The sequence below is a fragment of the Gallinula chloropus genome (assembly GCF_964237585.1).
Source record: "Gallinula chloropus genome assembly, chromosome: 19".
Classification (NCBI taxonomy): Eukaryota; Metazoa; Chordata; class Aves; order Gruiformes; family Rallidae; genus Gallinula; species Gallinula chloropus.
Genome location: NC_140104.1, coordinates 11,333,159 through 11,610,322, shown reverse-complemented (window position 1 = coordinate 11,610,322; position 277,164 = coordinate 11,333,159). Strand labels below are relative to the sequence as shown.

Sequence of the window (277,164 nt, the reverse complement as noted above, 5' to 3'; positions counted from 1 at the left end):
GGCCACCGCTGGCTGCCTCCGCCTGCTCGGGCTTCTGCCCGCTCAGCTGGAAGAGAAACACACGCCTTTCCCAGGAACCTCCGCCCTGCCTCACTCCTCTGCATCCCAGCACCCACTCTGCTCCCTCCTGCAGTCCCCACTGTGGCTCTTGGCCATTTCCCCCATCCTACAGACACTCCCTACACCAAACTGAGCATCTTTGGGGCACAGCAGCCCTGTCCCTCGCCCACTTTGATTCCCCTGCCATATTTTTCACTCCAGTAAGTGCCCAGTTTCTGCCAGCCTCCAACAGGCTTCCCTACGGGGCATGGACAAAGAAACCCCTGCAAATTTTTCTCCTGGGGAGAGCACAGAGCAGCTCCCATGTGCCGTGGGCATTTCTGGCACCTGAGCACCCTCGAGCAACATCTCTCATCCCGCTCAGCATTTCTCGCCCTTCCCTGGGTCCCCTCCCTCATCCCCCAGCTCCCAGGAAAGCAAACGCAGCTGGAGAGAACGCTGCTGCTTATTGGAATAACCTTTCAGGTTTCATTTAGCGCCGCTCGCTTCCCACCCTACCTTCCCATCGTCAGCACTTTACTAATTGCAACTTTTAACTCGTTGTGCCCAGGAAGCCTCAAAGCACACGCTGCTGGGAGGATGCAGAGTGCCCCTGCTCTCCGCTGCTGCTTCCTCCTGTGGATGAAGGGTCACGCTGGCCAACACCACCCCACTGGCCACAGATTGTAGGGTCCCGTTCCAGCTCCCGGCTCACCCCATGAGCTTCCCACTTTTGGGAAAAGAGCTTCCCAGCAGACCAAAAAAAAAACCCTGGGCAAAAATCCCAGTTGTCGCCTGGGAGCAGAAACCAGCACATCGCTGGGCGGGGAGGAGGCGAGCGCTCCCGACGGCGATCGGAGCGCGCTGTCTGCCTCAGACTTATTAAATTATGGCTCTCAAGTTCAGCATCTGAGCCCGGCGCGGCGGGGACCGGGGCCGGGAGGGAGGCGGGTTACAGCCCCCTAATTCAATCACGGGGCAGAGGCGATGGTGCAGGCGGTGGGGGAGAAGAGCTCTTGCTGTCGATACAGAGAGAGCGAGGCTTCGGCAACCTTCTTGGCCAGCTCTGCCCCCAGCCACTCATGGAGCTTCCAGCTGTGCCTCCTAACACATCTGGAATGGCTCCGTGTCTCTTTTTAAGGTTGTGATGAAGCCATGGGCTGGCGGCTGGTCCAGCCAAGGTGCTGGCACGAGGTGGGGGAGCGGGACATCAGTGGCCCCACACAGGTTTGCACTGAATAAAGACCACTCAGGCTGAAAGGTGGGATGCTGCTGGCCCCGCCGCCACACAACTTCCAGCACAAAGAGGAAACCGGCCAAGAAATCACCATTTCAGGAGAGGCTGAGGTGTTCTTTACGTAAGCCCAAGAAGCAGGGAAGGAGAAAGACGAAGTGCTGTCTCCCTACTGACACCATGAACCGGCGCGCGTGACTAAAACTTGGGGAGGGTTTGCATAATGGGGACACGCGTTTCACTCTGCCCAGGGGTTCAGGTACTATGGTGATGCACACAGCAGCGAAACTTCAACAGCTACTCAGGGAGATGAGGACGGAGGGACACAATTGGTAAGAAAGAGAAAGGAAGGAGCTGGGAAGGCAGGCGCTTTCCCTGAAAGCATTTACAAGGTCAATGATTGAAAGCGGAGCAGAGGGAGGATTTGGCTTAGGCAAGAGAGAGCTGGGTTGTGCTGGGATGCTCAGCGGGAGGAAGGAAAAGCAAGCGCCCGGATCCCGCGCTGGCACCAAATTACCCAGCTGAGAGCTAAGTGAGATACCGAGACAAGGTCAGGGTCCCACCGGAGCGGCGAGGGTGACACAGGAGCTCCGGCTGGGCTGGCTCCTGCCTCTGCGGCAGCAAATTCAATCGTGGCGAATAACGGAGTGGAACAAAATCCAGCAACGCAATAAAACCGCCCGGCGTCTTGTTCGCCTGAAGCTGAGCGAGCACAAGCAGCCGGGGTTCGTCCAGGAGGCGACACGGCCTCCACGGGTGGCCTCATGTCTGGGCAGCCCGGCGAGGAGCATTTCAAATGGGCTTTTGGGTGCTTTCCGTGGGTGACAGGTCACCTGGCTGCCACCGAAGGCTCCCGCAGAGAGGAGCTGGGCCGCCAGATTTCTCGGCAAGGGAGAGATGCTGATTCCTTAAGAAACAGGGAGGCAAAATCCAATTGCGCAGCATCTGCGGCTGCCATTAACCTGTCTGTGTACTCCCGTGGCCGCCCGTTCCTCTCTGCCTGACAGCCAGGGCTGCCCGGCACACGCTGCCCCAGCCGCCCGGGGATTTGTTCCTGCCTGCTGCAGCGGCACAGCCAGCGCCACTGAACTGCGCTGCAGGCGTTTCTCCGGTGCTTTTTGCCCTCCTTCCAAAATGGAGAGCTGGCTACATGTCCCCCGGTGAGCTGGAGAGCCGCGGCGTGGATTACTGGAGCAGGAGAAATGGCTGGTGGCACGCGGTGACGGCTGCGGGAGGAGCTGCTGGAGCAAACCGCAGCTCCAAATCCCGATCCTGAGGCCTGTGAAGAAAACGGCATTGGAGGGTCCTTGGGATAGTTGGCATTCAGCTTGTAGCATCGTCTCCGGCCGGCATAGCCAAGCAGAACGGCACGCTCGCAGCGCACGGCAGGCTCTATGCGCTCGCTCAATGGCAGCCTTTGCCGCCAGTTTTGGAAGCATGGGTGGGTTTGTGCCGGTAACATGCAGCCTGGTACATGTCAGAGGGGGTGGCAGTGCAGGACATTCAGCCAGATTCCCCCTCGGATGTGCCAGCATCCAGGGGGAACACGGCGCCTGGACCCACGTAGCTCAGCCCCGCGCTCGCCCCGGCGCGCGGGGAGGTTGAAAGCGAGCTGATGGAGAGGGCAGGAGAAGGGAAGGGAGAGAAGAGGTGGGGAGCGGGGAGGAGGCGCAGCCAGCCCCAGCAGCCACCTCGCCTCTCTCTGCATCCCAGCTCCATTTGCAGATTTATTAAATCGAGAGCCAATTTCGACATCATTTCTTTCAAGCAGCTCCACCTCGCAGGTGTGCGGAATTTATTTGAGATAAAGAAAACCATTACAGAGAGACAGCAATCTTCAAAGACCACCTCGGAGACCTGAGAGAAATAAAAACACTAGCCCGTGCAAATGTGCAATTAAGTTTCAAAATACTCGTGCTCCATGAAAAGCTCCGTCCCTGCAGAGAACAGGCCTTTAAGGCAATTTTCCCCAAACCCTATTCAGCATTCAGTCAAAAAAAATGCCTTTTAAAAAACAACATGTGATTGCTTTCCTTCTCTGCCTCGCTCCTCCCTCCCCTCCGCGCTCGCTCCGTCACTCCCAGGTGGGACCCAGACAGCTCGAGTGGGAATGTGGTTCCTCCCTATTCGGTGGGGGACACGTCACCACGGGGGGTCCCATCCACATGGGCATGGCCCCATCCCCTCCTCTGATCATGTCATGGTCTACAAACTGGGAATTTTTTGAGACACATTGGTGGATACTGGAGAAACCAGCATGGTGCAACCTGGGGACGGTTTGCCAACTATTCCCCAACTGCTGGAGCTCCACATCTGGTATTCATGGGTCACTTTCTGCTTGGTGATTAATTAAAAATGCATAATTAACCTGTGGAACGCACTGCCACGAGGTATCAGGGAGGCCAGGAGCTTAGTGGGATTCAGGGGAGGATTATATGTTTAAATGGATAATGAGAACATCTGCTGGTACATTAGCAGGGATCAAGCAGATTTAGGGAGAAGAGCCTGGCTCGTTGCCGGTGCGGGGTGCGGGAGGGCACCCCTGGGGCCAGCTCACCATGGGCATCACTGGCAGAGGTGCTAACATGCCTGTGAACGCTTGGGGAGTGGGATTTTGGGGCCCAGCAGGTATGCTCGGGGACAGGGCAGTGCCAGCACTGTCACTGTGGGGCTGGTTGCCTTTGGGCTGGAGGTGGCTGCCCAGAATGGATGAGGCTCACTGGGCCAGCAGCTCCTTGCCAGAGTCCCCAAGCCAGCAGCTGCCCCGTGTTCCTGGAGGAAACACGAGTGGGGGTAGGGTCAGTGGGGTGCTGGGGGCTGACCCCTCAGGACAACCCAGTGAGATCAGCCACAGCATCATCAAACCTCAGCAGAGCATCCATCAGCAGCAGCACCTCCCGCTAACAGCCTCATCACCTCCCACTAGCTGCACCACATCCATAGGAATGCATGCAAGGAGAATCACGGAATCATGGAATTGTTTAGGTTGGAAAAGACCTTCAAGACCATCGAGTCCAATTGTTAAGCCAGCACTGCCAAGGCCACCACTAAATCCTGTCCCCAAGCATCACGTCTACATGGCTTTGAAATCCCTCCAGGGATGGGGACTCCACCACGCTGCCGGCTCACGTTCAGCCGGCTGTTGACCAACACCCCCAGGTCCTTTTCCAGCCAGCAGCTTTCCAGCCACTCTTCCCCAAGCCTGTCGTGTCGCACGGGGTGGTTGTGACCCGCATGCAGGACCCGGCACCACTGATTCCAGCATGGACCCATCACACATGCAGCATCCACCCTGGGTTCCATGCCAGGCCAGGGACACCTCCCACCGCCCCCCTTGCATGGGTGGCACACACCACATGCTTTGCTTCGCTTCACTTGGGTTTTTTTTTCCTCCCTTCAGCCCCAGAAGTTTTCCCAGGAAATCCTGTCAGACGAGGCAGCAACTGCAGAGCGAACCGCGAGCCGACGGCAGGATTATTAAATCCCCATCCACAATCCCCTCTAGATTCCAGCGGCTGCTCTTTTGCATCGTAAATCTGCCGCTCCATCATTAGCACTCACTGGTGGTTGTGCAAGGCCTGGTAACCATGCTATTTCAGGGTGCCGAAGCGCTGAGGTTCTCTCAGCAACATCCCCGAGACCTGGGGGTATCCCCTGGCCCTTCATCTGGCAGCACGGTCAGGGCAATGCCAGGCACCCAGCACCGCTCTGGCACTGCAGCAGCTTGGAGCAGGATGGGGAGCATCCGTCTGGGGTGGATGCTGGAGGCCTAGGGGATGGTCTAGCCCCTGCCAGCAGGACACATGACAGTCCCGCTGTCCCTTTGCAGCATTTTGGAGGTGACCCCAAGGATGCAGCACCAGTTGGGGGCAATCAGAGGCATTTTGGGTGCTGCGGTGTTTCCCCCCCGGCCTCGCTGCCCGTCTCCTGGGACGAGGCGGCTGCAGCACATCGTGCTCAGCCTGCCGAGCATGGAGGGGGCCTGCCGGGCCGGGGTTAATCTCGTTGTCACACTTTCCTTCCTTCTTGCTGGCTCGGCGCGCTTTGACCCGCTGTGAAATTGTGGCCAACAGCACTGAATATTTTAAGAGCAGCAATGCAGTCATGGCCGCGCGGCGGAGCAGCAAGGCAGGCCGGGAGCTGGGCTGGGCCCTCGCCTCCCCCCCGCCACCGCCAACCCATTAGCACAGTTCAGGGAAACCTAAAAAATTCAAAAGACACTGAAATATGCAGCATTTTGCTCTCCCTGGAAATGACGCGCTTCGCTTCCCAGATGCTCCCGAGTAGGAGGTTGTAAATAAGCAGCTTTATGGCACGGGGGGTGTTGCTGACAGGACTGCGGGCTGCTGCAGAGCCCAGATTGACACCTTGATCCCTGGCCTGCCCCTCACTGAGGACATATCCATGCTCAGGCTGGGGACAACCCTGTGCCCACCAAGCACCCGTGCCCACCCTCGCTAGCACAGCATGGAGGTATTGGCCATTAAAAGACCTTCACTTCTCCATCGTTGGCTTCTCTGTCCCCCTTCCCCTTAGGACACCCGCTTGCTGCATCCCTCCTCTCCTCGATCGGGCGGCCGGGATGCGGGTGCTGCAGGACCTGACGCAAACGCCTGTCCTCAGCACTTCTGCTATCTGGGGCACAGCGGAGCAGCAGCGGCAAGGAATTAAAAAAAAATAAAAAAAAAAGAAGGAAAAAAATAAAAAGCCTGATTTGCATAAACCTCCTAAAAAGAGGAGCTGAAGCCTCAGCACGGAGAGCCGGGGCGGCTGCGAGCACCAACCAGGGACCACTGGAGTGAGCGTAGTAATAGGGAAGCATCGCCTGGACTGAGGGATGCTGTAACACTGGGTCCCTGCACATCCCCAAAGCGCTGCCCCGGGGCTCAGCATCCCGTCCAGGAGTGACATTGGGACACTTTTGCATTCAGGTCTTAAGAGGGCAGATTAATCGCCGTGTGCTGGATCTGTCACGCGCGAGGATATATATTCTTCTCAGAATTTACAAGTAGTTCTGTCTGAGAAATAAACAACCAGAGATAAAAATTACATTGTCACCGTGCAGGTGTGATCGATGGAAGAGACAAGCCCTCAGAGCACCGGAGAGGTGACGCTGGCACAACCCGCCCGGGGAGCACTGGCCCCCGAGGTGGCTGGGAGATGCTGAAAGGGCCTGGGGGAAGATGGCCCCCAGCCCATCACATCCCTGTCCCAAAGGTTGGAAAAGGTAGGGATGTATGTTCCCAAGTGGGAAAGATGCCTAACCCCAGGGAAAAATGATGCTGGTGGTGGGTGACCGTGAGGAGCACCCATGAAGCAACTGTGCCCAGTGCAGGAGCACCCACAGTGGAGGGGCCACATTCCCTGGGTCAGCTCCTTGTCAAACCCTCCTGAGCCTCATTTTGAGCCTCCAACCCTCCTCCCCGGAGTGTTTCCAAGGTCAACAGTGGGCAGAAAGCCCTGCTGGGCAGGCAACCCCCAGGGACCAAGGTGTGAGGAGGATTAATGCAGTTTATGCCGGGCCCCTTTCAAAGGCATCTCCTTCATTTCTCTCTGCTTCCCATGGCTGCACTGGCTTTGGGACAGCTTTTCCTGGAGCGCATCGCTCACCTGGGACACTGCCGCTCCCTGCGGAGGGACAGACATCAGCTCCTTCATAGCACAAACCTGAAGCTGAGCTGAAAGTGGTATAAAAAGCTCTGTGTGGATCCTCTGCCTGTCCCTTAGCATCTCCAGGAGCCAGCTCAACCTCCTGGGATGGAGATCCCAGCACCAGCCAGGGCAGCCCAGCAGCCGGTCCTGCAACTGCCTTCGGTCTATTAATAAACTTGGAGCAGCTGGTGGAGCCTCCGCCGAGCCGGTCCACGGGATTTATCCACATTGCTCTGCCTTATCAGCCATGCTTTTCACAAGCACTTAAATTCAGGAGGAAAAGGAAAAAGTGAAATCAGATAGAAATGCAGGTCTGTTTGCTGTTTTCTCCAATGAAATGGTTCTGGGTAAACAGCAGACGCCTTTGATGAAATCCCAGCAGGCTTAAACAATAAAGCTGGTTACAAACTCAATCTGGCGCAGATATCAGATCTGAAATTGTTTCAAAAAACATGTCAACATTTTCTAATGCTGCTGCAAAACTTCCTCGGCACCTTGCCACAAGCTGCGTCTGTGACGCAGGGTCCGCGCCGCTGTCCCGGCTCGTGCTCTCACTGCTGTCCTTCCAGGGGGGAGACCTGCCCCAGCATTTCTGTGGCCCCCACCTGCCTGGACCCCCCCCTGAACTGCAGGAAGATGTTTGATATCACCTTGGTGACATGAAATGGTGCCAAAGCTGCCAGGGAAGGACCCTGCCCACCCTGTGTTTGGGGCAGAGCAGCGTGTTTTCCAGCTGTGAATCCAGGCGCATCCCCAAGCGCAGCACAGCCGGGGCTCCTCGTGGCATGGGAGAGCTGGCAGGGTTGGGTGAGGGGTATCGAGCGGGGTGGATGTTCCTCTCATCCCATCCTGGGGACAACCCTGGGTTCATCCTGGTTGCTACTAAGGACAATTGACTTTTCCATGGAAAAACAATTTGTGAAGTGTTGATGGTGGCAGAGCAGCACAGCCAGGTTCTCCTCCTGAGTTTTGCCTCCAGGTTGCTGGGGGGGGGGGGGGGGCCACAATGGAGACTTTGTCCAGTTGGCAATTTGGCAACTCCTGTTAACGAGTGCCCCTCTGATAGCATTGGTGCTGGAGCAACAGGGCCCATCTGAACTCAGAAAACACGGAGTGTGAGAGGCAGGTCCCCCTCTGGCATTGCTAGGGCCAGTCTGCCAGCCACCCAGCATCGGCATTTTCCAAACAGAATCAGCACTTGGGGTATCTGGGGGACACCAGGGGATGCAGGTCCCCAGTGGGGACCAAGGTAAGAGGGTGGGAGGCTGCTGAGGAGGAGGAGGAGGAGACAGCAGGTCTGGTCACACCACAAGTGGGAACAGTGTCTTGGCACTGGTTGGGAAGCTGACACCAGCTCTGGGGGTGAATGGGGTCCCCCCCAGGCTCTGCACCCCCATTCATGAGGGAGATGCTCCCCGACTGCTGGGACAGACACTGTCTTTCTGTGTCAGACCCAGCCCCACACGTGCCCCATCCCACACCCCCAAGGAAGCCCTCAGCCTGCAGCTGATGCCTGTCACAGTTCGTGTCCTGTGTGGCAGCAGGACAAGGGATGGCTGTGCTGGAGCAGCGGTGCCCTCATCCCTCTCAGGAGCCTGAGAGGACAATGGGGACACAGGAGAGGAAAAGCAGGGCAGAAGGAAGAGGAGGGCAGGCAGCCCTTGGGGGGCGTGGGGGGCCTCAGCTCCAGCACAGCACGGGGGGGATGTGGCAGGTCTGACCCCTCTGCGGAGGTTGCCTTCGCCATCGATCCCGGCTGCACTCAGGCTCATTAGGACCGAGGAGCTGCTGCGAGCGGCTGGCGAAGGAGACAGACGGGGGGAGCTCTCGCTGTGGCTCCCTGGATCGTATTAAATATTTACTTTGTTTTGTTTTGTTTTTCCCAGCTATATTGATCAGAGATGGAGCGGGAGGGGGGGTGGGGGGCGGGAGGGGGGAGGTCGGATGCTGGGAGGGAAGAGCAGAGGCAGTGGCTGAGCTACAAAACGGGGACGGACCCTGCCAAGGCACTCCCAAAAGCTGCGCCCACTCCCCCCGGGGCACCCGGTGTTATCATCCCCCTCCCTTCCCCCAGAGCTGCTTCCCCAACGGCCATCCATCCTCCCCCCAGGGCCGGGATGGGCATCCCCAGCACAGAGGGAGGTGCAGAGGGGCGGCTCCCCATCCCCATCCCATGCCAGCCCCATCTCAAGGGATGCAGGACGGGGGGCTGCCCAATGCAACGGCACCTCATAGCAGGGAGTGTCCCCCCATCCCGGCCCGGGAGGTGCCCCCCACGGCCAGGCTGTGCCCCGGGAGCGGCCGCGCAGCCGGCGCTGTTTCTATTTCGAGAAGAGCTCTACTGGAAAAGGAACAAAAGCCGAGGGAAGCTATAAATAGCCGCCTCCTTCACACCAGCGCCTCCTCCGCCCCCAGCATCCCACGGCCGGGGAGGGGGGTCCCCGCAAGCCGTGCCCCTCGCTCAGCCCTGCCATCGAACACCCCACTCCTTCCCGGGCCAACGTCCCCATCCGAAAACCGGAGGGAATAAAGCTCTGGGGAATATTTGCCGCCGAAGCAGAACTGGCTCTGAAGAGCAGCTTGCCCAGTTGCCCGGTGGCTCTGCCCCGCTGCAGCCCCACTCCTGGGGAATTTTGTGGGCTCTGCACCTACAAACACCCCGCGGGGCCAGATTCAGGTGCCTGGGGATGCTCATCTCGCCTTGGCACCTTCATCCCTGGCCCTGGCTGCGGCTGGCAGGGAGCAGGGAGAGCCGAGCAGTTCGGGCAGACCTACTTTCAAGGCTTTAATCCTTTTTGCTTAAAGGATATTTTTTCTTTCTCCCCCCCTTCTCTTTTTTTTCTCCCTTTTTTTATTTTTTTCCTCCTTTTTTTTTTTCCCATTCCGCGCGGCAAAGATGGGGTCTGATCAGAGGAGAGACGCAGGGAGCTGACAAGCTGCAGAGTACGGAGAGAAAGGAGAAAGAAATACATATTTATTACCCTCAATTATTAAAAAATAGATAGCAGCAGATCTTAGGCCCTGGCAGAGGCACTGCGGAGCCGTTTGTCTGAGGACTATTTTGTTTTTTAAAATTCCATTGAAATTATAATACGCTGGGCTTGTTAGCACAAACACCCCAGCACATCCCTGCTGAGGGGGTATCATCCCGGCCCTTCTCTCAGCTGTGGTGTGCGGCTCAGGGGCTGGCTGCATCCAGGACCCCGTGGACTGCGGAGTTCATGGGCAGCTCGGAGGCAGGGCAGCTGGCAGTGGCAGTGGCAGGCAGCAGCCAGCAACCTTTGAGCCCTGCTCCCTTCCCACCAAGGGGCCAGGGGGACTCTACCCTATGGATGTGCATCCCCATTCCCAGATGCTCCTAGATGCCCAGCCGGGTGAAGGTCTTGCAGATGAGAGCTCACCTGGGCTTGTCACTGGGCCAAAAAAGCCCACGGGCTTTGCACCCTTCAGATGGCACCGTGGGTCCCGTAGCCACAGGGCTGGGGTTTCCCCGAGTAAACCAGTGGAAACACCAGTGCAAACACAGCTGGTTATTTGAAAAAAAAAAGAGGAAAAAAAAAAGGAAAAGCTGTTCCCAAGTGCAGCACACGGGGCTGGCAGAGCTGCTGGCACCTCCCCTCCACTTGCAGGGCTGCCTCCATAAGGAGCCCTTCCAGCACAGCAGCCAAATTCCCTCCTGCCGCTGCTCCCTGGTAACAACGGCTGCAGCCACCCTGGGCCATGGTGATGCTGGGACTTCGGGTGTACATGGAGCACCTCTGATAGCTCCCAGCTCCCGTGCACCACTCTCCTCATGGCCAGATGCCACCAGGATACAAGGGACCACCACAGCCCCCCCAGACCACCGTGCTGTCACCCTCTCGGGAGCCAAAACCTGCTGCCATCCCGTCCTGCTGGCCACGAGATGGGAAGAGATGAGGCTCTTGAGTGCAACCAGCTTTCAGCTCTGGGAGTTACTGGGGTGGTCACAGCACTGCCAGCCTGGGCAGGAGCATCACAAAAAGCCGCTCACCAAAGCTGGGCTGGCTCCAAGCTGCCGTGCCGGCTCTGAGCCACCGTGTCAACACCACCAGGAAGCAAGCAGCCGGCGGGGCACATGTGCTGTTAAAGAGGAAAAGGAGCTTTCTACACCAAATGGAGCATTTTCTGCTTAATAACCCCCCGATCCTAATCTGCGCAAAGAAGATTGCCCCCCGGCATCTCCCCGTCCTGCATCTGCCGCTTGCTGCAGCCCACACTTAACACGCGGGCAACACTGTGGCTGCCGGCTTGGCACGTGCCAAGACGTGTCCTGCCCTTGGCAAACTGGGCAGGAGAAAGACCAGCCGCTGGGGATGGGCAGGTGGTGATGCCCAGTGCTGGGCGCAGGCATCTCCTCCATCGGCACCAAGCCTCCATCATTTGTCATCAGTAAAAATAATACTCCTAAAAGTGTCCTTCCGATTGCCGGGCGGCAGGCGCAGGGCTGTGGGTTTCCATGGCGATGCCATTCCGCAGGGATGGTACAGAGGGTGGGGGTGTCGGCACTTCCTCAGTTTGGGAGATGGGACGTGGCACCGACATCCGGAAGCAGGGACAGCACCGGCCGCGCTGCTGGCGATGGGACCTGGAGCCAAGCTGGCTCGTTCTCCTCAGACTCACCCAAAACCAGCAGGGAAGGAGTATCCTCACCAGAGGGAACAAGGATGCTCCTTCACCTCAGTGGTGCCCCCAGGGCTGTGCCCTGCGCCCCTGCCCACACTGGCACACAGACCCCCTGGCTCCTCCCCGCCCATGGTTCTGTCCTGTGGCCTCCTGCTTGCTGCCTCTGCTCTTAAATCAGACGCCAGCCCCTTCAGTGGGTGCTGAGTCAGGGTGGCACAGCACCCATCCCAACCCACTAGGATCCCAAACAAGAGCCACCCTTGCTCTGACGCCCGTCCCTCGCCTGCCTGCTGCTGCCAGCTGCTCTGCCAAAGCACTTTTAAAGATATAATCGGCCGTTAATAACCAGAGTTTATACCCAACACAGCTAAGCCCTGGGATTGCACTCCACAAACAAAGCCTGAGGTTTGGGCTGTTTGGGGGCGGCAGGAGCAGCTCCCTGGGGTGGGGATGGGGAGCAGCATCACCCAAGGGTGCTCCGAGGGGCAGAGTGGGGGGCTGAAGCAGCTGTGTCCTGGGTCATTCGTCTGCAAGGGGAGTTTCTCCTCTGTGCTGCTCCGGGTCTGGCCGGGGGTACCTCTGGGAGCTGGGAACATCCCAGTGGAGCCCCCCAGGAACATCCCTATGGGGGGTGGCTCTAGCTGCACCTGGCCAGCACCATATCCCCCAGGCTGCCACGCTTCTCTGCCACAAAACATTTTTGGGTTTGGGTTTTTTTTGCTCGTTACCAAACCCCCTCAGCACTCCAGCTGTTTCCAGCAGCCCGAATCTCTGCCCAGCCCTGGGGTGATCCTATCCATCCCACAGCCTCATCCTGCAGACCACGGGGACTCACTGCCGGTGGTTCTGGCCCGTGCTGCTGGCTGTGGCACTGGCAGGTGCCTTGGGGAAAGGTGGGTGTGAAATCACACCGGAACATGCAGATCTTCACGTCTCCCCAGCAGGTTCACGGGTGTTTTTAGGGCAGCACTTCGAGGCCACCTGGAGTGTCACCCGCAGCCTTGGGCACCCGGATGACACCACAGGGTGCTGGGTGCAGCACTTTTAGGCACAGGGTGGGAACAACATTTGGCTGCAGCTCTGGCCCTGCCAGGCTCCATCAACCCAGGCTCCTTCGCATCCCAGGTCTGTGTCCAGGTCCAGGCAGGTCTCATTTACACAAGCCCTCTTCATTTTCCCTGGCACCACCGCAAGGACAGCCTGGGCCGCATCCTGACCCACCCCCACCACCCCCTCCAGCCACCTCCCCTTGCTTCACCGGGCACAGAGAGCTTGTGGCTTCTTCTCAGCTCTTTAGGAAATTAAACTTTTATAAGCAGAAAGGTTTCTGGGCTCTCAGCTCCCCTGAGCAGGAACCGCAACCCAGCCTGTGCCCGCACCCTGCCCGACGGCTGCTTCCCTGCAGGGAGGGATGGAGGCTGGATGCCCCATCGATGGGCTGAGCGATGGCAATGACAGGGACATGGCTGCCCGTGACCTTGGTGTCATCCTTGACCTGGAAATCTCCTTCTCCTGCATCACTGGCATTGCACTCCTGCTTCCAGCCTCCTCTGGCAGGGTGCACGGCACAGCACGGCCCCGCAAGCACCCTCGCCCAGGCCAGAGCTGTACCCCATGCTGTCACCTGCTGCCACACTGACAACAACTTCCCAGTGCCTAAAATCCACCCTGAATCCCAGGGGTTGCCTGGTGCCTCTGCAGCTGGAGGTCCCATGGCACAGGAGGCCCAAAACACCTCCCAGCATCCCAGCGCTGCCCCAGCCATCCCACCCGTCCTGCCACAAACCTCCAGCACCAGACACCTTTGCCCTGCATGGCACCATGCACAAAGCTGCCCCCCCCCCCTCCATGAGCGGGCACACAGAGCTGCTTCCCCCAGGGATACAGCCTGTGGGTTCCCCAAGCCCTGCTATGTCCCCCAGCTCCAGGTCCAAGCCCAGTCCCTGGGATGGGGAAGGCGGTGGCAGTGCCACCATCAGCCCATCCTTCCTCCCACCAGCACACCCTCGCCTTGCCACGTCCCTCCAACAAAGCCAGACGCCTCCGAGCTCCAACAAGGCTCCCCAACAGCAGCTCTCCCCATCTCCCCTTGCCACTCCTCACATTGAGGGGGGTCCCCTCCACACCCTGCTTGGGGCAAATCCCGGGGACTGGGACCCCCTGCCTGGGGACACCTGGCCACAGCAAGACAGGGAGGGGAGAGCCTCTCGGCGGGATGGAGGCCTCCTCTAACTGCCTGTTGAATTATTCAGGAATGGCATTAACTTATAAATGAGTGTGTTTGACTGATTTTGTGGTTGATGTACAGATAAATTCTAATGAAAGACAGCTACAAGATTTTAAATTATTAATTAGACTGCCACTTAACAAAGCCTATTTGGCACTCTATTTCCTTGCTTAACAAGACAAAAACTTTAAGAATAGGTTTTGCATTAGCCCACAGGCTCTTCAATTTGCATTTTGTTTTTCTAGCTCCAGAAATTAAAGCTGTAGATCTTGACCTTAACAGGCAACCCCTGGTCGCATGCAACCCTGCCAGCAGCCCCGCTGCCTGCCTCCACCTCAAGCTCCCCGTTTCCCAGCTCAGATGATGTTTTTCCTCCAACCAGCAGCACTGGAGCTGGGAACCAGCGTTCGGGGGTTTATTCTCAAGACCACCAGCCTGGTTGGGTTAATACGCCAAACAAAGCCAAGGTGGGAGATGGAGAGAGGAGCATCCGAGCGCGAGGCCCCGCAGCCACAAGGTGACATTCCCCCCCCCCCGCCCCCCAGCAGGAAAAAGCATCCCTGGGGCGGCAGTGGGGGCTCTGCCCTTCCCGGGGGTCTGCAACCCCATGTAGGGGGCTGGGGGAGCTGCAGGTGCAGCGCTGGCATCTCCTCCCGCTGCCGGAGCCTCGTCGGAGAGGGGCATGTGGTGGTGGTGGTGAGAGCTGGGCCAGGGGCTTGGAGGCTGCGCCCTCCCCGGGGCATGGGACAGGGTGGGGAGGGGGTGCCACAGAGGTCCCCCCGCACGGCATCGCTGTCCCAAGCATCTCCGCGGGACTGCCCGGGCACAGCACGGCCGGGGGTCCTGCCCGGCACCCCCCACCCCCGCCTCCTCGGACCCCCCGGGAAGTCCGGCTTCTCCCTTCGCTGTGATGTCAAAAAGCTCCCCTATGATGTCCCAGGCGGTTGCCATAGAAATAGCGTGATGTCACAGCGGAGAGAAATGTCCTCGGGGGGGCGGAACGGGACGGCTCGCCCCAACTTCCCCGCCGAACCCCCCGCGGCCCCCGGTGAACGCCGTTTCCCCTTCCCTCACTGCAGGGGGACGAGCACCGACTCCCCCGGGATCCGCCGTGCCCCCGGCTCCTCGGGACCCACCGTGCCCTGGTGCCCCCCCCCCCCACCTCCCGCGTTCGCCGCAGCCCCGCTGCCTGCGGGACCCCGCCGTACCCCGGTGCCCGCGGGACCCGCCGCGTCCTCGGTCCTACGGGACCCGTCGCCCGCCGTGTCTCCCCGACTCCTCCCGGTCCCCACCCCCTCCCCGCCGCGCTGTGCTCCCGCCGTGCGCTGCCGGTGCCGCTCCCCGGGGACCCCGGGGGGTGCCCGAGCCTCGGTGGCGGCGGCGGCGCCGGTAACGCGGCGGCGGCGGGGGGCGCCCGGCGGCGCGGCCCCAACTTCAGCGGGGAGACAAACTTCGGGTCCGGCCCCGCTGCCCCCGATACCCGTTGCCCTCCCGGTGCGGCGCTCACCTTGGCGGAGCATCTTGGAGCCGGGGCGGGCGCGGTCTCCCGCCGGCGGCGGCGGCGGCGCTTAGAGCCACGGGCGCGGCGGCGGCGAGCGGTAGCGGCGGCGGCAGCGGTGGCTGCTGCTGCACCGGGAACGCGGAGCCGGGGCCCGGGCGAGCGGCCCCCGCGGGGGCATGGCGGGCCGAGCCGCAGCGGCACCGGGGAGCGCCGGCCCCGGAGCACCGGGGAGCGCCGGCCGCGCCTCTGCCCGCCGCCGCGTCCCGCCGCCGGCTTTTAGGGGGGAGCCGCCCCCTCGGGGCTGGGGCCGCCGCCGCCCCCCACCCCCTCGGGCCGAGCCTATAAAGGGGTGCCCGGTGCCGGTGCCGCGCTGCCTGCAGCGGCGGGCAGGGCTGGGCAGGGCGGGGCGGGGCAGCGACGGGGCGGGCAGGGCTGGGCAGGGCTGGGCTGGGCTGGGCGAGCCCGGCCGGGCCCCCCCCTTTCCTCCGCCGCCACCGCCTCTCCCGCCTCCCGTGGACAGTTCGTGAAAGTGCCGCTGCACTCCTTCCCCACGCCACCCCCCGCCCCCCAACCCCCTCCGCCCCACCGGGGGACATGGCTCAGCTCGCCCCCCCCCCCCCACCCCGGGGCTCTGCGGCCCCCCTGGGACCGGCTGTCATCCCCCGCCCCCCCCGCACCTCCGCGCCAACCCCCCGCCGTTGCCCCGATGTCTCACCGGGGCTCTGCCGCCCCCCCGCGCCTGCCTGTGTCCCGGCCCTCCCCGTTGTCCCGTCTGCCCAGCACCATCCCTGCAACCTCCCGGGGACCCGCCGATCCCACGGTGAAACGGTGTCACTCCGTGTCCTGCCACCCGGTCGGGGTCCCGGCTGTTCTAGCCGTCTCCTCGCCGCCCCAGCACCGTCACTGCCGCCCCCCGCCCCGGTACTCTCTGCTTCTTACCGTCCCCTCTGCCATACCGAGTCCCTCCTATCCCACCGTTATCCCAGATGCCCCACCGGGGTCACGGCTGCCCAACCGGGAGCCTCGCTGTCCCTTCCCCTTCCCCGGTCCCTGCTGTCGCCCCAATCCACATCGCGGTCCCGACATCCCACCAGGACCCCGTTGTCCCCGGGCTGTCCCTCCTGTCCCTCGGGAGTCTCTCCCATCCCGTCTCCTTTGCCCCACCAGGGTTGCCGATATCCCACCGAAGCGCTGCTGTCCCTACTGCCCCACCGAGAGTCACCGCTGTTCCCGGCGAAGCCTCTTCTGCCTCCCCGGTCCCCTGACGGTCCGAGGAATTCCCGTTACCCCCCGTGTCCCTCCTGCCCCACATCTCGACGGGACTTAGCTTCTACCCCACGAGACGGGTCGGGAGAGAAACGGACCCGCCGCGGTCGCAACGACCCCGGCGCCGCCGCCCCGTCCCTCCCTTGAACGTGGGGACCGGCAGCAAGCACAAGAGAGAGACGCGGCCGTACAACGGCGTCGACGCGAGGAGGGGCAACCCCGACGTTACAATCCATAACCACTCCGCACACCCAAAAGCCGGGAGGGGACAATACCGGGACCTATTGCCCCGTCCCGTCGGGGCCCGGCGGCGGCGGCGGCGGCGGCGTTCTCCCTTTCCTACTCGATGTCTCGTCCAGCGACTGCTCTGGCCTAGCGCGGGGTTCGTGTAGTGCTGCCTGCCCGCCTCCACGTGCTCCCAGAGCCATGGCGGCCTCCGTGCGGGTCGGGAGCTCGGTCCCGGTGCCGGCCTCAGGTGGGCTAAGGCAGGGTCAACTGCGGTTTCCCCGGTGCCGGTATAAGGCGCTATTTCGGTTAACTAGGAAGGGGAGGCCGGGCCGGTGGCGGGGGAGGCCGGGACGGTGGCGTTCGCCACCGTCCCGGCCTCCCCCGCCACCGGCCCGGCCCAGCTGGTCCTTTCCCGGTTGGACCGTGGGCCGTGCGGGGTGGGTTTGGTGGCTCATGAGTACCGGTGTCGGGCTGGAAATAGTGAATAATCCCCCTGCTGTCACTCCCCCGCTGCTCTCCGGCATCGTCGAGCTGTAAGGAGAGAGTGGGGGGGAGGGGTGGGGAGGAGGGTTGCTGGCGGGGGCTGGCTTAGGGATGAGGTTTACCCGTGGATGGGTTTGGCTCACCCGCCGCTCCCGCCTTTTCCCCTCGGTGGGGGCGCCCCCTCGATGAGGGGGGGGAAGAGAGACCCTCTGTGAGGGAGACCCGGGGTGCTTGTGAAGGAAGGGGGCTGGGGGGGGGGGGGGGGGGGGCGTGGGGTGGGCGGGTTGTGCCCCGTGAAGCGCTTGTAGGGTTTCATGTGGTGTTTTCTGGGCAAAAATAAGGTGGGTGTCCCCCACCCCCCCCAAAAAAATACCCCCCCCCACAGTGCCAGCAGCCTGCCCCCAGCGTGAAGAGTAGAAGCCCCTACTCCCCTTCTATTCCCTTTCTCCAGCTCGGGTGTCCCCAAGTGTGGCACGAGGGCAGTGATGATAACCAGTGGCACATACATGGGGTGCAGGGTGCCCCCCCCCCCACCCTCCCACTCGCTTCCTTAGGCCGCCCGGTTTGTCCCGCAGCACGAGCCCCCCCCGCGCGACGAGCGGCGCAGCAGATCCCCGAGGAGATCCTGGGTAACGCGGAGCTGCGGCAGGCAGCGGAGGCCCTGCCCCGAAACTACAACTTCGAGATCCCCAAGACCATCTGGAGGATCCGGCAGGCTCAGGCCAGGAAGGGTGAGCACTGACCCCCCCCCCACCCCCTGCTTCCCAGGGGTGAGGGGTACTGGGGGCTGCGGTGCGGCTGGTCAGTGGTGCTAGGGGGCCAGGGCACAGGGCTGCTGCTGCTGTTGCTGCTGAGGAAGGGATGGTGCTGAGCTGCCCAGAATGCCCTGGCATGTTTAGGCGCTGTCTTGGCGAGCTCTCCTCCCCTTGAGGGGGGGTTAATAGATCTGTATCTCTGGATTATAATCACATCGGACAGGACAGGTTGAGCTGCGCGGACCTGTCAGCCTGTGAGATGTGTCTGGGACGCCAGCCAGGTCCCTGCTGCTCTCTTCTCTCCCTGTGCTTTCCTGCCACGCTGCTGGAGCCGGGCAGGGAGAGCCCCACAATGCCTGGCTGTGGGGGGGCTGGGCCATGCTACGCCCTGTCTTGAATCATCCTTGGGGGGTGCATGTGTTTGCTGTAGCCCCAGAGGGGTGAGGAGTGGCAACCGTGGGCCTTAGCAGCTGCTGTGATGCCGCAGGGTGATGCCAGAACTTCCCCCCTCCCTCCCCTGCCCAGCCAGTGTGTGCATTGTGCTGTGGCTGAGCCAGCTTTGCTGTGTGATCGGCTACAGGCAGCAGGGCATGGAGCCTCCCTCTCTGTCCCTGGGTGCCACCAGCATCCCCACCTTCACTTTCCACATGGGTAGGGGCTGCTCACGGGGTTGTGTGAGCTCCAGGGGCTCTGGGTGGAGCCGGATTTGAAATGCTGCATCCACCTGGGAAGGTCTCTGCTGGCTGCCACCGAGCTGGCAGGTGTCTTGGGGGATGCTCTCAGAGCTGCTCTCTGAGCCGGTCCCAGCTGCGATGCCGAGGGACCAGAGGCTGTGGGGCTGCCCAGTCTGTCCTGGGCTGCGGTGTGGGAGGCAGGGCTGCGTGCTGGGACGTGGTGAGGCCGCCCAGCCGTGCCTGCTCCAGCTTTCCTTGCCACGTTTTCCTGCTTGGCACCTCCTAATTAAATGTAAATATGCGGCTGGGATTTAGGCTTCAGAGCTGGGAGCCGAGCCCATCAGCCAGCCAGCCGTGCTGGGATTTAAAAATCTGCCTGTGCGGAGCCCAGCCAGGGGCTCGTTGCTGGGGGAACGCAGGCTCCTGCCGGGCTGCGGCCAGCCCTGCCTGCACCCAGCCCTGCCTGCACCCAGCATGCTGCAGGGTCTGGGGGGGGGGGGCTGGCATATCACCTCAGTCCCCAGAGTGCTGCGGTGGCAGAGGGTCACCCAGCTGCCTCTTGCCAACCCCTCCCTGGGGGAGGCAGAGCTGTTTGCAGCTCTGTTTGTTGGTGGCAGCCCAGGATGGAGGAGGGGTCCTGAATGGTCATTCCCAAACATTCTGGGGAATGCCAGGACCCAGGCAGGCAGGGGTGGCGGTGTGCCTGAAGCTTTTCTTTGGAACAGGGTGAGATTGGCCCTGCTTGGGCCATGTCTCTACACAGCTTTGTGCTGGGCAGCAGGCCGGGCTTGGCAGCGTGGGGACTTCTGTTGGAGGAGGATCTGGAGAGGGTGTTTGGAGAGATGCTGCTGGAGCTGGGAAGGCTTAGTAGGATCGGGAGGTGAAATGCAGCGGGATTAATGGGGCCTCCTGCATTCATCACGCTCAGCATGGTCCCTGCTTTTCCCTACCACCCCGGGGCAACCGAGGGGCACTTGCGAGGGGGGGCTCCTGGCTTGCACCACAGGCACTGGGGAGACCAGTTGGGCTGCAGAGGCAAAGGGATTGTTCTGAGCTGTGAGGAGGGAACAAACCAGGAAACATTATTCGTTGATGAATAAATTCCTGCTAGGCACAATGCTGCGTCGTTGCCGGCCGCCCTCCTGAAACAGGGAGAGAGGCAGGGAGGGGAAGTGTGGAGAAGGGCAGCGAGGATGATCAAAGGTTTGGAACAGCTTCTGTACAAGGAGAGATTAAATAGATTTAGATCCTTTAGCTAGAAAAGAGGCGAACGAAGGGGGATATGATAGAGGGATATAGAATTGTGAATGATGCGGAGAGGCTGAATAGGGATGATTATTCACTCTTTCTTGTACCAGAAGAACCAGGGGCATGCATTTACATTATTAGGAGCGGGTTTAAAATAAACAGAAGAAAGTACCTTTTCCTGTGCAGCACATAATTAAAATCTGGAACTCATTACTGCGGGGAGCAGGAGAGACCAGCGGTGTCAGCGGGTTCAAAAAGGGATGAGGTGTGTGCGCAGTGGCTGGGTGCGAGCGGAGAGAATGGAGACGGCCTGAGGCAGGACCACGTGCACTCCTGGGACTTTTGGACAGTTTCTGGCTGTTTTGGGGAGGGTCTTTCTTGTGGCTGCTGTTGGAGTGGGGTGTGTTTACCCTGGGGGCTTAATGCCCAGGTCCCTGCTTCAGGGTGTGCCCTCCTAACCCTGGGGCTGTTTCTCTTTCCCAGTGGCCCTGCAGATGCCGGAAGGGCTCCTCATGTTCGCCTGCACCATCGCGGACATCATTGAGCGGTAAGATGACAGCTTTTCTGTCTGGGGGTGTAGGGGGGGCTGGCAAGGGAATGGGGGCTGTTGCCAGGAATGAGGTGGCCAGCAGACCGGGTGGCAGAATGAAGCACAGAGCTTCTGCCAAGGGGTATGCCAGGGGACCCCAGCGTGGCTGCCCTCATGAGGACACCTTGGCCGGGTGCAGGAACATTGCTGCCCCCGTTAGTAGCCCCAGGGACAAGGACCGGCACCGTGCCAGCCCGGCGCTCGCTGCTTGGCTTCTCCTCCCCTCCCTGCTCTGCTGGGAGTTTCTGACAAGCTCAGCGTGTCGGGGCCCTGGCTGGGGTGATGGAGCCGGAGAGCAGCCGTGTTAACAACCGGCTGACGCCAGCTCGGTGCCTGTGCGCTCGCCGCAGCGCCGCAGCCAGGGGAGAGCTGGCAGCAGGGCTGCTACCACCGCACAGATCCCCTGCCCTCCTCTCCTCTGGTCTTTTCCTGTCCCCGCAGTCATGGTCTGGTTGTGCTGCTCTTGGGGCAGTATAGAGATGCTCAGGAGCAGACTGTCTCCAGCTGGGGAGGCCTGAGGCCATGGTGATGGCCCAGAGGGGTGACTACAAGCAGCTCCTGCCAGCTGGCCACTGCCCCGTGGCTCCTTTCCTGATTTTCTGTGCCACTCGGGAGGTGAGGTGGGAGGCACCAGAGAGGATGCAGCAGCGGATGCAGGCACCTCATAGAAATTGCCTGTAATCTCCTTACTGCTGAGCGCTGCCTTCCCTCCCTCCCTCCCCTCGGCTGCTACCCCCTCCCCAGCCCCTCTCTGTTTTCACACCGTGAATTAGTGCTAATAGCACCGCATGCCTCGTCTGCCATTGGGGTCGCGGCACTCATTAGTAAACTGCCTTCCCGGGGTGAGCAAGCTCTCCTCCCTGCCACTGCTAGCCGAGCAGCCACCGCCGTGCTGGGTAGGAAGGCAGCCGTGCCCGCAGGCTTTGTCCCTGCTTTGCCATCCTTACCCACGCTTAGGCTGGGTTGAAGGAGTGGTGGGAAGGTGGGAGCGGGTAGGGGACGGGTGTGGGGGACAGGGGATGGGTGTGAGTGCGGGCGGCTCTGCGTGGGCTTGTCCCTTTAAGCGGAGCTGCCTCCTCTTCGGCTTTGGCACCCAGCCGCTTTCATGTCTCCGACTTCAAAGGCAGCGGATTAAGGGGCTCTTTTATCTGAATGAAACCTTAAGCCCTGCTTCCAGTGGATGCCAGGGTGCCAGTGGATGCCTGGGGGGCTGGCATCACTGCTGGACTCACCCTTACTGCCCAGGGTCCTCCGTGGGGCTGAGGGGAGTTGCTGGGTGCCGGGGTGGGGGGAGATGGGTGCTGCTTGGGGAGAGGTGCCTGGCCAAGAACAGGGATGTGGCAGCACCGATGGGTTGGTGGTTGGATGGGGGGTGGTTTCAACGCCGAGCAGGAGGGACAAATCTTTCCCTCACTGCCACCACGCAGCACCCAGAGACACCCCACTGCCAGTCCTTTGCTGGGAGCACCGGGTGACGACTGTGATTCTGGCCAGGGATGTGGCTGTGCTGGGTACCAGCATCTCCAGCTGGAGGATGGTGGCTGCAGGTGGGAGTGAGCCCAGCCCTGTCCTCGCTCTCTCGGGAAGGCGTTTGGGACCTGGTTACACTGCAGTAGGTGAGGTGTGAATAGGCAGGTGGCATCGTTGTGCCTGCCTCTTCCTGCCATTAATATTCATTGCCGGCATTAATGTGAAATCGTGGCTCAGCCACTGCTCCTGCTGGCCCTCCTCACCCGGTGCTGGGGCCGGACGAGCCTCCGACGTGACAGGAATCACTGCAGCCACGTGCTGCAGCAGTGGCTGCTGGGGCCAGGCTGGGGATGGGGGCTCGGGGTGCTGTCACCCCCAGGGTGGCATGTCCCCTTACCAGTGGGGACAGAGGGGTTGCAAGGGCTGAGCATGTCAGGGATATCTGTGCCCCGGGGGGGGCTGTTGCTCAGCAAGCAGCCCCTCTCCCCAGCCCATCCCCAGAGCCTCCCGCTCCCTCCTTGCTGATGGGAATGAGGGGTTTGGGGATGCCAGAGAGCTCCCCCTCCCCTGCATGCTCTGGTAATGGCTGCAGAGCTGTGCCTGGGGCTGGTGGCCCTGGGGTGATTGTGCCCATCCCCGTGTGTTCTGGCTCAACAGGAGCTGCTTCCCACCGCTCAACTGGGATATTTATCCCTTCTGCTGGAGCTGCCTTCTAGTGTATTTGTGCTGTGGCCTAGTGATGCTGAGGAGGGCGAAGAGCAGGGACGTGGCCTCGCTCCACTGCAACACAGGTGGCTTGGGGAGGACATGGTGCTTTCTGTGAGTCCATCTGTCCCCACAGACCAGACACCCAGCAAACACTGGCAGGAGCAAGGAGGGGGCTGTGGGGTGGGGACCACCCCTCCCCGCCCACCAGCACTTCATCTGGGTTCCCCAGCATTGCAGTGGCACTCACTGAGCCTGAGGGGCTGCAGGGATGAAGATGTAGCCAAGGTGTCACAGCCGCTGTCTCTGCAAAGGCCGGTGGGGGTACTTAGCCTGGAGCCTTTGAAATCCAGAGCACACTTCCAGCATTGACCGGCGTGAGGCCCAGTTAATTAGCGTTAATAGGTTTGTCATTATCGAACCTGCACTGGAGCGAGTGGAGGGAGGGGGTGGGGGGGGCGTGGGGGGCGGCAGGGCCAGGGTCTGCTGAGCTGGCGGGGTGGCGGGCTGCCGAAACTGCATCACGACGCTCTGGCGGCACCTTCCAAATCGGCTCCGTTTGTCACGGCTGATGTAATTCCGCGGAGGGTAACTCGTGCTGGGGGGGCGGCAGCGTGGAGAGACGCGTGGGGGCAGCTCGGACCGCAGCTCAGGGATGGGGGAGGGTGGGGGGCAGCCCCCCAACCCACCTGTTGTCATGCTGGGGAGGTGGCAGCAATGCCCCCTGCAATGACAGCTTGGAGGAGGGGGGGTGCACAGCCAGGAGCGGACCCTTCCTCTCCCCACCCCACCCCGCCTCCCCCCGCCGGGACTGGAGCAGACGGATCAGCTGGGCTCTCAGCTGGGCTTTTGATTCCTTGTTAATAAAGTCGGCTGTCAGGCTTCTCAGCTGCTAATCCCTCCATCTCCTTGCGCCGCGACGGGGCGAGCAGCTCCTGCTAATCAGCCGTGGCTTGGCAGGGGCTGGGGGGGCTGGGGGTGTCCTGATGTCTGTGCACGCTGCCCGGCCGTGGCCTTACCACGGCCAGTATCCTGATGGCTTTTGAGCAGCCGCGTGAGGCAGTGTTGGGGGTGTGCAGAGCATCCCAGTGACCGTGCTGTGGTGCACCCAGCAGCATCTGAGGACGTTTCAGAGTCACGGGGGTGGGAAGGGGGTTTGAATCATCTCTACTTAAGCAGCAAAGAGTTAAACATTGTGCACATGGCCCAGCAGCTCTGGCATGGCTGGAAATGTCCCACTGCAGCAGGACAAAAAAGCCCCTGGAGTGCCCAGTAGGTCCTTGTGCCGTCCACGCTGTTCCCTCCTGGGACTGGCGGGTGGCAGGACAAGGGCATCATGTCCCCTGGCCAAGCAGATCTGTCATGTACCATGGAGCAGCGTGGCACTGAGTGCCGTGGCAAAGCTGGTGGCATCACTGGGATGTCCCAAAGGGCTGGAATACCAAAACCAGTCGGGATCTGGCCTCAGCTTCACAGCACCATAGCTCTGCTGGACGGCACTGCTTTCCCTTCTCCCCTTGTCCTTTAAGCACAACCCAAAGGCACTGGCAGCGCGGTGCAGCACGCTGTGCAGGGGAATTTAATCACCGTCATTAACGGTACAACAGCATCATTAGGGAGAATGAAGTTCTCACTTCATTGGAGATGTTTAAAACCTCAGCCCGGGTGGTGACAGTGTGAGGAGGGGACCAGGCAAGGGGGAGTGTGTGGGGTCTACAGGGCTCTCATCTCCCAGGGCTGGGATGTGCCAGGGCAGGTGCTGTGCCCGCCACCATGTGCCACCTCCTCATGTCCCTTTGGAGCTCAGGGAGCTGGCACTGACAGGCAGGACTGTATCCAGGCTGTGGGGAAGAGGGGACAAGCACCGTCTGGGCACAGGATGGCCGTGGTGGCTTTGTCACCACCATACGCTGGGCCCTTGCTTTGCTTTTCTTTTGCAGCCACAGGGCCAGCAAAGCTGGGGTGCCCCTGGGCCGTGCTCCCCAGGAGGACAGGGTTACCCCTGGTATCCCCTTTGAGGACAGTGGGGGATATCCCTTGAGAGGAGGGGACACAGACAGAGATGGCTGCTCCTGGGGAGCTGCAGAGCTGCGCACCGCTCCCCATCCTGACCTGCTTGCAGATGCTCTGCGGGGCCCCAGGCTGCCCACGGGTGGTGATTGCCCAGCTGCAGTGGGGCTCTTCCAGGCTGTTTGCAGGAAAATTGCAAACTCATTATTTTAATTACGTGCAGCCTTCCTGTGCTAATGAAGTTGGGAATCTGGTAATGGGGCTTGGTGACGGGCTTCTCTGCTAATTAAGTGCATTGTTCTTTGCCAGGGCTGCGCTCAGCCCCCATGCCCTGGGACAGTGGCACCTGCTGGCACCCATTCCAGGGATGAGCTGGGTTTGGGTGCTGCAGGGCAGGCAGTGGGTGTAGGTTTTGTGGGGTGATTGTGGTGCTCTGCCTTTTCCCCTGGGAACAGGACGTGGAGTATTTGCAGGGCATAACCCTCCCAGCACGGAGGTGACACCACACCAGCATGACCATGCTGTGAAGGGCCACACGTTGGTGAGACAGGTGAGTGTGAAGCAGGAGGAGCAGCCCGCTCCATGTCCCATCTCCAGCAGGACGTCCCAGGCATCCCAGCATCTCAGCGATGACTCCATCCTCCAGCAGCCTCATAGTGCCAGGACCAGCCGCTTTCAGCTCAGTCCCTGCCCAGAGCCACTAAAGCCAGGCACGATGGATGTGCTGGGGCTGAGGACTCCTCTCTGCCAGTGAGAGCAGCTCTGCTTCACGGGGTGAGGTCCAGCACAGTATCATTCACACGCTGCTGCGGTGTCAGGGGATCCCGTGCTCCTGCCAGCAGCAAATGCTCTCATTTATTTGTCGAGGGGCTGGGATAAATCAGGGCTGCTCCAGCCTGGTGCCTGCGCTCATGTTGTGTGGAGTGGCTGCTCCCTGCTTGGGGACACGCTGGCCCTGGGTGTGCCTGTCCATCTCAGCATCATCAGGTCCCAGGCTTGTCGCCAGGTTGCTGTCATCTCTGTCCCACATTGGCCAGGGAAGAGCAGGGCTGGAAGGTTCCAGGGGTCCCAGCAGCTGGGATCAGGGCTGGGACCCGGGCTGCCTGGGTGCACACCCTGCCAGTGCTGAGCATGGCCTTTATAAATGGGATTTTGGGAGCCATCTGTTTAAAGGAGGAGATAATGAATTAGGGGGAGATGAGAAAAATGCTAAGGCCGGGCGGTTTTTCAGAATGAGCTGGGGTTTGCGGGACGTAAAAGATGAATAACCTCCCCACGTGTTCAATATTCATGAGCTCCCAGCTGTAGTGAGCGGCTCAGCGCTGGGTGGGGACAGCCCCGTCACCGTGTGCTCCCTGCCAGCACGCTGCTGGGTCCCATCCGTGGCCACAGTGAGCTGCAGGGACACGAAACACCTGCAGGGATGGTCCCGTGGCTGCCCCTCGCCCGCATCCTGGTCCAGTCTGGTTGGCAGCAGCTCCCCGGCCTGTGTCAGAGGCAGGTGGCTGCTAATTGACGTTTTCTTCCTCTGTAGTTTGATGAAAGGCTCCAGCGACACCAAACTGATTAAAACATCAAGGGGAGGCCCCTGCACTTGCCTTTGATTTGTCTCAGGAGATGATTGCTGCTCCGCTCGACCATCCAGCCCAGCCGGTGCAGGTGACCCCAGTGCGTGCCGTCCTGGCACCTCTGCGCCTCTCCTGCTGGCACTGCCAGGCTCCTGGCACCCATCTGGCTTCACCGGCTATGATGGCAGCACCACCGAGCTCCCTCCTCACTGGGCACTGTCCTGTGGCATCTCTGCTCCCCACAGCTGGAGCAGGATGGTTCCCTGGGGCTGGGGCAGGGCTCAGCCCCCTCTCCCCCTGCCACAGGCTGGTGGCCACAAGTCGCTGGTTGCAGCTCCCCACACCGGGTAGGGGCCATGGGCACCTCCACCAGCCTCTACCCCCCTCCCTCCACTGTTGCTATTTCACTTTCTTGCTCTTCACCCCCAGGGACTTTCTCTGGGGTTTGGGCCAATTTGCATACATTTTAATCTATAAAAAATTAAGCGGTGCTGGCTGCCGCTCTGAGTCAGACCTCCCCATCCTGAATCTTAAGGAGCTGAATAATTTTCCACTTTTGCTGAGATGTGTGGAGTCTGATTCATGTTCATCTCATCACCTCTCATTAGAGGAGGGGGCTGGGGGCTCGGAGGGGGATGGGGAAGAGCCTTCTCGAACCTTCGCTGGCAGCCCCAAACCTCACAGCACGGCTGTGCAGGCAGCAGAAGAGCTGTCCTCCTGTTTGGGCAGAGAGGAACCACAGGATTTGGGTGCTGGCAAGGATCTGGCCCAGCTTCTGACCATCTCCCAGCTGCTTCCCCAACCTGTGGGACACTTCAAGGAGGAGGAGTTGCCTGGGCTGGATGCAGGAGGTGACAATGGCTTTGCCCCCTCTCGGGGGATGCTCCCCTGTCCCCCCTCCCTGGGTGCTGACTGATGGGCCGGAGCTGTTAATATTCAGCACGCTCCACCATTTCTCCACCTTCTGCCATCTGCCCAGCTCTGCCCACCATTTCTATTCTTGCCGCCGACGTAACGCTCCCTGCCTGGTGCTTGGGGGGGAGCGTGCAGGACCCTGGCCTCCAGCCAGCACTGGGTGTCAGTGGGGGGTGTTGCTGTGCTGGGACACCTGCCTCCCCCAGCCCCTTCACTGCAGCCTGTGCCAGCTGCAGGGAGACCCCCACTGGCACCGCGCTACAGCCATGGGTGCAACCTCGGGGTAAAGAAGGAATTAGCATCTGGTGTAAGCAGCCCCTCCAGGCATAGGGCTTTGTCATGGCAATACCTGCTTTTGTTCCCTGGGAAGGCAGCCAAGCTAATAATCCCCCAAAATGGTGCCATAAAATACCCAGAAAGGTGGTGTCTGTAAATCATGTCAGAGCACACACTGGCTTTGCTGCACGGTGCCAGTGTGTGCCCCCTCTACTGGGTGCTGGGTGGGCTTGGGTGGGAGCACTGGGATGCCAGAGCAGGGATGAGGGATGTCAGCAGTGTTCCCTCGGTGCTTTTCCTCACCCAATGCCAGCACCAAGCTACTCCTGGAGCGCATCCAGTTTGGCCCAACTGGCACCCATGGGTGACGCCGCTGGGTGCGGGCTGGGGTGCCCAGGCACAGGGGATGGTGGCTCAGACAGCCTGGCTGGCACATAGTGGGGATACCGGGGTGGCTGTTCCGCGTGTCCTGGTGGCTCTGGTCCCCGGGGCTGGCTGGCAGGAGCAGCGGCACCGTGCTGCGCTGGGTCTCCCTCTGCTCTTCTCCCCGCTGGAGCATTAGGAAGCTGGCAGCGTATTGTTTGATGAGCGGATAATCCGCTGAATTGCAAACAGCTTTACCCAATTGAAGAGGCGGATTACCGCTCTCCAGCTTAATCATGTTGACATCTCGGAGAGTAGCCAGTGCTCATCCTCTCTGGCGCGTGGCGAGGGGCTCGACGGCAGCGCCAGGTCCCCCGGTATTGGCGTGTCACAGAGCTGGGGGACGAGGGGGGCAGGTTGTGGGCTGCAGTGACAGCAGCCACCCGTGACCATCGTTGTGCGTCCCCGCAGGTTCACGGACGCGGAGGCGGTGGTGATGGGTGACGTGACCTACGGTGCCTGCTGCGTGGATGACTACACGGCCCGGGCCCTGGGTGCTGACTTCTTGGTGCACTACGGACACAGCTGCCTGAGTAGGTGACACTCGGCCCCGGGGTGCTGCTGAGGCAGCCGCGCGTGGTGCCACGGAGGCTGCACCACCATCACCGTGCCATGCCGAACGGCTCCCTGTTCCACTCAGTGCCAGTTCAGAGATTTAGTGCCAAGGGCTAATCCCTACCCAGAAGGATTTCTGATCTCCAGCCTCGGTTGCTGGCTTTGGATGGGGCCAGGCTGGCTGGGCAGCTGCCTGTGGGCAGGATTTTGGGGGCAGCAAGGAGTGTTTGTCCTCCTTAGCCACGCGCTGCCGTAGCAGCACCCAAATCACAGAGAGCAGAGCTGCAGGACTGGCTTGGCAGGACTCTGCTCACCTGAGAGCCACCGATGGGGATGGGGCTGCTCTCACCCCTCACCCTGCACCTGTGAGCTTTTGGGGGGAAGCCCAGAGCGACAGTGGAGAGGAGCGATGGTCTGGGGGTCCCACTTGCTCAGGGGCCGGCACGGAGCCAAGGAAGGCGGCTTTGCGGGTGCAGCGCAGGCTGGGCGGGGAAGGGAGGAGGAGGCTGTGTGCTCCCCAGGCGGACGGTACTCTGGATCCAGTTGCCATGGAAACTGCGCTGCTGTCCCAGATGCTGCTAACTTTGAAGTCCACCCAGGATGGAATCAGCCCAAAAATAACAATAAGACGCTCTGGGTTTTAAGGTGGATCGGCAGAATTGTCATAGCAAACAACGGGTGTGTGCTTCCCTGCCACCACCACGCTCCCAGCAGCTGTCCTGGACGTTTATGGGGCCGTATAAATGGGTTTGAAGAATTGCATCAGGCTCTGTATGAAATACTGACTCCCCAGTTGAGAACTCTATCCCAAAAGCCACGTCGGTGTGAGTACTCGTGGTGATAAATATCTGCGCTAGGTGCTTTGTTATGGAAGGAGGGTTATGAGCACCACTGGAGCAGGGAGTATAAAACCCCTGGTTTGTAGCCTGCTCTTACATGACTGAACAGGGGGAAGGGGAGCAAAGGGCCACATCCAGCGGTGCTTGTGAGTGTGCTGGGCTGCTCCAGGGGACAGGAGTCACGTCTTCTGGAGCTGCTCACCGCAGGGACAGGCAGGCACTGCCGGGCTGCCTGTCACCAGCCCAGCTGCAATCTGCAGCCCGTGGCCATGTGATCCTTGCCTGCGCCGGGACTGGATGGGTCACAGAGGACCCTGGGGTGCCCGCAGGGTGCTGAGCTCCTTTTAGGCTGTTCACAGTGCTCGTGGCGTTGGCTTGGTGCAGCTGCCTTTGTGGGGAGCCCCATGGCCGATGGTGGGGAGCGTCCCCACGCAGCACACCGGCACTCACCCTCTGCCTCTCGGTCCCACGTGCCCCGCGGGAGGGAGTAATTTGCACTTAATTGTGATCAGGTGAAGAGCACCAAAATGGGAAGTGAACGCGGAGCTGTGGATCGATGTGGACTCTGTGTACTTTAATTATTCACTTAATCGTGGTGACACGGGCTTCTTAGCACCAGGGGTAATTAGATTTGTGTGCATTGATTCCCCAGGCTGCCATTATCTGGAGAGAAATGAGCGGGTGCTCTCTGCAGCTCCCATCTGCACCCACTCCTCAGGGTGCCAGCGCAGGCAGAGGGGTGGCACAGCCCACCCTGATCTGCCCACACCGGGCAGAGAGCTCTGCCAAAGGTGCTTTATCCACCAACTGCATGTGGCAGCATTTGGGGGCTCACCGAGTCCCCGGGCATACCCTGTACTCACACCCTCTCTCTTCCTCTCACCAGTTCCCATCGATGCCACGCAAGGGCTGAAGATGCTCTACGTGTTTGTCGACATAAAGATCGACACATCCCATTTCCTTGAGACCATTCGCTTCAACTTCACAGCAGGCACCTCCCTGGCTCTCGTCAGCACCATCCAGTTTGTCTCCACAGTGCAGGTGAGATGGGGGGACACCCCCCACCCCCAGCAAGTTTGGGACGCAGGATGGAGCTTGTGATCCCACCCCCAGCTCAGTCTTTCCCTGACCCAGCTGCAGGGCTGGAGCAGCTTCCCTGGGGTGCTGGCGGTGCTGGTTCCCCTCTGAGGAGTCGCTGCGATGATGTGCTGTTGCCGTAATGTTGATCAAGTACTTTATAATAAGTCTGATCAATGTTTCATGGCGGCACCCCTCCCTGGCTCCCCGGGGAGCTGCTCTGTAAATGTCAGGGCAGGCGGTGGAGCACTTGGCATTTTGATGCAGTGCTGGCAGCGGCAGGGGAAGCTCCGGTGGGTTTGTCTGTCTGCCCCTGAACGGCCGGCTGGGCAGCACGGGAGGAGATGAATGAGCCTCTTGAGCCATGTCTGTCTAAACACGGGGCTATCCAAGCGTTAAGCATTTCTCCCTTGTCTTTTAATTGATACGTTGGCTGAGCCTTGCTGAGCATCTCAGCTGTGCGGAGCCGTTGCCCTTCGTGACGGTGCCTCCCCGGTTGGATCGGCTCCCCACTGCTACTGCTGTGTTGGGGCACAACAGCACAGCCATTGCCACCAGTGTCCCACAGAGCTGGGATTGCTGGGCTGGCGTGTCCCCAAGAGTCCCCAGCAGTGCCGGGGGCTACTGGCCTTGGCCACATTCTGTGCCATTGGTCTGTCCTCTCTGACCCCATGTCTCCCACAGGCAGCGTCACAGGAGCTGCGCTCCCAGTACAAGGTGTGTGTACCCCAGTGCAAGCCACTGTCACCAGGGGAGATCCTGGGCTGCACATCACCACGGCTCGCCCAGGACACAGACGCCATTGTGTAAGTGCCAGTGTCCTTCAGGACCCTGCTCCCTGCCCTGCCCTTACCCCTGCCCAGCCTGGGGGGGTGGGACGGGCCCCCTTCATCTCCCCACACTGCTCAGAGTGGTGTGTGCTCGTAGCACGGAGGAAATAATTGAGTCGTATATCAGAATAGATAATAGATGGAAGGGCGGGCGGATAATTGGAAAAGACAAATGGCCAGGGCCCAACATCACAGCAACATTAATTTTATTTAAGGACAGCAAATTAGAGGGAGCACTTCGCTTCCTATCACCTAATTATTTTAGGTAATGGAAATGCTTAATGTACTGTGAATACAGTGCGCTGCAGAATAAATAAATACAAGGACCCCACCCTTGGGGGGGGAACCAGGGAGCCTGGGTGTGGGTTTGGGCCCTGCCAAGCTCTTTGCCCACCTTGCCCCAGGAGCCAACAGCACCAACGCCTTTCCAAGCATGGCTGTGCAGAGAGCAGGGCTCGTGATTGCTAGGGCAGGGGTCAGTGTGGGCTCCAGCTTCACAGAGGCCAGAAGAAGAGGTGCTGCTTTCCAGCTCTCCCCTTGGGGCTGGCATTGTGTTGGCCGGAGCGGGTCCTTCCTGCTGCTGGAGGAGCCACGGTGCGGTACCAACCAGCTGCCGGTGCAGGTGCACGCAGCCAGCGTACCTGCGACCTCCCCATGTTATTATTTGCTTCTCTCACCCGTCTCTGGGGCTAACTTTTGCAGACAAATTAGCTTTGATCTCCCAAAATGTCATTCTCCAATTAAGGGCAAAATCTAGTCAAGTTTTACGTCTGAATTCATTTTCCAAGCCCTCACTCCATTAGGGCAGCTGAATGAAAGGCTTTGAAATGTAATTGCTGACTTGAAATCCGATTAGAAATGGAAGCAGCAACGTCTAGAACCAGCCGGTGAGATGGAACAGGTCCTGGCCACCCCACGCCGGCGTGGGCATCCCTCCTCACCCCAAGCATGGCTGCCTCTCCCTCCATGGCATCCTGGGGGGCTGCACAGGGGTAGGGACTCCCAGCTGTGCCTGCTGCCCCAGGTCCTGGCACAGAAGCTCAAGCTCCTGGCATCTCCACACGTGTGGCTTGGGAAACCACCAGGCACTGGTGTCTCCCATGTGACACAGCTCTCCCAGCCCTCCCTCCCTTCTCACAGGTATTTGGGTGACGGGCGCTTCCACCTGGAGTCCATCATGATCGCCAACCCGGGGATACCTGCCTACAGGTACGGGCAACCTGGGGATACCTGCCTGTAAGTACAGGCTGATCCCCAACAACCCTATAGTGAGGAGCACCCCAGCACCCTGGGGACCACCTGAGCATCCCAGGAACACCCCCACCCCAGGGCTGAGCAGGCAGCAGCCTGCAGCAGGGCACAGGCAGGCAAAGAGGCCGCAGGGCAGGGTGAAGAGGTGAGGAGGGGAGAGGAACGCCAGCCATTTACTCCAGCTGAATATAAACATTTTGACAAGTACCTGTGAAAGCTCGTGGAGGTGCAGCCCATTAAAGCCCGGCTGCTGGAGGCAGAGGCCATAAAGCGTGATGATGAGGCGGCTGAAAGCAGATGAAATATCAAGAGCGAAAGGCTGGGCCCATTTGGGGGAATCTGAATTTCTTAGTAGGTCGTTTGTTACTAACGGGAGGCGCACGTCAGGTTTATGGCGCTGGGGAAGCTGCCGAAGCCCAACTGGGATTTGATTAAAATTCTCCTCGTCAAACAAAGCAACAAATCAAAGATTTCTTCATAATTGATGAGCCAGGATAGGGTGGGGAGCTGAGCGTGGAGCCAAACGTGTGGCCCGGGCTGTGCTGGGTGTTGTTGTGGGGGGAAGCTGTGTTGGGACACCCACCTTATCGCCATCCTTGTCCCCTCTCGGTGCTGTAACAAGCCAGCTGGGCCCTCTGTGGGCAGGAGAGATGTGATTAGTGCTAACGAAGGAGGGGCATCATTTGGGGAGGCAGGGTGATAAAGGTGCATTGATCCCCGCTCTGCTCTGCAGGTATGATCCCTACAGCAAGGTCTTCTCCCAGGAGCACTACAGCCACGAGCGCATGCGCTGCGCTCGGCAGGACGCCATCCGCACCGCCACTGGTGCCCACTGCTGGGGCCTCATCTTGGGCACGTTGGGGCGTCAGGGCTCCCTCAGCATTCTGCAGGTACTGGCCCTCTCCCCATGGCCCCCGTCTGGGCACCTGGCACTGCTCCTGGAAAGGGGGAAGAACCAGTGAGCGGTGGCGCCGGCACCATTGGCACAACCACTGGGATGAGGATGGATGCTGCACCACTGACAGCCCATCGGTTGCCACTGGCTGGGGTCTGAGTGCCCCAAGGCTGTGTAGGCAGAGCAATTAGCAGCAGATGAGGGAGGTTGGATGAGGGCTCATTAAATCTGCCCCTTGTTTAGGAGAGCTGGCCAACCTTGGGGACACCCCCACCCCCATCCAGGCAGCTGGGCAATTAATTCCCTGGGTTTGTTTTAATTGGATGAACTTGTGATCTGGTTCACCATCCCTGCTCAGTCACTGTGCCAGCGCTTTCTGCACCCTAGCTAGGGAAGGGAGCAGGACTGCAATGTCCTGCCCCATGGGAGCAGGGTGCCCTGAGCACAGCAGCCCCACTCACACCTGGAAATTTTTGGGGAGCCACAGGTGAGATTTGGGGCAGCACCAGGGACCAGTGAGAAGAGCAGGGAGGGAAGGTCCCAGCAGCCACTGTCACGTGGCCCAGGAAGCGGGGGGCAAGGACAAGGACGTCCCTGGCCCCTCCTGGGCCCCTCTCTTCCTCCTGCAGCCTCTGACCGCAGCCAGCCCGTGGCAGGCAGGCGTCCCAGGGAAGGCAGCCGCTAACGAGAACAGATTGTTGGCATTGAGTGGTAATTACTTCATTAGGTTGAGACACGTGCTAGGGAGAGCTGTGCACAAGCCAGAGCCACGGCCACAGTCCCCATCACTGTGCCTGACCCACAGCTGCCAAGGGGACGTGGCTGGTGGGCAGAGCCGGGACCCACAGAGTGTCTGGTGGCTGGGAAGGGGCTGTGGGGCTTACTGGGGATACCCATCTGTGCTCCCTGCAACTCCCCCGGGTGCCTTTTCTCCTGCAGCACCTGGAGTCACGTCTCCGCACCCTGGGCCGGCCCTTCGTGCGGGTGCTGCTGTCCGAGATCTTCCCCAGCAAGCTGCAGCTCTTCCCTGATGTGGACGCGTGAGTGTTGGCTGGACACCCCCCCACCCTGCAGCCCCCTGCACTGGGGGTCCCTGGGACACCTCATTCCTGTCCAAGCCTCCCGTTCCCACTGGCAGCTGTCCCTGCCATGTCTGTCCTTCTGTCAGCTGGGCTGGCACTGTGCTCCCCTGTGCCCTGGGGTAGAGAGGGGATGTGGGTGTCGTTGGGGTGGCTCCAGCACAGTAGGGACCTGGCACCCTGCCCGCTCCCCTTCCTTCATTGCAGCTTGTTCTGCCCAAAATGCTCGTCCCCATCCTTTGCCACGTGTTTCTCTTCCAGCTGGGTGCAGGTCGCCTGTCCCCGCCTCTCCATCGACTGGGGAGAAGCCTTCAGCAAGCCCCTGCTCACACCCTATGAGGTGAGCACCCCTCTCTCCTGTTTTTGGGGTGACCAGGCCTGGCACGCAGAAGCTGCAGCGCTGTGAGCTGCCAGGACGGGGATGTCCCTGCAGCTGGCAGCGTCCCCTCCTCTCCCCATCCTGCTGTGCCGCTGGGATTCCCGATCCAGCGGGATTCCCGGTGCCAGGAGCTTCTATTGCCAGTGCCCTGCTGGGCACACCAAGCCGATTTCTCCCGGTACCGCGGGCGCTGCTCAGGGACCCGGCTCTTTGTCCCCTCCACAGGCCGCCGTGGCTCTCCGGGACATCGAGTGGCAGCAGCCGTACCCCATGGACTTCTACGCCAGCCGCTCCCTGGGGCCGTGGACGGTGAACCACAGCGGCACGGAGCCACCGCGCCACGGCCGGCCGGCCCAGGTGAGCAGCGGGTCCCGGGGCAGCCGGGCGGTCCCGGGTGGGCAGCGGGTCCCCGCCCAGGCCCGGCCCTGCGGGCTGGAGGGGGCGGGCAGCGGGAGCCGCGGTGAGGCCTGAGCTGCCGGTGCCGTACGGGGGCCGGTACCGCGTGGCAAAAGCGCCACCCTGTGGTTTCGTCTCCAGCGAACGGTAACGGGACCAGGTGCCGGCCCGACGCGGGGAGCGGCGGGAGCTTCCCCGGGCCGGGACCAGCACCCGGCCGGTCCCCGCGGCTGGGGAACCCCGCGCCGTGCCCTGTGGGGCGCCGTGGGCTGAGCACGGACGGGCTCATCACGGAGCGGGCGGGAGCCCCGTCCTCACCCCCCCCCCCCGTCTCTCCGGGCAGGGGAAGCCGCCCGCAGCCCCCGCGCCGGCGGAGGGAGAGGAGGGGCCGAGCACCGGGCACCCCGCAGCCTCGTGAGCACAGCCCGCGGCATGTCCTGCTGCTGCGGCCGCGCTCTGGGACTCGGCGTGAGCGCAGGTACCGGCCTCCCGAGGGGAAGCACCGCCAGAGCCTCCCGGTACCGGCACCGGCACCGGCACCGGCACGGATGGAGATGCGGCCTCGATGCCACCGCAGCCTGCCCGACCCGCACCGCCTCCCCGCGGGAACTGGCTCCCAGCAACGCCCGGCCGTGCTGTAGACTCTGCCCTCGTCAGCCCCCAGCCGCACGGCGGTGGGGTCCCTCCCGTCCCCGTCCCCGTCCGACCGGGGCCGCCCCGTCCCTCCCTGTGCCCTTCTTTCCGTGCCGCGACCTCCCGCCACCAGGGGGCGCCCCGCAGCCTCCGCGCTGCCCAATGAGCGTGAGGGCTTTTGGCGGGAAGGGGAGGGGGGGGATGGGAGGGGAGTTGTGCGGGCGGAAGCGGCGCTCCCGGCTTCCAGTGGCATCATGGCGGAGGGGCGACCGCTGCGGCTGCTGGGGCTGCACGGCTACCGGCAGAGCGAGCGCCGCTTCCGCCAGCGCACCGGCGCCCTGCGCAAAGCCCTGCGCGGCCGCGCCGAGCTGCTGGTGCTCAACGCCCCGCACCCCGTGCCCGGCGCTGAGGGGGACGGCGACGGCGACGCCGACGACCCCCCCCGCGGCTGGTGGTTCTCCGGGCCCGGCACCTTTGAGGCGGGGGAGGCGGCGGCGGCGCCGGCGGGGCTGGAGGAGTCTCTGTCGGCGGTGGCGGCGGCGCTGGCGGAGCGCGGCCCCGTTGACGGGTTGCTGGGCTTCAGCCAGGGCGCGGCGCTGGCCGCCATGGTGTGCGCCCTGCGGGCCCGCGGCGACCCCCGCTTCCCCGTGGCCTTTGCCATCCTGGTGGCCGGTTTCGCCAGCCGCGCCCCGGCCCACAGCCACTTCTACCGGCAGCCCATCGCCCTGCCCACGCTGCACGTCGTGGGGGACGCCGATGCGGTCATCGACGCCCACCTCAGCAGGGAGCTGGCCCAGCGCTTCGTGGAGCCCGTTGTCCTCACCCACCCCGGTGGGCACTTCATCCCGGCGGCTGCCGCACAGAAGAAGGCCTACCTGGACTTTCTGGACCGTTTCTGCCCCACCCAGGGACAGGCTGGGGACGTTTAATAGCAGCCTGTGTAATAAACGTGGTGGCCAGCTGCTGTGGTGAAGCATCGCTGTGTTCCTGTGCCTGCCAGAGGGACCAAAGAGACCTCAGTGAGCTCACTGCTGCTCTGCAGTGGTAACACAGGGCCAGGCTCAATGGTTTGTTCTTATCTCCCTTCTTTGTTTTTGGGTGGGTTTTGCAGCTCTGTTGTGTACACACGAGGGGGTGTGGGTGTGAGGGTGAGGGGGTTGAGGACGGGCGGGTGACACTGGTCTCTGTGTGACGTCAGAGGTTTGCACAGGTCAAAGTTGGGCTTCCTCAGCTCAGCCCCAGGGATTGTCTGCAGAGCACACTCTGCTCCTGTGGCTGCTGTGCCCCAAAGATCAGGGTTTTCATATTCCTGGTGAAACCAAGCCAACCTTCCAGCTGGCCTGGGCCTGGAAAGCCCTCTTGTCCTTTTAGCAGCACCAGGGCTGGTGTTCACTTCAGGAATGACATGTCTGCTGGTTCAGCATGAGCGTGTGGGGAGACCTTTTGTATCTTCCTCTGTACAAAGTGCCTTCATGAACAAGAAAAACTTGTCGCTACACTTGTGGCTCTGATGTCTTCCAGAAGCCCAGGGGAATGAGTCTTCCCTGTCATCATTACAGGAATCCTGCTTGACTGCTGCTGGGGCAGGCTGGCTCTCCAGTCTCAGCCCAGAGGTCTTGTGCTGTCTAACCGTGGCTCTCCTTGGGACTACAGTACAGCAGAGAAGGGAGACATTGGATGTAACTCCTTAACTTGACCCTGCTGGGATCTGGGGAGCAGCCAGGCAGCGTGGGGTCAGCGCTGTGAGGGGCAGAGGGGTGGGTCTGTGACCAGAGGCGCTTCCCCTGTGCTCTCAGCCAGGACCAGGCCTGGCAGCTGCTGCAGGTTATAAACAGCCCAGCAGAAGTGAGTGGTTCTCACCATGGGGTGGGGTGGGGGGGTATTTTTTAGGCTCTTTGGTGGTGATGTGGCAGCACAGCAGCAGCTGTGGTAGGAGGATGTGGCTGCTGTGTGTGTGTCCCCAGCCTGCTCTGGGGGCTGGTGGAGCTCGGACAGTGCCTGACCGCTTTGCCACCTCGCAGGAGCGCTGCTGTGTGGGCTGTCACATCGTGCTGCCTGCTGAGGTGCTGTGGAGGTGTGGGGTGTCTGTCACCCCCTCGGTCCCCGCGTCGGTGACGCCAGAGGCCGTTTTTGGGGGGGGGCGGGGGGAGGTGGGTTGGGATGCAGCCCTGGGGCTGTGTGCCCTGCTGCAGCAAGGCTGCGGCCAGCTGTGACAAAGCACCTTTGTCTCCATCACTCCCCCCACATGAGCCCTCCCTCCTCGGGGAAGGAGGGCAGCAGACAGCGCTTAGCCAGCCCCTCGTTAGCTGTTTAATTACCAGGGAGCTACAGCTTGCCGCGGTGGTGCAGAGGAGGCTCTGCAGCCGCTGCGGAGCGGGGCTGCCCGCTCGCCAGCCTGCACTGCGGTCCCGCACCTGCTGCCCGGCGTCTCCCCGCTCCCGGGGGCTGGCACCGCCGCAGCTCGTTGGCGTTGTGCGGGCAGGCGGAGCGGGGACGGGGACGGGGACGGGGGGGAAGCAGCCCAGACCTGCGGGGTGTGAGCAGAGCGGTCCCGGCTCTACAGGATGCTCCGTCAGGCGGTGCGCAGAGGGGGGTGTTGAGGGGTGGGCGAGCTGAGCTGGGGCGCTACAGTACCCGCCTCTTCCCGGGTTGTGTGAAAATACAGCTCCTGCTCTGGGTGAAAGGGATTAATAACAACAAACAAGCGCGACCCTCATCCGTGGGAGGGGCCTGAGTGAGCAGCGGGGAGGGGGGGAGGATGTGCTCACTGGAGGAGGGAAGAAGCTGCTGTGGGCATCCCCCACGTGTCCCTGCCGGACAGAGGGGTTTGTCCCCGGAATCCTGCTCGCTGCTGCTCTGCCACTGCTGAGACACCTTCGTGCCAGCCCCCTGCTCTCTGCGTGCAGATGCGGATCCCTTCCCGTGCTGCTGTTCCCAGGGCACAGCCCCCTCGTTGGCTGCCCCTGGGAACAGTCGAGGTCCTCTCCCTCTCAGCTCGGTGCCAGGGGATGTTTCCTCTTTCTTTATCCCACAGGGCCCAGAGGGGTTGAGTTTCCCCCAAGACTGCATCTGGTGGTGCCTGTCCCTGAGTGAGGGGCACTGCTAGGAGGGGGGTGGAGCGAGCCCTGGAGCTGGTGGCAACCAAGGCACTGGACTGGGACAGCACCAAGGCACTGGACTGGGACAGCACCAGTGTTACCTAGTGGCACTGGGAGTTTTGGCAGGGATGGGCCCTTTCCATCCCCCAGAACAACCTTCAGAGCCCCAGGGGCAGGTAGAGCCCTGCCTGGGGCTGCGTTCCCTCGCAGCCTCCCATGGACAGGGGGCCAGGGCTCAGTGGGGTACAGCTTAGCTCCCCCACCCCACCCCAAGGTGAGCAGAGCCCCTGCTCCCATGTCCCAGGGAGGATAGGAGAAGCCCAGCATGAGCAGAGACGCTGCCAGGGCTGCTGCCTCCCCACAAACACCCACCGTGCCCTCCCCAGCTCCGCGTGTCCCTCGTCCCTGTGCTGACTCAGGCCTCCTCCTGCCCACCGCGCCGGGCAGGGGCTCCCGTGGGCAGCGCTGGAAAAAGCCACATCCCACCCAGCCTGGCATCGGGTGCAGCTCCTGCTGGGCTCTGAGCCTTACTCATCTCACACTCTTCCTCCCTTGCCTCCCCAAGCAGGGCCTGACGCAGGCAGCTGGCGAGGGGCCGCTCCGGGAAGGTGACATGTTTTGCAGGTGACAATACACCGCACTCCCCACCCCCTCCCCACCCCTCCAGTACCCAGAGCCTGCCCGGATCCTGCCTGCAAGGAGCCCGTGGCACGGGGCAGGAGAGATCCAGGGGCCATCCCTGTGCCCTGCTGCTGGAGTAGGACCAAGCTGTTGGGAACAGCACCCCCCCCCCCCGCTTTCCTCCTCCCTGCTTCACCCGCAGAAGCTTCCAGTTGTGGCTGAGTCACTCCTGCTGTAGCTCCTTCTCTCCTTGTTTTGGATGGAAGTTTTCCATGGAAACCCACGCTGGGCCAGGCCGCGGGCTGGGATAAACACGGCTGAATCACAAAAGGCCGTTTCGCCAAGAGCTGTCAGATGGCAACAACAGCGCCTGAGGTGTGCGGGCAGGGAGCTGCCCTGCCTGGCCGGGGGAAGCAGCAGCACCTCTCTCCTTGCACCCCACCCCCACCAGCTTACTGCCCCCCCCCCCCCCAGCCCACCCCAAATTCCCACTGTGTCCGTGGGGCATGGGTGCCACCTTGGCAAAGCTGGTAGCAGGTCCTAGGCTCCAGATGGAAGCTGGTTTTTTTGGGGCCACGTGCTCTCCTGGGGATGCACAGAGAAATCCCACCTGGGGAGAGCCCTGGGGGGCCCTGGCTGCAGCCCCATCCTCAGCCACGGGGCTCTGGAGGGTCACAGCTGCTGGAGGCCCCCAGGAAAGAGCCTTCCCACCTTCCTGGCTGTGCGTGGGGACGGTTCCTGAAATGCTGCGAGCTGCAGGGAGCGAGGTCAAGGTAAGGCAGCGTTTGTGCCGTGCCTGCCCCCCTGCTGAGCACCATCCCACCAGAGGAACAGCAGGGAACGGCTGGGCTGTGGCAGGTGCCCTGATCCTCCCCGGCATCACCACATTCCTGCCCAGCACCGCTGCGTCTGTGTGCTGAGGAGGAGCACGGGAGCTGGATGGCCTCTGTCCCCCGGCGCGGATGGCTGGCCCCGGGCCCGGCAGCTTGGAAGCACGGTCGGAAGCTGAGTCCCAGTGTCAGAAATCCAGGATATTTTTAAGGACTCTGGAAGAAAGATTAATTCCATGGTGTCAGCAACGGGGAGAACTTGGCCTTCAAAACAACAACAGTGCAGCTGGAGCCTCCCCGGGGCAGGAGCGTGGGGTCCGAGGGGCCGCGGTGAAGCCTGTGGGACATGTCCCCTCACCTGGGGATGGCCTGGAAGGGACCCAGATGCTGCCGTGGGCTGGACTTCACTGCGCTGTGGATGCTGCTGCCCGCCCTGGGCACGAGCAAGGAGGCTTTTCTGGGGGATGGAGGGTTGTTTTCCATGGCCAGCAGCACCTCTGCAGCACAGCTCTGCGGGGCCACAGGGCCGTGCGCCGAACACAGCCGTGGCTTTACCTGGGTGCTGGGGGGGCTGCTCCAAAACCTCCTTCCTGGAGGAGTGTGGTCACCAGCGATGGGAAAGGCGGGAGTGGGAAGGAAAAGGGACCAGCAGGAGATGGGACAGCGCACAGCAGAGACCCAGTGGCTGAAGTGTCTCCCTGCCCACAGCTGCTTGGCAGTGCCACGACCCCGCTGATCCCCAGGGAGCTGGTGGTGGCTGTGCCCACCTGGGTGAGGGCAGAGAGGTGCTGGCTGCCAGACCCCGATGGGGGGGTGCTCCTAAGGGGGCTGCTCTGACCTGGAAAGGGGGGGAGTGTGGGCAGGGGACTCTGCCTGGCACAGCCCCTCCTCAGGTTTAGGTGGCGCGCAGTGTGGGCTGGGGACCACCCATGGGAACCCTGTGCTGGGGCTGCAGCACCCCCAGGACTGGCCGTCCTTGTTCAGGGCTGCATCCCTGTCTTTTCACTGCCACCTTCAGCCCACCCGGGCCCGTCCCCGTCCCCCCATCCCCAGTGTCCCCAGCACTCACCTCCACGGGATTGGGCATCCCCCCACCCCTTCGGGGTCTTCACAGTTGCTGCGCCCCTTCCAGCCCCTCTCTGTCTCCGGGGCTTTGGCTCCCAGGTCCCCCCCTGCGAGTGGCCCTGCCCGGCCGGCGCCGGTCGCTGCCGGCTGCCGAGGGCCCGGTGCCCGGTGTCGGGGCAGGCCGGGCCGCTCTGACTTCGCCGCTCAGGAATCTCCTGGCCGCGCCGGGCGGGTTGTGCAACCTGCGACCGCCCCCGGCCGCCGCCCGGCCCGGCCCGGCCCGTCGGGTCGCGCTCAGCACCCGCCGCGCCGCTCTCCGCTCCCGGGAACGGTTCTCTGCGACCCCCACCCCCCCGCCCCCCCCAGCGACCACCCTCCTCCCCAAAGCCCCGCCGCGGCGGGGACCGGGGACGGGCCCGCGGCTTCCGACGCGCTCCGGGAGCTGCTTCCAGATGCGGCGGGACAAGCCCGGAGGGGGCAACCCCGGAGAGGCCCCGTGGCCCCACCGGGAGGACAGGTGAGGGGCTGCGGGGCGGGGACGGGGGGGCAGAATGGGGGGGGGAGGGCGCCAAAGGGGGGGTGCCCGCCGTTCTCGCTGCCCGAGGAGGAGCCCCCTGGCGCCCGCCCCCCCGAACAGTAAGAGTTGATGTGCGGCGAGCTGCACCCTGCATGTGAGCTCCTACTGCCCCGGGAGGCGGGCCGCCCCCGACGGGACCCCCGCCGCCCCCCGCCCGCCCCCTCCTCCGTCGCCTCCGGTATCCCTGCGGGAGGGTGGGGGGGGGTCGGTGCTGCCCGCGGTGCGAGTGCGCCGGGCCCGGCGACCATGGCTGTAGACTGTTACCCCCCCAGCGGCACAGTAACAATCTAAAGCCACGGTCGCCCGGGCGGCGTCGGGGGGGGGGGGAAGGACGGGGTGGGGGGGGCAGCCGGTGCCTTGGCGACGGCGAGGAGGCGGCCCCGTCACCGCAGCGAGAGCTTCCGACCCCCACTCGCGGCGCGGGCGGGGGAGGGGGGGGGGGCTACCGGTGCTGGGGGGGAGGCGGGGATGTCGGTAGCATCCTCCCTCCTTCCACCCCCCCATACCCCTTCGCTCCTCGCCCTCCCCCGCGTGTCCGCCCCGCCGCGGGAGACCCCCCTACCTGGGCTGCAGCGGGAGTTGGGGGGGAGGGGGGGGGCGCGTCCGCTGTGGGGGGGGTCGGTGTCTGCGGGCGGGGGGGGGGGGGGGGGGGAAGAAAGAGCGGGGTCAGGCGGGCAGCGGGACATCCCCCCTCCCCCCCGCCCCGCCCCGTCCCGCCGCCTCTCCCTTCCCGCGGGGAGCGCTCCCCGACGGCTCAGCACCACGGACAGCTCTCCCCCCCCTCCCCCCTTCTTCCCCCCCGTCGCTGCGGCGGGGCCGGGGCCGGGGCCGGTGCCAGTGGCGGAGCCGGTGCCGGTGCCGGCGGTGGGTCATGCTTCAGTAGCCATGACTGTAGACTGTTACTGTCCTGTCCCTACGCAGCAGTAAGCAGTCTAGAGCCAAGGTGCCGACGCGCTGACTCGGGCTCTCCTCGACGGGGTCTCCGCGCTCCTCCGACGCCCCGGGGCCAGCACCGGGGTGAAGGCGATCGACACCCCACACACACCCTCCCCCCGGGCTGCGGGGCTGGCAGCACCCGAGCGGGGGATACCGGGGTGCGGGGAAACCCGAGGGTGGGGGTGCTGGGCACGGCGGCACCGCGTGGTGGGTCTGGGGAGGGGGGTGTGGGGGGGAGGGTTGTCCCGTCGGGGATGGATCCAGACAGGCTCGGAGCGAGGCACAACGGCGCCGGTGTCACCCGCAGCGAGGAGGTGGGAGGGAGGGGGGGGGAGGAGGAGGCGTCACGGATGCGCTTTCTCACCTCTCCCCGGCCCCCACCCCGGCCCCCCCTCCCCACCAAGCCCGAACCCCCGCAAGGTGCGGGCGGCCGGGCCCCGCCGTGCGCCCCCCCGGGGCGGCTCCGCGCACAGCGCCCGCCCCCGCGCACCGCCCCCGCCGGCGCCGCGCCCCGGCCCCGCCGCCCCCGCCGCCCCCCGCCGCCCGGCCCCGCACGTGGGGGCTGCGCCAGGCGGCCCCGCACCGCCCCCGCCCGCCGCAGAGCCCCCCCCTCCCCCCTCCCCTGCCTCCTCCCGCCCCCCTCTTCCCTCCCCCGGTCCCTGTCGCTCCCATCTCCGGGGCGGGCAGGTGCAGCGCCCGGTGCCGCGGGGGTTCCGCTGCCCCCCTCCCGCCCCCGCACCGGGCTCCGGTCCCTGCTTACCTGGGGGGGGGTTGGGGGCCAGTCCTGCCGGTGCCTTACCTCCTGCGGGCCCCGGCGCCTCCCTGCCCGGGCGCGGGGCCCCGCGGCTCCCGGCGGGGGACGGCGCCGGTGGCGGTGCTGCGCTGTCCGCAGCGCGCAGGGGCTTTTATAGGATCGGGCTCGTAGTAACGGGGATCTCGGCTCATTCATAGAAAAGCATCAACCTACACAATGACGTGAGCGCTACGTCAGCGAGGAAATTTAGGGAACGGGAAGACGCTACTATTTATATCGGCGCGGGGGGAGAACAGCGGCCCGGAGACGGGCAGGGGGTCCGGCTTGCACCGGGACCCCCGACCGCGCCCCCCCTCCCCACCCCCCCTCTTCCCCACCCCCTGGGTCCCGGCTCCTTGGGGTGTGCAGAGGAGCAGCGCCCTGCACCCCTGCATCCCGGGCTGTGCTCCCACCGAGGCAGGAGTAGAGAGTCCTGTGAAGCTGAGCTGCAGCTTGGGACATCCCCTGCCCCAAGGTGTCCGTCCTGGCACCCACGGGAACTCAAGGCACCCATTGCCCCCCCCCCCCCCCCCCCCCGCAGATACCCCACTAGGCCAGAGCTGGGGTCCCATTCCAGCCTCGTGGCATCACTGTGGGGAGAGTGATGTGGGGCTGCCTGAGCACCCCTGTCACCAGGAGGCTACAGGGGTGCCCACACTCCAGAACCAGCCGGGGGTGCCCCCTGCCCACCTGCACCTCCCATCCATGGGGAATGTCCTGAGTGGCACTTCTTGCCTGCCCCCAGTAAGAACCCTCATCCCACCAATGCCACAAGCACCCATGGGTGACAACCCAGTGCCCTGCAGCAGGATGGGGCTGCACAAAGTGGTGGTGGTGGGGGTAAGTTTAGCGGATTGGGGGGGTGGGGGGTGGGGAGGGGGCAGTCCATGCACCCCAATGCAGCACCATAGGGTGCATTGGGGTACATGAACTGCTCCTTCAGCCTCACGGGGGGGGACTGGTCCATGCTCCCACCAGAGCTGGGTCTCCTAAAAGTTCCTGGTGCCCCAGAGCTGGATAACTTGCTGCTTTGGAGTCACATTAATTTTGCCCCCCAAATCCCCCATCCCAAGTGCCAGCCCCCCCCTCCCTCCAATGGTCTAGACTTGTGTCCAGAGAGATGAGGAGGGAGATGAAGGGGATGAGTGGGACCATTTCCCCCCCCCCTCACACCCCCACCTTATGCATCCATCCACTTCCCCCCCCTCCCAACCCCCCCCCACCCCATTCCTCCTGGAGCCTTCTGACCTCACTCTGCTCTGGCGAAGCATCATACCGGTCGCCACAGCAACAGCGGCGTTGTCATTGACAGCAGCATCCGCGCCCGCCAGCATCCGCCACTGCGCAAGGCCGCACGCTGCTGCAAGGCCGCACGCTGCTATGGGGGGGGGGGGGGGGCAAACCACGACCCCCCCCCCCCACCCCCCCCAATCCATCCATCCCTCCCTCACACCCCCAAGTCCCTGCAGAGGGGGTGAGGAAATGAGCGCCCCCGCCCCCCCCCCTCTCCATCAGCATCCCACCTCTATCAACTGCCCGGTTTATGATCCTGCCACCCCCCCCCTCGCCCCCCGCCCCCCCAAATTCCATATACCCCGCGGATATAGGGGGGTGGGGGTGGGTGTCCCCCCTCTCCTTTTTTTCCCACGCAGGACCCCGCCGTGCCGGGGGTTCTCCGGTTGGGGAATGGGGAAGAAGAAGGAAGTGGGGGGACGTGGGGGGGTAAGGTGGCGGGGGGGGTGTGGGGGGGGCTGTCCGCTGCCGCATCTCTGCCCGCCGCAACCGTGACTCAGCCCCGGGATTAGTCAGCAACCGGGGCCGGCCAACCCGCAACCGGCTGCGCAGCTCCGCCGCTGCCGCCCCCCCCACCCCCCGCCACCACTTCGGGGGGGGGCCGGTTCCCCCCCCCTCCCCTCCACCCCACCCGGTCCCCCGACGCGCACCCGGGTGGGGGGAACCGGCCCCTGGGGGGGGGTGGGGTGGGGGATGGAGCGAGGGTGGGGGGGGGGTGGGTGTCGCATCCCAGAGCGTGGCCCGTTGCTGCCATCTCGTGGGCTTTCCACGAGCGGCTTCGGCCGTGTCCCCGGGGGGAGGGGGTGTTGCGGGGGTCCGCTGCTGTGGGCGGAAAGGGGGGGGGAGGGGGGGTCACCTGTGGGGCTTGCAAACTGGGGGGATTGAAGAAGATGTTGCTGTACCAAGAAGGGGTCCCGTTGCCCCATGAAGCATCATCTGAAAGGGAAGGGGTCCCATCACCCCATCAAGGGATGGAGGGGAGTGGGGGGGGGGGGGGGGAGTGTCTTCACCTGCCTGTCGCCCTGCAGGAAGGGATGCCATTGCTTCATCAAACATCATCCCAGAAGAAAGAGGCTCCATGAAGCATCATCCTACAGAGAAGGGGGGGGTCTCATCACCCCACTGGGAGTGTTCCTCACACAACTTGAGCACTGTCCCACAAGGAAGGGCTCCTACTGCCCCATGAGGCATCATCCATAAGGGAAGGAATCCCATCACTCCACAAAAAAAGGGGTTCCACTGCTCCAGGAAACATCACCTTGTGGGCAAAGTGCCCTTGTCTGCCCAACCATCACCCCACAAGGAAGGGGTCCCATTGCCCCCCCCCCCCCCCCCCCCACCGCCAGCTGAAGTTCAACAAGGGGAAGTGCAAAGCCCTGTCCCTGGGGAGGAAGCGCCCTGGGTACTGGGGTATTTCAGAGGCTGGACAGCCAGAAACATGTTCTTGGGGCAAAGGAGACAGGTGGTGTCCTGGGAGTATTGCCAGGGAGGAGGGAAAGGATGCTTCTGCTCAGTGACTGGGGAGGCCCCATTTCTGGGGTGCTGGGGCCATGATGAGCTCCCCAGTATGAGATGTGGATGTACTGGACAGAGTCCAGTAAAGGACCACTAAGAAGAATAAAGGACTAGACCGTCTCTCCTGTGAGGGAGCTGGGGCTGCTCAGCCTGGAGAAGGGAAGATCTGGGGATCTTATGTCCATACACACGTGGCGGGAGGGTGCAGAGAGGATGGAGCCAGGCTTGGTGGTGCCCAGTGCCAGGACCAGGGATGATGGGCGCAGGCAGAACCATAGGACTTCTCTCTGAACACCAGGAAACACTTTTCACTGTGAAGGGAGCACGGGCTGCCCAGAGAGGTGGTGGAATCACCATCCTTGGAGAGACCCAAAAGCCCCCTGGGCGTGAGCCTGGGCACCCAGCTCTGGGTGGCTCAGCTTGAGCAGAAGGTTTGATGGGGGATGAAGTCCTTCCCAACCTCAAGCACTGTGTGGTTCTGTCCCTCAACCACCCCAGTATCACCCCACAAGGAGGGGTCCCCTCGCTCACCCCACCATTGCCCCTCAGTTGGGCGGGGTGTGGGGGGGCCAGTGTCACACCAGGGTGCCCTGCCCTTCCTGTCACCCCACAAGGGTCCTGTCATGTTGGGGGGGGACACCAGCAGCCCCCAGCAGGATCCAGTGGCTGTCCCCAGCCTGGCTTCCCAGCAGGGCTCAGTGCAGGCATCCTCACAGTCCCACCTAACCCCGGGAGCAGGGCAGGAGGTGGGCAGCACCGCTTCATGCCCAGCCTGGAGCTGCTCAGCGCTGTCCTGTTTCACAACCTCAGCCCAGCACAAGCAGAGGGGGGGGCCCCTGCAAGCTCCGGGGCTGCAGCAGTGGGGCACAGGGGAGCGCTTGTGCCCCGGCACCGCCGGGGAAATGAAGTGCGAGCTGCCAGCGGGGGCTGCAGGCTCCTGGCGGTGCCGGATGCGGCCCGGCTGGCCAACGAGCCGTAATGGAAGACATGTGTGTGGGCTTTGGGGAGAGGCTGCGCTGGGAAACAAGGCCCTGCGGAGACCGGGGGGCTGTATCCTGTCCAAAAAGCCCAGGTCCCACATGAAGCCAGGCATGCGAACACGATCCAAACCACAGCTGGATTTGAACCGAATCTCCCAGCATCTGGGCTAATTTGCTGCAACTTTGATTGATCGTGGGGAGGGGGCACGGGCGGGAGACGCTCCAGCTCAGACCTCCCAACAGAGCCAATGACTTAACCAGAGCTGGTTCCAATCTGCTCAGCACATTGAGGCGAAAATGCCCCTTTCCCTGCGCGCTCCCGTTCGCCGGCGCTGGCTCTGGGACCCTCCCAGTCCCTTGGGGCCAGGCACATGCTTGCATGTCCCCCAGGGAGTCCCGGGAGGGTTTTGGGCTCTCTAGGTGTAGGATGCTGCCAAAGAAGCATGGTCAGATCTTTTGGGGCGGGGGCATGCCTTGGGGTCCCTCCAGAGAGCAGAGCAGGGGTGGGGTATTACTGCCTCCAACCCCCCTCCACCTGCCCCAGACCCCTGAGGGTACCGACCCATCTCTTATCTCCCAGGAGAAGCGCGAGGAGCTACAAAAGAGGGTGGAAAAGGTGAAGGTTTTTCCATCCGTGTGTGTCGTGTCCTCCCCCCCCACCCCCCCCCCCCACCCTTCAGTTGGTGCCCCGAGCGCTCGGCGTCACTCAGCAGGTAGCTGGGGCAGCCCGGGGTCCCGACCGGCCCCGGGGGATGCAGCTGTCTGGGAGCCGCTCGCTGCCGTGATTTATGCAGCTCAGCCCCATAAATTACCGGGACGGAGCCCGCGGGAGCCATCGCTCACAGCGACGTCCAGAGCTCGCTGCCAGAACCTGAAACACTTCCAGCCGTTAATTGAAGAGGGGAAAAAAAATAAAGGGCGGGGGTGGGGGTTCGGAGGGCGGGGGGAGGGAAGGGTTGGGGGGAAATTAGTGCCCAGGGAGTTGGGAATAAACCACGGCTCTGTAACGAGGAGTCACCCGTGTCCTGCTCTCAGGATCCCGGTGCTCCCTGTGGGCATGAGCCCAGGATGGAGAGTGGAAACGGGGATTTCTGAGCCTGTGCCTGCAGTGATGTGCCCATTGCAGGGTCCCCATGGGAACTGTCAGCCTGTCCTGGTCCCTGGGGGGACAGGGCAGGGTGTCCCTGTAGTGAACTGGGGCACCCTGGATCCTGTGGAAAGCTGAGGATGAGTTCCAGCCGAGTGGAACCGCCAGGCACCCTCCCTGTCAGCACCCATCCCGAATTCAGGGCTGGCCGTGCACTGCTCCAGGGGCTGGGGACGGTGACCGGGGCAGGGCTGCAGGGGTCCTGCCACCGTCCCCAGCCCCCCGGACCTCATGCTGGGTCTCACTCACCAGAGGACCCGAGTTACTGGGCGAAACCCCGAGAGCATCTGGGATGGCCCCAGCTGGGAGGGGTGGGGTGCCCTGCTCAGCTCAGGGGGTGCCAGCGGGACTCCCCGGATTAACGGCCGGCCCGGAGGAGTTGCCCATCACGATGCTTTGCTACACAAGGAGGTTGTGCAAGAGGTTGTGGTGGTGAGAAAGGAGAAGCGAAAGTGCAAAGGGAGAGGCTGCTCCCCACCGGCGCCGAGGGAGGCACCCGGGGCTGCACCCCCGGCACAGCAGCCTTCTCGGCGCGGGGAGGGGGGGGGCTGGAGGGATGAAGTGAGGGGAAACATGGCGCTGCCTCCCCCTCCTTCTCCTCCTCCTCCTCCTCCTCCCAAACTGCCGCAAGCCCCTGGCCCACCCCGAGCCGCAGCCGCCGCCGCACATCTGGGCGCCAGGGCTGCGCCCCCCGCCCTTACCCCCCCCGCCCCGGGCTTTCTGCCCTCCCCCACCAGCATCAAATTAGGGCCGGCTGCTTTTCCCCCCCTTCCAAACCCTGCCCTACATCACCTGCACCTATTGGGGTGCCCCCTCGGCACGCACTCCAGCTATCGCACACACTGGGCGCTGCCTCCCCTCTCCCATCAGCACCCATCCCTCGGGTGGGGCAGCAAACAGCAGCCGGTCCCCCCAGCAGGACACCGCCCCCCCCCCCCCAACCCCCCTTTACCCTTCCCCACCGGCCGCCCCGTCGGGTCCCGCCGCGCACCTGCGCGGGGAGGAGCCGCCTCCGGTAACGGGCGGGGGTGGAGCGCCCCGGGAGCCGCTAGATGGCGCCCGGCGAGCGGTACCGAGGGGGGGACATCACCCTGTGCCCGGAGCCACCGGGGGGGGTTCGGCAGCCCCGGCGGGGGGGGACCCCTCGGTGACTCCGGGCACAAGCTGATATCCCGAAGATGGAGACCCCCGACGGGGCGGCGGGGTCGGGGCGGGAGGAGACCGGGAGTGGGGCAAGTGGGCTCGGAGAAGGAGGAGGAGACCGGGATGGGGAGGGAGGGAGGGGAGGGAGGAGGAGGGGGGGGGGGGCCCGGCTTGTCGGTGCCCCGCCCGGGGATGGGAGGAGGAAAACCTCCCGCCGTCCCTTTAACAGCCAGCGGCGCTGCTCGGAGTTCAGGCCGGGGTCAGGGGGAGTTCGCAGCCCGGGTTTCACCTCCGAGCTGGCGGCGTCGGGAACCCCGAGGAACCGCTGCTGCTTCTTCTACCGCCACCAACACCAACACCACCACCACCACCGCCGCCTCCTCCTCCCGTTCCGCAGGACCGGCCGGGAGCGCGGGGTATGGAGGAGCAGCAGCAGCAGCGGAGGAGGAGGGTGGAAGGGAACAGCAACCGGCGGCGGCCCCCCCGGGGCTGAGCCATGAGAGTTCACCGAGACCTCGGCTGGTTGGCGGAGGCCACCGGGCGCCCAGGTAAAGCGGGGGGCACCCCCAAAACCAATTTGAAATAGGGCAAAACAGCTCCGCGCCTGCCGGGCTTTACCCACCTGGGCGGGGGGAACCGGAGCCACCGGAGCAGAGGCGGGGAGGGGAGGTCCTGCTTCCCCCCCCCACCCCAACCCCACCGTCCCCCCCCGCTCACCTCGCGGGGGGCGGGGGGGAGGGGGGAGAGGAAACGGGGGCGGGGGGCACCCGCGGGGGGGTGGGGTGGGGGGGGCACGGCCGGCGCCTCCCGGGATCGGGGCGCATAAGAACCGGGGAGGCGCGGCGGGGAGCCGGGGCAGTGGCGCTGCGCAGGTAACGGCGGGAGGACGGACGGGAGGGTGGGGGGCACCGGCCCCGGTTCACACCTCCCCCCCCCCCCCCACCTACTTCCCGCTTCCCTCCGGCAGGTGGGCGCGGGGGTGCCGGTTCGCCGGCGGGGCCGGGGCGCGGCGCTGGCCGCGGCAGCGGTGATGTCACTTTCTCCAAAAGCCTCCGGGGGTTTTCACCCCCCTCCCGCCCCCCCGGCCCGCCGAGAAACGAGCCCCCATATAAGCGGTGGCACCGGCCAGGCGGCCGCACAGAGCGGCCGGGACGCGGCAGCGTGCGGGGCCCGGGGGCTGAGCCCCGACATCCCACCCCCTCCCCCTCCTCCCTTTCCCCTCTCTCCCCACCCCACGCGTGGGTTGAACCCCCCGACGTACGGGTCGAGTGTGTGTGTGTGTGTGTGTGTGTGTGTATCCCCCCTCCCCAACGCGTGGGCTGGGTGCCCGGGGCCGGTTGCGCCGCTGACGGGGCGGGTGTGTTGCAGGGCGGCGGGCGAGGAGCGGGATGCTGGACGCCATGGAGGTGCCGAGCCACTCGCGGCAGCTGCTGCTGCAGCTGAACACGCAGCGCACCAAGGGCTTCCTGTGCGACGTGATCATCGTGGTGCAGAACGCGCTCTTCCGCGCGCACAAGAACATCCTGGCGGCCAGTAGCGCCTACCTCAAGTCGCTGGTGGTGCACGACAACCTTCTCAACCTGGACCACGAGATGGTGAGCCCCGGCATCTTTCGACTCATCCTCGACTTCATCTACACCGGCCGCCTGGCCGAGTGCGAACCGGGCGGCGAGCAGAGCCTGGGCGCCGTGCTGGCCGCCGCCAGCTACCTCCAGATCCCCGGCTTGGTTGCCCTTTGCAAGAAGAAGCTGAAGCGCAGCGGCAAGTACTGCCACCTGCGTGGGGGCTACGCGCCCTACAAGCTGGGCAGAGGGCTGCGTGCCGCCACGCCGGTTATCCAGGCCTGTTACTCGGGGACGCCGCGGCCTGTGGACCTGCCGCCCGTGGAGCCGGCAGCGCCGCTCAACACGCAGTGTGGGGAGCTGTACGCCTCGGCCGCCCAGGGCGCCCCGCTGCACCCCCACGGGCTGTGCCCGCCCGAGCGTCACTGCTCGCCGCCCTGTGGCCTCGACCTCTCCAAAAAGAGCCCCACTGGCGCCTCTGCCCAGCTCCTGCCCACCGATCGCCTGCTGCCTGGTGAGCCCCGCGAGCCCTCGCTGCCCCCGCGGCACGACAGCCCCCCTGTCAGTGCCGGACTCCTGGCCAGCCACTCCGCTGCCTACAAGGACTCCCCGCCGGGCGGTGAGCCGGGGGGACACCCCCACGCCCCCGACCCCTTCCGCAGCACACCACCCTGCACCGAGCCCCCGTTGCCCCGCGCCGACGGGCGCGAGCTGATGTACCGCTGGATGAAGCACGAGCCCTTGGGTCCCTACCTGGATGAGGGGGAGGCGGAGAAGGAGCTGGAGCAGGAAGAAAAGGCCGAGTCGCCGCCCACGGCGCCGCAGCCCCGTTACCCCAGCGTGGAGAGCAACGACCTGGAGCCTGATAACAGCACGAGTGAAGAGACAGGCAGCAGTGAGGGCCCCTCGCCTGGTGACGTGCTGGACCGCTACTGCAACCACCTGGGCTACGAGCCGGAGAGCCTGGGCGACAACCTGTACGTCTGCATCCCCTGTGGCAAGGGCTTCCCCAGCTCCGAGCAGCTCAACGCCCATGTGGAAGCCCACAATGAAGAGGAGCTCTATCACAAAGCAGCGGCTGAGCAGGCTGTGCCCTTCCTGGACAAAGGTGGCCCGGGTCTGGGTGACATCTTACGGCCCTACCGCTGCTCCTCCTGTGACAAGTCCTACAAGGACCCTGCCACGCTGCGGCAGCACGAGAAGACGCACTGGCTGACGCGCCCCTACCCCTGCACCATCTGCGGCAAGAAGTTCACGCAGCGCGGCACCATGACCCGCCACATGCGCAGCCACCTCGGCCTCAAGCCCTTCGCCTGCGACGCTTGCGGGATGCGCTTCACCCGCCAGTACCGCCTGACCGAGCACATGCGGATCCACTCGGGTGAGAAGCCCTACGAGTGCCAGGTGTGCGGCGGGAAGTTCGCCCAGCAGCGCAACCTCATCAGCCACATGAAGATGCACGCGGCCGGCCCCGACGGCAAAGCCAAGCTGGACTTTCCCGACAGCGTCTACGCCATGGCCCGCCTCACTGCCGACCAGCTGGGGCTCAAGCAGGAGAAGGCAGCCGAGCTGCTCTCCCACACCTCGCACATCCTCAGCGACCCCAAGGCCATGGAGAGCCTCTACCCGCTGGCCAAGTTCACGGCCGAGCACCTGGGGCTGAGCCAGGACAAGGCGGCTGAGGTGCTGGTGCAAGCTCCCCACCTCCATGCCGAGGCCGCCCGGACCATAGAACGCTATTCGCCCCCCTAGCGCCGGCCAAGCCGGGGGGCAGGGGGGCTGCCAGGTTCCCCTTGCTGCCCCGCATGGAGCTGGGGGGGGTCGAGAGGTGGCGGGCGCTCGTCCCCTGGTGCTGCCGACGGCCTTGGAGAACTCGCTTGCCGTGGAAGGTCCCATGAGAGCTGCCCTGGGACGGCTGGATGGTGCGTCCCTCGGAGCGCCCCGGCTTGCCCAGGAGAGGCCGATAATTCAGGGACTGACCTCGCAGCGCAGCCCCCCCTTGTCACAGGGGCTGCCGGTGGTCGGGCCGGGAGCGAAGCACAAGCTGTGAGGCCGGGCTGCGCCCCGAGGCTTTTGGAGGACATGAGCCCGCTCCTTACCTCAGGGCTGTCCCCGGTGCCCCTCCCCGGGCGAGGGGACGCCCTTGGCAGCTGCCCACATCGTCCTGGCTCCGTGGCAGGACCCGTCGGCGCTCAGCTCTGCCACGACGGGACCCAGACTGTGCCGCCTTGACCGTGCCACGGGCCCGTGAGTAGTTCGTACGTCGTGGCCGGAGTGACGCCTCCGAGCTGCCGGCAGCCGTCCTGACCGGGCGTGGCGAGTGTGCCCATGCTGGGGTTGGGGGGTGTGGATCGGCCAAACCCCCACCCCCGCGGCTGTGCCGGGAGCCTGGGGACAGACTGATGGAGGGGGACGGTGGGGTCTGAGCAGCGGGCACAAGGTGGAGGAATGGTGGTCATTTCTGTGCTGGGGAAGCGGTGAGGGAAGTGGGGGGGGGGGAAACTGGGGAATCGCGATGCTCCTCGCCCTGGAGCAAGCACTGACCTCCTGGCCCAAACCCCGGCACCCGGGAATCGCGATGCTCCTCGCCCCGGAGCAAGCACTGACCTCCTGGCCCAACCCTGGTGGCTCGGCTGCCAGCACCCCGCGTTTTTTGGGCAATGGGGCAGGGCCTGTCACAGACTGAGCCCCTGGGCCCTGCCCCAGCAGGCGCCTCGCCATCAGGGATGCCCGGGGGGCCCGGGGGGGCCCAGGGACCCGGCGGCTTCACCCCTGGGTGGCCACTTGCCTCAATTTTTTTTTTTATTTTTTTAAATTTTTTTTTAATTTTTATTTTGCCAAAGATGCCCGTCCCCAGCGCGGCCGGGTCGGGCCGGGGAGCTCATGACAAAGACAAAGCGGTCTGGTTTGTCAGCTATGGGGAGGTGGGCAGGGGCTGTGGGAGGGGGGCTGGGGGGATGTGAGCCAAGCGAAACATGGGGCTGCCCCGGGCTGGGCCGCGGACGGGGCGTCCCTTGCCACTGCCGCACCCCCACCCCTCCTGCTTTCCACTCAGTGCCGACGAAGCTCCCCCACCCCCCGGCCTGAAACCTCCCCAGCTCCCCGGCCTGTGCCCTGACACCTCTGCCTGGGGCTAATGTGAAGCTTCTCCCCCCTCCCCGCACCCCTTCCTCTCCTTTGCACACGAGGTCCCGGGGTGGCTGCCAGCAGCGCCCGTCCCCGGCCTTGCAGCCACTGTGCCTTAGCCTGAGCTGGCTGCTCCTGCCTGGGTGCCTCCTTCGCCCTCCTCCTTGGGCTGCCCGGGCACCCCAGGACCAGCAGCATCCCTGTGGAGCTGCCGTGGGGCGAGCGGCAGCACCCAAAGCACAGCTGGCAGCGCCCAGCCAGGCCGCCGGCCCCCTCTGTATCACGTCCGATTTGTACACGGGCTCCTCGCCCTCTTTGTTTTTCTATAGTCGAAACCGAACGAGCAATAAAGTGACATTACCACGCGTGGCCTCGCGTCCTTCTCTGGGGGCTCAGAGGGGGTGAGGGGTCAGGGTGCAAAGCCTGGGGGCACAGGCTGTGCTGGGGGGGGAGTGGATAGCCGTGGGGAGGGGATGTGAGGGGCTTTGCAGTGTGTCTGGTTTTCCTGAAGCCCCCTTGGCTAGGTGGTGGGGGCAACAGGTGGGACAGAGCCAGCCTTGTCCTTGCAAGGACTGTGTCCCACTGCTGTCCCTCCCTGGTGCTCCCCATGCCCGTCCCACCCCCAACTCACCCGCTGATGCCAAACGAGACAACACGCTGCACAGACAAAGTGTTTAATACCAAAAATTATTAAAACCTTCTTAACAACAACAACAAAACCAACCTGAAGGCAGCTGCTCCCCCAGGCACAGGCTCCCGGTGGGAGTGGGGGGCAGCAGCCCAGCACGGCCGGCCCCAGGCACGGGGATGCTCAAGCCAGCGAGCCCCGGCTCCGCTTCACTGTCGTGACGACTGAGCTGGTGGTGGCAAGACCCCTGTGCCATGGCCAAGCCTGTGGCATGGCACAAGGGCTCGGTGTGTGGCAGAGCCGCGGGTTTCTCGAGCTGGTGGTACCCCAGGAAGGGCTCTGGGGCAGCTCCATTAGAAAACAAACATTGTAACACCCAGCACAGAGGAGAAAGCAAAGTCTGCGTGCTGCATTACGGCCAGCGCGGCTGTGGGCACCGTACTGGGATGTAGGTGCTGTGTGTGTGTGTGTGTGCTGCAGCCCCAGGTGGGCTCAGCCACAGTGATGGGTGTCTCCATGTACCCTGCAGCAGGCACAGGCACCCCAAAGTCTCTATTGAGCAGGCTCTGCCCTGCAGCACAGACCCTCCTTCGCTGGCAGCTGCCCTGCACGGGGCCTGGAGGCCAGGACATCCATACGGCCCGGGGCAGCAGAAGCAAACCTGCTCAGCTTCACTGCTGGGCTGTGCAGCCCCACCATGGCTGAGTGCTGCCGGGCCTCCAGCCCCGGTGCTGGCTCTGGCCGGGCAGAGGTAACGTTGGGCTTCCTGATGCAGACACCGGGCCCGAGCCACCCACGCAGGAAAGGAAAACGCTGGGCTCTGTCCTACCGCTTCCTCCACCACCTTTGATGCTTCCCTCCCACGGCCGTGGCGCCCCAGCAGGGACCGGGGACAGCCTTGGGGTCACTCCCACCCTCTGCTCATGGGACTGGGACTTGACAGAGCTCCAGGGGCTCCAGTTCGTGGGTTAATGCTCCCTTTTAAGCTTCTGTATCTGGCATGTAACTGGGCTGGGGAAGGGAGGACTTAGTGGAAGGGAGGACTTAGTGGTGGGACAACATGGCGTGGAAGAGGCACAGCAATGCCCTGAGCCCACATCAGCTCCCGGTGCAGGATGACCTGGTGATGAGGCAGCCGGGTCCCTTCATGGCTCCCTTCATGGTGAACTCCAGAGGGGATCCTCCCAGCTGGGCAAGCGGCAGGGCGCTGGGTGCTGCCCCAGCTATGGGCAGAAGCTAGATCCCACGCATAAGAGGAACCCGTGGTGATGTGAAGATATATGGGACCTGTGGGACAGCTGGTCCTGGGGGCCTTGGAGGGTTTTGTTAGCCTCAATGCTGTGTCTTGGGGCAAAAATGTCTTTAAAGGCAGTGGGGTGGGACTGAGGGGCTTGTTGGGGGGGGAGGCAGGGGGGAGGTAATGGCTGGGGTGGGCAGGGGAGCAGAACAGAGAGTAGCTGGGGGGGGGGCTGGGGGTGTTCAAAGCCTCCATCCCAGCAAAGCAGGCAGGACACACACCTGAAAACTAACCTATGCTGAAACCTGAAAAGAAACTCAACGAGCAAATCTTGAACCACAGAGAGGAGAAGCGCCTCAGCAAGCAGCACCCACCGCACGGGGCGGGCGCAGGGTGAGGAAGGGGTTGGAGGCCTGAGGCTGCCTGGGCCACGCAGGACAAACAGGCTGGGGCAGGGGGGGAACCTGCCCTTGGAAGTCCATGGCCTCTCTGAGGGGCAGGAGCTACACTAAGCAATCCCAAAGTCTGCGCTGGCGCGTTCCCTGGTCTCTGCCCTGCGCAGCCTACAAACCCAAAGAGCCACCGACACGTGTGACTCGAGCTCTCTGCAACCAAGCGAACCAAGCAAAAGGCTGGCGACCCGGCAGGGCCTCCCCCAAAGCTTCCCTATAGCCAGCGGGATTCACCAACCCCATCCCGGCAACTGCCCCAAGGCTGGCGGGACCCTCAACGGATCCAGCCTCCGCGTGAACCATCCGCAGCAATGACCTTCCCAGCTGGTCTGCCCTCTGAGGGGGGGGAAGGGAGCCCTTCTCAGCATGGCCATTCCGGGGTGGGTTGAAGACGTGGCGTTTATTGTTCGTGGTTGGGCTGGAAGGCGATGGCCGGCGCGTGGTGAGGCCGCTGAAGCTGGTCTCCCACCGTAAGACGGGCTGCGTGACTCGCTCAGGGGCTGTCGGCCCCGGTTCGGCCCCCCTCAGCCTTCCTGGGCCCACTTGAGGAAGGTGGGGATGTCCCGCACCGGCACGTTGCGGGTCAACGCTTTAACTCGCAGGTTCCGGTCGTCCGTCAGCAAAACCACTTCCCTGAGCAAACGGATGGGATCGTCTGCAACGAGAGCGAGCGAGCAGCGTGAGGCTCAGACCTCCCCGCTCTGCCCCGGCCCTTGCACCCATCCCACACCCCGCTGCCCCCACCCCTCGCTTCCTCCTCAGGTGCTGCACCCCGAAGCACATCAGGGATGCTCAGTGCTCCCCGCTCCCTGCCAGAGCTTCCCAGCGTGGCTTGGAGACAACTTGGAAATTGCTCTGTCGGGATTTACAGTGGGCTTCTCACAAGCTGGGCCATCCCCCCCCACACTTCATCTCAAAAACCACCTTCTCCCCACACCCTGCGCTGCCTGGGGGATGATCCACCATCCCTACCCGCAGCCTCAGGGTCGGGAGGCCGGTGAGTAGCACCAGGTCCCACGCTGCCCGCTGCCCACACGCGGTGCACCGCGCCGCAAGCAGGGAAGAGGAGGTCCCTCTGCTTGACCCAGGCCAGGAAGACAGCCCGCGACCCTGGCTCCAGCAGGAAGCTGGTGCTATTATTCTGGTGATCTCATTATAAGATCTAAAACCACCCCTGATTTTTTTTCTTTTTGTGAAGCTTTTTTGGAGTCGCCACTGACACCGAGGCGTTTCTGGCTGGGGCTCAGACAGCCAGAGAGAGTTGAAGCCTGAGAAATAACCGAAGGGATCTTGCCCCCAGATGGATGAGCTGCCCCGCACGCAATGCGCCGGGCTGGGATGTGGGAGCCACGCTTACGTGTGTGCGAAGCAGGGGAAGCATATGGGGTATGTGTAAGCAGCTGGGTCCTGTGACCAGAGTACTGTTCCTATGAGCACAGGAAACACAGTGCCTCCGAGCCAGGACGGGAATGGAAAAAACAGAGTTTATGGGAGCCCAACATGGGCCCAGATTGGCTGCGCGGGGAGCGGCAGGACGAGGGGAAGGGGAGGGTGGCCAGGAACATGGGGCTACGGTCACAGTGGCGGGGCTGAGGATGGTGGGGCGAGCGCCGTGCGGGGAGGAAGGGGAGCTGGGGCTCAGTGGTAGGGCAGGCCCAGTGCTGAGGGCTCCTGGGAGTGGGAACGGGAGGTTCTGTGCGGACACTTTAAGAAATGTGTAACAATAAACATCCTCTGCTCCGTGCTGGTGACGCGCCTCCTTGTTACAAACCAGAGGCTGTCAGCTTGTCAGGCCCCATTCCCCATAATCCACATGATTTCAAAATTCAGCATCATTTGCACATAAACATTTGGTGACGGTTTCTCTGTGGATCTGACAAGTTAAGCTGCTAAGAATTCGCACTGACAAATGCGGGTTGATTTCTTGGGCAGCTGCTGATGCGATTCCCATCCCCAGTGCCCTGGCAACAGCCTGGGGGCTGGCTGGTCCCAGCACACGTGGCTGATGATGCCAACTGAGCATTGGGAGGGACAAAGACCCTGGCCAGGAGACACAGCGGGGCTCTGTCGAAATTTATGGTGGGTTTCTCACGGGCTGGGGCATCCCCAGTGCAGTGAGGTGCGCATTTGGCAGCGCGGTGAGAGGCCCGGTGCCTGGGGCTGACCGGAGGCAGGACATGGCACCTTGGTGTTGAAAGAGGCAAAATGTGGGAGGGGTCAGCTCTAAGGGCTGGGAAGAGAAACGAGAAGGGTCCCTGGGATGCAAAAGGGAAGGGACGAGGAGGACAACAAGGATGTTCTTACCTTTGTTGGAGGGCATGAAGTCCTTGGCCTTGTCATTGCAATAGTGGAGGCAGCAGGACAGAATCAGGTCGTCGTTGTTTCCCTGGAAGAAAAGGGCAACGTTGCTTCCAGTAGGAAAAAAACCCCCACAAGCCCACCACCCCGATTCCTGCACTGCCCTCGAGACACTGCTGCAGCTCAGCAGGGAGCTGGGCTGCTTGGAGCCAAACCACAGAGCCCGCAGGAGCCTGCCCAGCTGCCTGCAAAGGTGGGGACAGAGCTATCCCCTGCTTGGAGCTGGCAGATCCCAGGATCCCTGATCTCCCCCGGGAAGCAGTGGCTAAAAGCCTCCAGCCCTTGGCACTGCCACCTCTGTGTCCCCTCCTCCTGGGGCTGGGATGTCCTGTACCTGCTGGCCAGTGGTGTCTTCGCTGCGGAAGGACATGGACTCCAGCTCGTTGCCTCGGCTGGTCAGAGCCCTCAAGCAGTTGTCCCGGCTCTCGAATCGTTCCTCCAGGAACTCGATGGACTTCCTGGCTCTCTCCTGCACTTGGCGGGCATAGCCTGCAGCCCGGTGCTCCATCTCCGGGCCCTTGGCCAGGCCGTCCAGCTCGTTTATCACTTCAAACAGGAAGAGGAGGTACAGTTACTATGGGACAAGGTGCTCCTGTGACCTGCTGCTGGAGCACACAAGTTGCCAAGGCCTTGGGGCCAGGGCACTGGGAGCTGGCTCAGGAAATCTGGGTTCAGCTGCCGCAGTGTCCCTGCACCGCTGGACTTGGCTGTGGGTCTGGAAAAGCTTTGCTGCCTTCCACCTCTGTGGGTCACCTGGCTCAGCCTGGAGCGAGCAGGCACCTCGTCCTGGCAGCGTATGGCAACAGTCCCTAACGGCACCTTGCTCTGCTCTGCAAAACACGGGCCCCGCCACCGTCCCCACAACCCCCCCACCGTCCCCACAACCCCCCCACTCCTGCTTCACATCTCACGGCACCTCTGTGCATCCCTGAGGGTGTCAGCCACCCACAGCCACCTGCAGCCAGCTCCTGGGGCTCCGAGCGCAGCGATGGCAGCGGGTCGCCTCCTGCGCTGCGCCGTGTCGCGGGGCCCAGCTCGGCCCCTCTCCGCTCCCTGCGCTGTCAGACACGCAAAGCCGCTGCCTTCCCCGCGGGGCTGCACGTGGGAGCAGGGTCACGCGTGGGAGCAGGCAGCTCCCGCTCCGACGCCGCTTCCCGCACAAGTCCTGGCTCTATTCTCCCACCTGAAGCTGCCTTCCCAAGCTCCCGGCAGGGGACACGTTCTCTCCAACACCTCACCCATCTGGGGCTGATACAGGGCTCGCACATCTGTCCTGACACATGCTGCTTGAGACAAGCCCGAGCCTGCGATCAGGCGGCTTCCCAGCCCGTTTGCCTTAACCAGAGCCCGGCGAGCCTTAGAGCCTCCTGTACCGCTGCCAAGCAGCTGGTGAGCCCGGCCGCTCCGGCCCCCGCCCCAAAGCCAGCCACAGCCTGAGGGACCCCAGCAGAGCTCCAGGAGGGACCCACCCTCTGATGCTGGGGCTGCTGGAAGAAGCCTCTCCATCGCGCAGCGAGCAAGATGCCGCCGAGGCAGCTAGCGGCGGGGCCGGGCACGTAAGCGTGCAGCAGATGTGTGCACGAGCATCCTCGCCCCGCGTTGGGCGCACGGGGGGGCTGCGTGTGCGCGAGGCCGGGCGCGCGAGAGCTGGTGTGCACGTGTGTGCGAGGCAGCCTCTGCGCTCACAGTGTGTGTTTTAGCCATGGCTTCATTTCTGAAGATTGTTTCCGAGCCTGGAGCCAAGTCCTGAGTTCAAGTGGGAACTATGCATTCCTTGGGGGTTCGGGGAGAGAGCTCGGGGTCTGAGGCCTCTCCCCAGTGCTGTGAATCACTGCCCGGGGAGCCTGCGTGATCGCTCTTGTTCCATGGTGAGACTGGCACTCACTGTCTGGGTATTCAAATTAAAGCTGCATGGAGCTGCTCTGCTCTGCGCTGGCCGGCGACTCTTCTCGCTACCGACCTGATGCTGCCATTTCCACACAATGCACGGCTGGGCCCGGGGTGGGGGGAGCCGTGCAAGAACGGAACATCAAACAGGAAAAGCTGGTATTCCCTCCCGAAATCCGCCTTCCTGCTTCCAAGCTAAACAGGCTTCAAAGGGGAGGCTTGTTTGTGCTTCTGCACCAGGCCTGGCTTCTCCATGGCGGGGTCAGCCTCAAGGAGCACGGAGCAGGTTAAAGAGCAAGAGAAACAAACCCAACGCGAAGCTGCGCGCTTAACCCCTTGCTGCATCCCCGGGAGGAGCGGGGAGGAGTGCCCTGCGCTGGGGGAAGGGTGCTGTGTGTCTTCAGTTTGGTGATGGGGCACCAAGGCCTCTCCTGCAGCAGCCACAGGTCCCTGTTTGGTTTACCCCCGGGGATGGGATCCTTCTGCCCACAGCTGGGTCTCAGCAGTGATGGCTTTCCTGGGGAAAGAGGGGGAGTTTGACCAGCAGCCAGGGAGCTGCTGGCTTCAGGGTGCTTCAGCAGCGGCAGGGGAGGCTCACGGCAGGCAGTGGGAGGTGAGTTACTCTGTCCCCAGACGATGGCTGTGTAGGGAGGCAGCAGGATAGGAGAACGCTGAAGGTGTTCAGTCAGTGCTGCTCCTCATGCCTGTGGCAGGCTCCTTCTGCAGGTTGTGAGCAGCAGCATCTTTGACAGGGACAGGACCAGGGTCTTCACCTCTCCTGTAACTGCTGGCCCTGGCTGGGGCTGGGCTGGAGAAGCCTCAAGCCAAGCACAGGAATGCATGGGGAGGCTGGGCCATGGCTCCCAGGCAGGTCCCAACTCAGGTGTTGACATGCTCGGCAGCTCCTGGGGCTGCCCAGGCTCTGCTGGTGCTGCTGGCTTCCTTCCCTTTGCTTCTACACAAAGCCCCAGCACCGAGGTGCCAAACTGTGAGGCACCTTGGCAGCTCCTGTGCTGAGTTGGGCAGGTGGCCAACCCTGCTCCTCTTACCCAAGCGTCCTGTCCCCAGCACTGGGCACCCCCCTAGGCCAGTCTGATCACCCCATGGGGATAGATGGCAGCTAGACAGTGGCTCTGGGACAGCCAGAGCCGTCTGCTGGACACCAGGAGATGAGAAGGAAGCTTGGAGGGCAGGCACATCGGCATGAGCACACACCTTGCTGCCCGGATGCTGGGGATGCCCACAGAGCAGAGCTGGCCCTGCTCCTCCTGGGGCTGGGAAGGGGTAGCCTGTGGGTTTGGCAAGGCATAGCCCTGCTCCTGCCTCTCCTGCTGCCCTCAGGGATCCTCTGAAGGTCAGGCTGGCACCAGGATGTGCCGGGCACTGGAGGGACACTGGCCCCAGGAACGCTACCTCCAGCCCAGAGCGCGATCAAACAATCAGAGCAAAGGCATCTAACCAAATCCTCCCGCCACCCTGGGAGACCACCCAGCAGCACAGCCGTTATCTGCCAGGGTGAGTGTTTACCAATAACGGGAACCAGCTTGCTGTTTTACTGCGAGCTTTATAAGGATAAAAAGAAGGGCTGGGCTTGAGCAGCTCCGAGACGCCGGGACACAGGCCGGCCATTTGCTCGGGCTGCCTAAGCCCCAGCTCAGCTGGGATAAGCTATCTGCTCCGTCTGTTTAACAATTCATCCTCCTCGCTCCCTCCAAAGTTGCCTCCAGATTCCATTTAACACCCGGGTGCTTCTCCCAACCCCTGGCAACCCCAAATGCACCAGAGGGAGAGGAGATTGCTGAGTGCTGCGGGCAGAAAGCTGGAAGGGAGAAGGGTGACACGGGCTGAAGGAACGTCGGCCATGGCTGGGATGAGATGGGACAGGACGGATGCCAGCTCCACCTCTGCTGCCAGCCGGCTGCAGCACGAGCCATCCAGCCCCAGACCACACAGGCACTGTGGGCATGTGAGGCAGAGAGAGGGAGCTGGTGTGGGCAGGGAAAAGGGGAAGCCACCACCCCACGCTGGCCCAACTCACCGATCAGGGGCACCACCAGGATGAATTTCCTGCAGTCCAACAGTGTTATCAAGCTGCTGAGGTGGTCGATGAAGCCATTGGTGTCTGGGACCAGGAAGACAGGTCTGATCTCCAGCTCCATCTGCCTCATTTGACTCTGGTCTTTCAGCACAGCCTGGAGGAGAAGGACATACGATGAGTAAGTAGGACATCAGCCCTATGACCTGTGGACCCTGAGAGCAGAAGATAAGCCTGGTTGGCATGTACACCTCCCACATCAAGGGCATCACGTGAAGGGGACCAGCAGGAGGCTGTGTCCATCCCACCTGCCCACCTCAAACACCAACTCTTGCAGGTCCACAGCACACACAAGTGGAATGGTGAAGGCTTCCATGAGAGCGCTCTCTGAGGAGAACAGCCCTGTCCAGGCTCTGGGGAGAACCAGGACCAGCCTTGAAAAGAGAGGTATTTTGGGAATTGTCTCATTTACGGGACTGGCAGTTGCCAGGATTATCTGCACTGGTGCCAAGAGACTAACCCTGATACAAAAGGAGGCTGGAGGATGTGGGTACTGGGAGTCCAGATGGAAGCAGCTCAAGGTGACAACAGCCAAAACAAACCAACTTGGGACACACAAGTCCTGCCAACAGCATCCTAACACAGGGACCCTGAGCAGGCAGCCGGGGGGTGGGGGTGGTGGAATGCTTGGCCGAGTATCTCCCTCACTGTCCCAACAGCATCCCACATGTGCCTTGCCTCTCCTGAGTCCCTCCAGCTGAGGAACCAGGTGGGTTTCAGCCCTGGAAACCTATAGCACTGTCCTTGGTAGAGCCTTTCACGTCTGCTGGAGACCAGAGGTGCTCACACATACATGGGAAGGATCTGCTGGGTCCTACTAGCAACCCTGTGGGGCTGCACCTGGACCAGGTGCAATGCCAGATGCCAAAACGGGACTGAAGAGCTCACATACTCCTTTCCACGCTATCGAAGGACTTGGGCTCTTTAGTAAGTCACAAGCTTAAAAAACTCAGGATGCTATTCTAGTGCTTCCTCTGCTTAAAAATAGCTTCCCTGGACTCGCTGATGTTTGTTGCCTCTAATAGGAACCGGTCACCCACGGAGCACAGCAGCACTGCTGTGGAACACATCCACCTTGCAAAACCCCTTGCGACAGCAGGCTTGCACCCACAAGATGCGCCCCAGGGACAGGAGGCGACCACCAATCCTCTGCTGCCCAATGTTTTGGGGAGCTCCCCCTGCCTGGGATGCAGATCTGAACCCTCCTGCAGTCACGCCAAAGCCTCGGAGGCACCCTGGGATGATGAGCTGCACGGGCCAGCGGTGGCCACGGAAAGAAGTGGTTTTTTTAATCCATTTCCAAGTGTTGTCATCTGGCTTTAAATCCAGGCAACTCGCTGCTGCCACCTCCCACAAGTGTCTCCAGGCAAGGCAGCGACCATAACCTCAACCATAACCTCACAGCACGCCTCCCACCGCCTCCTGGCAGCGCTGGTCCAAGGGCTGCAGCTCCCACTGATGCTGAGGGGTGATGGGCAGGAGCAGGGAGCGCGCCAGGTCCCTGTCAGCCACATGGCAGCACTGGAGCTGGCAGGACAGCGTGGGGATACACATCCCTCAGTGTCCAGGGGCAGCTCCAACGGCACCAGCATCCCTGTATGGCTGGGTGCTGGGTGCCATCCCTGTCTGCAATGCTGCCTTTGCCCAGGGAGGTGCTGGCACTCCCCGGTGGCATGGGGAGCCTGTGTTGGGAAACCTGGCATGGTACTGCTCTCCTCACCCCGAGGGTGGGAGGTGGGGTTTCTCCCCAGGGTTTGGGGGTGCAGGAGGAGACGCTAGTCCCTGGGAGGCACCAGGCCCTGTTGAGCTCCACCTGCCATGGGAGAAGGGCTCCATCGGCCAATGCAGACACCCAGAGCAAAGCAGCACGTCCCTTGTGCCGTGGCCAAAGAGTTCAAAGGCCCTGAACCTGCAGGAAGGGAGCGGGGAGGGGGGAGAACCATGCAGCCTCCAAAGGGTGACAACAGCCCTACGCGAGCAAGAGGGGCCCCCTGCCTGCACCCCAACACAGCTCCACGACCCCGCGGCTCGTCCCGGTCCACGCAGCCAACCTCAGGAGCGCAAGCGTGAGCTGGAAGCTCACCTACCCCTCTGGCCAGGGGAGGAGCAGGGGTGACAGTGTGGGGGCAGGGTGGGGATGGAACACAGTACCCTCGTGTGTGGCATTTGCCCCCGGGGTGGCTTTCGCAGGCTGTACCCAGCCGATTCCTGGCAGCCGCCAGCGACGCCTGTGCCGGCCGTCACGTCCCATTCCGCTGGTTGGGCCGCCCGGTGAGAGAAGGACACAGGATGCGCCGGGGAGTGAAAGAGCGAGGTCGGCAGGGGAGCGTGCCAAGTCCCCGCGCACAGCTCCGGCCCGCTCGGGGAGCCAGAGGGAAACTCGCCTTTGCAGGGTTCAGAGGCCGGCAGCGAGATTTATTTTTGTTTGTGTGAGTAAAAGGCTGCAGAAGCCTCTGGCCAAGGGGTTTCGGGGGGGAGAGGAGTGGCCTGTGATTCATGCGGACGCTGGCTGGCCCCGTGCCAGAGATGAAAGGGAGCCCATGTGCGGGGAACCGGGGAGGCGAGTGCCGCTTTAACCCTTCTGCGGGGTCTGGGGTTGGGGGGGGGGGGTGTGGGTTGAGGAGGGGGTCGCGCGGTCCCGTGGGGAGGAAGGAGGGGAGTGGGGGATGTGGATTGGGATGCCTGAGTCTGGGGTCTGGCTGCTGTGCTGGAAATAAATTGGCAGTCCTGCCGTGCCTCAGTTTCCCCGATGAGAGGATGGAGAGATGGTGGCCCCCACATGTCCTGGTGGGAGGTGGGATTTAGGGGACACCCCGGGGAGAGCGGCACGTTGCACCAGTGGAGGTACAGCCTCGCCTCCAGCTGAGTGCTCCGGGACGGACGGATTCCAGTCTTGTCTTACTGGGTTAAACATGCTGCACGGCTCTGCGGCAGCAACCCTGCAGTGCTGGACGTGGCAGGGGACCTCTGACGCCGGGGGGGCTCTCTGTTCCCCGGGGGCCAGGCAGCTCCCCCTCCCCTAAGTCCTGCATCCGTGCTGCAGCAGTGAGAGTGGCTCTGACTCGCAGCCCCCTGCCCAGATTCCTGCTCCGGCCATGGGGGCTGCTCCCAGGAGCTGGGCCGGAGCCGGAGGTGGCTCCCCCGGCTGCCCCAGCTGGTGGCAGCACTGAGATCAGACACTTGCACACACAGTCCCAAATTCCCAGCTCATCCATCAGCTGGGATCACCTGGGGGATTCCCCGGAAGCCGCTGTCCAGTGTGGGCAGGGGATCAGTCCCCTGGGAACCAGTCCCCCAGGGTGGTACTTTCTGCAGAGTTCAGGGGTGGGGGACACCTGAGGGTCCCCACCACAAGCACAGAATAGCAAGGGGGGTTCTCCATTGCCCCTGCCCCGGGGCTCTGCACAGAGCCCAGCGCTCCTCTGCCCACAGTGCAGGGCTGGTGGGGATGCCCAGAGCAGAAGCCTGGCAGAGATGCCCGCTCTGCTGCCTTTGGGACAGGTCATACAGGGTCACACCTCTCTGCCAGGATGTATGGGCCACCACCACCACCACCCTGCCACCCCCTCCGTGCCCCAACCCACTCTCCAACCCCGGGGAAAACCCGGTGCCACTACCCGTAACATCCCCCCGCACGCTCCGTGGGGATGGGAGGCGGATTTTCCAGGGCTGAGAACAATGCCTCCCTAGCCTCTGCTCCAAGGCTTCCTCCTCCCAAGGTTCATCTGCAGCGTCTTCCTCAAGGAGTAAACGTGCCCCGTGCCTGGTAGCAAACCGGGGCCGCCGCCGTGGCGGAGCCGCCGTGGGTGGGTGGGTGTGCGCCTTCCGCAGCCAGCAGGCACCCGCTCCCAGGCAGGTGTGCGTCGGCGCGTGTGCACCCGCGGCATTGTTCCTGCGCCGAGGAGAGCGTGAATGGGATACGGCTATATTTAGCCACTTACTCACGCTACCGCCACAAAGGAGCGGCTGCATCTTAAGGGGGCGGCCGTTCCGTGGGCTCAGAAGGGACAGGAGAGCGGCTATTTTGGGAAGACATGTCATAATTGGCCGCCCCGGTTAAGCTGCTTCTGTAATGCTGAGCAAAACAATAGCAGCATCCAGAGGAAGAGCCTGTTATGTTTCAGGTGGGATGTTTTCAACCGGTCAGGAAACTCGACCGCTCCCAGCGCACAGCGGCGGCACAAAGGACAGGGGACGCTGAACAGCATGGACCAAGGGCCTGGCCAAGCAGCGGGGGCGGCTGGGACAGCGTGGCAGGGCCTGGTGCTGGCTGGGGACACAGCCCTGCCGGAGAACGCCGCCTGCCCCAGCAGCACCACTGCCACCTCCTCTTGTCCACCTGCCCGCCCAGCCTCTCGCCCCTCCAAATATCCATGCCAGGTATATCTCCTGTCCCAGCGTGGCTGACAGTCTCAGCTCGCCCACTCATGGCAGTGGAGGTGACTCAGGTGAAGAGTCTGGTGTCCCAGCCCCTCCAAATATCCAGGTATGGATACACCTGGTATGGATATTTGGAGGGGCTGGGACACCAGACTCTGCAGGAGGCAGCACCTGGGCTCCAGGCCTGAGTGACCTCCACTGCCATGAGTGGGGAGGTGAGGCTGTCAGCCACGCTGGGACAGGAGAGGGGTCTGCTGGGCTTGGGAGAGTATTTGGAGCTGTGGTTTGTCCCCATGAGAATGAAAATGGGACTAGGGGCATGGTGAATGTGTACCAAATATCCATACTTGGATATCTGGAGGGGCAAGAGGCCGGGCAGGCAGGTGGACAAGAGGACCTGGATATCCAGGTATGATATATATGCAGGTATGGATATTTGGAGTGCCCAGGTATGACATGCCTGGTCTTTCACCTCATCCCGATGCATCACTGCTGTCGCCAACCTGTGACATGGGACTGGCAGGCGGCTCTGTCCCAGCCTGGACAAGCAGTGAGGGCAGAGGCAGGCTGGCAGCAGTGCCAGCCCATAACCCAGGGCCAGGCAGCCAAGGGCTGCCTCCTCACAACCAGGGCTGCCCAGGGACAGAGGAGGCTTCGACCTAACGGAGCTCTGGCCTATCTGACCCCCCTCGGAGTGATGGTTTTGGGGGGCAGGCCTGTGTGTGGGGGGAACAGAGCTGAGCTTGGTGCTGGCCAAGGGCCTGTACCGACCTGAATCTGTGCCTCCCTGGCAGCTCCAGCTGCCATCCTGCACATGCTAAGCCAGGGCAGGGAACCCCAAACCCACCTCGAGGTGCAAATGTGACCCCAGCACTGGCTGTGGTTGGGAGCTACAAGGAGGATGTCCAGGGGCTGCCCTGCCAGGCCAGGGAAACAGCAGCAGAACCTGGGACACCAGACTCTGTGGGCAGCAGCACCTGGGTGCTAGGCCTGATCACCTCCACTGCCATAAGTAGGGAGCAGAAGCTATCAGCCATGGGACAGGAGAGGGGTGTGCTGGGCTTGGGAGAATATTTGGAGCTGTGGCTTGTCCCCATGAGAATGAAAATGGGACCTGGGGCACAGTGAACGCGTGAACTCCACAGGTGAGCAGTGAACAAGAGGAACGGGCTGTAACGGGGAAGCCCCAGGTCCCATGAAACACAAACTCTCTTGAGAAGATGAGAAAGGTCAAGGACCACAGGGCAAGAGAGGGAAAGTGGAGGGGGTGGATGCTGAGCTGCCTCCGACCCAGCCTCCCCAGGCAGCACTTTCCACCCAAGCTCCTCTGCTCCTCTATCTCCGGCTGCGTGGTCAGTGCCAGGGCAGGGAGAGGACCGGGGCAAGCACACATGTTCCGCTCCAGGCTGTTCCCAGCTAGCTACAAGCTGGATGACTTTACCAAAGCCCCAAGGACTTCTCCTCCACCCCGCGCCTTCAGACTCCAAGTGCACCTCGGTTCTCAGCTGTGCAGCCCCTGAAGCTGCCCACACCCTCATTTTGACCTCTCTCTGCCTGCAAGCACTGGCCCCAGCACGGCTGGGGAGGAAGGGAGGAGCACACCGGGGGGAGAAAGCCCCTGACAACATCACGCAGCCCCCACTCTCCCCACAGAATGGGCAGCGGCCATCCCGGGAGGCAGAGGGAGGTGGGGGGGGGGCCCACTGCAGCTGGGCTAGTCACTGGGGCCGGGGGATCTGCTGCGCTCTGCCCTCCCTGAACATGTGCAGTTCCTGTTTGCTGTGTCTGTACAAGGCAGTGGGAAGTGGGGAATTTACTTACACCTCCCGCTTAACAACCCTGGGAGGCTGGAAGGCTTCAGTCCGCTTTAATTTACAGCCCATCTCTCCAATCTTTCACTCGTTCGCTGCTGCTTTTCTTCCTCCTCGTATTAAACGTGACCCAGGTACCTGCCAACAATAATGGACTCTCTTGCGGGGGTGGCCCCTCCCTCCCTCCCTCCATCCCTCCTTTCCTCCTTGTGAGTTCTACCTTCGCTTCGGTACCAATCGCTGGAGATTCAAAGGAAGAAGAAGAATAAAAAATAACAAAAAAAGAAAAGGAAAAAAAAAAAAAAAAAGGGTGAAATCTGCAAGGTTTGGGGTGGGTTTGGAAAAGCGAAGCGCAGTGGTTCTGGGCCCGGCGCCAGTAGCCGGAGGGTACACATGTGCACGCTCTCCCAGTAGAGCCTTCAGCAGCCCTGTTTTACAACCACCTCGGCACACACTGCAGAGTTCACGCATATGGCCAGACAGATGTGTCTGGCTTACGTTCAAGGCTGGAAAATGAAGAATTATGGAAGTGAAGGGCCCTGGGCATTAGAGAGGGCGGAGGTGAGGGGGAGGGGAGCCAGGGAGAATTTTTCCTCTGCTGAGAAATCCTCATCTGGGCTGCGAGGCTGGAGGAAGAGGGGTTGCGAGCGCAGAGGCAGCCAACAGCCATGCATGTGAGAACGCTCTTAAAGCAACAGCGTGCACCGCCGGGGCGTCTGCTCCCAGTCTAACCAGTTTACTTCACCGACTCCCGCTGGGAAACATGCTCAGAGCAGGCCAGGCCAAGGATGGGATCACCTGTATCCCGTCTGTTTGTGCCCATAACGATGGTAACGAGCGGCGCCCCGGCTGCAGCGGCTGTTTGCCAGCTCATTTTCCTGCCGCTGGCTCCCACGTGAACTCTGCTGCTCACGTCCCACCCTCTCGCCCATCGGCCTGTGCCCCGCTGCACAGAAAAGCTGATTTCTCACCAAGTCTCACTGCCACAGAGCCTCTGCCCCAGGCAGGGGGACAGCTCACTGCTGGGCATGCGCTGCTGTACAGCCACAGGGCACGGCACTCCCTGCCAGGGTGCCTGGCTGTGCTGGCAGCTCCGTGGAGCAGCCATGTCCAGCTTCACGAGGGGCCCAGGAGAGCGATTTGGCCCTTCCCAAAGACAAAGCCAAGCTTCCTGCTGGGATTCACAGGGGTAACTACACCGGGGTAGCTTGAGGTGCTACAGGACATCCCCAGAGGTCACCGTTCCTGAAGTGTGGCAGGGAAACCATTGGCACAGTGAGGCAGGATCAGCCCCCATACAAAGGCAAAGCAGCTCCTCAGCCAGCTCAGGTGCTGCAGCGTGTCCTACCTGGATCTTGTCTTGACGACGCTGCTGTTCAGCGACTTTCCTGGCCAGGGCTTGCTTCTTGGCTCTGAGCTCCTTGATGTCCATCTCTCCCCCGCTGCCTTCTGCCTCAGAATCATCTTCAAATGCCTCAATCCTCACATCATCTTCCTTCTTCCAGTAAAATGCAGAAAGACCAAGAAGAAAAAAAACCAAAAACAAACAGGAGAGAGGTCATTGTAAGGGATGCTGGCAGCAGGGACCGTGCTCATTCTGCTTCCCCCTTTCCAGCAGACAAATCCCTGCCAGGGACAGTCCACCACCAGTTCTTGACGGGCAACTGAATGGTTTTAAACATCTAAAAGAAGCAAGCGAAGAAAATAAACAGCAATCACCCAGGAAATGACAAAGGTGAGACAGGAGGTAGCGGGGCAGGGAAGGCAGCAACCACGGAGGGCAGGAGCAGCCCTGCTTAAAGCTCTGTTCTAACATCAAACCTTCTTCCTCACCATAGAAAACTCTTCCCTTGGGTGAGTCACTGGTGTTTTACAGGCTTCAGTTGTGTAAAGCCATGGCATTTCCCTGTCTCTCCACTCCACCTGCCTGTTTAGGCTCCACAACCCTCGGAGCAAATGCTGTTACTCCCCATCTGCCTGCACCAGGGCTGTGCAATGCTGCTCAACACCGCTGCCTCGTCCTAGCCTGGGCACACAAGCCGAGCATCTCGATTGGGAACTTGGGTCTGTGAAACCAGGAGGTTGTAAGAGCCCATTCCCCTTCTCTGTTTTGGTCTCTGTATAGGCCAGAGAGTCCTGCACCCACCCCAGAGCTGCCAGCTGGGCTGGAACACACGGTGTAGGAGGAGATGCTCAGTCTTGATGTTCAAGCTCCACATGATGGAGAATCCACTGCGTCTCGAGGTCAGTCATTTCCACAGTTAATTACTTCCTCTGTTCACATTTGCATCCTACTTCCAGCCTGCCTTTCCCATGCTTCTGCAGGCCAGCCTGAACTGAAAGGTTCCTGGTTCTCCAACCTCCTGCTCACACAGGCACTTCTGGACCATGTCGCATCTTCATCCTCTCCTAGAAGCCCTTCCCTGGCTCTCCTCATCAGATCTGCAGACCCTCTCCAGTATGCCTGCACTGCCTGAGCTGGACACCCCAGAATGAACCATGCTGTTCCTAACCCCAGGTGAAGGCTGTGGTGGCCTTTCCCTGTGCACCCAAACCTCTGGGACACAGCAATGCGGGAGGTGGTGGCTGGTGACTGGGGAACAGCCACAACCCAGTTCTTCCCCAGCTTTTTTGGTATCCCCAGTGGCTCCTTGCCCAAAAGGGGACCATGAGTCCCTGTTCCTAAACATGTCCCAGCAGCAGCTGCCTGCACACACAAGCTGTCAGATCTATCACTGCCACCCAGAGCCTCCTCGTCTCGCCACCAGAGCGACTGTGGGCCTTTCCCAAGCCCTGTTGTTACCGATCTCCCCTTCTCTGCACAAAAGCCCAGGGCTGTGATGGGGTTGGGAAGAGTTTCCACATGGCAACCAGGCAGAAAAACCTGCTCTGAGCCCCAGCAGGCTGCCAGGGATGGATCCCACACAGGGGGATTCCCTGAAGGGATGGGAGCATCGCTATGTTCTCTGCCCTGTGCAGGCTCCTGTGGCTTGTGTCACCCGGACTGCGCACCCACCTGACGACAGAACCGTGTGCTCTTCTCTCAGGGTGACTTTTTAGCCATGGGAAGGAGGAAGACGGTGGCCTCAGGCTCACTTCCCTCTGCTGGGACAGCCTGGACCACAAGAGATGGGGGGGATGCTGCCAGGGGGACAGCGCTGCACAAGGACCTCAGGGAAAAGTGTGTCCCTGATGCAGATCTGCTGTGGTGGGTTGGGATCTGCTTGCCCCAGCTGATGGTGGTCACGCTGGCAAGCTGGAAGCTCCCTTGAGATCAGAGCCCAAGGAGGAAGCTCCAGGGTTGTGCAACAATCTCAGGCAGAGGTTCCCACAGCAGAGCAGAGAGATGGTGGGGACTGGGTGGGAGGGAGCTATCCTCCATACTGGGGTCTGTTCAGAGCAGAAATGGGAGGGGCCAACCCAACCAAAGGAGTGCTCCAGAGAACAGGACCATCCCTGTCACGACAGCGGGTGGAACCTGAAGATCTCCCTGTATCATAAGCTTTTGGGTGATGGCAGCTTGAAAAAGGAGAGGACAAAGGTTCAGGTCTCTCACCTTACAGGGACATCTCTTGCTGCTTGGGCAAAAAAATCCCCTACAACCTGTCCCCTGCTGCTGGGACAGGGAGGGTGCTGAGCATGTTCCTGCTCCAGGCTCCTCAGGCTGCCAGCTCCCTGGAGCACACAGGGCCATGGGGCAGAACCAAGGTGCTGTTACCTGCACAGGGTGATACCCCCTTGGCCTTGGCAGCAGGAGAGGGAGCCATAGCGAGCTTGGGCAGCGCCAGGCCACCCAGCTCCCCTCTCCCAACACCTCTGCCCCTCTCTCCCGTTTCCCTGGCCTTTCCAACTGCAAGATTAAACAGAAGAAAAGAGTCAACCTGCGGAGCGGCTGGCAGGGCCCTTAAACACACACACAGAGCCTGGAGCGAAGCAAGGCCTACAGGAACAAGCAAGGGCAGAAAAACAAGAGTTGAATTCCTTAATCACATCAGGATGTGAGAGGCAGGGGAGGGACGGGGCGCCAATGTCAGCTCTTCCTGTACGTGTGCTGGAGGCTGGAGCTCAGGCCTCCGCCGCAACGAGCTCTACGGCTATAAACTTGATCCTGAAGCTGAACCCTGACACCCCCTCGCCCACCTCCTCTCGTGGGGCCGCAGCGCTGCACGTTATTAAAGCTTTCCCCATCCCCCCACCCCCCCTCGTCCCCCCCCCCTTTCCTCAGCTTCGGGTACGACAAAAAGCAGCATCTGGAACTCATAGGAGCGCGAGATAGAGGCGGGCGGGCTGGGCTGGCAGGAAAGGGCACCAGAGAAGTACACTCAGGAGACAGGAGCTGTGCACCATTTGCCCCCACCTCCCCCTGCTACCCCCCTTGCCTCCCCCCCCCCACACCCCTAAAATGCACACGCAGCTCCGCTGGCTATAAATAGCGGGAGCTGCAGGGCAGGCAGAGGCTGGGCCCCACAGGGGTGATTCTTCCTTCACCGAGGCGCACTCTTCCCGCACGGTACCTGATCTTCCAGTTGTTTTCCCTCTTGGCTTCCCATTTCCTTTCCCATGGCGTCTGGGACGGGTGCCACTGACACATATTTTCCACCCTTGAATGCCAGCAAAGGCTCTTCTTGTCCACAAAGGGCTTCCAGGAAATACTTCAGAACTGTGACCCTCTTGCAGTCGGCTGCAATAACCTACGGGGTGAGGACGAGGCGGTTGGGGAGAGGGAAAGGAAAACAAAGTTAGTGCAAAGGGGAGGCGGATGGGCAACGGTCAGGGGAAAATGTTTGGGGCTCTAGAAGGCCCCAGCGGGATGCAGGCAGGGCTGCACAGCACGGAGGGGATGTGCAGAGCGCTGCTCTTCTCAACACAAATGGAAGGGGGTTTGCTCATGCCTTGTCCCCCACTGTCCCCAGGGAAAAGGGATGTCGTGGCACCCAGCACCGATCCACAGGTTGTTGTGCCTCCTCTATGCCCTCCAAGGGCCACAGGCTGGGTCGGGGGGGGCAGCCAGCCCCCTGCCCAGCCTTCCCAAATAGGAGAATGTCCCACTGAAGTGTGAGAAGCGAACGATGTGGTTGATCCTTACTGCTTTGTTTCTGCTCTGGCACCAGATTCCCCCCACTGCAGAAGCTGGGGAGGGATGCAAGCGGAGAGAGCGGGCGGGTGGGGGCATCTGAGAAAAGCTGAGCCCCTCCTCGTCTCCAGCCTGACCCCATCCCATGGGCCCATCTCACAGACCAACTGGGAAGCCCAGTCAGGGAGGCTGGGACAGATGTGGCCAGAAGGAAACTCAATAGCTTGGGTAATTATCCAATTTATGAGGCTTTCAAATGGAGTTTCCAGAGCCTGGGAGCCCGGTGCCTCCGCAGCCCCGTCCCACGTGGCACAACCTCTGCTGGTGCCTCTGCCACAACCGGCCCAGGCTCAGAGCTAACTCCCTCACAGAGGGGCTCTGCACCTGCAGAGCTCTCCCCTGTTGCCTCCTGCTGCCGGTACATCCCCAGGGAGCAGCAGATTTATGGGGAGAAAGACGGCGACCAGAGTTGGAAGTGCTATGTGCTACGGAGACAACATCCGTGTCGATGCCCACGTTCCCCCTGGCCCTACAAACCACACGGGGTTTGCTCTGCTCATACAGAGCAACTCAGCCTCATAGACCCACCCCCAGCCCAAAAGGGTCCCAGACCCCAGCGAGGTGACTCAACCAGGCACCTCAGAGCCAGGGATGCCATACGCCCCGGCTCCAGTTTGGCGAAGAGCGGCTTCGTCACCCTGCCGTGCCGGCAGCGGTGCGCGCCCCGGGCGGGCCGGTGCGGCGGTGAGTGGAAGGGTTGGCAGCGACATGCAGCCCTGTCCCACCAGGCTGCCGTGAGAGGAAACTTCTGCTCTTCCACACCGCTGCCAGTTTCCTCTCTGCGGACTAATTTTAACCACCGTGTCGCTGTGGTGCGTGTCAAAAACCTGACCCTCCTCTGACCTCCAACCTCCCACCCCGGCTACTGCCTGAGCCAGGCACCCTCGCAGCCGGATCCGTATCCATTTGGAGCTGCCCCCCCTCCCTGGGACCCCACGTCCCCTCCTCGTGCCTGCGCTGACAGGCAGGGGGGGAGAAGCACCTTTCTCCCCTCAGGAGGCAGCTGCTCCTGCAGAGAGGGAGGTGTGAGCAGGGTGATGGCAGGAAGGTATTATTTCAGAGAGCAAGGACCTGTAGCCACCCATTCTGCCCCAATAAAGGTGTCCTACGGGGCAGAGCTGGGCAAAGGACAGGGTGACGCAGGCTCAGCACCCCAGGAGCCGGTCGGGCTGCTGTGGTCCCTCTTTTCCAGGAAAGCCCTTTGCTGCTCAGGATGTCCAGCCAGGAGCAAGCCCAGCGAGTGCCACCAAAGGATTATTTCCACCCTCCCAGTTCTCCTTTAGGAAAGATTCTGTGCAGGGGAAAGTCAGAAAGGAAGAGGTGAAGAGCAAAGTGGGAATGGCTGGGATGGGAAACATCCCTCCTGAGAGCTCCAGGCTGCAGCAGCCCTGGGGGAAGTGGTGGAAACCTTGCTGCCTGCTTCAGCCCCCAGCTTTGACAGACTAACACTGTGGAGACCCAGCCTGACTCACACAGGATGACTTCGGCCCGGGGATTTTCCGGTCCTGGTATCTGCAGTTTCCTCATGCCTAGGCTGGTGGGTGAGAGAAGAACCCCCTACGGCCACCACAGCTGTGGGGACGTGCCTGTGGCAGCACTGGGGCTTGAGAACCCCGCTGCCAGCAGTCACGTGTGTTGTGGGATGCTGAGATGTGGCCGACAGCAGCCACAGCAGGACAGGGGATGCAGGAGCTGGCTGGGTAGGTAGGGATGAGATGGGTACCCCATCCTGGCACCATTCCCTAAGGAATTCTCTAGAAATAAAAGGCATCACATCCCATTTAGGAGCCACGAGGTTTTCACGCACGCACTGGGTGCTGACACAGCTGCACAGCAAAGGCTTAAACCCCACTGCTGGAGCCCTGGGACTGGGAGTGATCAGAGTGCAGAAGAGCTCCCTTCACCCACGGCTGCGGACAAGGGCAGGTGGGTTCACTCCTTCCTTCCCTGAAGAAGAAACGAGTAGGAAACACCAGATTTCCTGCCAAGCCAGCCGACCTGCTGCTTAAACTCAGCTCATCTGCTGGGGAGAAAAGGGCCCAACTGAAGGCCCATGACATAACGCTGCAGCAACTCGCCTCATGAACACATTTTTCCAGCCCACATGCATGAAAAACAAGGAAGGAGCAAACTCTCTGCACATCCCTGTCACGTGCAGCCCCGCTCAAGGAAGACGCGCTGCCGGTAGCCAAGCTGTCCCTGCCACGGGGCAGCCTCTGAGACGCTGGGAAAGAAGTGACCTGTGACTGGCACCCAGGTCTCCCTTGAACGGCGGAGCGGGACCTTGCGTGCCGCAGCGAAACCCACTTGTGTCAGCAACTTCCTGTTTCACAGTGGAAACGCAAGTGCCCGCGGCAGCGCCAGGGTGCCCGGAGCAGCGGGGACGGCGGCGAAGGCACCCGCTGCTCAGCGTGGTGAATCCCTGCTGCCGGAGCGGAGCACAGTGGGGATATTGGGAATTATACCTCACTTCCCCTAAGGAATGGTTGAGTATAAAATGACGTCGTGCTGATGGGTTTGGTGATGTGGCAGCAGACACCCCCAGCCCCAGCGGGGAATCCAGCTGCCCTGTGCACCCTTCCCCCCCCACCACCACCCCCCACCAACCGTGCAGTGAGACAGCAGGAACTGAAAGCCTGGCTTCGAGTCATCGCTGGGTATTAAAATAGGCCTGACACGCACGCAGCCGCTCTCAAAGGAAAACTGAAACTGAGAATTGCTGAAGTGGTCTGGTGCCCCCGTCCGTGACCCGGGCTCAGTTCCCCAGAGGCGCGAGAGACCCAGGCATCGCAGAGCCCCGTGCCACAGCGGTGCCTCCTGGGGACACGTGCTGGGGACCGGGCACAGGGAAGAGGTGGCTTTGGCTGCAGCAGCCCCCCGCCCCCATCACCAGCCTGATTTTTTCCAGGCCCAGAGACTAAGAGGTTTCTAATCTCCTGCTGCATTAGACAGGCTAACCACTGGCTCCCAGCACCAGCCACCAGCCGCCCGGCTGCTAGGGCACGCTGACGAGGCTCATTAGCACCGTGTCTACTAATTCATGGGTCATACATTAACATACTGATCATTGAGTCAGACACAGCGGGACACATTAACACAGGCTCGCTGCCTGCAGGGACCCACTGCGCTGCGCATTAACCGCGCCAGCTGCTGGATTTCAAAGCTGCTTTGCAGTGCCAGTGCCACCAGGACCCTGCATGTCAGCATCTGCCAGCAGCAAGCGGGGGCCCTAGGTCTGAGGAGGGGTGCCCAGGTTGGAGGAGGGGTGCTCAGGTCAGACAAGGGGTCCCAAGGTCAGAGGAGGGGAGCTCAGGTCGGAGGAGGGGTGCCCAGGTTGGAGGAGGGGTGCCCAGGTCAAACAAGGGGTCCCCAGGTCAGAGGAGGAATCCCCAGGTCAGAGAAGGGGTGCCAAAGTCGGACAAGGGGTGCCAAAATCAGACAAGGGATGATCTAAGGATCCCCTCTACGGCCCTGCTGCACTCTCCTCGGCAGGGTGCTGAGGGGATGAGCTCCCTTGAGCAGATGGGACACATCCCCGCACGGCACCCTGCTCAAAGCAGACGCAGCCCTGCCACCAGCACGTGTCCTCCAGGAGATTTCATGGGAGGGAAGGGACCCGCTCCGAGAGCTGCAGCGCTGTGCCTGGGGGAGCACACACACAGGGTGCCAGCGGGGTGACACACCAGGAACCAGCCACAGGTCTTGTTTTAGGTCAAAAGCGCGGCGTGAGATGGGGTCGGAGGCGGGGACAGACCCTTCTTCCCCCCTGCCCCGGCCCTGCTGCTCCGCACACGGCTCTCCCGCAGCTAAGCACATCGCTGTCACACCCACCGCCGCCTTCAATCAACTTTTACAACTTGTTAATTTTACACAGAGTCCTAAAGAGCAAATAACCAGGAGGCAGGAATGCAGCCCTCCTTCAGCTCGCCCAAAGAGCCTCCAGCAGCCAAGGCAGCTGGGCAGGGGAGCTGTCACATCCCTGGGAGGGGGGAATTGGTCCTGAGAGGGTGCTCTGCGCCCGCAGCAGCTTCTGGCAATGCCACGCTGCCGCCAGCGGTGTGTGGAGAGACCCCAGCAGCTTCTCTCTTGGTAAAACTCAAGAGACTCTGCAAGCAAACAGGAGGCAGCAGCTTTGGAGAAGGGTTTGCTTGGAGGATGGGCTGCCATCGCTGGCTCTGCATTCCTGTGTGCGAGGGGGAGACACGAGCACATCCTGACAGCTGGATTCAGAAGGGGAAAAGGACATGAGAAGTTTGAGTCATAGCATGGAGGGAACCTATCCCAGATTCAGGGAGTGGAATAGGATAGAGGACTGGGACACAGAGCCAAGCTCCGGCGTGGGGATAACACTGTTTTTGCCACATTGGTTTAAACACAGCTTATCTGAAGGAGCTGAACGACTCTGAAACCAAGTGAGCCCCAAACAATCTAAACCACGCAGCATCTACACGGCCCAGCTGAAACATAAGCACTGACCCTGCTAAAACAGCCACGCAGGCCACAGCTCAAATGCCTCTCGGTGCCCCGTGCCTCCTCCTCCCATCCCCGGGGGAGCCAGCTCGGAGGGCGGCCCAGCACGCTGGAGGAGGAGCGCAGAGGAAAGAGCTCAGCTCACAATCTCTCATCCCTTCTGGGTTTTCATCTCACAGGCTCGCACAAAAGCTGGGCTGGGTTTAACCTTGGGCTTAACACAGCTTGGCTTCTCTGGGCTCATCCCAAACCAGGACACCCAGCCCTCTTCACCCTGCCCAGCCCAAATTCAGTGCGGAGGGGGTTTGGCCACCTGGGTGGAGAGGACCAAAGTGTCCGTCACGGCTGGGCAGCAGCGCTCGCAGCTGGATTGCACCCCTGGTTTCTGCAGCTGAGAGCTGACTTCAGCCACAGCTTCTCTCAGAGAAACTTCTGATTTCAACTAATCCTATGAGCAGGGTCGGTGGCCGTGGCTCCCACGTGCCTGCAGCTCTGGGCATGGCCAGAAAGAGCAGCTGTGGCTGCAGCTGGGCCCAAACCAAGTCACTGGTGGCTCTGAGGTATGCTGCTGCTGCCCAGGCTCTGTGGGACTCGGTGCTGGCATGGGTAGCATCTAGCACCAACCAGAGGGCGTTCACAGGGAAAGGATTCACCACATCCCAGCAGAGAGATGCATTAGAGAAGAGATGGAGAAGCTCATAAGAACCACCCCAGTTGCTCTTCCCCATCGCCACCACTGCAGAACCACTTTCTCTGCAACGCAGGGCTTCCCCAGAGAGACAGTGTGGCCACGTCTCAGCCAAACCTCTCTGCCAGCACCCCGAGCCTTGCAGAGGCACAGCTCCAGCCTCCACGCTGGGGCACACGGTCTCAGACAAGTCATCAGAGCAGACGTGCTCTGGGCCCAGCAAACACCCCTCTCTTTCCAACCTCAGTCACGTAGCTCAGTCACAACTGGCATTTAAAACTGGGGAGCAGCAGGGAAAGGGAGCCCCACTGCCCCCCATCATCAGGGTTTGCTGGGCTAAGCCCAGCCGTGCTCGTCCCACGCAGTGACGCAGCGAAGGCACCTGGATGACACGAAGGTGCAGAGCAGTAGGTCTGAGTCATCCCATTTCTGGTGTTAGAGATCAGAAGCAGCTCTGAGTAGCCTGCAGAGATTCCCACTGTGACAGCCCTCAAACTGCACCACAGGCACTGGTACCTGTCACTGGTGGCAGCTCCAGGTGAGAGCCAGCAACATGGGAGAAGCTGTGAGCAATTCTAGGGCTCGGAGCCTGCTCTCAGTGAGCCCTCCCCAGAGGAGGGCATCCCTGCACCAGCACGATGAGGGAGCAGCCCTGTCTGCCAGGGGCCAGGTCCCTCTCCCTGACACACACCTCGTGGCTCTGGGGCAGAAACACAGAATCACAGACTCACAGAATCATAGGGGTTGGAAGGGAGCTCATCAAGTCCAACCCCCCCTGCCAAAGCAGGGTCCCTAGGACAGGTCACACAGGTCGGTGTCCAGACAGGTCTGGAATATCTCCACAGAAGGAGACTCCACATCCCCTGGGCAGCCTGTCCCAGGGCTCTGTCACCCTCACTAGGAAGAAGTTCTTCCCCAGATTGGTGCAGAACTTCCTGTGCTCCAACTTGAGGCCATTGCCCCTTGTCCTGTCCCCACAGACACTGAGAAGAGGCTGGCCATTTCCCCCTGTGTCCCACACTTCAGATATTTATAAACATGGATCAGATCCCCTCTCAAGTGTCTTTTCTCAAGGCTGAACAGCCCCAGCTCACTCAGCCTTTCCTCACAGGGGAGATGCTCCAGGCCCTTAACCACCTTTGTAGCCTCCACTGGACTCTCTCCAGGAGATCCCTGTCTTGTTTGTACCAGGGAGCCCAGAACTGGACACAATACTCCAGGTGGGGCCTGACCAGGGCAGAACAGAGGGGGAGGATCACCTCCTTTGACCTGCTGGCCACACTCCTTTTGATGCCCTCCAGGATCCCACTGGCCCTCTTAGCCATCAGGGCAAATACAGACAGAAACTTTACCAGTCTAGGCCAGGAGACACCTAAAACTCCATATCGAAAGCCGACGCTGCCACAGGTTTCCAGCTTATGTCCCTGAAACCCTCTGTGCCATAGCACAGCCCAGAAGCACCCTACAAACCATCTCACACCTCCTCCAGACCCTCAATGCAGCCAGCTCCTCAGAACAATTCCCCTTGTTGGTGATGGCTTACCACGGGGTTGGGGAAAGCTGCCTGTCTGCCCCCAAGTACCCAGCAGAGTGCTGCAGGTACCTTTTGGAACTTGTGTGAGGAGTCAGCACTGAAGTCACTTGATGCAGATGCTATGGGTGGAAAGCATCCTCCAGAGCCCTTCCTGAGCCCCAGAGAAGCCAGAGGTCTGGCTGGTGCAGCCTGCCCACAACCAGCTACTCCTCTGAAGGAGCTACACAAACCAGAGAGGAATTTGATGGCTTCCAAAGCAGGTGTTTGGCTGATGACTGTGAGGAGTGACATCCTGCCTGTTCCTCTCTCCAGTGAGCAGGAGCATTTGCAGTAGGAAGCAGGTGGCTCCAAGCACCTTGCAGACAGGAGGTGGGTGGCCAGCCTAGCTAATCTTACCCCCCCACCAGCTCATTCCTTCTGGACAGCAGGAAGAGAAGAGAAAAGCATACTTGAGCCTGGGTCAGAAGTCCCAGAGAAGAGGACAGGCTACAAGAGATCTCCACAGAGTGATGGAGATGTTTCATCTGGTTTGTGAGGATGGCTCCTGGCTGGTTCTCACTGTGTCCTCAGGCAACGCTGCCAACAGCTCCAGCAGCACAGGGAGAGCTTGGGGCTTCCCCATATTGCACAATGTTGCCTCCAGGAAGACGCTGCAGGAATTTCTGCAGGACTTTCCATGGGACAAAGCATTTGCTTCCATCCCCTGTGGCCACATGCCCCAGTGCTGGGCTGTGAAATACCTGGGACGTTTTTGCTCTGCGAGGTGAAGCCTTGAGCACAGACCCACACGTTTCAATCACTCATCAGGAGAACAAGGGGCTAAAATACCCACAGCTCTGAAAGAGGGAGATGAGTCTGGGAGGAAGAGCAAGTTGGAGCCAGGGAGCCCCTGTTACAGCCATCTCAATGTCCTCCTCTCCCACCCTAGCTCCCAGCATGTCCACAAACTTGCCAGAGGGAACAAAAAGAGACAAACTCAAGTCACAAAGAAACTCCAAGATGAGTCCAAAGGAGCCTACTGAAGGAACCCACTCTGCTCCACCCTTGCAGATCCTACTGGAACACCAACCAGGGAAGATAAGTCCCTGAAAACTTGTCCCAAACCCATGGTCCCAGGCTGGGAAGGAGGATGGCAAGGTCCATCTCCTCAGTGAAGCCACTGTGGCATCAGCATCAGCTTTCGCAGGGCATGAGCTGTTCTCCCTGCTGCAAGAGTCTCCAGTCTTTTCCTTTTCAGGGACTGGGGGAATTTATTTCCTCTGCCATTTCGGAGGATGCCTGCCTTGCCAGAGATTGTTTTGCAGAGCAAAGGAAGATAAGAAAATGGTTAGCAGGCTCTTTGGTGGAGGAAGGGAGGATTGCTTAGTAAGGGAAAGGGGACCGCTCCGCTCTCAGCAGACACACGCTGCCCTTCCTCTGAGGCCACTGCTCCAGGAGACACTGGTGTTGGGAGACAAGGCAGGTCCATCCCCACACCAGTCCATCCCCACACCTCTCCACCCCTGGTGTTTCTTGGGGATACACCAGTGAGCAGAGAAGCTGTTCCTGTGCTGGGGTTAGGATCTGTCTAGCCTGGAATTTGGGAAATGCCACTGCTGAGTGTTCGATCCAACAGCTCTGACTGCCAATCTCAGGGTGCTTTTGCAACAGGAAGAGCCCTTTCTGCAGGCTACGTGGAAAACAAAACCCAGCAGGAGCCAAGTCCAGGCTGCCCATGCCATAGGGAAACCACTGAGGGTATCCAGAAACTTCCCAGTTTCACACAGCACCTCCTGAGCCGGCGGCCAGAGGGAGCTGGCCCAGCTGGGGTGTTTACACAGAGGAAGCACCAAAGATGCACAGGTCCTGCTGAGCATCTGTCCCCAGCACCCCAACTCTGATCCCCACACCCAGCCCTTGCCCAGGCCGATGCAGGCCCCGTGCACCCACGTGGGGCAGAGCGGGCGTTCTGCTCTCGCCGGTAACGCGAGCTCTTTCGCAAGGACTTCCCCATGGAGACCAGCTACACAACTGCCCCGTGATGTGACCCACAGAGTAACTGGGTGATTCCTGTCCCACGGGACAAGACACCAGTGGCTGGGGGGGGTGGTAGCAGAGGGCTGAGACGGTGGGAAGTTGGGTGGTGGAAGGCAAAGCATGACGACGGGGAAGTGAGGATGAGGATCTACCACGCAAAACCAGCAAAGAATGGTGCAAGCCAAAGCTCACACTTAAGAGTATTCACCTGCCCTGCCCCACACCGTCCACCTCTTGCCCTTCCAGCGTAACCTCTGCTAGAGGCAGCGAGGGAAAACCATGGGTAACACCCATAGCACAGCAAACTTCCACCCTCAGAGGTGTTAACAGTCTGCCGTGTCCCTCACAAACCTGACTCCTGATCTCGGCAGTGGGAGGGAGAAGAGAGGTAAGAGCTGGAATATTCTGTCTGGTCCTGGCAGAGCTGGTGGGGAAGCTGTTTCTGTGAGTTTCCACAGCTTATACGTTCTCCATGCAGTTCCTGGACGCCTTCCATCGCAGATGAGAGTTTTATGTCGAATTTTAAGTTTGACCACAAATATTTAAACTTCCTTGGACCACAAATGCTGTATCTTCTTTGTGGTTTAGTTGGCACCAAATGAGTATTTACAGATCCCTATATGTCTGTCTGTCATTTAAATATCTCACGAAGGTGCCAAAGGCTTCAAAAAGCTGGAGGGGGGCTCCTCAGGCAGGGCCCCCTGCCCTGATTCCCCCTCTCTGCCCTTCGTTACTCGGTGGAGAGTAATTACTTGGGAGGGGTGGAGCTGCTGGCCGAGCCCTTGCAGAGGGTACAGCCACTGCTGGTCTGAGTGCTTCATGGTCACACTCTCCTGAGGTTGCTGTTCAGAGAATGTCATCTGAGATCCCACTGTAACTTCCACAGCTCCTCACCCAGGTGGATATTTGAACTTTGGAATCTGCTCCTCTTCTTTCAGGAAGGTTGGGATTTCTGAGTCTACAGGAGACTGTTTTAATGAGAACAGCTAAACTGTCCCCCCCTCGCCCCAAAGCAGCACAGCTCCCACCTGGCCGCCACTTGCAGCCTCCCCACGGGTGTTTTCACTTCCTCAAACACAAAGCAATTCTCAGAGGGCGACAATCCTGACCTGCTGAACTGGGATCGTGCTCTAGGGAAACTGGTTAAAGTGGTTAGTCTCAGTGGCAGAACGGTACTGAAGTCAAGTGAGGCTGCTCAGCCAGGAAAACGCAATCAAATCAACACTGAAAAAAGGGCCCTCCTAAAGCACCCCCATGCCAAGGGGGTCCAGCACCACTCTTACACAGAGCTGGATGGGGAGTATCAGAGAGCTGAGGGTCCTTGGGCTGATGGCCAGCCGGGTGGGTGAGTTACAGGGAGCAGCAGCCCAAGATCCCAGTTAAGGTGCAGGTTGTGTTTCATTTCCTTCAGGCTTTTTAGTCCAGGACACAAATTGGATGCTTGCCTCACTGATTTTAGGGGACCTTCAGAACACGTAGTGGTGTAGTAGATAATCCTCCCTGCTGTTACCACCCCAGGGACCTGGAGTCACCAGCCAGTTGTGGCAGCGCTGCCTGGGGAGCTCTCCTGCATGTCCCATCCTCCTTTGGGAAACACAGAGCAATTGTGTGCCCGGGGGTGAGGGGTGGGGGGCAAAAGCTGCAGCGAGGGCTGCCCACATCAGAGGGAACAGATACCTGAGTCAGAGCAATGCGATGAGAAAGCTCCACTCTGCAAACCAGAAGCCAGACTGATGAGCAACGTCAGCACCAAACTGCACCAACCGCTGCTCCCCACGCCTCGCCAGCCCTGGATGCTGGTGGGGAGCTTGGGGTACCCCAGGTTTCCCTGGACTTTGGAATTTGAAAGAGAAGCAGCTTTGCTTTGAGCTGCAAAGGACACGTGGAAGGGCAGCTAGCAAGGCTGGGGCTGCTGCCTTGCAGGGAGGAGTTCCTCCGACCGTCGGCTCCTCTGCTGGGGCCGTGGCTGAATTCCCTTGAAAACAGAGAGGGTGGGGATATAGAAGGCGATGTAGTAACCCCCCAAAAATGCCACCGCAGCTCGGTCAGCTGCGACACCACAGCCCCAGAGATATTAGCAACACTGGCATTTCCACCCGCCGCAAGAACCACGCTGGCAGCGTGCTCCCGGCGGCCCGGGGCAGGGCGGGAAGCAGCTCACACCACTTCCAGCAGCCGCTCCAGGGAGGGACAAACGCTGTTATTTTGCTTTACAGTGAAATGCTGCCACTTAGGGGACTCCCGATGACGTTCTTGTGCCTCAGAGCCCGTGTCCTCTTTGAGGAGGGGCCGCTCCAAGGGAGACACTCTCCCTTAGCCTACCAGGGAGGTAACTTCACGCGCTGGATGCGAGCTCCAGCCCGTGCAGATCCTGCTTTGGCTCTAAGGAAGCAGCGAGCACGGCTCTGCTACTTATACCCAATACTCAGCTCTTCTGGCAGATGATTAATGGCCCGAGCCTTGCAGTTGCTCACTTCCAGCCAGGCCAAGAGCTGGGAACACACCTAGCAAAGGGAAGGGAAGGAGGAATTGGAACGGTGGCTCGCCGGGGAGAGGAAAACTATTCTCTGTGTCTTTGTTTTCTGCAGAGCTCCTCCTCCCGGGAGCGGGATGCTGAGAGCAGAGCAGGGCCCCTGCCCCGAAACGGAGGAGCTGAACCAGAACAATAGGGTGGGGACTCTGGATGGGCCCCGACAAGTGGGGTGGGCTGGAGCGGGGGCACCGATCCATCCTTTTGACTTCATTCACACTTACAGCTGCATTAGAGACATTTCCTGAAAGCACAGTAGGAAGAGAGGGGTATTCACTCACTCCACCCTCCATCTAACGCTGTCCCTGCGATCCAGGCGTGCACCCAGAGCCAATTCTGGCCTCTGGCAGAGCTGCAGGCCAGACATTACAAGCGCTGGTGTGAGCAGCACAGGTCCCCACCCGATGAGCAGCACGCAGACTTGGAGCAGAGAGGAGGGGTGCTGCAGCCAGAGACAAAGAGATATAAGTAAAAAATAAGAAATAAGAACTCACCGTAGGGAAATGCAGAGTTTGAGCAGGTCCAAGATGGCCCTAAAGGTGACAGACAAGGAGGTAACAAGAGTGGGGTCTGAGCACCTGGCTTCGGGGTAAGGAAAGGTGCAGCTGGTGCCATGTGAAACGAGACGTGGAAGAAGGGAAGGGAGCTATGGCTGTGCTGCACAGAGGGTTGAGCAGGACCCCTGCCCCAACACTCCCACCTCGGGGCAACTGAACCGCTTGTGTGTACAGCACGTCACCCCCTGATGATGACATGACCCGCAACGCGGAGCAGAGGGCTGCAAACAGCCTGGCCAGAGCCCTGCGCCTGACTCACCGCAGCCTGGGAGCCCGGGCGACCCCGGCGCATCCTGATCCTGCATGTGGAGCTTGCAAAACAACCTCTTTTGTTGTGTTTCTAAATGTAAAAAAATAAAAAGCCCCAGCTGCCCTCCTCCTAAGCTGGCGTTACTCAGCCTGACTCACACCAAGGCTCCCCCAGCTTCGCTGCCAGAGCCCACCCACGCCTACCTGGAGCGGGCTTGTGCCAGCGGTACCTGCCGTGCCACACACCTGGGGCTGCAGCACTTCCCCGAGCACCGGCGCCCCGAGCTTGCCACAGCCAAGCTCCTTGTTTTCAGTTTCAAACTCCAACCATTTTTGGAGAATCCCTGAATAGAAATAAATAAATAAGCCCAGCTCAGACTATCCTTTTTTCTTCTTTTCTGGTTTTTTTTTTCTTTTTTTTTTTTTTCTAAATGGGAAAAGGATTTCTTTCATTCTCCCATAACACAAACCCAGCAAACATGAAAAACATGAACCCAAACCAAAGCTCAGACATCACATCTGGGGAGAGACCAAGCATGGAAAATTTTAATCCAAAGGTTAACGTTTGGGAAGCTCCAAGCGTGTGAGAAGAGGGGTTAGATGGGTGCTGCTCCGCGGCTCCAACAGTTGTTGCCGCCATGTGGCAGCTTTACACGGAGCCTGCCCCAGCCCCAGCACCGGGGTCAGAAGCTAAAATAGAGAACAACTGACATTGCTGCGAGCAAACAAACACTCAGCTCGGATGCTGCTGGAAAAGCCAAGCGAGGAAGGAGCCAGCGGCACGAAACGCAGCTCGAGCCCTGGGACTGCAAACAGCCTCCTGGCTTCGCCCGGGGTGAATCGCACCGGAGCACACACCGATGGGGACAGCCTCGTGCCACCTACTCCTGCTCCCCTCGAGCTCTCCTGTGCTGCCACAGCTTCCAGACCACTTGACCTGTCACCTCCATCTCCTCTGCTCGCTGCTCTGCAGCATCGCGCTGCAGTGGGTAGCGCATCCTGGGGGCTTTCTCCACCCTGCAGCCTGACCCTTCACTCTTCCCACCCAGAACACCTGCGTCCTTCAAAATGCCTTTGCCTGTGTTACTGGAAATGTCCCTCACCACCCTGCTAGAATGGAATTGCACCCTAATTGCCTTCATTAGGGACAGGGCCACGCTTGTGGAATTGCCACGTCTGCTTGCAGGACTGTATCAGAGACAAGAAGAGCTGAAAAGCCCCAGGAGCTGTAGCATCGAGTCCTCCCACACTTAACCAAACACAAAGAGAAGGGACCATATGTCTGCAAAGGCAGCCGTGTCAGGTGGGCCGGAGCCCGGCTCCCCGGGGGTGGGAAGGGAAGGCACAGCACCAGCAGGCGTGAGAGCATCCGGCGGAGCAGCACCGCTCCTCACGTGGCTTATACACAGCATCCAGAGGGATGCTGGACGGGATGCTGCCTGGGATCAGCCAGCTCCCAAAGGTCATGGAGACGGGTTTCGAAGAGCTGGAGCATTGCTGGGCTCTTCTCCCAAGTGCATTTGCCAGGACAGCCGGCCCAGGAGCCCAGACTCGCTGCCTGCTGTGCCCTGCCCAGCCCAGCAGCAGCCCCAGCTCCTGGTACTGCTGCAATCTGCCCACCCAGGGGTGCTGGGGAGTCTCCCCTAGACACAAGGACACAACAGCAAGCTCCATCCTAGGGTGAGATGGATGTTTCACATGCCACTGTCACCTCCCACAGGTATCCACAGCTCCACTCCACAAGCCCAGCAGCTCCTTCCCAGAGCCACGGGTAGGGGTTAATTTTCAATAGGCTTCTGAGGGACACAACAGAAGATGATGGGGTCCTGCTGCAGAGAGGGGAGGAGAGCAATGTCTGCCAGATGGTTGGGACATCATACATTGCTCCCTCCACAGATGGCAGTCCTGGCCACAGAAGCACAGTAAGGAGGGGAGTTTGGATGGATGATGGGATTCAGCTCCGAAGATGCTGATTTGGAATGGGCACAATACTGCTCCAGGTGTCAGACAGAAGCAGGCTGCTGGGGAACACACCAACTAGAGATGGGGACAGGGGGAAGTGTCACTTGTCAGCAGAGAATTGCTGCAAAAAAAGTGGAAAAACACAAAGCAGAGCACAAAACCATGAACTGTCCTCCAGCAAACCATCAGGTTAGCCGGCTCCACACCAGCTTTGTGTCTGCAGTGCCTTCCTTGGCTGAGAGAGGACCCCAAAAAACCCAGGCACCTCCCGTGTAACTCCCTGGCCACACTCCTCTCTCTGCCAGAAGAAACCCAAGTCTGCTCACGACTAACCACAGAAACACAGAGATAAAGAGAAGAATCCAGAAGCGAGCTCGGGAGAAACACCAGGATCCTCTGCAGCCGCTGCCTGTTTCGCTAAGCTCAGCCCAGAAAAAATGGGCTCTGCAAAGAAACCATGCAAAGCTGGGAGCTGGGGAAGGGGAGAAGAGAAAACCCCCCACCCCCATCCCAAGGAGGAGCTGAAGGGAGATCGTGGCAGGGCTCAACTGGCTGGTAAAGGCAGAGCTCGGGACGGGACTCCCTCGGGGTCCGTGCTCACCCAGCGTGTGCTAGCACGCTCAGAGGAGTCCCAACAAAGGCCAGGCAGGCGTGCTCCAGCTGCCCATGGACCACAGCTCCCACTCTTCAGCCCTCCAGCCAAGGGGGAAAATGTAATCAGAGCAATTTCTATTAGTAAGAATATAAAGACTTGGAACCTCTGGGCTGTCTCTTGACAACTAATTAATTACCAGGTAGCATCCCCTTGAAGCTGCCAACACAGCACGCACAAGTTCCAGCATGATTTAGGGAGAGAGATGAACTTTACAATAAACTCTAGAATTTTTACTTCATCTCCCGCCACCATCTGAGATCCTGGGGGAGCAGGAAGGGGTGGCAAGAGGCAAACTCTGAAGCCATCTGGGATCTTCATTAACTCCTTCACTCACGGCCTCGGAAAGAAAACGCCGACCGCGCTGTGAGAGGCAGCTTCAAGCCAGATGAGATCTCCCCGTGTTCTTTGCTTCTTAAAATGTTCTTCTGCCAGGCTCTGTGGGAGGTGCCCACCCCCTTGCAGCCCCCTCACCCCCTCCCCAAGGCTGTGGCCATCAGGGCAGCCAGGCTGGGAAACTATGAAGAGCAGAAACTGTGTTGCGGGTGGCTTCAGGTGGTGAAGTCCAGCGACAGCGACAAAAAGGAGGGAGGGAAGAAGTATGCCAAGAAACAGAGCAAAGCAAAGGGAAAGGGTGAGAGGAGATGGACAGTGACTGCTGCTGACACAGCTTCTATGGGAACACACAGCAAAAAACCCACTGGAGCAGAAGGTGCCCTGTCTTAACCCAGGGACCAAGAGGCTTGAGGTTACCAACCAAGCTGTGTGGTGCCATGTCTGGCTGATTCCACTGGCTCAGATTGTGTCCCACGTCTCGCTGTCCTCAACAGAGCATCCCTGCTCCCGCTGAGTAGTTGCTGTTATGGGACTGGTGCATCAGGGCAGTCATGGAACTACACAGTGTGTACCCACTGTGCTGGAGGAGAAGAGTCTCCCTGCTTCAGACAACCAAACACTGCTGCCATAAATCTCTCCTTTCCACCCCTCTCCAAGACTGGGACTATGGGACCAAAACCTCAGACCAGCCCAGGATCATTCCCAGAGGGACAAAGGCTATCTGGGCTGCAGCGCTCACCACCAGTGGACACCAGTAATCACTGCAATGTGCCAGGCTTTGCCTGGAGATCTCACATGGAAATAAAAGGCACTGACAAAGTGCAGTTGAAGATCAGGATGTGTGACCTGTTGGAGAGCGCTGGGCTTGGGCAGCCAGGCCAGAAGATGATTAAATGCAAGTCCTGGGGCAGCACCATGAGGTCTGAACTGGAGACAGTGCATCGACTATGGCAACGTTTGGGGATGGTTATGGTGGTTATCCCAACACCATGAGGTTTCTCAGGCTCTAGAGACACGGGGAGAGGGGAGATGCTGTTCAGCTTGTCACACGTGAACCAAGCTACACAGTACCCCAGGGAACAACCCTGAGGGCTGGTTCTGGCTGCTCTCAGGGCAGTATGAGACCAACCATCAGCAGCACCCTGAACAGCCCGTGGGGACAGCGCTGGAGGAGATGGTAATTCACATGTGGTAACTCTCCCACCTCACCACTTCAGACAACCCTGGCAGCCAGCTTGTCCACGGAGGCAGCTGTTGGGACCAGAACCCTCCATCTCCCTGCTCCAGGCCACAGCTCTTCTGGTGGCCATGGACTCCTTCCTTAGACACTGAGATAGCCACGGGTCATCTCGCTCAGGTGCACGTGTTCTAGGAGAAGCCAAAACATTTCTTTTGCTTTTTTGAAGACTTACTTGATGTAAGTCCAAAAACTGAGATGACATCAAAGAGCCCATTGAGTAGATGCCCTCCAGAAACACAGAGGGACTTTACCTCGTTAGTACAAACGCAGTTCCCCTGCAGACTTCCTGAGAACAGCTGAAGCAGCATCACACTTCAAAAACCCAGCCTGCACATCACAGGGCTGGGGAGGAGCTCAGTTCTGGCCCAGGATCGTTGACAATCATTTCAAAGCCCATGCAGGATCACACACAAAAAATCATCACAGCCCAGGGGGGACACACAAAATTATCTTTGTCCCCAGGAGATGGGCTGTAAAGGCAGTGGCAGGGTTGGAGCTGTCCCACAAAGCAGTCGAGGAGGGAAGGAGGGCATGCAGTCTGATTTAAAGGAGAGAGAGGAGATGATTTAGGTGATGGAGCAATTTGTAGCTCCTGGAAGTGGGCAATGATTGCCTCTCATGAACTACAAAGGGGGATGTCCCTTCAGGTATTCAACTTGTGCCAAAAGAGTCCATCTTCTTCTGAGGGATGGCGATTGCCAGCAGTCCTGTCCCTGCTGCAGTCCCCAGCCCAGGCCTGAGGTCACTTCCAGAGGGACAGAGGAGACCTGCAGGAGCCCTGGCACCAAGTGACAACCAAGAGATACGCTGCTTCCTGGAAGAACTGCAACCAATGTGCAAATAATGAGAGAAAAATGCGGGGCGAGGGAGGGTTAAGGAGAGATTAGTCGGGGGCACACTCTGGGAGATACACAATGTTAAGTATGAGGGCAAAGGAAATGAAAACTGGAAACTCAAACATAGTCAAGAATCCAGTCCCAGCCTGGGCAGGAAGTTTACACTCTGCTTCTAAATATACATGTTTTTAAATCAACAAGCTCTCTTGTTCCTCAGCTCCACCGTACAGCTACACGGGGAGCTGACTGGCCGGACGCACTGCCAAGCTCTGCCTGGCGACGCTCGCTGACCCAAGGGACGAGGTACCAGGGATGCAAATTCCTGCTGTGCCCCAGCATGGGGATCCCAAAGGAGTTCTGTGGGAGCAGGATTCCCAGCTCCAAGTACCCTGCAGCCAGTCCTTCACTGATGCTTTCCTCCCAGCACCATGCCTTCAGCCCCCAGGGAGGAGAAGAAGCGATAACCTGTGAGCACGGCTCAGCCACGGTGCCTCTCTCCTTCCCACTCTCTGGCCACCACACTCATGCTCAGCAGTCAGATAGTCACATATTTTTTTAATTTGATATAATTATCTCCTAGAAATTACTGTACACAGCCTCTTGGGATCTAAAGCAATTAAGCGAAGATAAATTTCTTTCATGGAGCAAGCTGTCAAAGGATGAAGCAATTTCATTCCCCATTTGAAGTGGAAGCTTTGGGTCATGCATGGTTTATTTGAAACAATGCCATCACCTAAAGCTGCTGATCTTATCTGTCTCTCCCTGTCTCTCCATTTCAAACTGCTGAAGATGTGCAGCGTGGCACTGCCTGAAGTGATGACATCTGGAAGCGGGCCAGCTACAGAAACAAGCTGCTCCTCCCCGAGTCTTGAGTGCAAGAGGCCAAGCATTCCTATTAAAAAGGGGGAAACCGAGGTGAAATCTGGGAAGAGCTGAAAAGTGGGAATCCCGCCCAAAGGAACAAGAGACCCACGAGCTGCAGGAGAAGCGAGGTGCCTGCAGGAAGGGGAGGCACAGCCCAAAGTAGGATGGAAGAGCGTAGCGCATCTCTGAGGGGGTAACAGTCTGCCAAGGCTTCCTCTTCCTCATCACACCACTCCAAAGGCACCTAAACCAGGCTTTGAGGACTTCGTGGCGACAAGGAAGAGCCCACGCACTTCAGTCTGTGTGAGGAGAGACACAGCAGGACACAGATGATATCCAGTCAGCGCACACACACACTAAGTCTCAAGTTCCAGCAAATTCTCTCCTGTCCTCACATTTCACCATGCCAAGATGCTTCATTTTAGGCAGGAAAAAAAAATACATAAGCCATAAAATAACTGAAATAAACCACCCTCCAAAGCAGTGGGTTTTATCCCAAGAAGGGGAGGATGGCCAGGCATGATGTGGTGTAGAGTGGCCATGATGAGGGCTCTATCTCCACAGGTTAAGCACTGAAGATGCTGAGATCCTCTGAGGGAAGGAAGGCATGTCCACACCCCGCTGGATACAGGCATCAGCCAAGCCAAGCTCTGTAGCCTTAAGCAACCTAAAGGTGCTGCCAGCTCATCAACCTTCACCCATCTGTTGGGAGCAAAAGGGCAAAGGATAGGTAAAGGAACCTGTACGAATGAATCCTGAGGTCCTCCCATCATTCCTGACCCCAAACCAGTCCCACCTGTGCCACAAAATGCCACCCCAGTCTCCAAGCACACCAGGACAGGGGATGCAGAGAGCAGTGGCCGCTCACACCGAATCCTTTAGGTTGAAAAGATGCTTAACATCACTGAGTCCAACCATAAACCTCACGCTGCGCCAAGCCCACCACTAAACCACAGCCCCACGTGTCCTCCCGTCACCTCACCCGCTCACGCAGCCTTCAGAAACGTTCTGAAGGCTCTAAACCCCCCCTGAGAGTTACACAAGACTTACACTGACATGGAGTGAGGCAGGTAATGGCTGGGAAATCTGGCCCCAACTTTCCCACAGTGGTGGCCAGCTACTGGGAGATGGTTCCCAGTCGCAGAGGTCAGCAGGACGCCGTGTCTTGTGGTACCTTCAAAGCTGCAAACCCCTTAGTGTCTCCAGCCAGCATTTCCACCTCTTTTCCCCACTTTTCTGTTTAGCAACCGCTCCACCTCCACACCCACAATGATTCCATCACCCAGCACATTCGTACAGGTATTTGCTCCATCCACACAACTCTCCTCCAGTTCTCCAGCCCACCATGATTTACCTTTGTAAGCCCAGCGCTCCCTGTGTGACTAAGCATCTCACACGTTTAGCAGGCACTACATCCTTCCAAAACTCAAGGTGTCCCTCTGTGGTGATACCTCAAGGATCTCTCCTTTCCCACGTCAGGGCAGTCACTAGAGAGCAGCTCTGGAGTCACAGGGAAGTTGATGAGGATGCTCGTGCCTAAAAGAAGGTTGAAGCTGCAGTTGTGGGAACAGGCTGAGGAAAAACAGCCCCCAGGGGCTGGGCTGGTAGAAGCTTTTCATCCACCAGCTTTCTGCAAACTTCAGATCGATGCTGATCAGACCTTTGTTCATGAGGACAGACGCTGAACTAAGAAAGACACTAGTAGTAGAGGGAGCTAACAACAGAGGCTGGTAATGGGTGCAAGGCTCAAGGAGCATCTGGATGACTTAAGAGCTCAAGTATGGTCTTGAAAAGTGACTTCAGCACCAGGAATATGGTATGTCACCAGCAGCTGGTAGGGTCCCAACTTGTGCATGGACAGCCAGGTCCATGACACGCTCTGGAAGTGCTGCTCCATGGCCACTTCTCCATGGGGAGACCAGGCATCAGGTGAACTGATACAGCATGGGGACATAGCAAACTCCATCTTCTTCTGCCTGTAGATGTAGCAAACTCCATCTTCTGCCTGTAGACAGAAGTCTCTTTCCTTCACTAGTAACAGATGCTACGCTAAGTGTGACATCATTTATGCCTAAGGTAAATACAGACCCAAACTGTAACTCTGTTCTGTGGTTCACAGACCAAGCAGAGCAGGAGGACAATAACTTCTCACACCTGGGAAAACACCTTTGTCTTCACCCTCAGGATTTGGGTTTACACAGACCTCAGTCGGTCCCAACTGCAGTGAAGTTTGGGGAAAGTTTCAAAGCAAAATAATCAAGGAGATAGAAACACACAATTACTGTCTCTCTTCATCGTCTCTAAACTCCCAGACAAGTATGTGCTGTGTGGCAGAGAACATGTTGGATGTAAAATGCTGGTATGCAAAATATTATGGCAAATTTTGGTTAATTTCAATAAAGGATGGGGTCTGCCATACGTTTAAGTAAATATATGCAAATATGTTATGGGAAAAAATTTTGATTTGATTATCTGGATTAAACAGCCAGCATTTTCAGTGTCCCACCACAGGCACAGAGCAGCAGTAACGCTGCTCCTGCAAGGCCTACGGCTGGGAAGAATTTTAACGCTTCCCAGTGAACCTTCCCTTAGTACCCCCTCATCTTCCTAAGGGAGGTGGGTGGCCTGGGGCTGAGGCACTGGCTTCAAATCCTGGGTATCAGGGGTTTGTTCTCATCCTGGAGCTAAGGCTTCCTGTGGGACCCAGCTCAGTCCCTCAGCCTCGCGTACCTCTGTTGCCAATCTCTAAGAAGGAAATTGCTTTTCCTTCTGCCACACCGTGCTGTGGAGATGTGTTCATTAATGCCTGGGAAGTGCTTTGGCTTCAATGATGGTGAGAAAAGAAAACAGCAAATAAGACCACGGTGGTGCCTTCACTTTCTGATGTGATGGCACAAGGACACCGAGGGTTCTAGCTCCAAGGCTGTTGCAGGAGCTGGGCTCTCCATCCTCACCCAGGCTTAGCCCAGCAGATGGATTTGGCATCCACAAAAATAACACGAGGTCCAGCTGGGAGCAGAAACGTGGGGAGCAGACTCCAAGCTCAATGACAGAGGTCACCTTCCGTCTCCCGTAGAGACAGAGTAGATCCCCATCTGTTATTTGGGCTGACCACTCCCTGCATTCCACCCAGTCCACTTCTCTGGCATGCTTCCCAGGACGTGGATCTTTCTTATTCAGGATAACAATGAGGAGTTATTAATTGGGTCTTTTTTCAGGTTTCCTGAGGTCCTTCCAATAGCTGCCTTGGTGGATACCACACCATTGTCGTCTTCAGCGGGGATGTTTTAAGCGTTTCACTTGGTCCAAGAGAAAACCTAAGTAGTACTGTGAAAGGGGGCCACCCCAGAAGCTAAAGCAGGGTCAAGAGATGAAGAGTCAGGTCAAGGACTGAGTTTAGCACCAGAGCGCTGAGCCTGAGCAGTGGACCCAGCAGGCAAAGCACGAGGTGGAGAGGAACCCCGAGCCCCAGGGCCCTCCTGTGTGATCGGAAGCGCCACATTAAGCCTTGAGCACCACAGAGATTGTCCAAGGAGAGGCCGTGCTTCATGCCCAGGGGCTGGCTCGGCCAGCCAGAGCAGCCTTTTCATTTCCTCAAGGTTTCTCTGGGTAGCAATAAGAGATGGCTCATTGGGAGGGGATCCAGCCTTAATGGTGTTTTAACGAGGCCTTTCGATATACTTACAGGCTAATCAGCAAATTCCACGAGGTCTGAACTCTAATATGTCATTCTGACTACACTAAAGTCACAGTGAATACCTCTTTCATAACCAGAGCCGAGCACTACCTGGGCCTGTTGCCCTGCCAGGTTGTGGCCAGTTTCGTGCCATGAGGGTGCCGGTGTGGCAGAAACAAGGCCATCACCTGCTGAAAAACCCCAGGGGAAGGAAAGGCTGTGTGCAGCACACGCTAAGGAGATGCTGTGCAGGAGACATCATGGTTTGATGCTCCTTTCCTAGGTCGCTCCACTGATGCTGACCCTGGGAATAGAGTCAGCGAGTTTCCTCAGGACATCTCCTGTTTCCCCAGAGCCTGTGACGAAACTCCAGAGGTAGCTTCTGGGACAAAAGGACTGAACACAAAGAAGTTTTCCATCTCATTACATAAACCTGGCCAGATGATGACAGAAGAGAAGATGTTCAACAACGAGCGTCATCTGATCCACACCAAATGATCCAACGCTGCCTGAAACCAGGCATGGGACAAGGCTGATTTATCCTGTCAGTCTCTGCCTTGAGCTGACGATCACATCGTGCTGCCAGAACACACTTTAAAGGAGCCTTTTGCTGACACCAGAGCCAAACTGTGCAGCGCTGGCTGGGGAACATCCCACGTGCTGGTACACGTGCGCGGCTCACGCCCAGGCTGCCTGATTCACTTGGAGCCGACGCGATGGCTAAAGCGCCCTGTCCAAGAGGAGCCCGGAGGAGCGGCAGAGGTGGATCCAAGGCTGGGGAAAGGCAGGGGAGGAAGGGATGGAAACGTCACGAGCCACTTGAGCAAATTCCCCACGGCTTCCCCACGCGCTGGGGTGTTGCTTGCTCCTTACCAGGTGCCAGGAAAGAAGGCATCCCAGCAGTAGGGAAGGTTGTTTCCACCAAGGGTTCTTCCCTTCCCATATTCCTCTCCAAGAGATGGGGCTGCCTGGAAGGCAGCACCTCGTACTTCCCTGCAAGCTGCGTCCAGACCACAAAGCCACTCTCACACTCGCTCAGAGGCGCGTGAAGAGAACATGTGCAGCTGGATCTTAACACGTTGGCAGGTGGTTCCTCACCTTGTAGTGAGACCTTGCAGTTCTCACACACCAGCTCTCAGCTTCGGGACAGTCAAAACAGGGGGACCCCAGCTCTGCAGAGGGGTGCTGGACTGGTGGTACTGTTAGCCCCCACTCCTCCTCACCCTCGTGCTGCTGAGCAGGGCTACGGCATCCGTTAACACTCAGCTGCAGCGAAGTAGCTGCAGAGCTTTGAGCTCCTGCTGCCCTCAACGCTGTTTTGGCAGCTTGATGCCATGGCTGCGTGTCACGGGGCAAGCAGTTGTCCTCCCCCTGAGCACTCTGCATCTCTGCTGGGATGAGAGAAGTTAGTAAACCCCAGAGACTGCAGTGCACAGGATGCAGAGGGGATTAAAATCTGGTCACCAGAGGTCTTAAAATGTCAGCGTAAACAGGAGGGCAGTGCTGGCAGAGCCACAGGGAAGCCTGCTAGGGGGTTTATGCTGCTTAACAATAGCTTCAGTGACCTGGACAAAGAAAACCTTGGCTGATAAAGCCTCCAGATTAGCCACTGTCTCCCACCCTCCCCACCTTCGAGCAATTCACCCACAGACAAAAACCTCCAAACAGCTCAGTCACCTGATCCTGAGCAACCGCTGCCTGTTCCCTCCAGTTGTTCCTCTCAGAGCAAAGGTTGGGGGACACCGCTACAGTTTGGTGGGCACAGAGAAGGGCGGTCCTCTCCTCCTCACGTGCTGCTGAGGCAGCTCACAGAGCAACATGTGATCTTGGATAAGCCATGAGACTAGCTCAGGGGGTCTGAACCATGCCTGAGAGGCTGTCACACCCCTCACTCCATCTCTAAAGAGGATGGTTATGGGGGGCCTTGTGGTACATTTATACATTGGGGTCAGAGCAGAGATGGAGGACTTGCCAACCTACAGCAAAATTCAATTAGTGGAAATTGAAACAAACCAAATTCAGCCCGGAAATACCACACGCATGTAACAGCAACTGAAATTAGGTCCTGCAACAACCTGCTGAAGATCCTGATGGGTCTGTAGCCTTGGGACACCAAGGCTGAACACTTCCTACAAGACCTACTCCTGCTCCCATGGAAATTTCCCTGTGGTTCCCTGCAGGAGAAGAGATGAGAGGAGATGGCCACAGCTCCCCCGGCTTCCAGCATCCAGGGCTCTCCCAGGCTGGGTTCCCCGCTTCCAGGGCTGACGCACACCACCGAGGGCTCCTCTTTGAAGACAGGGTGGGGGTGGGTTCTGACCCACACATTCTTCCCAAAAGCTCCCTAATGTTCAAAGCACCTTGCTGACAGACAGGCAGGTGTGCCTGCGACAGCGGCCACCACCCCAAACTCGGCACGGGGTGGGGAGAGCGCCTCCCCCCCCCTGCCCCAAACAGAGCCCTAGGCAAGGCACGGGGGAGTACTCCAAGCCCAGCTGTGACATTTCCTTTCCCCCATACCTGTACAGCTGTTTCCTACAGGGCTCAAGCGAGATGTGTGAGGCTTCTGTAGGTGCTTGGGAACAAGACGGAACAGAAACGCTTCACACCTGGCCCCAAAATTACAGCACGCTGGAAGGTGGCCAACATAAACTGGCAGAGTACCAGTTGCAATGGACATCAATTAAGAAGCCTGTCATCCTCAGACTACAGGGTTTTCTTTCGCGATCTGCATCGCTCCTTAAGCCTTCAGCAGCACCAGCGCTGGAGTTTTCCAGATGGGATCATTTCCCTCAGATTCCACTCACTAGATTTATTGCAGGTTTTTTTGGGTTTTTTTTTTTTTTCAGTCAAACCCACCCTCCCCTTTTAAGAGCCTGAACTATTATTCCACATTGCTGATTTCTCCAGGGCTGTATTTGGTGTCCTCGAGCAGCGTTAGTGCTCCTCTGCCACGAGTTCCCTTCACCTTCGACTGGAGAAACACAGGTTTAAGAATCTGCTCGAAACTCTCATGGTTAGAAACCAGGACTGAGTGATAAATGAACAAGAGGCCTCCCCAAAAAGAGCCCTAAGCTACCCCAGTGGTCACCGGGACAGCGCGTGTGCCCAGGTACCTTTAAAACAGCGGTAATGGGCACCAGCGTGTCGTGTCCTCCTCTGCCACCCCGACCTGGGGACCTGGACTTGGCTCAATGCTCCCCCCATGAGCTGATGCTGCCTGGCAAAGCAGAGCAGAGAGAGGCTCCTGCCCTGTCCTCACGGTTCCAGGTGCCTGCAGTTCAAGGATGGCCAAGGAGTTCAAAGCAGGTGACACTCGGGGCGCTACCTTCGCGGTGGCATGAAACCCAGCCTCTCCTCCACCGCGCAATGACATCATCTTCCAACATGGCCCATAATTTAGGCTAATTGCCTTTTACAATCCAAAGGCACCACATGAAAGGGAAGGTCGAGGCTGGGATGGAGTTCAGATACTGGTCAGAAAATGTAAACATTTCTAACTCCGCCGCCTCGGGGCTGCCAGCTCCTGCCAAGTCCCCGCTCCGAGCGGGGCTGCCTGTGGCAGGGATCTTTCAGTGCTTGTTTGGAAACCGAGGCAGGCAGGAATGGAAGGAGTTTTTCAAGGATGACTCCTCCTTGGACTCTCCTACTTGGGGCTCCGATCTCTGCTCACAGTTTCCCTTTTCCTCTCTGGACCAAACTCCAAGTTGGAAGCTCATGCTCTCCTGGGCTGAGTGCGTTTGCTTGCCAGCTGGAGGGAGATGCTCAAAGGCTATGGAATGGGAATATGGAAAGGATGCTGAGAAAACAGTTACATTTGCTCACTGGGGTTTTCTCTCTGCTTACAAAGAGTTTGTGCTCTCAGAATCCTGGTCTTGCTACGCTTCCCTCTGATGCCTCACAAGAAGTCTTCCCAAAATCACTGTAGTGTGACCACTGGGCCATGGATTTCATCCCTGGTATCCCAGGATGCAGTATGTCTTGGAGAGGACAGAACTTCTGGTGTTTAGAGGCATGACAGAGCCTGGTCACTCCGACAGCTATTCCTCCTAGGCTCTTAAACCTGGGGCTGCCTTTCCAAGAAGCATCAGACACGACTACACATTGCCAAGAGATATCTGCAAGTCTTAAGAAGATTGGAATACCATAAATAAGCAAAGTGAGTAACAAGTCCAGACTAATTTTAGCCCAAACCTACTACGAAAGGCTCCAAAATAACTAATTCAAAGGCTACCGAATCTAGGGCATGGTGGGGCAACCAGAGAGGGTAAAATCTGGAGCATCCACTTGGGTTGGACAGTACAGAGGAAAGAGATTTGTGTTTTCTAAGGAGAACACAGGTTGGACTGACAGGTGAGTAGTGCAGATAACAGGCAGCAAGTACTCGGCGAGACAAGAACTGCACTGAGCATGGGAAGCCAACGGGCCACCCTGGAGCTGGAGGAGCCACACAGCACCCAGCTTCTAGGGCTGGGGCAGTAAAATACTGTCAGGTATTTCTCAGAGCTTTGTATTTTAGGGTTTTCATTTGCCTGGTGAGGTGAGGCAGGGTTGGAACTAGCTGAGTATCAGAGACAGTCCACTCCACACATGAGCATGCACACAAGGGGATTTAAAAAAAAAGAAGTGCCTTTCTGTTAGAGAGGAGGGAACCACAGTGACTAGCCCTATAAGCATATGTATTAATCATGTACCGTCTGGTTTTAATCCACACACTGCTGATCCTGCGTCTCACTGTATTGTTATCAGGGGAAGGAGTATTTCTCCTCAATCTTATTCACCAGCCAAAAGCCTGAAAATGCAAAAAACACATTTGTGAAGTGCCTTCCCAAGGACCCTGGGCCCCGGACCTGGTGAGCTGGGGCTGCTGCCTTTTTATTGGCGTTTAAAAACCTTTTATTAACGTGTGTCAGGGCTGGGGGAGGAGAGAAGAGGCTCAGGTTTCAGGACCCCCCATGCAGAGAGGTTTATTGTGGGAAGGGACATTAACACTTTCTCCTCCGCATCTCCCTGGCCGGGGCATGTGGCAAAGGGGGTGCTGCAGGGACAGGCTTGGGTGATGTAGGCGTCGAGCCCAGGCAGAGCTCGCAGGGATTGCTGGCAATTGGTGTTGCCATGTGCCTGCACAGAGGAGAAGGTCCTTCCCACTGCCATCTTCCAGCCTTATCACCAGCTCCACGGGACCACTGCAGAGCAGGAGGCTCCCAAGACAACAGGACTCAGCTGAGGAAACCAGGACATGCCCCAGGTTCCCCAGGGCGGTGCAAGAACAGACCCCCACACAGCTTGGACACACCATCACTAGGACTTGCTGTAACCCCAACGTGCCCCAAGTGTCATTACAAGTCCCCACAGCAGCACCACCTGATGAATCCACAGCCATCACCTTCCTGCCTCCCAAATCTCGTTTCAGCCACGCTGCTGTTCCCAGCTCTTGCCTCGGGTACAAGGATGGGTGAGCGAGGTCCTGGCAGCGTCTCCTTCGGCTGCAAAGGCTGCAGACACCGTCTGACAGCTCAGGCACCAGGCTGCATAGTTTGCTGTTGACTGGTAGGTTCGATGGTGTTCCATCACACAAGCTGCAGTGGATATCTGCCCAACATACGCCCAGGAAAACATCACCGAGCTATGCTCACCCTGGAGCCAGCTTTTGTTGGTTACAGCTTCAGTGACAAGAGATGATGGGAAGCTCAAAGTGTCACACTGGCTCCAGCAGGAATCCGAACGCGCAGCCTCGTGGCAACGAACGGGGTTAGAACATTTTCACTCAAAATAAGAGCCAGGCCAAACGCTCAGAAACTCGCTGAGAAGCTCTGGCTGAAGGCTGCACTCCATCTGCTAACCGGGCCGTGGGGAACAAAAAGAAGTGGGAAGCACAGTGTTTGCCCTACACAGCTTAGAAAACAACCACCCTGGTGGTGGAACCGATAACCTAACACCATTCTCAGCCAATGCTCTCCAGTCTTGCCTTCCAACAGATTCCTTCCCACTGAAATGTTATAAATTCATTAAAAAAAAACCCTCTGTGGGGAGAAAGCATAGGGAGCATCAGTAAGCAAGGTGAGATATTCTCCTTGCAGTAAAATGCCAACTGCCTCTTCTTAGCCGTGCAAAAAGGTGCCATGGCAAACTTGCCAGAGCCACTCTGGCACAGCAGAACCCTTCTCCCAAGCCCACAGGACATTCACTTGGTGCTGTATAAAGATCTGTACATTTTCTTTGCTTCTCCAGCAAACAGCTGTCAGGAACTGGGGCTGAAACCTGGGCCAAGACTGAGAACAGGAGAGAAAGAAATCGGGTGCAGAAAAATAGCTGCTGCTAAACAGCAGTGAAAAAAATCAATGCTAGAAAGAGAAACACACATTTCTCACCTGCTCACAGCTCGGGCAGGCGGTACCCAGCACGGAGCACACACACGGGAAAGCTCCGGCGACACGGCTGGACGTGGTACGTGCCAAAGGGTGCTGCTCCACTGCAGTGCCTGTTGGCACCCCCTGGTTAAGGCACAGGGATACAAATCCCCCTCGTGCCACCATGGATACCCTGTCACTGCCAACAGCCCAGAGATGCATCTGCTGAGGAGTCAGGTTCATCTGGGCTCTGCACCGCTGAAAGGAGGGCAGGGAGCAGATGGTGGACAGGGGACCGCACGCAAAGATCCCCCTGGTTAAGTTGAATTAGGGGCTTCTTTGCAGGGAGCTGCCTTTTTGTGCTTTGCTCAGAGTCTTTTGTCAAAAGCATATGGGTTTGTGCCTCTCCTCCAGCTTGGTCTCTGCTGCCTTCTGCAACCCCCCCCCTCTTCTGGAGACAAATAATTCACTTTATTAATACCGCAGGAGAAGATCTGTGGAACAAGGTAATCACTCGACTGCAATGACGCAGTTGCCACTCCAGTCCCCTTCTACAGCTTTACAGAATCACAGAAAATTGGGTAGGAGCATCCAAAGAGGTCACTTTGCCTCCTTTTCCGAGGCAGTTCACCTCTCTCCAAGCTGTGCCTTGACAGAGCCACCCAGCCTGCTTTTAAAAATCTCCAAGGCTGAAGAGATTCCGCAGAACCGCTGAGGAAGCTGCTCTCAAGTGCCTAACTACCCAAAGGCATGAAGCCTTTCCTTACAGTCTAGCCTTAATCTATTTTGCTGCAATTTATGCCCGTTCCTTCCTGTGCTTTTCAGTACGGAGCTGGAGGACAGCTTGTTCTCCTCCACTCTGCAACAGCTCACTGCATTTTCCCCGAATTCCCTCTAGACTAAGAAGTTCTGGCTTCTCTAGTCCCTTCTTGGAAGTCAGGCTTTTGAGATCTCTGCTCTGTCTCACTGGCCTCCCCTTAATCCCCTTGGGTGTCTTCTGCAATGTGAACATGCACACCTGCTGTTCCACCAGTCCGACCATCAATGGAAACACCAGTCAGTACTGGACTGAGACCCTGCAGAACTCGTTGCTGCTGCTCAGCGTGTCCTGAGTAGCTGGTGGGTTCCTCCATCTATCTCCAGGCGATGTGTTTGCTGGGTTAAGGCAGAGCCCAGCAGACAGCGCAACACAACAGGGGCTCAGACCTGTGCAAACACGAGCGAACACCCCAGCCTGCTGGGTGGGATCAAAAGTCAGCTACTTTCAAACCAAACAAGACCCACAGAGGCGGAAAAATAAAGAAGAAAGCAGGGGGGATGGACACAGCCCAGCCTGGCTCCTTCTTTCTGGAATCTGTGTTGCCTCCTCAGCAGAGCTGAGCCGGTGCCACCGTGTCAGATAATCCCAGCTGCTCGGGCGGATGCTGCCGCACTGCGAGGGCACCAGCTCTTACCAGTTTGTCTGTACAGGACCAGAACCAAAGGGAGCCAAGACAGAGAAAAACCTCAGCTGGGAAAGCTCAGGTGGAGTTATGGGACAAGGCTACAGCTCTTCTTTTGCACACACGTGAGCGCAAGTGCCTGGCAGGGCAGGTAGATGGCACTCCAAATAAACCGGTGTGTGGTTAGAAGAGGCAGAGTTCAGGGAATACTGACCCCCTCCCACATGTTCTGGGGCACCAGACTGGGCTGCTCAGCCACCTTCACCTATCTGCTGTGTTCTGGGGGGTAGCTACTGGGCAAAGAGTCCCTGCATTGAACAGGGCAACGGGGCTATCCCCAGCAGAAGCCCCAGTGAGGCCACAGCACTGGGAGAACAGGCTACCTTAGGGCAGCAATGGTGACCACACGCTTGTTGTTTTCACCCCTTCAAATAAGAGTCTTGAAAATCTGTTTTTCCACAGTGGCTTCCTGGACTAAGGTGCTTCCCCAAACTGGGAGAGCTCTCAGTTTTACTGGCTCCCCCTGTGCTCCTCTGCCGTGGGCAGTGCTGTGACCAAGGGCTGGGCAGACAGGGAAGTGAAACAGAAATTCGCAAATTCACACCCCCCCTTTGGGTCCCCCTGTGACAAAGGTCCTGTATTTCTCACTGTCATTTCAGGAAAATAGCAAGAAGAAGTGGCACATGGGAAGGCACACTGCCACCATCACACGCAGGCTCTCCACAGGAACCAGCCCCTGCATCCCCACTTCTCCTCCCCAATGAGCAGCGTTTCTGGGGCTGTCACTCTGCCTGAGCAGGAAACCCTCAAGAGCCACTCTTATCCTGCCGTGCCTCCAAGGGCATGCAGAACAAATGCCATTGTGCCTCTTCCACCCCCCCCTCCCCACACCATCAGGTTCAGACACGTTATCCAACAACAGCCCCCAGGTCCCTTCGGCCAGGTGGTGGCAGAGAGCAGACCCAAAACCCCACATCAACAAGGGAACTGATTTCATTAGTCTAAAAACAAACAGCCAAAGGAAAGTTCAGGCTAGAATGGGCTCCTAGAGCAAAGAAAGGAAAATAGAGACCGGGCAGTGGGGAATGCTTCATATTCCTAAAAGCCTTTTGTACGTTAACACATGGTGTCTGCTTCTCTCTAGTCACCTATTTATCACTCTCCTCTTTAGAGAAGGAAAAAAGTCCTGGCTGCCTTCCTAAGGCAGAGTTTTGTGGCCGGGGGGGAGGGGGGAGGGTGCTTTAAGCATGATGCAAACCATTTGGAGTGCACCGAGAGCACTGCCAACACAAGCTGCACTATTTAAACAAGTGAGGAAATGATCGTATATACAACATGCCAGCGAGCACACACACACCAGAGGAAGTCGAGAGGGGTTTTCATGACACAGAGCTGGATGTCAGCGGCTGAAAGGTCGATATTTTCCCTTAACACCCTTCTCAATGACTTAATCGTGTTCCGTTTGCACAGAAAACTTCCCAAGAATAAAAGTCTGGAGGAATCGAGGGGGGATGTTTGGCCTACTGCTGACCTTGTCCGAGGTCCTCTCCACGTAGCAGGGCTCCTGGGGGGCGACCAGCAGGGGAACGAAGCCTGAGAGCAGCCGATCCTCTTCCAGGCTAAGCAGGGCAAGGTCGTCATCTGGGTCCTTGTACAAGGGCACCTCCGACTGATTCACTGTGGTCAGTATGTTACAGAAGTCAGCCAGCGTCGCCCACACATCTACTGAGACCCTGGGAGAACGAGGAGAGACGTGAGCAATTCGGGGCTGGAATGCGTTGGGAGTTGCCTGCAACGCTGCAGCGAATACCAGAGAGGTGAGGCGAGGCGAGGCACGCCACCGCTGCTGAACCGACCCCACCGGGAGGGCTCCGGGCGCAGCTGCGCTGGCACCGAACCCAGGAGGGCTTCTAACCCTCACCCGCCGCGGCTGACAAGCGACCACCCAGTCCCGTCCCTCCCTCTTCCCCGGCCTCCTTGGATGGGGATGGCTCCCAGGATCTCGCCTTTCCCCTCCTCTGCCCGCTCCTGAGCTGGCACACGGACGGGAAGCGGCATCCCCGTGCAGCGCCGGCAGGAACCCAGCTCATTCCGGATGGGAGGAACGCTGCTTGTTACTCGATTTTAAAGCCCATGGGGAGGATGGGCTGATCCTTTGCACTGCTGTTGGGGCAGAAGAGGCACCTGGGAGGCTCCCAGCCCAGCCTGAGGAGCTCCAGCCTGGTCCAAGGAGCTCCAGCCCAGCTCGAGATGCTCCAGCCCAGCCCAGAGCACCTTCTCCCTCACCTGTCTGTCATCTGCTGTGATCACAGCTAGGGCCACACTCTAAAGCACAGAGATTTCCTTCATTTTTGCCCTTAAAGCCCAGCTTTAATGGGGGGTTAAACCGTGTTTTGCTTCTGGCCACAGTTTCCACTCTCACAAGTGACCTGCAAAGCTGCCTCTGCAGCATCTCACCTTCCCGGAGCGGCAGTGACGTGCGGGGAGCTGGGTGTGGACTGAAGGCCACCAGCAGCCCTGCACCGCTCTCCAAGCATCCTGGTCACACATCCCCACGGCCAAGCACATCCCGGGGAGGGCCCAGCATCCCAGAGAGGGCCCAGCATCCCAGGGAGGGCAGGCAGGAGACAAGCGCAGGGGGCACTGCGTTCAGACCAGACTGCCTCAGGCTGCGTTTCTCCCTCCTGTTTCTAAAAGCACTCACATCAGGGGATGGTTTTAGTGCATAAACTGGGACAAAAGCAGGGAATAGGGAAAACTGGCGCTGATCCGCTTCTGGTGGCAGTGAGGACAGCTGCTCCTCCACCTCACCCACGCCTCTGGGGTACCAAAAAGCGCAGGGGAGCCAGCATCACCGGGGGGTGCAGCAGTGACCAGCGCAGCCCGAGGCAGCTCTGGGGCTGGAGGGAGGCCCCCTGCTCTTTGAACTGCTCCAGGTGGACAGAGTCTGCATTCGGTTATTTACGGGAATCAATGTACCAGGAAAGCACACTGAAATGAAACATCTTGTTTTCAAGAGCGTCCTGGGAGCCAGGCAGAATGAGGAGCCATTAATCAAAGCCCGGCACGTAATCAGCACACATGTAACGCAGAGTCGCCCACGTCCCTAAGCCAGCCCCAGCCCGCGCGCTGCAGAGGAGAAGAGGTCCTTCAAAGCCCTCTGCACACAGACACCAGGAGCTGGGTTCATTCACAAAGCTCCATCGCTTGGCTCAGCCAGGTCTGGCTGTCAGAAATGTTTAAATATGGAAAAAAATAAACAGTTGCAACACGTTTTTCGGAGGGATCTGTCCGAGGCCCTTTGTGATGTAATGGGAAACGCTGCGTTTGTGCTACCAGCTGGAAAATAAACAGAGCTGCGAGGGTTAAAAGGAACTGAACTTTCCACGACCCCTATCTGCAAAAGAAGAAAATAATAAGAGGAATGATCCACTGCCCCACAGCCCTGATAGTTTATCCTCCGGCCCAAGCTGCAGAGACAAGCACCGGATGTGATAGGGCTGCTCTGGGCCACCTCCAAGGCGAGCTCTGCCCATGGGAGATGCACAGGGCTTGGGAGGCTCAGCCCTCCCCCAGTGCCCTGCTGGCAACTGGGCTGCGTGGCTGAGGTCCGGTCACACAGCACTGGTGGGGCCCCAGCTGCGCTGAGGACTCAGTGGCCATGCAGGGATGGAGGAGCAGTAGAGGCTGAAGGCATCAGCTGGGGAGAGGAACGGGAAGAACTGCTGCAGCTGCAAGGGAATGAGCACACTGGGGTGTTGAGGACAGGCACTGGTGCAGGGGATGTCCTGGGCGGGGTGCTGGGACAGCCCGGTGCACGGGGCCAGGGTGGAGGAGAAGGGGAAGAAACCACCCTGCAGAGCCCCTGCCTGTATTCCCCAAGAAACAGAGCTGGAGGGGATGGAGAAAACCAGTGAGGGTCGGGGGGAGGCAGTGAGGAGCAGTCGGATGCTGGGCAGGACTGGGATCCAGAGCGGGGCAGGGGTGGTGGTGGGGTGAAGAAGCAGCGCAGATGAGGCGCACGGAACCATCTCTCTTGGTGGGGCTTCGCACCCCACGTCAGAAAAACACCAAACCAACCAAGCCGACAGCCCTGCAGCCGCCCAGCCCAGCAGTGCCCTCTCCTCTTTCCCACATAGCTGCCTGCCCCCAGCCCTTCCAGCAGCACTGCCAGGCAGGGCACCCCTTACCAGCCCAGGCAGCCCCTCACCAGCCCAGGCAGCCCCTCACCAGCACAAGCTCAGCCCCTGTTGCTTTATCCCCTCCATCCCCAGCTCCCTACAGCATCACAGTGCCTCGCACATCTGGCCTTTGCACTGGATGTGTTAAGTTTCCACCGTGGGCTTCCTTCAGTCAAACCACAGGCTGTGCTGGCTCCCTAGGTAGCATGATCTCTGTGCAATGCAACCCTGAGCAGCTCAGCGGCGGCAGCTGGGCAGCACCCTCTCACGTGCAGCACCCTGCAGAGCCTTCAAACAGCCAACAAAGAAGGTGGTGTTGGCGCTTCTGCTCTGGTTTTTCTCCTGCGATGCAGAGGCAGCACCGCAAAGAGCAGGTCTGACAGTTTTCTACCTTCCCCTTGGGTGCAGCTCCTCCTCCACAATGCATCTCCCAGCACTGGCACCATCAAGATCACGTACTGGCTGCTGGCCACCGGCAAAACCAGCGAGGGCTGGTGGCTCATGCTGACAACACACAGCGCAGCAGATCTCCTCCTAGGAGGTACACTCGACCTAGAAGGTTGCACAAAGCTTGTGAGCCTGGCCAGGTACCTCATCCCCACTGTCCTGGAGGATGGCCACCTCCAGGCATTTCTGGCTAGCATCACCCAACAGCGCCTCAGTGCTGGAGCCTCTCCGCAAAGCCAAGGCAGGCCCAGGAGCCTGGAAGCACTGAGTATGCTCAGTGCCCCAGCTTCAGCATCCCTCAGCTGAGGGAGGGGCCCCGCATTGCTGACACTGAGCCCAAGCACGCAGCTCCCAGGTACAGGGACGAGGTTCCCAAAAGCTTTTAACCGAGGAAGCGAGAAGAGGGTTAGCGCGAGGTCTTTCCTCCGAACGGGGGGTTCATTCACTTCCCCACAGACACATTTACCATTTGCTTATTCCACTAGGACAGGGGGGGGAAAAAAAAAATAAGAGTTAATTTCTTTTTTATTGCCTCAGGATTCCAGGTTTAATGTAGCTGTCAGTGTGAGCGCAGCCCAGCTGCAGGCCGACAGGACGCAGCCCGGCCAGGCGACGGTGAGAGCACCGCACAAGTGTGCAGCCGAGCGAGGGGGCTGGAGCGCGGCCATGGGGCAGAACACGGTCCTGGAGAGGTTGGGTGGGCGCAGGGATGGCTCCTGCTCAGGGTGGATGGATGTCCACCATGGGTGTAAGGTGAGAGGAGCGCACCGAAGCGTGGGGTGAGCGGAGGGCGATGGGAGAGATGGGCACGGGAGCGAGCTTAGCGCTTGCCAAATCCCTGCCGGCAGCGGCGGTGGTGCGCGGCACACCGGTGTGAGCCACCATCTTCACCGGGGGCGCGGGCTGCCTGGTGATTAATATCAAGCACAATGACCCCATGTTACAAGCCTGCGGGGGCCTGTGGAGGTGGCCGTTTCCTGTGTAATACCAGCTTGTTTAAACACTAACATTCAAACTCCACAGCTGCGGAACAAACCCGGAAAGCGCGGCGCAGAAGAAGCCCTGCATTGTGTTCCCCAGCCGCCCAGAGCCGCGCTGCCGCGCAGATGGCAAACGCCTCGGGCTCACGTGCTCCTGGGGCCCGGCGATGCGCACCCACCCGCTCCCGGTGCGAGGTGGCACTGGCACGCACCCACCTCCACACAAAGGGCTCTCCCTCCATCCCTGCCTGGGTTCCCTCTCTCCCAGGCCAGGGGGAAGCGGAGCTCAAAGCAGCTCGGCTGCAAGGAGCAAAAGGGGCGCGGTGGGAGCTCTTCCTCAAAGGCACTCACCACCTTGGACCTGGACTTCATAGGGCTGTCCCCCTGCCCTGTGGCACCGAAGATTTCCCCCTCTCCACCCTGCATATGGTCCCTTTGGCTGGCTGGGTGTCCTCACACCCACTCCTCTGCCAGGAACATGTCTTCGGAGAGAGGGATGTCTTCAGAGAGAGGGATCCTCTCCTCCCAGCCAGCCCCTGCTTTGCCACAGCCCCCTTCTCCATGGAGCCTTTTGGCTTCTCCTTCACTCGACTTCACCTTCATTCTCAGCCAGGTTTACACTACTGAGACACCTCCGAATCCTCGCTTTGATGTCTCGATAGGGAAACTCTGGTGGCCAGCATGACTAACTACGGCTGAGATCTGCAAAAGGGATTTTCCATTTAGTCTCCGGTAAACTCCAGCAAGATCTTGGCATCCCTGTCCAAGACTCTGTCCATCCCTCCCAGTGGGAGCTGCCATCTCAGTGACACTTCTCTGCAAGAGCGATGTGATGAGAGCGATCTGGCAGATCTCTCTGGGAAGGTAAGCTCTAGAATGTGCTCAGAGCTTTTGGATTTAATTTAATATTTGGTTTAAATTAACCATTTTTAAATGCTTACAGACAAGTCTCCACAAACCGAGAGGCCCTTCGCTCCAGCACGGGAGGAGCAGAGATTCGCCAGGGTCAGCCCTGTGGCAGTTTGTCTGTCCAGCCAGTGGCTTCCCCATTGATTCCTGGACTTCGTTTAGCAATGGATTCACTGCAGCAACAAAGTAAAGCAAGGAGAAGCTTTGCTCTCCCCTGGCCAGTCCTCTTCACCCCTCTCAGCTCTTCAGTAATGTATCCCAAAAGGAGATGGATCCACCTGAACGACAGCAGCTTCCTTGAAGATCTGCCTTCCGCCCCATCCGCTGCTGGTATCTCTGCCTTAGGAGACCCCCCCTGCTCCCCTCTCCCCAGTACTTCCTGCTTTGACACCCCAACCTCTACAATTTACTCCTAGGCAGAGCTGATCTGATCAACACTGCTCCAACACAGCTGCATGGCAATGCCACACTGCTTTAAGCCACTGCAGACCCCAATGTGATGCTGGCCATGAAACACGCAGAAGGGGCTGTAAGACCTGGGAACAGCCGTTCCAGACACACAGCCCCCAAGCCATGGGACACTGCAGAGATGTCCGTGGCCAAGCTTAGCTCCTATCCAGGAAACAGCCAAGAAAAGGGCCACAGAAAACTTGTTGGGTCCCTCTCCCAAACAGGGTGAGGCGAAGAACACCCCACACCTCTCAAATACACACAACAGCCCAAGAAAGGGAACGAGGCAGCCTGTCACTATGGCCTTCTGGCCTGAAAACTAGCCTATCTCCTGAGCCACCGCGACCACACCAGGGTGGATGCACGTGCCAGAACAAGGAGGGTGGTTTTGGGGACAGGCATAGCTTCTCATTCAGGTTGAATTTGGGAACACCAAGCCCCCAGCTAGGGAGATGATGTCTGCCAGGAACCAGGGCTCATTCCCAAGACCCCTGCCAACAAAAGGACCCTAAAGACCCACCTCCTGAGCCTTCCACCCTGCTCTGCAGAGCCTACTCCCAGCGTGGCTCGCAGCCGCGGGCCAGGTTTCGGCAGCGCTCACCCCCTCATCACACCTTTCCCTCCGCCTCTGTCCGAGGGGGAAAAGCAGTGAGCTGAGGAATTTGGTGTGGGTTTTCTTTTTTTTTTTCTTTTCTTTCTTTTTTTTTTTTTTTATTGTAAGGACTCAAATCCAGCAGTGTGATAAATGCATCCGAGCTACAATTAGGAAGATATATAGCATCAGAACGCGAAGGTCTGGGCAGCGTGGTGAAACGCGGGCTCTCCAGAGCCCCAGCTATGTTTCCCATTATGTAACCCTGGTCATGGGCAGACAGCCAGACTCCAAATGAAAAAGAGACTCTGGCTTGGCACCGGTTCTATTTTCCTATCCTCATTCGGGGTCAGCGCAGTGTCATACAGCTGCAGAGAAAGCTCCGGGGATTAAACCTGGGAAAGACTCCAAGACCAGGACCCGGGTTCAAGTACCAGCTGAAAGCAATAAACCAACTGCCACAGCTGGGCTGAGTTTAGACGTTCTCAAAGTCCCCCCAGCTCTCTCTCTCTTGCTAAGAACGAGCGATCGCGAACATGGCGAAGGCAGCGGCGTGAGCAGAGGGCCTCGGGATGTACGGCTCCGGCAGCCCAGGCCCTGGGCTCTGGCGGAGTCTTGACAAGCTGCCCCGTTGGCCACGAGCCCAGGCCGTCATTCTGGCAGCAGTGCTGGCCCCGGATGAGCTGTGCTTTGATGCAAGCTCTGGGCCAGGCCTTTGCTCTTAGGGATTGCCAGGTGGGTATGGGGCCTGGTTCGTCCAGAAGCTTTAGCACATTCGTGGCATCCTCGCAGGGTGCTTTTGGGTTGCAGGGGGTTTTTTACTGCCCTTTTTTGGTGCCCACACCACCACAAAGGGCACTGAAAGCGAGGGTTTCAGTGCATCCAAAGGGCTCCTTCCATTGGCACCGGTGGGAACCTCAGGGCATGTCCCACCACCACGAGCCACAGCACATGTGACACAGCACGAGCCCCTTAATCAGTTCTGCAACTTGGCATCTGCACTTGCTCATCGCACACTCTCCCCGCTCCCGCGCTCACCCTGCCCATAAACCTTGGCTTACTCCAACACGCCTGCTGCTCTGGCCCATGTTTTACTTCTAAACTTCTTTGAAGCTTCTCCTATCCAAACCCCCTGGACTTGGTGACTCTACCTGGTTACTGGACAACCCCAGGTCAGACAGCAGGCTTGTGTCAATAGAGAGCTGAAACATTAACCCAGTGCTCCCCTTTCCCACCTCCCAGGAACATGTCACCATTCCCAGGGCGTGCCCAGGAGTGGAGCTGGGTTCCCGCTGTTCATCTCTACCCACACCTCCAGGAAAGCTCAAGTCACTGCTGCTCCAGAGTCCCCGGCCACCAAGTCACAGCTGTCCACTACTGGGTCAACATGAAACATCTGGGCTGAAAGAGCTGCCGGTCTTCTCACCGTGGATAAGAGAGATGCTTTGGATGAGCCAAGAGCACCAGGGTGGCCAGAGCTGGGAGCCTACATCCCAAAGTGAGGGTACAAGAGGGGCTGCTCAGCCACCCTCTGTGGAGAAGGCAAGGTGGGAAGCAGTTGGGTCTCTGCTCCAAGACGAAGACCCTTGCTCCTCTACCAGGCAGACCAGGGAGTCACAGAACAGAGCCCCTCAACCCATACCCACTACTCCCCAAAGAGCCACACGCCGTCACACCACAGGGCGAGCTGCCACCACCACCTCCTCCCACCCCACGGGACAAACAGGAGCCCGCACCTGCTCCATCAGCCTGGGGGGACGCAGCCCTGCACCCAGGGAGGAGGCAGCTCGTCCTGGGGCAGGCGCCGAGCGCTGGCTGCGCGAACCCAATCAGAAATTCCATCTCGAGGCTGCCCGTCGCCAAGGGCTCAGCGGCTCCCTGCGCAGGGAGCGCGAGGGGAAGGGGGGGATTGGTGCACGCGGGTTCACGTGACAGATCCCAGTTTGAGTTCCTGCCCAAAGATGGGCAGCAGTTCACATGAGCAGGCAGCGGTCCCACACCGAGCAGCCGACAAACAGAAAACAGACTCCATCTCCACAAAATGAGGCCCAGAACTTCCTGTGTGAGATTTCCATTTCCTCAGCCAAATGAAAAAGAACTGGAGTAAGAGGCAATAAACTAGGAGAGCAGGACTGGACCTGACGCACGGAGCGGGGACCCATTAATGGTTAAGCCACTTTGCTGGATTACTCTTAATGCGCCTTCCCATCACCCCGGGTTCTGGCTCCTTTGGATTAACAATAAGACGTGATTTCAGGCTCTGGATCCGGAGTACCGGAGGCAGATGGAAAATCCTGCGGGAAAGCAGCTACGGAGCATGCTCAGACAGTGTTTCGCATACTCCATACTTGGCCCCTTCACTCGATTTTCTGTCCAAAAATATGCAAATTGCCTAGTCCGCATTATGGACTAATGGGCTGGAATCGGCCGGGTTAGAAAATTAACCCTTTTGTGTGCTGCAGGGGTAGAGACGAGCCCTTTCTGAAGCAGAAAGGAAGTGACACTGAGAGCTCCAGGAACAGGCGAGCTGCTCCAGGCCAGCCCAACCTGACCAAGGTTGGTCTCAGTTGGTGAAGAAAAGGCAATGAAAGCCCCGTGCTGGAAGCGGGCGGCCCTCGTGCAGAGAGGGAAGGCCCTGCCTGTTCAGCTTGCTGGGCCAATGGAGCATATAAAGGAGCTGTATCCCAACAAAAGAAAACACATCCTAAGCAAAAGGCAAAAGTCCAGCTCACGGGACATTTTCTACCACACGGAAGCAAAGGGCAACTGCCAGGCACCCTCTGAACCACCTCACCCCCACCCGTGTATCAGTGAAGTCACTGCGTGACCAAGGGCGGCAAGTTCTGCCCCCACAAAACATCCCCTGAGCAGCAAATGTCTCCTGGGCACTCAGGCCAGAGTGCTACAGCCAGGAGTAAGCATGAGCGAGGGGTAAAGGTGGCACAAAGAGCTCAGGGAAGGAGAGGGCAAAACAAGACAGAGGATGCACGTACTGTTTGGGGAGCTCCAGAGAGGTTGGAGGAGGATTCCAGGTGTCCGGGTGTCCAAGCATCCAGTCTGACCAGACCTTCACACTGGGCAGCAGCTCTTTCAGGTCCTGGGGCAAGGCAGAGACCTTGATGTCATCCTCCTCATCCTCCTCCTGCTCCACCTCTTGTGGCTGAACTGCAAATACAAGATGTGAGAGCTGATGCAGCTCACTGCGGGCAGGAGTCAGGCTTGGGCGGGGGGAGGGGATGCATGACACAGATCCCAACATCCCAGCCTTGGACACACAAGGGAATAGCCAAAACTCATAGCAAGACCAAAGACTGATCTGCTCCCCTACACAGACTGGCCTGGGGGGCAAGCCAGGCTGTCTGTAATCCCTTTTATGGAGGGTAGCAGGATGCTGGTGCACCAATCATAGAGACAGGATCCTGAGGTCCCAGTTTTGAGAAGCTTCCCAGAGATGGCAGAAAACATGCCCTGCATCCATCCCTTTCTTCCAAACATTTCTGCCTGCACACATCAGGAACTCTCCCACAAGGTGATCCAGCCATAGCATGGCCAGAGCTTGGGATGTCAGGAAGGACTCCAAGGGCTCCAGCAGACTGGAAGGGGTGTAGAAAAAGCAGGGAACGAGGGCTTGAACCCCATGAGGCTGCCGGATGGACAGCAGCATGGATCCTGACAGCAGCCCCCTTACCTTGCAGGCATTCCCGCAGCAGGCCAGTGCACCTCCTCACCAAGAGCCCAAACATGGAGAGCCCCAGGGCCGTGGCCTGTTCCTGGATGACAGAGCGGCAGTCTTCAGAGATGCACTCTAGGAGACAGAGAGAGGGTTTCAGCGGGGAGCAGGTCAGATCCTCCATCTTGCTTTGCCTTTGCAGCCTCCCTTCCTGCATCCCACGCCTGGCAGGGATCTCTCCAGGGGTGGGCAATTCCACAGCTCACACCTGTCCTGGACCAAATTGCTCTATATTAGGGGGGACAAAAGGAGGCAGAGCAGGGGGGCAGTAGTGGAAAGAGGATCTCCACACATTACCCACATCATGCCAACACCACCTCATGTGCTGAGCCAGCCCGGTCAGGACCAGCACTCAGGACTCCCAGCACAGAAGCTGCTGCTTGGAGCTGACGCCTTCCCCTAAAGAAAAGAAGGGGGGGGGGGTATGTTTAAGTGTTTAAAGGGTAATTAGCTGCATGTTTGATCTTTGTCCCTGCTGGAGTTTTAACCTCAGCAGCTGAGGAGGGGGCTCCTCCCATTAGTTCACCAGTCACACAACAGCTTGTCAAGAGAGCTTAATTGAAGCTGTTACTCAAGTAGATGCCACACGACCACAGCTCTTCCAAACAGAGCCGGCTCAGAGCGAGAGCAAATCCCCCCGGCACATCTACACCCAGCCAGAAACCACTTCTGAGGCTGCTGAGAGCAGCGGGGAGCTGGCTGGAGGGAACTGCCTGGAGCTGGGCGTGGGTTACATCTGAGAGCACCGCGGGGCACACCAGGCTGCCCGCGCTCGCTCAGGCACCGCGCTGCCTGCTCAAAGGAGATTTTAAAGCCTTACAGGCAGCCCCTGCCCTCTGAATCCCCTCTGTCATCCCCAGTTCACATCCTCTCTTCACATGGGGTTTGCCCGGAGGGAGGCAGGGAAGCGTGGCGGGGGGAGGAGAGCTGCTGCCCAGTGGGATGGATGCATCCTGTGCCACTGAGGGATTCCTCCTCTGAGCAGGTTGCTTGGCTGCAGCCCCTCGCCTGCTGCTGGAGCGGGGCTGTTCCCTCTGCAGACAGGCAGAGGTGGTGAGAAAAGTTGCTGCAAGTCAGGTAAAGGATGAGCACAGTGAACGCAAACACCTCGGTACCGACTCCAAACCAGTGCCTGTGTGAGCAAAGCCCCAGTGTCAGGATGGGGAGGGAAGAGCCCCCCACAGAGCCCTGGCTCCCAAGTACCTCCACCGCAGACGTGAGCATCACTGAGGGCAAGGAGAAGGTGCTGGGAGCTGAACTCCCCTGATGTGGCAGACCAGGGATTTTGAGCAAAGGATGAGAGGATTAAAGCCAGACGCTGAGACCCTGTTCCAGCCAGGGCTAGCAAAACGCCTGAGGTACAGAGAATAAACGTGGGGATTTTAAGGGCAAATTATTTAAGCAATGGGGTGGGAGGTTAAAAACAACCAGAAAAAGACTAAAGCACACCTAAAAAACAGGAAAAAAAAAAAAAAACAGGAGGAAGATCTGTAGGCTTGATTTTGCAAGCTCTTCTAGCTGCCAATGAGCTCAGCACCCAGTGGGGAGACCACCAAGGGTAACCCAGGGTGGCACCAGCTGTGGCTGGTACCTGAAGAAGGATGCTCTGCTCCCAGAGCCAGGACCGAGGCGATGCCGCAGAGCGATGGTAGGAAGTGCTGTACTGCAGGGGTTGTCAGCTTATGGAGGAAATATAAAACTAAAGATGTGACCACTCTGGGACAGTAAATCTCTTTCATCAAGCCTTTCCCACAATTAAAAGCGTTAGTCCCAGCGCTCTGGCCACAGTCCAGTTCAAGAAATCACTGTTGTCTTCCCCGAGCTCCCTCCTCCCGCGTTTGGGGAAGATACTGGACTCTCTTCACCTCCCGCCTTTAACGGGCACACGACAAGACCACGGCCATCGTGCTGCTGCACCCAAGTCTGCTGAGTGCCCAGGGTGGGCAAAACGCTCTGAGCCCCCACGCTCTGGGTGGGCAGCACCCAGGGGACTTGGGGCACTGTGCTGTAAGCCAGACTTTGTGGTCACCCCCAGACTGGGCTGGTACAAACATTAAGTGCTCCCCCTCCAGAAAAGGCAACGCCTAAATGGCTGCTGTGATGCTGAAGGTCAGGAGCACAGCCACAGCCCTGATGGATTCCAGAGATGGGCTCCCAGCATCAGAGCAGCGCTGGGTCGTGGCCAGCCTTGGTATGAGGGCTTCAGCCACCGGCAGCTCTGCTGGCAGGCTGCAAGTTCACCAGAAAACATGGAAAACCTCAAAAGTGAGTAAAAATGTTTCGTGCATGTGAGCCATCACAGGTACAGCCATCCAGAACCCGCTCTCTCCAATGGAGCCCTCCAGCCACAGCTCCATCAGACATCCTGTAGTGCTACAGACACGAACCACGCGCCCACCAGCTCACTCCCAGCTCACGTAAAGCCACGGAGCTTCAATGTACTGCAGTGATTGATGCTCAGCCCTGGTCCCACCTGCACTGCAGGTGAGAGGAACAGAACACTCAAACTTTAAGGGTTGTTTCCCTTTCCAGCTCAGCTAACCGTGGCCATTGTCATCTCACCATTACACTCCACAAAACTCCCCTGATCCCGAAGTTCATTGCCTGGCCAAGCCCGTCGGCTTCATTTCACAGCCCGAAAACCCCACAGGGAAGGATAAACATCCAGGTGAAAGTAGGGTGGGTGCTTGTCCAAGACCCCTGAACGTACGTTGGTGCTCCAGCTCCCAGCCTTGCCAGCAAAGGCTTTTAAGAGCTTAATTATAGAACAAAAGAGGAAAGCACTATAAATCAGAAGAAACTTTCTCTTTGTGCCTTTTCACCGCTTTCCTCTGGAGGCAGAGAGCCTCAGCTTTCACCAAGCTGGGAGATCAGAGCCAGTGGTCACGACTGCGTGACATGGAGGTGGGGGGGCAGTGGACCCCAGGCCACCCCAGGGCGCAAGCCAAGGGCAGAGCACTCATGAACTGGCAGTGTTTAGATAGAACCTTGTGGAGAGTTTTGGGTGATGAAGAGCAAGGAAACTAGCTCTTTGCACCCACAGCAAGGTCCCTCGCCACAAAAGGTCTGAGCCTAAGAGACAAATCCTTTGTAGAAGATATGCTGAACGTGGGGCTGAAGCAACAACCCTACCCTGGAGCCCATGGGGCATCGTTATGTCTGAGCTGGGCAATGGTCTGTGCTGCCAGTAACGTGTGATGCATTCAGACACAAGCTTCCCTACAGCTCAACAGCACCAGAACAACCCAGGGACATCAGCTGCCACAGAGCAGGAGCAGGCAGAGATCCTGACTGCCCAGGTTGGGGCAAGCCTTGTCATTCCCAGGTGATTTTCCAAGAGAAGCAGAACTATAGTATCAGCTCCACAGGCAATCCCACATCCCATCCCTTGCAGGCCATCACCCAAAGCTCGGTGCCAGACACAGTTTCAGCTGGTATCACTGGCTCCCCATTAGCTACAGCTGCCACAAACCCACATTCCACTTCCTCCCCTGAAACCCCAGGTAGGGTGTGATCAGATAACGCTCTGGTATTCGCACCCAGCCACACCGCGCCGCTGGGCGCAGCGCAGGGGTGGTCAGACAGACTACGGACAGAAGTCACACGCAAAACAAGTAGCCACCACGTCGCTGGCCCCGAGGCGGTCAGAGATGCGGCTCCTCTGTGCCACCAGCAGCCACAGCAGCGATGCTCCGCAGGAAACCATCCAGCTCGACACCAAGGTTGTGCACCGGCAACAGCCACAACAGCTTCTCCCTCCACCTTCTCCCCTTGCAAGCAGGGAAACGTCCCTGTTCATGCTCCTGTCACCACATCACCTCTCAGCTCTCTCTCTCTCTCGCCTGCACAGCCGCCCTGTGAACCAGCTCACGCTGCTCGCTGGGGTTAGAAATGTCACCTTTCAGCTGCGCCATCGCCATCAAAGGTGCTGTGTGGGGGGAAGAGGAGGGTGGGTGAAGCTGGCACCGCTACCTACGTAACTGCTTGTTAAACCACAGCTTAAGGTCAGGGCTTCAGGACTCACAGCATCTGCTGCAGAGACTGACTCAGGGTGACACTGTACCCTCGCCGCACGCTGCACCACCACCGCTACCACCCGCCGTACTGACACACAGCCCGTGGAGCAGGGCTGCAGTCACAGTGGGGAGCTGAGCCAGCCTAAAAAAAAACCCACCTTCTGGGAGGTTCCTCAAGCCTGATTTGTTCCTCAGTCACTTGCAGCCCCACATCAGCTGTGCCAGCAGAACCCTGGGGTACGTGCAGCGCTGCAGAGGGCTCGGAAGGAGCAGGCAGAGTATTTTACACCAGGAATGTCATCAAACACTTTGCAGTCTCAAACGACAGTCTGGCTAATTCGCATTACCCCACACTTCACAGGCTGAATATGCCTCAAAGACCTGTCTTTCTGCACTCAAAAAATAAACAAGGACCCTGCAGCCCTCTGCAAACCCAACAGAAGAGGTTACAGCTCCAGATGCTGGACCAGGCAGCGGGACATGGGCTCTGACAGTCCTTTTTGCAGGCAGGGCTTTGAGCACCGTGTTATTAAGTCTGCCTGACACTAGCCACTCATAGGACCCTTTTTCCAGTTGGCTCAGGCTTTTAACTATCAGAGCTGAAGTTTCCATGCTGGGTGCCTGTCTCAGCCCAAATTCTTCCGGAAATCTTTAGCCAAAACCCGTTCGGCTACTTGTGAGAATGAAGCTAGGAAACAAGATAGCAGCTTACCCTTGTTAGAAAACCCACTTCCAACCTTTTTCCTTGAGCTAATCTAGCAACTGCAAATCCTGGAAAGGGGATCTGAGATTTTGCAGCAGAATAACCTTTTTAGCAGAGAGTTTTCCTGTCCTACTAGAAATCTGTCCACGCTTGGCCCAGCTATAAACATCTGAAACACACCAGTTTTTCCATCTTCAATAGGAATGCGGTTCAGCAGCTAAAACCTTCTAAGATTTCACCTCGCCGAGCATGCTCCATCTCTCCTACCTCCCTTACACCTAACCCGCCTCACGCTCAGCAGAGCAACCGCCCTGCTCCCGGTCCAGCGCACGGGGACCTCCGAAAGAACGGCCTCATCCAAGTCGCTGCCACCAGCTGGAGATTGGACCCAGGCTCCTCTGACTGGCGCCCAGGCTATCTGTGAAGCAGAGTGCAAGAGAGAAAGGAAGGAGAGGGATGGGATGGAACCCCCCCCTCCATAGGAGCTCTTGAGTATCAGCCTGTGAGCACGGAGAAAAAGCAAGTAGGAACCAGGGACAGGCATTTTTTTTTTTTCTAAAGATCACAAAACCCTCTGAGCTAGAAGACTCCTCCTCTTTCTTTGCATGGAGGAAAGACTTTTTTTTTTTCTCTCTCCAGCTGGGTGCTGGTCTGCACGAAGAGTGTTGTTTTTCTACCAGGAGGCAGTTTCCTCTGCAGAGAGCCTGGGGAACGGGGCAGGTCGGCCAAGCATGGTGACAGCAGCGCCCTCCGCCAGCGTCTACCTGGGTTCTCAGCTGCGTCCTGCGTAGGGGCTGAGAGCTTTGTTCCGACCCAGCTGGCAGCAGGATCCGACCCAGGCGTTCCACTGTCATAAATCTACCTGTTGGAAGGGTGCATGGGGAGGGGGTGGGGGAGAGTGAGACAGAGGGAATGGGGACTCCTGTACCGGGGAGAAATTTGTGTTTCTCTGAGAACATTATATTCATGGAAAACATAAACCAACTGTCGTCAAAGTCGTCTGAGCTCAGGAAATGGAGCGGCCGGGAGAAGGCTGCCATGTGGCCGGATGTTATGTATTTCTAATTAGTGCTATACATCTTTCAGCAGCGAGTGTCCTTTTGCTGGGAAACACAACGCGCTGCCCTTGTTATTGTAACTGTCAGAGAGTGCTTAAACAGATAATCTCCAGGAAAAGTGATAAACACATCCCCTCTCCTACTAGGGTGTGCAAAACAGCCATGCCAAACCTCTATTAGGGCAACGCAACCAGCCACAGGAAATGGGAATGGGAAAGGAGCAGGCGATGCAAGGGACAGCCGCCTCCGAGGAGAGGGATTTGCTGGAGGAAGCTTCTCGCGGCTGCTCCGAGTGCCATGTGCCGAAGGAAATCCTGCGAGGGACAACTGGGGCACAGCAAGCGGGGGCCACGTGGCCTTGGCCAGGGGGGCACTCGTGGGGATGGGGCAGGGGGGCTGGAAGTGAGGGCTCCCAGCTGCTCCACTCTGATCGTGCTCTAGCGAGCCACAGGAACACCTGAGCCTGCAGGCAAGCAGCAGACATATCCATCCATCCATCCATCCCAGCTAACACAGCACAAGGAGTGCTGCACCTTTTGCTGCTAAAACATGACCAGCCAATAAGCCTTAAGAGTCTCCAAGGAGACCAGAATCCTTTGATTCAGGCAACTGGAATGCTCAAGCCAAGGGTCGGGGGGACTCCAGCGAGAGTTTTCCATGCTGGCCTTCCTGTCCTAACCTGAGCTGCAGCTCCAGGCAGGGAAGCCTGGAGCGGTGCTGGCAGGTGGCCCCAGCGCAGGCAAAGAGCACAAGAGGGATGTGCTTCACTCCTGGGGAGCAACAGCTACACCCACCTTCTCTGGTGACACGGTAAAGGGTGATACACAAAGACAATCAAAGGAACGAACGGGTCTCCAGGCACAATCCTGAGGGGAGGTGGTGGAGCTCAGTGAGCACAGAGCTGTGGCCATGCAGTGCCTGAAGCACCCGGCTGATGTGTCAGCACAGACAGCTGACTCACCAGCCGGCTGCTGCCCTGCGGAGAAGATGACAGAGGCTCATCACCTCCAAGCTGACACCACCTGAAGTTTGCTCTCTTATCACTCCAGACACCAGGGTGTTTTCCCCGTGAGTCACCCTCCGCCAGACGCAGCGCTGGCAGGGTTCAGGGCAGCCCACTGCGATGGGGATGTCTGCAGGAAGCGGAGAGCCACGCTGCCGGTCCAGGCAACCGCCCGTGCCACCGCTTGTCCGTGGTGGAGAGGCACACAACTGACTGGAATACGAAGCAGCAAAGCCAGGGGGATGCTGGTAGCTGCAGGGCATTTCCCCCGACACCCCCTCAAAGAGAATCTGTGAGTCACGGGCTCTCCGCTGGGAATGGCTGGGAACCGGCGAGTCACACGCACGCACTCATACCCTGCAAAGAGCCTGGGAACCATGGGCAGCTTTCCTGGAAAGATGCTCCCCCACTCTGCATTTGTGGGCAGCAGACACAACAGCAGCTCCAGCCGTCCCGGCACAGCCCTGCGGCCGAGCTGAACGCCACCCACCTGCACCAAAGAGGGTTGAATCCCTCCCAAAGTGACCTCTGGATCGCAGCAATAATCTGGATGCCCCCAACCCACCTCCCAATTCAGACTCCTCCCCACGGAGAGGCGGGAAGACCCTGGGGAGAGGGGTGGGTGGGGGAAATCTTGGCCAGTAGCACCCAGGCACACAGCAGCACTGGGGAACTTGTCACACGTGTTCCCAAAGCAGTCGGGGCGGCCCAGGAGCCGACGGCTCCCTCTGCTCTACGCTGAACCCTCGTCTTGTCCAAGGGAGGGAAGGAGGGAGGCCTAGGAGGTGAGGAATGCCGGGGGCCTGGGGAGGATGGAGCAGCTCTCCCTGTGGAAGCCATTAGATATTCAACACTTCATTTGTTTCCAGCCGTTCTGGACTGCAGCACCGGGCTCTAGGACGGGAGGCTCTTCTCTGACGTAACCAGGAAGCAGCTGCAAAATTAAGGAATCCCTCATGACATCATAAAAAGGGTCGATGGTTTACAGGGGAAGGTATAAAAATTAATGACATATTCCCACCCGAAGCAGTGAGCCTGCCTGAGAGCCACAGGGGAAGCCGTGCTCTGCCTGACACGAAGGGGCTGCCTGACCAGGACAGCTCTGTGTTGCCAGCTCCCTCTGGCTGATCCCAGAGCTCGCCTCTGGCTCTGACCGTCCCCAAGCCCAGGATCCACGTGCAGGGCTGGATCCTTGCACCTGGGGTGTGATAACCAGCTCAGAATATCCTTCCTGACCCTGTTGAACAGAGCTTTAGGCAAGGGAATGACGCTAGAGCCGGCTCGCTCGTGTGTGCTCAGGACCAGCCAGGAGTCACTGACAAAGAATCAAAAATCTGAAGCGAGCTGGAGAGAGAGAGTTATTCACTTCCAGAGGGAATGCAGACAAATGCACAGCGTGCCCCCAACACCCCAATTTCTGCAGCCCTGGAAGACAATGGGTACTTCAAGAGGAGGTCAGGGTGGCGACACACCATCCGTCCCCACCACGTAACCCGGGCTAGGACAGAAAGAATGACATTAGCCTTGAGGACAAGCACAGAGCCATTTCCACTTGAAAAGGATAGTGGTTTAAAATTAACTGCAGCCTTTTCCAGGAAATATCAGTGGAAAGAAGCAGCCATTTTTAGAAATGTTACTCTCAGAAATTTCCTGAAAAGACCCATCAGTCAAAACACGGATTGAAGCCATTTCCACTTGCGCTACGCGGCACCCGGAGCTCTCCCCGCCCTGCTTGGGGTGCCTGACCCAGCCTGCAGGACCCGGATCCCAGCCCCAGGAATCGGTTTTGGCTGTGTAGTGTCAAAAAACACTTCTCTTCCCTAGGGAGCCACATAGGTCCCAGCTTCTACCACCACATTTGTCCCAAGACACGCCAGTCTCAGACCCTCACAGCTGGGGCAAAGGCACCTACGGTCTCACCCGCGTTGGCAAAGCCTGGAGAATCACCAGAGAAACTATTCCTCAGCCCTGCCTTCCCCAGAGCTGCTCAGGTGGGTGAGCTGGCTTACGACACAGGCACAAAACCTTCACTAGCCTCAAGGCTCCACACGATCCCCAGAGCCAGGGATTCCGCTGCCAACTGACTGCTGCGTGGATTCGACCCTCCTGGCAGCTAAAAGGCTGGCAAACCCAAACGTATGGAACTCCTGGCTAGCTCATAGGAAAATATGTCCCTGCAAGCTGGTACGGCAGCTCGTCGGCGTGTACGTAGCTCCAGATTAGCCTGGCACCAGCTGCCTCTTGCTGCAGAGGGGGTAACGCTATAGGATGCTGCTATAGGATGTGATTGAGGTGGCTGCAAGGGTGAAGGGGTCTAAAGGTGAGCAGGGCTCGGCCCGTGCTGGGGGCATCTGGACCAACAGGGAATTCTGCACTGAAAGGAGAGGCAAATTGTAGCTGATGAAACATAAAAAGGCATTAGCAGCACCGCAACGAGGCAGGGGGGACGCAGCCCAATAGAGGAAAATCCCTGACGGCGCATCCTCTGTCTGCACAGACCTTTCATCACTTCTTGGAGGAGCTATCCACACAGCCAGAGCCCCGAACCTCACCCCAAAAGGGCTGGCCAGCAAAGCAGGCTCCACAGCACATGTGCTGGGGGGAAGGCGCTGCCACGGGAGCCCGGCTCGGCGCTCCGCAGCAGGCATGGCAAGCTGCTACTAGCATCCCACCCAGGAGCTGCATGCGCCCAACCATAATTGTGTCAGATGTTATTTACAACGGGGGAGGAGGTGTGAACAGGGCTTCCCAAGAGATTTACTCCAGCCCAGAGTGAAGTTTTACCAGGACAATCAGAGCAAATGAAAGGCAGCCTCTTACACACACACACACACACACACACATCCCCCCACCGCCAGCCCCGTGCTGGAGGTGGGCACGTCTCTCTGGCAGCAGATGCACACAGACAGCCTGGAACGTGTCTTCTCTGGTGTGAACCTTGGTGAAGCGCTTCAAGCCTGGAGTAAAAGTCAAATGGGAGAGCGAGAGTGCCCACAGACAGGCGTGTTCAGAGCAAGCAGGCTGGCTTTGCTGGGGCAGGAACAGCAAAGCGCCGAGCTTCCGTTTCAACACATCTACTGCTCTTCTCTTTACAGCTTCCTGAGGGACCAGAGCGCCAGTGTGTCAGTTTGCAAAGCACATGCCAAAACGTAAAGCGAAACCTGTGCCCCCCTCCTTCCTCCTCCCAGCTCCAGGGATGCAGTAAATCCCAGGGTCCTCCTCAGATGCCTGCAGGCCTCCTTCACCTCCCGCTCCAGCCCCTGGCCACCTCCAGAAGCTTTCCAGCCTCTCCAGCTGGTGCAGGTGGCACCTCCATCACCAGGACTTGCCTCTGAGAGGGGCACAGCCCAGCTGCTGTGCCTACAGCGAAGCTTACCTAACACTTTCCATGCTTTACCCCAGTTTTCGTTCCTAAGGACTTTGCCAAACTTTAACCATTTAGGCTGCAACCCTTTGTGCCAAAAGCTTTCCTCGAGCTAAATTTATTGGAAAAAATTTCATCTACAAAGGTTCTGCCATCTGCCAGAATGAGGTTAGGGAAAATAGATTGTTCTCCTCCAGTCAGAAACGCTTTGAGCGTTTCAGCAAAATCCCTAGCACCTTCACACTCTGGAGCAGGAACCAGAAATTTGGCAGAGGACACTGGCGGGGTCTGGGTGTGCCTTCTGCCACCTCTGTCCACTCCTTGGCTTATGCCAAGTGGGGAGCCTTTGGAATTCTCCACCTTGAAGCACCCGCTGGTTCATCTGCTTGGACAGGCAAGGGAGGAAGAAGAAACCAAGCCAGGTGAGACAGCAGAGAGGGAAAGGCAGGTAGAAAAGGGGGGGGACACAAACAGCACAAAAGCTAGGTGACAGCATGTTTTTCCAGGCCCCCACATTGCTTTGCTGACACCACCAGTGCCTGCTCACCCCCAAGCACCCAGGGCACGTGGAGGATAACAGCCCTGCTCCCAGCGCTGCTGCTGTGGCAGAGGCTTGTGTGGTGAATCCAGATTTACACCCCAGCTGAGGATGCCAGATGAGGTCAGTCCCGTTCCACGGGGGAGCTCGCTTCTCTCCAAACAATGGGAATGACACACACAACAGCTATTACGTGAACACAAAGTTGAGCGCTCCAAGGTCAGGAACACCAGACACAGAGCCATCTCTGCACCTTCAAGTTAACTCCATCACACATGTGATGGTGATCTTAATGACCTATCACTTTTTCTCCCCCCACACCCCTGTTTTCAGTCGATGCAGAACATTAAGAGTCAGTTAAGACCCTCCCACAGAGCCTTCTGAAGAGCTGGAACTTCAGTAAGGCTACAGGACACGGTGATGTTCCGGGGATTAAGATAGCTCAGCATTTTCCTAGAGAACTAGATTCTGTCTTTGCCTGGGGTCACAAATTCCAGGGGGATCCAGAAGTCCCCATAACCACTCCCACAGCACACAGGCAGTATTTGCACATCCCTTGCTAGCTGGCTGTGGTGATGCAACTTGCAGATGCCAGGCAACTGCTCTGAATACAGCCAAATGCAGTTGCTGAAGGACCCTGCTTTTAGGAGGACTCCATCTTCTGCACCTCAAAGGGAACAGCCAAAAATCTAGCAAACCTGTTATTTTCCTCAATCATAGAATGGTTTTGGTTGGAAAAGACCTTCAAGATCATTGAGTCCAATCATGCATCCAGCCCTACTACAGACAGAGCGGTACGGTGCTGGAACAGGCTGCCCAGAGAGGGGGTGGGTGTCCCATCCCTGGGGGTGTTCAAGGCCAGGTTGGATGGGGCCCTGGGCAACCTTGTGTAGCTCCAGTCCTGGAGGTTGGTGGCCCTGCCTGTGGCAGGGGGGTTGGATCTCTGTGATCCTTGGGGTCCCTTCCAACCCAGACCACTCTATGATATGATTATATGACTCTACTAGGTCCTGACACCAGACCATGTCACCAAGTACAACACCTACTCTTCTTTTAAACGCCTCCAGGGATGGTGACTCAACCACCTCCCTGGGCAGCCTGTCCCAATATCTGATGATCCTTTCAGTAAAGAAATTCTTCCTGCTACCCAACCTAAACTTCCCATGATTCAACTCCAGACAGCTTCCCCTTAAGCTCAACTCCCCCTCTGTACACATTACAGATACCACACAGAAAGATATCCAACCCCAAGACACTCCAAGACAGAAGCCAGTGAGTTTATGCTATCCAGCTACGCGGAACCCGAACCTCCTCTGCTCCATGCTGCACCCAGCATGATGATAACACTTAATCAGCAACTTCTCTGGAAAACTCCCTTGTGAAAGGAAAGGAATTTTACAAGCGAAAGGACAACAGGAAAATTGAGGTCAGGATCACTGCCACGTCATCATCTCATCCATTGCAGGAGGCCTTATCTGCATCACACCCCACCTCAGCACATGGAAGTGCTGCTGAGCGCAGGCTTCGAGGCTCGCTCTCTGTGGAAGCAAGCCCTCACAAGATCCTCACTCATGAGGATCCAGCCAGGTTCACCCACCCAACCTCTCACGGGGGCCGTGGTCTTCTGGGGAAATTCAAAACAACAGATCTGCTCCGAGAGGGGCAAAGGGAGGTTTCATGGGTGTCAAGTGACCAGTTCCCTAATGGGAAGGGCTGGGACCACAGGCACAACCTCCCAGCAGGCAGAGAAACCTTCCCAGGGAGTTTAACATCCGAGCCCCCCACATCAGAAGAAACGATCTCAGTGCTCCAACCACTTCCACGTAGGTGGAGCCTCAGGTCCCAAAGCCCCGCGCAGACCGCAGCAGGCACACGCTCACCCCAGCTATTCACCCCCCCTGCACAGGACTCAGTAACTAGAAAGCTTTAACCTTCCCTGGCCATTAACAAGCATAAGACAGAACAGTTTTATGCCAAATTCCTCTTTTCCCCCAGGAATACAGATAGGATTGCCACAAAGGCGACACTCCCTGCAGCTACCGTGGCTGCAGCAGGCCATCCACAGGGAAAAAGCTACACTCAAGGGTGGTGGGTGCCCCAGCACCCCTGCTATTTGCTGGGAGGGCTCCTGCTGGGAGGGCGCAGAGGGAGCTGTGGGTTCCCGTAGAGCCAGCGCCGCTCCGTTTCCTGCAGAGATTTGAAAACCTGTTGGAGTTCCAAAGCGAGCTTCGGTTTCACTGTGACCAGCAGCTCAGAGACTCAGAGTTACTATACAGCCGAATAAAATATTTTTTCATAAATTTAACGCCAGCATGTCTGTGTTTGGAAACTTTGAAAATCCATGTTGTATGGTTTACTGCACTGGAAAAGGTGCCAGCAGAGTTTCAAAGGAAGGGAAGTGTATAACTGTTTCCTTTCAAATGCATTTTCCAATGGGATCCATTGAGGGAAAAGGCTGGAACTAACTAAAACATTATTAAAAACTGTTATGAAAAGAGACAGAGAGATGGAAAAAGATAGACAAAAACTCCAATACACAGCCGAAAGGGAGGGAGGGAGGCAGGCAGGCAGCAGGAAAGGGGATACAGGCAGAAAGGCACTTTGGGTGGGGAAAATGGGGCGAGACAGGGAGGTTTAACTGGCAGTCACCCTTCGTGGTTTCGTATTGTTGCAGATCAATTGATCAGGATTTCAAGTGCTGCTGGCCCGGTGGCACAGGGCGAACCACAGAGTTGGCTGCGAGCGCAGCGCTCGTGAACTGCTGACCTTCAGTTTTTAAACCAAAAATATTCTTCTTTGGGAAACAGTTACACCAGGGTCCAACCCCGGCTGCCAAGCAAAAAAACAAGCGCTGCTACTAACCTGAAGTAACACCCTCATCCCCTTACACCAAAGCAACAACCAGGACTAGTAACCTGAAGTAACTCCCTGCTCTGACACAACCAGCAGTAAGGGAGCGTGACATGTGTGCAGGGGCTTGGCTCTTCCTTACTCCCTGAGTGGAGCGGTGGAGTCTCTAATCGCTGACACCAGCCTTGTGGGACGCAGTGGCCATCAGACCACTCCTGCTCCGATGCCTTGGCCACGCTCAAGCTGTTCTAACAGAGTCTATAAATACCCAAGCGATCAGGTCCGTATAGCGCGGTCGCAGACGGGTCCGAAACCACCGCTCCAGCTCCAGGCACAGACAGGGGTTTGCTGCCCTGCAAGTGAAGGGGGAACCGAAAGGGGTCAAAACCACACATTTTTATCAAATATTTCAATGCCCTGGACATCAGGAGGTTGCCAGGGTCAGGGCCTGACCCGGGATGGAGCCGGGTCTCTGCTGCTCTGCCCAGCTTCAAAGAGTTAGGCTGGGGTTGGGCAGAGCCCCGGGCCCGTGGTTCCGCAGGGTGTAGTAACCGTGGGCTGTAGCACACATGTCGAGGGATGAGGGGGGGAAAAAAATAAACAGACAGACAAAAGAATGAGGATGCTCTGCCAATTCCAATTGTGCAGCTTTTATTTTAAATGCTTATCAAGCTGAGAAAGAGCAGAGTTCTTGGAAAACAAGGTTTCCTTTCTTCCCATGCCAGTGTCAAACACCCTCAAGGACGGGTACGGCACAGGCGCTCGCTGCCGGCCGCCCTCTCCACAGCAGTCGCTGTCCCACCCTCCCAGGGAAGGGTTTGGAAGTTACAGCCCTGGCATTTCTGGTAAAAAGATTAATAAAATAAAGCTTTTTAAAAAAAAAAAAAAAAAATCAGAAGAAATCTCCAATCTGGCTGGGTTCAAATTATGGCCAATTACCCACCAACACTTCTCACTAATAAAATAAATTTTTACAGGCCCTAATTACTGCTTTCGCTGAACTGCTCTACAGGAAGCCCAAAGGCTGCAGCTCTCCAGACAGCAGCAGACAGTAAAGCCGAGGCACCCGCGAGTAAAGCAGCCAGTGACTCAGAGGAGACAAGCTGCCGGAGGGGCGGGCGAAGGGGGAACGCTCGCGCCTGGCTGGAGCGTGAGACACATCAGTTCATAAAACGCTGCGTGCCATGCGCACGGCGCTGCGGGGCCGGGCGTCAGGTCCTGTCGTGTGTCCCCCCACCCTCCGCCCCATCACCACCCCCGTCAGTCGTAGCACCCGCTACCTGTGACGCAAGGCTATTCCCGGGGGAGGTGAGCGCGACGGGCGCGAGCGTTTCGAAGGGGTAGCTGCCGAGGCGAAACGGAGACCGAATTCTATTTGGGAACGGGTGCATGGATCATGTGCAGCAGAGAGATGGAGCCACCTCCCATCATAGCTTTGGGGACTGGCCCTTGAAGTGGGGGTCCCCCCATGGTGGTTGTGGGAACAGAGGGGAGGTGGCTTCTTAGCCCAGCTCCCACCTTTGGTTCTCCCTGGTACAAGCAGAGTTAACTGAGCGCCACACAAACAGCAAAAAGGTACAAAACTCCTCTGAGAACATAAGAACAGCCTGTTCCCTGCCACACACACCCCCCTGCTCACCAGCACAGCCCCAAAGGGCACAGCGAGCCACAACCCATGGAGTGACTGCATCCCGCAGCCCTCCACGCTCCAAAACTCGCCCGGGGAACGCAGAGCCGCTGCTCTCAGCCCGGTGCGCGTCGGCGGCAGGGAAAACCCTCCGCGGCAGGAACGCAACGGCAAAGCCACCATATCCCACAGCATGCCGCCAGCCCACGCAAGGCCGGGCTGCTGGAAGCCCCTCAAAGCAGGGCTGCCACGCAGGTATCCACACTCAGCCGGGGAACCGCGGCTCCGCGAGGCTGATTCATTTTTATATATTCTTTTTCTCTCCCCCCCACCCCTTTTCTTAACCAGGATTACTTTAATTTTCGAGGCCTAATGGAGTCCAGCTGCGATGAGGAGGCGAAGCTGCAGTAGTACAAAGACAGACCTTTACACGCCGGTGCAAACTTGTACAACAGTCAGCACGCACATGCACACACACACACACACACACACACACACACACACACACACACACACACACAGAGCCCTATAAAAAGGATGCACTGCAGCGGGATATTTTTAGTCTTGACAATACAGCACTAAAAATACGACTTTGCTAATACATCACTACAGAAATATTCCCAGTGTCCATTCAGGAACAGTTTAAAACATTTATTTTTGTTTCCTTTTGCAATGGTCAGAGAGGAGGGAGAAAATAGAAACTCATTGATAAGAGGAAACGAGAGAGACATGAAAAATTGAAAACTACCTAAAAGCTCATGGAGAGGTTTATTTTATTAGTTCTTAATAAATATCTTGCAGATTTCCTCAGGAAATACACCAGATCACATGTAAAATAGTTTGGTACTGATGTCAACTGTGTCAGCATATGAAATCTATTAGGGTGAAGCCACAGCAGGGTGATCAGCGTGCTGAAAAACTGCACGGCACCGAGGCGAGGGGGGGGGGGGGAGCTGGGGGGAATCTCACGGCCCTTCCAAATTCTTCGAGAGGTAAAAAAGTCAGCCAAGACGCAGAGAGAGAGAAAAAAAGATCCCACATCCTGCTTTACGCTGCCAGCAATGTGAAGTGCCCAGAGATTAATTCTATGTCTGGCCTGGAAATGTGACTTTAAAGCATTGGAGGGAGCGGGGAGGAGGAGGAGGAGGAGAAGAGAGGAATGAGAAGGCCAGGCGAACCGGGACTGGCACCGTGCCACCGGCCCCCCCCTTTCCCAAGCCCCGTTTCAACGTAGACAGCAGTAAACCCCAACAGACGGCAGCTCCCGGGGCTGCCAGGGCCTCGCACCAGCTGCGGCGCGTCTCCCGCTCCCCACAGCCCCGCGCAGATGGGCCCGAGAGCATCACTTCCGCTTCGCCTGCCTTTAAAGACACACGAGCCCATGTGGTAGAGAGAACACCGCTCCCCACCATGGCCCCGCGCGCGGTTGGGGCCCCCCGGGCAGGACGAGCCCCACTCCCAGCACCAGCCATGAGGTCCTGTCAGCCCTTGGCTGCCCAAGCCCGGCTCTGAAGGGTTTATGCTGTTCCCAACCCGCCTTTGGCAGCCGGCACCTCTTTCTCCATCCCTGTGCCATTGCCCGGAGAGCAGGCGCTGCTTACGCAAGACTCCCCTGCTCCACTCCTGGGGCTGGTGGAGAAGCACCGGGAGTTCACCACAGCAGGGTCAGGGGGCCACGTGTCCCTGGGTGGGATGAGAGAAAGGGGAGTGAAGAAACCCCAGAGCTGAAGCCGTACCCTACAAGAGCATCTCCCTCCCATCCCGCCCCACCGAGCAGGGAACCCGAGGCCACACGCCAGAGACCAGTGCCAGCCTTGGGGACAGACAAACTGCTCCTGCCCTCTCTGTGTCACCTACAAGCCAGCCCTTAGGGTCACGTTAACCACAGCCATCGTGAGCCACATCAGTAGCTGTTTAAAAATGACCCTGCAATCAGAGAAAGGCCACAAACCTTCGGTGCTGTCACCTGGCCAGGGTTAATCTGCCCCAGTCCGTACTGGCCTTGAAGAGGGACTGAGCACGGCATTAGGCAGGGTGACTCCTGAAGGTCAGGCCCAACAAGCCCTCGTCTTCCCCCTGCCCATCGATTAGCGTGGGCAGAGCCAGCACCGTGCTGCCAGGAACCTGCTGCACGGGCACACGCAGCCCAGCGCCGACTCCAACCCAGGAAAGTAAAAGCTTTTCTCACATAAACCTGCACGGCCTCAGACACGTGTGTGTGAGCAGAAACACAGCCCGGGCTGTGCTGCCATTCCCGAGCTCAGCATTCAGGGAAGAAGAGATCCCAACGAGCTCCCATGGGTGCTCGCTCCCAGCTGAAGCCCCCCACCCCAGGCACCTGATTCACTGAGGGACCACAGACTATGAGCAGATGGAGGCAGGTGGGAACTGCTGGGGTAAGAGTCCACAGCACCCGCAGGGCAGCCCCTAGGAAGGAAGCGATCCTCAGCGAGCTGGGGGGCTGCACCCAAACCTGCACAGGGCACACGCACAGGGCAGGCAGCCCTCCCTGCCTACACCTGGCAGGCTATAAAACAGCTCCACAAGCTCAATCAAGAGTTTTACAACTTCACAAAGCACCGTAATTAGCCTAATTATACCACGTTCTCTCAGAGAATTAAACAGAAACACAGTAATTGAGTTGGTGCTGCTTAGAAGCACAAGGAAATCAAAGGCACAGCGCACATTAAAGTCAGAACCATCTCTTTAAAAGCGAGAGGATTTCCTGTCACGGTGCAAACATCTAAAGCTTCACCAAAGCCGCTGCACCTGGTGCAACCCCGCTCTGGCTCCCTGGCACCCCTCTTTTCTGCAGCACCAAAGCAGGGGTGAGGCAGAGCCCTGGTTACCGCTGCCTCAGGCGCCTCCTTCCTCATTTCTCAGCAGGACAGATGGACACTGCGTGCCATAGCTCCATTTCCTGCCTCTTATTTTATATGGCAACGCTTGCTTCTGCATCCAAACAGTGGGATGGTTTCAGCATTCACAGAGCTGGCCCATGCCTTGGTGGCACCACAGCACGAAAGCCCCTCCAACCTGACACCTCGCCTGTCACCGACTCTGTCCCGACTTGCTGCTGGGGCTGCTGAAGCTTGGCTGTAAATCAGACTCCAGCCCTGTGATTACAAATCGCTTCCCTTCTATTTATTGCCCTGAAATGAGATCTCAGTATCACCCTGCGTTTGGTGGAACAGCTTCCAGGGCAGGCGTAAGGACGTGCTCCTGTGACAGGCAGAGCGGGCAGAAGCCCCCAGCGAGTTCATCCAACGCGACTCGATGGGGACTTTTGCTACGCTTCAGCTGGAGGGCAGAGCTGGAGAGTCTGACACACCAGCAAGCGCTGGGGTTTTGCTGGAAACCCTTCCCTTCTCTGCCACAAAGCCCTCTGCTCGATCTGAAGCCAAGGTCTAGGTTTCAGAAACCTGAACTGCAAGTGGAAATTCCCTGCAGCGCGTTGATTATTGCATCTCCTGCTGGCACTTGTGGCAAGGGGGGTAAAAAAAGAAGTCACGTGGCTTTCTGGACACACGTTTTGCTGAAGAGTCTTGCATCAGAGGGCAAAAGGCAGCAGCCAGGAAAATAACTCCAATTACGGTAAATAAATCCCCAAATATGTGACAATCTGCCTTTTAAACAGGAAACAGAGGGGAATAAGCAAAGGAAGACTTTGGTCTAAACATTGCTGCCACCAGCCTCAAGAGCCCAAGAGCAAGACTCTGAAGACAGGCCTGGGCCAAAAGTATTTTACCTGAAGTTTGCTGATGTGTCTCAAGCCTGAGACAGCTTCCTTCCCTGCAAGGAAAGGCGCCGACAGTTCCCAGCAGCTGTGCCAACCTCCAACACTCCCAACCACTCCAGAGACAAACTTGGGAGGGTCGGTTGCCACCTCCGGACACGTACGTATCCCTCAGGAGGCTCAGCATGAACAAGCAGAGCAGGATGCTGCACAGCTCCCAAGAGGAACAACGCAGGTATCCCCCCCCTCATCCTGCTCACATGGGCAAGGTCTGGGCTGCACTGGGATGTGGCGAGTAGCAGACATCGCTTGGCTGTGGGCTCGATGCAAAGCTCCTTTGTCCAGGCAGTGACATTGCAGCACCTCCTCCCTCTACAGCCTCTGTGCAAGCACGGGGAAGGACGCATCCCAACCCCAGCCAGCTCTCCTCTGCGTTTCTTCTCCTGAGGATAAACCCGAAGCAAATAAAAGCAGCAATGCAAAGGGAGGAGGAGAATTGATTTAATAGCCAGTTCCTCCAAACTTAAGGCCTTGGGAAGTGTTACCTCTTGACAGCACCTCACTAAAACCAGCACTCCTGGCCTTCTGGGGAAAGGCACGCAGCGGCTGCCAGGTGCACGCTGGTGATGTCAGCGCAGCCACTTCAGTCCACACTCGCTATATGACGACCAGAGCCCCAGCACCCCTGAGAAAGCCCGTTATGAAACTGCTCGATTCCACCCTCCTCGCAGCCAAGAGGGTGTTTGCATTACAAAAACCGAGCCCCTGGCAGGTGGAGGGACCTCGGGCTCTGTTCTCAAGGGGGCACATGACTGCAGGTGCTCAACCTCCCCAAGAAACAGCCCTGAGACACGACTACTTCATCGACCTCGCAGCTCACATACCCAAAGTTACCAGGGCCCACAGAGCTGCCTACACGAAGGAGCCAGTTAAGACAGCGGCGAAGCACAGATTTACCAGGCAAGGAGGGGAATTAGGAGAACTGCCCTAGTTCTGCTCCCCAGGCAGGGGAAGATCGAGTCACTGCTTCTGCTATCTACAGCCTGAGGTTTATTTAAGCTTTGTTTTGTGCCTAATTTTAAAACACCACCACACCAAGACAGCCGTCCCCAGCGCTGCTTTATTTTTAAACTCATTCAGATACACTGGAGTCCGGCGTGTTCGACTCCCAGCACCTTCTGGCCACTCCAAAACACAAGATGTGGTTAGAGCCTCAACAAGAAGCCATTGAGATGTGGCTGCAGAAGAAGAGCAGCACGTGCTTCCGCTGTCCTTCTCTGATGCTGCAGTTAGCTCGTTGAGCAAAGCTGGACCCGAGCGTCACAAACCAAACGAGAACCGTGGAGATGGTCAGAGCTGAGGTTCTGCTGAGGGCAGACACCACCAGCCAGCCTCTGCATTGCCTCTGGGGATATTTTAAGGGTTCACGCTTCAGCTTGCACGCCAGAGCAGCTGTGGTCAGCAAAGCGAAACAGAGCCCATCCAGCACAGGGCCGCACGCAGCCGGGCAGCAGTGGAGCAGGCTGCTGGATACAAAGCAGGGCCTGATTTCAGGGGGTCCTCTCCAGCCAGGCTGGGGGGCTGAGCACACATGCAGAAGGGGAAACCCTCTACCTGCTTAGAAGCTGCAGTTGATTTGCACTAAGTTGTGGATCCTTTTTGTGCCTATCAAGAAGACTCGGGCAAGCTCAACGTCTCATGAGCTGGTGTAGGTCTTCAAGGAGCAAGCAGAACCATGCACACTAGCAAACCCCTGCAAGGGCTGTAGTTAGCAGCCATTCAGGGTGTAAGCACAGTTCTCTGCGAGCCAGAGGATCTCTACACCAAGTGGCATGTGCCGTGTCGACCTACTCGCTGCTGCTCTGAGGCAGCGCCAAGGGGACAGGAGCTGCTCTCAATTTGCTGCAGGGAAGGGGGCATGAATCCCCCTCTGCTGCACGAGCCTTCACGGCCTCCCAGCCAATCCTCTCACACACAGAAAACCCAAGCACGTTCCACTGGAGGAAAGGGAGCTGGGAGAGCTGCGAGCCAAAGCCCAGCCCGACTCTGCCGCACCGGCTGCCCCCTCAAACCCTCCCCACATCCCCACAGGAGCTTCAGCAGCGGGACTGCCTCTCGAGTGAGTAGGAGGTCTTCCTCCTCATCCATCGGCCACCACACAGGCTGGTCACCATTCCTCTGGTTGGAAGGCAAGTTACTTTCCCATCCCTCAGCTACAAGCCGCACGCTTGGCCAGAACCTCCCCGTGCCCCGACTCTGCCGGGCCCCGGGGAAATGCAACTTCATTCCCTCCATGTGCTGAGGATGCACATATGGCAGCCCCCTCCCCTCTCCACTTCCACCTAAGCCCGACCTCCTAACAACCTCCACACGGCACAACACAACCGGCCCGAGAGTGCCAGAAGGCATCCAGGTGCTGCAGCCTGATGCTTCACACCCACAGCCAGGCAAATTTGCTGGGATTTCCGGGAAGTGTCTCTAGGGTACCCCGTGCTGCTGCACCCCCACTTTGGTACGAGCTTGTTTGGAATGCGGGGCCATCGAGGGGTGGGGGGGAGAGGGGAAGTTATTCTGGTGGTGGCCTATGAATAACATCCAGTGATTTATAGGAAGTATAATCCAATAATACAGTAAAATAAAACAGTGTGTCTGAGATGGGTTTGATTCCAGGAATTATAAAACAAATTATTAAAGAGAGAGAGAAAGAAAAAAAGCCTCAGAGAGGCCAGATCGGAGTAAATTGGGCACAGATGGGCTGGGAGGGGGTTTCTCTCTCTCTCCCCTCACTGAGATGCCCCTGCCGCAAGCACGGCTTCAATTAGTCCTTTCAGAAACCAGAGTTTTATTTCCCCAAATTACAGAATTAAAAAAAAATTAAAATTCTTGGAGTGTTTGTGGTTGGAATAAAAGGGATCCAAACTTCTCTCTAAGTTGGTTGTGCAGATGGCTACCAAACTGTTAAACAGGCCACCCTACAAAGGTCCCTCCCCAGCCAGAGCCCAGGATGGTCCAAAACACTGGTAGTCACCTATATCCCATATGGAAAGCTCCAGCAGCTGCACGACTCTGCCACACAGAATGCCAGTCTCTCTCTGTCTCCCTCCCCTGGGTGGGCTCTCCTTACCCCACTGGTCTGAGTTCCTCAAGAAGCTTTTTCATACCATGAATAGTCCTGCAAGGAGGTCAGAGGGGCCCTCACTGGCCACACTCCTCCGTGGACAACAGGGAGAGCAGCTCACTCGGAGGGATATGCTGTGTGATGCCAAACAGCGGGAGGAAGCACTCAATCTGGGAATGCTTTGGCTTCCTCTGTCAGAGAAAACAACAGACCCAAACCATCTCCCAGGGTCTTCCCAGTGCTGCCTGGCTGCACAGGCAGTTGGGACCAGCCCCAGCGTGCCTGGCACTGCCCCTGGGGAACAAGCACTAATCCCGGGGCTCCTGCCTGTGCTCACCCCAGCCCTGCCTTGGGCATGTGCTGCAGGGCTGGGGTAGCCATGGGGTCACAGCAACGACCTGTGTGGGAGAAGGCTGTGAGACACCTGGCTGGCTGGCTCTGAAACACATTTAAACACCCCACCGTACCCCAAAAAGGCAGCCTGCCAGAAGAGTACATGGTGACCTCACACAGATTGAGTTAGAAAAGCAGCAGCCACTAACTAGGAACCAGGAGACATCAGAAGTGTAAGTCCCCAAGGCAGGGACAGCCCTGAGGGACCACAGCTGAGCCACGATGGAGCAAAGGAAAATGAGTAAAAGCAAAGAGCAGCAGATAGAAACAGTTACACGCTGAGTCCCCAAACTCCAGCGCTGTTGCACTGAAGGAATCGGCACAGACCGAGCACAATCTGCAGTGAAAACAGAGGAAGCTGAGCCAGAGACAGAGCAGGATAGGTGTTTGGTGCAAGCCTGAGGAAGAGGGAGAAGTATTAAAGCATTTGATTGTTCAGGTTTTCTTTCTCTCAGTACCTGAATCGATGATTAAAAGTTTGGGTTTGTGGGCATCAAGCTGTATAAGAATTCCCCACGTCGAGCCTGTTCCGCCAGGAACACCGCCCCACGACCGCCAGCACCACCCGAGCCCAGCACGAGGGATTCATTACGCACCAGACACGGGGCAAGCAAGCCAGTTTACAAGTTTCTCAGGAGTAGCTGGGGCTCCAGAGACATGGAAATACATGGCAGGGTGGGTAGGGAGGGAGCAGCTATCCCTGGAGAGATCTACCCCCGGACAGCAGGGGAGAGAGGCTCTCAGACAGACCTCCCTCCCCAGCCCCAAACCCATGGCTCTGCAGCTACCGTGAGCTCACAACTGAAGGTCAGACAGGCCCATTCAATGGGAAGGACACAGACACGCTCTGATCCCAGATTTGCAGGAGGATTTCAGTAGGAGGAGATCTCTGGAGGTCATTTGGTCCAACAGCGACGTTAGATCCAGCTCTGGAGAGCCGACGCAGCCAAGCTCTGACTACAGTGAGCCCAGCTCGCTGCTCCCTGGTATTGCTTCTTGGCAATTAGGATGCAGGCAGGGTGGGACTGCTCCCTGCGCCCTCCCGGCCTCCCACACACCCACAGGGGCGTATCGGACCCGCTCCTGCCGCTGCCCATGCTACTGCGACCCAGGGAGGTGACTCATGTGCTGGGAAATGGAAGCCTGCACCTTCCCGACAGCCATTTCTGCCGCGTGCTCCAGCCAGTCCTCTGCCCACAGCAACCCACAGGCCAGGGAAGGAGCCAACACCCTCGCTCCGTGCTGGGCACTTGGTAAAAATTCAGCAAACGTTCTTGTTTGCCTTTTAAACTGCCTTTTTTTCTTCTTCTTCTTCTTCCCTCCCCCCCCCAATACCCAGCTCTTCTCAGTATCACAGCGTCGGCACCGAGCCCAACCCAGGCTGTGCCAACGCTCCGCACACGAGCGCTCAGAGACCACCGAGGCGTTTGCGCTGACAACAGGATTTGCTTTGCCAAACAATATTCTCAGCGATATTTTAAGGTCACCAGAGTAAAGGAGTCCTGGGGGAAATCCCTGAAGGGCGGCAGGCATCAGACAGCAGCCGTGGTGCCATCCGACCCGCAGGCACTTCAAGAACACTGCCACCTGCTCCACGCGCCGCCCGCAGTCCCCAGGCAGGAAGGGGTTTTGCTACCTCCAGAGATCCAAAAGCTGGGAGCAGCTGGCAGTTACCCACACGGGAGGCAGAAAACTCCAAGAATCCTTATTTTTCACCCGAAATAAAAAGTGCTCCCCTTTCTGTCACATCCCACAACTCGGCTAGGGATGGAAGAGTGGAGTCCAGGGGTCTGCGAGCTGGGATCAGTTCCAGCTCTGCCACAGGGGCTCATCATACAGCCCAGACAAATCTCTTCCTCTCTTTACCACCCGCTCCTGTCTGTGTCACAGACACCACTATTAATATACCTACCAGGGGGGCCACGCAGGGGCATCTGTGCATAACTGTAAAGTACTTTGCGGCGCAAAGATAAACACCCTGTCGCTGGTTGGCATCTAACAGGCAGGAGGGGAGGGTGAGGCTGCCTCCTCAGCAGGACTGACAGCTCCCCAGGGCTTCCCCTGGGAGAGGAGGGGGCCTGTGAGGCTGCCCTGGGGAGCTTTGTCCCAGCCCTCCAGCAGATGCTGGTTCTCTCCATCAGCTGACCTCGGCCACTAACCACCCGCCTGACAAGTGGCCAACTGGCTCACGAGGGAGGAAACTTCCAGCAGCAGCTCTCCTGGGCTCAGCCTGATCACCCGCATGAAATCCATTGCCTGGAGACCTCCATCTTTAGCATCTAAATCCCAAGCCATCAGCACACAAAACACTGTCCTCCCAGCCATGAGCACAGCCCCATCACTGCTTCCTAACACAGGGCTGAGGCAGATGTGGGCACCGGCCACTGCGCGTGTCAGGGGGCTGCAGGGAAAGACACGTGTCCCCCAGGTGCACTGTGGAAGAGATTCTGTTTTGCCAGCATCTCCACTGACCACCATATCAAACCCAACAACAGCAGAGACCACACAGAGCCTCCTGGGTGGATGTAGGCGGCAAGGGGAGGATGAGTAATACTACATCTGCTTTGTTCTTTAGGTGGCTCTGTTCAGGGCAGAGTTTCCAGCCTGGTCTTTCAGAGCAGCATCTCCCATCACACCACCCAGTTGCCTGCACAGACACAGGCAGTCACAGGCAACAGCACTCTCCCAAGAGCCAGGGCCTCTGAGATCCTCCCAGCCCTTCTGGTGCCAGGACAGGGACCAAGCACAGCCCAAGCTAAACGCGGGAAGGCAGAGCTGGAAAGCAACGCTTTCCTTCTGCACTCAATGACTCAGGCTCCAGGGAGATGCGATGCTGCCTCACTCCTCAGATGCCTCAGCCAGCTCCAAGGCCCAGGCAAGGTCCCTCTGCTGTCCCTACGCATACCGACACCCCCAGGCATCCAACCACCGCTCGGCTTCCCCATCTGTCTTCAGCTGGCGAGTCCCCCCAACCCCCCACCCCCCTTTTCCATGAGCAACTCGGCCATAAGGAGCACGGCTGGTCCCCAGCCCAGTTCCCCTGAAGCAGCACGTGGTACCTTTGGGCTGGGAGTTGTACACTGCAAACATGTTGATTGCGACAAGCTGGAGCATGCGGGTGCTTCCGATGGGAGGGGGGCTGTGCTGCAGCAGGACCTGGAACTCCCTCAGAACCTCCTCAGCCACCGCAGGGAAAGTCTCCATCCTGTAGACAGAGAGAGAGTCAGTACAGCTCGGGCTGTGCCCCAGGGCACAGGGCTGTCAGTCAGCACAACTCACTCGGTGTCACATCCCCTGGGGACGGGGTCCCCTGGGGTGCTGTCTCCCGTCCAGGAGCCATAGGGAGCAAAGGTGCAGGCTGCAATGGAGGCAGCTGAAGCCTTCCTTAGAGAGGGCAGCAAGGGATTGCTCAGTGAGTGACAGGCAGCATTCCTTTGGCAGGAAAACACGGCCTTTATGAGTCATTTCTGACCAACCTTTTTTTTTTTTTTTTTTTAATTTTTTTTTTCTCCAGACTTCTACCAATCTGGGAGGAGGGCCAAGAGGCCAGCAGCTCACTTGGACCCAGAGCAGCCCACGGGACTCCCAAGAAACCCAGGCTGCAGCACACAGCACACACACTGGTGCCACATTGCGGATGTGGCAATTCCAGTGTGTTGAACGCTGGCCAGAGCTGCTTCCTCCAGAAGAATGGTGCCTGTCCCCAGGCTCCTCACTGCAGGATTGGATCCCACGGTGCTGAGCCCAGTCCTCCCCCCCAAGGCTACAAGCTCCCTGGCACTGAGGATTGTGCCCTTAAGCTTCAATACTTGGAGCTCTGTAGGACAGGGACCCACAGATTAACAACTGGCCTCATCTAGCTGCTGGAGCTGCCGTCGCTCACCAGGACACAGCAGCCAGGGATGGGGTGTGTTTTCAACACCGCTCACAAGCGCCCACGGGAATCCGAGATGTTTATCCTGCTCTATCATCCGGCATCGCTAAGGGAATTCGCTGAGGTTACTTAGCAGAGCTGGTGGATGCTCAGCAAGCTCCCAGCTGAAGGGGGGGTCAGAAACCAAACCAACTGCAAAGAGGAGCATGATCAACTCACAAGAACGGCTGAGAGCTGGCTGCCCGCAACAGCCCTCCCGAAGAGAGTCCTCACCAGTATGTCATGAGGACAGCTTTGTGGGCTGCCAAAAAACCTTGCAAACTATTGGGGTAGGGGGAGCTAGGGGAGAGAGGTCCTCCTGTCCCACTGCCTCCTCTGCTGAGCTTGCTGTGCTACTTCTTGCTCCTGCGCTAGAAGCATCACAGACCCAGCAAGGAGGAGGACCCATCCCACAGAGAGTTCCAGCTCCGGTTATCAGAGCCCCTGTACCCAGATGGGAGTGAGGGAGCCAAACTCTGCAGTGGGTGAGGTGCCCAGAGCTGGGCAGGCAGCCTCAGGGGCCTCCAGAGCAATTTCCTCTATCTTCCCCTGAGAGATTCAGATCTCAAGATATCAGCAGCTACAGGCTGGATTAACGAGCCACTTCTGGTAACCCGCAGGGGCAATTCTGCTGGGCTTCCCCAACAGACTTTCAGGACAGTAATAAGCTCTATTTTTAAAGCCAGAAATGGCTTTTCTTCTTAACCATATTTCACGGATGCCTTTCAACAACCGGTCCTGCCTAGCAGCAGGGGTACCCTCTCCAGGGGCACTGTTTGCTGGAGCAGTTCAAAGTCTCCGTTGCCTTCTCACAAAGTTGGGCTGTAACAAACTGGCCCCTTGTACTTTAGAGTTGTGCAGAACAGAGCAGCTCCTCCAGTACAAAAGCACTGCTCCCTCTGGAAAGAGGTAACTTCCCTGGATTTGGGGCGCAGCCAGGGAATTAGAGCAAACTGATTGCTTCTAAAGACTTCCTAATTTTGAGAAGTCTCAGACCACATCCAGTGTATTCAGCAACATCCTCCCAGGGCGGAGAGGACACTGGGGATGGAAGAGCCCTTTGCAGGATGGGTTGTGAGGAGGAGATGAAGATTATTGCCATGGAAGAACAACAAGGAGGAGCAAGGGCTTCCTCGGCCCCGCCAGCTGTGCTGTAATACCACAGCACATCTGGAACGGCACGCAGTAACCCCACTGAGCTCAGAACCAGCAGGTCAGGAGCAGAGCGGAAGCTTTTAATAAGTTACTTACCTGTGGTTTTAAGGAAGGAGAGAGTCCAATTAGGGCAAGATCATCTTTTCCGTGCTTTTTTACAGATAAATCACTGACGATCCTGCCCAAAGAGGACTCAAATCAGTCCTCACCTTTTACCTATTTTAAGCACGGAAGCTGTTTAGCAGGGCTGGACGATTTTCTCTTCCTGTGTCATGGTATTACTTTCTAGTTCCCTTCTAAGTACTTCAGGGGATATTCTGCCATTAAACATACTTGGGTTTTCTAAATGACTGTCCTGGGAAGCAACCGCCTCAAACGCTGCATCTTCATTTCACTCCAGTCTGAGGAGCCAAACGTGCAAGCAAACTCCACAGCATCCCCACTAATCCTGCTGCTGGCACGGGCTCAGCCGGAGCTCGGCCGCGAGCATGGCTCCGCGGAGCTGAGGACCAGCAGCTCCCCGGATGCTCTGCCCTCCAGCACAGACACCCTGCAGTTCCCAAACCTTTCACAGGCTCTAAGCAGCTTTCCTCCTCTTTTCCTGCAGGCAGGAGGACATCCCGTTCCGCCTCCTCACTGCTGGCCAGCCTGCAGCCCACAAGCTGATAATCAGCGTCTTGTGATTCGGGGAGAGATCAACAGCACTGACAGGAATCTGGTTGCTCTGCCCTTCAGACAATCGGATCTCCAACAAATTGGCCAGCATGGGTCCTGCTTCCCATTGTTTTTTGAAGGGTCCAAAGTCCTGACTAGCTGCCCCACAGAGCGCATTGGATGGTGAATGTGCTGAGGCTTTGGGCTGTGTGGCTGGGCTGGTGCTGTGTCCCACACTGCTGTGCTTCCCTACTCCAGGAGGGAAAGGGGGCAGGCCCAGAGAAAGCCCGGGAACTGTACATCCTAATCAAAACCCACCAAGAGCAGGGACAAGGTGGCACTTTGCATCCACGCTCCCTTTACCTAAGGGGCCTTGAAGAGGTCTCTCAACCCTGTAACTTGTAGCTGTTAGTTCCACAAGGTCTAAAGGAGCCAACAAAGCTCACGAGGCTCCATCTGCTTTTGAGGCACCAGCAGAGACCCGTGCAAGGTCTTGTCACAACAGCCAGCCCCACCACCTGACAGCCAGGGCTGGTCCAGAGCTGGAGCAGGGATAGCTCTCCATGGGAAGCCCATCAGCTGCAAGGCTGAGCTCTGCTCTCCGGGTCACAAGGATGTCCCCCAGGCTGGGACCTGAGCCCAGGCCTGAATCAGGCTTGCTCTGCCCCAAGGGCAGCTGTTCAATTACTTGAAACCCATTTCTGACAGACTTTGCCAAGGGCACTTAGTGTAAAGCGGTTCCCACAGCCAGGGCAGCTCTCAGCTCTGCAGCTCTCACTGACAGGGCAGAGAGGAGGCAAAGGGCAAGGCTTGTCTTGACACGCTCTGGACAGCAGCTGTCAGCCACTCCTGGTTCTGCCTCAGTGGCTTCATGCTCCTCACAGGCAACAGCCTCCAAAAGCCCCCCCACCAGAGCCACCTCACTGCTGGCCATGAGTGGGGGGAATGGGAGAAAGGGGGCAAACCTAGAAGTTAAGGGAGGCAAAGCACAGCTGGGTGATGGGGGAGAGAGAGAAAACAGCTTCTAGCCCTTCCTGTGTGCGCATCAGCTGGATGAGCTCAGCCTCTGCCAAAGGGTCCTGGTGCATGGGCAGGACTGGGCCTTAAGGTTGGGGGGGGGGAGAGAAAGCCCAAACAATAACCAGTGTGGATTGCAGGGCGGGTAAGGAGAATAAGAACCAGGAGGCTAGGCCTGCAAGAATTCACACCCTGTGCCCTCAGCTCCAAACACAGCTTAGTTGCTAACAATATTAAATTCCAAAAAGACTTGTAATGTAGGAAAATAAAATAAACATCCTGCACACTTACCCAATCCTGGTAAACAGCTTCCCATGGGCATGGAGAAAACTGAGGATGAACCTTTTGTTCAGCTGCATGGGAAAAAAAAAAAAAAAAGGGGAAAAAAAAAAAAAAAAAGAGGAGAAAACAATTAAACTCTCTCCGATTTCCTGTGAATTAAGAATGTCCCCAGTGACAGAAGAACCTGGCCTGGATGCTGGGGGTGGCACTGGAGATGGGAACCAAATGGACATGCCCAAACTCTTACAAACATCGAGCACACAGGCAGGGGCAAGTGCCAAACAGCTGGAGCTGGGAGCTGGGAGCGGCGGTGGAGGCACAGCACCCTCTGCCGGGGCAGCTCCCGGCCGCAGGGCCCCGCTCCGCACCCGGGCCGCTCAGAAAGCCCTTGCACCTCGGTAGGACACCCCAAAAGGAGCCATTCCCACCAGCGTTCTCCACCGATGAAAATAGAAAACCCCAAAGCAGACAACTAGCAGGAGTTGCTCGGTGCTCTAGGACTGCGGCGCAGGCTGGGAGCAGCATCTGGGCACCGCAGGGAGGGATGGGGATGCCCTCACCAAGGCTCTTCTACAGAAAGCCCAGTGAGTCTCAGTGCACTGGCTTGTGCCCTGCCAGGAGCAGCTTTCACAACAAGCAAGGGGCCACTGCAGTGATGCTGCACCCCTTCATTTAATCCCAGCCTTCAGCAGTTACAGAGAAGGAGCTGGTGTTGGGATGTAGCAGAAAAAGCCACCAGGAGCCTGCAGCGGCGATGCTGCTATTGAGCTACCAGGGCAGCGTGGAGCCAAGGGGATCCAGGGGGGAGCTGGCTGGAAGACATGGCACAATAGCAGCTTCCTGTCCAGTAACACCAAAACCCGACTTGAATAATTACTTACTACAGCTCTAAACCTCCTCCGTTAGCTCAGCAGAGCTCTGGGCTTCCCCAGTCTGTATGTAAAAGGCTTTGAGGAAGGCCGTGGGTGGGTAAGCAGTCACCCTGCCCGGCCCTGGAGCTGGCTGTGCTGTGTGAGGGACAGACTGGCCTCACTCCTACCTCCTGGCTTCTCCTTCTCCTTGCACCCGTGCGCCTGCACAGCCTCAGCACGCTGAGAAAAGCCAGGCCTGTTGCAGGGAGACGCTGACCAGGAGCAGCCCAGAGCACCACTGCTCCGTTCCCATTATATCTTGAACCCCCACTGTGAAGGTCAGAGACATGACTTCAATTTGGGGGGCATCAGAGGTACAGAGGGAGGACAAGGTTACCAAGCAGGGCTGCAGCCGTGCCCGGCTGGGTGCAGAACAGCCACCAAACCCCCCAGCACGGAGCTCCCAGCCAAGCCAGGCTGAGGGGCCAGTTATCAGAGCGCAGTCCCAGTGCTGGTACCTCCCACCCTCACCCACTGAGCCCCCCCAGCTCACGCCCTGAGTGATGCCAGTTGCTCTGCAAGGTGGGATCGCTCGCTGGGTGTAATTAAGCCGGGCTGGGCTCCCGGAGGAGCCATGGGAGAGAGTGATGCCCTGCTGCAGAGCTGCTCCCGGGCCATGTGCGAGTCTCAACATAAAACCTGTCTCATAAAACAAGCCAGACCAATTAAACTGGCCCCCGCAGCAAGGGGTTCTTGCTTACTCGCTCTTTTACTGCTGCCCTGAAGAGCCCTTTCCACTGGAACTCGACTTTATTTGCCACCATTTTATTAACTCTGCAGATGAAACCCAGAAGAGACTGGGGAATACTGGGACAAGCACAGCACAGCCCTCGTTCACTCTGGGTAGAGCTGCTTCTCCACCAGCCTCCCTAGCACACCAAGGCAGCTCAGGGCTTGAAATCTTTATCACATTGCTTTTCAGGAGACATCTTATGGAGTAAGAAAAGCTGATTTGTGACCAGCTCCAACCATGTACCCTGAGAAAGAAACAACCTCACAAGTCTGAGACCCCAGCTCAGGTGCACAAGCCTTGGTTGGGCAACAGGCAGTGCTCAGCCCCACAGGGATGCTGCTGCTGCCTGCAAGCAGGAGGAGGGGGTCCACGCTCTGTGCTCTCTGATGGGGTGGATACAGAAGAGGGCAGGAGCTCGTGGCCTGACCCATCTCTGCTGGAAAGCCAGCTGGGGCAGAAGTTTTTCCTCCAAGGCCCACGTTTACCCACAGCCCCAGGAGCACTCACCCTGCAATCCCCACAATACTTTACTGGCAGCAGGGGAGTACCAAAACTCCCCACCCTGAATGGAAAGTGACACCCACACCCGATGGGGACATGCCCAGTGCGTTCTCACAGAGATACCCAGCTCTGGGAGGGCTTGCCAGGGCATCACCTTCGCCCCCATCTTCTCAAAGGAAGTTTCACACAGTCTTTTCACTCCCAATCCCAAGGACTCACCTATTGCACTGCACAGCAATGAGTGCTGGACTGGGACATAAATATGTGCAACGACATATTAATGTCTTTAAAGAAGTAAAAGCAGGATACCTGGCTCTAGGAAAGAAGCATGCTTCATGCCTCTTGCCAACTTAAGCACAAACCCAGCAAGCTCAGGCAGAGACCTGTGTGCCCCAGTCCTGTGGCATCTCAAGCAGGCACCTCTCACGCTTCTTTTATCACTTTTTCTCTCACAGCCTCAAGGTTTTGATGAGCTCATCACTTAACTTTGGACCTTTCATCTCCGAGTTCATGGCAAGGCCACGGGCTGCTTTGACTGGGCTTTTCTCTGAATTACTCTTTCCCTAGTGACTCACCTGTCCCTCAGTCTCCTTGAGACCTCCCCGCGCCACTTCTCACAGAGAGGAGGAAACAGCGACTTCCACCCATCGGCCTGGCTGCAGAGGAGAGGAATTCCCATCACCTGCTGTTCTGCATTCACACAGCGGAGAGGAACGCTTCCCCAAAGCCCTGCTAACATGCTCACTACCCTGGAAGGTGCTAGCAGGGGACCTGCAACAACTTCTTGCCTTCACCTACACAGTCCAAGGGTGGCCATTTCAAAGGGTTCCTGAAAACGGGTCCTTGTACTGATGTCAGGATGCCAGGGTGGCAAGACAGAGCTCCTTGAGCACTAACATCACTGTCATTCACAGGCAACTTTGCTCCTTGGGACACACAACCAAATCTGGTTGGTCCCACTCAGGCACAGGGGAAGAGTCCACCAAGCAAGACTTAGAGAGTGACAAAACTTGGGCCAAAAAATGGCTGTGGGCCCTTCCAGTTGAAAAGTGGGCACCACAGATATGGAAGTTATGAGCATATAGTGAAGGCATTAGTTATAAAAACAAACCAGCTGTCAAGAAGAAGAAGGGGTCCCTGCACACAGTAGTGCTTGAAGCTGAAAACAGCTGTTTCGGCTGTCATGAGTCAGCATGTGCAGACAGACTAAATCCACCTGGGAAGAGGCAACCTCACCAGAGGAAGCAGCCCACTGCTGCCTGGGGAGCATTCACACACCGCACCGCCAACCAAACTGGATTTGTTACCATGGAAGAGATCAACAGTGACTAACAACTTCTCGCCGAGCAGCGAAGTGCGGAGATAGCAACGGTCCTGCAACAGCCAGCTCGAATCACTGAGAGGCCAGGAGTACCTCCTGACAGCACACAGGCGCTCAGACAGCTTCAGGAAAGGTTTGTCATGTCTTGAGCCAGCAAAGAAGAAAGCAAGACCCAACCTCCAGAGACCGCCCGCTGACCAAGAAGGGCTGAAGACACATCTCCCACCCCAGCAGAGGAACAATGACAATGCCACCGGGGTGTTGAGGAGGAGGAGGAGGAGTGCCACAAACCAGGCTAGGAAGCAGAGCTGCCACGCTCAAACTCAGCACGGACCCATTTGGCTCAGGGTGAGGAGCGCACAGAGCTTTGGCACCTGAGCATCGGTCCCAGCTGTGAAGGAGGCACCAAATAAGGGAAGGATTCTGGAGAGGCGACTCCTGGGGAAAAAGCGTTTCAAGTTAAAAATTGTTACTTCAGGTTTGGAAGTAAATTTCAGGATCTGGTCTTTATCAAGCGAGGCAAACTTTCTTCAACATCAGCAAAGCATCTGTGGAGCAGAAAGCAGTGTCAGAGTCAAAATAGGCTGCAAGAGACAAGTCCATTAATCAAGAGACCAGATGCAAAACTGCCTGTAACAAATGCGCTGTCTCCACCGGAGTGGAAAGGCCTGGAGCACAGCAGGACGTTCTCCTGAGCCTAAGGGTCTCCTCGGTGACAAGGGTTGAGATACAGACCACAGAGCCACACAGCTCCACTCCAAAACACGTACCACACTCTTCCCAAATATTTTCAGGGTTTCTTGGGCAGCCAGGCTTTTCCAGGCACAGCTTCCACGCTGAGAACTCTCCAAAATAACATCCAGGCACCCAAACCATGCCACATCCTCACTCCCAGCTCACAGGCTAGACACACCACGTTAACTACTAAGGTTATTCCTCTTTCCCACAGGCAGCTCCTTACAGAGCTGTAAGCCCCCCAGTCCAACAGCAGCCACGGGCCCGCTATCTCCCCAGAGACAGCCTTACGAGCCTGAGCCTTTATCCCACACCATGCCAAGCTTGCAAGGGACAGCTCTGGCTGTACCTCGCTGATCTAACACTGGCCACTGACACAGATCTTCCTGAAAAGCCCAAGATGCTGTAGTGGGTTTGACCAGCAAGATACCAGGGGAAGATTTTTACTGTTACAGGTGCAACCGCAAGAGAAAGGTCACTGTGCAAATGGCCACCTATGTAAGGAGAGGAGACAAAAGGGCTAACAGGATTGTCCCCTGTTTTTGCAGTACTTACAAGGTACCCACATAAACCTCCTGCAGCCACAAAAGTATCCCGAGCTCGCCTTGGCTTCTCCTTGCCCCTTGTACAGGTTTCTGTTCTGCAATCACAACGTCCTGCCCTGAACCAGATTCATTTCTGCAGCATCAGAAGCAACTCCAGAGAGAATCCCCATACTTAACCTTGGGCACGACCCAAATCTAAAATCCAGTTTGCTATGACACAGAAGAAAGAGGGAACCCTGATATATCATGGGCTGGAGACATACAAAATTCATTTCCAGGTAGAGACCTCAAGACACTCCTGCAGCTTCCTCATCTTTAGGACTGTAGCAGCTCCAGCTCCAGGACACATCTCGTGCCCATAAGAGCTGCAAGTCAGCAGCCCAGCAGGAGAGAGAGAAGCAATTTAGGAAGCTCCCCCCAGCAAAACCAAGGAGCTTTTGATTTTTTTCCCTTCATCACTGCAGGGAGCAGGTGAGATGAGAAACACAAGCAAGAAAATCCTGCACTTCAGCAATGTAAAAATTGAGCAGTGGTGACTTTGCTGGTTCCCAAACACACACACTGGACCTAGAAACAAATTTCACATTACTTAATAGCGAGTAGAATAACTTAATAATGAGTAGAACTTTCAATTTAAGGAAAGCAGGTTAAACAGAGTGCTTATATGCCTGCTATTTCCTTTTCAACCAAAGCTGTATGTAAGTTTGGTTTCTATGAATTAGTCAGATGCCACACTTTGAACAAAAATAAATTACCATTGAAAGGATTAAAAACTTGTTAATTTGCCTCAAAAATCAGCGGTCTTCAGGCACCCTTATTGAACTGGATGGAAAGAAGTTGGTAGAGACTCTCTAGCAGCCTTTTTTAATCAACAAACTGAAAGCAAGTTCTGCAGTCAGAGTGCCCAAGACACAAAGGCAAATGGAGCTGCAGCACATTCACACAGGGTTGTTATAATGGCTTCAAAATCAGGGGTTTTCCAGCATCAAACATCACGTTATACGTCTGGGATAGTGTAAAATTAAGTCTCCAGGAGACTGTGCCCAAAGCAGCTTCTCCAGAAAGGCTCTAGGGACTACAGCAGCCAAGTTCCCAACGCAAGGTCCAGTAATGAGGGTCAACATTGTGCCCCTTCCATGTACAAGCAGGGAGCAGGCACTGGACAGCACGTTTACAGCTATATAGGGCGCTGGCGAGGCCGACGCTGAAATACCACATCCAGTTCCAGTGCCCCGATTTCCAAAAGGATGCTGAAACGCTGGAAAGGGTCCAGAAAAACAGCCATAAAAAGTGATTCAAAGGCTAGAAACGATGTTTTGCAGTGAAAAAACTTAAGGGGCTCAATCTGTTTAGTGTATCAGAAAAAGCCTGGGAGGCGATCGGATCGCAGGGTGCAAAGTGCCTCCGCGGCACTTCAGGGCTCTTGCTGCTCATAGAATAGCAGCACTGAGAACAAGAACAGCAAACTGGAAACATTCGCTCTGGAAATAAGGTGTAAGTGTTTTAGAACCCATGCAATTATCACTGGAATGAACTCCCCAGGAAAAGGGTGGATTTCTTGAGGCTGGATGTGTTTCTGGAAGTTTTGCTTTAGCCAAACACAAGTTATTTGGCTTCATACGGGAGCAGCAGGGTGAAATTTAAGGACCTGTGATATACAGGAGATCAGACTGGATGATCTAATGGTCCCTGCTGACCATAAACTCTATGAATCTATGCAAACATGCCAGCGAGTCCTCAGCTGAGATATCAAGTTAACTTTCAACACAAAGCTTTTCACAAATGGGCTCTGGCGCTGCAGGTCGTTTAGGATACAAGCTCAGCTCTTCGAAGCTGCATCTGGTTAAGCACTGGGAGGGAGATGACCCAGGCAGAGCCATTCCTTGTCCAGCAGGTAAGGCAGAACCAGCCCCAGCCAGCAAAAAGCAACTCAGACTCAAACACATACTGTTTGCCAAGAGTCAACAGCATCCCCTTCCTGCAGTAGAAAGCTGACACTGAGAAACGCACGATGAGTTCTGTCCCGTTAATGTAGCTCAGGGTGTTGTCAGCCATCCTCCCTACTCCAGAGTAGTTATTTGGGGGGTTAACACACAAAGGAGGGAGGTAACGTGAGAAATTAAAGGTGCAGACTGCAGGAATCTAACCCCAAAAGGCTTAGGGTAGAGGTAGGCCAACAGAGATGATGTTTGGACAATGGGATGAGCAGAGACAGAGCCTTCCAGAAGAGTGACAGCACCATCACACACAGTCCTCATGCTCCCACCCTCCAGCAGGGATAACAGCAGCTGCTCAGAGCCAGCCTGTGCCCCAGCCACCTACAACCTGGAGGAAGTTGTCCACCCCATTGCATTCCTGAAGAACTTCTGGAGCCTTCGCTTCTACCTGGGCAGCGCAGCCCAGGGCATGAAGGCATCTCCCTCTCCACTTCCATGCAGCAATGAAATCTGCTGGGGAGGAAAAGTAGAGCCAAGGACAGAGGAAATGACACGGATTCCAGTAGGTCCCACTCCCTGATCCTCCGGAAGGAAGTTTCTTTCCTAATACCCACCTCCACAGTGGATACGAAGCCCGTCTGGAAACGGCTCCTTCAACACCAAAGAGAAATAAACATTCCCCATGGCAGAATTAGGAGGTTTGGCTGCAGAATACAAGGTGCCCATCCCAAAAAGCGTGCAACAGACACCAGAAGAAGTCGGCCTGGGTCGACTTCAGACAAAGATCAAGGTCAGAACAACAACAACAAAAGAGAAATGGCTGCCTACAGCCTTCCCCCAGCTCTGGGAAATTTCCCAACCCTGCTATTAGGCATCCTCCTTCCCTTACCCATACCGCCAATTCTGGCAGCCTTCTTGTCTGAAGTGCAAACTCTCCCTCCCAACATCATCCTGCAGCGCCTGGATCATCAAATCCACTGCCACGAGGAAGGACTGATGTGCAGCAGCAGGGAGGGGGTTCGGTTACACACAAATCCCTGGCTGATCAGCACCAGCAGGAGAGGAAATGAGGAAAGGGTGACTGACAGGGAAAGGCGGTTTCTGGATGATTGTACTTGGTTTTCAAGCATGAGAAGCTTGTTGGAACTTGAAGTCTCACCCCCCACCACCACAGCATTTCTGAGCACTGGGATCTAGCAGAGCCCCTCACACAGGCATAAGTCATTGATGCCCTCATGGTGCTCCTACCTCTGATCCACCACATCTACACACATTAACACCAGATGCCTGTTACTGGAAGGAGAACATGTCAGTGTGTCTCCTGTTCATGGAACACTAGTCCCTGCCTTGTTCTTCATTGTTAAATAAAACCACCAACACAGTCGAAAAAGAAAAGGGGAAAAGAAAAAAAAAATAAAATATATATATATATATATATAAAATAATCAACACCAACTTCTGGAAACTCTTAGCCATAACTTAAGCCTTCACTTTCTGAGTAGTGGCAAAAGGTCAGGCTGGGCTGGAAAGCAACATGTGGGTTCTACATGACACAAGTGCACAGGCTAAATTGGTAACCAGGCTCTGAGAACTCTGCTGAGCCCCGGGAGCTTTATCAGAGCAGCACTGAGCATCCACTGAAGACCACGAGCCCAGACAAGGTGCAGCAGCGTTTCTGGTTGAATTGCTATTGCAAGAACTGGAGCTGAGGTTTCTACCAGCCTTTTAAAGCAAAAAAAAAAAAAAATAAAGAGCAGAGTTTATTAATAAAGGTAGGTGCAAGGAGGGTGCACAAGTAGTGGGCAAAAAAAAGGCAGCGCTGAGCTGCATGTCTGAATGTCACGTCTCAAACCCAGAGAGGCTAGGACTGTGGTTTTAGTGTTTAACCAGCCCCAACTGCAGCCTGGCACCCTTTTACTTCCTCCTCAGAGAGCTCTTCTCACTGCTAGAAGAAACCAACCTTACCACGCGAAACAAAACGGCTAGAGTAAAAATAAAGCCCTAAGGTGGTTTGGTGACCGAGGTCATATTAGGGAGGCGGAGGGGGGGTTGCAGGCTGAGGAAAGCACTTCAGAAATACTCATGCTGCCAACCAAGAAAGAGATTACAGAGAAGGAGGTAGGGCAGAGAATTTAACGCAAGTCCAGCAGTAAAGAGGCTGAGAAGCCTGCTTCGCACGCCACCAGCTCCCCCCCTGCTCAAAACAGTTTGTAAACCGTTTCCTAAACACAAAGGAAAAAACCCCAGACCTAGTCCTGACCTCCACGAATGAGTAACCAAAACCAAGAGCTTCCTGCAAGCTTGCGGGGGTGAGGAAAGGAGGCTGCCAGGGAGCGACAGAGAGAACTCCAGGTTTCCCCCCCTCTCAAATCCTGCTTTGGGGATAAAAATTAAGGATGTACCTTGCTGCTTTACCAGAGGTGATGGGTAAGGGAGAGAAATGAGGAGGGGCAGCCTTTAGCCTTTAGCTAGGTGCCGGGCATTCCCGCTCCAGGGAGCTTCCCCGCTCGTTTCTGTGCCGCCAAGGGAGGCTCAGCAGAGGCTCGCGGTGCTTGAAAGGTGTGGATCAAACACAGCAAGAGGCTGGAGAGGAAGCACAGCTCTTCCCTTGACAGCGAGGGCAGCCCGTAACACGACAGACCACAGACGGGATCGCTCACGTCAAATACTAGAGAGCACCTCACCGTAGCAGAGACAAACTTCCTGACTGAACACGAGCCGCCTTCCTGTGACACAGCGCCAACGGCAGCCTGACCCCAGACCCTGCTGTAAGGGCTTGGGTATGTCCCACTACCGGCTCGTGAGCTGTGAAAAACTGAGCTAACACTCCCTCCTGTGTCCCCTCCCTTTGGGGACAAGCCTACGCCACCGCTCTGCTGCGGCCCAGATGTGTAACAGGTGCAAGAAAAGGATTTGGTAGAAAAGTCCAGTGGGTATCTCTGGGCACAGCTGGTCTCATGGTTTCCCATCCCTCCAGGTATTAAAAAAAAAACCCCTGAAAGCACACAAGAGTCAGTGCAGGGTTACAGAGCATCATGTGCAGGCAGCAGGGTTACCCTTTTGGGAAGCCATGTCCCAGCAGCAGGGTGAAGGCAGGTGTGCCTGAGCTTTCATGCTGCCCCTGTAAACCAGAGGCATGGCCCCAGCTGCCTGGACTTAAGTTTTCCAGATCAGAGGCTCCTAAAAAAAAGGACCATTCTGAGCACTTCACCCACCTGACACCACGGACATGGCAAAGGAAGGATGTGTGTACTTCAGCCAGGAGGGATTATGAGTAAGAGCCTGTATGGAAGAGGAAAGATCAGTCTTTCACTGTCCTGAGAAAAACCACCCAGCCACACCGGCAGTACAGAGAAACGATCCCACCAGCAGCTTTGGGGGCAGACACTCCGGAAACAAGTTCCCCAGGCAGCCTCTCAGCCATGTATCTACCTGGAAGAACAACCACTGTTGTAGCAATACATCATTTCCACTTCTGCCTGTCACTTCTTTTCTAGTCCTGTGTAATGAGGAGAGGGTTACAAGGTGAGGTAAGAGCCGAGAGTGAAGGTAGGGTTTGCTCTCAGCAAAGAGGGGTGCCGCTGCGGTGTATCTGCACAAGCAAAGTTGGACCACGCTCAGAGACACCCATCTCACACCACAACAGCCTCTGAACAAACCAGATGCTCCTAGGGACCACAGGTAGTGACATCAAGGCAACCCCAACCCTGAGCAGAGGTCACTGCCACTTCCGCGTGCAACTGGTCCAAGCCAAGGATGGGCTGATCGACCAAAACGGCCAAGAAACCCCCACCAAAACCCGCTGCCGGAACAGCACGAGGTTTAATCCCACTGCTCCCTAGAAGCATCTCTCTCCAGATGCAGAGCCCAAGACAGAGTTTCCCCAGAGGAAAAAAAAATTCACTGATTAAAACCAGCCAGGAGAAAGAGCTGGCCCAGAGTCACCTGTGCAGCTGCTGTCCAAGAGGAACAAGTGTGCAGAGCAGAAACAACAAATACTGCCAAGGAAAAGCGGATGTGAAACAGGCAGGAGCTGACGAGGACGGTGACCCTTTCCACTCAGGATGAAAGGCCTCCACTGGGGCAACAGCTTGAGCAGCTCCCAGGACTTCAGTGTTCCTGGATGCGTGGACATCTCCAAAAGTGTCTACTCCAGGCTTGGACCACAACTGTGCTGTAGAAGTGTAAGTGGATGCAGCATTGTGATGCACATGTGAGGCAGGCAAAGTCAGAAATAAAGCTAGGCAGGCAAGAAGAACCCAGAAAGACAGAAGGGGAGAATCCTTGGAGATGTCTATCCCAGAAAGAAACATATCACAGTAAGCTGTGAAGAGAGCTCCAACCAGGCATTGCTGGTAAATTCCCAGTTAGCTGAATCCTGACCCAGAGGGGAAAAAAGCATGATGGGTGTCACAACCTTCATTGCTTTGAGAAGACAGCGCCCTCATCCAGCCAATGACAACCATTTCCCTGCGTGCTTGGCACTCACCTGATGAGGACTTGGGAGATGGAAGGAGACAAACAGGCAAAAGAGATGAGCACTACTCATCTTCAAAGAAAATACAAAGGAGCAGCCAAAGATACACACAGCTTACACCTCTGGCATCACTGCTCTGTCTCCTGGTACTCACACCTGTCAGCGTAGACTGACAGCTGTATGTCTAATAAGCTTCCAAAGAACAGGACAGTTGGCAACAAAGAAGAAACCAGAAGTAAGAATCCCTCTCTATTCAGCCTATTGAGAGAATTTTGTCCTTTTCTCTTCTGGGCAGACCTCCTGGTGATAATCTACTACTTGCTTGTGGAAACCCTGATGCACTGTCCATACTCCCTGCTGCTGAGAAGAAAACCTGTGTACAGAAAGGGAGGTTAAAACCAGCTCTGAAGTTCAGAGCTAATGATTCCACCCCAATGTATCCGCTACTGCAAAGGGGTTGCTGCTCCACAGGCACATGTGACACCTCTGTCCCTACCCAGCAGGCTGGGGGGGAGCAGGAAGGTTCCTGCAGCCAACACAAAGGGCAAAGACACTAGATCTCTGCTCCAGCCTTAGCTTTCCCAAAAGCTTTTTGGGTGGCTCTACCAAACTTTTGATGGCTCTACAAGACTGACCTCTCACAGAGAAGCTGGGAGACTTAATTCTTTAATGATTCTGAAGTATCCAGCCATCTGGAGAGAAGTGTTATTCAATTACCGTTGTGCCAAGAGAAAACCTCTCTTCCCTAATCTTAGCTGCAGCTATGGAATAATCTGTATTAGCACACACATGCATGCTGTGTGATAACACAAGGAAGTATCTACTGCAGAGCCCAAGCAGCAGGCACTAGCAACTGTGGGAACCTTAACTCAGCATTTCCTGACAGAGGTGATTAAAATCTCAAACTCAGTGTAATAATAACACTTTCTCAAGAGACTGACAGCACGTTTGCCCTGTTTACCAATCCACAGTCTGCATACAGTACTATCACGTTTCAGATCAATGCAGACCCACAGCAAATGAAACCAGTGGCAGGCAGAAATGGCAGAGGCAGCTCTTCAGCTCCCTTGGCGCTATCCAGTTGGTTTCTACAAAAGCCATACAGCTGCTGAATGTTTCAGCCCCCTGGGTTTTGCATTTCTTACTGGAATCCTGCACCAAATGACCTGATATTGCCAGGTAAGGAGGGCACTAGGTCAGCCTGGACTCTTCTCCTGCCACTGCACACCTAGAAACATGCAACGGGCGAGAGACCACAGAGAGCAGTCATTCACAGAATGAAACCCCCAAAAGGCTGCAGGCACAACGAACAAAACCCTGAGCACAGAACAGCCAGGCTGCAACCCAAATACATCCTCAGCTCGCTTTGAAACATTCCCATGCCCTCTGTCAGCATCCAGGTACTGCTGAAAGGGCCAAAGGGAGACGTATGCCACTCGGTGTGGACAGATGGCACGTTCTTCCTAGAAAACATGATGCAGCAAACTGTGAAAGGAGCAGCTATGCCAAGCCTCCACCTAAACACACAGTGCCAAGGTGAATTGCCAGCCCTGCATGCCACCTTTTTTTGTCACAGCAACACCTGTGGTGTGAGCTGGCCTCCTGCAAACACGCCACCACGCTTTACTCACTCTGTTTAGTTGGCTCTTAACCCTGAAGTAGAGTAGCTATGTGCACATCTTTGTACAGGGCTTCAGAAGGTAAAAGAAAGTTGGAAGTAAGAAGAGATGCCCAAGCATGTGCTGAGCAGACTCTCCACTTGCTGATGGGGACAGCGTGCGCATCAGCAGGTCCTGGGAGAGTCACTGTTCAGCATCTCCCTTGCCAAGCGTGCCACATCACAGGACTGGCACCTAACTGCCTGTGCAATGAAGACAGCGACCACTGAGGATGGAAAATATCCCAAATTGATTTCTTGTCACCTGTGATGCAGTCAGCATTCCCAGAGTAAAACCAGCAGGCACCTTTGGCTGCGTTGAAGCCACTGCCTCCCTCCGAAAACCAGAAGGAGCCTCTTTCCCATGCCTCTGCCCCACACACGTGTCCAGAGTCCACACCTGCAGCATCATATCTGCTTCTGGAAGCTGAACGTGTTCCCATTCTACCCAGCAAAAGTCCACGCTCTGGCCCAGAATCAGCTGCCACAAAGCCGGATGCCCGAGGAGCTACCTGCAGAGCACAGCTGTCAGTACAAAGGGCAGAACCACGGCTTGCCTCAGCCTTTTCAAGGGCCAGAGCTGGCAAGGAAGGGATGCAGGAGGTGATGACACGGTTCAGTCTCATTTCCCCAAAATAACACGTAAGCACTGGCACACATCCCCTGGGAGAAGAGCTGTTCCCTTCCGCCCGGCTGGGGGATGTGGGGCAGAGGTGCTGCCCGCCCCGGGCAGGCACAGCCCTTGCGAGGCCAAACAGTGCCACACAGTGGCAACACACGGGCTGCTCCTCTCCTTTCCAGAGCGGGAGCTGCAAAACACCCAGAAACGCAGTGAGGAAGAAGGTAAGAGGCTACAGCTTGCAAGGAGGAAGGAGCCCAGCGCTTTCCGAAGAGCTGCTGTCTTCATCCAGCCCGCAGCTTCACCGCACGGGAGCTCTGGCAGCGACGCAGGTTTAAGGTTTCCTTTTCACCTGGTTATTCTTAATCCAGATCAGTCCAACCCTTTTCACCTGGTTATTTTTAATCCAGATTAGTCTGACGATGTGACCACGGCACAGCAGAGACAAGCAGAGCACTTGTGGCACGGGCAGCCTGAGTACAAATATCTTGGCTGCCAAAACCAGCAGTGCCCAAATCCACACCCTCAGCTCCCCCAGCCCTTTAGCCATCACATTTCTGATCCTGTGACCTCTCCATGACCAGAAAGCTCACGCTCTCAGCCAGCCAACATTTCAAACAGATGAAGAAATCAAGACTAATGGCAGTAATCAGACACACAATCTGTACAGGCATTGCCAGCAACCTGCACTTCAGAGGGCACAGCCCCTCACTGAACGGACCAAGGACAAGCTCCAGCACACAGCACTGTGCTGCAAACAGGACATCTCTGCCCCCAGCTTTGCTAGTGGTTACCCTACCTCACCTGGAAGCGCTGCAAGGGGGAAACCCCACGTGCCTCAAACACTCACAGCATCTTATGTGAGAGAGAGCATCTTCATCAATGATTTATGGGGAGATTAAAGCATGTTCCTTTCAACAATGCTGAGGAAGCAGAAGTCTCCAGAAGAGAAGATGAGGGGAGGGAAAACAACCAAGGGCAGTAATGGCTTAAAAATGCTGCAGCGATGTGCCAGAGCTTATCTTTCAAAGCTCCAAGATTTCACCCCAGTTCCACCCAGCTGAAGTCACAGAATAGTTCTAGAAGCGCAATCGGATTTGAGAAGCTCTGGGCCCCACAGTACGTGGAGAAGGTCTTCCCAGTCCTGCTAAACTCAAATCCTTAACAGCCATTTTAGGACAGGCAGCCCAGAGCTCCCTGGCAAGTTCTCCTGCAAGCCTCAATGTGCCAAAGCAGCACAAGGATTCCTGGAGGATGAGCTCCCAACCACCACAGCCTTTGCCTGCATTCCTGTGCCTGACAAAGAGCTCACTCGGGCTCCTCTCACAAGGTACACAGCTCCCACAGAACGAGGAGAAAGGCTGTTAGTGAGTTTATTTTATATTAATCCTTGCAGAAGAAAGGAAGTAATCTTGGCAAAACAAGTTAATGCAAACACAACACCTACCCTTGAAATCAAACCCACCGTTTTCACATCCTCGGTTCAAACCACCAACCATCTGGCAATGGGACAAGCAACCCAATTCCAGACCAAGGCTCAGAGCTTACAGGGTCACTGTTAACCCTGCTCTTCAGCACCTGACTTCATTTCCCATCAGCAACCTCAGCACAGGCAGAGCCCACAGCAGAGGCATTTTGCAGCCACATCTTCTGCTTGCGCCTCTCCTATTCCGCATCGGCCACGCCAGCACACGCTGCCAAGAAACGGATGGTAACAACATGCCTTAAACATGAGAGGCACGAGGTCACCAGCTCCTCAGCCTGACCCAGGCACAGCTCCCATAGGGGAAGCCAAAACACTGGAAAATTTAACAACAGGAAAGCAAAACAGATCCAGTGTCATTCCACCACATTCCAAACACATGACACCAAAGCCAACTGCTGCCTCCTGCAGTACTCACATCGCTGGGGCTGAGGTTCCCAAGACCGTTGTCCTGCTCAGAATCCCTGCCGGATTCATGGCCCTGGGAGCAGCGGGGGTGGGAGGGATGGATCCAGATCTCCAGCCGCGTGGCATCATCCCCGACTTGTCGCAATGTGGATTTCTTGCTCTTCCCCCAGCGGCTGGGGCTCAGATCCAGCACCTGATGTTTCCTCTGCTCCATCTGCTCAGCCTAGGCAGACAGGACAAAACTCAGATCACCCAGGGATCAACAATACAGGAAAAGTAAGTTATTTCATTTACATGGAGAAATTAGCCCTTCCCCTTGCTTCAGAACCACAGGAAATCACTGACATGTCCAGAATTTGGTTTCCAACACTATAGGATTGGAGAAGTGAGAGGTTTTCAATGCCCTGAGACAACAAAGGTTGTGTCCAGTCCTAGGAGTGTGCAACAGCCAGTGTGCGGTGTCTGACTTGGGGTATCACTCTGGGGGACTGCAGCCTCTCTTGCCCAACCCCACGGGGCACCTACAGGATTTCACCATGAATTAAACCACAGAAGACTACAGGCCTTGTTGAGCTTGGCATTTTTACTGTCAGGGAAACAGAAACAAGAGATTCAGCTGCCCAAACAACCCCAAAAACTATCTGAGGAGAAGCAGAGAGGACACCATCATTCTGAAGGCTGCCTCTCTCATCTGGCTCCCAACGTGGAATGTCTCAGAAGCAGACAGAAGAAGTGGTGACTCCGAGTCCAAAAGCAACCATCACCCTCCTCTCTGGATCACGTCTCTCCAGCACAGCAGTTGCACAGGCAGCTGCAGCATGCCACAGCCCCAAGACTCACCTTGCGTTTCGTCTCTTCAAAGAGGCTCATGAGGCTCTCCTTGGCTGTGAGGATGGGGTTGCTAGCAGCCAGACTGCGCATGTAGTAGTAGACAGCATCTAGCTTCCTCCTCTGCAAAAACACAAGCAGACTCAGAGTTGCCACTTGTTCTGGGGCATTCAGAGCCAGCACCCACACACTGCGCCTTCCCCATCCCTCAATCCTGCCTGGGACAGACACATTTATCAATTGGCACAGAATCATTAAGGTTGGAAAAGACCTCCAAGACCATCTAGTCCAACTGTCCCCCTACCACCCATATTACTCGCTAAATCATGTCCCTAAGTACCTCATCCAACCTCTCCTTGGAAACACCAAGGATGGTGACTCCACCACCTCCCTGGGCAACACCCAACTGCTCTGAGAAGAATTTTCTCCCCATTTCTAACCTCGCAGCCATGCCCTCTTGTCCTATAGCTACGTATCTGTGAGAAGATGTTGACCCCCAGCTCACCACAAGCTCCTTTCAGGCAGCCGTAGAGAGCAATACGGTCTCCGCTGAGCCTCCTCTTCTCCAGGCTGAACAGCCCCAGTTCTCTCAGCCACCCCTCATAAATGTGTTAAACACCATGACAAGTAGGACCATGAACTCTCCATCCATTCACAGCCACCTACAAGCACCAGCAGAAAGCACAAGGCCTCTGCCAGGGTTACAGAGCGCAGGTGACAGCGCGGCCTGCAGACTCGATTACTCTAGCACCAAGGCTGCTACAGGAGCTGTCAACCCAGAAGCTCACACTGAGAGACTGTTGTGGGTGAGAAGACATCCCTTGAGTCTTTATACTACCAAGACACACAGCCATATAGGGTTTTGTCCATGTGCCACTCGCTGTGCGGGCCACCACAGAGGGAGGGACACTTTGCTGCTCCAAGGCCCACACCAGGAGTCAGAAAGGTCATTCCCAGTCATGAAAGAAATTCATTCCTGCAGTTCTGAACTGCTCTGCTTTAAACCAGCATCCTCCAGTGCTGCAAGCCAGCCCTTGTCCCAGCCTGCTGCTTCTATTATCTGCTGTCACCTCTGCCTTGAAGTAAGTTTACCTGTGTGGCTGACCAGTGCCCACCAGTTCAATGAAGATATGGCAAACAGAAGCAGCACCCTTGTGCCAGCATGGCCCTGAGCACAAACATCTCACCCAAAACTTTAAGCACAACCCACTTCTAAAACATCTGCGCTCTCAACAGCCCACAGAACAGACCCCAAAATGCTGATAGCCTGAGGGTGTAGCACATATCTAAACAAAGCTGCCTAAAGCCACAGCAGCTGGATCCCAATAAACCAGCCATCTGGGAACACAGCCCCTACCAATGCCTGTCTCTGCCAGACAGGCTCTCACAGCCATCCCAGAGCATCTTACCGTGTAGATGGCCAGAAGCGCCAGCTGGTTGTAGGGGCGGCCGTTTTTGGGAGCAATCTGCTGAGCCTTCAGGTACCAGCTGAGGAAGGGAAGAACCAGAGGGAAAGGGTTACTGAAAGGACACCAGGCTGCCTTCCTCACTGCCAAGGGCCCAGAATCGCCCTGGCAGCTCAGTGCTGGCAGTCCTGTGGGTTGCACAAGTGCCCTCTGCCTGCGAGAGCTCGGACAGGCAGCCAGCCTGTGCCCAGCCTGGAGCAGGTGGGGCCCAGGACAAGAGAGGGGCAGGTACAGCTGCAGAAGAGAGTGCTCTTGGCAAAGCCTGAAGAGGAGCATTAGGCCAGACCTAGCAAGTGCTATCCCCTGTGTGGCCTCGGGCACAGAACTGGCTTCTGAGGGAACATTTCTCTCTCAGTTCCCTTTTTAGCTCCCTTCATGTTCCTTAGCTCATTCCCTGTATTTTTAAGTACTTAATCATCCCATTTGGCCACAGTCCCTTCATCTCCTCTCTGTTTTGCCCTCGGTTGAATTATCCACTCTCCAGCTCATATCGTGCCTCATGGGTCCATCAACACTGCTCAGACACATCGTGAGCCCCACGTTCACTGTGCTCCCCTCAGCATGCCATGAGTTATCAGCATACTTGATGGTGTCCAGAGACCCCAAAATCAGCACATTTCTGGGCCCTGTTCTCCAAACTGCCACGGATTTCAGGGCCCCATCCCCCATGCTGGGCTCAGTTGTGTCCCCCACCATTCTTTGCTCCAGGAAAAAAAAAAAAACCAACATCAAAAAACCAAACAAACCCAAGAGCAACAGGAATTGACAAGTGCCAGTAACTCCCCCTGCAGTCAGGACACACAGACACACAAGGGAACCTCTCCTAGCTGAAAAGCCACTGGAAAATACAACAGCCAGCCTGCCAGCCTCAAGAGCATAAACCCTCCCTGATGCAGGATCAGCACAGGACAACATCCACACTAGATAGCTGGAAGTGGACAAGATCTGCTGGTTTGATCTCCAGGACAAGAGAACCTAGGCTACACCTTCACAGGGCTGTAACAGAGAGGTGTGGGAAAGGCTTCTTTGGCTAATTTCAAGTTGAAGTGTGGAATGAGACACACTCCTTGCAGGCTGAGGCAGAGCCACCCTCAGCAGCACAGTGAGAGCACAATACCTGCGTGCCTTCCCGTAGTTGGCGGTGTCGTTCGCTTGTTCTCGGTACCGGCAGATGTCCCCTTGACAGATCATACACCGCTGGGCGCTGATCAGCGCGTACTTCACCTGCAAAGAAGGTCCATCACGTGGGACCTGCCCAGCCCTGGCTCACCCACAGACCCAGAGAGCACATTAGAGAGCCAAGAGGTGGTCACCAGCTCACTGAAGGACTCGCAAAAGGGCAGCAAAATGAAGTGGCAAGGCTGCACGGCGCTGGTTCAGTATTTGTAAGGGGAAACCAATCCTCTAAACACCACCCCCCCTCCCTTACAACAACATCCCATCTCTCCCCAGAAGAGGGTTGTTCAGTCCATGACCAATTTGAGGACAGCTGTTAGACAAAACCATCTCTCTGGGGATGGAGCTGGACTAAAATATCCTTCCCCAGCTGTCCTTTGCACTCACAGCTCAGGGCAATATGAAGTCAGGTGTCAGAGCAGTGTTAGCTTTCCTTGTTCCTTATTCTGGATTCCACAGACAGACACAGGAGATGTTCAATATCTAAGGCAAATCCAGGGTATCTTTGGACACTTCTTTCCCTTTATTAGCCCTGGTCACAGAGCTGGTAAAAAACCCCATTAAATTGTCCTTTGCAAAGGAAGCTCGGAGATGTTAACACACCAGAGCTGGTTCAACAAGCTCCCTAATAGCTGAAAAAGATTCCCTGCAAACCCACTCAGATCTGTTCAGAGTACAGCTGCCTACCTCCTGGCAGTGCAGCACGTTGAGTTTGGCACGTTGCAGGCGATTAGCAGGGTGGGAAGTCTCCAGGAAAAAGCCCACTTACCATTTTCCTCAGTGGTTTGCTGCGGATGGCCATCCCATCCATGTAGTCCTCTACCTTGAACTGGTATGACACCTGCAGCTTCTGCAGGAGGCCATCGAAAAAAGAAGTGCCCTGGAAAACACACAGAGACTTGGAAGTTATAATCACTTTCTGGTTGAGTCACCTTTCCTGGATGTGGTTAAAAAAAAAAGGGGTTGATGAGGTACTTAGGGATCTGGTTTAGCTTAGGATGGGAATGGTTGGACTTGATGATCTTCAAAGGTCTCTTCCAACCTTGGGATTCTGTGATCTTTCTGATGACCAGCACAAAATCCACGTGCATGAAAGAAGGCCCCTCTTCCCAAGGTCTGGGCTGTTTCTCTTCGTAAAACAACAAGGAAGACAAGGAATCTCCAACCTCAGAGGTTTTCAAAATGCACAAAACCAAGCCTGGTCTGATCTAATGTTGGAGGAGTCCTGCTTTGAGCAAGAGGTTGCACTGATGCCCTCCAGCAGCAAGTTCCCACCAAACCAATTCTACAGCACACAGCCTCTTGGATCTGCCAGCTTAACTTCTGCAGAGCAAACCAAGCAGCACAGTTTAACAGAATGGTTTTCAATCAAATCTCATAAAGATGCCACAAACGCCTCCAGGAATGCTTCTGTTTATCTCCACTTCGGGGCATTCGTTTCATTTTAGCTTAATTGAGTTTATAATTAACATAAAATACACCCAAACATGCCTGGTTTAAATTGTAACAAGTGTCCACCTGGACCTGCATCTGTCACAATAAACCATCATCTGTCTGAGTGCTCTCCTTGCACAAGGATGGCCTAAAGCACAGGGACGTGAACAGGATTAACAAGACCAGTTGCCCAGTTACATCCCATTTTAAACACCAGCCTATCCTGGAACTAGTGGAGTTTGGGGATGTTTCTCTCTTCTTACCTCATCTAGAAGCTGGAGCAATTTATTCCGTATTTCTTGGGCATTTTCCCCCTGAGGATCCTTGAGAAGCTGCCGGAATTTCTCAATCACCTGGTAGAAGGCATTCTTCCACAGCAGCTGGTCCACGTTCTGGGTATCAGAGAACTCAATATCCATCAGGATACACTGCTCATACAGCTGCAGCATCTCCACCCTACAACAAAACACAACCAGTGGTCAACACAAGAGCAAGTGCTGGGCTCGAGCTGCCAGGGAACACGTGCTGAGCCACCTGCTGCTTTTCATCCAGTAACCAGGAGAGCACAGCAGTTCAGCTCACATGCTACAGCACATCCATGCTGCCACGTGGGTCCTGGAGGGTGGTGGGCAAGCAAACATCCTTCCTGCTCCAGGAGGGCAAATCTGAAAGGTTTGTCACCCTTTTGCACGTGCTTCAGAAAAGAGCTGGAGCCTGGCAAAGAGCAAGGAGCTCTGCTATGGCTCTGCCACTGGGAAGAGCAAGGCACAAGCACCTCCTGATGCTAACATAGAGAAAGCACGTGCTGCCAGGCTCTGCTCCTTCCAAGCACAAAGTCTGGCTGCTAAGGGCCAGGAACAAACAGACCAAGCACCAGAAGCACTGCCATTACAACAGTCCCCCCACCTCCTTTTTCCCCCAAGCAGAACACAGCCAAAACAAAGACCCTGCTTCCTCAGAAATGAACAAGAGCAGGGAGCATCCCACCTGAAGGAAAGAAAGCCTCAGAGTTCCAGAAATCACATTCCCCTCACCAGCTACCTACAGCCTTGCCTGGATGCTGGAGCAGAACTCCTCCCCTGAATTTAACCAAACAGCTGCAGGCTGGAAACATCTCTGCAAAACGTGGGGCAAGCTTAGGGGAAAGGGGATGCTCAGCTGTTGCTGCCTTGGCAGCCTTATCCTTTAGAGTGCTTGGAGCCCTGTGGAAATCAGTACATGGTGAAGCCTGGAGCAAAGCCAGATGGCAATGCCTGGAAAAGCCTGACAGAATAAAAGAGGCAACTGTGCCTACACTCCCAGGACAGCATGGGCTTCGCACGGAGAGCGGCAGCACCACGCAGGCTTTCCTCTCCCTCCATGCAACAGCTCAGGGTGACCTTGACACCTTGAGCACCTCCAGTGCTGCTTCAACACAGACATGTCACACCCTGTAGTCTACAGCACAAGCCCCCAAAACACAGAGCAAGGCCTGAAGTGAGCTCACCTGCTGGATTTGCTGCCAGTCAGCCTGTGGAGAAGCCCCAGAGACAGAGAGGTCACAAGTAAATGTGAAACATGCTAAGCTGGCTCTCGCTACAGCGATGTTAACTACCCTCCAGAGCACCAGCATCACTCCTGTCTCACTAGCTGGTGTCACTGGGCTACTCTCACTGGACAGCTCTATGTCATGGGGTCAAGCAGTGTCAAGAGCAAAACCACACAGTGCTCAGAAGCTCAGAACCCAGTGCTCCTGTTACACAGCACCGGGAGCACACGCGGTACTTCTCTGGGAGCAGGAGGTGACAGGCACTGTCTGTGAAGCCCACAGTGCAAGTCAGCAGATAACCCAGCACAGGTAAGAAAGCAGGAGTCAGGCAGCAATGCTGCAAGCACACCAGAGCACTAGAGCTGAGAGAGATCGGCTCCAGCAAGAGCAAGAACCACCCAGGAGCTGCAGCAGGTGCTCATCCTGCTCCTTGGCATCCCTGCAACACAGCCAAGGCATTCCCAACCACAAGAAGCCACAGTTTAGCTCCCAGCCCAAGCTAATGACACCTTCACCCTCAGCTTCCTCCCAATACCTACACAACCACCTGCACACAACAGACCCAGCACATCACAAGCCGCTGCCCAGTCTGCCAATCCCTGAGACTTTGGCATCCCCAGTACACCAGCTCCCCAAAAAAGTCACCCTTCTCTGGGTAAGGGTTCTGGAAACGACTCAGTCACACAGCCACAAACCTCAGCTGGGCCATCTTCTCCAGCCCCTCTGGGCTGATACGGTCTCTGGAAAGCAGATTGCTGAGCTGCTGCTCCTGGTTCCCAGCCTCACGGAGGAGCCTGCTGAGCTCCTGCTGCTGGAGGTTCCTCATCTGTTGCTCCATCTCAGGACTCAGAGGGGTCGGGGGGAGGGGGCCACACATGAACTGTCCTGCCTGGCCAGGGTACCCAGGGTAATAGGCTCCTGGGTACACACCGTTGCTTGGACCCATGGGATACTGGAGGGAGTACCCCCCATATGGATACTGTGGGCCTTGGCCAGAGGCCCGAGGGTAATAGTAGGGATTGTCTGAGTTTTGGAATTTATAGTAGGATGTCTGGGCCTGGCGGGCTTCCCCCCAGGAGGTGGGGCTCACTTCATCATCCGTGTCTAGGAAGTGAAGCTGAGCTGTTTGGCTCTTCAGGGCAGGTTTTTGGTCCGGGTTGTTCGGGTCCCACAGCCTGCGAGCAGTGCCGCCCCGGCCCCTGCTGCGGGGGCCTTTGCAGCCCACCCCACCCAGCAGGAGCCTGGGCCCAGGGTGACTGGGTTCAGGGGAGCCGGCGGTGCTGGCAGAGAGGTCCATGTTGGCAGGCAGGAATAGAATCCCTCGGCCCCTCCCTTGGGGCTCTCTGCTCTGGCTCCTCTGAGTCTCTGAAGCCTCTGAGTCATTGCAGCTAACAAACGCCTTCAGGGGCTTTTTTTTATCTGTATCTGCCAGAGTGACATCCCTGCTCATAGTCTTGCTGTCAAACGTGACTCTGAAGTGTCCCTTGGCTTCCCTGCCGTTGCTGCTCCACTCGCTCTCAGCCCGAGAGGCTCGGCTCTGCTCTGAGCACCTCCTCCTGTCCGAGTTCCAGCTGGGGACACACGCCTCCGCCTCGTTGATTCTCTCATCATCCAAGGAGTCAGTTGAGGAGGCAGAGAGCTGCTTCCTAGGACGCATTCTTTCCCTGGCACTCTCCTGCCGCCTCTCCACCCCATCCACAAGCGGGGCTCCGTCCACACTGTTGTTGCTTCCAGCTGAGCTCGTGCTGCAGGTGCGGTACCGACTCCGCCGCTTGTCCGAGCGGGAATACCGCTTGGTGGAGCCCAGCCTGCCCTGCAACACCTCACTGCTTGTTCTCCTCATCCTCTCGCTCCGCTCCGCTCGTCTTTCCCCCCTTGAGGCTTTCACTCCTTCCCCCACCTGGCTCCCCTCTCTAGGCTCCGTGCTGGATTTGGTTTTCCTATTGCTGTCCTTCCCAGCGCTGTGCTTGGCCTCTTCCTCTCCCTCAATTTTCAGCTGCTCCAGCTTACTGCTGACTTCCTCAGTGGGTGGCCGCAGGGATGGCTCTTTACCAGCTGAATGCAGGCGTTTCCCAGGCTGGTAGATCTGCTGGTCTGGCTTCTTGGTTCTCCTGGTGTTCTTGGGACACCACTCATCCAGAGCAGGCTGCTTGGATGAGTTCTCCTGGTTCTGAAGACCACCTTTAGTCTCTACCTCTTTAGCTTTCTGCAAAGGACCATTCTCTCTGGGGTCATCACCTCTGCCAAAGTCCTCCACGACTGGAGCCCCTCCTCTTGAAGGGGCCCTGGCACTCTCCTCCTCGGCTCCGCTTCTCTCTTTCTCTGAGGCCTCTTGCTTTGGCAGAAGGAGTTTGTTCCTCAGTCGGGAGAGGCCGGGCTTGTAAATCTCCAGGTCGGGGCGCCTGTTGTCCTTGCGGTGTCTCGGCTCCTTTGCTTCCTTCATGTTTTCTGGGGATAAAACAGAAAGGAGGAAGTTATTCCCAACAAAAAAAACCTGGCCAGGGATAAAAAAGAAACGTGGTGACAAGGACCTGGGTGTGATGGTGGATGAGAAGAGTAACATGAGCCAGCAGTGTGCTCTTGCAGCTCAGAAGGGCGATGGGATCCTGGGCTCCATCGGAAGAGGGGTGGCAGCAGGGACATGGAGGGGATTGTTCCTCTCTGCTCTGCCCTCCTGAGGCCCCAGCTGGAGTCCTGTGGCCAGAGCTGGGGCCCCCAGTACAAGAAATATGAGGAACTGGTGGAGAGGGTTCAGAGGAGCCACAAAGATGATCAGAGGGCTGGAGCAGCTCCCCTACAAGAAGAGGCTGGGGGAGCTGGGATTGTTCAGCCTGGAGAAGAGAAGGCTGCGGGGGGACCTCATTGCAGCCTGCCAGTCCCTGAAGGGAGCAGAAGAACAGGAGGGGAATCAACTTTTTAAAAGGGCAGACAATGGCAGGACAAGGGGGAATGGATTAAAGCTAAAGGAAGGAAGATTTAAATTAGACATTAGGGCAGTTTTTTACAGGAGAGTGGTGAAGGGCTGGAACAGGCTGCCCAGAGAGGTGGTAGATGCCCCATCCCTGGGGGTGTTCAAGGCCAGGTTGGACGGGGCCCTGGGCAGCCTTGTGTAGCTCCAGGCCTGGAGGTTGGTGTCCCTGCCTGTGGCAGGGGGTTGGAGCTGTGTGACCCTTGGGGTCCCTTCCAACCCAGACCAGTCTGGGATTTATGACAAATACTCAGGGGAGAGTTTTAAATAAAGGCAAAGAGCCCACCACCCACAGGGCAGAGCCAAGAGAACAGATCTGAAATTCCCTGTCAGGTTTTTATGGGACAACTCAGAGCAAGAAGAGGGGATGAGAAAATACAACAAAGCTTTGAGACCCTGCAGCAGGTTGTGCCTCACAGCCCCAGCAAGTTAAGGAAGGGACAGGGAACGCACAGCACAAGACTCCAGCGTCTGTACCCGGCAAAACAGCTTGAGCGTTAAGAGGTGCCGCCTGTTCCCGGGCGCTGCCCTGTCCAACCCCCCCCCCCCCGGCTCCGCCACGGGAGCCGCTTGAACCCGAGACCGCGTCTCCCCCTCGGTAACGCCGTTACACAAACAGGCCACGCGTAATTAAGCGTGACGCCGAGGCCGGGCCGTTACACGCGGCGGCTCCCCGCTCCTCCCGCCCGTCAGGAACCAGCCAGCAGTCGGCCCCGGTAAGAGACGCCGGTACCGGGGGCGGCAGAAAGACCCCGCGGGCAGGGACCGAGCGGACCCCGGGGTTAAGCCGCGCCGGGCGCCCCGCAGCCTCCCAGAGACCCCGTTCGCTCTCACCCCGGCGGCAACGCGGGCCCGGCCCCGGCCCCGGCCCCAGACCCAGCCCCGACCCCGACCCCGGCCCCGGCCGAGGGGCCCGGCCCGCCCCCAGGCAGGTGCCTCCATGGGAAGGGGGAAAGGCCCAAACAGCGGCTCCAGGCTTCCCCCGCCGCCCCGCCGGTCCCCGCCGCCCCCCTCGCCTCGCTCACCGCCAGCCGCGGCGCGGGCCTGCGCCGCCACCATGTCCCGCAGCTCGGCGGCCGAGACGCGGACGCGCTCCAGCCCCTCCGCCATCTTCCCTGCGCGAGGGGCGGGGCAGGCGGACGGCAGCCGCACAGGGCCAGAAGTGCCAGCGCACGCATGCGCGCACTTAGGCTCCCCGGCGGTGGTCGCGGGCCCGGCGCGGTACCGAGCACATGGCGGGGCTGGTCCGCCCGGCTTTGGCCGACGTCCGGGCGGCGGAGGAGCGGCTGCGCGGCCGGTTGCACCGCACCCCCTTGCTCACCTGCGGGAGCCTGGACCGGCTGGCCGGCCGCCGGCTGCTCTTCAAGTGCGAGCTCTTCCAGAGGACCGGGTCCTTCAAGGTGCGCGGTGGTGGGGCCGGGCACCCCCCCCACCCCGGTCCGGCCCGGCCCAGCCCGGCTCGGGGACCAAGGGGGTTTCTTACACCGGAGAAACTCTCTTTCCGTCGGCAGCCCTGGAAGCAGACATGGCTTCCGCCACCCTGCGCAGGGGCTGTACCCCCCCCCCACCCCCCCCCAAGGAAGGGACTCTCCAGCCAGCCCGGGCAGCAGCAGTGATGCTGCTGAGCTTCTCCTTCCAGATCCGGGGGGCCCTGAACGCCGTCCGGAGCCTCGTTGAGGAAAGCAAGCGTAATGGAACGGGGCTGCCTCCAGCCGTTGTGACACACAGCAGTGGGAATCATGGCCAGGCACTCGCCTGCGCTGCCCAGGCAGAAGGTAACACGTGTGCCGAGCTCCAGCTCCCTCCCAGGGCGAGCAGGGCAGCAGGCATGGGGACAGGGTATATGAGAGCCCAGCCCCAGGCAAGGGCAGCTCCATGCCCCAGCTCCTATAGCCCCTAGAGATGAGTGGGAGCAGTATATGAGAGCCCAGCCCCAGGCAAGGGCAGCTCCATGCACCAGCTCCTATAGCCCTAGAGATGAGTGGGAGCAACCCCATCCTGAACTAGCACAGGCAAGGCACATGCTGCAGGGCTAGCTGGCCCCTGGCTTGGCTGTTTGATCCGCCACCTCTTTTGTCACACAGGGATTCCTGCCTACATCGTGGTGCCCCGGACAGCCCCGTGCTGTAAGCAAGCCGCCATCCGCACCTACGGCGCCACACTGGTGCCCTGCGAGCCCAGTGACAAAGTAAGGGACAGCAGGGGTGGGCTAGGGACACTGCCCAGACAGAGGTGACCATCTGCCCTCTTGCCCTTAGTCCAGAGCAGAGACAGCAGCTCGTGTGGTCCAGGAGACAGGAGGAGTCCTGGTGCACCCCAACCAGGAGCCGGCGGTGATCGCAGGACAAGGCACTATTGGCCTGGAGGTGCTGGAGCAGGTGAGGGAAAGGCAGGGCTCAGGCCTGGGTCTGCTCTGCTCCTCCCAGGCAGAGAGGCAGCAAGAAGCAGCACTCACCCTTCTGTTCCATGCAGGCACCCGAGATCAACGCCGTGGTGGTTCCAGTTGGAGGTGGAGGAATGATTGCAGGAATAGCAGTTGCCATCAAGGTAGGCAGCAGCTCACCTGGGAAACAGGGGCTGCATCTCCCCATGGGAAGGGCAGAGCTCCCAGGGATGCAGCAGCTGTGGAAAGCTGCAGCCTGGGGTCTGCATGACACCAGCATGTCATGCTTGGCCCCCTGCGCTCACAGCAGCAGGACAGACAGACAGACAGACACACACACAGTAGTTTAAACAGAGCAGCTCCTCCTGCTCTCCCCAGGCTTTGAGACCAGATGTGAAAGTGTTTGCAGCCGAGCCACGCAATGCAGATGACTGTTACCAGTCCAAGGTACGGGGGGAACTGACCCCCAACCCTCACCCACCGGATACCATCGCAGATGCTGTTAAAACCAGCATTGGACCCAACACCTGGCCCATCATCAGGGATTTGGTTGATGATGTCCTGACAGTCTCAGAGGAAGAAATCAAGGTAAACGTTGCTCCCAGCTCCCTTCTCACAGTAGGTGCCAGCAAGCAGCTGCCTCTACCTCTGTACTGTCCCGTCTCACCCTGCACTCTCCCAGCCCCTGCACACCACCCCAGCCACACACCAGCCAGTCTCCAGTTGGAAAGGGCTGGCAGAAGCTCTGCTCCCCCTTCCCAAAATGCTGCAAGGAGATGTGCCCTCCATAGCCCTGGAGCAGCCTGTCCTTGCTGCTGGGATGACAGCTGCTTGCTCTGTCCCGACAGCAAGCCACACGGCTGGTGTGGGAAAGGATGAAGCTGCTCATTGAGCCAACAGCAGGTGTGGGAGTGGCAGCTGTGCTCTCAGAGCAGTTCCAGGCAGTGCCCCAAGAGGTGGAGAACGTTTGCATCGTGCTGTGTGGGGGAAACGTGGATCTGAGCTCCCTGAGCTGGCTCACAGACCTCCCTGGGAAAGCAGAGTGAGAACAGAGCAGGGTCTCAAGCAACAGAAACCTCATTCTGAATTTGTCCAGTCTGCATTACTAAAACCAAATGAACAACCCCAAATGTTTGTATGTTTTTGTGGAGGGATAAGGGAAGTGGGCATTGGTCTGTGCAGCACAGCAAAGGGTCAGCATGGGGGCGGGGGGGGCAGGAACCAAAGCACTGCCTGTTTTCCCCTCCCCAGCCATTCTGCTCTGGGACAGGTCTCCAGCAAGCTGCATTCAGCTGCTCTCCCCAGCTGTACTTCACCTTTGTTGGCACCAACACTAACTTCCAGCCAGTTCCTGTCCTCAAAACAGCTAAACCTCAGACCCACCACTGCAGCAGGGCAGGAGGGAAACACAACAGCCCATGCACCATGAGGCTCACGAGAAGAGGTGCATGCTGCCTCCCCAGCTGGCCTCCCCAGCTGGCCACCACCACCAAGACACAGGCACCTAGATGTTTTTTAAAACATTTTCCATTAAAATAAATAGCTGTAGCTGGTACCTGAGCAGCAGCTGGTCAGACAGCTGCCTCTGCACAGACCCCAGCAGTAACACGTCCCAGACATCGGCGCTGTCCCCACTGTGCGCAGGATGAGAGCAGCATCCAGGCAGCCAAGGCACAAACTGCAGCAGCCACACAGGAGACTTATTCCATCTCCACCTCCTGCACTGGCAGGGTGGTGCTCTCACTCTGTACCCATGGCACAGGCTCTGGAACGTGGGGGTCATAAGTCCATTTAGGATAAACACGCTTGTAGAGGTTCAGCAGCACCGTATCCTGGGACTTCAGCTGTCCATCGAAGTGGCACTTCATGTGACCGTGGGTCCCTAGGCAGAGAGCAGGAGGCTGTGAGCTGTCTCCCTCCTGGCCCAGGAGAACCACATCCTGCCCAGCACCACAGAGGTGAACACAGAACCAAACCTACCTAAGGGCTCCTTGATGTGTCCTCTACGACCCCACTTTGTCCTCAGCTCCACTGGCTTAAACCACATCACATCCTCTGGAGATCACAACACAAAAGGTGGGTAAGAAACAGGCTCTGCTGCACCAACACAGCCGCTCTCATGGGGGTGGGAGTTCTGCTTCCACCACACAAAGCCAGGCCATACCTCTGTTAAAGAACATGTATCTCACGACAGCTGTCTTGGTGAAGATCTTAAAAGGATGGCCACTGAGCACCAGCCTCTTGATGACAATCCTGTCTGGGTCCACAGACAGCAGAGAACCCGTAGCAATGAGGTCATGCATTCCTACAACACACAGTCACTCTTGTACCAAAGTGCCTCCATCACCTCCTCCTCCTCCCCCACAACTCCCTTCCCTAAAGCGTCACAGGCCCACAGCAACAAGAAGCTAAAGTGCCAGCAGTAACAGGGGTGGAAATGCATTAATGCCCTCAGAAAGCACGAAGGGGACAGCTTTTTCAAGTCTTACTTCATGGATTAATGCACCTATAAGAGTAGGGTATGGGTATGGCTGGCTAGCATTTGTTTTCCAGGCACCACGTCCTCAGCACTTGCCAACTTACCATTACTCCTCTGCTTGAAAAGCAACACTGAGGCAGGAGGGAAAGTGATGGGAGCGTAAACAGTCACCACCAGCGCAGCGTCCGGGCGCAGGAACCGTTCCAGTTTGTGCTTATCAGCTAGGACAGAACAGCAGTGACAGCCTTCAGGCCTCAGAGCTCTGGGAAACCCCACCAACTGGCAAACAGACTCTGTGCTTTAGGAGAACAGGTCTCAGGTGCCCCCATCCTGCTGGCACAGAGTGAAGGTGGTGCTCTGAGCTACAAGCTGGCTGCATGGAGCTGCCACCCACCTTGCATGGGTAAGCTACCCCACTCAAGCCCTTCCACTCCCCACTGTTTAGTGTCCCCCCCCTGGAAGCCTCAGAGCCTAGGAGTGAGTCTTCACAAGAGTCCTTCAGCCAGGTTCAGACACCACGGCTAAGACATCACAGGCTTCCTACCCTTAAGACACCCCAGCCCCACCTCCTGGCACACCTGCACCCACCCCACCGGTCCCTCACAAACCTGAGGTGTGCTGGGAGAACAGGGGGGACGCTCGGAAGCGCCTGAACCCACAGTGGAAGATCAGCTCCTCCTTTGCCTTCACTGGCTCGCTGTTGCTCGGGTGCCGACGAACCAGGAAGTTCAAGACAGACATCTGCAGGAGAGGCAGCACAGTGAGGGGCTGACAGCAGGGCTGGCAACCACAGTGGCCAGAGCACAAAGCAACAGGCTGCTGCAGCAGGGATCAACACCCTCAACAACAGGTTCCCAAGGAACTGCTGAGAACACAAACACCTCAGCCAGGCTTAGATACTTGAGCCTGAATGCCGCTGGCAGCTTCAGCCTGCTCTGCCCCGAGGGAAGGTCCTACTCTGAAGTAGGAATAATGTGGGGGGATTTCAACCCAAACCCTGTGGAAGCCACAGCCTCTCCAAGCCAGAAAGAGTCACACAAGGAGCTGCACGCCTACGAGGTATCACCAGGGTTGGACTCAGTCACCTTTTGTTCGTGGGGAAGCAGTGAGAACAGGACTAGGGGCTTTCCTTCTTTGAAGCTCTCCATCACAGAGACAGGGACGTTGCAGATGTGAAGTGTAACGTACCAGCCAACCTGCCAAGAGAGGATTGCTTGTGAATTCTTTCCTCAATAGAGAACTCAGCCACCACCCTGCCAAGTCCTTCCTACTAAGAGCAAGAGAATACACTGAGGGAAGAGATCAGCAAGACAGCAAGAGAAGAGGGATTTACCAAGGCTCCTTCAGTTTCCCCTTTCTCAATTTGCCGGAAGAGGTGCTTTCTGGTTCGGGAGAAGTCCTGGAACTGGAAAATCCTGGCATAGTCCCTTGGGAGGTTCTCTTTGGGGTCCCATGGAGAAGTCCGGAAGCTCTTCAGCCCCCTGTACTTCTGGAACCTAAAGAACAGGTAAGAAGACAGGCAAACTACTTCATAAATCAAGGGGTCTGGCCAGCACCTTCTGTGTTTCGCAAGGACTCGCACCTTCAGAGAGGGCAAAGGGAGCAAAGCAAACCTCAGCACCCAGAGAAGACCTCGCTGCAGGGAGAGCTGGAAACAGCAGCTCCCCAAACCACCTGCCCTTGCATCAAGGCTTTGCCACCCTCCTCCCTCTCCCAGGTAGGATCCAGCACTCCCTGCTGCAGGGAACTGCCCAGGCCCACATGCTGCCTCCCCTGGAAGCCTCAGAGCCTAGGAGGTCTTCAGAAGAGTCCTTCAGCCAGGTTCAGACACCACGGCTAAGACATCACAGGCTTCCTGCCCTAGCTCACCAAACTAAACAGAAGAGCACCTTCCAGCTCCTCTCCCAGCAAAGCATCCTGTTTCTTACCTGACTCTGGCTGGTACATCACGTGGGGTGTCTATCTCATCTGGAAACATTTCATCCATTCTCTCCTGTTTGTATCTCTCCAGCATCTGTTCATCTTCCTCCACCTTTTCATCGTACTGGTCGTCCCGCAAACACTCGGAAATGGTCATGGTCTCACATTCCTCCTCTGCAGGCTCCTCTTCCTCCTCACTGCTCTCCCCCTCCTGACACACAGGGTGGCAACAGAGCCCGTGAGCACACTAGACAACAGCCCCACACTAGAATTAGGCCCCACACTAGACAACAGCCCCTTCGCCTCAGTATCCAACAGGCCCAAGAAACAACATGATACACGCCAGAGATTTAAATCCAGGCAAGTCCTGGCTCTGTGTTGTGCCCCTGCATGGAGCAACAGGATTGTCCTAGGATACACAACAGCACCCTGGAGATCACTGGTAGTATCAGCTTATAGAAGTACCTGAGAAACTGCCTCTTCCATCATATCATCGTCAATGTCATCATCTTCATCATCATCATCATCTTCTTGATTGCCTTCTTCATCATCTACAATCCAGGCAGCCTGGTACTTGGATGTGCCTTTGGGGACCTTCACCACCCTCCTGTTTGCCTTCAGAGAAGCTGCAGGATTCCCATCAACAGTTAATACAGGAACAATTCTCCTTTCCCTCAGCAACATTTACACCAGGACAGCCAATGTCAGCTCGAGACCAGATTCGCTGTTTCCCAGCACAGAATTGGTCAGGGCCCAGAAAGACCAGTTAAACCATAACCATGCTACCCCCAGGCACAAGGCAGAGCCTGGCAGTCAGGAGGCAGGACTAGGAATGGAAGCCCTGGGCTCTCAACTAGCACTTTTCTTCTCAGCCATGCTCAGCCATCCTAGTGACAGATGATTTCTAACAACCTTCTTAACAGGGACAAGGAAGAAGCACAGAAGTACTGCTGCTACTCACCCTCTGCTTCTTGCAGTTCTTCTTCAGTAGGCCATGTCTGTTCCCCTTCCATAGGATCAGGAACCACTTCTGACTGCAAAGACTCTTGCTTATTTGGGTCTGCCTTCATCAGGACCTTAATGTCCTCTTCCATCTCACACGTACCATTGACAGAGTCATCCTGGAGGGCAGGAGCAGAGTTCCCAGTAGTGAATACACCTAACTCAAGCCAGCTATCAGTCCCAAGTGAAATTCCCTTCAGTATCATGTAACATAACCTTCAATACCCGGTGTGGGCAAGGACTCATAGAATCCCAGGGGTTGGAAGGGACCTCCGGAGCTCATCAGGTCCAACCCCCCTGCCAAAGCAGCTCCCCAGCTCATATTGCACAGGGAGGCGTCCAGATGGGGCTGGAGTCTCGCCAGAGATGGAGACTCCACACCCCCTGGGCAGCCTGTCCCAGGGCTCCCTCACCCTCTCTGGGGAAAAGTTCTTCCCCATGTTGCTGTGGAACTTCCTGTGCTCCAACTTGCAGCCATTGCCCCTTGTCCTGTCCTCACAGACACTGAAAAGGGGCTGCCCATTTCCCCCTGCATCCCATACTTAAGATGTCTATAAACATTAATAAGGTCCCCCCTTAGTCTTTTCTCCTGGCTGAACAGTCCCAGCTCACTGAGCCTTTCCTCACAGGGGAGATGCTCCAGGCCCTTCATCATCTTCGTAGCCTCCTCTGGACTCTCTCCAGGAGATCCCTGTCTTTTTTATACCAGGGAGCCCAGAACTGGACACCACACTCCAGGTGGGGCCTGACCAAGGCAGAGCAGAGGGGGAGGAACTGCAGCTCAGTGGCAGAATGCAGCCCTACTGCCTCTAACACAGCTACTTCTCCCCTCCCCTTGAGCATGTACAACCCTCTGGCCTCCCCCCACACACACACCTGCACCTCCATGTCCTGACTCCTCTTCGGTCCTTTAACCACTCTGGGGTTCAAAGACAGGGGATCGGGGGGAGAATCCACCTGGCTGATCTGGAAGTCTCCATGCCCTACAATATGCACCAGGCTGTTCACATCCAGGCTCTGTCCCCGGATAAAGCCAGACACCTTCAAAGTCCCAACCAGGTCGCTCTCCTGACCGGGCACAAACTGTGCGGTGTAGGCGAGCAGGTGAGCCCGCCTGTCCCGGAAAGCCAGGTGGCGCTGCTTCTGGGTAGCAAGGTGCCTCAGCAGCAGCGAGGAGTCCTGCTCCGTGCTCAGGGGGAAGAGCTTGGCCTCGGGAAAGCGCTTCTCAATGGCCTTAGCAAGTTTCCTTCTGGCATCTATCCGCTTCTTAGGTGGCAAATCGGTGCCTCCCGGAACAGCAAGAGCTACGAAGCAGCACAGGGAGCAGAGCTCAGGGTCGGGTGGTCAATGTTCTTACCCCTCTTTTACCAAGCACTTACACAAAGTCAGATAAACCCACACAACCAAACCAGAGATTCACCCTAAATGTTTCCTCACCGTAACTGGGGAGCCCCTGGGCAAAGAGGCAGGAGAGGCAGTGGTCTCCTGCACTGTCCCAGCCATCTGCAGGATCCAGGATAAACAGGAGGGAGTCAGCGACCTTTGCTAGGTCTAAGACAGCGTGAAGGTCCCCTGCATACAAAAACACCCCCATTACTGAGCCTGCCAGGGGCACGGAGCCAAGAACCACACCAACTACGGCGTTTCCTCACCTGGCTCTGCTGTTGCAAAGCGCCAGCGCTGCTTGAGTCGGGGGCAGAGGAGCACAAAGCCACCAGCTTTCCCCTCATCCACACGGACAACAACGGAGTCCTGGCTCTGCAGCAAGCGGAGGGTGTCGTGGGCTGCAGCCCGGCTGTGCAGCGGCACCACAACCACGAGGTGCGGGGGCCCATCCTTGCTGCCCAAGCTCCTCTTCTCTGCCAGCACCTGTGGGCACACCGTGAGCCCCAGAACCAACCCCGAGCCCTACCCCAGCCCTCAGATCAACACCGGATCCCTCCGCAGCTCAACCCGAACCCACCGGGCCCATTAACCCACCGCTTCCCCCAGACTGACCCTGGCGCTCACTCCCCTCCCTAGCCCAGCTCCTGATCCCTCCGCAAAGCCCCGAGCGGGCTCGGGCCACCCCCACACACACACCCACCGGCATCGAGATCCGCCCCGGACCGACTCCCGCACCCCCCCCACCCCGGCAAGGACACGAAGCGGCCCGTTCGCCACATCAGCACCGGCCCCGAGCCCAGCCCCTCCCCGGGCCCTCACCGCCTCCTTGCTCTGCCGGCGGAGCTGCAGGGCCTGGTGCCGCCGGTCCACCCTGCTGAGGTCGCGGAGCCGACGGCGGGGTTGGGCCTTGACCGAGACGCGGCCTAGGCGGAGGGAAAGAGCGGTGAGGCGGCCCGCGGGGGCCTAGAGCCGGCCGGGGCCACCCCGCCTCACCTACCGACGCGGCGCTGCGCCGCCCCGCTGTGCTTCCCGCCCTTGTGCGCCTTGTTCTGCTGCTTCAGCGGCCCGGGCCGGTGAGCGGCCGCCGCCACCATGCTGCTGCCTCCTCGCCGCCGCCGCCTCAGCGCTTCCGTCCGCGTCACTTCCAGCAGCGCACGGACTACGACGGCTGCGGGGCGGGGGGTGGGTGGGGGAGCGGGCGGGAAAGCACCGCCCCGGGGCCGGGCCGAGCCGCGGGGCCAGCACGGCGGGGGGGGGGGGAGGGAAACGTGAGGCGGGAGCAGCAGCCGTTCCCTCAGCGCTTTTCTTGGGCAGGTCTTTGTACAGAGGGGAGGAAGCGGCGCCCCCCACCACCCCCCCCCGGACGGGGCTCGGCCCCGCTCCGCGCCCAGGCCCGGCGGCGGAGGAGCAGCCGAGGAAAGGGCTCCCCGGGCTCCCCCAGGCCGCGGGGCAGGCCCGGCTGCGCCCCTCACCCACCGTGCAGGCTGCTGGGCGCCTCGGCTCTTGCCGCCTGGTCCCCAGCACAGAGGGGGGTGTTGCGGGCCCTGCGCCGGCAGCGCAGCACTCGCAGCTGGACGAGCAGAGGCCCCGCAGGCAGGGCCACGGCCTCACGAAGGAGTCAAGCGGCTCCTTAGGGGAAGCGTTGGGGCCAAAGCGCCCCAGGGACACAGGGAAGGGAGCAGCGGGCTTTACAAGGCTGAGTTCAGCCTGGAGAAAAGAGACTGAGAGGGGATCTGTGTTTATCAATATCTGAAGGGTGGGACACAGGGGGAAGTGGGCAGCCCCTTCTCAGTGTCTGTGGGGACAGGACAAGGGGCGATGGGCTCACGTTGGAGCACAGGGAGTTCTGCACCAATATGTGGAAGAACTTCTTCATGGTGAGGGTGACAGAGCCCTGGGACAGGCTGCCCAGGGGGTGTGGAGACCTGTCTGGATACCTCCCTGTGCGACCTGTCCTAGGGACCCTGCTTTGGCAGGGGGGGTTAGACTCGATCTCTGGAATCACAGAAGTGTAGGGGTTGGACCTCAGGAGGTCTTAGAGGGCCCTTCCAACCCCTACACTTCTGTGATTCTGTTTAAACATTAACAGTGGCGTTGCAACTGCCAGTAAAGCTGAAGTTGGTAATGCAAGCAAGAAGCTGGGCTACTCCAATCCCGAATGGAGCAACCACATGGGAGGACAAAGCAGGTTCCTGCAGATCCTGCTTCCCTTGAACACCAGGTGTCATTCCCCTCATTCCCCCCCCCCCCCTTTTCCTCCTGCAAATAATTCCACAAGACTATGGCAACACAGGGCTGTGGGCTGTTCTTTACAGATCCTTTTCTAACTCTAGAAGCAGGCTGGCTAAACCTACACACTGCAAACACCACACCCTGCCTGATGGGAAGGAAGACACAAAATTAAGAGGTCAGTGTTCAAACCTTACTGTTCAGGCAGTAGTAATCAAGTCACTCTGTGCAGGTATCTGCTGTCTGTGGGACAGTATGTGAGCATCTCCCACTTGTTTCCAAAGGCTGTTTGCCCATCAGCTGGCCCACAGCACTGCCATGCAGAGCCCTGTGCAAAGAGGCTGCTCACAGAGAGGACTCAGGGGAAGTGGGGATCACTAGGATACAGCTGAATCAGGGAAAGCATCTGCCCTGGGAGTGTTATTAAGTGAGACTAAGGAACAAGGTTTGAAGCTTTTTCTATCTAAGGTTCCTGTCACAACCACCTCTGTGAGTCACCTGGGAGTGTGGAAGCCCAGAGACAGCCAGAAGGGTCCCACCACAGAGGTGAACATCTCTCCAGATCGCTGCAATCCTCAAGAGCTGCTGAGAGCAGCTCTGGCTCACAAAAAGAGCTCATGCCTGATGTGCATTGTGGCTTGGACCCTTGGAGTGGAGAGGCAGAATTCCACAGACCCATACATGGTAAGCCATGGGGGCACTCTGCAGGACCCTCTGCACAGCCAAAACGAACCCCAAACCAAACCACAACCCACTGAGCCAAGCAAGCAGGAGCAGAACACCCAAGCACCCCCTCACAGTGACCAACAGCATCAGCAGGTTAAAACAAGCTCCTCCTGCCAAGACAGAAACTATGGAGGGAACATGGCTACAGCTGCAGTGTGAGCTGGGAGTATCCTCCAGCAGCTGGGACACAGATCCCTGCAGCAAGGCACAGCCCTGCAGCAAGGCACAGCCCTTCCTTGCAGGGGGAGGGCTCCCTTTGGCTCTCCTGTACTATCACATCACACAAACCACCCCAGCAGCCTGTTCAGCATCACCTGCCAACCTGCCCTCCCCGCTCAGCACTCTCTTCTCCAACCAACAAGGCTCAGCCAAGCTGCACACCAAGGAGTGGAGCTCACAGGCTGCTCTGCCACCCGCTGGCTCCATCCCAGGAAAGCAGCTGCACGGCAGGGAAGGCTGATCTCACATTCCTTGCTGCCTTCTGAAGCAGCAAGAAGTCTGTGCTGACATCACTTTGTACAAGGGTGAGGGGAAAACCCACCAAGCCAGGGCAGGCTGGGTGCAAAGCTGAGGCCTTGGTTTATGAAGGAAGACTGGTTGCAACTGGAAGGGCCAGTTTATTAGAGAAACCTCGTAATGGCAGAGAATTCACAACACATTGGAGAGGGTCCAGGCCTGCTGAGGAGGGGGAGGCCAGTCTTCTGCAGCAGCCCAGATCTACCTTCCCCAGCTCCAACCCCAGCAGGTGCCACAAAAGGGAGGGTTAACTGCAACACAGCTTATGTTTACAAGCAGCCTGAGAGAGCCAGTATTAAAGTTCAAAAAAAGCCTCCCCGTTAGACAACAGTTAAAACAAAAAAAAAAAGGGTTTAAAATGTTAAAAAAAGCTCTGTGTTCTTCTTTGCAGCATAATGGGGAGGCAAAGGTCTACAACACACAGGTCTCTGTGGGTCTCGGTCTGCTCTACCAGTGAAGGCCAGAAGGGGGGGTCTTCTCATCTTTGTTGCTTTCCAGAGAAAAGGGTGGGATTCGGACATCAAAGTGGGAGCCATCAGGCCTCTCAAATCGGAAAGTACCCCTGCAAAACAACAGCAGAGACCACGCTGAGGCCAGGGACAGACAGGGCTGGGAATTATCAGTAGGTAAGACGGGAGCTCTTCCGTAATCCTGCGTGGGGACTCCAGGGCTGCATCTGCAAGGGTGGTCTGGCAACAAGCACATCTGCCTGCCAAAGGATTCTTGAAGAGCCCTGAGCTGTTCACATCCCATCCCCAGTGCACGTGTCCTGGATAAAGATGTCAGGATCGGAGCCTCTGGGGCAGCTCACCCCACACATCCACGGCAGCGCTGACCCAACGCCCACCCCACAGGAGACACAACCTCCTGGGCTGGTTTTACAAGGTGGTTACAGGCAAATTCAGATGGGGATTGCTTGTCTGTGACACTAGGAAATGCCATCACAGCTGCAGTTTCTGCTCTGCATTTCAGAATGGCATCTGCCTGTCCTCATACAAACAAAGCCTGTGTTTACTGCCCTGAGCCACAGGCAACTGTGCTGCAGAACATGACATGGACAAGATTGTACAGATAAACTAACAGGTTCTCGTGACAGAGAGGACACAATCCAGTCAAGCAGAGCAGCTTCAGAGACAAAAGGTTCTGCAGCTCACTTCAGGATGCATGCAGAGAGAGAAAAACTACTACACGGGCTGGTTTCATTCCCCAAGCAATTCAGAATGCTTCAAAGTGGAAAACCAAGGTTTGTCCCGTAGGCAAAGAGCTGCTCTCTTGCTTTTCCCAACTTAAGGGCAGTTCTGAGGCAGCTTAACTCTGAGACTGATTGACTCAGGAAATGCCAGACCTGTTGTACAGAGGGTGAGAGGTGGCCATGCATTTCTGGTCGCTCAGATGACACCAAATGCACTAACCCAACTGAAATGGGAACAGAGGGAAACCGCTTTAACCCACTGAGCACCCTCCTACCTGCACTTACAGAAGAGAGGATGTGAGCACCAGGCAGACGAAGGCCTCATCTGGCCTAAACTGGGAATAACCCCACATGCCAATTCCTTGTGGACACACAGCTTCACCCAGGCACCAAACCAAAGCTCGGTCCTCTCCAAAGAGAGGAGATACCAGCACACACATCCCTGCTGCCTAGGGAAACACTCTCACAGCGAGGACTGCGAGGGACACAAACTGCACACAGCAGAAGATGACACAGAACTGCTTCATGTCTTTTCAAATCCAGTCTAGACAGACCAAAGAAGGAGGATAAATTAGCCTGGAACCTCTCCTGGTGCAGAGATTCAGTAGATCATCTGATCACTAACTGGAATACTGCTATAAACATAGAATGCTCGTAGGCATTTTAATTCTCAACCATGCCCCATCCATCCAGTCCACTTCCACCCACCTTTCAGCCATAACTCCAGGCTGCAAACTGCATCCCAGCTCAGTGCTGCAGGGTCCTACATCTAAACCACTACTGCAGTAATAAATGCTCCTTACCACATGTGACCACTGGATGCCTGCAGGGAGACGTGACTGCTGTACTGAAATGCTGGCTGTTCTTTGGATAAAACTGGCTCCTGAGAAGACAAGAAGAGACCAGTCTGCCTCAGCAATGCATCTGAAACGTTTCTCCACAGACAGGCATCAACAGGAAACGTATAGAGTGAGGAAAACACAGATCCATGCCTGAGCATCACCACCAGTTACACAGCAAACAATCTGCCCAGTGAGTAGGGCCAGAATCATGTACTATTCCAATTCCCTCATTACCAGTCACTTAGGATCATCCTCCAGCAGTGAGAGGTTTCAGCTCACACACACTAACAACAGATGAAAAGCTCACATGGTTTTTTCATTGCCAGTTTCCCATCCCATCTATTTCTACTGCCCACTAAGCGACTCGCTGGCAAATCAACCCAAGGCAGGGGATTCCAGCAAAGGGGCTGCACTTCCCAAAAGCAGCTACACAATACTTACCCTTCCTACAACACCACGCCCCCTGACTGTTTCCAAGGTGCCAGACAAGCTAAATATCCTCCAGTGCCGCTCTCGGAGTTGAACCACTTCGCTGTCAAGGTTCTCCAAGCGAATACAGTAGCGCCACTGGAGAGAAGAAAGGCTGTTATCAAGAACTGGTATCAGCTGCAAACAGTTGTTAGCCCATAGCTGATACTGGGAAACAGTTGCCAGGCAAGGGCTACTCTCTCTCAGAGCTTAATCACACAGCAATGATGCTGCAGTAAATAAACTCCTTCCCTTTAGCTGCTTTTTGAAACAAAAGGCACTTACCCAGTAGACATGGGAATTCTGGGCTTCCTGTCAAGAGAAACAAGAGACTTTAGCTGCTGCCCTTCAATGCTCAGCGCCAAAACCTCTTCAGCTGTCAGCACAGCACAAGCACAGGGGGCTCTCCCTCCACGCCAGAGCGACACAAGGCAACTCAGATGAGCAGAGAGACAGCTGCTCTCTGAAGCAGTCCATCCTGGCACTGGCTCTGCTCTAGACATGTCATCGGGAGGTGGGAGATTTACAAGGATCGTGTGACTACAGAGGGTTGATCTCCATGTTAATTAAGCACTTTCTACAGATCTAGAAACACCCATTTCCATGCCTTTAGGTGCCTGTTTTTCTGACAGGGTTTGGATCAGCTTGGGCTCCAGAAATTGCAAATACACACCAAAATATTCCCCAGTCACCACACAGGCTCCCTTGTCGTCTGGACCCAGAAATCAAACGGCTGCATTAATTCCCAGCCCTCCCACTCAGATGTTCATTAGAGCCTCGTTATTTTGGGTGGTCCACATGAGGTTCATGCTATAAAGGGTACATGGTTATCAACTAAATCCAGGTGGCTGTACCCAAACCCTCCAACCCACATCAGAACCAGGAAACAGGGGCAGACACCCAGAGAGCTCATCAGTGGGCAGGATAACGGACGTGTCTGTCATTACAGGGCAGGTGACCTCAGTGCCACCCATTACACACCTGCCCATCTGTGACCATTTCACAAGCCTTGTGAATAATCTTCCTCAGTGGCTCGCTAACACTGTCCTGTGGAACAGCACAGCATAGCTCCCTTCCTCCAAATAACAACCAAAAGCCAAGCTTGCAGGAGCCCTTCCCCAAAAACACGTGGCACAACTATTTCATGTTCATACCTCTACCAAACGTAACAAGGAAACTGCAACTGTGATTAATAAGTTTCTCCAGTAAGCAGAAGGCACCTTCAGTTAGTAAACTGGTCTTAGAAACATGCAAGTGAACCAGATGGCAGCGACAGGAGGCACAGACCTACCCTCATGCCCATGTAGAAGGGGATGACGGTGACACGGATGTTCTCCGTGGTTTCTCGGTGCACGTCGGAGAGCTCAAGCCAGGGGTGGTTCTTCTCCTGCCAGGCACACAGCGTGTCCCTCGCTACAAAGGGTGGAGCTGGGGGGAGGGAGTTCACAATCACAATCATCACAAGGTTGGAAGAGACCTTTGTAGATCATGGAGTCCAACCATTCCCATCCTAAGCTAAACCAGATCCCTAAGTACCTCAGCTACCCTTTTTCTGAACACATCCAGGGAAGGGGACTCAGCCCCTCCCTGGGCAGCCTGTTCCAGCCCTGACAACTCTTTCAGTAACAAATGTTTTTCTAATATCCAATCTGTCCCTGCCCTGGCCCAGCTTAGTACCATTGCCCCTTGTCCCATCTCCTGTCACCTGGCTGAAGAGACCATCACCCACCTCTCTACAACCTCCCTTCAGGTAGTTGTAGGTGGTGATAAGGTCTCCCCTCAGCCTCCTCTTCTCCAGGCTGAACACCCCCAGCTCCCTCAGCCGCTCCTCATATGATTTGCCCTCCAGCCCCTTCCCCAGCCTGGTTGCCCTTCTCTGCACTTGCTCAAGGGCCTCAATGTCCTTCTGATGGTGGGGAGCCCAGAACTGGACCCAGTACTCAAGGTGTGGCCTCACCAATGCCGAGTACAGGGGCACAAGTTGATGAGAGGCAAACCATAACCTGAGTCCTTCTCCATCAAAGCAACTCCCATCACGTCGTTATAAAAATTACTGAAAGGAAGTTTTACAGTAACACATCCCAAACCAGGCCAAGAGTTTTATAGTGTATCCAAGATGATGGTTCTGGATACTTGTCATATAGTACTGCAAGTATCTGGCTCTGAAGATTTCCCTCTGACACCAGAAATTACCTTTAGTTTGGTCGTACATGAGAAACCGCTCAAAGAGCTCGTGCTGGATGGGCACTTGATCAGTGGAGCTGTAGGGAAGGATATCTTCATGGCTTACATAGTCTAAACCTGGAAAAGAAACCAACAAAAGCCACTGAATTACTCCAGAAAAGAGCAGGTCAGAAGGAATGGCTCACACTAGGTGAGAGAAGTTAAGAAAAGGATTTTGGCAGCAGCCAAAGCTGACGCCGTGACTGTGAGCAGGAATGGGGGAAAGGGGCCAGTGATAACCCTTGGCAGCATTCTCTGATAACCACACACTGCCTGGGAAATGACTGCATGGTCAGAGAAGGGCTTTGGGCAGGAAATGCACAGAACAAGAAGAGATCCAGCTGTCCTGGTAACACAGTAACACCTGTGTGATCAGGGACACGTACAGGATCTGTGTCCCTAGAGCTCAAGTGTGTGATCAGAGGCTGCCCAACTTCCACCCACCCAGAAGAGCTTCGTGTACTTGAGCCTGTTGTTTCTAGCCAGGCCCTAAACCCCAGAGGGGTTCATCACAGGAACTGCTGCTTTGCTGGCAGAAGCTGAGTGTTGGAGACTGTTCTGAGCTCGCCTGGCGGCAGCCCCCACCTCCACAGAGGTCTGCAGGTGTGTTTCACTCACCTGGGATGGCATAGAGGGCTCTGCTGTCATCATGGTTTGCCAGGAACGTCACTGCTTCTGTCTGTGATCTCTGGGACTGAGAAAGAGAGAGGTTTATGTCCTTCTGTGGGCCACATTTCACTTCCCTGTTGTGGTTTCTGAAGTGGGTAACATTTCCTTTAATTAACCCATTCACCTCAGAACATTCCTCCTTTTTGATTTCCTAGACTAATTCCCAACTCAAACAAGTGAGGAGCATTTTCAGTGCTGCAGTCTGTAAGGACCTGTAAGTAGGAATGCCAACAGGATGAGGAAGTGAGGTTGGAGAGGGGAAAAGGGCTCCAGAAAACAGCCATGTGACATTCCAGATTATCTTTCTCAGGGAAAATAGGACTTGAAGAAAAACCTGTCCTAACACTCTGAACAAGTTAGCCATCATCATAGCCCTTTTATTTCAGTGCCTGTCCATCTAAAGCCTTCCTATAGGAGATACTTGAGTTTCCATAGCAAGATCATTGGTTACTTACTATATGTGGACAATCACGGGCATCTATTAGCACCTGGTAGTAAGTGTGGGTTTTGCCCTTGACCTCTTTGGAACCATGGCCTGCTGCGTTCTCACTCCTAAGGGGAAAAGCAGAGCACTGAGTTGAAGCACAGGATGGCAGCAAACTCCTTACCAGAGCCAAGCACACTCATAAGCAGAGGTTTAAAACAAACAAACACTTCACAGTCTGTAATCATTCAGTTCCACCTAAATTAAACCCAGCCACCCACCCCACAGACGAGCCGCGGTGTCAGTCAACAGTGTTTGTCAGAGGCACCACAGCTCTGTGCTCAGACTCAGTTGTTCTTCCTGCTCAGTCCCATCTCTTGTTTGTGCTGAGTACTTCTCCTGCCCTCTGATTCCCTGCTTACTCCTCCTTCCTTCCCAGCTCCAAACACCCAGCACACTCAGGCAGGGGGGAAATGGATGGAACAGGGGAGAGGAGTGAACAGTGACACAGTCTACAGGAAGGATGGACTTGGCCTACTGGGTGGAAACTGGGGAGGCAGCTGACAAATCCAACTCACTGGCAATTTTTTAACACAGAGACCTAACTCAAAAAAGCAACACAAGGTGGGGGGTTTAATAACAAGGAATGCCAGGAGCATGGTTTGTTGCTGGCTGGGTTTTCTCACTTCCTTCACACACACTCAATCTTTCCTAATTCCACCCTGTCTTTAATCAATAGAAAATTGTTACAAAATTGTCCTGGTTTAACTCTATCCTAGCCAAACCCAGGACAGAAATTAACTCCCAACCTTTCTTCTTTAAGCACCTCACTTCTAGCTGACATTCACACAAAACAGTCCCATACCAACGTCCTCCTTAAAAAGACTTGTTTACCCCAACCAGGAAAACCTGCTCAAAAATGTAAAGGGAACAGTAGAGCAAGATATAAACCAGAACAAATCCTTACTTTTCTGGGACAGGAGAAGCCACATCCCGATCATAAAGCCTGGCCTGCCAGGGAAACAGGACTATTCCTCGGTAGCCAAACACGCTGTGAAGAAATAGCTGAAAGGAACAAACAACTGCATTTGAATACACAGCAAACCTTAAACAACAGGAAACATGAAGCCAAAGGCTCTTTTGTGACAGTATTTAAAGAAAAAATACATTAAAAAGCTGTTAACTGAGGTAAAACTAGAAACATTTACAAACACCGTGAATGCAGGGGATGGGAAGGCAGAATCACCACTCTGTGAACCCAGAGAAGAAACAAAGAAGGAACATAAACAGCCTGGGGTGAGGAACAAATTCATGTCATCTCTACCCTGTAAAAGTGAATGGCTAAACTAGTAATAAAGTAATGGAATGGCAGAAGCAAAGAAAGGCCACCAGCATGGGAGCAACCAGTCAGGAACACAGAAACAAATCTGTGCATCATGAGCCCAGATATCACAAGTTCAGCTGTTACTGAATCCATCATCTTTTTTTTGCTCCTAGAGGGAAAAATCCCTTAAATAAAACCAGGGGAGTAAATGCCATTGTAGGAACAGTTGTGTCACGCTGCAGATTCTTATCAACTCGCTACTGTCAGATGACTGACAAACTGCAGACACAGCACAGACGAGGAGCAGCGGACTGTGAAGCTTCTGGCCTTCTACTAGAACGCAACAGGCTCCTCCAAGTGAAATCACTCAGCTACCCCACCTCTGTGGAACGAGCCTGTGGGGTCAGCTCTGCTCCCCAGAACCACTCACCTGCCCCGTCTCGTACTTGCCGTGCTGCTTTGGTGCCTCAAACACCCCCACAGTCTCCAGCACTTTGCCCTCCGGACGGTTTCTAGGAGCAGGGAGGCAGTTGGGTGGATTCCCAGGGGTTTAACCAGCCCCCAGGGCCACACAGCACCTGAGCCCCGGGTGCTGGCCCAGCACAGTCCCCCCCTCCCCACCCCCCCTTTCCAGCTCCACACATCCCCCAGCAAAGTGCTGGTACCCACCAGGCCGCCCAGTCCCCCACCCCCGCCCTGAACACCCCCCATCCCTCGCCCAGCTGCCCCTTTAGCCCACCCCCCCCCTCCCACAGCCCCACGACCCCCCAACTCTCCAGTCTCAACCCAACAGCCCCCCACACCCCCCTCAAACGCTCCCGCACCCCTCACCCCCAAACCCCCCCTCCCAGCCACCCCCCCCCACCGCCCGCCTCCCCCCAAACCCCCCCCCCCCCGGGCCCGCCCCCCTCGCCCCCGCCAGGCCTCACCGCGACGAGAGGTGCCGCCGCGGCGGCAGGAGCAGCAGGGGAAGCGCCGCGGCTCTCCCCGCGCCCAGGGGCCGCAGCCCGCGGGCCGGTGGCGGCTCCCAGAGCGGCAGCCCGCGGGCCCGGCACCGGCCCAGCGCCGCCGTCACGTAGCGCCGCGCCGCGCAGCCCGACATCCCGCGGCCGGGCCGACCCCGCCGCCAGCCCACAATGCACCGCGCACCCCCTCCCCCTTCCCGGCAGCCCCCGCAAAGGGGCCAGCGCCGCTCTAGCCCGTCCCCCGCGCTCTATGGCGCTCCCTGTCGCCTAAGCGACGGCGGCCGGGCAAGATGGCGTCGGCGGTGGAGGCCGGGCCCCGGCTGCGGCAGGCGGTGGAGGGCGGCGAGCTGGCGGAGCTGCCCGCCGGCCTGCGGGCCGAGCTGGAGGCGGCTCTGGCTTCCGAGCGCGGCCTGGTGCCCTTCAGCCTGCTGCGGAGGCTGCACGCCGCGCTGCGGGAGGCAGGTAGGCCCGCAACTCCCACCCCCCCCCGGCTCCACGGGCCGCCACCGGCCGGGCCGCCGTTAACCGCCCCGTTTCCCACCCCCGCAGACTCTCCGCTGTACCTACATGAGCTTCTGGTGGGCAGCGAGATCTATCTGCCCGAGGTGCCGGTACCGCCGAGGGTAGGTGATGGCCGGGCGCGGGGGGCAGCGCTGGCGGGCCCGTCCCGCCCTCTCCCCCCCACCCCACCCCGCCCCGGCCCTCACGGTGGCTCTGCCCTTCCCCCAGAACCCCGAGCTGGTGGCCCGGCTGGAGCGGATAAAGGCCAAGCTGGCCAACGAGGAGTACCGCCGGATGACCCGCAACATCACCGGCCAGGTGAGGGGCTCCCTGCGGCCAGGATTCAGTCCTCAGCAGGAAGCCTCGCAAAGGGAGTTTTGCCCCGTGGGGTGGGTGCAGCACGGGGGGGGGGGGGGGGGGGGAACCCTGGCAGGGGCGTGGGGAGCACACGCTGTAAATACCCAGGGACAGTGGATGGGATGCTGAGGGCAGAGATGGGACAGGGTGGCCAGGAGGGGGAAATATTCAGAGGTGTTGTTGACACCTGGGAACAGCCTGCTCCACCAAAGATCTCAGGTTTTGGTCTGGGAGAATGAGCACCCACAGTACGAGTTTTCCTGGGCACATCTGTGCTGCCTTGTTCTGGAGAATCCTGGCTCTAAAATGAGATGATTCGTGTTGAAATAAAAGCTGATAAAACGAGGTAGTAGTTGGGCACTGATTCTCCCTGAGGAAGAGGTGAGATCTTTTGGCTGGGTGACCATTTGGACAAGCCAGCATCCCTTCCTGCTGACATTCCTCATGATCCCACCCTGCCCATCCCTCCTCCACACGGGTCTCCCTGTGTGTTCAAGCCCCTACACAGATCCTCCCTTTGCATTAACTCTTGTGGGAAGCTCTGCTTGGCTCTCTGTCAAATGTAGCCACTTCATCTATCAACTGGGGTGGTTTTAGCAGAGCTGGGTGGTGAAAACAGCGACAGAGTATTCCCACAGCCCTCTGCTCATCACATTCTTCCCTGCCTCCTCCCCAGTATCTGCCATTTGAAATGGGGTAACCACTTCCAATCTGACAGGGAGCTCTCCAGCTTTTAGTTCTTGGCAGCACACAGGGGACGAGGTGAGACCTCTCAGTGTCTCTCTGCAAGGCAGACCCGCAGCAGGGAGCCTCACGCTCTGAGAAGAGCTTTGCCTAGAAGCCCATCCCTTCTCACCGTCCCTGAAGCGCAGCAGGGAAGTAAAAGCAGAGAAACCTGGGTGCTGTGGAGCTGCTGTTCCCCTGCCCCTCACCCTCCCACCCCCTCCCCGAACTCCTCAGGCTCAGGGACAGCACAGGGCACCAGCGTCGCGTTTATTCCGCGGTTCACGTTGAAGTACAACCCATCACAGGCTGGTTCAACCCCTTCTCGCAGGAGGCGAACGGGACCTTGTCTGAGCTGGGGAGGGAAGGTGAGTGGCTGCCTGTCCTGCTGAGCACGCACCTACAGGTCAGTCGGGGAAACAGGCGCGCCGCTGGCTGGTGACAGCACACACAGCCCTGTTGCCGCCAAGAAGAGGGTTCCTCAAGCTGAAGGGGCAGCTTGTTGCTCACTGGGACAAACATCCTGGAGCGCTCCGTCAGCAGGGTGACAGCACAGCCCCGGCCCTACTCTCCCCTTACCTAAAAGCCTTTCCCCTTCTCTCCAGCTCACTCTGTTCGAGCTGTTGTCATCACCGTGTTTAACTTCTTCGTCACCGTGGCGGCCGCCTTCGCCTGCACGTACCTGGGCAGCCAGTACGTCTTCGCGGAGACCGCGGCGGTGAGTGAGCCCGCGGCCCCGGAGCCTGTTTGCAGCGCGGGCAGCAGCTCACAGGGTGACTCCTCTCTCCTCCTGTGTCCCCAGCGCGTCCTCTCAGCGGTGATTGTGGCCTCGGTGGTTGGCTTGGCTGAGCTGTATGTGATGGTACGAACCCTGGAAGGGGACCTTGGGAAGCTATGATGGCGGGTGTCCCTGCGAGCTGGAGGCGCTTGACCTCCCCCAGAAGTCGATAGTTTGGGGCAGGTTTATCTTCTGCCATCTGGTTGTACCTGCTCCTGCTCCGGGCAAGGCTGCTGCATTCCTCAGAGCTCATCCTTTGCTTCCTGTTCCTCAACGTTCCTGTAACAACACATGGATTAAAAATCCTGTGGCTGCGGAAGAGGGAACAGCAGTGGACTCTCACCACCTGGGCTCAGAGAGGCGCGTTGGCTCCCGTTGTTCCTGTTCTCCTGTGAAGTTGCTGTCCCTTTATTCTGGCAATAAATAACCTTGGGTGTCTGCAACCTTCTTCCTGCCTGATGGGAGACGTCTGTTGCTATGCGGAACACCGACCTGACATCTAAAAGACACCAGAGAGAGCTGGGAATCTTCCCTCTGCATCCCACACCCTGCTCTTGCCCAAACCTCCCTCTGCAGACAGGGCAGTGAGGAGTGCTCAGCTCTACCCCCCTGCCAAAGGGTGCCCAACTTCTGTGGGTAGGGAAGGGAAACTTCTCAACACAGATCCCCAGGGGCTCTTCTTAGAGAAGGGAGCCAGCCTGGGGCACCCACAGCGGGGAGGGGGTGACAAGCTTGTCCCTGTGGACCCGGACACCTGCCAGGTGGGCACCCTGCCAGGGCTGGACACGGTGATTAATGCTCTGATGGCAGCTAAGCCCCTCTGTGAACACGCTTTAATATCCGATACGGGGAGATCTGCCGGCACCTGCGAACGTGCCTGCGGATTAGGGGCGGCTGCGCCACAATCATCCGCGGATACCGGCCCAGATTAAGGTATTTTGTTCCAAAAGATTAGTTGGCATTAGGGGGCTGATGGGGACCCGACCCCGCCACAGACCACGCCGGCATTTAGGAGATTGGATGACATCCCTGGGACCTTTGGGACCGGCAGCAATTCCACACCCTAATGAAATCGAGGTGCTAAGCCGGGGGTCTCGGTGCCACGGGGAAGGGGGTGGGGTGGGGTGTCCTGGTGCTGGGGGGTGCCCCACCGCTACAGCTCGCCCAGGTTGGTGATGGCCGCGCTGTAGATGAGGTCGGAGATGGAGCCCAACGAGGTGGGGAGACCCCGAGCCGGGCTGCGGGCTCTCGGTGGAGGCAGGGTGGGGGCCGAGCCCGGGGCGGTGCCTTCGGGGGGTGCCGTGGGAGGACCCCGCTCCCCAGGCTGCGGCAGCGGCGGCAGCGATGGCTCTGGTTTGGTGCTGCGGATCCTGCGGGCACGGCGGTTCTGGAACCAGACCTGGGCCGGGAGAGGGGGGTGGGGGGACGCCGTGAGACGGCGGCAGCGGCGGCCCCGCGAGGGAGGGATGGGGAAGGGGGGGGTCCCGTCCGCGCTCACCTGGATCTTGGCCTCGGGCAGCTGGGTGAGCTCGGCCAGGCGCTCCCGGGTGGCGATGTCCGGGTAGGGCACGGCGGCGAAGGCCCGCTCCAGCTCTGACAGCTGCCCCTGGCTGAACGTGGTCCGCCGCCGCTTCCGCGGCCCTCCCGGGCAGGGGCAGGGGCAGGGGCACGGCCCCGGGCTGCGCCCTCCCTGCCCGCCGCCTGGCCCGCCCGCCCCGTCGGGGAAGCGGAGCAGCGGCTGGGGGGCCCGGGAGGTGTCCGGGGCCGCGCTCATCCTGCCCGGCTCCCTCGGCCCCGCCGCCGCCCTGGCTTTTATTCCCCCACGGGCCCCCCCACCCGGCGGGCTGGGACCGCCCCGAACGGGCGCTGCTGCCCCCTCCTCCCAACACCAGCCTTTCCCCGGCGCCTCCCGGGGCCGGTCCGCTCTACGCTCCCCCCGACGGCAGCGCCCCGGCTGCCTCGGGGACGATGTCCCCCAGCACCCCCGGTACTCATACCTCCACCTCCCGGCGGGACACGGTGGGGTCCTTGACAATCCCGGGCCTCGGAGGGAACTTGGGGGGTGTCCGGTGCCGGGGGGATCTGGGACCCCTTGCTGATGCCGAAGCCTGGGGTCCCCCGCGTCTCCTCCTTGCTTCCCAGGGTCAAGGTGGCAGCGCCTGTTCCCCTGCCCACCTCTCCGTCCCTCCCCTCGCCCCCCGCTGTGCTGTGGCCGCTCTTCCGCGGGGCTGGCACCGGTCAATGTTTAACCGGAGCGGTGGTACCTGTTGTGCGGGGCAGCCCGGGCTGGCTGGCGGTGGCTCCTGCCGGGGCTGGCCGGGCGCTGCGGGCGCCCCGAGCCAGGGGTGCTGGGGGCGAATGGAGTCGGAAGGGCAGCGGGGCTGGGAGCCCCAGGCGGGCACACGGCCCAAAACGCACCCGCGGGGCCAGGAGAGACCGTAAGTCGGCGGGGGAGGGGGGGGGATGTGGGGACGGGGAGGAAGGAAGCCACCCTGTCCTGGAGCAGGCAGGGCCTGGGCAGTGAGCGCTGGCAGCCACACCTGGCAGATAGAGCAGGCTGTGGGCGGGGGGCTGGCACCCCAAAAAGGCTGGGGGCCCATCAGAGGTGTTGTGCTCTGTCCCCTGCCAGGCCCCTGGGCAGGGAGGCGAATGGGTGGGGATGGGAAGATGGTGTGAGCACCGCGTGACCGTGTGCCCCTCTGCCCTGGTGCCTGGGCAGCCTGCGGGCAGATCCCCCAGCCGGGGGGGGGGGCACCCACCACCCCGCTGCCCTCTCTTCCCCAAAGGAGCCCCGGAGAGGAGTGGGATGGCCCCGTGGTGGGCAGAGAGACGCACCTGAGAGTGGTGCTGAGGTAAGGGGGGACACAAAGGGCTCCGGGACACAGTGCGGACCAGCATCACTCCTGCCCGGGGCAGGGGCATGGTGAGGGTCCCCCAGGGTCCCCATGCAGTGACTCTGTGTGTGTGTGTGTGTCCCCTGCCATTAGGGTCCGGCCACTGACCTGCACGGAGACACAGCGAGGTGACCGTCGGGTTGTGCACAGCCTCAGCGACGGCACAGTCCATGTAAGTGTCACCTCCCACCGGGGTTCAGGGGGGGCTGCGGCCACACTGAGCTGCTGCCATCCCCGTGCCCAGGTAAGCGCAGCCAGGCACGATGCCATCTTCGGGTTCAGCGCCGTGTTCGACGCAGGCGCCTCGCAGGAGGCCGTCTTTGAAGGCAGCGGGATGCGGCAGCTGGTGGAGCTGGCGATAGATGGGTGAGTCCCAGCGAGCCCCCCCCGCAGAGCCCAAACCTCCAGCAGCGCCCGCTGTGCTGCACCAGTCCAGGCCTCGCTGGCAGGTCTGCGTTAGAGGGACCGTGCCAGGAGGTGGCACCGCTGTGCCACCCCCGACAGCCATGCCTGAGGCTCAGCATCTTCCCCAGCTTCTCCTGCACCGTCTTTGCCTTTGGACAGACCGGCTCAGGGAAGACCTACACCCTGATGGGACCCCTCACCCAGGTACAGTGCCATCCCCTCCACCTGGCCTGATGATGATGGGATGGGCTTTTCTCACCTGGTCCTGGATGCCCTGATGGTGGGAGGCAGGTGGGTGCCTGACACGGTGTGTCCGCTCACCCTTCTGGCATCTCCGCAGAGCAACACCCCGGCAGCATCCCCAGGGGTGCTGGGGCTGATGCAGAGGTCCTTCGCCTGCCTCCTGGAGCAGAGCCGGAGCCGCGGCTCTGACCTGGCTCTCAGTGCCTCCTACCTGGAGATCTACAATGAACAGGTAAGTGCCTGCCCAGACATCCAGCCTGGTCCCACCAGCATCCCCCACCGCTGCTCCCCCTGGTGCCTCCCCTCTGCTGTCCCACTCAGGTCCGGGACCTGCTGAGGCCAGGGCCACCATGTGCCCTGCCCCTGAGGTGGAGCAAAACCCGCGGCTTCTACGTGGAGAACCAGCTCAGCGTGGACTTCGAGAGCCTGGAGGCCATTGCTGACCTGCTCCTGCAAGGTGCTGAGCTGCAGGCACAGGGCTGGGGCCACACAGGGGCATGTTTGGGAGGTATCAGACCTGGCACAGGGGTTCTCAGCCCCCCCCCCAGAGCTGTTCCCAGGACTGGTGGGGCTTTGACGGCAGCCAAAAGGGGCAGCTCCCCATCCTGTCGCAGAGCCCAGGCAGGCTCGTGTCTGGCAGGAGGTGGGCAGTGGTTACTGTGCTGGGACATGGGCCATCATGGCCTCCTGCAACTCCTGACCCCTCCATTAGGATCCCAGAGGCGACGGACCTCGGCGCACACCCTCAACAGGCACTCGAGCCGCAGCCACGCTCTTCTGACCATCCACGTCCGCAGTCGGACCGTGAGCATGCATCCAGCTCTGGGCACACAGGGAAGAGCTTGGGGGATGGGGGGGGTGTGGGGGGCAGGGCTCTTTGTGTGGGTGCAAAGCTTCAGGGTGGGTGGGAGGTCACGTCCTCTTTCCTACGGATGTGTTGGTGAGGCTGTGGTGAGCAGCTGAGAAGCAGATCCCAGAGCCAGGGGTTGGGAAACTGCTGTGGGGGAAGGAGAGAGAGGGGCCAGAGCATCACCCCCCCCCAACACAGGTCCCCCAGCCCAGCGCCTGCCCCAGCAAGCAGGGCACGCTGTGCTTCGTGGACCTGGCCGGCAGCGAGCGGGTGAAGGAGACCGGCTCCAGTGGAGAGCTCTCCGTGGAGGCCAACAGCATCAACCGCAGCCTTCTGGCGCTGGGTAAATGCCAGAGACACCCCACCCCCATCCCAGCATGGGAGCACCAGCTGCTGGTCCCCACCAGAGCCCGTTGTACCCTCTGTGGCTCGTCCTCTGGCAGGACACTGCATCTCTCTGCTGGCCAAATCTGGAGGGAAGCGGACTCACATTCCCTACCGGGACAGCAAGCTCACCCGGCTGCTGGCCGGCTCGCTGGGCGGCTCGGGCATCACCCTGATGGTACGTGCACAGAAAAGGGTGGGCAGGGGGACACAGAGCCCCCGGGGGGGGGTCTTGCTCTGTGGAGGGGAAGGCTGGAGGGGGACAGCTCACCTGTGGGTCCTCCTTGTCGGCAGGTTGCCTGCATCTCCCCCTCCTCACGCTGCCTCTCCGAGACGCTGAGCACGTTGCACTATGCCAGCCGGGCCCGGAGGGTCACCACCAGACCCCTGGCCAACAGGGTATGGCAGGCAGGGACTGGGGGTGGGATGCTCGGTTCCAGCTCTGGGACCCCTCTGAGCCACCCCCCCCCCCCCCCCTTCATGGCCCCCAGGTGTCCCGGGAGAAGCTGCTGCAAACCTTGGAGGAAGAAATCCGGGCTCTGCAGCTGGAAAACCTCTCCCTGCGCCAGCAGCTGTGCCTGCCCAGGGTGCCAGTGAGGAGTACGAAGGTCCCAGAGACCCCCCTGAGAGCAGGGGCATGGCCAGGCTGGGGAGGCAGGTATGGCCCCACAGGGCTGTGTCACTCCCCTCTCCAAGGGCACCTCCCCTCGGAGGGAGCCCCAGCCTGGCCCAGCCTCTACAGCCTCCTGTGGGACTCGGTGGTGGAGAGCAAGCGGCTGAAGTATGGGGGGCACACGCAGGACCCTCACGGGGCTGGTGGGGCAGCCAGAGCCCTCGGCCAGGCAGCCCCCTGGTGTCAGTCAGCCTCTCCAGGGACTCCTCAGGGCTGGGCAGAGCTCAGTAGACTGCTGGAGGCTGCTGATGCCCTGCCCTGCTCCCTCGATGCTCCCCAGGCAGCCCCAGCTGTCCCCACACCCTGGAGGTGACATCCCAGCTGGCCCCTCCTGCAGAGCCACCCATGGCTCCTGTGACAGCCAGGTCCCTCTCCGGAGTGCCCGTACCCCCCGTGTCCTCCCTGGCCCCCCTGCGAGGCCCCGGCAGCCCGATGTGACACCCACCTCTGCTCCCCGGCTGCCGGTAAGTGTGTGTAGGCCAGAGGCTCCACAGGCATCCTCAGATGGAGCTGTGCCCAGGACAGGGTGCACAAAGCACCCACATGCTGCTCTCTTCCCTCTCCCAGAAGCTGCCTCCCACCTCTGGCCACCCCAGCTGCCTGGGGTGCCCCCAATGGTGCCCTGGGCCAGCTGATGCCTTCATGCCCCAGGTACAGCCCCGAGGGTCTCTTTGGAGGACTGTGGCACTGGTGGCACAGTGCCTGACCCCTCTGCTCATCCCCAGGCACTGCCAATGCCCCCTATGCCAGAGCTGGTCCTTGCTGAGGGAAGCACTGGCGTCCTGCCCCCCGACCAGGACATGGCTCTGCCCAGCTGCCGTCAGCTCCCTGGGCACCCCCAGCCACAGCAGGGGAAGCGGTGAGAACCAAGACCCCCAGGCCAGCCCCTGGCACTGGCTGCAGCCCAGGGAGCCCCTGGGATTATGGGGGGACAGTGGGGCAGCGGGCTGGGGGTTGTTCATGTGTCCTCCCAACAGGAGCCAGGGCAGGAGCAGGAGTTTGTCTCGGCGCCATCTGCTCCCCAGGGACAGCCGGGAGCTGCCAGGCGCTGAGCACTGGCCAAGCCCTGAGGGACAGGTCATCCCTTCCGCACCACCATGGCCAGGGCTGGCGGAGCCAAGAGGTGAGCAGGGTGATGGGGGGTGGGGGGAGGCCAGGAAGTGCCTCAGATGGGATCTGGCAGGGTTGGGCATCCATCCCAGTGCTGGAGACCTGACCCGCTGGCTCCCGGCTGGCAGCCGCCGGTGCCATCCCTCTCCTCCAGTGGGAAGAGGCACCGGACTGGCTGGCAGAGCAGATCTGAGCAGCCACAGCCACGCCATGGATGCAGCAGGGATCTGGCACAACCCACACAGAGTTATTACACCTGGGGGGATGACTGCGTCCCCTGGGCACAGGGGGATCTCAGACTACAAGGACCAGATGGACCACAGGACAGATGGACAGAAGGACAGACATCTCTCCAGCCTGTACAGCACTCACAGTTTATTTCTGCCTAGCTAGGGGCTGTGTGGATGAGCAGCTCTGGCGGGTCCCCCTCTCAGGTCCTCTCCTCCTCGGGCTGCGGGCAGTCCAGCCAGTACTGGCTGACGGAGCGGGGGTAGCGGGGCTGCACCAAGTCCACGTGCTTGGTGCGCAGGTTGGCACGGTAGTACTTGTCTGGGAGGAAGAGGAGATGGTTGTCAGGACAGCCCACCCGTGGGGAAGAGCTGTGGAGAGCTGCCAGCCCTCAGTGCCAGCCCTGGACACCTTCCCACCGTGTCCTGGAGCTCGGGGACATCACAGAACAAGAGGAGATCTCCTCTGGCCTTAGCAGCTCCAGGTCCTGCATCTCTTCTGGAGCCTGCCACCCTGGACTCACCTCCCACAAAGAAGTAGACACTCTGGAGAGTCTTGCACTGGGAGCCTGAGAGCCAGTCGCTTTCCACACCCTCGGAGTCGGAGCCATCCTGCAGCCACCTCCAGAAACCCACATTCGGTGACCGGTGGCTCTTGTACCTCTTGCGCTGGCGGCGAGACTTCCTCCTCCGGGGCTGGTGGGACGCCACGTAGATCCTGCCAGCCATGGCAGCGTCCAGGTTGCTGGGCACCCCCCGCCAGTCCTTGCTGATGTATCGCGCGCTGCTCGCCCCGGCTGGCAAAGAGGCAGAGGGCAAGTGAGAAGGGCAGCGGCGTGCAGGGGGAGCTGGGCCCAGCCCCACGGACAGCCCCCAGCACCCGCTCTGAGACCCAGAGGGATGCTCCAAAGATCTCAGCCTGGATGGGGTGTGTGATGGGGACACAGGGCAGGCAGAGCTAGGAGCAGCCCCTCACCCTCCCTCCCCCACAGCCCTGGCTGGGATCAGCTCTGTGCTGCTGAGCCCCCTTCTCCTTCTCTCCATCTTTCATCTCTCTTGCCCAGGGTTGGGGTGTTTCTGTGGCATTTCCAGTGGGAATAAAGAGTCTGCAGCAGCAGTGCTGTGGGGTGAGGTGGCTGGTGATGGGCTCAGCAGCACGGGGCATAAGGGCTGCAGAGGGTGGGATGCAGGATGCTGTGGGAGATGCAGCTGTGGCCTGGGGGGGAGAGGGTTCCTGTGCACAGCCCAGGCTCCTGCCCAGCACAGCAGCTCATCCAGTGTGCCTGCCCTTCCCAGGCACTGCTCCCTGCCCCTGGGTGCCTGCGCCCCTCCCACCCAGTCACTGTGGGCACCCGCTGGCCCGTTCCCCCCACCCTGGGCTGGCTCAGCCCTTACTCATCCTGCCGCCGAAGAGGATGTGGAAGATGTCCTCCCAGCTGTCACGGTTCATGAAGGCATAGTGGTTGAACACGGCTGAGGGGGAGGACTTCTGGCAGTCGGCCTGCGTGGGCTGGTTGGCGAAGTCGTAGGACCAGTAGTACTTACCTAGGGGAGGACAGGGGGGAATTATGGGGAGCAGCAGCCAGAGGCAGTGGGGAGCCCAGGTGCCGTGCCCTGCCCACAGCCACCAGTGCCAGGCTCTGCCCAGGAACAGGGGGGCTGCTCCTCTTACCCTTGAAGAAATAGACTCTCTCGTTGCCGTGGAAGCTGTGTGCAGGGAGGGCGAAGGCCGCGTCGACATCGTTTGGGATGCCTTCGAAGCCCTCGGCGATGTCACGTGGATACCCAGAGTCCAGGACTCCATCATCAAAGCGCCAGTACTGGCTGCCCTGGGGAGTGTGGGACAGAGCAGAGGGGTGGTCAGGGGGTGGGTGTAGCATCCCCCAGGCATGGGTCTCTCACAGGGAGCATGCAGGTGGTGGGAAGTCCCATGGTGAGGCTGCGGCTGCCTGGGGCTCTGAATAGCCGCAGGGATTTGGGGATAGCTGGCAGACACTGTGTGCACATGTGGAGGGGGACAGGGTGGGTCAGGTGAGCTGTCAGCACCAGCCTGGCAGCACCCCCAGCCTGGCAACCAGGCTCCTGCCTACCTTGAACAGGTAAGTCTTGCCCTGGCAGTTGATGCGAGTGAAGGCTGCATCGATGGGGCCCTCAATGCCCCAGACATCGCTGATGAGCTTGGGGTAGCCGGGCAGCACGCTTGTCTTGTCCAGCTCATAGAAGTACTTCCCTGGGGAGAGAGGGGAGGTGGGAGCAGCAGGAAGGACCACAGCCACCGGCATGGGGTGGCAGCACAGCCACATGTCCCACAGGCCTGGGGAGGGTCCCTGAGGTACCTCGGAAAGCGTAAACGGAACCGTTCTTCAGGTCGGTGAAGGCATCAAACGGTTTCCCGCTGCACAGCTCCTCGGGCTCATCCACGGGGTCCCGCTCCCCAAAACTATTTGGTGTGGTGTTGAGTACCTCCTCCACAGGCACCTCTGTGGGTGTCTCCTCGGTCTCCGGCTTGCTCTCCAGCGTGGGCTGCGTCGGCAACGGGAGGGTGGTCAGTTTCGTGGGGGCTGCCTCCGTGGCGAAGTCAACGGTGAGGTTGTAGTCGAGGTAGTCGTCCTCTGGCAAGGCGAACACGTCTCCCCGGGTCACTGTGGGAGGGAGCAGGTGGGTGTCTGGGAGCCCTGGGGGTCTCCCGCTGGGTCTGGGTGCGGGAACCACTCGCTCCCAGGCAACAGGGACGTGCCCAGCGATCCCCGCTGCAGGCAGCAGTGAGCTGCAGCACCCCGAGCACCAGTTCCTGGTGCTGACTTCTCCCTGAATAGATGGGTGGGTGCAGAGATGACACAGCATGGACCCCAACGAGACCCCGAGGCCACCCTGGCAGCCCCTGCCCTGGCTGGGCGGGTGGCCCCGGGGCTGGTACCTTTGGCTTTGCAGACGGTGGAGTAGTCGTTGCAGCAGCTCTGGTAGTACACGCAGAGGGTGTCACACTGGCACTTGTGCCGCGCGTCAAAGCCGTCATCGCAGCGGCCCACGCAGGAGTCTGCAAGAGCCGACAGCACAGGAGGAGTAATGTGGGGTGGGCAGCAGGGCTGGTGCCTCCCTGCCAGCTCCTGGCGTGCAAGGAAATGTGGGCACATCCCAGATGGAGGGACCCCAAATCTCCATAGGTACCCTCATCCTCGGGGGCTACAGCGGCTCCTCTCACCACTCTCACCCAGGTCCCACACTGGGATGGGAGCCATGGACCCGGCTGTGCTAAGGATCCCATCTCCACACTGGCAGACCGGCTGTAGGGTGTTGGAGGACTTTACCAGGACACTACCGACACCCCTGTACTCCCTGCTTGCCCCGTCCCCATGGCCATCACCGCCCGGCCCCCTCCTCACTGTGCCTGGGCTCCCATCAGCCCAGGAGCCTCACTCACTCCATCCCACATGGAGCTTTCTGGCTCCAGCTCACCTTCAGCAGCACGGGCAGCAGCGAGCAGGGCCAGCACGAGGGCTGGGAAGAGCAGCTTCATCCTGGGCGGCCGGGAGCGCAGCCCTCCTGCGACTGTGCGGGCTGGAGCGCGGCTGCAGCCGGGGCCCAGGCGCCCACTGTTTGCTCAGCCTGCCCCAGAGGGAGAAAACAAACAGGCCAAGGTCAGAGCAGGGGAGAAGGGGCAGAGACACTGTCCCACCAACATCCCCACAGCCCGTGTTGAGCTGGAGGGAGGACGGGGCTCCACGCGCATGCAGGCAGCTCTGAGCTGGCTGGGCTGCCAGTGCCTTCCCAGTTCTGGGAGCAGGGCAGAGCCAGGAACCAGTTTTAGGGCCCTGACACACATTAATACCACAAGGTTTTCCTAGCAAACCTTGAGGTATTAATGCTCTCAAGGGTTAAGGCTCTTGCTCAATCCAGTGTTGGCAAGACAAAACCCTAACAAGAGGGGATGGGGGCAGCGATGCTCGGAGGCCAAAGAGAAAAAAGCCCTGAGCTTGTGCTTGCCCAAAACATCACCATTTTGGAAGACTCACTCTTGGGATTTCAGCTTTCTCAACATCAGCAGGGCTGGGAGCAGACCCAGGGAGCCCCCAAGGCACGGCCGCTCAGGACAGGGCTGGTGCCACCTCTGTGCATGGGGACCAAGGGCCAGGGGTGAGCGGCCGGGAGGGAGCGAGGGAGAGCAGGAGCTCGCTGCACTTTCACTGCAGTAGGCAAACAAAAGCCTGTGTATTTTGCTCCCGTCATTCCCCTTCCAACCAATCTTTTCAGTTACTAATTAATGTCGACTCAGCTCTTCTAGCAGCTCCTGATAACTCTGGGATGTTTATTTAATCAGGGGCAAGGAGCAAACGCACAGGAGGCTACGGAGCCACTGCCTCCAGCTGCCACTGTGGCACTGCTGGGGCAGGAGCTCCGTGGGGACTGGAGCTCTGTGGGTTCAGGAGCTCCATGGGGACTGAAGCTCCATGGGGACAGGAGCCCTGTGGGGTCAGGAGCCCCGTGGGATCCGGCCCCTGTACAAGGCAAGAGAGATGCAGCTCTGGGCCTTAATAAGCGATGGAAGATTTGGGCAGAGGAGAACCTGGGCAGGGTGCCTGCTTCTCCAGTGGCCTCACTTCTGCCAGCTCAGAGGCAGTTCCCAGCATCAGCTGCTCTCACCTTTGCTGGGAAGAGCTTTGAACTGGTGCTGAGAAAGATGTTTCCACCTGGAAAGCCCTGCTGAGGTGAGGGCAGCCACCAGTCATGGGCCGTGGGGACAGGCTTTATCCTGCAGCCGGGTCAACCCCCTCCTTGCACCCACCCAGCCTCTGCTATGGTGGGGCCAGCATCATCCTCAGGGATGGCGCTGGAGCTTCATCCCATCCCTGCTGAGCAGAGCCTGGGGGATGAGCACCCTGAGAAGGCACAGGATGGTGGGGAGGGAGAAGGGTTGAGCAGTGTCTGAGCTGCTTCAGCCGCCCGGCTGACACAAAGCTCCCTCCTGCTGCTCCAGCTTCCTCACCACCAACACTCACAGACCTGCAAAGGCTGACTGAGCCCTTCCCTGGCCACCACACTCGAGACACAGTGGGAAGAGACCCCGGGAGAGGGTTGTTTGGGTAACGAGGCCTTGGGGAGCCCTTGCAGGCAAGGGCTGAGCAGAGCCAGTGAGAGCTGAGGGGATGGGGCTGATCCCCCCGGGCAGGGCTGAGCATCCCTGGCGTTCCCAGAGCCCGGGCTCCTGGAAATCCCTCCAAAAGCAAAGCGAAACAAAAACAAAGCAGAGCAAAGCTCGGCTCGCTGGGCTTCTCAGGACGAGCGGAAGGGTTTGAGTCCTGCCCACCCCCCAAACATCACCCCCTCCACCCTCCCGAGGTAGCAAACCCCCAGCAGCCCGGACCGACATACCCCTGCTCAGGAATAATTGATCAGGAAAGTCCTTACTGGGGGTGTAAGCGCCGCTCGGGTCGCCTCCTTTACCGTCCTTCAACTGCGAGCTCCTGTCCCTTTCCTGCCCGTCCCTACGGGTGGATTCAGAGAGGATTAAAAGCAGCTCCGTGGCATCAAAACATCAACTTGAATTTAAGTCTCAGCCTGAGCTGGCAGCAGCCCGGTTTTAGAGCCAAGGATTTAAGCCGCTCCTCCCGAGGAGCGTCCAAAGCATTTCTGCCCTGAGCACGTCTGGCCTGGAAAATAGGAAAAATAGAAGAGCCCCGGCCTGCCTCAGCTCCTTCTTTTCTCATGCAAATCCCCAGCCCAGCCGAGAGCTGCTCCGGGTTCCCCCCCTCCCCCGCCGCGCAAAGGGACCCCTTCCTCCCCGCGCCCCCTCTCACTGCCACCAGCCGGGGTGAGAGCGCCAGGAAGGCCACAAGCACACGGTGACCGCGGGCACATCCCCTGCGGCCACCCTGGAGAGACCTGCGGCCAGAGCAGCCGGGGTGTGGGGGGTGTGGGGGACCCTGCCTGCCCTAGAGGCGACCGCAGGGCTCGGGCAAGGCGATGGGGATGAGGGATGGGGGATGTGGGGGGGCACGTATGGGTCATGAGGACAAGGGACAAGCCCCACCTCGGGCTGGAGAAGCGGAGGGGGGTGCAAGGAGGGGTCTGGGGCGGTGGCAGAGCATCTGCAGGGAGGAAGGGGATGCTGCTGCCCGGAGCTGAGCCCCTCCTTGTGAGGCGGCGCCTGCGCGGGCTGACATCAGCCCCGAGGTGCTGAGCAGGGCTCTGGGAAGGCGGCTTCTGCCACCGCCTCCAGCTCTGCATCCCGGCAGGACAGGAGGGAGCCGGCAGCCCGGCCCCGCAGCTGGAGCTCAGTGTCCCAGCGCCTGGAGCCCAGCCCCGTGTCCCCGCGTCCTGCGGCTCCGCTCCGGCCAGCCCGGGTCCCCCCAGAGAGGGTGGGGTGGCCTTGCCCGGGCGGGCCGGGGGGCTGGGGGAGGGAGGATGCTGCGCTAGGAGATGCCGATGGTGCTCACCCTGCTCGTCTCTCTCTACAAACTGTGCCGGTTCTTCGCCATGTCGGGCGCGGAGAGGCTGGTGGTACCCGAGTGCGTGAGCCAGGCGGGCAGCTGGGCGGGTGGGGGCAGCTCCAGGGACCACCGGGAGGTCTCCCCCGGGGTGAACACCGATGTACGGGCGGCCCTGGACCGGATCCTGCCCGCCCTGCACCGGGCCATCGCCCACGCCAAGCAGGCGGCCGGCCCTGCGGGGCGGAGGAAGGCCATCGCCGAGGTTTTCCAGCTGGTGGAGGAAGCCTGGGGGATGCCCACGCTGGGGAGGGACGTGGCCAAAGTGCTGTGCGATGTGATCCGCCTGGAAGGAGGCCTGGACCTGCTGCTGAACCTGCTGTACACGGCAGAGCTGGAGACCAAGTGCCAGGCGGGGAAACTCCTGGAGCAGATCCTGGTGGCAGAAAACAGGTGAGTCTGCAGAGACACACACCCCCCCCCCCCCCCCCCCCGCCAGGCACAGCCCTCCCCCCACTGCAGGCCCACCATGCTGAGCACAATGGGGGTTCTCTCCACCCATCCCACCCATCCCCCGCCCAAATTTCCCTGCTCTGGGTGGTCCCAGTGCATCAAATCCCCTCTGCTCCATGTGCATCCTCCCACACCCAGCATTTGCACACGGGGGTCCCCAACTTGCTCAGGCAATGGCATGACTGAGCCCCCCACCCCATGGCTGGAGGGAGGAGGACCAGCCCCAGCTCACAGGATGCTGATGAGGATCTCGGGGTGTTGTCATGAGCCACCCTCAGCCTGGGGCCACCCGGACGTGCTCAAGACACCCTTTGTGGTCTGTCTGGCTCAGAGCATCTGATGCCAAGGACGAGACATGACTCCCCCTTAAGCCATAACTGCAGCAAGAGGAGGAGGAAGCTGTTTCCTGGAGATGTTCTGCTGCTGACCAGGGCTGGAGCAAGGCCGTAGGGAGGGGGCAGCTGGCCAGCAGCCCTTGGAGCCCCCAGCCCATATCCCCTAGCTCAGAGGCTGGAGATACTTGGGCTGCACCCCAGGACAGGTGAGAAGTGTCGGGTGGGAGTGGGGGGGGGGAGGTGTATGAGCACACGTATGAGGGTGCATGTGCACACGTGGTATCCAACACATATAAACACACAGCAGTGCTGAGGCTGCACCCACACACAGTGAACACACCCCCACAAGGTCCCCGCTCCCCGCTCTGCCCTGCATCTGGTTCGGCATGCCCCAGGACAGGCCAGTCCCAGGCAGGAGCTGTGTACCTGCTTCAGGTCAGGATCAGGATTTTCCCTCCTGGGACCTTGCTGCCAACCTCAGGGCTCTGCCAGCTCCACTTGCCCTCTGTGTGTCCAATCCCAGGCAGCTCCAGCTGGGGCTTCGGGAGCGCGTCAAGGCAGCCTGCCCAAAGCTTGCTCCAGCTTCCTGGGTGACGTGTCTTGCTGTGAGGTTGTGGATTGGCAGCCTGGCCCCCACTGCACATGCTGGTGAGCAGAAAGAAGGAGCAGCTAAATTGGGAAAGGCCGTTAGAGAGGAATTAATCCCAGGAGACGTTGCTGGCACGGTCTGAATTCAGCACTTTGCCTCCTGGCAAGAGAAAGCGGTTGCCAGAGTTGCCGTCCGCACTCCAGGAGTGGTTCATGGGCCAGGGTCTCAGGCCAGCCATGGGCCCCCAGCCCCTTGCTCCCTGCAGCCAGGCCCAACATCAGCCTGCAAGCGGTGGCAAGGAGCTGTGGGGTCTTACCCTGGGTCCAAGCCTCTGGCCTAGGGATCCGTTGGAGCATCCGTGCTCATCCAGGAGCTGGACTGGTCTTGTCTCCATCCCATGTCTCCAGGGAGTTGGTGACCCAGCAGGGCTCTGTTTGTCATCCAGCTCCATGGCCGAGTCCGGGCTCAGAGCCAGTCTCAGGCTGAGGGATGGGTTTTATTTTCCAGAGCTCTCTACAGTGTTTGCTGCCAAATCCACCCCAAGGTCAGTGTTAGCCACGAGGGCCACAAGCTTCCCAGAAATGCTCTTCCTGGCTGCCAGCGTGGAGAGGCTGGCATGCCTTTACCCCATCATTGCTGGGGGCCAAAGGCACCACTGCCCCCATAAGCAGCATGGCATGGGGCATCCACCCACCTCAGCGCTTGTGCCCCAGGAGTGGAGCAGCTCCATCATGCCACCAAACGGGTCATTTCTAAGACTAGAGACAGAGCTGCCCCTCACCCCAGACAAGCTCCTGGCAAGGCAGCCAAGAGCCCATCATCTTCCCCTGGTTAACCCTTTAGGTCTCAGCCCCATTCAGGTTTCATTTAAAGAGCCTCCTCACAGCATGGGGCTCCCATGGCTGGCCATGGCCGAGTAGCAGCTGGTGGCCCTTGGCCACCTGCCCCCAGGATCTGTCTGTCCTCTTTTAGGAGAGGGCAGGCAGGATTGAGGAAATAAACAGCTTTCCTCCAAGTCGCCCCCACGCTGCCATCTCAGAATGGGCAATCCCCATCTCCCCCCCCCCATGGCATTACCCTACTCTGTGCCATTAATCACAGTGTATGTCTTACCTCCAGCATGAGGTGGCCCCGGGCTATGCAACCCCCTGTCCTGTCCCATTGCAAGCTCTTCCATCAGACCCAGCTTCTTCCAACATCAGCATGTCACACCTTGCCGCACTGCAACCTGACAGCACATCTGGCAGCCACGACCTACAGGGAAACATCTGGCTGTCATGGGGCAAAGGCCACCAAAGCACAGGGGAGTTCACAGGCCAGTCACTGTTCTCACTCCCCGCGTGGCCATCTGCCCCTCACCTGCCCATGCCTCTCCTTCCTGCAGGGATAGGATTGCTCGGATCGGTCTGGGAGTGATTCTGAACTTAGCCAAGGAGCGAGATGTTCCCCAACTGGCCCAGAGTGTCTCTGGTATCCTGGAGCACATGTTCAAACACACTGAGGAGACCTGTTTCCAACTCATCTCTGATGGAGGCCTGGATGCTATCCTCTACTGGTGCCGCTGGACGGACCCCACCGTGCTGCGGCACTGTGCCATGGCCTTGGCCAACTGTGCCATGTACGGAGGGCAGGCCAACCAGCGCCTGATGATTGAGAAGAAGACAGCAGAGTGGCTTTTCCCTCTGGTGTTCTCAAGAGATGATGACCTAATCCGCCTCCACGCATGCTTGGCCATCACCGTGCTGGCCACTAACAAAGAGATCGAGAAGGAGGTGGAGCGCTCGGGGACGCTGGCTCTGGTGGAGCCGTTCATCGCCTCGCTGGATCCGGAGCAGTTCGCCTCTGAGATGCTGGGCAGCAGTGACAACAGCCAGGGGCGGACAGCAGATGACCTGCAGCGGCTGGTGCCCTTGCTGGACAGCTCGCGGCTGGAAGCGCAGTGCATCGCTGCCTTCTACCTCTGCATCGAGGCTGCCATCAAAGCCAGGCAGAAGAAAACAAAGGTAAAGGGTAGGTTGGCCTGAAGGAAGGAGATACAAAAGGGAAGGGGGTGCACAACTGCATCTGGGCAGCCTTTGGTCTCCTCCTACGAGCTCACCGAGTATCCCCGGTCCTCAAACGGCTTGGCACGTGTCATGGGGAGGAGGTGGGGAAAGCAAAGTGATGTCTCCTCTCTTTGTGTCCCCAGATTTTCAGTGAGATTGGGGCTACCCAAAGCCTGAAGAGGGTAGTGTGCTACTCTACCAGCAGCACCACCTCCTCCCTGGCCAAAAAGGTGCTGCGCTTGATAGGGGAGGAGGTTCCTCGGCGCATCCTGCCCACAGTTCCCAACTGGAAGCCCTGCGAAGTGCAGACGTGGCTGCAGCAGATTGGATTCAACAAATACTGCCAGAGCTTCTCGGTAGGGTTGCATGCTGGGGGAGGGACACCTGGATGGGACCTTTTGCTCTACCTTGCAGCAAAAGTGTAAGCATCTCACCCAACAGCTTTTCCTGGGACCTTTCCAGCCTGGATTTCTCTTGGCAGGACCACCAGGTGGATGGGGACATTCTCCTGAGACTGACAGAGGAAGAGCTGCAGGAAGATTTGGGGATGGACTCCAGCATCACTCGGAAGAGGTAGGACCACCACCTGGGCATCCTGGCCTCTCTCATGGTCATCATCATGGTCATCACCATGGTGGCAGAGGCAGGGAAAACGTCTGTGCCTTCCCCTTCTTGCAGAGACAAGAAGAGAGATCCTCAAAATGCAAAACCTGGACTGCCAGGGCTTTTCCAGCACAGTGCGCAGTCCCCAGAGGGATTCCTGCAATGGGGCCTGTGCATGGGAGAGGGGTGGGATGGGGAAGAGACCACCTATGGCACAGGAGAGGTGGGATCCTGCAAGTTACCCAGAAAGGCGGGAACTTACCCGAATTTCTCCTCCCTTAGCAGAGCTCCTCACACCTCTGTGTCCTCAGGACCAACACTCCCACCATCACACAGCTTTCTTCTCCTTATTCCTTTAGCTCGTTCCTCACCGCCGCAGTAGCTGCACTCTCTCCTGCACAGAAAAGAGACGCAGTACCCCAAAGTCTCCAGACCCTGGGTTGCCCAGCAGCCTCCCCCTCCCTGCTCCACGCTTTCATCCCTTTCTCTGCCAGGTTTTTCCGGGAGCTGACAGAGCTGAAGACCTTCACAAACTATTCCACCTGCGACCGCAGCAACCTGGCTGACTGGCTGGGCGGCATCGACCCCAAGTTCCGCCAGTACACCTACAACCTGCTGACATGCGGCATCAACCGCAACTTCTTGCACCGGGTGACGGAGCAGCAGCTGCAGGAGGACTGTCACATCAACACGGGCTTCCACCGCGTCCGCATCCTCACTGCTGCAAGGGGTGTGTGGGTCCTGCTGCTGCTCACTGCACCCGAGCAGGCAGGGGTGGTGGGGGGGTACTGAGGGTTGTTTGGGATGACTTGTCGGGTGCTCTTAACTTTTGGTTGCTGTTTGATCTGCCCAGAAACGCTTCATTCCCCTATAACACTGCAAACTGCATCTGATGGGACTGATGTATTCATCAGCTACCGGAGGAGCACCGGGTCGCAGCTGGCCAGGTGAGTCCCGCAGCCAAACCTCACGGTGCTGGGCTGATGCCCAGAGTGAAAGCTGGTGATTGGTCATGGGACCAGCGTGGAGCCAGGAGAGCTGCAGGCTCCAGAGAGGAGGAGGAAGAGGAGGAGGTTGTTAAATGCCACAGCACAAATGGGGATAGCACACACCAAAAGCTGTGCTGTGGACAGGCCGATTCCCATCTGGTTGCTGCCACACTGTCCCTCCTTGACACTGACTTACCCTGCGCTCACACTGTGCTGGTAGGGCTGTGGGGGAACAGAGACTGGATGTCCAGCTCCCTGTGTTTTCTGCATGGGCAGAGAGCTGTCCCCAGACTGGGCTGGAAACTGGCACCCCAAGGACTACACTGTTCTCTGCAGGAGCCCATTTTGCTGCTCCTCTGTCTCACCATGGCTTGGCCAGCGTGTCGGGAGAGCGTGTGAAAACCTATGCACTGGCAGCAGCTCTCCTCATGGTGCTGTCTCCTCTCACCTCCAGCCTGCTGAAGGTCCACCTGCAGCTGCACGGCTTCAGCGTGTTCATCGATGTGGAGAAGCTGGAGGCGGGGAAGTTTGAGGACAAGCTGGTCCAGAGCGTCATGAGCGCCCGGAATTTTGTGCTGGTCCTCTCGCCAAACGCGCTGGATAAGTGCATGGGAGACCCTGAGTGCAAGGACTGGGTGCACAAGGTAGGAGATGCGATGCCATCGGGTGGGAGCTTGGTGGGTGTTGGAGCAAGAGGAGGCTGGTGATGGGCTGACACAGGCTGTAGCCTGAGCACTTGCATGTGTCTCTACAGGAGATCGTGACAGCCCTGAACTCCGGAAAGAACATTGTACCTGTTACAGACCATTTTGAGTGGCCGGACCCCAAAACACTTCCCGAGGACATGAGGGCTGTCCTGAAATTTAATGGTATCAAGTAAGTAAAAGGAACTGGTGCCATGGTGTTTCTTGACACCTGGGAAGAACGGCTTGCATAAGCGGTAGCAAAGAACATCAGGAGATCAGGAGGAAGAGGTGAGGGAGGCCCAACAGGCCAAAGGGGACATGAGTCATCATTTCAGGTGAGCGGGAAAGGAGCAAAGGGCTTGGATATAAACAAACCACTGGCTGGTTCTGTGCTTGGGCTCCTCTGGGTACTGGAGCTCCCCACTCTGGGAGCTGCTGCCAGGAGGATGCCCATCCTCATGCCCCCCAGGGCAGGAGAGATGCTGGCAGGTTTTGCAGCTGGCCTGGGTTTCCTCTTGCCTCCTGCTTTCCCCTTTGTGCAGCAGCGCTCCAGGCTGCTATCCCAACCTGCTCACACTCCTCCAAGGGCACAGGAGAAGGGGCTTTTCCTGCAGCATCTGGCGTTCCTCTATTTCCCAGGGGCACTCCTGAGGAGCTAGAGAGGAGGAAAGGGATCTCTGGCTCCCGACCCGAATACACTGAGTTATCTCGTGGCATCAAGGGAAAAATTAACAGAAATTTCCCCCTTGGACACAGGTGGTCCCATGAGTACCAGGAGGCCACGATCGACAAAATCATCCGCTTCCTCCAGGGCCGTTCATCCCGGGACTCCTCAGCTGGGTCGGAGAACGGCCTGGACTGCTTGGCCTCCCTGGGGCAGACGTAGAACCAGCACAGCCGCTTCCTCCCCTCCAAAGACTTCCCAGGTCATCCCTCTTTTTTTTTTTATGTGGGGCCAAATTTCTCCCTGGAATAGCTTTTTCTCCATCTTAGCACCCTGGTTTGCAACAAGCCCTACAGTTCCCCTTCACGCTCCAAGCGCAAGCCCCTCCTAAAAGACTCACTCACATGGTGCCTGGTGAGCCAAGCCAGGGTGGGCTGGGATGGACCAGTTGTCTTCCATGTCCTCCCATGGGGCAGCAGGACATGCAGGCTATGCCTCCCACAACACAGGGGCACGAGGGAGACCGATGCTGTCCAGACCCCCGTGAATGGCCAAGGCTCCCCCAAGAAATGTGTCTGGAGAGGAGGGATCATCCAAGGACCAAAAGCTTGGGAACTGAGGAGCGTGTAAGAGAGGAGCAGTTGAGAGGGAACGGTCCATAAGCATCATGTGGCCTCTGCTGGGTGCCATGGGAATATCATTGTGGTCAGAAGCTGAGAGCCAGAAAAGGTAAACAAAAGATAAGCCTTAACGAAATCCCTGTGTTTGGGAAAGATAACACACCGAGGCTTCCAAACAGCTCAGCAGAAGCTTTCTCCTTCCCTTTATCACATGAGATTACTCCTCCTCGAGGGCCTTTCAACTCCTAATGCTGCAAAACCACTTTGTGCTCTTAACTCTGGCAACACAAGTTTGGGTTTAGATCATGGGAAGTTTTGGCAAGGGATTTTTTTTTTCAAAACACATGCTTTAAAAACCACTCCCTTCCCTCCATCAGATGGCTCAGCTTTCCCGTTTCATCAGGTCCGTGCTTCCAGGGCATAGGAAGCCCTGGGTGACCCTGGGAAACACGTATCCACACAGGTATGGAAGATGCAGGTATGGAAGATGCTAATTGCTGGACACTTGGTTGGGGAGTTGTTACACACTGGCTGAACTTTGTTCTGATGTTGGTGCTCCACAGATCTCCCATGGTCTGTTCCTTCAAATGGGAGCAGGTGTATCCCTGCCGCACTTACCCTGCCTAAGCTGCTCAGGGTTGTCCCTACTCTCTGCTGGATGCAATACCAAGTAGCATTTGTTCCTTTCTGCTGACCTCAACACACCCACCAGGTCTTTTCACAGCAGCTCACTTGGAAATTATCAGGAAAGAGCAAGGTCGCTGCAAAGGGCGGGTGGAACCTGCCAGGCATGAGCACTAGCTGGGAGCATGACAGGCAGCATCCGCTGCTAACCCTGAGGGTGAGGAACCAGGGGGCACCCTGACACACCTCCCCTGAATTCTGTGCTCCCAGCCCTGTCCTGCTTCTCACACCTGTCCGGAGGGTGAGCAGCCTCCCAGCAACATGTCACTTAGCAATCAGGACCAGAAACTGCAGCTCCTACCTGAGTTTGTCTTGTTTTGATGCAAAGTGAGTAACGCAGAGACCCATCCTTGTTCAGGGCACACGGAGCCCAGGGAACACTGGCCTGCAGAAGTGATGAGCTCCTCTGGCTGTCCCTGCTCCAGAATCTTAACTCAACCCCATCGGGAGATGAGAAGGAGCTGCCTTGTCCTCCTGACTCCCCTGAAGCCTCGCTGTCTGCTGTAACTGGCAGGAACACAAACTTCTTTCCTTCTGGCATAGATCCATGAACATTTGAGGGCAGAAAAAGGAAAATAAAAAAATTAAAAAGTTGAATTCTGGTGCTTAATCACAGCTTTATGGATAGTTCTTATCAGCTCACTGCTAATGCATCTTTGCTCTCCAGCGAAAGGTTAATAGCTGTATCTGCCCAGCATTCATCAGTAGAATCTATCTAATCTCCAGATTAAGTAGGAGGAATCCAGCAGATGAGCCCAAAGGTGAATCTGCCAAAGGATAAAAGCCACTTGTGAGCTGCTTCAGGGAGAAATCTTGTGTAACTGATTGAGTGTCAGGGCCTCTGTGGCCACTGAAGGAGTCCCACACAAACAGCCCTAAAGATTTTTCCTCCCACAGTAATACACCCTAAGATTATTGCACCTTGTTTCCCAGGAGCTCTCTAGCAATTAACCTCCTCACCCACCAGTCAATTTAAGAGATTTACTTGTCCTCTCCAGCCAAGGTTTCACCTGCAATGAGATCCCATCTCACGCTCCAGCTGCCCAGAACGTGACTCTTACCATTTCCCCATCATTCAGTTACCGTCACCGAAACGAACTCGCCCTCCATCCCACACCCAGCCACCTCCAGCCTGAGGAGTCTGATGGAAACGAACCCTCCTGTTCCCACCCTTCCTCTGCAGCCTCATGTTGGGAAGCATTTAAAGTTATTCTATCAGACACAATGAATAAATTTGGTTTATACTCTAAATCCCCACCTCTTTTTCCATTTGTGCCCCGTGCCTTCTCTCCCCAGCTCTCTCTTGCCATCACGCTTTCTGGTCCTCTGAAGGGGCAGCAGAACTGACAACCTCCGGGCACGGCTCCCCATGGGACCAACACTTCACGCTCAGCTTTGCATGGACTGATGTAGCTCACCACATCCCCAGGGACTCTCTGCCTGCTGCCCACAGTCACACTGCACAGATGGCATGTTTGCTTCGCAGTTGTGGCTCTTGGAGGACAGCCTAGAAGAACTTTGGTTTGTTTTATTATAATAGAGCATAATAGTTGCTATTGAACCTCTCCTTTGCAAGCACGCTGGCACGAACAGAAAAGCAGAGCCAGTACACAAGTCTCACTTCGCTGCGCACGACCGAGCAGCCACTAGCACTGGTGCCCACAGACTCTGTTGGTAGGGAAGGCTTAACTTCATGACCAGTTCAGCCACAAACGCTAACACAACTCTCACAGCATGCCCTGTTCCTTGGGGAGGCTAATTCTGGTCTTAGCCTGTCAATCAGACACAGAACTCCTGTCCACTGGCACAACTACACAGACCAAGTGGCATAACACCAAGTTCTTGAAGGCTCTGTACTTCACCTCCTGCTTCTCCTTCTCTGCTCCCCAGTTCTCCCGCTTTTATCACACCCTCATAATGAGCAGGGAACAAAGCTGTACAGAACCGTTTCCCATTTACTGCCTGTTAAGGACAGGTCACAGGGCAGGCACTCCCACCTGCTTCACTCCGGAGCTCAGGAGAAGTGAGCTTTGGCCACCTGCAAGCCCCAAATCCCTGCTCTTCCTGCTTTGGGGCCATCACGCGCTCACTCTCCGCACGGCAGGTGACTTGATGCTGCTGCTGCTTCGCTGCCGAGGCCTCAGTGAGGGAAGTGGCATGACAGCGATGGAGAGAAGTGCAGGGAGCAGCAAGGACGAATGACATCGGCAGCCATACGAGAAACACGAGCCTTTTATGAACCATAAAAGAGGATGGAGGTTTTACTCATTTGGAAAGTAACATGGCTGCTAAGCAACTCCAGAGTCAAGGGCCCCATTGCATGCTGCTCAGCTGCTGGTTTATGGCAGCCTGAAGAAAGCAAGGTTGAGGCAATACAGTTAATGCTTTGAAAAGAACAGTTACACATACCATGATCACGGGCATTGCTTGCTGGCATCAACATGTTCTGGGCAGGGCAGCAAATGTGAGGCCACTGACACAAATTTATGCCTCATACATGAAAAACAATTACCTCTGGAGGCTGGTCTCCACAGCAGCCCAGCCCAAGTGCTGTGTATTGATGAGGAAGGAGTGGTCCCGGCTCTGCCACGAGCACAGCGGTGATTTCGGATGATGCTAGGGGCACACCACAGCTGAGGCCTCAAATGTGAAGGTAAGGGGCTTCAGTTTGGGAGGTCTGACTCCAATTTTAGCTTTAACTTAAATCAGTTTTGACAACTGCCAGTTAAGGCACCTACGTGCACTGTGGTATTCTCACATGAGCCTGTTCTCCTCAAAGGACCTCTGAAATCCTGGGCTGAGGTGCAGGCAGGCAGGACACACCACTGGCACTCCTCACCACAAGTGTTTCACACATTAGACTCTGCCTATGACACCTCTCTCTTGTGAAGCTCAAGCTCGTTCTGTCAGGAAGGATGGCAGTAACACTCCTGTGCTAAGCTCCTGCTCATCCCAAGGACTTCTGAAGAAGCCCAGCTCGACACACAACACTGGCATGACTTTTACAGACAGCATGCTGGCTTGGAGTGCAGATCTTTCTCATCAGTGCACGGTCAGACTACCTCTGGTTCAGTCCTGCTCTGCAGGGTTTGGTCTGGACCTCACCCACACCATCAGCTCACATGCTGCACATTGTAGTACTCAGAGGGGAACGGGTTTGGCAATTAAACCTCTCGCTGCTAAGAGCAGACCACAGAATCTTCTCCCTCCCCACCAAACCTCAAACCACTAACCAGCCTTGCAAATGGCCAGCAACAACTTTTACTCTTGAGTGGCTTTTGGGTCTCTTGGGTTTTCCCTGACAGATGAGCCAACACGGCAGCAAGGCAGCATTCTGACTGGCAAATCAAGTTACTACTGGTAGTCAGAGCCACAATTTCCAACTATTTGGCATTTAAAAATTAGTAAGGACAAGCAGGGTGTCCCTCCCACACTGATCAGTCCTTCAAAGGAAGAGAAGAGCAGTCTTCAGATGGGCAGTGCTGAGCTGGCCAACTCCTCATCCCCGAGTTACTGCTCAGCCGTCTGCAGGGGACAGAGAAGCATCTGAGAAGTGACTGTAGTCATGGTCTGAGTCCCAGATTTCTATCCACCTAAGAAAGAAAGAAAGAAAGAACAGTTAGAACCTATGAAGGCACGCTGGGACATTGCTGAATAGAGTGAGTTTAAAGTCTCAAAGGAACAGCACAAAATGACTCTGCCAGGAGCTGTCACACCTCTATAGCACATCCCAACACGTCGTCTCTCCGGGACTTACCAGGGAAGTTGTTTTCTATCATGACACAACTCTTGCTTTAATTCTTAAAGAAAGGGCAGGAAGAGAGATCACTAAGACAGCTCCATCTCTCCCATAACGGAGGACTTCCAAATTCAACTCCAGATTTTGGATTCCACTCTGAGGGTGGTGCTGAGACCCTGAAGCACTGAGAATGTGGGCAGCTACATTACTACAGGTTTGTCACCAGGATTCAGATGCCAGAAGAAATGGACCTGCACTCTGCTTACTGGGGCACTGAACACCCTCTCCTAACTGAAAATACACCTTAAAAACCGTGAGCCTCTATTCTTAAGTAGAGTAAATGGGATTTTTCCTATCACACTTCAAAGGTCCTAGGGCAAATTTTAGAAAATTGAAATAAATTACCCAAGGATGGCTGCTGGAATAAGAAGGATGACAGCCCCGAAAAGAAATGGGAATCCCCTCATGAAGTGCAAGGTGGCAGGGTAGAGAGAGTTGAAGACTCCCGCAGCTACAAGTGAACACAGCCCTTCCACACAGGCAACGGACGCAAAGAGAGCACCTGGAAAAGATATCCAAGAGGTTAACAGTGAGCCAGCCCTGTCTGCAATCACCTGTAACACACCACCTTCGCTGGGATTCTGTCAATCTTTCTAAGGGTTTGCACCTCCCAGCAGAAAAGTGGTGTTTGTGTTGTCAAGCGTGGTAAGGAAGAGCAGGGAGCAGAAATTGGGCGCCTGGCCAGCCAAACCTGCCAAGCTCAGCTTCTCCATAGGCGGGACCCCCTCACTGACCTCCAGAATTAGTATCACATGAACTGACCAGGGATATTAGATATCCACTGGATCGTAAATGCTTTAAACAGGGTTATATAGATTTGTTTACTGCTGAGCACATCTTATCGCTCGTTAAACATTAAGCTCAGCAGAAGACTGCGCTTTATGGATTCAGCGTCATAAATCTGGTGTCGAGCGTGTGCCAGCTTCATTCTCACAGAAAAAACAGGAATTATGCAAAGCCACCTTTTGACCTTTCCCACCTCGGCTCCCTCATCTCCTCTGCCTGCCTGCAGACCTGTTCCTCTGCAGCATTTAACAGCAAGTGCAAGCTCACCAAATAGATTACTGGAAGAAAGGGAAATATGCTCCTCCTACGGGTTACCCATGATCTTTCACCATGGTCAATGATATAACCCTCTAACAACATTGGGTTTCTTCCCAACTGTTACTGATCAACAGAAAGAAGTCATGGTCAGGGAATCACTGCTTTCTGCTTGTTTTATAATCCATTTTAACTGCCGCTCCCTGGAAAAGTTTTGGAAGCAGAGAGATGAATGAATGAACTAATCCTGAGCTTGGATGCAATGCTTTCCACCTTGCAGTTCTTCTCTCCTCCTGATGTTGAGGATGTAGCAGACTTAATTTGATGAAAACTGACAATTATTCTGAAGAAAAACATGTTACCCTGGGCCTGACAGGGGCAAGGGAGTCCAAAGGAGCTACGGATGCCCTAACCTCCCAAAGCTGTTTTGGTTTCAGTGTTCAGGACCCGATTTAAGCTCAGTGGCTAATGCCTTACCCTGTTCCGTCTCACTGACCAGCTTGGAGAGCTTGGCTCTGATGACTGGAGTGGCTGCCATGGAAAGGAACAGAACTCCATAACCTGGGAGCAAGACACAGCACGTTAGGGAAAGCTCAGCGGAAAAATAAAGTCTCCAAAATCAATCACAGAAGTCTCTTGTTACAGGCAGCTTCTACCTCTTACATGCTGACCCAGTTCACCCTCCTGCACCTCCTAATGCCCTTCAGTCCCTGCCAACACAACTTCTAGGAAACCCAATATTCTAGGAGCTACACGGTTGCACTTTCAACTTGGGTGTTTGCCCAACTTCACTGTTACCAAGCCACAATTTTGTTGGTACACAGGCTGCAAAAGAGGCAGGACTTCCTCCACGTGCCTCAACTCCCAGAAGCATGCTGCTCTCCCAGATCTACTGCCACTTCCAAGCGAAGAGCCTGAGACACCAGGCATTAAGAATTCACCATCACCTGTAAACATCAGCGGTGTTGTTGTAGCAAGAGAAATCATCACCAGTCCAGAAATATTGGAGATCAATCCTATCTCTGCCACCCAGGTGTCTTCAAGGCAGAGCTGCAGCAGCCGCAGCCCGCCCAGGCTGCTCAGGTAAGCCAGGTAACTGGCAGCTGAGCCATACCCAATAAGGTCAGCGGCCCAGCAGAGAGGGAAGCCAAGCTCATACAAAACAAAAAGGTCCTTGGTTCCAAAATGTACTGTGACTAGAAGAAAGAAAGCCAGGGAGTAAAGGGCGAGCTTCCTCCTGGCGCTCAAGTGTTCGGGGGCTGTGTACAGCCTGTAGACAGCCTTGTAATGGCTGAGCGTGAACAGCTTGGCTGGTTTCTGCTGCTTCACCGACTCCTGAAGCCAGAAAGCAGCGTACAGAGCAGCAGCAAGACTGGCAGCAAGCACGAGCCAAAAGGGATCGATGTACCCCTGAGCCTTGCGCCACTGGCCGCCGCCGATGCTGGCCAGCATGCCCGCGACGCCGAGGCACGCCTCCAGGACGGCGACGCGAAATGTACGTGCGCATTGGTCGCTGGTGTCGGCTACGTAGGCGAAGCAGCTGGCCAGGATCAGGTTGTAGTCTCCCATGAGGCCGCTCAAAACGCGTCCGAGGAGCAAGTAGGCAACGTGCAGCTGCAGGTACATGACGAGAAGGTAGATGGCCGCTTGCACGGCCATACCCACTGCTGGCAGGACCAGAGTCGGCCGGCGGCCTACGCTGTCGCTCCATGGCCCGAAGAGAGTCACGGAGAAGAGACCAACCAAGAATCCTCCCAGGTCAATACAGAGCTTCCAGCGGGAGACCAGCACTTCCACCTCCTGCAAGAGAAACAGGCCGCTGAGCCTCGGGCCCAGCAGCATCCCGGGCCGGGCCCGGCTGCACCCCTTCACCCTCCCACCCCCAACTCTCCCACCTGCCGCAGGGGCGCATCGGCGTCGCTGCCGTTCCCGCAGCCGGCGGGGCTGCTGGCGTTCGGGCCGCTGTACCCGCGTTCGGCCCCCAGCCGGTCCCAGAGGTACTGGGTGGCGAGCGGGCCCTGCAGCCCGAGGGACAGGGTGGCCAGGAAGAGCAGAGGCTCGACGGCGGACAGCGGCGGGCAGCGGCGGGCGGGCGGCGGCGGGGCAGCGGGGTGCTGAGGCGGCGGGGCTGCCATGGCGGCGGTGGCGGGAAGCGGCCGGGGGGGGGTGGGCGGGCGGAGGAACGGCGTGCTCCGCCCGGGACTGGCTGCCCCACCGCCCGGCCCCGCCGCGCTCCGCCCCGCTGCCCGGGAAGCCGGCAGCAGCCCGGGGGTGGGGAGGGGGGGGAAAGCGGGGGGGTTGCGCTCCCGTGAGAGCGGAGCTGGCTGCAGCCGCCCTGCCGCAGGGGCAGCTCCCCTCCCCCCCCCCCCCTCCCCGCGGTGTTATTTACTGAGGGTTAAAGATTTCAACTCCAAACCCGGTGGTTTGGTTTGCTTGGGGTTGGTTTGTTTTTTTTTTCCCCCTGAAAAGTCCTGATCAACGTTTTAAACGCCTTGGGAGCCGAGGAAGAAGCCAGCACACCTGGCAGCACGCTCCAAGGGGCTGCTAAAGGCCCGTAAACCCCACGGCCCGCAGCACCGGAGAGGTTTGGGCTGTGCCGCCGCTTAGCCCCAGCCGGTAGCTGAGCACCACGCTGCCGCTTGCTTCCCCCTCTCTCCTTCCCCCTGCAAGGGGATCAGCAGGAGAAGGGAAAAAAAACCCCAAAACTCATGGGTTAGGAGAGCTTAATAGGATAACACAGGGAGATGATAAATAACAACAATAATAGAGAAAAAGTGATGCACAAATGCTGTTCCTCAGCACATGCAGAAAGAAAGAAATAATCCCAACCTGATGCCCATTCTGATTCTGAGCTGTCAGTCTGCCTCCCCGTTGGCTTCCCCAGTTAAAGACACTGCTGCCTGATGCTCCATGCTGGGGAACATCCCTTGGGCCAGCTGGGTCAGCTCTCCTGGCTGTGTTCTCCCAGCTTCTCGGATGCCTGGCAGGGCTTGGGAAGCTAAACCCCCCCCTGATGTAGCATAGACAGCACAACTACCACACAACAACTGAAACCATCAGTACGTTATCGATGTTATTTTCATCCTAAATCCAAAGTGCAGCACTACACCAGCTAGAAAGAAAGCTATCTCATCCAAACCCAGGACACGGTGCAGTTAGGGTTCCTGTTAGGGTTGGTCTGGCTGGAGCAGCACATCAACAAGCAAAGATCAAGTTGTTCTTTAAATTCAAAGAGCGTGATTCAGTGTATTAGATTAAGCTGTTTATGTAAACTGGAATAGTTCCACAGTAACGTGAATTGGCATCACTCCTATGACACCACTGAGGGAGTGTTAACAGGTACAGGTGAAGCTCTGACAAATCCCCCACAGACAAACTGTTCTCTTTGCAGTAACACACTTACAGAGCTCGTTTATAACATCTTCAATAGGAACAGGACTCACAGAGCAGCGCAGACCATGGCTGTGGATGTGCTGCTTCTAAAGAACAGGCAGGATTCATTAGCTGAGGTCCTTCAGCCCCATCACTTACACCCCGTAGGTGAGGCTGCAGCTGGTGTCCAACCTTCACAGATGGGAAAACAAGGTTTCCTTTCAGGTTTTCATTGCAACCTTAGGACAGGAGAGTAGAAAGTCGAAAAATTACTTTGCTGTTGGCTGATTTTGTCACTGCACCTTTTCAGACACTAAATCAACATTAAGTGGAAGCAAAAATGTGAGGGAATATTAATTCATTTGAAAGCTCTTTCTCATTCTTTTTGGGAGAAATGCTAAAGCTGGGCATTGGCAGTGGTACCATGAAGCTGTTCCCTCCAAGCAATATGCCTCACTCAAGCTCACAGAGAGCTGTGAGTAATGCAGCTCTGGCAACTGAAACCTCTCTGGGTTTCAATCCTAAGCACGTTATTGAAAAAAAAGAAGCCCTGGCAGAAAAGGGGGTGAGAGAGAAACAGCAGAAGCTCTTTGCAGAGCTGGCACCAGATGACCTAATGCCTGTGCTTCTCTCTCTCTGCTTGGCCAAGCTATAAATAGATCGGAGACAATTTATACCAATAAAATCGAAATGTTATCATCATTATCTGAAGAATGCGCTTGCCTGATCTACCAAATAAAGGCATCAAAGTGATAGACATAACAAGACACTCCCTCTGGACTTAAAAAACTAGTCCAGTGTATTTAAAGAACCAGCATTTTGCTTCTAGTTCAGAAGTTCCTTGTAACTGGGACATCTGCTGGGAACTTCCCAGTAGCTTTTTCTTTTCTTTTCTTCCTCTTTTTTTTTTTTAAATTCTCTTTCCTCTGTTTTCCTTTCTCCCCAATACACCCTGCAAGCTACCAAAGCTGGGCCTATAATGTTGCAAGACCAGAGAGGTGAAAAAAATAAAGTCCAATGTCTACAAAATGATGTACTGTAGCCAAGTCCTTCTGGATCTGCTGAGATATAACAGCTCATATCAGAACGAGTTACCAGGTTCCCTCTTTGGCCCAGAGTCTTTCTTACAACATACTAGGCTGCCATGGGGGATGGGGCCAGAACTGAGTTCTGACCAGCCCAAAACATTTTCCTTGTTGCTCTTTGAGAAGAAGAAACCAGAATTGTCATGAGGGTCATCCTCAGACTGCACAAAGACGCACAAGGGGCCTCCTCAAGTGGTGAGGACTTAAAAGTCCCTTTAGGTGTGGGGATTTGATGTGGCATCCTGGGACAGGAGCTCTGTTCTACTGGGTTTTGCTACCCAAGGAATTTCTCAGTGAATACAGTGACGACAGAATCACGGAAGGGCAGGGGTTGGAAGGGACCTCTGGAGACCATCTCATCCAACCCCCTGCTAAAGATGTTGACATAACATTTCCTGTAGATGTTTCTAATCTCTATATTTGAGCATGACAGATGCAGACGTGTTTTTTCCATACTCTTCATATTTGTAAACTACTATGGAGGGAGCCGTCTCTCCTTTTTTATGGGAGGAATAACAGTACCTACTCAAAGATGGCATTATTAAAGACAACAACACTAAGATTCTTTAAACAAAGCCTAGGTCATTTCAGGATGCTTTCAGTAAACCTACTTGGCCCACAAGGAGTTAACTCTCTCCTGGATTTACCAGTTATCAGGAAGATTATCTTAAGAAAATTCCTGGTCTGACACTCTTTTGCTGTCCCCTCCCTTCTTTGTTCTCTTCCTTCTTTCTCCGATTACAGTTCCAAAAACAACACCCAACCTCCAGAGGTCAATGGTTAATATTCCCGAGTGTTTATATAGTCTCCAGCAGCAGACCTCAGGCCCTTCAGCACTGGGCTAGCTCCAGCACCATGGCTGGCATAGGGCAGATGCTCCTAGCCTTCAGGAAATATCTGATCATAGTGTTTGTACCCCTTGTGTTTATTCCTCTGCCTCTGGCTATTCCTACCAAGGTAAGAACTTGTTTAATTGCATTTGAGAGCCAAATCTCTTTCAGAGTCTTCCTTTTAAGCAACAGAGCTGAAGAGATCACACAGATCTTTCTCAGAGGTAGTTCCTTCATTAATCGCTTGAAGACCTTTTTGGGTTGTTTTTTTTTCCTCTGGGAGAACCTCTTTGCCTACTGACAGTGGGGGAATATAAAAGCAGTAGGACATAGCTGGATGGGCAGATACATCTGTGATTGCATATTCTAGAAGAATGCTGAGTGACATGCAATTTTTGTGACTTTTGCTTTGCATCTGATTTAGCAAAGGACTTTGTATGCTGAAGCTCATACACGTGAACCGAAGTTACAATCTAAGGCTTAATTTTAATCTCCCTTCTGATTTTCTAAAACTATCCTGTTCATATCCTCTTAATATTTTCCTTGTTGTTGTGGCTGCCCGATGGGAGAGGTATTTTTCTTGGTCAGATGGACAAGGTATTCTGATACGTAAGGATAAAATAATATGCATTTCACTCTTTTAAAAAGATATTCCTGTAAGAATCTTTCCAAGCAACTACTTAAATAAAATAATTAAACATTTAAATAAAGTGTCAAGCTTGGAAGACACATTGTTTAGGATTCCTTCAGAAAAATGTGACTACAAAACCCAGCAGCAGCGGGGCAGGTGTTTCGGAGAGATTGAAATGCAGCCCCACGAGCAGGCAGGCTGCCAGCCTTTGCTGCTTCCTCACTCTGCCTTATTTCTCCTGCTCTCAATCTCCTCACGCAGACAGATCTAATCTCTGGTCTTCAGGTCTCTATTTACAGTGCCAGCATTATTAAATAGGTAGTCCCAATCTCCTTCACACGTCATTCCTCTTTGGACATCAACTCCCAGCTCTTTCCTCTGGTCTCTGCCTGTCCCCCGATCCCTGCTGACTCCCAGTTTCTAGTCTCCTTCGTCAAACTTCCTTCTTCACTCCACCAGCTCTCACCTTTCCTTCTGTGCAGCCTGTCCCAAAGCTCGTTCTTCCTCACAGCTCTTTTTCTGAGCGTTATCAGAGACTTTGGAGCTATGACCAGAGGACTGCAAGCCCGAGTGATAGATTGGCACTGGCTTGAAGTGAAACGTGGTAACCGATCAGGCGTGTCCTCTTAGTCCCTTGTTATGCAAATAAAACTAGAACTGAAAAGCTTCCTAAGAATAAAATCAGAAAAAAATACTTTTTGCTAGTTTATTTTCCATAGGCAAAGGAGTTACTGAAGTTAAAACACATCTGGATCAGAAATGTTCTGTGTAGCCTGAAAGAGAATTGTTTTTTCTCTGAGGCCGTGAGTTCAAGCTTACTTTCTAGAGTCATTGTTACCATACAATAAGCCCTTGGTATTGACCGTAGAATGATCTGGCAGTCTTGGTTCAGTTCCCCGTTGGAAATGACTCCCTCTGGTTTCTATGCAATCAACTACAACACAGAAGTTTAAAAGGTCCTGGACTTTTCCTTTTGCAATCTGTAAGAATTCTTGCCTTAGGATTGCGCGCCGGGCTACTGCTGAGCAGGAAAAGCTGGTACCTCAGCACGCAGGGCTGTAAGCACACAACTCACAGGGTGGAATTTCACATTTTTCTGTTCTCTTGAGCTATTAACCTGTCCTGCAATGACATAGCACTGGGCACTAAACTATTACAATGCTAAAGGTTTTGTCTGAAGACAGAGGAATTTCCTTACCGGACAAGTGACTTTGTGCCTTGTGCCAGCATTGACCGAGCGCCTGTTCTCAGCAGGCTGGGAGAGAGCAGCACTATGTCTATGATCCGGGTTCCAAAGCCCTGTTAGGGTCTCTCAAGAGGCACTCACAGACATCTCCTAGTAACAAAAATGGGAGAGAAAGGATCATCTAAATGGAAAATTGCTTTCAGTGCTTGATGGGATGGGTAATGAAGATTTTTTACTGCTCTCATTCAAAAATAAGGCTCAGAAAGGCATCTTTCATCTCTTCATGAATCCCTTTCAGCTTTATTTCTCCAGCCCTGCATCTCTGGTAATTTACCACCTACACTGTTGTCACCTTCTTTCCTCTACACTACTCAGCTTCCTTGTTCATCCTTGCCCTTCAACAGCTCTGTAACTTCCATGCCACGTTCAGGAGTCCTGAGCATGGTCTCAAGCATCACAGATTTGACTCTGCCAGCCATTATTCCTGCCCCTTGGTTTAATCCTCTGCAATCTAGCCACTGCAATTGCAATCTCTTCATTATTTCCTCAAGAAGAAACAAGTCAAAGTCAGTGGAAGCCGAAACGGATCTGCAACCAGTTGGTTAGCAAGACTTTCAACGTTTGTACTAAGCTAAAAATTCAATGAAGAATAAGATAAAGGTATTTACAGTACAAGGAGTCCAGGCTGTTGAAATTAGTTGGTGTTCATCATGTCCTGAAACACGTGGGGGAAAAAAGGTGGAGAAACCTTGACTGGAGCAGTAACTGTTACTGCAGCTGAAAGGCAGAAATATATAAAAAGAAAATAACCACCATCAGCAAAACCAGGTCTGTGCAGGGACTGCCAATCCCTTATCACCAAGGGTTCAAAGTCATCAATTTGTTTCTTTTCCCAAGTTTCTTGTTTTTCCCCACTGGAGGCCCCAATCTTTTCCCCACCGTTCCGACAAGGTTGTTGAACAGTTTGTCATTTGATTAGGATCTGCATAGGTAGGAGGATAGATGGGAGAGAAAGAGAGAAAATAACCTTTTCTCAAATCCCTTTATCAGCAAGGAATATAGTTATGGGCTGTTGCCTCCTCAAAGCCTATGTGAGATGTACAGTCTGTTCTGATTGTGTGTACTCTTCCTCTGCCAGGAGGCCCGATGTGCTTACGTTATCATAGTGATGGCGCTGTTTTGGTGCACAGAGGCCTTGCCATTGGCTGTCACAGCTCTCTTTCCCGTCCTGCTGTTCCCACTAATGAACATCATGGATTCAACAACAGTAAGAGATCTTGCTCTATACATGTTTGCCTATGGATTTATGGGTCAGCTTCTCTTATTCTGGGATTATTTCCAGGATGATTTCCAGAGTGTGGGGAAAGTAAGAGAAAATTGCAGTATTGTTACATAGGGAAATCTTCTGTCCTCTCCATGGAACAGAATTTGCATGAGCCTAGAGTGAGCTCTGGGTGGAGCTGCTAATCCCAAATCAAAAGCAAAATCTCTCTTTAGGTACAGTCCATAGTTACTGCATGCTAACGTCCTTGGGGCAAGATCCTCCTTCAGAAAAATGCCTCCTCTCTTGCCTTCTTGTCACTATTTTCCCTCCCTCATTCCACGTTACAGGTCTGTCGGGAGTACCTGAAGGACACCAACATGCTTTTTATTGGGGGACTGCTGGTGGCCATTGCTATTGAGAATTGGCACCTACACAAGCGTGTTGCGCTGCGGGTCTTGCTTATCACTGGTGTCAGACCAGCCCTGTGAGTAACAGTTGGGAAAATGCGGTGGGATGAAGGACTTTATGGCATTAGTTCCTATCTCAGAGATGCCTGTAGACTCAAATATCAATCTGTAAACTGTATGTCTACAGTCCAAGTGAGTTAGTGCCTGAGCAAACCTTGCAAATGGGGCTCCTTTGATGTCTTACAGACCTACTGCCTCTTTTTTGAATTCCAGATAGCTTTAGGTGGAGAAAGAGCAACAAGAGAGTCCATGCTGAGAAGACAAGGGTGCTGCTTGGCTTGGCCAGAAGCACAGCTTTAGGCAATCAGGAAAGACTACGGCTGAAACACAGAAAACATACACTCTCTGACTGTTAGGCTGATTGCAAAGAGAAGAGAAAATATGGGGATGCTTGTTCTGAAAACAACAAATGTTTTCCAGACTAGAACTTTAAGCTTTGCAGGGGCTACATGTCCCTATTTAATTTGTCTCAGATGATAAGAAGAGGGAATACTGAAGGAAATTACAAAGCAATAGAATAAAAATGCATGAAAGATAATGCCCTTTTCATCTAATATATAATCTACATCTCATCTAAAGAATAATTTTGAGACAAATAACATACTAATACTGAGGCAAGGATTAGAATTTTGTATGAGTAAGAAGGGAATCTTGAATGATAGAGGTGGGATAAAATGATACAGAAAGAGATCATCTTCCGTATGGCTTAAACTGATTGCCCTTTGGGATCAAATTGAGTTTGTAATTCCTCTTCAAAATATATTATAATACATTAATACATGTTATTGAGCTGGTATGTCTTCCTCAAAAGCATGCAGAATAAGCAGGATACTGACCAGATAAAGGGTTTGTCTCGAGATACCAGCTCCCACTTTCCCAGGCATAAGCACAGTTGGCTGGAATTGCAGAAAGAAAACTTGCTGTTAAATCTTACTGTGACGTTTAGGAAGAGTAGGAGGGAGCACTAGGTGTGTGAATTGCTAAGGCAGTTCCCCAACCCAGCACCTGTAACCAAAGCTCTGTAACAAGAAAAAGGTTCTCAACCGACTTTTCCCAACCTTTTCACTTCAGACTTCTCATGGGTTTCATGATCGTGACCGCCTTCCTGTCCATGTGGATCAGCAACACAGCCACCACTGCCATGATGGTCCCAATAGCACAAGCAGTGTTGGAACAGTTGCACAAGTCTGAAATGGAGTCTAGCACAGCAACCCAAACATCTGAAAACATCAATCCAGCATTTGAACTGCAGGAAACGCCAACTAAATCAGACAGCTCCACAGAAACACAGGAAAAAAGTGAGTGGGTGATGGTGTCTTTCTCTTTGGGATGATGGAGGATGGCCTGATGCCTTCTTCACTGTCATTTTAGCTCTAGTAAGTTATAAAAGAATGTACCTAAAGCATCCTGGCTGTATCAGACAGCATTTACCAGGCTCTTCCATGAAACAGACAAAGGCACAGTAAAATCTACTGACTTGGCTGCAGTTAGAAATATATTGAAAATGTGAAGAGATGGTAACTAATCAATAAAACAACAGAAATAAATTCTCCATTAGCTGAAGTCTTTACATTAGGCTTGATACTTCCCTATATATTTTTGTCAGTTCTGTTATTATCTACTGTGTAACTTACCAGATAATAGGGAATTCCTGAGAGGAAATTCCTGGCCTATTTTATGCCAGAAGGTTAGGGATTAAAATGATCTTTCTAATCCAAAGATATACAATCATGCAACAATATCTCTGGACCAGCTGTCTTGCCCTCTTCCACAACAACTCAAGTGTTTCTGAATGTAAATCTCAGTGCCCATAGTCAGGTGCTGGTACAGAACGAGTTCCCTTCAGCCCAACTCCTCTCCAAATTCTTGCCTCTCTCCCCTCCAAGTGCAGTCCAGACATCGTGTTAGCTCACTGAGAAGTGTCAGCAGTACATTTGGACTTCATCACACATTTCAGCTTCTCTTCTGGAAAATTGCTCTGTATCAAGGCCACCCATAAAAATTGCACAGAATATCAAAGAATTAACACCACTGGCTTTAAAATGAGGACACTTGGCTCCTTCAGTTTTGAATCCATTGTGCGGTAGCCTTGAAATACTGAATGACACAGGCACGAGATGTTTTCTTATCCACTGTAACTTCTGTAACTCTTTTCATCCTGTCCTGGTACCCAGGCAAGAGCCATATGCTGACAGTTGAGGAAGACAGAAAGATTAATTACAGCCTGCAAGAAGAGAATCACAAGAAATTCTCCAAGGGAATGTCTCTTTGTATTTGTTACTCAGCCAGTATTGGAGGGATTGCAACCCTGACTGGGACAACACCAAATCTGGTACTGCAAGGACAAGTTGATGAGTAAGTCTGGTTGAATTTGTGATCCTGTACCCGCTAAACCGCATCACTCTGCCACAGCTGACTGCCAGCCGGCACCGAGGAGGAACATATCAATTTGGTACCTCTGCTGGGAAGTCAGCTTCTCTTCCTCAGTGGGCCTCACAGTACCTCCTCTTCTCTAAATCCTTAATTACAGAAGAGAGTGCAGCATTTGGAACGCTAACAGCCATCTACATTTTGCAGGCTCTTCCCTGAAAACGGCAATATCATCAACTTCGCCTCCTGGTTCTCCTTTGCCTTCCCCACTATGGTTGTGTTACTGGTTTTGACGTGGTTTTGGCTGCAGATACTGTACTTGGGCTTTGAGTAAGTACCTTCTACACACAGTAATACAGCTGACAGGCCTGTTAGCAAGTACTCCTTACCTGCCATAACACAAGTGATACTTTTCCCAGTGAGCCAATGCTTGAAAGTCAGACAGCAAGAGACAAAGTCCTCAGCTACGATGGAGACTGGCAGAACAGCATAAGAAAACATCTGCTAAAATACAGCAACTTCTTCTACAGGGAACCTTACTAAATCCCAGCTAACTGTACCCTGTAGATGAAAACAGGAAGCTCTAACTGCATGTATGCTGTCCTGCAGCATTGCTTTCACATCCTGAAAGACTGTTGTGCCTCACAGCAGAAACTGATTTCTACATATAGCTGGTAAATTCCTCTGTGATGAGATTTGCTACGGACCTAGAGGACTGGTGTTGTGCCAGTTCCCAATGCTAATCACCCTATATGACTAGCTTGCATTACCCACCTGTTTCATACTTAACCCATCTCTTTTGTATTATGCCCAACCTCCTTTTTTCTTTTAAACAAAACAAGAGCTCTGTTATACCTGCAATGGTACTTCTGTCTTCAAACTCCTCCCTTAAAATTCTCCTTTTCTGTAATTTTAAAAAGCTTGGCAACCGTTTACTTCCCTGCGATCCTATAGCCTCATCAGTCACACTGACAGTGATGTCATTTCCCCATGTGCCCAGGTAGCACACTTGCTTTTATTTAGAGCTTTTAAGGGTAGAAAGCTGGTTTTTCTGATCATCTTGACAGTACACAGCACAATGAAGTCACTTTGCAACACCTATGGTAGCTGATGCTGTGATAATAACAGATATTTAATTTCTATGTGCATATACAGATCCATATATCAGAAAGACAATGTGACTGTAAAATTTTGATTCTTAACTCTGAGGATATCTGGCAATTTCTCTGATAGTTCTTCTGCATTTTTTTCCCAGCTTTCGGAGTAATTTTGGTTGTGCTTCAAATCCCACTGCAAAGGCAAAGGAGCAACGGGCCTATGAAATCATCAGGGATGAGACCAGGAAATTGGGCTCAATGAAGTTTGCAGAAATAGCAGTTTTGATCCTCTTCATACTACTGGTAGTGCTGTGGTTCACCAGAGACCCTGGTTTCATACCAGGCTGGGCAACAGTTCTTTTCAACAAAAATGATACAAGGTATTACCCCTTCTCCCCCTCACTGTGAATAAAAATGAAGGAGGCTAAATTTCCTCAAAATGAAAACACAGCTGGGCTAAATACCTGACTGATCTATTGCAGCTATGTCACTGATGCTACAGTCGCCATCTTCATTTCAGTTCTGCTGTTCATCATCCCTTCTGACATTTCCAGCAGAGATGAACGACCAGGTAAGTTTCCTGAAGGCATGAAAAAAATAAAAAAAAGAAACAATCAACTGTCAGAATAGGTCTGTGGGAAGTTTTACATTTTAGATTGTACAAATTTCAAGCATTGAAGAAGATTTCAAACTGCGCTTCCCGCATCGCTACAGCTGAATGCTTTAGGCTAGGCAAGGCAGACACCCCAAGAAAGCTCTCTTGTTTCTTGTAATTTAACTAAGTAGGGAAGTCTTATCCAGGGGTACATGTATGTAAAAGCTTCTAAAGCTGGAGTCTTCAGGAGCAGATCCATGAGTAAGCAGAAGCACATACAGCTCTGCCGATACACTGCCATACCTTCCACTCACTCTCACCTCCATTCCACTGTCCCTCCTGGAGCAGCTGCAGAACATTCAGTAGTATTTTTGCAAGTCAGGTTTTACAGTCTTTGTTGGCAAGGCTCTGGGAGATAATCCCACACTCTTCTCAGTCGTGCTGACAGAAGTGTTCCCCAACATTCAGAATAAACTCACCTCCCACCAAGAAGTTCTCCTCTCTTTGGAGAGTGTAACGTGGCTTACAAAGTCTTTCTGGATTTTAGGCAGCAGGTCCAAGATCCGAGCACCTCCAGCTCTCTTAGACTGGAAAACAGTTCACCAGAAAATGCCATGGAACATCGTGTTTCTGCTGGGAGGTGGCTTTGCCTTAGCCAAAGGCAGTGAGGTAACATTCCCCTGTTTACCTGGTATTTGTGTCTTCCTGGGTGTTTCCCATCTTGCTTTTCACACGTGCTCTCCCAGAACGCAAGAGGGCATGCTGGTAGCACCAACACACATCTCCTCAGCTACTGGCAGTAGGACAGACTTCACCATCCTTAGGAGGAGTCCTGTGATCAGAACAATCTTTATTGCAGCTGGGATAGTACTACCAATCAAGGCAACGTGATTAACTGTGTTTCTAGAAAAGTGGGTGATTAAAAAACTACCCCAAAACATTTAAGTTTCTATTAAACACAACTTAATTGATGGGGCAAGCGTGAAGAGATAATGTGTCCAGAATGGGTCTCCAAACTATTTCAAACAAACTACTTATGGAAATGTGAGTTAAATTAAGCTACTAGAAGGCAACTGTAGAACTAGCTAGAGAACATTCAGGAGCAAATAAAAACCTCTGGCTGTTGAACTGAAGGATGTCCTGATGTATTTCTGCAGGCATCTGCCAGGAGGTCCCATGCTACAAATCTTTTTCAGGAATGACTTAGCTCATGGAACAGACAATAACTTTGTTAAGTCTACAGATAATTAAAAAAAAAAGAAAAGAAAAAGCTTCAAGTGCCTGGAAATACTAGTTTGGAATCATAATATCACAATTAAAATTAACTTAATTAACTTTATCCCGGACAAAACCAGGACAATAATACGTAAGATATGTGAAATATAATCCTTCAGCTCGGGGGACTCTTAAGTCCTCAGGTACAGTAATGTGTTCAGTTTTGGATATCATTCTCCAAAAACATGGGCTATATGAGGAAAGCTTAGAGGAAGGTAGTAAGGATGAGTGGATCTCTGGGAAACATGTTTGGAAAAGGAAGGATTCAAGAAATTGTCTTAATTTCTTCTAAAGTAAGTCACTGAATACATAAAAGCTGCTGCAGAAAGCAAGATAATATACTTTTTAATATTCTAGTGGTGCTAAAGGGCTTGAATTGCAACAAAGGAGATTTAGATCAAGCAGAAGGAAAACATTCCAACTGTAAAGGTAGTTAAACACCTGAAAAAAATCACCTGGGGAGATTTTGGAAGCTTCACTGCTAGATTTTAACAAGAAGTTTGAAAAACATCCATCAGGTAGAGCTGATCTTGTAGGACAGAAAACTAGACCAGTCCTTTCAAGGCAGATCCTAACCCTGCTGTGAGATGGGGCTTTTGAGTGTCAGCAGAGACAGGTCCAAGTAGCCAAGGTATGAAATAGGAATAACATGAGGAGCAAGAAAGGGTTGCAAAGCCAGTGAGAAAGCTAGGCCATAGGCACGGTGAGGGTATGTTCTCTTGAGAAACAGCTGAATAATAATGATGCCCCAACCATAGCCCAGAATGACAGGGAAGACACTGGTATTTTTCAGTGACTGAAAAGAGCGAAAGGGGCAAAAAGCTCCAGATAACTCATCAAGGTACCAGACAACGTGATGAAATTACATGAAACTGTAGAATTTCTGCTAAGATATATGAAGGCATTTTAGAAAGGGACTTCAAAGATCCTTGCTTAGAATTAAAATACATACTCCCCCCCATGAATATTGATAATGCACGACTAACAGCCTGAACAGAGATATAATGATCTGCTATCAATGCATCAATAACATACTGTAAACACAGCATCACCTGCTTTCAAATTCTTTGGAAGGGAAAGCACCTTTCTTGTTATTTAACCTACTGAATTACTGTGTTTATGAGCGTTGCCTCTTACACGTTTTCCACAGAAAGCAGTTTGTGTGAGAGCTCCTACAGGGTGGGAAGGTGGAATTGGTATGAGAAAATAATTGGACTGCAACGCGGCTGTTTCGCCTGCAGCCTACTGCCCTGACAGGCCTCTTCCCTCCTCTGTTACAGGAATCTGGGCTGTCTGCATGGCTAGGGAGCAAACTGACCCCTCTGCAGCAAATCCCTCACCCAGCTATTGCGATCCTGTTGTGTCTCCTCATTGCCACCTTCACGGAGTGCACCAGCAATGTGGCCACCACTACCCTCTTCCTTCCAATTCTGGCTTCAATGGTGAGTTCCAGCGTTTCCAAATACTCCTCTAAGAACAGCTTTCAACTCTTCTCCAAGTGTACATCTGTTTAGCTATAGAACACAACCAGCTGACATCACCAAGCACTGCTTCTTGTATCCCATTGGGAATACAAGGCTTAAAATATACATCTAAGTATGTGCACACATATATATTCACACGCAACGTGCTTAGTTCAACCTTGCTAAAAATCACTGCTGGTGAAAAGTAAAGGGACTGAATATTAGACTTTGCCTTCTGGCCTAAGCAACCTCATGAGGTCACTGCCAGCTGTACCTGTTTTTTCCCTATTTGCTCTGCACAGAGGCAGCAGCAGCAGCATTTGCTTCCTTGCAACAGTCCATTACTGTATTTCACTCGACTGCTTGCCTTCCAGAAGTCTCTGAAGGTGACAGCATTAGTCAAGCTCTATGACCCAATTCAAACTTCTGCATTTCCACAGGAAATTCCTGTTGCTGGGGTAGACAAAGCTCTGCAGCATGAAAAGAGGGTTCCAGATAGAAACGAATAAGCTTCCCCAAAAAGCTTTTGCATAGACCACAGACCCCAGCTAACCCCCAAACCAATCCACTCACATTCAGAGCTTGGGCTACCCCGTTTCCTCTGATAATTTTATTTTATTCTTAACCAGTTTGAAGCCACTCAAAATTTTTCCCTGGTACTAGTGTTGAGTACAACCATTACTATTAATTTGTAGAGCAGCAGTGATTAGTTTCCACAGCTGGGAACACAAAGAACCAGCCACAACATCAATCCTTGCATTTGCTCCATGAAGACATTGGCTAGAAGTTTCCAAAGCAGAACCAAAATATGAGTGGCTGCAGTATTTGTGAAAGAATGAGGTTTCTGACATGAACAAACACTATCAGTCTTCTGCCAAAAGACTTCTACCCATTTTTGCAAATCAAAGCCATGGTCTTTGTTCTCCCTTCTTGCCCAGGCTGAAGCGATCTGCCTCAACCCGCTCTACGTCATGCTGCCCTGCACACTCTCTGCATCGTTGGCATTCATGCTCCCAGTGGCCACTCCTCCTAATGCCATTGTCTTCTCATATGGACAACTCAGGGTTATAGATATGGTGAGCAAAAGCATATTCTTTTCAGAGTTTTCATCACTGTTTTCATCTTTCCTTTTTGTAATACTGTTTCTTCTTGGAAAACCATTAGAAAACTCACTGTACTCAGCTGACATCACATGGAAAGAAGAATGTGTGAATTAATAAAGGGACAGAGTGACTCAAATATATACTCAGAGCCTTTGTAAAGATGCTACTGAGCTTTTAAAGGACACCAAAGGCCTCTTGAAGATGTTCCAAAAAGAGCTTGCTGTCAAAGTAAAACTGCGACCTCTAACTTTTGGAAAAGCCCAAACATAGATTGCAGGAATGTCAAGGAGTCCCATCATCCAGACAGTCCATCCACAAGGGCTAGGGGAAAGCCTAACACATGTCATTGGGCTGCCCTGATGTCCTTTCTCACTATGTTGAAGGAAAGATGGATAAGGATGGCATGTCTCTTCATAACTTTTCTAATTTATAATTGCTCCAAGAAGAACTCCAAGGTGACATTAGAGATAGATGCCAGGTCAGAAGAGAAAGTCCTACATAAGTGGATTAAAAGGACTTCAAAACCTCTAGTTTAAGAGTTTTCTCCAAGGGAAACTCATTTTTCCCCAATACAAATTATATTTGTGACCAAAACCATCTTACATGTAACTTGATGGAGTTCTGATGGAGTTGTGGAAAAAAAAAAAAGGCCAAATAGAAAATCTAACCACACAAAGAACCCTAATCATCATGGAACTTAAAAAGTACTCAGTGCATCTAATAACTCTTCTCTTTTGTAATTCTAGGCCAAAGCTGGGTTTATGCTCAACATTCTAGGAGTTCTGACGATAACTCTGGCCATCAACACATGGGCTTCGTCTATATTCCAACTGCACACTTTCCCATCTTGGGCAAACAGCACAGGTTTATGCCCATAATACAGAGAGGCAAGAAACCAACAACTCTTTCTGTTTGAACTGCAATGAGAGCAAAACTATCACCTACAAGTGTTTTGCCAAGGTAGTGGTTAAGAGACAGGCCTGTTCTGTGGAAAAGGACAAGCCACCTGCAAGCAAAATCATTCAGTTGCTAACAGCAATAAAATTGCCTAACAGTGCTGTTCAGCAGGCAGTTTTGTTACCCCAGCAGTAAGATGAGGTAACCTTTGGCTTTTCAACCATTCCAGGTATCTTTAGATTTTCTGTCTCTGCAGGGGTAGATTCTCCCTGAGCACTAGCTACGTTGCTTTTCAAGCTCCACCTGTAAAGTCTGAAATCTGCATTGGGAAAGAAGAGGAGAAATATGTATATAGAAGGAAGGAGAGAGACTCTACGCACTTGATTTCATGCATATATCTGCGTATTACAGAATCACAGAATCATTAAGGTTGGAAAAGACCTCCAAGATCATCTAGTCCAACCATCCCCCTATCACATGTCTCTAAGTACCTCATTTAACCTCTCCTTGAACAGCCCGAGGGACGGTGACTCCACCACCTCCCTGGACAACCCCTTCCAACACCCAGCCGCTCTTTCTGAGAAGAAACTTCTCCTCCTTTCTAACCCAAACCTCCCCTGGCACAATTGCAGCCATTCCCTCTTGTCCTATAGCTACGTATCTGTAAGAAAAGGCTGACCCCCAGCTCATCACAATGGCCCTTCAGGTAGCTGGAGAAAGCAATAAGGTCTCCCCTGAGCCTCCTCGTCTCCAGACTGAACAGTCCCAGTTCTCTCAGCTGCTCCTCATAAGACTTGTGCTCCAGACCCTTCACCAGCTTCTCTGCCCTTCTCTGGACAGGCTCCAGGGCCTTGATGTCTTTGGAGTGAGGGGCCCAAAACTGAACACAGTATTCGAGGTGAGGCCTCACCAATGCTGAGCACAGGGGGATGATCACCTCCCTGGTCCTGGTGGCCACACTATTTCTGATACAAGCCAGGATGCCATTGGCCTTCTTGGCCACCTGGGCACACTGCTGGCTCATGTTCAGGAGAGTGCCAACCAACACCCCTAGGTCTTTGTCCTCTATACAGGTTTCCAGCCACACTGCCCCAAGCCTGTACCATTGTTATGACCCAGCACCCCGCTGTGTTGAACTTCATGCCATGAATATCCACATGGATATGAGTATAGAGGCCTCTGTGTGTACGTTCAAATCCTACACGATTGTTATACAACTATGGACTTTCACAGCAAGGTGTGTGTTGTATAATTACAGAAAAAAATCACATACTCTCAGCTCATTCTATTACTTTGAAATGTATTTATTTGCAGTCCACGTGTTATAAATGTAAAGGATCATTTTTTTCCTAGACTCTCTGTCCCATTGTTATTTATGTAAGATTACAGCCTGCAAGGTCATGATAAGAGGGGAGAATCCAGTGTTCTAAAATATGTATGATCGAATTAAAGATTTTTTTTTTACATATCCCTCTTGTTATGGAGATTTTTCATATTATATATCACTTCTCCTGTCTTCCATGTACCAACTGCTTGGCTCCCTGCTTCCATAAAATATCTTGAAATAATCAGAATAATTTATTTGCTCCTATTGTTAAAGTAATAATTAATTTATTACTAAAAGTCCAATTTTTTAGACCCTCGAAACCAAGATCATCTCTTTCAAAATCCTTTCATACTATCAAATATTTAATCCCTATCCTGCTGGAACTGACTTTCAGTAGCAATTAGACTCCTAATGATCAAACTGACAAAGATACTGGAATATCCACAGTTGCTTTGCCAGATCACACACATAGCACTCCAAACGAGGTTGGGTTCAGACACATCAGCTATACATTATGTGCCCCTGAACTTCACACTAAATGCTTTGTTCTGATGTTGCCTACACAAAATTTTTCACAAAGTCCATCCCATTGCTGAAATCCCACTTGAACCACAGTGGCTCAGTGAGAATGAGCATGAGTGACTTTCACTCTAAAAGAATATGCAGACTCATCAATGGCTTTCTTCTTTCTTTCTCTGTCCTAATTATTAGGAGACGAGGACAAAGGGCATTGTACATGTGACATAAAATGTTAGAATTCACTGACCTTCAATACTTTTTTTTCCAGTTCCAACTGTCAAGACAACTCCAGTATCTGCTGATCACCGATTCCCTGTGCACTGATGGCTTCCTTGCCCTGACAAGCACAGTTGCTCTGGCAAATCACAATCACAGAAAGAACAGTCTGGTATCAGCCCCTCAGTGGTTTTGGAAAAGAGTGTTTTGATTTGTTATGTGATAGGGATCCAGTAGAATATGCACAGCAGGAGAATGAAGGACATTCATTCTCTTCTGCTAATGAGCTCCTGGGTAATTGATTTCAATCAGATAATGACTTGCTCAGGTCACTGTTAAGCCACTCAACTTGTTTCCCTTTGCATTCACCTTTACCAAATAACATCCAAATCTGCCTAAATATTTTCATTACCCTGCTCACAAAATGGAAACCTCAAGCAGATGGTTTGCTGCAAACCTCTCCCTTCTCTGCTCTTTGTGTACAGCATCAGGGCACCGCGCGTAGCTTTTGTTTGCTTTACGTTTTCTTTGAAATACTTGCACATAGTTTACACATCCTTCTAAATTACTGCTTAGCTAAGCAGGAAACGTTGAATTCTTTTAACATTTCCCATCAGCCTCTCCTTCCAGCCCTTTAAAACCGTGTTATGATTCTTTGAAGTCTTTTCTATTAGTCTACATTATTCAGAGGCTGTGGTGTGCATAAATACATGCAAGAGTGCAGGTGCAATCTTTATGGCCATCTCAAGAAGAAAGACAAGAGACATCAAGTAGCACAGAGTGTCTTAGGGCCAGTGCAGTAATGCTGGGTGATGTGTGTGCATTAGCATGTGGGAGTATAGAAAGGTTGGAGACTTACCAGAAAGCGGCTGCAGCAAAAGTTACTCAAGGGGTATATAAACATCCAACTTCCAAAAGAAGACAGGTGAAAAGCTGTAATCTGTAGGCAGAGAAGAAAAGCTGACAATAATACCAGGACATAAAGAGAACGGAAAATTTCATTAATAGTTTCCACCTTGAAGTGATGGCAGTAGCAAGCTGGGCACTTTATTGCTTTGGGTGTGTCTGAGCGCAGGACTGGTTGAGGTACAGCTAAATATAGTGTTGCTTGTGCAAAACCCAGTAACACTATTAAAAATGTTCATAATTTTCTAAGCAAAGCAGGTAGAAAGTGTTTCTAAGCCCCATTATTACACAGATCACCTTTGAAGGGTGGTTCCCCATTATGTTTCCAGATATTGCCCTGAAGGAGTGGCTCTATTTCCCATTGTGCGATCAAATTTCACAATCTGCTGTGAAACTGCCAGCTCAGCACCTGCTGCAGTGAGGTGTGATTTCCAACCCAGCTCTTCATTTCAGAGTTGACACTAAGTTTGTTTTACATAAGGGTTGTGATAAATTTGTTAATGAGAAAGGGGGGGGGCCACACATCTGCCTTCTTGCCTGCCTTCTCCAAAAAAAAACCAAGTGCTCTACAAAACCACAAAGTACAGGTTTCCCACAGTATGTGCCGGTGAGTAAGTGGGTGACTCGCAGTCACCTCCTCCATTTTCCCTGGAGTGGTGGTGCTGCCTTGCCTTGCCCAGACACACACACACACACACACACACACACACACAGAGCAGTTCTACAGGCACATACATGTACACCTAAGAGGATATGAAGGACTTACCCTGGTAAACACAGGCATTTCTACCACGCGTGACCACACCGGAAAGCCAGGGGAGTTTTAAGGAGGATAATACAAGGATGCAAACAGCTTCCATTTGAGAAAGGCACTTCATCCATGAAATCCTGACAGAAGCTCTGGAGCTCTATGATCCTTGGGGTCCCTTCCAACCCATGCCATTCTATGATTCATTCCATTCTAAGAAGTTTGTAAAGCAGCACGTAAGGGATGCAAGGATTGCTTCATCAAGGACTGAAATCATAAGCAGACTTAACAGAGCACCCAACAATTTTAAACCCAAACTAGATAAAACCAGTGTGTCTTTCTAACCTTCAAGTTGGTTTGGAGAAACCAAAAGTTTGTTCCCAGTCACTCAAAAGCTATTAAAATGAGCTCTAAGGGAGCCTTGTGGTGTAGCACTGAAACCCTGAGATATATTTAGACCTTACAATTTCATTCCTAAGCTTTCATAAAAGAAAACAAAAAACCCAACCAAAACCCCACAAGCTTCCTTTGAAGGAAGCCTTATCACATAATGGGCACAAAATATTTCTCCAAAAGAAGAAAAATATTTGCAGAAAACAAGACACAGACCAACAGAAAAAGGAAGGGGCTGCGTTCTACCCAACAGTCATCAGCAGCTATGGAAATAAGGACCTTTCTCCAGAAGCTGTGAAAGCAGTTCCACTCTGGTCCCTGGAGGTAATTCCTCCCTCAGACAACTATAGCATGTTGGCAGTAGCCAACTTCTTGGTCTAAAACTCCCAACTCTCTCCATTTGATAGATTTATTTTTTTTTCTAGGAATACAACTCTCTGCTCTCAATGAAAGCGCTGGGTTTAGTGTCTGTGCAGGCAGAAACAGAGCTTAGGGTTTCTGCAATGATGAAGAGCCAAAGACAGACCTGAAAACAGAAATACAAGGACTTAAGAAACACGTAGCTTTAAATCACCAAGGAATTTCACAACCCTTAATTTTTTTTCCAACACGGAACCAATAAAACTATTTACAACTTGATTCACTGAGCTTTATGATTTGAGTTAGTAATGACCAAGGTGCCAACGTCTGGAAATGAAGTGGTTTGAGTATACTAATCACCTGGTGTCCAAAATAACAACTGTTTAATAGAACTTAATCACTACTGTCAATGCTGTGTATTTTCTCCTATTAAAGAAACATTTAATATTATTTATCCTTTAATCATACTAACAGACCAAAAACGTCAGGCTGCTATTCAGGCTGTACAGATTCTCTTGTTCCTTTTAGTGGAGGCAGACACTCCACCAAGACATGCCCAAATTTCCTAAATCCAGGCCAAGCACCTAGTCTGGTGTCAATCTTCCTCGGGAAACATCCCTAAACAGCTAAGAGGAAAGTCCTGGAACAAGAGGGATGCTTTTTGAAGGCAGGGCACGACAGCATAGCTGCAAGATTAAATCCATCAACTTAGTTAAATAGAAAGGGATTCAAATTGTCTAAAATGCAAAAGAAACCAAGCAAACCCAAAACAAACTACAGACTGGAAAATGGAGAAGAGTCAGAATGGTTGATTCAAGGGTTCAACCCATATACGTTTTTAGGCACGATTTAGACCAGACCAGATGTGACTGGCTCGAGGCTCAGGCTGTGCAGGCCTGTGTAAGGCAGCTATCTCAATAAAGCGTTAGTCGTGACTGCTTATAGGTGCTGCTGTATTTGAAATACTAACATTAAGCATGATCAATTAAAGCATCAAAACTTTACCCTGCTTCAAGTCTGTACTATTCAACCTACTCCAGATTAGCATTAAGGTCCTCTTGCCAACCCAGCAGCATTACAGAAATTCCCTCAGCTCCCTTTGTCCCCAGGCAGTCTACGAGAAGCAGAGCAATTTCAAATCTTCCCAACACCTGCCAGTGGGATGTGGGGCTCTCCATTCTTTGGAAGGGAACAGAAAGCCCTAGGACACCAAATTTCATTCATTCTGCTGATTACAGAGCTTCTCATTTCTTTCCATAAAGCAGAAGTGGTCAGAGGCAGCTGTGAAAGTCATGCCCATTTTAATACAGAATTGCACAATGTCAGAAGAGCAAGTTGTGTGCAAACACAGGAGGGGAATACAGTCTCAGTATAGTTACCTGCTCCGGCACCAGTTTTCCTGGTTGCCTATCAAGGGGATCTTTGACAGTGAGTAGTGGTTATTCTGGAGCAGTTGTAGCGACTGCAAAGGGAAAAATCCCATTTCCCTTTTTGCTGTAGGACTATCCTGATGAGACTTGCCAGAAAATTCAAAAGGATCCTCTTTATTTTTAAGATGTCTGTCACCCGAAGGGAGTTTGAGTTTTCCTCCTTATTCTTACCTCTGGCAATATCATTCCTGCTACATGAAACATGCAATCATAAATCATTTGTCTGGGCTGCAGATAACGCAGTTGTACAATGCAAGCTTCCTCACACCTGTGCTTTTTCTTCTCTCCTTTGACCTAAGCAAGCAGCATTGTGGTATCAAGAGCTACAAGCAGTAGTAGAGAAATAGTACAGGCTCGGTACAGACTCCTTTACCAATCTGAAATAATCTTTGTCAGTCCTGTAGAGTTGCATCTTTATCATCCAGGTGACAGAGAAGACAGAAACGTAATCAAGATGTGCTCAGATGATGACTTTTAGAGACTTGCAAGCTTAGGGGTGAAGACAGAAGAGTTTTTCCTCTAATTAGTGGCGAAAGCTGATGACCACAGCTTGTGCTGCAGCCCTTCGGGATGGTTGCAACAGAAAGATCAGTGAATGGTGCAGAAAAGCCCAACCCCACTTTCATGCTCACACATTACCTCTTCATTTAGGATGCTCTGACAGTTGACAGAAAGCATGGCAGATGGACAAGATGAAGTCTGAAATACATTCAGCAAAGGCAGGTTCTGCCACCCAGGCTCCAGAAACAAAAGTCCTTCTCCCCAGCGCACAGAGGGTGTGTGGAAGCACAGGAGCTCATACTACACATTTCTGTATTTTGGCAGAGATACTACAAGGAGGAGAAAAAAAAATAATTAAAGTAGCTCATTGGCTTAGAAGGAAAATCTTTGGTTTGTTCACACAGTAACCACACACCTGTACCTGAGAAACATGAGACAATTGATGGGGAAAGAGGAGGGGACTGACATCTTCAGTTTCCTCTGCACCAGGTGCAGTCAGGTATGCAATATCTTTCCAGCCACTGTTTTGAATCGGTGCCACTTCTGGCCTCCTGTACCTGCTGAACAGCCCCTGCAGGGAATGACTCCAAAACATGCCCCTGCTGTCCTCCAGCAAGATCCGTTCTTACCTGGAGCCCAGGCGGGTGCAGACGTAAGTCGGCCAAATCCCGAGCCCATTGTAGTGCAGCTGCAGTTCCTCCAAGTCACAGAAACACAAAAACACTAAACCTCCCATCAATTATTTTTCTTACAGGATGCACCACTCAATTCCCTGGTGCTGCCAGTTGTCATTCCATTTTCACAGGGTGTAAAGGAGACTTGTTGCCTCATCACAGTGCAGCTGTATCATAAAACGTCAGGGTAGGGGACAGAGACAGAGCTGGACTGTCCCATCTCCTTGGCTCCTCAAACTGAAGTGTAGTACAGTCAAATCCAGTTGCACTGACTGCAACAAATCTAAGTGTCTGATTCTCCCAGATATCACTGATGGATATTCCTGGCCAAACAAGGTTATATATATGAACACCACATTGATTTTTTAAATTATTTTTTTTTTACAAAGGTAATTATCATGAGAGTAACAGAAAAACACACTACCTGTTTGTGAAGACAGCAGCCATGTGAATAAGAACAAAGTAGGTGCTATTGCAATACTGTGATTGCACGAGACCAAACATGCCATGAGAACAGCAGTTATTTCCTACCTCTATTCCTTTTGAATTCCTCCTTTGCTTTAGTAATAACCTGACACGAAATAATTCCTTATTTACCAGAACAAAATAAGCAATGTGAAACTGTTTAAGAAAGCACATTTTGCCACACAACAGATGACAGGGCAAGAGGGATGACATGCTTCATCAACTGTTCTGTGCAGATAGCGATGGGTGGAACTGGATGGTGCTGCTCAGGAGGGGTGGGATGGTGTTGCATTGGCCCACGCTGACATGCACACGGTATTTCTATAAGTTTTATTTCTTGAACCCATCTGCACACAACCCTACAGCCAGAGAAAGCAAAGTCTTGATGTTTAGGAACTTAAGAGATCTTCATTGGGAAAGGAATAGTTAGTGTTCTTAGGTGGTTGTTAACATGAACTCTTAAGTTGGAGTTTATAAATAAGGCAAGTCTTTAATTTACACGAGTAATAAAGACCAGGAACTCAAGAGGGAGGGAGGAAGGGAGGGATACCTTCCTGTCTAACTCAGGCTGCTAGCACACTCTAAGTACAGTGGGTCTCACAACAAAATCTTTCAAGAGTCAGTGTGTTTCAGCTTAAGATTTCAAAATAGCCAGGTAAAGTGCACGCTGTGTTAGCATGAAGAATCATCAAACACGTAACGTAGCAGAATGCCTGGTTTTCCTTTAAATCTTACTCAGGTTCTTTTTTGTCATGAAAGAAGTACCTGCATCTTTGGCAGCTGTAAAAATATCATGCATGGCACCACCTGCCAGACTAATAACAATAATTAGAAATGTAATAAACTGTTCATTGGCAGGGTAACAAATTGTCTTATCCTTTGAAAGTCACACTGGCCTGAGGCAATTCCTCACAGACATTTGCCACTGATGTCACAAGAGCCTGAGTGAAAAGCAGACCATGCAAAAAAAAAAACAAGAAAGGGAAAAAATAATAAGGAAAAAAAAACCCCACCACTGGCAAAGAGACATTCAAACAATGTAGAGAAGAAGCAGTGGCTCCTCATTTTACTGAGCAAAGCATTAAAATAAAAGACTTAGAGTTAGCAGTGAAGGTGAACTGATGCTATTGCTGCCTATGAAACCTCACGGACTGGGGCGTTTGGAGGCTCACATGAACTCACAACGCTTGCTTAAGAAGGTGAAACATTTTTAACTGAGTTTAGAATGAAAACTGTAATTGCAATTCCTTCTTTTTATGCTCCTTAATTCTTTTCATCTTTTGTACAATGATCTTTCAGAAAATAAATTGCCACTGAGTATCTTCTCTAGTGGGTTACCCTGACTCTTGTGTCTCACACATCTCATTTAAAATCTGGCAATCTGAGATCAATACATCCTTCTCTCTGAAGCTCCATTAAGTGCTAATCTCGGTTTGTCTACCAGGTAGGAAACTAATGGCCTGTTCAGGTTTTTAACCTCCCATTATAACCTCCCATACGAAAAGGCCACACAATTCACATCCCTTGTTTTCTAAGAGTGTTTAAAATCATCCTCAGCAATAAAAATTTTCATGACCTTACAGCATTTAATGCCTGTCTGCTGTGGAATACGTGTTCTCTCTAAACATCCATTTCCAGTTTCTGAACTGTAAAACTCCTCAAGAAACCTGTGAACTGAAAATGTTTCCTTCAGTCCAGGCCTTTCCTCACCCATCTCCTAGAATAGATGCCGACATTCCAGAGAACACAGCTACCAGTTCCTTGCTTCCAGAGAACTGAAGAGAAGAAAATCGAGCCATAAATGCTGCATAAGCACTTCTTTCTGAGGCTTCTGATGATTTCACAGTCCCAGTAAGTCATCTAGGAGGGGCCCATGCCAGGCAGCAGCCTGCTTTTGTTCTTTGCTTTGTACTAAGAAGGGAGGGACATTGCTGAGGTACAACACTTTGGGTATTTATATGATTCATTCCTTCTTTCATTGAATCATTTTCTAGTTTCTAAGATAATACCTCTGGGATGATTTCAGCTGCTGTTTGCGGAAGCACCAGGTTTTCTGTTTTTCACTATTGTGCGTGAAGATAAAGGCAAAGGAAGGATTGCCCAAGCAAGATGCAAAATGGTTTTGGACAGGATGGTGGAAACTTCTCTTGCATAGTCCTGATTACTGACCTGATGGCTCTCAAGCCAGGAGCTGGCTAGGTTAGCTAGAACATGACCCATCTCCAGCTATAGCTCCCTCACCTTCCTGCCAAAGGTACTGCTTTCCCCTCCAAAGCCAAGCGATGCCCTCCACTGTGTCAAATCATTCACCCCAGGCTGCGTGTGCATCGTAACTAGTTAGGAAAGCCCAACCATGCCAGTCCTTTGAATGTCCCAAGTAAACTCTTCCCACTTTTTCTTTCTGTTTCAAAATCAATACAGCAAGAGCTGACAGAACTGGAGATAAGACCTTGGAGTGGGGATGTTACACACCCACAAGCTTTGCCTGTAAATACTGCAGGTATAACTATAGTTTCTTAATGAGCTCATCAGAAACTCACGTTTCAAGAGCTAAATTGGAGCTGTATTCCTAAAACAGTTTTTCTCCAATGCAGTTCAGTTAATCCTGTTCATGCATCTGTATTTCTCACATCAATATTGTCGGTGCATTTGGGGAAAGAAATGTTCCCCCAAAGTCTGTGGAAGGGGAGAAACGCTAAAAGGGCGTGCACGCATTGGCACTACCCGCTGATGGAGCGCTGTAGTTAGGAACATCCAAGCACACTCCAAGAAAGGAAGAAGACAGACCAGTTGTACTGGTTGTCAGACATGGTTAAGGGGCTAAAAGAAAAAAAAAAAAAAAAAGGCAAACCAACACACACACTTCTGCCAAGCCAGTTATAAGAAGATAATCATGTGCTAGCCTAAGCCGCTGGCAGAAGTAAGACACTGTTAGCTGTCTTCTAGTTAGCTAAATATTAATCATCCTGTTTAGAACCAATCATGTCACTAACTGGTTAGAAACTTGGGTAAAGGTTGTGGTACAGAGGTGTCCTGTTCAGCTGCAGCATTCCCAGACTTCTCCAGAAAACACGTTGAGCAAGGCAAATCCAAAAGCAGTATTCCTGCTGCTGGGAAACTCACAAGGTGTTTGAAAGGGCTTTGGGAGGTTGTGCAAACTGCGAGGTACGGCGGGCTCCGAGTGCTGCACCGGAGATCCTTGAACCATTCAAACCAGCCTCTCTTCAGCTGTTGGAAAGGAAGGGTGCAAGAATACAGTGTGTTTCCTCTCAGGTTGCAGAGGGTGTAAGTGCAGTAAATGGTGAGCATGCTTCACCTGTACCACAAAGTGACATCACATGTCATTCACAAGCAAACGTTGTGCCCAAGCTCTGCCCCAGCTCCAGAAAGGATGTTGCATGTTGATGGTACAGTATCAACCAGGAGGAACACACCAGAAAACAGCCCAAGAACTAAAAGGTGCATGCTGTTTGGGATAGGTGTGGGTTATTCAACACCTTTGAAATCATCTTGCAGCTTAAAATAAATGGAAAATAAAGAGCAGGCAGCAAGCCTTAGAAGCAATAATATGAAGTAATGTATGAGCAAATGTTTCATTGCTTATACCTTAGCACTAAGTGGCCAAACCTGCATAACATATTCAAAGCCATGAATGTGACAGGATTGGGTTTGGAAGACTCATGCAGTTCAAAGGCCTCACTTGTAGCTCTGCATGTTCTTGAGACTCCCACAGTCCCTCAGGGCCTTAAAACCAGAATGCAAGAGCATTCTCCTTTGAATCTCATGTGGTCTGACCTTTAGAAAGTCCTGTTCAGATAGAGGAGTCAGAGGTGACTAGACAGACTGTTCTTTTCTCGCCAGTCCCAGTACCAAAGCTCCCAGTGTCATTGTCAGGTGGCCAACAAAACACTTCCAGGATTCACTCACCTGCCTTCTGACATGACCACAGTCTGCCACGTTCTTGACTTTGGCAGAGAACGCTTCCATCAAACCACTGTGCTCTGCAAACCAAGGCAATGTAGACTTTCTCCTTACTATTTTCATGTCACCAAAACTCCCCCAACAGCCTCGCTCAGCACAACTCTGTGATGTTAGAAAAAGCCTGGCAGCCAGAACTCAAGAAGCCGTAAGACCAAACAAACAAAGACAGCCTGCCAACCTACACTTACCCAGCGGCTTCAGGCTAGGAAAGCTTTCTCTCTCTGCTAACCTTGTAACAAAAAGAGAAGAAAATCACCAAAGACTCTTTCTGAAGTGCAATGTCAACAAAAAAAGGAAAGTGGACAGAATGCTGCCAACTCTTCACAAATTATGTTTTGTGAGAAGAAAGTTTATGATGGTAGAGGATATTTCAGCCTGATTCTGAAGTCTGAAACTTTACCTATTTACAGTCAACAGCTCCAAGGTGGAATGAGCACTCCTCCCTGGGTACAGGAGAAAGGTCCAACCACCCCGCAAAAATAATAGGGCCCTGAACGTGGTATAGGACACTGAATAGTTTTAAGGAATAAATAACTATCATGGGACAAAATAAACCAGAGGGAAGAATCAATGACTATTACTCCATTAGCCCAGTATCTCTGTCTTAATTAATTATCTCACTCCCGTATTGAAAGTTGCATACTAATAGCAGTCTTGTCAAAAAAGCAAACCAAAACATATTGCTAGATGACACAGCGACTGCAACACGTGTCTGGATCACCTACCTGAATTTCACCTAGAGCAGTAAGGCACAGAGTCAAGTCTAACACCACGTCTTGAGCTCATCCTCCTTTCTAAAACAACAAAACAACAATAGCTTATAGTGGCTGTCGCACTGCTCCAGATGCTACGCTTTACAGGCAACGCTAAATCACTGGTCAGGAAATGATATTTCATATATAATAATGGTTCTTTATATTTTAATTTAAGATTAAACAATTAACAAAACAGAAAGTTCTGAAAATGCTAACAAAAGAGCATCTTAAAGGCGTGTCAGATTTGGAGGCTGTAATTCACATCTCCCTGGTGAATTTTACCCTTCAGACTTCCAACCGAGTACTGCGGCTCACAGCTCCTCTCAGCTACGACAACGACAGGGCAGGAGAGGGACATATTTGGTCAGAAGAGGAGGCTCAGAAGGAAATGAGAATTATACTTTCTTAAATATACTGAATGCTAAAATCCACCCGTTTACCGATGTGTTTTTCTAGATGCAACAAACCACCTGATAAATGAACTTGGAATTATTTCTTAGGGACAAAAATGGGCTCAAGTGTATGTAGGTTAAACCAAGGTGTGTATTCCCTAGGGATATCTCAGAAGATAAAAAGCAAGCCCTGACTACTATTTAAAGGCAGCACAGCAGACGGTTAAGTTACACCCAGGTGTGTCTTCCCTCAGGTGATCCCAAGGGAGAGATGCTAGGCCACTTTTCCTATTTAATGGTGGCAGAATAGCTGGTTAGATTACGTCTTAAAGTCATTTTGTAAGCTTATCATCCAAATGTTAGGATACAAAAATTGTAAGCCTACAAAGCTATTTATGATAACAAATACTGCTGCCATCACTGCATAATAAAATATAAACAATGTATTAAAAATAAGCAATTATCCCACTACTAAATTAAATAAGAATATTTTATCAAAGGAATGAATTTATGCTCTGGCTGGGTACAAAATGAAGTTCATGGGCAGAACTCCTTACTGACAGATTTCCAGATCAACAAGACTGCTCTTGCCAATTTTAGAAAGCAGGAGGGGTTTATAACGAGGTCAGGGGTGGTTTTCTACATAAGGGAGCCCAAGAATATTTTATATTAAAATTGATCAAACCTTCTGAATCGGACAGAAAGCATCAGGAAGACCTTTGAGCTCATTTTACCCATTTCCAGGGCTCTGCTTTGAGAAGCACCAGCCAGCTCAGGAAAAATCTTTGACATAAGGGTCAAATTGTGGAAAATAAGAATATAATCACATATTCCCAATTTCTATTACAAAATAACCTCATATACCCAAGATGCCAAAACGTAGCACTACAGGAAGCTGACCATGCAGGAAAGGAAACAAATAGAGGAGGAGGCTCTTGAGCCACTCATTCTGGACATCTTACAATGATGTCATGCCACGTCAGTTATGCGGGCTGTCATTTCTGTTCCCTCTGCAGTGCTGCCTGTATACAAGCACCAGGCAGCTCTGCCCCTTCAGTAATCTTCAGTGGGCAGCTGAGCCCTCATTTCTACCTGGTGATATCATAACTTCTCGCTGCAGTCTCAGGCAGACATTGACGAATTGGTTTCATTGACTTACCTTGTGAGTATTTATTTTACAACTTTGTTGGCTGCAATTTTTATTCCCCCCCTCAATGAATGAGTCAATGTGAGAACAGAATTTAGCAGCTTAGAATAGCCGCCACTGCACCAAATAAACACCTCGGCTCAGACCAAGAAGAGATGTAAAGTCAACTCATTACAATAATCTAGTCTGGATCTGACAAAACTAAGTTTGTTCTGATGTAAGCCTCTTGATCTCTTCTGTTCTTTGCTTGTGGCATATGGCTTCATCTCCTGAAGACCAAACTGCTTTAGTTCAACAGAAGTCTTCAAGCTGACTGTAAGACAGCTGTGAGGAAGGAAAAAAATAAAGTACTGACTTCAAATTCTACAAAACCATTTTGTCCATCAAAAGGAGAAACACTGCAGAGCAGCACTGCTAGGTGGGCTGTGCTCCTCACATCCATGAGAGTGGATTTTGATGTAAGGCTGTGACCCACATTGGTGAGAAATAGGAAAAGTCTGGAGGAAACACCAACACCCCCCCCTTTCCTCTAGGTATTTCCTCCCGATAGTTATCCCAGGAAGGGCGAGATAACTGCCAGTCAGTGGTTCACTTTCATTTGGGATCTTATCTCTGCACTGCAATCGACCTGTGACGCCAGCTCAGGTAAACACACCCAACAAGTTAATGCTAAACTCACTAACTTAGGTACCAATAACTACAGAGCTGCAGCAGTCTGGATTTCAAGGCAGGCTGCAAAGCTCGTTGCAGAGACTGGGTTAATAATCAGGCCATTAGCCTACTTTGGTTCAGAGCTGTTGCAGTTAGTACCTCAGTTACTCACATAAAACCACCTCAGATTTGTCTATCTGAGCCATCAGAGCAAGAACTGTAAATTAAAGGTAGCACAGGATTTCAGAATAATTGTGTAAAGAGGTTGAGTGCAGCTCAAACCATCCCAGAATCACCCCTGCCAGCTTTAGACATGTAACCCTGAGGGACATCAAATGTGAAAGCCGGTGGAAAGGACAAGTAGTTATCCAGCACTATCTTTGAGATCTTCCAGACAGGAAAGAGCATATCTACCAACACTCCATGTCCACCAGCTCTACAAGATCCTGCAGATAAATTGACAAATTCTTCTTTTCTAGTATCAGAAGCTCCTGATAGAATCATAGAATCACAGGGGTTGGAAGGGACCTCGATGGTCCAACCTCCCTGCCAAAGGAGCTCCCCCAACTCATAGATAGGTGTCCAGATGGGTCTTGAATGGCTCCAGAGATGGAGACTCCACCACCTCCCTGGGCAGCCTATTCCAGTGCTCTGTCGCCCTCACTGTGAAGAAGTTCTTCTGCATGTTGGTGCAGAACTTCCTGTGCTCCAAAATAGATAGATCTAATAAAAAAAAAAAAAATCAAACTGCTAAACTCTTGATAGGAAATAATTAATCACAGGTAAAAATATGGCTTTTCTTCCACCACTGCTATTATCATGACATGTAGATGCCACGGTAGATCTTTCCTATCACACATCTATGTGTGTATTCTGCAAGGAGAATCACAAAAACACTTCATGAATAGCATGAACTTAACATGAATATAAATGTGTCTTCCAAAGCAGAGAGTGTGTTTTTATCAAAGTTTCAAGACCTTCTTCAGTATCTCACCATAATCGTGGGAGATAAACATGGGTGTACCTGTACAATAACCTGGGGGCCGCAAAGATGTTTCTACTGTTTTGTGGAATGACGATAATTATATTTAGCACTCATTCAAGGCTTTTCATCTTCAAAGCACTTTACAAACATTAATTAATCCTCACAACACCCTATGAGGTAGGTAAGTATTATTACAGTAGGTGTGATCAGGTTTGTGTAGGGGACTAGAGTGTGCACAAAGCCAGGTAAGGGCAACAGAAATACCATATTCCTGCAACTGCACATTTAAACTCATACCTCTTTCTACATATCTGCAGACAAAGCCCAAACCTCCCCACAGAAATCTATACATATGGGCCCACACAAATGCATACACTCCTCCAGTCTAGTTTTATTTTTATGACTGTGCTACAGCATTCTGTTCTGGGGAAGGAATATTATTACCTTGTAGTAGTGTTGTTCTTACATTTCAATGGTGCAACTTGTTTTGACATCGCACCGTGGAGCCACGGCTCCTTCTGTGCTGAGAGCTCAGACAGTACAGGACACCTATTCCTGGTAGTCCAACACTCTCTGGTAGTGCACCGAAATCCATGCCAGGAAAGAGTGTTTTTAATAACCACAGGTGGATAATAGGTTTGCAAAACGCAGTAACAGATGGGAATTTTAAATCAAAAGAAAAACAGAGAAGTTGAGAGGGAGCATTCACTTTCCAGACAGTTAGAGCTCAATACCTGCCCAACTTCTCTGAAGAATTACCAAGAGAACAAGTTAAAAAAAAACCCAAACACAAACCTGCAGCTTAGTCATATTTGTATTCTTATTAAATGCAGGACTGCCTGAGGCGAACAAGAGCTGATATCATAATTATTGGCTTGCCTAGCCAGCTGCCTTCTCTCACCTGATGTAAGATCAGATCTTTCCAGCCTTTGGAGACTCCGTACCGCTGAGCCTCCACTCTCTCTGCAGGGCTGTTTGAATGACCTAATCCTGTCCTGGAGCAGCAGCACGCCGTTTTGCTTCAGTAAAAAGGTAAGAGGAAACCTCTGACAACTTCATACAGCTTTTTAGAATTCAGCCGTGAAAGCCAAACGGAAGGGGGAGCAGAACTCTTTTGCCTTGGCTCATCTATTTAATCTGAAGTCCCTGAGGCTGACTTTGAAGAACTTCAGGCTGAGGGAAGGGGAAGGTCAGCACCTACATCCCGTTCCTCGGCAACTCCTGTAGGTATTTATCATCCGCGAGCGAAGAGAAGCAAGAGAAAGAGTCAAGAAAGCACCAGGTAAGTGAAGAGATCCATTGGTCTAGTACTGGGAGAAATGAAGACTGTAGGTGATTTCCCAAAGGGAAAAAGGAAAGCTCTTCTTGTCTGGGGTGTATCGCAGCTTGATCTAAGCCACTCTCTGTTCCACAGTTACACTGAAAGCTGGAAGTGTTTTTACCATTACCTGGGGAAAAAAAGAAAAAAAAAAAGAATTAAGTAACAGAAAGAGAAACCAAGGAAAGTATTTCTAAAACCAGAAGTGGGAAGTCTCACGTCTCACAGATTCATACTAGATTTATTTCAAGCTTTTCCAATGGCGAAACAAAACCTTGGGGAGCTGTATGTTTTGAAACCAAGTTTGCTTTTACTGTGGCCTCTCTTTTAAAACTGTCACTTTTGTTTCACGTGTTTTGTAGTAGTAGATGAAAAGTGGTTTTAGACTTACTCCTGCATTGCAAAGTGACAGAAGCTAGGATGTGTTAACCGCAGAAACGACTGCATTTGAGTCCTGCAAATGGAAACTTGCTTCTTTCTTTATATGCACAGGAAGTATATCACTTTCTTTTCACTGCTTGGTTTCAGACTGTTAGATTTCCAGCAAGAAGGGAATTGTTGGTGTTCCAAACACAGTAATTATCAAACCTATAAATAACAACTAGCCATCGTTTGCTCTTGGCCCTCCTGCAAATTTGCTGGACATCAGATTAAATCTTGGGGGATGAGACTTTATGCTGTACCTGGGTTTGTTTGGTTTATCGGAATCGTGTGTTTCCAGCGTGACTGATATGTTCTGAGTTTAACTGGATGAGTTCTAGGCTGAAAATGTATGTGTTTTGTTCAGAACTAATTATGGGTATAGAAGAACTGAAAACATTAACAATCTAGAGTGTATATTTCTTAAGGAGTAAAGGGCTGGGTGCTTTGCTTTCAGCCAGGTGATGCCCTGTATTAGATATTCAGCCAAGACAATATATAACTAAAGAACATTGTTTATGCTACATCCCGGTGAGGGGGGGTGAACGTGGGTAGTAGTATTGCTGTAAATGAAATGAGGGGCTACATCTAGGTCATTTGAGCATCTACACCCTGCCCCAGATGTTAAAATGCAGTGTGAGAAAGTACTAGCTTGTACATGAGCACAATATTTGTGTGTTCCTAGATATAACCAGAGCCACGTGTCAGTTACCCAGAGAGGAGTCGGTGGCATATTCCAGGGAGTAACTAGAAATACCTATATGCCATTGTGATGGGCGTAATATGGGAACTGACAGGACCCACAAAGACACTTGGCATTACTGGAAAACACTGAGCAGAAAGAGAAAAGCCTAGAAAGAGGGACCTCTCCATGAAGCAATGTCTTTTTGACATCATTGTTCAGGATTCATGGGAAATAGACATTAACAACATTCTAATCTTTTTGGCTGCAAACTCCAGAGATTTAACATAAGAAGTGGGATCATGCAGAACTACTTTCAATCATTAAATCACTGCCATCCCCTAGCTTTGTTGGCTGTTAAATGACCAAGGACAGGGAGACAGTGATGCAGCCTCCAAAACAAAACCCCACCCTGAAACAGAAATTTCCAAATTCTGCAAAAAAATATTGATAATTGATTCTCATTAGAAGCAAAAGGAGCCTTTGATTGCAGCCCTGAGTGGCTGGAGCTAGATCTGAAGCCAGAAGTTCTGCATTAATCCATGCAATAAAGTTTAAAAGGCATAAAGTTTAAAAAAAAAAAAAAACCAAAAGAAAACCCCACCATGTATTTAGCCTTTAAAAGGTAGAGACTCAAAGGGCTGTAGAGTGTATAATGAAGAATTTTTACATGCACTACACTGTCCTGCTTATAAACCCAACAATTACAGATGCAAAATATTTTAGCATATGCCTCACTCATGCAGAAGTCTTGGAAGCTTACTCTTTCTGACTGTGTCCACCAGAAAGTAAGGACAAGTGTTGCTGTGGACGTGGCATAAGCGAAACACTGTTTGGTAGGTCAGTGTCTGTAAGCTACAGAAATAGCAAATGGAGATAACTTCCAAGCAGATGGATTTACTGGTTGTGGCCATGTCCTCTATTGTTACTGAGAAAGCCTGAGCTGTATGATTTAGGTCAAACACACCTCTCTGCTCTCCTCCACCTCAAAAATCATTAGCTCGAAATACAAAGAGATTAATTATGGAGATACTGCAGATTAAGCAAGGGTACAAATAAAACCCTCCTCTCATACATCTGTGAGTACAGCCAGCACTGCCTCCTTCCAAGACAATTTGGTCAAGCTTTGAAAGCAAGGGGGCAGTTCTCAAGGCTGGAAGAGGCTGGAATACCCTGAGTAGGAGCCCACTAATAAATGACCACAGAGTGACATCATTCCATCCACCTCAGGAAGCAGAGCAGTGAGGTGCTGCTCCTTCTCCTGAGTCACTATGGAGGCAATGCCCCAGCACGGTGCGAACGACAATGCTGCTGACACTAAGGACTAAAAGCAAAGTCTAGGCTGATTCTGTTTATCAAAGACACGATGTCACTTCTAATAAGATCAAGGAAATAATTAACCCTTTTCCCACTTTTCAGATATAAATCCAAGCCATGCCCTCATCATCAGAGCGAGCTGCTTGCTACTTCCCTAACTGGCTTCTCAGCCCGTAGACAAACATCCTGTTTTTTTGTTTTCTTTTTAATCAATTAAGCCCTGTACAACACAGCCCTTTTTTTTCTTCCACCTGTCTTGTGCAACTAAGTCTGGTTGTTCATACAGGAGATCCTACCAGTGGTTTCTTCCACAAAGCTCAGAGCCCTCAGTATAACCCAGCAAGCCATGCCTGAGAGCTTCATCAAACCTCTTCTCCTTCAGGGGCCTGAATGTCACTGTTCTTCCTTCAAATCAACACTTACAAGAGCCACACATTGCAAACAACTGCAACAGAATTTAGCCCTATTTTACTTGGGATGAAAGACCTCTTTTAGAGTTGTCTGCAGAACAATGCCATTACCTTTTGTGTTATATAAACAAATTATTAATGTGTGCTGTTACTGTATGTGTTTTACCTAAATTCCCCACCATTTTCAAATGAAACTTGCATTCTTTGTGCCCTGTTAAGCACTGCTGAGTATTGAAGGGAGCTGCTAAACATGTGGTTAGTAAAGTGATCCCTGTGTAGCCTTTACAAATTTCAACAGTGCCTTTTGAGGCTTAGTAAATAGAAGTAAAACCATTTTAAGATGCTAGGATGAGACAGGGCTACTGCAATCCAGAGCATTATTATCTTTCTGTTGGTGAAGAGCTCAGAAATGAATGAAGCATATAGGGTGAGGTTCCATTAGAGTCATGTAATGAAGCTAAACATGCTGTCATTTTAACCCAATTTGTTTCCCTCTGTACTGCTGCCTCACCAGTTTGTTAGAGCCTCTCAAAGGAGCTCATCTAGTGTCAGCTTACAACTTCCACACCTAGCCCGCACTTTACTCCTGGAATGGGTAGGTATCCCTGCCCTGCAAACTCTTAACTGCTGGTTCAACAGACCTGCCAGGACAGGTCTCTGCAACATTCCCCTCTGTGGGCAAATGGTAGGATGCCAGAAATATTAGACAGGAACCTGTTCTCCCAGGAATGTAAGTAATTCATAGAAGGAAATAATTTACTATTTTCCCAGCTGGAATAATTAAACAACTAGGCTCTGTCCTCCCAAGCTGCAGAAAAGAGTGAACAAGAGATGGGGGAGTGGGAGGAAAAGAAAAATAGAGCTGGAATGTCCTTCAGTGTAAATGACCTTCCAGAATAAACCACCTTAATTCTGTAAATCTTTCTTGGTAAGCCATGCTTTCTAGGCTGCTGACTGTTCTCACACTCCTATCAGAGTCCATTGTTTCAAAATGCAGTGACTGAAACGGGACAGAAGCCTTCAGCTGGTGCTTAACCAACACCAAGAGGAGTCAGGTCCACAACTCTGGCAGAACATACCTCCAAAGCAGCCTACCCCTGCTAGGATGTCTGCCTTTGTCATTAAGCTGCAATGCAGCTGATCTCAGTTCAGCTCGTCACCCACCCAAACCTCAAGCCCTCCTGATGCAGAACTGCGACCTAGTCACTTATCCTTACTCACTATCAGCAGGGTTTGCTGCTCCTGCCCAGGAGCTGAGCTTGGTATTGAACTGCATTTTACTTTCTTCAGATCACTTTTCCTGCCTCCTTTAGAATATTAATCCTGTCCTCTACATATGCAAAGCCACCCATCTTCACACTGTCTCCCAATTTGATTAGTGTTCCACTCCAGTCTATCACGCAAATCACTAGTGAAAACACCAAGGAGTATCAGTCTCTAAGAAATCCACCCCAAATACCCTTTCATTCTGACAACAAACAGTCAGTAACTACTCCCAGTGCTCTGTTCTGCCCTCTTTTACCTCCTCTCTGTTGCAGTTTTACCTAAAGTAAGTTTTCTTCGTTTGCTTAGGAGAACATCATGGGAGGCAGTGCGTAGAAGCTTCCCTTAAAGACACCCTGTATTACTTGTACACTTTCTCCTCTTCTTGCAAGGCCAGTGCACTGGGAAGCTACACTAGCATGGCACTTTCTTCTCAGGAAATTCACAATGGATTTTACTTTTGCCTTTTTTTTCCCCTTAGCATGGGTTTGGTTTTATTTTAGTTTTCTACTTTTCCCAGAATTCAAGTTAAACCCTCCTTCTGTAATTCCCTCACACTTTCTAGTTTCCAGACAGGCAGCACATTTACCTCCTTTCAGTCTTCTGATACTCAGCAAATTCGCAGAGACAAAGACCTGCAGCTCTGTAGTTACTTCAGCTGATTGTCTAAATTCACTAGAATGAAATTAATTGGGGCCACTCAACTCAAAGACGTCAAAAAGCCTCAGCCCTGTCCTCTGGGAGGTGAGAGCACACGTATTCCTCAGTGTATGAGACGAGAGGCAAATATTAATATCCCAGGATTTCTCATACTGACTTGGCATTGCCCCGTTAGTTTTCCATTGTGCTTTAAGGTCACTAATTAATGTATGCCCTACTTTTCCACCCAGGAATAGATTTGGGTTGGGTTTTTGTTGGGTTTGGGTTGGGGTTTGTTTTTTTTTTTTCTTTCTTTGAAATGCAGAGTGTCTAGAGAGCACCTGACCTGCCACATGGGTTTGAGGTCAGCTTTGTGATATCTGAGTTCTGTTTTGGTAACATCTTTTAGAAGAACCTTTCAAAGCATTGAAAAATTACATGCTAGGGCCAACAGTTTCTAGACCAGCCATTAATGTGAGGCAGAAGGTTTGGGATAATCTGCACATAGTCCTCTGAGGTGTTGAGCAATAATACCAATTATTTAAATCTATGGAAATGTACTGTCCATAGGTATTTATCAGTTCAGTCACAGCATAAAATACTTGTGCTACATGAGGAAAAGCTCTATGCCTGGCAAAAATTTTCCTTCAATGGGTAAGACTCCCTAGAAATCTAATAATGCCTCCCTAGCTTTCTGTCCATTCCCACGTAGGTGAGAGTTCCCTGCAGCCTCATCTGACATGCACTGGCTAGCAGCAGTTCTCAGATGAATTTAGCAGCCAGGTAACAAATGGGGCACAGCATCATTCAATCACACCTGTTCTTTTTTTCCTCCCTGACCTTATAAAAATACAATAAGGGAACTGTTTTAAACAGGGAAGAGAAGTCAGATTTATCTATGCATCTCCGTGCAGAGTGGCTCAAGAGGACTGCAAAGGGGACTGCAAAATTTGGCTCAAAGTGATGGTGTTCCTTATTGTTGGGAGTCTGCACAGAGAAGGTCAGTTTTTAAAAGATTCAACAAAAATAGGAAAAGGTGAGGTACACACAAAGAGATTTTCCTACATACAAAGGCACTGTTAGGCTAAAAGGCTTGAGAAGGAAAGAGTAAGATTAAGAGAGAATGAAAATGTGGAAACCAGAAATACACCGAAGGGAGGATGTACCAGGAGGGAACTCCTTGAAGTTAACAACATGGATAATCAAATCTTACCCTGATGGAATTCTGAAAACTTCAGTGCATGATGGACCTGTGGTAGATGCTTCTGGTTTAGATGCAAAGGAATCAAGTTTCCACCTTTATTTCATAGCTACCAATGCAAAAATATCCTTGACAAAACAAAAATGGGGTTTCTTGTGTACTGGCTCCTCCAGCAGCACTGAGTTTCTGGGTAAATGTAAACTATGCCAAGAATCACCATGGCAGAAGTGGTAACTGGCAATATTTCACTTGGAAAGGGAGAAGGAAAGGAATAACTCTACAGAAAACCAAATACCAAGAGCCCATATGAAGAATTCCTTTGCCCTGGTTTAACAAGTCTGATTTGATGATGTGTCCATTAGTGGTTTCATGTTCAAACAAACATGCATGGTTTTTGTAAGAGACACTGACCCTGCATTTCCCTGACAGTAGAAACTAAGCACATGCTTTTTATTTTCTGGCTGTTTTCCTGCAGATATTCTTCTCAGCTTTAATCTAGCTCAATCCCTGGCATTGAGCAGAGAGAGCTGGACTGCAAAGAGTCTGGAGCTCCCTTCCAGCCTCAGCCTCTGTCCCTCTCAATCTTTCCCATGGTATTTGTGCTAAATCGATCTTGAATTGGAAGCAATAGCTGTGAAAACCAGGCACCTCACAGCTCTGCTCCACAACCTCCTGACCCCTGAAAAGTGGGCTTCAAGATCTGACATAGGAAAGCCCTGTCACCACAAAGAAAGCAAAGTATGAAGTTGCTTTCACCAGCAAAGAGTAGCAAAAGCTTCTCATTCAGAAATTCATTTCACACAGCCTCAGATAAAGCTACTCCCAAACACAAATAATCTCCTTGACTATGAAACACGTCCCACACTTCATAACAACTGATAGCTCCTGTCATATAAAATTCTGGGCTCAGCTGGAAAAAAAAAATGTTAAAGCAGGCAGCTTAAATATGTGAATGCAAACAAAAAAGCCTAAAGAAAACGTTAATTAAAGACATTAATTTATGAATAAATATCTTTAAAGTATCCAAGCAGCATGTTCTTCAGCCAAGACCTTCGTTTCCCTTGCTGATATTTTTTTCATTCTGCTGTATTTGTAGCATTTTGTTCTACTCCTGCACAACAGTCTATAGCCCCCCCCAATTCTACAGTATTATAAATTTAGTCCTATACTTGATCAGGCAGTCTCCAAAGGCTAAAACACTAGAATGAGTGAAAAATTGTATCATGCACAGGGAGCCTTAAGAGGAAGGAAAATATAGAGCTGTTGCTGCTATCAATGGTGATACAGATTTCTGGGGGTTTATAAAATCTATTTTAATGTACTAGTTCTCTTTTTTTTTCCTCCTGAAATTACTATTCTGAGGACAGAGTTAGCATTAATACAAAACTATACTTCTGGCTCCTTAATGAATATTCTTTATCGCTGTACTTAAAGCGTTGGAAACAAACACCTATAAAAAGTTTAATTTGCATTATTTTTTTTATGTATAAGAAAACAGAATGGGTTTTTGTAATATGTTTTGTTTTACATATCTTTCTTTAATGTGGTAATCCCCTTAGATCAGTTAATTATGTTTTATGTATCGCTGAAATTGAATATTTTAAGAGGAGAAACGAGCACAGTTTCAACCTCTCATATCCAGCTGCTCTCTAAAAAAGCAAGATGCCACATCACTAAAGGTGGTAATTCCTCACTGTGAGGGGGGATTCCACAAAATCCCTGTTAGAGGGGGCACAAGTCCCCCAGGAAGAATCTCTAGTGCTTTATAAGCAGCATTATATCTGTGTGTCAAATGTGACCTGGGTACAGAGAAACAATGAAGGATTTCAATGATTCCTCTTTAATTTCAGCCCTTTTCTGTTTTCCAATTTGCATCTCTATTAAGAAGTTTGGAACAGCATCAAGCACGTTTGTATAATTCAGTCTATAATACTTGCTTGACTGATGCTTCCTCAGTGTTTACTCAGGCTGCTCCCTGCAAAACTGTTCCTGCACACACAGTTTTTGGATGTTCGCTGCTTCTGCGAAATCCCTTTCCTGGATCTCAAGGGTGCTGTCACCTCATTTTGCAGCAAGTTAAATCTCTATTTTCTAAAGTCCCCTGGGCCTTCCTATAAGCAAGAGGTGGGGAAAGCTACTTATTGTATAATAGAAATGGAATTTCTCCTAAAAAAAGCTGTGAACTTCAAATTTTCAAGTTTTTGCTGTTTATTCAATCTAGTGTAATTTGGTTCTTTTAATGCTTTGCCATGAGATATTTTCATTAACCAGAATTTGAGACAGAAGGGATTGCTGTCTCAGTTATGGATACAGCAGACATGCTTGGGCTGAAGGAATGTCCTCAGCAGATGGACAGACAGAATTCAGAATTTGTTAAGAAACAGCAGAAAGCAACCCCACAATTTTGCATACATATCTAGCTCTTGAAGGAGATTCTCCAGTGCTTTTTAAAATATTTAAAAATCCAAAATATTTAAGCAGGGAAATGACTATTGTCATGGTCTCTGTTTCTCAGACACTCTGTTGATAAGAGGATTTTGAGCTCTAAGCCCTGAAGAGATGTGCTCAAGCCCCTGAAGAGGGGTGTGCATGCCAGGAATTGCTGTATTTTCAGTGGGTTTTTGTCAGCACAGAGACCAGTCATTACTTAGTGCCACTCTCCTGTTCACTCAGACAACAACCATATAGAAAAGAAATATAAAGCCACCTCACATTACACAAGGCAAAAGGACAGGACTGAAAAGTTCATCCTAGATGAACAGAGATATGGTTTAGCATAGGACAGAAACAGTTGGATTCAATGATCTTAAAGGTTTTTTCCAACTGAGGGATTCTGTGAAATCACATTATTTTGCCAGATTTTGGCATCAAGCATTTACATCCTGCTGGCTCAAACAACATGCTTATAAATTTTCAGAAACAAAGAGAACAGGGAAAAGAAACTTAACTTGGTTTTGCTCTTCTTTTTGAAGAAGTAATTTTCACAAAGCTTGAAGAGTTTTCCTGAAAGAGTTAAAAGAGGGTAAGATGAAGAATTAAATTCAATTAAGAATCAAACGGCTGTTCTGGATACATTTGCTTATAACAGTAAGGAAGCAGTGTTTATGGAACAGAAATAGACTCCAGGAATAAATTAGGCAGTGGGAGAACAGGTGGGTGTAGCAGAGGAACGAGTGTGGGCAAGTGGGGAGGGAAACAGGGAAGAGCTGTCACCGGTCGCTGCGTGGTGAAGCAGAGAGCAGGTTAACTGGGTGAATGAACTTTGGTGTAACTTGGTCTGTCAGATGTGGCCATATTTATAGTTTCTAGAGACTCTTACAACTCTAAGTAGGGATGCCTTTAGCTGTGCCTATTGTCTGGTTGCTTCCTTTATTTTCAGATCTCTCTCCTATCCCCAGAACATCCTTTGCACTTCCATAAACAGCAGACATTAAGTTTTCCAAGGTTTACAAAGAAATAACAATCCTTACTGGGAAGTTTAATGGCTTCATGCAGGACTCTCCTTTTGTTCACCATATTAGATTTGCTTTTCCTGCCCCCTTCTTCTTGTCTTCCTAATTTCAAGCCACTTGTATCTCACCTGGTTCTCAGCAGTTATTCCTTCCTGAAGGATTAGCCTATTTGTATGTTACTCGTTTTGCAAAACAATGTCAGGCCACATTTTTTCCACAAGGTCCTTTAATCTCCAAACTGTCCCTCATTTATTCTTCAGCCTGTCTGTCTCTTGCTCCTCCTGGTATTCCAAAGACAATGCTTTACATTACAAAACTAAGTTCTCAACTTGATGCTGGGGTGTGAACAGCTTTGTAATTTTGGGGGCAGGGAAGAAGAGTACTGGGATCATCTGGCATTTGCCTTTTTATTTCTTCACTTAATTTTTTGTGTCCCTCCCTTTTCCCTAACATTTGCTTCTGCAGCTAGGCAGCCACATCTCTCTGGAAATACGTTCCCTTTCACACTGCAGAGAATTGGTGACACATGGTACTGAAAAACATCCACCCTGGGTGAAACTACAGGCCCATCTAGCCCAGTATCCTACATTTCCAGCAACAAACAAAGCTAAATGCCACTAAGACCCAGTTGTCAAGTCAACGACCTCTGACATCAGAGCTGGTGCCCATCTATCCACAATGGATTTTCCTTTTCATGAACCTGTCCAGCCACCCTTTGAATCCACACACCATCACACACCTGAGCAGCCTGGGGTAGGGGCTCACACAGCCCAGCTACATGTCCTATAGAGTCACCTCCTTTTCCCAGCTTTGATTCTCCTGCCTACTGGGCTCATTTGACAGTCCACAGCTGTCAGGTTAGGAGCAGACTGCCATCAGTGCCTGTTCACCCTTTCCATGCCACTGTGATTTCATACATCTCTTCCATTCTTTTATCATCACAAATCACCTTTTTTTCCAGGCCAAAGCCACTTACATGTTCCTCAGATGGAAGCTGGTCCAGACCTTTGATCAGACTTGCAGCCCTTTCCTCAACCCATCCTGCACAACTGTCTCCTTGACACAATAGAGATCCAGAGCCTTACACCATGGGGGGGGGGGAAAAGAAGTCTCTTTCTTTGTTCTGGTTTTCCCTCACAATTCTTAATATTTGTCTTCATTTGGGGATTGCCACTATCATTGAGCCATGGTTTTCATAGAACTGCCCATCATTGCTCTTCCCTGAGTTTTAATGATCAGCTAAAGGAAAGCTAGGGTTGCTTCTTGGGAAACGGCTTCATGTTTTGATTTAGGTTTACCTTTAAGGTTAAATGCCCCATCACTGAATCTCAACATGGCTTTTTGCTGTTCCTCCCACCTAATCTTTCATCATATCTACTCAGAATAACAGTATAACCTGCAATTTTTTTCTTGGTGCTTTTTGCCTCTTTTGCCAGGGTTTTTTCTGAACACATTAAGCAACACAAAGTCTCAGCAAACCCCTAAAGACCACCCCCAGCACCAGTGAGCTCCTTCCTTGTGAAAACTGACCACTCACCTTCACCTTTAATTTTCCACCTTTTAACCAAACATTTATCTATGTAACCACCCTTTCTGTGGTTATTTAGGATTTCAGGGGATATTTTGTTCCCTTACAACCTTTTGACCAGAGCTCTTTCTGGTAACCTAAGCAAACACTCAGCCCAATTTCCCCAGTATACCTGTTTGAAATACTTTCACCTGCTAGCCAGTGACTGCTGCACACCCAGAAACAACACTTCAGTTCTGTGAACAGAAATGATATTGCAAGGACTGGAGGGTGGGTTCCTTCCAGAGAAATAAGTATCATTCCCCATGACCTGTTCCTCCATCTTTCCTGCTTTATATGCAACATTTTTAATGCATGCCTAGGAATAGGTGTCAGCTGAATACATCACTCCAAATCAGCTGTGCTCCTGTGAGCTAGCTGAATTAGTTATGGGTTGCTAGGTGGATGCTGAAAGACCTTTGATCTTAGGTAACCAAAGAGGGAACCTGAGTCTTGAGGGGGGAGGGCTGGAGGGGGGGTTGGTTTGTTGGGGGTTTTTTTTCTTTACAAAGGTTTCCCCAGAAACTAAATGCTTAAATTCCTTCTGGCTTCAGACAATTTCTTTTCTTCACTGAGAGTCTTGGAAGGCTGTGTAAACTGCACTGCAGAACCCAGACTGAATATGTAACAAGGAAAAGCTCTAGTTTGTACTGATTCACCTGAGTTCAGTGTAAAACTAACAAACTCTTTCAATGAAAACTAACTTCCAGCAGTTTTGCCTGCTAGCACTAAGAACTCAACAGCTGAAAAGAGGACAAATTCCCTTTGTACACATGTGTCATAGTGAGACATTTCTAAAGCAAAAATGCCACAAACACTTTGGTGAAATTGCCCCTGAACTTGGCTATCTGTGTCTCTGCTGTTCCTCTGCCTGACACATCACTGCTCAGTGAATCAGTCATTCAAAGGGTTTTGGGCTGGTTTTTTTTTGTGTTGTTTTAACATACTCAGCTTACGACTGTGCAAATAAGATTCCCAAATCCATTCCTCAGATCAAATAAAGGTAATTACAGAGCTTACTGTGGGCGATTCCCAGTGGGAGGGTGGGAGTGGCCACGGGTGGGGCTGCAAGGTGAATACTGTACATGCACAACAGAGAAAATGGGAATGTACCACACCCATCATAAAACATGCTGCCACAGCCAGCAACAGAAACCATTAGGGTGGATCATCATACACACCTTCTCATAAAGACAGAAAGATGGCATGAGATCCCAAGATGAACTCTCAAGTCACAGGGAGATGAGCATGACTCACTGAGAGAGAAAAGGAACGTAAAGTAAATTATGAGGCTACTAAAGGATCTGTGCTGTGTGTGTCCCCCCACATCCCCTGCCATGATGTTCCCCGAAGAGGATTAATAGGGTACACAGTATTCCATACAGCCCTTAAGCTATTGACAGGTAATTCATGGGAAGAGCTTACTATTCATCACGTTTACTACACTGGCACACAAGCAGCAAGGAACAGGGCCACAACATGTTAGATGTGTACAGAGCAGCTGACAATCCCTGATCGGTGTCACTTACATACAATTCGGTGGTTCTCAGGTTGTTTTGAAGCATTAACCCATCTCATCTCTTTGCATTTGTCTTTAAGCTTTAACTGAAGGGCAAATGTCAGTTGGTTTTAAAGGTGAACTCTAAGAAAGAGATGTTATAGAAAATATTGTGTGTAGCCCATAGACCACTTTGGACACCAGGAACTAGAAAAGCCACAGCAGAAGGGAAGAGATGCACTGGAATATATTACAAGAACAAATGACATGATAGAAGAAAATAAAGAGACAGGACTTTTGTTGAAGGGAGAGGAAAGGAGAGAGGATGGAATACACATCAGGAAACAACCTACACAATGACAGGGGGAGCACTGTAGGGACCAAAGGGTGGTTGAACCAGAGCTATAAAAAAGGGTAAGAATGAAGCACAGGTACAGGGACTGTGAGGGATACAAGGAGCAGGGTGAAGTGGCAGCTCCCCAGGATACTCTGTGAGCTTTCAGCAACCTGCAGTTCACCAACTGTTGAGAAGGTACCTCTATCTACCGTTCAATCTAATGGCTACAGCTGCTTCAGCTTTTCTTCTTCCTATGATTTTTTATAAGCCACACGACTGTACTGACAGCTCTGCCATACTTGTTGCACCTATACATTGCCACTCCCCAGCCGTGCTGCAGAGTAAATCTCTGCTCTGAATTCAGCACAAAGAATCCAGTTACATACTTGCCACGATCAGCCCATGAACATGCTACGCCGTTATCTCTTGTGCTGGTTTGACCTGCCAACCGAGTTGGTTATTCATGAAAGAATCAAACAGTTTCTGTATCATATTAACTACTTCAGCTCTTGGAACCGTGTCTGACTTCATGCTTAGATGTCTAGTAAGAAGCAATGAAATTTCATACTCCTCATTCAGGAAACAGCACAATCATTCATCCAGAAAGCAGGACAGAGTATGCAAAGGATAGGGTTCTGAAAATGCCATCAGAGTTGCAAAGCTGGTAGGGAGAGGTAGCTTTTTTTAAGTTAGGTTAACTGGTGCAGTTGGAAAGATGTATTAGTGTTGATTATGGTGAGGAAAAAGGTGTGGGGAACAGCAAGTCCAAAAGCTCATTCACCTTCCTCGCTGTTCAATGCCGAGTTCCCTTCCTGCTGAGCTGCTGTGTCGGCTCAACACCCCTGAGGGACTTTACCAAGTGCTCCCCAAAGGAATATGGAAGTTCTTACAGAGTCGTTATCTCAGCCATACTGCAGGAATTTCTGCCCTTTTCCATTCCTGTATAAATGAATACCTTAGCACTAGAGATAAAACGCACACCCCAACCAAACAGGGTACACAGTGCAGCTGAGGAGAAACCCCAGGATCTGCTTTTCTCAGTTTTGAGTGAATCGCTTGTACTCGGAGAGTATCTGCTGTGTAAAGTAGAAAACTGCTACTAAAGTAAACTACATGCAGTTTCAGTCCTCAGGAGCCCAGAAAAGGTGTTAGAAGAACTAGAAGTTGTAGGGGGAAGGGCTGCAGGTGTAACCAAGGGTCTGGAATGGCTTCAGAATGAGAAATGACTACCTAAGTCTCAGCCCAGAAAAGAAGCAGTGGTGGGGAGGAAAATACAACAAAAATCTAATAAATTGCAACACAAAGTCCTCTCTTTGCAGGGATAGATGTGTCCCTCCTTCCTCACAGTTGGTGTCAGAAGTAACTGATGCAGGATAAGATAGAAGCAACAAAGAAAATCCAAAGTGTTGGCTGAAAGATAGGAACCTGAACGACAGTGACAATAACTTTGCCTGTGTATTTTATGTTTGGCCATGCTTCTAAAAATGTCCTTTTTTTCCCCCCCAAACAATAGATTTAGGACAAACACCCATCTTTTGTTTTGGAAAGGGTTTGTTTATACAGAGAGTTGTAGTATTTATAGATGTGTTCCTATAGCAGATTAAACACCTGCTCCAAACACCCCACTTTTCTCTCCACCTACCAGGAAACACCTGGATGTTTGAGACCTCCCAACCACTCCTGCTTGAGAGCATATCTGGACATGGTGGCAATTACCTCGAGTCTCTATATAGCACACAGTAATCACTTGGTATTCAGCCTTGCCTACAGGTAGCCCTTAATGAAAAGAAATAAACCCTAATAATTCAGGAATGATCTCATCAAAAATGGCATCCTTCCCTTACAGGAATTCAGTACTGTGATGTAGGTGACCCAAAATATCAGTAGACTTAATAGCCTGTGGTACTGCAGACCACTACGCTATCACTCTTCAATTTCCCAGAGAATTGCTAGATCCAGGCTGTGGCTGCTTCAACACTTCTTCCATCTGTCATTACATCTCTCACTATCTCATCAACCCACCATGTTTCTAGCACCCAATTCCCTTCTGTTCTACTTGTCTTAATGCACAATCTAATTTACTACTACGTGTGGATGTCATCAGTAGATTTAGCTTCTCTCAAATCTCTAATGAAAATAGTAAATTACTTTAGAGTTGATGCTAAATCCTGAAGTACCCCACTAGAGAACTCGCTCTGTGAAGCTTTATCAAATTAAGTTCATCATTATTCTATCCAGGTGTCAGTTCACATGACAAGTCTCAAACCCAAACTCATATGGAATTATTCCACAGCCAGATCTACTTGAGCAGCATCTCAAAACCAACTGCCTACGTGTGAACTCATCCAGTGCTGTAACATTCAGGTTACTTATATCACTCTGAGAATAACCTCTCCATAGGAACTGATCCATGTGGAGAGGTGCCATAGGAGGAAAGCTGCAATGCAGCTGTAACCAAACCCTCTTTCCTCCTCAGTAGCTTCTGTTCAGAGTAGCAAACGCATCCCACATCATATAATGCAGAAGGGGTTTTGTGGTAGCCAACTTTCTTCCCCCATGCTTGAGATTATCACTGCTCCCACCCTGATGAATTAAGTCATTGTCCACGTTCACTTGTGAAATATGGAAGAGTTACTTCAAGAGACACTTAAATGTGGGCAGGAACTGCTAGCTAGCCATGAGAGAATTTCAAAACCCTTGAATAAAAAAGGAAAGCCAGCATAATTCAATTAAATAAAGACTCACAAAGATCTAAATTCAGAAGAGAAGAAAACACCATCCTCAGAAGCTCTGCAAAAGCTATTCAAGTTTCCTATCATCAAGGTCCAATGTATACTATAAAGAGAAGAAAGCAGTGAGAAACTGATGTGGCTAAACCACAGTTGAGTTCTGTGCAGGATTTCTATCTGCACAGATAACATCTTCTAAAAATAGGGCAAACCTTAGAGACAAGAACGTGACAAAGCAATCACAGCTATCACCAGCATGATCCAGCACAACCTTTGGTGTCAGCCTGGCAGGAATAAGCTTTGAAAGAAGGTCTTGTATTCATCGTAAACCACAAACATTTCTGATTCCCATTAAATTCCTTTTCTTCTGAAAGTTTCCCACACAAATAATTACACACAGAAGTATTCCCGCACACATGGCAAGTTTCAGGCACAGAATTTTGGTCACTTCTACAGTATTTGGAACTTGTTGTTATTGGGGAGCAGATTTTTAACTATAAACTGCAAAGCAGAATTCTAAAGCCTCACAGCTTCTTGGATTTTCTCATAAGAGACTCAGAGAAAAAAAAAACAATCCCCAAATAGTTCTTTCTATCTTGTATTGGAAAAAATCAGTGTGATCTGGAGAGGAAAAAGATGATTAAGTGCTTTGGGGAGGGGGCAGAGAAGGGATCACACAGGTCAGTGTCAAGCGAGGATCAGCGAGCTGCCTAAGGCACGCATGCAGGATGAGTTACGGATTGGGGAACATCCAAACACACCTTCCTCACATGAAAACTGATCTCAGCCCCAAGGGACCAAGAGGGCATTTACAGTAACATGCAGCATTTGGAGCAGTTCAGGTTGCTTCCAGGGCCCAGTGCCGAGCTCTGGTGAAGTGTATCACCGGCAAAATGCCCTCCAATAGCCAGAAAACACACAAACCCAAGAATTGTTCAAAGGTGGATTGCTGCCACCAGGCTCCAGTCATGCAGAGCTAATAGATCAGCTGCTGCTACCTTACTTATCCAAACGCTGAGCTGAGGTTACAGTTTCTCACTACTCTCTCTTTTTAAAGACAGATATCTTATCACAGGAGCCCGGGATTGTCACGCAACATTTACAAAAGAGAAAATGACATGCACTGGGGAGGAATGGTTCCAGCTACATTGGGGATAACCAGATACCTTTTTCCAAATCAAAGCATCATTGTTTTCTTTAACACATCCTACATCTAGGCAACCCACAATTTCCTTAAGCTCTCTGTCTCCCAGGAACAGTTTACTGTAAATGATTTATTGTAATCCTGATTATTGACAGCCTCCACTGACTGTAACTACTTCTCTCAAAGATCTGTCAGTAAGTGGTCTGATTTTTCTTTGTTAAAATCTATATTAACAATGCAAAGTGGTTTGGTGGTTGATTTTTTTTTCCTTAGTGTGTCTAAGGGACATTTTAAAACAAAAAAAGGCAACAGGAAAGACTTTTCAGTATGCTGTTTCTACTTACCTGGATGTATCCCCCTGCTGTGATCCATATCAGTGAAGATGCAAATGGCTTTTGGAGTGAGAAGTTTGGACTCCAGGATAAAATGAGAAAGTCAGAAATACACAGCCAGAGATCTCTCACAGCAAGACATATCCACAGCACGTCATTTCTAGGATAAGGATATATTGGAGAGGTGATTATTACTGAGCTGCTGAAGAATGGTGCCAATCCTAATGTGGAACCTGAAAACAGGACTGTCATCCCAGACTTGGGATTCTTCCCCATATGGGAGATCCCTCTGAAATGGATTCTTGACAAAGGCAATAATCCACATTCAGTGGTGGCTATTTATCAGCTCAACATTTGCTTCCCATTTAATATCCCGTAAAACATTTTCACTACACAGGGGAGAATTTTTATAGAGGCAGTAAGGCTCCTCCTTTCCTACCTGCCTCCATGAGACAACAAAATAAAATTCATCAACAGAACCCAGCAAAAGTCTTGGACAGACAATAATAACTGAATTTTCCTGGACCATTTGTACTGACTGTGCAAATAACCATAGTATATTCAGAACTGATAACCACGATAAGTTCAGAAAGGAAGTCTGACTGCCTACAGTAAGCAGAGCCAGACCTTTCTGAATTAACTCTTTAGATAATGCTGCTTTTTATTTGGCTGTCACAGAAAAGCTTCAGGCATTATTGCACTCTGCAATCAGAGCTGACTTACCTGTTCTCTTATTTTCGTTAATCTGATTTTCTTGAAATCAAGCTCCTCCTTTTTCTTTATTTGTGACCATTTGTCAAATGTCTCTGGCAATGCCAAATTCATTAGGCAAAGATCGTAACTGTACAAAAGCTTTTCATGAAATTCTAATGCTTAACACCAAAAATCAGGCAGCTGTGTTGAAAAAATAGAGAAAAATCACAGTATGAAAGAGAGGTCAGGCACAGTTTCATGTAACCTAAAGTAAGGAAAGCAGCACAAAGAGGGCAGACAGTGTGGAACACTTACATATATATACACACACATATATTTCCTAGTTGTCAGTTTTCCCACCTGCTTCTTTCAAGCTGAGCGTCAGTTAGAAGTGTATCTCCTTATCAGCCTCCAGTTAAGCTACTGGGAGAAGAGTCTGCACCCAAGACATTTCTGAACTTTATCTAACATCAATTTTTCCTGATGTACTACTAGAGGTCTCATACTTGATTTCCAACCCCATTGTGCTTTATCCCCTCGGGCGGTGCAGTCTTACTCATCATAAATATAAATTTCTCTTTGAACTATAAGGGCAAAAAAGGTTTTCCACATTTTTAGGTGATATATCTTTGTTAAGCAAACCTAATAAACCCCTTCGTTATTTACCTAACAGCCATTTAAACACGTGGCAAAGACATTGCAAATTAACTCTTGAAGTGGCTTTTTTCTCCCCCAATTCATCTTGTCTTTATAGTTCAGATTTCAGGGGTACACCTTTACATCAGAACACCCTTGGTGAAGCATTATGTGCATGACATAAGAGGATGTGAGTTCTTCTTCCATGGTTTCACTGTATGGGCACAGTGAACCAGGACTGGGGAAAAAACCATGATAGAAAACAAAATACTAGAAGATTAAATTTATTCTTCTTAAGCTGAAGAACACCATCAGATATGTCTCATACATCCAAAGATCAAAGATTGGGAACTTGAGAGGAGAGACACCTAACAAAAATAGGTATGGAATGATGAAGTTATTTCCATATCTCAGATACATTTAATCATGCAAAACAGAACAAAAAGGCTGAAGGGATTAGTACTAATAAAAGGCAGAAGTGAAAATGTATGTCTGTGGTAACCATCAGTCTAAGTAACAACAGCAAAACCCCCTTTTATTTTCTATAGTTCCACTGAAAGCGATTGGGGTGCATTTATAGTGCAATCCTCAATAAAACAATGTTGCTAAAATTGTGTAATCCCAAAGCAATAAATTTTCATTAACTCATGAACCTATAGGAAACAACATAATGACTTATTTTTATAAAAATTCTCTGGTCAATCCATATAAACTCTGTATCACACCTTCACTGTAATTGCACTTACAGAACATTTCTTTAAGAGCTAAGAAATAATAAATAAATTCAACTGTATTAGGAATCCTTTGAACTGAGTTACTGTCCTGCTGCACACCTAATGCTGCCTCGTCATCTGCACATAACAAATGGTTTCTTTTACAGTTTAAGTTTTAGAAAATATTTATTGTAATTTGATTTCTTTCATAGCAGGATTCCTGTCTGGCGTGGATTTGGTAATGGTTTCACTACTCCAAGATCAATCTAATATTAAATTTTCTTCTTCGGACGCTCTGGAACGGGACCAACAAGACCTCATGAAGACACAGGGGGATTCAGTATCCCCAATTCAGCAAACTGTGAGTAAGATACACCAGTTCTGTTCTCTTTCTTCAGAGGCACAAGTTCAGTTACAATATTCAGTAACTGCTGTATTCAATCTCAGCTTATTTACCTGTTAACAAAGTGAACATCTAAAGCTTTCTTCTTGGAAGGGCAGAAACCTGAGTTCCTCTTCTGAGCCAATAATCTTATGCTCCATGCTAAATTGATTGTTTAAAAATCCAATTACTTTAAAAGGAAAACAGGCAATCCATCTGGCTACTAATCCAGTAAAAATGCTACATTTAAAGTAACTCTCATCCTGTTTCTGAAATAAATATAAAAGCAGACAGATATCAGAACCTTTTTGTCTACTCCCTGCCAGTAGACGATGCCCTTTGAGCACTCCAGAATTCCTCAGGGCTTTTTTGGGGGGCTAAAATCATCTCTCTCCTGTTGGCTGCATGTTCATGTTTACCGTTCACAACACAAGTACAACTGAGAATAGTGGTTTCCAAACAGTAGCAAAATGACCCGTATCATACACACTCTTACGACTATTTCAGGTGGAGAATTGACAGCACTGCCATTCATACAAATCTGTGTAACTAAATAAGGGGACAGGGAGGGGGTTTAATTCATATTTAACAAAGGATGTTGCAAACACATCTCTTAGGGCTGTAGAGGAGACTGAGGAGCAAGAATTAAGAAGTTCCCCATGGAGCACGTCACGGTCACATAAGCAGGCAGAAGCCTCACCAGGTCAGATTCACTGTCTGCAGGAATCCACAACTGAACAAAACATTAACAGCTTTGACTGCAGCCCCACGTGCGGATGGGAGAGAAAGTCATGCTCTGCCCTGCAGAAAACACCAGCTCTAATGCTAACCACCCTTCAGCACTACTAGAAATCTGGTCCTTCCATGAAGGCATATATCCCTTTACCTGCTCTCCTAAAACACTGCAAGACCAATTTGGGTTTAGGGGGGGCAGGAGAAAAGGGGCTGCTTGATCACCTGGTCTGACTTTTTGTGTAACACAGAACATGCCATTTCCCCCTTCCCTGAACACAATAACTTGCCCTTGACTTCAGCACGTCTTCTCAAAAGGCATCCAAGTTGTTACTCATCCTTGATGTCAGGGAAAACATGCATAATTTCTAAGCTGGATGTGTCCAGCTTCAGGATCCAGACACTGGTTCTTGTTAAGCCTTTCTCTTCTAAGATTAAAGAGCACTTTGGTAGCTGTTATTTTCTTTTAGCTAAAGCACAAAAGAGAAGGGAGGAGATGAGACAGGAAGGAGGTTGAAATGTCTGCCTAGAGCCTCCCTGTCTCACAGCATGAGCGTGGCTATGTTAATGAGAGGAAGTGATGTAACTACCAACACATCTGGCAGCTTGTAACACCATCACAGAATGAGATCAAGCTTATTTGACTAAACTTGTATATGACAAGACTTGCACTTATCATATTCCTGTCATTTAACCTTTCATCACTCCATCAGACATCACCATTCCCCTGAAACTGTCAGACCAGCCAGTCAATAGTTACCCAAGAAGTTCTGTTTTTCATGAGATAGTTGAGCCTTCTCAATGCTTTTATTAATTTCCTTTTGAACAGTTTTGGATACCAAGTGACCAGAGAACCCTTTAGATCTTTTAGGGCTTCTCTGGGAGAAGGTGGCTAGGACTATGAATTTTATACTTCTCACCAATAACACACCTTTAATGTACTTTTTCTGTAAATAATGAAAACACAGTAAAATATTTTTCTCCTACTAATCCTAACTAAATGCCAATCATTCATTGCAGGATAATCCCAGTTATACCTGCCAACCCTATGAGTCAGACAGCAGGACGGAAAGGAAGAGTTCCGAGTCTTCTCACAGCCCCAGCCCTGCTTCTCCAGCCCAGGATCAAATTCATGGGAGATACCCTACAAGCCAAGGAATTCACTGTGGCAAGAACAAGTTTAAAGCAGCTTTCAGTACTGAAAAATTCCGGCGGTACAGTTACGAGGAAAGTACCGCAGGGAATTACGACAGGTTCCTCAAGAGCAGCAGAAACCCCTTTCACCCTTACAAGAGGCAGATCAGTGAGGATGTCTTCCAGGAAGCACATCAAGCCCTCCCACCAGAAGGTTCACCCTTCAAAAATGCTAGAAGCATCGATGGTTTTGAGGGTCTACCAGGATCTACAGGTCCTGACGAGTCAGAGTCATTTCCTACACACATTCCAAACATCTCCACAGAACAGCCATGGTGTAACAACCTCCACTACAGCACCACCAGTCAAGATCATAGTTCACAAGTCATGGTCAGTATTTGTTTTTTCTTTCTGTTTCCTTTCTTCTTTTTTTTTTTCCCTGTTTTCAATGGCAAAAATTTACTTTTGGAATTATCTTCTTAACTCTCAATGCAACTATGTGGACATTTAGTCTCTCCTCAGATTGCAGGCTAGACCACAGGATAGACAACAATATTCATTTGTCAGAGTTCTCTGGTTTATGGCCTTTCCCTACTGAACAACAGTCCTCAGAGAGGTGTACAAAGGCAAATGATTTTCCACTAGACATGATACATGACTCCTAAATATCCAAATTCTTCCTGACAACAGGTTTTATACCAGTATTTGTCATCAACTAGTATTTTCAAGGGACAGAAGTTCACAAAACAGTATTTTTCACGCATGAGGACACGGGTATCAGATTTCGTACAACACCTCAGCTGACCTGCATTTTTCTCAATGCAAATAGAAGTGAAACTCAGAGTCAGCAGTGCTACTAAAAATTAAGTACAAGATCTGTTTATGGTGTGTGCAGCGTAAAGGTACCTGGGCTAATTCACATACTACTGGATTGAGGCAACTGCATATTTAGGGCAGAACAGAGACCCCTGAAAGGCAACGTAAATTACCCTCTGCTATCTCCACATGGTCTCTCTGCTTTGATCCCAAGTGTAAAGTGTGTCTTCATAAACACAGGCAAAACTACTGACTGCATCTGCCAGGAGAGGGCCCTAACCACTGTTTCTACATTGCTGTGAGGGAAAGAATTTGAGGGTTACCAAAAGAAAGAGGGTTTTTTTTTTTAAAAAAAAATCTTAATTGGATTAAGACAATGAATGGAGGGATGTTGTTAGGGTACATACTTGGGGATGGAAGTCATTCAGGATGAGGAAATAGATCTAAATCTCTTATTTCCTGGATAAATACTCATCTAGGTCAGATGAGTTTAATGCAAAACCTATAAGCACTTGATGAAAAAAAATTGCTATTTTCTTCCCAAATCCCTGGGATGAAAGATGTAGAGAATATAAAGTGAGTGCTGCAGGAGCCCTTCACCAAGTATGTTTAACTACTTGGGAAAAGACTGGCTACTTGTTAATGTCCCCACTGGTTCAGTCAGCGTGCAACTTCAAAGCTCTTGAACAGCCTACGCACTGCTAGCAAGTTCACGTTGCTGAAAAACTTCATCTCATGGTCACAAAACTAGCAGAGGCATTTATTTATACTGGATGTGGCATTTGCTTGGTGCTAGGATATCAAATCAAGTCTAATTTATATGCCTACACTAATCTATACCTTAAAACATGGTCATTATGGCCTGACTTTCAAACAGAAGGGTAAGTGCTACCAGTTCCTGAAATAATAAGATGTTTAGGACATCAGCTCTCAAAAGAGAATTCCTGGCCATGATGTTAAGTGGGGGAAGAAACCTGAAGGCAGTCACCAGACCCACGGACAAGGACACATCATTCCCCCCACCCCCTGCCCCCACTGTTTGTTACCAGCTAGAGCTCTACCTAACCCTCTGCTCAGCAGGCAGTTTGCTTGAATTGCTGCTCTCAAGCAGCCAGTGTTATCACACGCCCTGCACGCTGCCCTCAGCATTCTAACTAAAAGACAGCAACGTTTAACAGCCAGGAGCCAGAGCTCTCAAGAGAGTCAGAGTGTGTGGAATTCAGGGCAGGAGCCAGGCAGACCTGTGAGAAATTAAGACTTGATTAACTTCTCTGTATTTAATTCCACAGTCACAGAAATAAATCACAGTCATACTGTATTTCTTATATCTTGATCAAACTCTATAGTCAGCCTAGTTTGATCCTTCTCCACCACCTCTTTCCTGTGCATTACAGACCTCACCCTCTACCTAATGACAAAACTCCAGTGTCAGCCTGAGGTACTGACAGTCTGCAAGATAAAATCAAGGAGTATTAAAAGGAGAGTGAGACAGAGACACATGTGCATACTCAGAAATGAAAGCTGGAGAATACAGTTTGTGTACACAGGGAAAAAGGTTAAACAGGAACAGACATTTTCTGAATTGCTCTTTGCATGGAATTTGGACTGGGATTTCCTTTTTTAAAGTAGTAATTATATAAACAGAGGAAACAACGTTTCTTCTTGCACCACTAGAATATAAACCACACTTACTGTGAGAGAATCAGGTCCAAAACAGTAGTAAGCAGAGTGAAATAGAGAACCATAACTAGCAGAGTGACTCTATTTTAAATTGAGGTGTTTTCTCTGATAACTCTTTGCTTAAATATTTTCCAGCAGGATTCAGACATCAAGCTCAGGACATCCCCAATGGAAGGGCAGCCTGGTTTGTATTGCTACCAGCCTCAAGTGCAGCAGATGTACTGCCCCTCACACCCCTTCCATCAGGTCAGTACAATATGCAGACACACCACCTCCACCACCACCACCACCCCCCCTCCCTGTATTTCCAGCACCATAATGGCATCCTAGCTATGGTAATAAGACAAAAAGGCAGACAAAACAATACCTGCTACATCTGTGTTTGCCAGGCCAAGTTTGTATGCAAACATTTTGTTTATGACAGTGAGACCTTAGAAAAGCCACATCTAAATGCAACTTAAAGTAGTCACCCAGAAAAACAACACCACCACAACAACAACAAAAAAAACCCCCAAAAGAATACACTCCCCCAAAAAAACCCCAAAACCCAACACACCCCCTCCTTTTAAAAATGAAACCTCAGTATTGCTTATTTATATGCTCACCATTATGCCCCAAAAAACTGGCTTTGAAACTGGCTAAATTATTAACACAATTGTTGGCATTTCAGGATCCCAGGGAATTAACTGTGCTTTGACTTCAGAATAAGAAGTTATACCTGGCTGTGTATTTAAAATTCAGATC

The 277,164-nt window shown here is 54.8% G+C and overlaps 15 protein-coding genes and 2 long non-coding RNA genes across 22 annotated transcripts in view; 9 read left to right on the top strand and 8 right to left on the bottom strand.

The window, feature by feature from the left end:
• Positions 1-16,989: 16,989 nt before the first annotated feature.
• Positions 16,990-35,664, top strand: DPH1 (diphthamide biosynthesis 1; the record flags this gene model as incomplete). The annotated part of the gene is made up of 12 exons (XM_084273030.1): positions 16,990-17,038; positions 17,850-18,005; positions 20,435-20,498; positions 28,319-28,440; positions 30,188-30,342; positions 31,063-31,184; positions 32,349-32,417; positions 33,193-33,349; positions 34,294-34,394; positions 34,695-34,773; positions 35,038-35,169; positions 35,552-35,664. The coding sequence occupies 12 exons, from the start codon at positions 16,990-16,992 to the stop codon at positions 35,624-35,626; spliced, it is 1,281 nt and encodes a 426-aa protein (XP_084129156.1). The 3' UTR covers positions 35,627-35,664.
• A 326-nt stretch (positions 35,665-35,990) lies between these two features.
• On the top strand, positions 35,991-36,770 carry OVCA2 (OVCA2 serine hydrolase domain containing; the record flags this gene model as incomplete). Its single annotated transcript, XM_084273102.1, has 1 exon — positions 35,991-36,770. The coding sequence occupies exon 1, from the start codon at positions 36,096-36,098 to the stop codon at positions 36,768-36,770; it is 675 nt and encodes a 224-aa protein (XP_084129228.1). The 5' UTR covers positions 35,991-36,095.
• Positions 36,771-50,335: 13,565 nt separating this feature from the next.
• On the top strand, positions 50,336-53,811 carry HIC1 (HIC ZBTB transcriptional repressor 1; the record flags this gene model as incomplete). Of its 2 annotated transcripts, none has more annotated exons than XM_084273010.1 (2): positions 50,336-50,387; positions 51,208-53,811. In XM_084273010.1, the coding sequence occupies 2 exons, from the start codon at positions 50,336-50,338 to the stop codon at positions 53,151-53,153; spliced, it is 1,998 nt and encodes a 665-aa protein (XP_084129136.1). In that variant the 3' UTR covers positions 53,154-53,811. The 2 variants fall into 2 exon arrangements, with proteins under 2 accessions (XP_084129136.1, XP_084129137.1); XM_084273011.1 differs by lacking the exon at positions 50,336-50,387 and adding an exon at positions 50,690-50,711.
• Positions 53,812-56,928: 3,117 nt separating this feature from the next.
• On the bottom strand, positions 56,929-170,464 carry SMG6 (SMG6 nonsense mediated mRNA decay factor; the record flags this gene model as incomplete). 4 transcript variants are annotated; one of them, XM_084272821.1, is made up of 19 exons in its annotated part: positions 56,929-57,499; positions 59,149-59,230; positions 59,537-59,748; positions 63,128-63,281; positions 70,724-70,873; positions 73,890-74,066; positions 105,443-105,644; positions 114,464-114,635; positions 115,159-115,275; positions 140,666-140,811; positions 144,637-144,698; positions 159,965-160,177; positions 160,795-160,905; positions 162,192-162,270; positions 163,366-163,472; positions 164,194-164,304; positions 165,122-165,314; positions 167,082-168,834; positions 170,371-170,464. In XM_084272821.1, 19 exons carry the CDS (start codon positions 170,462-170,464, stop codon positions 57,369-57,371), a joined length of 4,266 nt encoding a protein of 1,421 aa, XP_084128947.1. In that variant the 3' UTR covers positions 56,929-57,368. The 4 variants fall into 4 exon arrangements, with proteins under 4 accessions (XP_084128947.1, XP_084128946.1, XP_084128948.1 ...); XM_084272820.1 differs by having other exon boundaries at positions 170,380-170,464; XM_084272822.1 differs by having other exon boundaries at positions 70,724-70,870; positions 170,380-170,464.
• Positions 170,465-170,586: 122 nt separating this feature from the next.
• SRR (serine racemase) lies at positions 170,587-172,858 on the top strand (the record flags this gene model as incomplete). The annotated part of the gene is made up of 7 exons (XM_084273019.1): positions 170,587-170,754; positions 170,994-171,129; positions 171,439-171,542; positions 171,613-171,732; positions 171,827-171,901; positions 172,116-172,325; positions 172,586-172,858. 7 exons carry the CDS (start codon positions 170,587-170,589, stop codon positions 172,781-172,783), a joined length of 1,011 nt encoding a protein of 336 aa, XP_084129145.1. The 3' UTR covers positions 172,784-172,858.
• Positions 172,859-173,246: 388 nt separating this feature from the next.
• TSR1 (TSR1 ribosome maturation factor) lies at positions 173,247-179,631 on the bottom strand. The gene is made up of 15 exons (XM_084273035.1): positions 179,522-179,631; positions 179,344-179,447; positions 178,791-179,007; positions 178,576-178,710; positions 178,015-178,442; positions 177,098-177,257; positions 176,602-176,762; positions 176,145-176,347; positions 175,550-175,712; positions 175,302-175,412; positions 174,825-174,957; positions 174,321-174,437; positions 173,902-174,042; positions 173,718-173,792; positions 173,247-173,619 (listed from the first exon to the last, which is right to left on the bottom strand). Exons 1-15 carry the CDS (start codon positions 179,616-179,618, stop codon positions 173,438-173,440), a joined length of 2,427 nt encoding a protein of 808 aa, XP_084129161.1. The 5' UTR covers positions 179,619-179,631; the 3' UTR covers positions 173,247-173,437.
• A 2,445-nt stretch (positions 179,632-182,076) lies between these two features.
• POLDIP2 (DNA polymerase delta interacting protein 2) lies at positions 182,077-190,256 on the bottom strand. Its single transcript, XM_084273277.1, has 11 exons — positions 190,067-190,256; positions 189,568-189,649; positions 188,781-188,878; positions 187,845-187,941; positions 187,339-187,414; positions 186,691-186,798; positions 185,789-185,925; positions 184,783-184,809; positions 184,471-184,596; positions 183,991-184,070; positions 182,077-182,557 (listed from the first exon to the last, which is right to left on the bottom strand). The coding sequence occupies exons 1-11, from the start codon at positions 190,237-190,239 to the stop codon at positions 182,443-182,445; spliced, it is 1,119 nt and encodes a 372-aa protein (XP_084129403.1). The 5' UTR covers positions 190,240-190,256; the 3' UTR covers positions 182,077-182,442.
• Positions 190,257-190,381: 125 nt separating this feature from the next.
• VMA12 (vacuolar ATPase assembly factor VMA12) lies at positions 190,382-192,909 on the top strand. Of its 2 annotated transcripts, XM_084273279.1 has the most exons (6): positions 190,382-190,564; positions 190,652-190,725; positions 190,832-190,921; positions 192,015-192,051; positions 192,289-192,401; positions 192,486-192,909. In XM_084273279.1, exons 1-6 carry the CDS (start codon positions 190,393-190,395, stop codon positions 192,579-192,581), a joined length of 582 nt encoding a protein of 193 aa, XP_084129405.1. In that variant the 5' UTR covers positions 190,382-190,392; the 3' UTR covers positions 192,582-192,909. The 2 variants fall into 2 exon arrangements, with proteins under 2 accessions (XP_084129405.1, XP_084129404.1); XM_084273278.1 differs by having other exon boundaries at positions 192,289-192,909.
• A 137-nt stretch (positions 192,910-193,046) lies between these two features.
• On the bottom strand, positions 193,047-194,326 carry SEBOX (SEBOX homeobox). Its single transcript, XM_084273280.1, has 2 exons — positions 193,960-194,326; positions 193,047-193,860 (listed from the first exon to the last, which is right to left on the bottom strand). Exons 1-2 carry the CDS (start codon positions 194,233-194,235, stop codon positions 193,615-193,617), a joined length of 522 nt encoding a protein of 173 aa, XP_084129406.1. The 5' UTR covers positions 194,236-194,326; the 3' UTR covers positions 193,047-193,614.
• Positions 194,327-194,819: 493 nt separating this feature from the next.
• Positions 194,820-199,331, top strand: KIF12 (kinesin family member 12; the record flags this gene model as incomplete). The annotated part of the gene is made up of 17 exons (XM_084273275.1): positions 194,820-194,899; positions 195,248-195,313; positions 195,449-195,527; positions 195,600-195,721; positions 195,889-195,964; positions 196,101-196,235; positions 196,325-196,460; positions 196,716-196,807; positions 197,061-197,196; positions 197,297-197,415; positions 197,532-197,636; positions 197,729-198,018; positions 198,191-198,374; positions 198,478-198,561; positions 198,636-198,769; positions 198,888-199,033; positions 199,149-199,331. 17 exons carry the CDS (start codon positions 194,820-194,822, stop codon positions 199,211-199,213), a joined length of 2,049 nt encoding a protein of 682 aa, XP_084129401.1. The 3' UTR covers positions 199,214-199,331.
• Positions 199,332-199,380: 49 nt separating this feature from the next.
• On the bottom strand, positions 199,381-202,841 carry VTN (vitronectin). The gene is made up of 8 exons (XM_084273276.1): positions 202,704-202,841; positions 202,165-202,284; positions 201,584-201,889; positions 201,338-201,477; positions 200,920-201,076; positions 200,643-200,792; positions 199,772-200,044; positions 199,381-199,569 (listed from the first exon to the last, which is right to left on the bottom strand). Exons 1-8 carry the CDS (start codon positions 202,762-202,764, stop codon positions 199,451-199,453), a joined length of 1,326 nt encoding a protein of 441 aa, XP_084129402.1. The 5' UTR covers positions 202,765-202,841; the 3' UTR covers positions 199,381-199,450.
• Positions 202,842-205,443: 2,602 nt separating this feature from the next.
• Positions 205,444-212,392, top strand: SARM1 (sterile alpha and TIR motif containing 1). The gene is made up of 9 exons (XM_084273274.1): positions 205,444-206,125; positions 208,494-209,112; positions 209,298-209,510; positions 209,636-209,727; positions 210,252-210,487; positions 210,611-210,704; positions 211,201-211,390; positions 211,501-211,622; positions 212,189-212,392. Exons 1-9 carry the CDS (start codon positions 205,665-205,667, stop codon positions 212,316-212,318), a joined length of 2,157 nt encoding a protein of 718 aa, XP_084129400.1. The 5' UTR covers positions 205,444-205,664; the 3' UTR covers positions 212,319-212,392.
• Positions 205,978-207,457, bottom strand: LOC311199215. The gene is made up of 3 exons (XR_014617740.1): positions 207,426-207,457; positions 206,947-207,268; positions 205,978-206,108 (listed from the first exon to the last, which is right to left on the bottom strand). It is a non-coding gene; the product is annotated as an uncharacterized lncRNA (long non-coding RNA).
• On the bottom strand, positions 207,487-208,620 carry LOC311199214. The gene is made up of 3 exons (XR_014617739.1): positions 208,469-208,620; positions 208,223-208,363; positions 207,487-207,591 (listed from the first exon to the last, which is right to left on the bottom strand). It is a non-coding gene; the product is annotated as an uncharacterized lncRNA (long non-coding RNA).
• Positions 212,393-215,477: 3,085 nt separating the features above from the next.
• SLC46A1 (solute carrier family 46 member 1) lies at positions 215,478-220,375 on the bottom strand (the record flags this gene model as incomplete). The annotated part of the gene is made up of 5 exons (XM_084273169.1): positions 215,478-216,993; positions 217,545-217,701; positions 218,718-218,801; positions 219,188-220,040; positions 220,136-220,375. The coding sequence occupies 5 exons, from the start codon at positions 220,373-220,375 to the stop codon at positions 216,918-216,920; spliced, it is 1,410 nt and encodes a 469-aa protein (XP_084129295.1). The 3' UTR covers positions 215,478-216,917.
• Positions 220,376-226,497: 6,122 nt separating this feature from the next.
• Positions 226,498-235,932, top strand: SLC13A2 (solute carrier family 13 member 2). Its single transcript, XM_084272803.1, has 11 exons — positions 226,498-226,611; positions 226,956-227,092; positions 228,147-228,373; positions 229,250-229,430; positions 229,653-229,775; positions 230,701-230,922; positions 231,025-231,113; positions 231,685-231,806; positions 233,693-233,854; positions 234,814-234,951; positions 235,725-235,932. The coding sequence occupies exons 1-11, from the start codon at positions 226,513-226,515 to the stop codon at positions 235,854-235,856; spliced, it is 1,632 nt and encodes a 543-aa protein (XP_084128929.1). The 5' UTR covers positions 226,498-226,512; the 3' UTR covers positions 235,857-235,932.
• Positions 235,933-271,917: 35,985 nt separating this feature from the next.
• Positions 271,918-277,164, top strand: part of FOXN1 (forkhead box N1) — a gene marked incomplete at both ends in the record, with an annotated part of 22,183 nt that continues 16,936 nt past the window's right edge. The window contains 3 exons of the mRNA XM_084272846.1: positions 271,918-272,037; positions 273,811-274,314; positions 276,556-276,666. Of these exons, the coding sequence (XP_084128972.1) occupies positions 271,918-272,037; positions 273,811-274,314; positions 276,556-276,666 (735 nt within the window). The remainder of the gene's footprint in view (positions 272,038-273,810; positions 274,315-276,555; positions 276,667-277,164) is intronic.

What these genes read in the sequence shown, in the direction of transcription:
- TSR1 (XM_084273035.1), bottom strand. Translation starts at nt 179,618, where the DNA reads ATGGTGGCGGCGGCCGCTCACCGGCCCGGGCCGCTGAAGCAGCAGAAC. An exon ending in GTCAGGACATGGAGGTGCAG is followed by an intron (nt 177,258 to 178,014) that starts GTGTGTGTGTGG and finishes CCTGCCCTCCAG; the next exon opens with GATGACTCTGTCAATGGTAC. An exon ending in ATACATGTTCTTTAACAGAG is followed by an intron (nt 173,793 to 173,901) that starts GTATGGCCTGGC and finishes TGTGATCTCCAG; the next exon opens with AGGATGTGATGTGGTTTAAG.
- POLDIP2 (XM_084273277.1), bottom strand. Translation starts at nt 190,239, where the DNA reads ATGTCGGGCTGCGCGGCGCGGCGCTACGTGACGGCGGCGCTGGGCCGG. An exon ending in CCCGTGATTGTCCACATATA is followed by an intron (nt 187,415 to 187,844) that starts GTAAGTAACCAA and finishes TCTCTTTCTCAG; the next exon opens with TCCCAGAGATCACAGACAGA. An exon ending in AGAATTCCCATGTCTACTGG is followed by an intron (nt 184,597 to 184,782) that starts GTAAGTGCCTTT and finishes TCTTCTCTCCAG; the next exon opens with TGGCGCTACTGTATTCGCTT.
- VMA12 (XM_084273278.1), top strand. Translation starts at nt 190,393, where the DNA reads ATGGCGTCGGCGGTGGAGGCCGGGCCCCGGCTGCGGCAGGCGGTGGAG. An exon ending in AGGTGCCGGTACCGCCGAGG is followed by an intron (nt 190,726 to 190,831) that starts GTAGGTGATGGC and finishes CCCTTCCCCCAG; the next exon opens with AACCCCGAGCTGGTGGCCCG. An exon ending in GTCTGAGCTGGGGAGGGAAG is followed by an intron (nt 192,052 to 192,288) that starts GTGAGTGGCTGC and finishes CCTTCTCTCCAG; the next exon opens with CTCACTCTGTTCGAGCTGTT.
- SEBOX (XM_084273280.1), bottom strand. Translation starts at nt 194,235, where the DNA reads ATGAGCGCGGCCCCGGACACCTCCCGGGCCCCCCAGCCGCTGCTCCGC. An exon ending in TGCCCGAGGCCAAGATCCAG is followed by an intron (nt 193,861 to 193,959) that starts GTGAGCGCGGAC and finishes CTCCCGGCCCAG; the next exon opens with GTCTGGTTCCAGAACCGCCG.
- VTN (XM_084273276.1), bottom strand. Translation starts at nt 202,764, where the DNA reads ATGAAGCTGCTCTTCCCAGCCCTCGTGCTGGCCCTGCTCGCTGCTGCC. An exon ending in TTCCGTTTACGCTTTCCGAG is followed by an intron (nt 201,478 to 201,583) that starts GTACCTCAGGGA and finishes CTCTCTCCCCAG; the next exon opens with GGAAGTACTTCTATGAGCTG. An exon ending in TGTCTACTTCTTTGTGGGAG is followed by an intron (nt 199,570 to 199,771) that starts GTGAGTCCAGGG and finishes TCTTCCTCCCAG; the next exon opens with ACAAGTACTACCGTGCCAAC.
- SARM1 (XM_084273274.1), top strand. Translation starts at nt 205,665, where the DNA reads ATGCCGATGGTGCTCACCCTGCTCGTCTCTCTCTACAAACTGTGCCGG. An exon ending in ATCCTGGTGGCAGAAAACAG is followed by an intron (nt 206,126 to 208,493) that starts GTGAGTCTGCAG and finishes TCCTTCCTGCAG; the next exon opens with GGATAGGATTGCTCGGATCG. An exon ending in AATACTGCCAGAGCTTCTCG is followed by an intron (nt 209,511 to 209,635) that starts GTAGGGTTGCAT and finishes TTCTCTTGGCAG; the next exon opens with GACCACCAGGTGGATGGGGA.
- SLC13A2 (XM_084272803.1), top strand. Translation starts at nt 226,513, where the DNA reads ATGGCGCTGTTTTGGTGCACAGAGGCCTTGCCATTGGCTGTCACAGCT. An exon ending in ACATCATGGATTCAACAACA is followed by an intron (nt 226,612 to 226,955) that starts GTAAGAGATCTT and finishes TCCACGTTACAG; the next exon opens with GTCTGTCGGGAGTACCTGAA. An exon ending in AACTCAGGGTTATAGATATG is followed by an intron (nt 234,952 to 235,724) that starts GTGAGCAAAAGC and finishes TTGTAATTCTAG; the next exon opens with GCCAAAGCTGGGTTTATGCT.